Source organism: Amblyomma maculatum, chromosome 9 (genome assembly GCF_055883805.1).
Source record: "Amblyomma maculatum isolate TAMU_Amacu chromosome 9, ASM5588380v1, whole genome shotgun sequence".
Lineage (NCBI taxonomy): Eukaryota > Metazoa > Arthropoda > Arachnida > Ixodida > Ixodidae > Amblyomma > Amblyomma maculatum.
In genome coordinates, this window is record NC_139352.1 from 49,884,110 (window position 1) to 50,157,976 (window position 273,867).

Here is a 273,867-nt window from a genome sequence, read left to right on the forward strand (position 1 = left end):
CTGCGTCTAACGATTACGGCACTGCTACCTGTATCTCGTAGCACAGAAACTGATTTTCCTTTTATCTTTCCCCTCGAAACCGGCATCCGATTCACCGCAGATCCAGGTTGTGCATGTACTACGGCGTTCACCACCCGGATTTTCTTGTCCTTCCGATTAACAACCTTCTCTGCTTCCTCCTCCTCTAGGTCGTGCACCACGCGGACTTTCCTGCCGTTCTTAAGCTCAACAAAGCCATCGGCATCTTCTTCCTCCAGGCGATATTCCGACTCTGACGGAGTCCTCGCGCATGCCGCCTGCGGAGCTGCCTTGTCAACGTCGGGACACGACATTGCTTTGTGGCCCTTCTGTCCGCATTTCCAACACGAGGATGGATTGTTGGTTGCGAGTTTGCGGCAGTTAGGTGCATAATGGCCTAGTTGTCCGCAGAGATAGCACCTCGGGGGTGACTTTACGCTAGGTCTTGTCTGCCGAAATTCAGGCTTTTGAGGGGTTTCAGAATTTACAATTTTGCTCAAATTTTCGCCTCCCTGGGCTTCCAAATACTGGTCTGCGAGCTCCATCATTTCATCCAATGTATGTGCCTTTCTTTCTTTTAAATAAAGCGACAAACCAAGGTGACAGCTACCCAGAAATTGTTCCTTAATTAGGAGTTCGCGAAGTGCGCCATACTCAAGTTTAATTTTTGAGAGTTCAGTCCACCGGTCGAAATAATGACTCAGTCGCGCAACATACTGTGTTGCCGTTTCACCGTCCATAGGTTTTCCAGTCCTGAACTTCTCACGAAACCCATCCGTCGTAAATCTAAACTTTTAAAGTAATGCAGCTTTCACTTTGTTATAGCTGCCTGCATCCTCAGGAGGAAGTCTTCCAAACACACTTAATGCTTCGCCGCTGAGGCAAGTGCTCAAGATGATAGCACATTCACTGTCTGTCCAATTTGCATTTACGGCGATCCTTTCGAAACGCAAGAGGAACGCGTCGAGATCGTCTCTTCTCTCGTCGTATTTCGGAATCAATTTACTTGCGTCTATCCGCAAGCTGCTATGTCCTTCACTGCAGCTATGCACTTCAGCTAAACCGTTGCTGTTCCCGGAGTTTTGGAGCTGAAGTTTCATAGTCAGTAATTCCTTTTCTCGCTGAAATTCCTCTTCCCGCTCCTTTCGAGCCCTCTCTCGTTCCTTTTCTTCTCTCTCTATTTCTTCTTTTTCTTTCTGGCTAACCCATTTGCGCAGTTCGGCACCGGACAACCCCAGCTGGGTGCCAGTCTCCACCAACTCTTTCAGATTCATATCTGAAGCGCGAACCGTCTGGGTGTAGCCTAAACACTGCTTAGCAAACTTCGCCTAAACGCTTCCGCGCGGCACTACCTCTCGCTACCGCTCTGCTGCTACACTGTTTACGACCTCTTCGTAAACTCTTCCAACTCGTTCGCCGTCCTCTGGGCTTGAGTGCACCAAACGTCCTGTCGCGGACGCCAGATTAATTGCCACCCGTTAATAATTATGGGGGTATTATTAACGATGCGCCCTTAACGGTGCGCACACTCCCAGACACCCTTAGAGTGAGTGGGGGTAGCTGTTCCGGTCGCGAAGGAGATGCCCTCGACCTGCGTGGCAAGCTCAGCCGGAATTCAACTACCTTGTAGTGACAGAAGGGGATGGTCGTTTGGTGCCCAGCGGTCGCCGGTTCAAACCAGAGTAAGGATCGGAGTCAGAAGTAACATACAAAACACAATTTATGCACAGCAAGAGACGATACAAAGGAACACACAAGATCACTTGAAATACAACAGACGAGAGGTTCACAGAATACAAACGCTAAGCATGCAATTACACAGGTATCCAATAACGTAGAGGCTTTACAACAGATGAAACACGAGAGAGTTACATAAACAAACACCAAATTGTTCACCGGGCACTGTTGCAGTCCGACGCCTCAAGAGTCACGATGTGGCCGCCATACGAGACGAGCGCCGCTCCCTTGAAAGTCCGTGGGCTTGCCAGCAGCGGGTGATCCCCGGGAGTCCAGTCGAAACACAGGCGAGCACGTCGCAAAACACTTGACGAACTGACTGACTGACTGATTCAACAAGCGGCGCGGTCGCTTTAAATAGGGCGCGCCGCGTCTGTTTGTTAACATGCGCCAAAGCTAGCGCGCACACACACATAGCTTCGCTGGTTATAGCTCCCTCTTCTCCTCCCGTCGAGCCGCGCGTCGCCATTGGCCAGGTCCCATAGAACCTTCTCGAAAGGCCTGGTACATTCCAGGCCGATGAACCACCGTCCTCCCCGGGCAATGGGGAAGAGGGTCACGGCAACGCGTACAAAGCTACGCGCTCTCCCGCGCGGGGAAGGGGGCTTTTCTCTTCATGTCTTCCACGCGACGCCGTGCGGGCCTCGCGCCGTACCGGCTTGATGAAAATGGGCGCCGATTTCGTGACACCGATATCCTCTGTAATTATCCTACCGCGCACTCAGTAATAATATCTCTGAAACTGTAATTCATTGCTTCTACGCTGAGGTCATCAATCTCGGTTAAAGCTGAATATATGTTCTGTAGCAAGATCCGGAATTCTGCCCTGCCTTCACTGCTAATTCGTTGATATACTTCCTTCTTAGTAATCTGTTTCGTTCCCTCTTCAGAACTAGACTAATTCGAGACCTTACCATCCTGTGGTAATTGCATCGCACCTTTCCGATTACCTCTACATCCTTACTTAATGCCGCGGTTAAAACACAGTATGAAGTCAATTTCGTTAGTTTCGCGGTTAGGGGTTTTCCATGTCCAGTACATGTTTTTTTCGTTTGCTGAATAACGTATTCATGATTCTTTAGTTATTTTGCTCTGCAAACTCAACTGGGAACTCCCCTTGCTATTACTTGAACCAATGCCATTGTCACCCACTGCATGGTCTCCAGCCTGCTTTTTCCCTATCTTGGCATTGAAGTCACACATTAGTAAAGTATACTGCGGCATTACTTTCCCCAATTGCCAATTTAAACACTTTCATAGAAGCTTTCGACTGACTGATAACCATGACTACATTTAGGCGCGTAGGCCTGTACAATTTTCAGTTTATACCACTTATTAAGCTTAATTACAATGCCTGCGACCCTCTTATTAGTGCTATAGAGTTCCTCCATATTACCAGCTGTATCTTATGTATACATGTCCGCCCTTCAGTATAGTATACGCCTCGTTTGACCTCTTAACCTCACTAAGCCCTATTACATCTCATTTCATACCCTGTAATTCCTGTAACAGTACTGCTAAACAACCCTCACTAGCTATAGTTCTAGCATGCAACATTTCCAGTGTCAGTTTCCAATGGGGGCCTAGCTGTCCGGAGCCAGATATTCTTAGCACCCTTTCATGCATTGCAGGTCTGACCGTCGTAGTGGTCGCTGGGGACTGAGGGCTGGGGGTTCATTAGAGTATTCATAGGAGGTTCTGGCCAATTACTGCACAAGGGAGGCCAAATCCTGATTTGATGAGGAAGTGCGCTTCCGGAGGTGTTCACCGGATAGGTCGCACCCCACATCTGTTTATGCAATGTCATTGTCACGTGTATTTGTTCTTTTAATTCGGTGGGAAATTGCGCGGCACCGGGATTCGAATCACGGTGCTCTTACACGCAAGGCGGATGTTTTACCTCTGCGCCACCACGATTCAGAAGTCGTCGCATGCTACCAAGCCGGCCATCCTGCAGCGTGAAAACGGGGCGAGAAAGGCTGAGCGGGCGGCCGAGACACCCGACGAATTAGGTAAACGTCTCGCGTAGAGACGTCGCCAAGCCGCTGAACGACAACGATGGCATGTCGCTACCGAAACGTCAGTAAACGTAACTGCACAGGGTGAAGACACAGCAAGTATGAAGGGCTTGTGTACACACGTGAGACTGTCTAGTCTGAACACTGTATAGCCAAAATCGAGAAGGTAGCCACCTACTTCACCGATCACCGCGTCATTTTCAAGCATAAACCCAAATGTTGAATAAACATGTGCTTTACGCACAGAAAACTGTATTTTACTACCGTATGACTGCACACATACACAAGTAAAAAAAGACCTAACCGTAGCTTTCGCTATGTATATCCTGGTCAGCTGGGCGAAGCCACCAGCAATTATTTTTTTCATGGGAGATTTTCCTCTTCCACGCTTTCGGCCATCGTTGTGCTCTGAGCCTATGTTTTACGGGTGTCACCTAATTCTGATTGTTTGACTGTTTTCCCCGCTGTGTTCTTAGGAGCCCCGGCTTCGGAAAACATCCCCTCCTAAGGTGGAATACAGGCTTACCCATCTGCAACGCAGTTGGTTGGATGCACAACTTTTATTTCCATCGGAAATGGGCGTCCTCTTTCCACAACCACGCAGTGTGCACGGGGAGCCGTCATTTGAATAATGATTATGGTATTATACTCTGTCGTAATGGTACACACGCACGGCCGGAATCGGCCAGAGTGCATTGCAAATACATACACACTCATGGACCAGGAATGAAGTGTTTAGATAGTTTTGTCTTGAGCTAGAATTTGAACAGTTTAAAAAGAAATAGCCATGAATTATTATTTTATCAGATCAATTTAGCTGGTGTAATTGCATAGGAAATAAAATAGCACACTGGACTCGGGCCATATTCCTTGGCGCTTCCCCGAAGAATGGAACCGGAAAGGCAAACGGTGAGTAAAGCTGGCTAACAGGCACGCATATCTACGGTGGAAAGAAGGAGGAGAATTAAGCCACTTTATTCCTCATCCTCCTTTCTGCCGGAAAAACAAGTACATTTTACAAAATTGCAGATTGGAGCTATTATTTTGTCTTAATCGTCTGTGGAAAGTATTTACCATGTATATTCTGAATACTATGCAGCACCAACTAGCCCCTCAAGCCGTTATTTTTAGATACCATGCTAGACCTTGGTAAATCCCCCATGTGGGTAGATGCCACGTCCAAGCAGATCGGGAAGAAGAAGAAGAACAAGTGATGTTCATTTCGGACATTTTGGTATATCTGCGCGCCGCTGTGTGCGATCTTCTCTAGCTCACCGTTTGAAACGCCAGGCCGTCACGCCGCGCTTGTCATCAGGACCCCTTTTATGGGTCGGCCAGTAATTTAGCTCAGGCCACGGACCAGCCTTACAGCATCAGCATCCTGAGTCAGCAACCAGCGGGCGCTATGGAAGTAGGACCAATTCCCATGGACGCAATCATAATGCGTTTCAGGATGCACAGCCTCGTGTATCTGTCCTCGGCGCTTCGCTTATTCGGACTCGTGATGAGCTTCGTGACACCTGTGCTGCTGTGGGGCACATCTACAAGAGCTGACCACTCGTGCATGGTAAGGGAGCCACTTTGGTCGCGGCTGCATTTTCTGGCAGCTGCGCCTCGCCCTCAGCCAGAATGCAAGAGCTGGAGAATATAATTCGGGAGCAAAGAGATTTCGGGAGCTTGGAGAAAGCTTACCCTTTGTAATTATATATACTGAAAAAATCGTATGAGGCAATAACTTCACATTTTCTCACACAGTCTCACTCAATGCACGCAAGAAATCACATACAGGTCGCATATAATTGAGTGCGATCTCATAGTTTCTCGTACATCAACATATATTATGTAAGATAATTTATGATGTGCATCGTATGAGAATGTATGTGATTAGATGAGATTGTGTGATGTTATTGCCCCGTAGAACTTTTAGTTTTTCAGTAGGGATAATAAAATTCTCAAGAAATTGATATTGTTGGAATTTATCTCGCCCATTCGATAGGTTGGCCACTTAGATAGTTTGCTTATTACATAACACGAAAACAATGAAACCGTCAGTGCCTCATACAGCCAACGATGTAAAATTCCGTATCTTTTAGACCCGCGTTTTGTAGTGCACGAAGAAGGCACATCAATTAGCTTCATTATGCATGACATCATTCGTCGTTCTCCATGCAGGAAAGTTTCTCCAAGCAAGCGAGGACTCCCCCTGGAAGGTGTTCATATTTGCGTGCCTGCCTCCCTCCCCACAGAATATTTGTTTATTAAATGCAACTAATTGTGTCCAGTTAAGAGACAGTTAGAAATAGGAAGTTTTCGGAAGCATGCACATCATCCAAGGGTTACTGGCCCGGAAGGAACCCACTGGATTTGTCAGTAGGTGGTCGCGGGATATTAACACACGCGGGATAATAACGTCACAGCACAAATGGTCATTGTACGCAGAGCTTGGCTTATTAAGCAATTACATGATGTTTTCAGGCCACAAAAGATTTGGCTACTGAAGCCTAAAGGCCCCATGCGCCGCAAAGCAACATGCCTTAATTTTGTACCGCAAAATTTGTGCGTCATAAAAAAGAGAGCGAGGGGTGTCCTTTGCGCAGGTGTATGACCTATTGCCTTCATTGGATCCGGTCGGAGGCGTGGCGCCTCTGCGCCAAGTGTGGAGCCTAGCGCTGGTGCTGGACCTGAACCCGCGCCTGGTGCTCGCCTTTCTGCAATGGCACTACCTGAGGCGGCGCGTGGTGCTGCTGGAACACCAGCAGCGTTCCCTTTTCACCCTCGTCATGCATGCCAGCCTGGCCCTGCACGTGGCCGAGACACTGTCGCTAAGCCTCGTCTCGGGCCTGCGCAGCAGCCAGGAGTATCATGCGTACGAGAAGATCTACACTCACTTCTTGGTCAGCTCGCTCATGTTCATGATCTGTACGTGCGTGGCACTGCGCATGTGTCAGCATGAGCAGGGGCACAAGGTGAGGCAGTGCTTTTTGGGAAACTACGCTTCAAATAGTGTCAAGTTTTAATATGCATATTTCGGGTGATTATGGATTGTGGCGCCATCTACAGCGCGTTGCACAATTACATGTATGTTGTACAATTCTTCTTTCAGCTAAACCGCTGAGTCCTTGCAATCGTACAGAAATGGCATTTGGTTGTAATTTTTTTAAACCAAATTTTGGGCGTTTCCCTGATTCGATCAGAACTGGGATGTGCCCATCTTATGCGGCGGGGCCAAAGCAAGACGAGCCTCTGTCCCAGCGATGGGACTGGTGGCGTCATCTGATGCTGTTTGCCACAACTCTGTCGCGCGAAAGAAGAGGCATTGTTTACATAGAGTTTTGGATTAGATTGGAGAAACATTGATCAAAAAGATCAATGTGCTGGAATCAGTGGCTTTCTAGCAAAGGGGCAACCTCTTCCACCCAGTCCGCAAGCTTGGCTTGTTTGTTCTTGTCCGGCTCTTTCAGGGCTCGCCGCTTGGATTGGATTGAAGAAACTTTATTGATTAAGAAGATCAATAGGATGGTTTCAGTGGCACTCTAATACTCTAACACAGGGCGACCACTTCCACCCAGTCCGCAAGCTTGGCTTGTGTGTTCTTGTCCGGCTCCTTCAGGAGCATATTTTGGTGGTGTACTTTCCTTGTTTGGCTGAAGGTTCCCTAATAAAAAGAACCCTATGAGTCACAATAACCTCATACAGATTTCTCATACTAAACTTGTACAAATCTTATATCATCTCATACAAATAACATTCCACGTATGAGAAATGTAAGAGATTGTATGAAATTTCTATGAGTTAGTAAGAGAAATCTGTATGAGGTTATTGTGACTCATGAGGTTTTTCGCTAGTTGTTGCAAACAGCACAAGGTGGTGTCACCGGTCTCATCGCTGGGGCAGCGGCTTGTCTTGCTTAGCCCCCGCCGCATAAGATGGGAACATTCGACTTCTGCTGATTGAATCAGGCAGATACCCCAAACAAGTTCGGTGTTTAAAATACTGACGACTACATATTCACGAAATTCAAGGACTGCGCAGTTTCGCTAAGAGAAACATACTACGGCACGCATGTAATCGTTCAACGCTCTCAAGAAGCGGTCAGTAAAAGTTATCAGCTCTTGCCACCATTACCTTCTGAAAATCGCTTTTCTTCTTCCCCTCTTTTCTCTACGGCTATTACTATCGATAACTTTTTTTTTCTATTTTTGAGCTGATTTTATTTGTGATGTAGTCGTTCATTTATCAACAATATGAAAGCTTCAAATTAATGTCCAAGAACGCCGCCACTATTTGTAAACACCAAAAGTTTGACCAATCAACGCTGCCATTTTTCATACACGGGCCCTATGGAAAGTTTCGCGACTGGTAGTATTGAAGAGCTCGGAAAGTGAGGGTCTTGCTTCCAGGCGCGTCTCGCTTTCACGCGCGTCTCGTTTGCGCGCGCGATTCTTAGCTCTCCAGTTGAGGGTAAACGTTTTATCGGGGGCGATGGTCTGTCGTAACGCATATGTAGCACATCATAGGCACTATTCCTCAAAGCTGCCGGTTGTGGCATCTTTCAGGGAGGGTCGCACCTTAGTTCGTTATGAGCACAATTTCGTTATAGCCTCTATGCGGCAGAACATTTTAGCGTGAAACGACGCGTATGCATGGCCGATTCCCGTCATGGCTGCGCTTCACACAGGCCCGCCGGTCCTTGCGCATCAAGGCTTGCATCCTGGCCATGGCAGCACTGGTGGGAACAGCCATGCTCGCCTGCGTTCACCAACACCGTGCGGTTTGCGTCGACAAAGGTGAGAGCTACTACCTCTCTTGTCGTATCGCGTATTGGATAGAATGCGGGAAGATAACCGGTGGACGTAAGTGGTAATTATAATGATCGGATGCAGCGCCCGTTTGAACGCAGGTGGTGCCTTCTTGCCCTCCTTCGATTAAAAGCAAACACTAAGCGCACTGAGCTCCGCCAGATTCGCAATCGGATTGTACATGGCTATGGGCAACTGTGTACCTAGATTTTGTGATAACAGATGAGCCTGCAATTATAACTTTATTACCAGAGAAAACAACACCGTCATCTCCCAAAGTCTACATATGGGCTTTTATCAATAACGAAAACATTTCATAGGCTGCCCAAACGTCCCATGAACAATTGCGGGGTTTAACCTACGGTTAAACCTAGTTTGACGAGCTGTAGCTGGGTTTAGCAGCAAAGATCAGGGTTCAAGGGTGCTAGACTTTAGCATTGAATGTTGCCAAAACATCCTTAGTAGCAAGCAGGACTACGCAGGAAAAATCTACTGTATGCCCACCATCGGACGTCCTCTCTTTTCGCGCGTCTCAGTTGAGGAATTCTCTTTCGATCTTGAACAATGCTACAACCATTCCGCCTGCTTATGCTGAGAGGCCAGGTTAAGACCCAAGGTTGCATTGCTCGTGCGCCGGACACGACACAGACCAGGTTAGATTTGTTCCCGGAATGTCCAAAAGGTCTGTTCATTCTTCAGTATATAATGCATAGAAAAAAGTATAGAATCATGGGTCAGGTGGTGATACACCATGACAAGAGCTCAGCACAGACATACATACAGGACAGTCAGAGAAGCATACGTCATGACTGGCAAGTAAGGATTATTAGACGCGCTGTGTGGATGCGCGGAAGGACTCCGTCTTCGGACGAGATTTCGGCAAAGCTTGGTTAAAGTTAGGCTGACGCTGTCTATATAGAGATATTAAGCAAGGAAATGTACTTAGCTGAATTCACTGTGTGGAAAATTATCAGAATAAGCTAGATCAACAAAGAGAGGGAAAAGTACAGCTTTATTCCGATTCAGAGCAAAAAGATATTATGGTCCAAAGATCCAACCCGGGAACGCCGCCTGTCAACCAAAGTTGCTCTCCCGAATAAGCTGATCAGGGCGTCCAGCGGATAGAAAGCTAGTAGCTTATGCGCTACTCTGAGGATTTCTTCTCTAAGTGCAGTTGACTATACACCATCCCTGCTTAGAGCTGGTGACCAATTTGCTGTCGTCCAAGCGTCTTCTAACTACCCTGGTGACTTGCTTGTCTGAACGTACGATGGACCGGACAGTCAGTGGTTCTGTGTTTAAACCCCAGGCTAAGAAACTTTTTCAGCAACGATGTTTGTGTAAAAGCAAAAAAGATTTATTTTGCAACAGTATGACTGCGCATAAGTGAATACTGTTTGCTCATCAGTAAAAACTCCTGAACAGACCTAAGCTAGTCAATGCAGCGACTCAATCTGATACCCATGTCACTATACCGCAGTACTTTCATGGTACGTGTATACGTATATAAATGTCACTGCTACTCCGTGGTATCAAATATTGCGTAATAGACTGCCCAGCCACTTTTTATTAACTGAATCCATATCGTTGCTTTTATTGGCTAAATTTTACCGACAGTGCTCAGGATTATTCGTGGAGGACTCAGATCTAGGCTCCAGGTGGTGATAGCAGGAAGGAATTTTAACTCATTCGTGTGATTGGAGGTATATGCGTGACTTCTGGAAACTAATATTTAAGTATTAATATTGTTGAGCAATCGCTGGATAAATCAGCAGGGTTAACCCCACTTGTAGCTGTAGCAAAAACCGAAACATCTATGAGGTTGTGTGCGTAGGCGCTAGCGGAAGACAGGAAAAATGCTCATTTCTGTCCGGCTTCCGTTTAATTCTCTGCATGCATGGTGCTAAAAGTGATTTTTACCGCCTCAGAGCAAATTTTGCGTCAAATAGTTAGTTTATAAAAGAACCTCACTGGGCAGGCGTTAGATAAATGCCTTACTATTCACTCAACCTTTTTAAGTTTGAAATGTGACGTATTCATAATCATCATCGGTTTAATTACGTCCACTTAATGAGGCAAGCTTCGTTTTCTTGAATCCCCTCTTTTACGCTACTAGGAGTAAAGAAGTGATTCCCTGAGTGGATCTTTGCTACGCTGCAGTTTATAATCGGCAAGTGTATGTCATTCTCCTTTATTTAACGCGTTCAGTCTGACTTCTCCAGCATCTCTGCCAAATTTCCAGAAGGCTTATTAAAATTTGATAACTCTATGAGCAGTACTTGTCAAAGTTTTGCTTAGTGTGAAATAAAAATGAGCACTTCTGTGAATCTGTCAACTAACATGGTATCAAATTCTGAATCTCAAGCAGAAGTCTGCAATCTGTGATCAAGCGGGAAACACGGAGAAAGAAATCAGGCGGTCTTTTAGATGTAAGAGGAGAACGCCGAAAGCATATACCCTTCCTCTCCTATCATTTGCCTCTTATCATTTGCCTCTTTTCCTCGTTTTCAGTCAGTTGCGGTCATTCAAGTTGTCGCTTGACATATTGGTTATTTCGTAGTCATGCTGAGTCATGTCAAGTCATTGTAGTCATTACCACTCATAGCTAAGCATATTTACTCATTTCCACATTTGCGGCCATTACAACTCGCCGTTTGGCATATTTGTTGCTCCATAGTCATGCTGAGTCATGCCTAGTCATTGTTGTCATCACTCATCGCTAAGCATATTTTCTCATTTCCAGCCAATTACGGCCATCACAAGTCCTCGTGTGACATATTGCATGCTTGTTCCATAGTCATGCTGAGTCATACCAAGTCATTGTAATCGTTACCACTCATAGCGCACTTACTCATTTCCAGTCAGCTGTGGTCATTACATGTCATCGTTTGATCGTTTGGTCGTTTTGTAGCCATTTTAGTAATTTTATGATTATTATTTTATTCATCCTCACTATTGATTAACTCTATCCATATCAATCGTTTCCATCAATCGTTTCCATTCCTAATTTCCCTCCTCATACATCGTTACTAGCAAGTAACACATCAGCGCACAGATCCCATGCACAGATTCCATACACAGATCCGACTCCGACGCACAGATTGCCCCGCCGCGGTGGTGCAGTGGTTAAGATGCCACACAACTGCCGGAGTACGTTTCGATGGAGGCGAAACGAAGAGGCTCCGTGTGCTGTACAATGTCAACGCACGTTAAAGATTCCCAGGGCAGGTGTGAAGGGTGGCTGTTCCTGGCCCTACGGGGCTGGAACTAGTAGGTCAATGCCGCTTGCGGCGGGGCTAGCCTGCCACCGAATTTTTATCTGTTGTAGGCCGTCATTTCACCCGCCACCGCAGGCCCGTGCATTTTGTTTTCCTTCTTTCTACAGCCACAAAAACAACAGATTCCCAGGTGGTCGAAATACCCCGTAGCCCTCCACTGCGGCTCCTCTTTCTCCTTTTCCGTTTTCACTCCCACCTTCCTTCCTTCCCTTACGCCGCGGTTAAGGTGTCCAAAGAGATAAGTGTGCCAGATACTGCGCCTGTCCCTTCCTGTGAACCCCGCACAACTCACGCGCACGGTTTTCCGTTCCGTGAGCCTAGGAACCCTTTAGGCTTGGTAGCTTCCCGCTGTTAAGCCTATAAATCGAACCTTCAACCGCTATATTCCAAAGCCAGAGCAATACGGCTTCAAGCCTTAGCATAACGCCGCTGGTGCAGCGCAAGCACGTGGAAGAACAAAAAATTACCGACGATTACGTTACTTCCTAATGCGAAATTTGAGCGCAGCAAATAAGCTGTTTCACCTTTTCGATAGATTGAGGAAAAGAAATCGAGCAACACATGTATGCGCTATCACAGAATTTTTTCGTCTCGCTCATGGCTCAGAAAGAACTGGCAGATAATTTCGCAGTGGCGAACGGCAGCGGCAATTACGGCTCGGGCGGTGCACATATACAGATCCGCCGCCACCGATCTGGCTCTCTGATTGCCACCGCACAGGGGTTGCATTGGAGGAGGAGCGAAGAAAGGAATTAAGTTCGAGCCGGCGCTTTGACAACCGGAGACTCGCAGGAAGAGGGGGAGGGGGGCGGCGTGTACACCCAGCGGCAAACGATGGGGGCAGAAGCGCGCGCAGCAAGCGGACAACGCGATAAAGGGAGGAGGGAAGAGATAGCAGCGACTGACTGATGCTGCTGACGCCGATAGTGAGTCAACCCCAGCTGCGGAGTTGGTTTCAGGGACAACGCCGCCGATGCCGACGCAAACAATATGATACCCTCGCTTCCGCAGCGCCAAGAACCAGGTCTAGCCGTGGGAAGGTGGTCACGTATTCGTCGACGTGCCGGGGCCTACGTGAAATAACCGGCGCGTCGGCAACTGAAGAGCACGCTATCCGCCACACAGGAACAGGGGGGGGGGGGGGGGGGGGGGGGAGGGTCCCCTCCTCTTTCTGCATGGCGGCGACGGTGTTCTATGCAGTCCTGCCCCGCCGGGGTGGTGCAGTGGTAAGACGCCCGACTACTGTGCCGGAGTACCCGGGTTCGAACCCGACCTCGGCGGCTGCGTTTCGATGGAGGCGAAACGAAGAGGCGTCCGTGTGCTGTGCGATGTCAGCGCAAGTTAAAGATCCCCAGGTGGTCGAAATTACTCCGTAGCCCTCCACTACGGCTCCCTTATCTCTCTTTCCACTTTCACTCCCACCTTCCTCCCTTCCCTTACGGCGCGGTTGCGGTGTCCACAGAAAACAAGTGAGACAGTTACCGCGCCTTTCCCTTCCTATGATAAATCCGAATAATAAGTGCAGTCACGTTATCTTGACTCTCTAGCGGCGTCAGCGGCATCCAGCGGTATCAGTCGGTCGCTGCTAGCGCTGGGGGGATGAAAGGGGGGTGGAGCTGGTTACGAGGCCGACGACGACGCCGACGCGAAACCCAGGAACGGACGCCAAAGAGCTGCGCTCTAAAAGTTAAGGTTACAGTGAGCATTTGTCGGTAACGATAATAAGGAGGTAAAAAAACACAGCAGATACAAATAGATCTACATACTGCACCTGTTTATTTTTTTTTCCTCCTGTTCTAAAAGGGTGCGCGGACGTCCTTATTATTATTATTTTTTGCCTTTAGCAGCGGTTTTATCGAAAAGCCCAGCGCCGGCTGCGGAGTCACCAAAGTCGGTCAGTGGGTAGGCGGAAACTAATGGGTGGACAAGGAGGGGAGGAACGGGGTTGGGAATAGGAAAGCCGAGGACAACTACTGTTTAAATCTTGCTCTATACTCCAGATTTTTTATATATTATTCCTTGCATTGAGCGCGCAGCTAAGACATCGAGTCGCTGGTAAAAACAAAGGCATTGCTAATACCTTCATGCTAAAAACATCATATCCTTTACCATAGGACATTTATCATGGCTTCCAAAGACAATATAATTCACTATAACGGATCCTGGCTGGAGCTGATAGGCTTCTTATAGGATTCGATACGAGAAAAGTAGAGACCTCCATACATAGTCAAGAATGCAGCCGCGCGCGGGCAGCTGTTACAATGTTTTGTTGCATGCACCCGCAGAGCACAGCTGGTTCCCGGCATGCCAGTGGGTGTACGCCGGCTGTCACGTGCTCTTCCATTTGAGTTCCGTCTTCGAGATCCCCAATCGGGAGGTCATCGTGGGCACGGCCAGGCGCAGACCATTGCGCAGGGACAGCCGTTACGGCTGACGGAAGACGCCACCACTGTCTCTATGTTTCTGCTTGTTTCATGAACGTTACCAATAAACTGTTACAGAACTTTCAGGCTCATTGCATGGTATCAAATTCATCAAACTGCCGCCCTGTGTAGCTACAGGAAATCTGTTAAGCTGACGCCATAATGTATGCTCAAAAAAACTGTCCTGAAAGCACGTGCTTTCAGGACAGTTTCTTTGAGCATATATTATGTATCACCGAAGCAACGCTTCAATTTTTCTTGTGTTGGTGTATTTTGTAATACTTTTATTTTTTTCTCATGAAACTTCCCAAAAGAAACAGACATGCTCGCACGCCAACATGCAAGCATATGGCGTGACTTTTCGATGGAGGCGAAAAGCAAGGCGCCCGTGTGCTGTGCGATGTCAGTGCACGTTAAAGAACCCCAGGTGATCGAAATTTCCGGAGACCTCCAATACGGCATCTCTCATAGCCTGAGTTGCTTTGGGGCGTTAAACCCCACAAACCAAACCAAATCAAACAATAAACCATCCCCACAATACTGCACACAGTATCGGAAAAATCTACGTGGGCCTTCAAAACACTTGGTTGTGTGCCAGACGCGCCCTCTGAAGTCCAGCTTTGTTGACAAACAATTTTAATACTGAAGCAACTGTGCAACAAATTAAGGTGCTGTTCAGGTGTCCACTTAGTAGTCAGACAATCACTGTGTCTTTATTTGCCTATGTAAATCACTTTACATTTTAGCTGAGTGTGACAGACACTGCGTCTTCCTTTTCTATAAACCACTTAACATTTGTAAAGCAACAGTTTTTATTGGCTCATTAATGTGCGTCCGTCCGGAGAAAGACACACTCAACCTGTCAATCGAATGAAGTTATCACACACCAACGAGTGACGCTCTGTTTGACCTTTAAGGGAAAAAATCATCTTCCACCGGGAATCGAACTCCAACCCCCCGATCACCAGACGAGCGCCTGAACCAACTATACCAGGCCGGGCTTTCTATTCCTGACGTAAAAGGTGTCATCAACGCTTGCACTGACACGGCATATTTTTCAACTCTCTAACATCATCAGGAACGTTCATCCACGTTGGCAGGTCATGCAGCACGCGATACACTTTACTCGGGTGTAGGGTAACTTCAATGAAATGCTCGCGCACAGTTCTGACAACAACGTCAGCATTGTATTTTCCACACGATATGGAGGCCAAGATTCGTGATAGTGTCATAAGAGAATTTCTGTTCAGCTATTGGCAAAAACAGTATGCCGTATAGATGTAATGGTAGGTCTGTAATATCCTTAAAGCACATCCCCAGAGAAAATAGCTTCCCTGCAGTCTAAAAACGCATGTTCTATGGTTTCATATTGTTTACATAAAAACGATTTTGCCGAGAAAGGTACAGTCAGGCCTTTGTCATGCAACTATGTTTTATTTGACAGTGTACCTGTGCGAAGTTAAAAGTGTTTTTGCAAACGGCTGTATAAATTCTATTCTTTTAACCCTTTTGGGCACATCTGCACCTGCACCCCTACAATAATGCCCCTGTGGGGCGCTGTAGGTACTGTGTATAAATAAATAAAAAAATAAATAAACTTGACAACCGGTAAATAGATACAGGAATCATTGTTTCCACTAGATCTTTGTGCAGGTTTTTCCTGGTGAGATTTGTGAGGTACTGCACGGAAAATCGTATTTGTAACATCCTGTACGCCACCACAACTTCACGCAAATAACCTCTCGCGGCACCGTGAATTTCATCTATCGAACATGCAATAGATTCAGGAAGCAATCGGCATAAGCGTACTTGCATAACTGTCCTAAAACAACACATCTTTCTGACCGCAACACGATTTGTCTAACAAAAAAAATGTACAAGACCAAGGCCACCTTTCTTCATGGGCAAGAACAAGTTTGTTCTGCTGATCATATAAATAAATACAGCAGTGACCGATATAAATACAGCAGTGCACCGATATATATTTGGAATAATCACTGCGAGGCGCTCCACACATTAATAACATAACAAATCTTGGAAACGAGAATTAGGTTACACACAGCAATTCTTCAGAACACAGACAATTGTCTCCCTTGCCACGCATTCGCCTTTTCCTTTGTATTTGCTACTTGTTCATTCCAGTATGGTTCCACACTGCTATAAGAGTCGAGTCGCACGCCAAAAAAAGTAGTGAGCACAGTAGACCAGTGAAATCGGGAGTAGTAGTCTGGCGTATCATATCAGTTACCACGCCAGATCCCATAACTCTGTCACAATTTATGTGTGCCCCTATGCATATATGCAAAACGTTTGAACTGTTATCATAGCCTCAAAAATGTCCTCTTTATTTGGGCAAACAGGGCGATGAACCCAAGCCTGGCACGTGAGAAACATATCTTAGTTCTCCTTATCTGCGTTCGTGCCGTATTCATGGCAATGTAAGGGTGCAACTACGCCGTCTTCAATGCAATCTACAAGAGGACGCATAGTGCACGCCATCTGCCGCTGGCTATGCTGACCAAGCACCGCAAGGACTGCTCGCCGTCGCCGCCGGATAGAGTTGCTCACCTCGAATCCTGCACGGAAGAAGCACTGCGTAATCGGCGGGGTTCTGGCAAATATAAACACTACAGCAGAATCGGCTCCAAAAGCGTTCACCTTGGGGGGGTCTTAAGTGTCTCAATAAAGTTTGTAGACGTCATGACAAGTATTTTTTGAGCGCTAACACGGACGGTGGAATCGTCCAGGTGGTTTGCAACACGTTGAGCGCGTAGGGGGATATGACGTATGTGATGCAGTGAACAGATGCGCTAAGCATGGTGAGTCCATCGGTGCTGCGTACCTTCCCGACTCCCGGCTTTGTAAAGACGCGAGCAATTCGCCACGCGAGCCTGAGTGACGTTGCACTGACGGGCATGAACGCTCCGCTCGCCTGTGCATGCCTGTCTCTGATAGTATGCAGCACCTCGACTGGGATATGTGCCAGAGACACTGCACAGAAAAGAACTTATACACGGCTGCTGCAGCTATTATATCCCGCGAAAATAGTGAATGCCGTGAAATTTTTTTGTAAGAATGCACTCGAAGCGCGCATCTCCGTGAACACCTCCCAGCGCATGGTTCTGGCACTCGCCTGCCCACGCTTTGTGCGAAAACCCAAATGAAAGACAGTGGGAGGCTTTGCTGGCCAGCTCTGACCCGGAGGCTCAGCTCTACCTGGTCACAAGAGCTCGCAAACTGTCGAAAGCCAGTGGTGCCCTGGACTGGGGGCGCCAACTGCTCGTCAGCCTCGGCTGAAGAGGCGAGTAAAAAAATCCCCGAGCAGTTAATAAAGTTCACTCACTCACTCACTCACTCACTCACTCACTCACTCACTCACTCACTCACTCACTCACTCACTCACTCACTCACTCACTCACTCACTTTGGGCGAGGCGACGCGCACGTACTGAAGGTTTGAGAAAAATTGAGAAGACCTGGCGGGAGAGGGGAGAGGGCACAGCTTGCGCGAGAAGAGGTGACCACACTCTAATTCAGTGTCGCCGCAAAGGCAATATCGGAGATCGTTAAGTGCGCGTCGGGTGTTAAATACTGGTGCTTAGTCAGGCTTCGTCAAAGGAAGTATACAGGTTGCGGTGTACAAGCGGTAAGCAGCCTTTGCAGTTGAGCTAGTCTAAAGCAACTTCAATTTTAAGCTAGTCGTTAGTTTGTGTGTATATTTTATTACCGTCATTACTGTTTATTATTCAGCCCAATGCGTGAATTGGTCGTGTCACACGTCTATTGTGCAGCTATCCGTCCACCACATTATCGGGAACCTCGGAGAAACGAGATAAGAACTTCACTATCATAAAATGTTTTAGCTGCCATTCTCGATAATTTAGAAAAACATCGACCCTGAACTATGGTGACGCCGATCTGAAACTGCATAAACTTACGTCGAAGCTGGAGCAAAAGATCCTAGAAACATTTAGAAAATCAAAAACAAAGGATGGTGATCGTGATTGGGCTTCTCTCATTTTCACACTTTAATCATTACAGCGTATCTTCATGTAATGAATTATGAATGGTACTGGCATCTATGAGCCGTTAGACAGCCAATTAAGTTATAAACAAATGTCATTAATTTTAACAAACTTGTAGTAGTGTCACAGGGCGAAGATCTCATTTTCACATCATAATGCTCATGGCTTCTTTATGAAGTGGTTTCGCCTCAGCAATTCGCACTATAGCAAGAGTTCTAACGTGACACGTAAAAGAGATTCTTTTCACTCTAGCCCGATACTTTTTATTCAGAATGAATTTTGAAGCGACGCTCCACTTCTTGCATGCAAAGCTTCAAATCGAATCAGCCTTCAAGATGATGACCTCTAACGGCGGCGTGGTAAAAACTTTTTTTTTTTAATTAGACTATTTCCTTTGACAGTCAGCCCCGTCTACGCTTTTCATAGCTTCGGCGACCACCTCGTCCCTAATCCTCTGCCCCACAGATGGCACATTTCCCAGTTCCAACACACAATAGTTGTTTTGTGGGCGGCAGAGTGATTTGAAGAGAAACTGAAGTAGGGTATACTAAAGGGGTGAGGAGCTTCCTGTAGATGGAGAATCACTTCAAAAAACGAGATGATTTCCCTCTCCCTGCACTTGTGGTGAGGAGCTTCCTGTAGATGGAGAATCACTTCAAGAAATGGGATGCTTTTCCTCTCTCTGCACTTCGGAGTGAAAGTCATTGCCGACTCAATAAATCTAGCAGTTATTACACTGCGACAATGTTCAGGTTCGTGAAACAATCATCCATGAACCGAAGAGATGTCTTGGATTCGGTGGTGGACGGCTGACTCATTGCTCAATCATCTCCATCGTAAGGTTCGGGGCAGTCACAAGATATTTCTGTGCCCATTGCGGTCCCGTTGTTTTTGTTTTGAAACCTTTTTAAGTGGGCATACGTGCCATCTCGGCAAAACTGAGGAGTTACACACCCCCACGTATTGAGAGAACGTCTTTTCGGCACGTCGGTCGTCCAACTCAAGCACTATGTTGCTGAGCCTACTTCCGGACAAATTGGCACAGTAGTGAACAGGACAACAAAATTAAACCACACAATTCACGGCTGGTCCGATCTTACTATCACTTCGAAGAAGCCTACCATCTGTCCTAAGTTCCGTACCTACTTGGACTTTCTATCTCCCAATGGAGACAAGATCTGGTGGTGGCCACCTCCTTTCCGCAAGCGTGTATACGTGGCCTCCTCAACGTTGCAAAGTCGGCCCTACGTCCCCTGCGATGACTGCTTTTTCTCTCCCCTAACTCACGGGACTCACGCCCCAGCGACAACTTTCTCCGGAACAGTGCCAGTGTGGGTAAAGAGAGAATCTCCTATTCCCACCCAGTCAACCATGAAGAATGTGCCGAGTCTGTTTCGTCACTCTTTGACCGGAGTGTCTTAGTATTCTCCAAATACAATTCATTGTTTAGCCTATTTCAGTAGTCTTCCACAAGGCCAAACCACCCATACTTCAGCACGAAATAATAAACAAGGTAACCTATTAGTACTTCATCATTCCGACTGGGACTGCGCGCCATAATCAGCCAGGATCTCCTTCCCTTGCTATACTACCATGAGACTATAAAAGACCACATTTCATCTGTACTGCGCATATCCCACGTCGTCAGTATGAGGTGGGAGCCGTCATTGCTAATTGTCAGTATAATGTGTGCTTCTATTGCTAAACCAATACCAGGAACGCAGTACGGATTTGTCCAAGTGTCATTTTAAAGCGTCTACCTAGCTCCGGCAGAGGTTTAGGCATTGTCTGCTTAGAGCAAAATGAGGCCTCAGCCAGACTCAGTAAATGAAGAGGTAAGTATTGTAATGGATGAAAGAAAGCAAATTTTCGGAGATGCTCCTACAACGAAAAGATGGCAACTCCTAGTACAGTACATTGGATAGGTCTAGAATACGTCATCTTCACCCCAAATGCGGCATTCAAACAACCTTATCCGAATTTGAACGTTGACAAATCTAGTTTCGCTGGGGTGATAATTGAAAAAATTCGGATATAGCATTTTCGACATTGCCCTGGCCGACTCCATGAATGAACATAGGTGACCCCCCCCAACTTGCGTGCCTCCCCCCCCCCCCCCCCAAAAAAAAAAAATAACTGATACTTCCATGTGCGAAACGTGAATTCGTGCACGTGAAAAATCCACCTGGCCCACCCCAAGCAAAGACTTAGACCGCTAAACTGTCTTTGTTGAATTCGAACACTAAGCGGCCCACGTTTAAGATCGACTTTACCCATTCCCAACATAGGTTTGTCAAACGTTCAAAATTTGGTTGACCCAACTCAAAATTTAGGCAGGAAAGACCATGCATAAGGATAGACGCGCGGTCGAGGTGTGAGCGCTTTCGCCCGATATTATGTTCGCTGGCGGAGACATACCGTCTCCTAACCTGCTGGACAGATATAAAGAACTAAAAAACGTAGGGGCTCACCTATTCTTGAACAAAGCTTGAGCGTAAGCCATCGGGAGCTGCAGCAGTCGCTTATGGTTTTGTGCTCCTCGTACTGAAAATGAACTTGGTTTGGACAGTTTTTACGTAACTATCCCGAAGTTTTGCACACTTTCCTCACAAAACACCATGAATAAAACAATAACCACCTTAGCCACTAAAATTTGTCAATTTTTTAAAGAAAATAGCTCACTGTCAGTAATATTGTCCACTTTACTAGGAATGTTAGCCTTCGTCATTTTTCTTACCTGCTTTAGGTTCTACCAAGATTTTCCTGCATCTTGGGCCCGCATCTCACCAGCAGAGATCATGACTGCAAACGAAATTACAATAATTTTCTTCTTATAGCTTCATACATACGTGCCCATCCCAGTTCTTAATCATACAACTGATATCAAAACCGCCTAACAAATAATTGACCTGCTTAACTCGCTATAGCCGAAGGAAGCGTCAGCTTAGCAGAAGAAAGAGTAGAAGAGATATGCCACTGCAATTTAGCCAATCGCCTTATATGGGTATGTGCCATGTTTCAAAAGGCAAAGAAGAAGAAGGCTATGAAGAAGAGTAGCAGTCATGGCGCACCCAGCAGCGACGCCTGATGCCACCAGCTCGCCCCTCCCTACACTTCGGACCATTGTCGTCCAGGGAATAAGCAGTGTTGTAACAACCAAGGACTCCAGGCGGCGACTCCTGCTCACCAGCTGTGTCCTTGTGATTGTGGCCGCAACCATCGTAACTATCATATCGCTCAGCGTCTACTTTACCAACCGCTGGAAAAAACAGTTCAGTTCCGTCAAGACTCCAGACGATTCCTTCTGCTGCCCTGATGACGTCCATGATGCTGCTCAATACGTAAACGTCACCATCAATCCTTGCCGGAATTTCTTCGCACACGTCTGCACCGACGTCATGCGACACGGCCTATGGAAGCGAGCCGAGCAACTGGCCGAACTTGAGAAGATAATGATTACCGGGTCCCTGCCAAAGGTAATGCAGAAAGTCGAGGCCGGAGAGTTCCTCGTCGCGTACTACAAGTCATGTATTAAGGCCCTGCGGAAACCCCACATTTTCCTCTCCGATGTGGCCACTAAATTGGTTGAGGACAGCGGGAACCTCCTCAAGACACCTAACGCCAGAAACGCTATCGTTTATGCAGCCATAGCTTCAGTTAAGTATGTGCTTCCTTCATTCCTTTATTTTGATTACAAACCATCCACGTCTCAGGTCTACATCAGCATAGCAGATCGCTGCTCCGATTACGTCCTTTCTTCACACATGTCAGGTATCCTCACTGCTTTGGAGAACTTATATAACACTACGATCCCTCTGTTAGAAGTGGCGAAAGTTCACGCAAACATATGCGGAAGGTTTATCACGCTTAAGGACACAGAGTGGCGGTTTTCTTCTCCAAACGAAAGTGACGCTTTCAATTCCCACGTTTGGAATTTTGAACATCTGCAAGCGGCTCTCGAAGCGATCGGCTTCTCTGCGAGCAGCAATATGGAAATTAGCGTGTTCAAGGGCAGAAAGATCCGACTTATGCACGACTTCTTCTCAACAGAAGAATACGGTGTGAAAGACGTCGTTAAGGGTGCATATTTGCTCTGGCAGAGTGTCGCAAGCGCAGATCAACAGTTCTACTCATCGTACAACGGTTCCTGGCCACGCGTGTTTGAAATCTGCAGCCGAAGCGTGACCGTTATAAATGAAATCTGGGATCGCTTTACGGCGGAAATTCTCACCACACCAGAAAAGGACGATCAGGCAATTTCAACTTTCGCCACAGTGAAGCAAGCAGTTTACTGGAACTGCCGTCGCAGCTCCTTATTCGACAGCGACGACGCTGCAAAGCTGGAAACTCACTTTAAGGCTTTCTCCCTGCTGACGCCAGCAGCTGCAAGTGAAATGCCCGTTTCGCTTCCGAAGCCAACGGCCAACTTCGCTGAAAACGTCTTGCGAAGCCGAGCGTTTAACTTTCAGGCTTCCAGGGCCCGTCTTTGGGGCCTAGAAGCTACAGGTTTGTTTCGGGCCGGTAGTGCGATTACCATCCTCAGCGGCCAACACTTTCTGCTGTCCGCTACTTACTACAGTGTCATTCGTCCCAGATCTCCTGGCTCTGAGCTGCCTAACATGGCTACCATGGGTTTTGTGATGGCGGAGACAATTTGGTTGGTGACATTATACCTTATCCCGTGGAACGCCAAGACTCTAGCAAATATTGAAAAACTGACAGCTTGTTTTGTGAGAGAATACTTGGGCGGTGATGAAGATCCAAACGCGGCATACCGCACTGTGGCCGCGGCACTTGGCATGTCGTCGCTCCTCACCGCTTTCGACCGTTCCAACTGGAACGTTATTCAGATGGCGTTCGGCGCAGCTCAAATGTCGCACGGGCAGCTCTTCTACACACTCAGCACCTACTTTCGTTGCCCGTTTAAGGAGACCCCGCAATTCGTTCGATTTGTGAACGTGCCATTGATGTACGTTAGTGACTTCTCAACCACATTTCACTGTTCTGCAAAATCACCAATGGCGAAACCTGGCCTTTGTTCTGTTCACGCTAAGCTTGGACAATGATAATTTATCATTGTGTGTTTGTATTCTACTATGTGTTTGTAGTCTGTACTATGCTGAATTCATCTGTGTGAACGTAGCGACAAGTGTCACGATTACATGCATTCATGTGCGCTACGTTAACCTTATTTGTCATATAAATTGAGAACATTTATCCGTCCTCGTTTCCGCTTGATGCACTGTGCGAAGCACTTGCTTTCCGATCTGAAATAATGTGTTTAGGCATCTGAGGTGTGGCGCGTTGATTAAAGAAACCTGTTTGGATCTCAAGAAATGTATTCATTTATTCCCAAAAGCAAAAAGCTGTCATTGCATTCAATTATTACATTCTAATTCCGGAAATGTATAAAACTAGTGGTCGTGTACATGTCTTCACGCAGCACTTACGTTGTGCTTTTGTTCTTTCATTGGTCAGTATCCACAGTTTTATAGAGTCAATATGCAGAGGCCAGCAGGGTGACGTTGAAGTATACGGAACAGAACCGTTCTGAAGGAGTTTTCAAAATGTTGTGATTCACTGTGTGTCAAGAGGTCGCATCGTAAGAGAAAAAGATGAAAGCTTAGCTCTGCTATGCCTGGATATAAATAGCGAAAAGCAGTGACTACCTCGGAATCAGAAGTTAATTTTTCCAGACTTCTGCGCCGTTCGCCAGCAGCTAAACTCTCCTTGTCTTCCACGTCGAGCGCGTCTACGTTCACCGGCGTTCTATAATTCGTTTGCAGGAAAAGAAAGGCGCAGCATCTGTGGGTGAGTGAGTGAAAAACTTTATTGAGTAGAGATAAGGTAACAGCAGGCATATTCCTAAAGCTTCCCGGTAAATGTGTGTTGTTATACTGGGCATGCTACAATCGACGCTAAGACTGAAAACACCTAGGGAATTTTTTTCCTAATCGGACAAGCTTATCACGTAGTTCGAAATTCTGTCGTGCGTAGTACAATTTTCCGCAAATGAAGCTGTCCAGACTACGCACATTAGATATGCATCCCCACAAGGAATGCATATTACAAACAACATATCGTAAACAAGGCAGTACCGGCGATGCCCCGATCACTTAAGGAATCCGAAACGTCAGTGTTTGAGAACACAATGTTGGTCTACAGACATTTCCGAAGATCACTCCCAGGGACCTCTTTGTCTAAATTTACAAAATTCCAACAAGTGGTACACATTGGCTCCCCAAGCTGGAAAAAAAAAAAAAAGAAAAAGGCAGGTTTCAAAAACAGTCGAAATCTTTTTAATTCAATCAGCTGTTTTCCAGGCCAACTCACAACTACGGAGTTGGCACTTTGTTGGTTTTAAAACATCCTACTTAAACTAAATAAAGGTGGTTTAGAGTTGCTTTGCCGAATCTGCAGTACTGTCTATGTCTCCAGATTTTTCAGTTAGCAAACATGAATCTAATAATATTTATTATGCATTGGTTCGGGGTAGGAATTCTCAAATCAGAACATTTGACTCATCTTGAAAATTGGATGGTTGCAGTGCTTGCACCTTGGTATTATGTAAGCGCTTGTGCTAGCCTCAAAAGAGCTGAAAAGTGATCGGTGTCTGACGCATGTCCCTGGCCATTTATAAAAACAAGATCGCAATGGGGAGAGTGATCCCAGATAAAAGCAGATTTCACTCTATCATAAGCGGATTGGGACGCGCAGCCCCTCTGTCATGTGAAAAATATTCAGTTTTACCTGTCGTCTTTTATGGCCGGCAAAAAAAAAAAAGCAATTCCTTACGTAAATAGTACTTCGCTGCAACGGTATCACTGAACAGTTTTTCTAGGCGACATACAGCTTCTGAGTTGACACTTTCTTCTGAAGCTAATCTTTGAATCAGATCAGACCAGATCATATCATACATAACCGTCGTCAGTTATACCCCTGTCAAGCTCGGAAGGTAAGTTCACGTACGGGAAGTGCACTTCTGGGACTTGGAGTGCTTCGAGTCACACTTTGGCATACGCGGTGCTAAACGGGAAAACAGATTGCACTCGCAGTAAAAAAGCAATTTCGACGGACAAACAGCTCGTTTTTTAAAGATCTACATTAAAAAGAAAAAAAAATATTCCAAAATTGATTGTTGTGCATTGAATCTAAATAAAACAAACATAGCCTATTTTTTGTCCACGTAGCGTAGTAAGTGTATTTAAAAAACATTTCAAGTCAAGATCGGCCGAGATAGCTTCCTAGCATGCTTCCTAGCACACACAGACCAACATGGCGACGTGCGACGATGGTCTGACGTCACTGTAACCGAATAATTTTATTAAACGCTGTTAAATAGCTAAAATGAACCTCTGTGTCTTTTTTTTTTATGCATTACATTTTGTACCAATGAAGTCGCTGGCGACGAGGCTACGCACTCGGCCAGAAATTGCGTTCCCCACAGCGCACTTCAATCAGTGTACTTTTCTGCGAGTGCACTACACTTGGGGTGTTTAGAATGGGCAAAATACACTTATAGCGGGTGACACTCTCTGCAAGTGCACTCAACTTGCGCGCTTGACAGGGGTATCAATTTCACAAAGCTGGAAGTCCTTTAAGTCTTTTTTTTTTTTTTTTAAAGCATGTTTGCATACAAGTCGGACGCTCGTATTGAGCAACAGTAGTTTTCTGAATCCTGTCTGGCTACATTTTCGTAAAGGTGGATAGGTAGTTGATTGCTAGTTGTCGAAGCACAAAGGGAAGTTGCAAAGTGCGCAGCGTTCACATTCTCGCAACAACCTTCAGAGAACGACTTGTGTCTTGTAAACAGTGGGAAGGTCCTGTGTACACCTATGTTCCTATGCAGGAAACATGTCGTATATATATTGTTACGGGGATGTACTTAATGTAACAGCACTGCGATGGGCTGAACTCGACGCTAAGACTTCAGCAGCCGTGCAGTGTCCACTCTGTCAGCGTCGTCCTCTTTCTCAACACTTTGTCGTGCCCGTGTTCCTCGGTCGTCGTCTTCGTCAGTGTTACATTAAGTACATCCCCGTAACAATATGTCCCTATGTATGGGAAGGTCCTACTATAAACAGTGGGAAGGTCACGAGAAATAGAAGTCCTTCGCCAACGTTCCGAATTTTGAACGCGTTCAAACGTTTCATAGAACACGCACGCTTGACACTTGGTACGCCCTCTAAAGCGCGTGGAAGATTATTTCTTCTTATCAGTGGAGCCTTGGTGAAGCTGCGTTTAGTCTGCTACCTACCTTGCTGCTACATATTACTCCGTATCCACCATCTCACGGGAAGCTTGTCCCAATCCGGAGAGTTTCCCAGTCGAAAAAAACTACAGTACCGTGCCAAAAACACGACACAATATTCTGTAGTTGTGTCGTAAACGTCAGAATTTTCTGCAGTTCTGGAGTACTTTTCTGTAGTTCTGTAGTTTTTCTGTAGTATATTTCTGTTGTCTGTAGTTCAGTAGCACTTTTCTGTTGTGAATACAGAAATTTCTGATGTTACTACAGAGAGTTCTGTTGTCAAAACAGGTTTCCCATCAAAACCCGCACAGAAATTCTGTCGTAACAACAGAAAAGGTTCTGTAGTTCTTTCTGACTGGGTTGCTGCTTGCTACCCGACCCGAGCTCATTTACCATATTCGTTGTAAAACTCACCTTCGAAGCATGGCACTGGCGAAGCCTGTGCATTTCGTCGCCAGGCAATGCATGGACGCGCTCTGCAACCTGTATTTCTTCGGATTGTTCATCTCTTAAGCAGAGACTCCAGTGACGCAGCATTCTGCTAATTTCCAAATTCTGACAATATTCACAGCTACATTCGTGATCGGTGTAGCAATGAGAACTCATAGTGTCTCCCAGCAATTTATGAGCGGAACTGGTGGTTCAAACACTTGTAGGCGGGTAGGATGAAGGAAAACGGAGCTTGAGTTAACACTGTCTCGTCTTCGTCCAAAACGAGAGCAAATAAATACCTAGGATATGTTATTTTTCCCCATTTCTTCACGAAGCGTCTTGCCGCGTTTTCTGTGTACCGAGTTTAATGCGCAATTGTTTCTATTCCACCACCAGTACATAGAGAACCAAAAGAGTTGCGAGGTTTAAAAAATATCATGGTGTGATCAGCTTGGAACAACTTAAATCAATTAGGACGAAATTATGCAAGTGGTAGAGGCTGCGAGATAGTATAGCTTTGATACGGGCGGAATAGAAATGTCAAGGCACATTCGGGGGAAGATTTTTAGAAGGTGACAACTGATAGCCAGCCCGGTAAAAACGCAATGCTATTATTTGGAAACAGCAATAATCAAAGCCTTTCCTTAGGAAAAAGTGTGCGCAAAAAAATGTATTTCAAATGTATTGTATTTATTTCATATTTATTTCGTATATTTTGTTCCTATACTTAAAAAGTAGAATACATTATAAATATACCAGGAGTACAACACTGCATACTTCAAATATGTTAAGCCCCGCCGGGGTGGTGCAGTGGTAAGACGCCGGCTACTGTACCGGAGTACCCGGGTTCGAACCCGACCTCGACAGCTGCGTATCGATGGAGGTGAAACGGAGTGGCGTCCGTGTGCTGTGCGATGTCAGTGCACGTTAAAGAACCCCAGGTGGTCGAAATTTCCGGTGTCTCTCATAGCCTTAGTCGCTTTGGGAAGTTAAACCCCACAAACCAAACCAATCAAATATATTAAAGATACATTTTGTCCACTTAGTGCATTTTTAACATATTAAATATGTACTTTATAAAGTTTGGCTTGTTGTGCAGGGATGAAAAATGTTGCAACAATAGACTGACAATGCACATTCAAAGCATTACTAATGCACTCAAAGCCTTTTTTTTTTATGCTGAAGGAAAATGTACAAATAATGTCCCAAATATCTAGCATGCTTCGAATACACTCAAAATGCATCAAAAATAGGATGCACTTTTCAAAACGGAAGAAATTATACGAAAAATGCATCATAAATATACTCATTAATGCATTTCTGCAATGTTCCAGGTTATGATAGTCACCGGTTACGGCTTTATCTAGACGTTTCTTCGTCACCTATAAATTTAGCGTTGATGGGCGCGACCGGCATTCTTTCTTCGACGACCAGCGAGTACGATTGCTGTTATCGCCGCCGCCGAATCATTTAGTTCTTTTGCGGGCGCAAGTCAGCCCAATAAAGAGATTCTTTAGTACACTCCCGGACTCTTCATTTTTTTATCATCGGCCTTGTCACCACCACATGACATCTGGTAAAGATACTGCCCTTCGTGTTCCGTTTACCCATCAAACCAAGACCACAGTCCTGTTCCTGTCACCCTGGAGCAACAGCCAACAGGCCACCGAACCAGTTGCCGACTTCAAGGGCTCTAACATGAACACGGTCGGCTGCCTGACCCCGTTCGACGCCGGAAGGCACCAACATTGATAATGGTCCAGGCCACATTACCGGTTGTCTTCATGCAGCCCCGGGAGCCCACCATCTCCCAGGACTGCCCACTGAAGATTCGGAAGACTGGCTCAACCTATTCGAACGCGTTGCAACGTTAGACGCCTGGAACGGCGAAGCCAAGATATAGCAAATCTACTTTGCACTCCAGGGTTCTGCTCAAATATGGTTTGAAAATCATGAGCCTTATTTGAAAAAATGGGACATATTCAAGACGGAAACTTTGAAAGCTTTCATGGGTACAATGAGAAAAGAAAGAGTCCAGTCCCTCAGTCAAGGATTCAGATATGCCTAATGAGTCGGTCTTGGCTTACGTTGAAGAGATGAAGCGTCTCTTCTGCCGAGCCGATCCTAACATGAACGAGGACACCAAAGTGAATTTGCTCATGCGCGGTGTGAAAGATCAGTTATTTGCAGGTCTTCTACGCCAGCCGCCAAAGACTGTGACGAAGTTCTGCCGGAAATCAACAACAAATGAAAAGACTGGACACCAGGATGCGCCAGTACAACCGGCCACTTAACGTGGTTACCGCAAGCCAATGTGACACTGCAGCTACAAGCGCAGATAGCTTGCGGGAAATCAGCCGTGATGTCGTCCGTGAAGAACTCCACCGGCTCCTATCATCGCCCATGCAACCGCAAGTGGCGTCGTCCGCGAAGAAGTCCAGCAGGCACTAGGCTTAATTCCTCAAAGGACGGCTCCGTCAGCTCCGACGCAAGAGCCAACAGCTATGAACTAGGCCACTGCTGCACGCCACCCTGTACCCCGGCGCGATCCACCCAAACCTTCCTCAACGTGAACAAGCTCGTGCTGAAAGCTGCTTCTTGGCACCCGCCCGCCAAACGTATACGAACGACCTTTCAGCCCCAGGAAATGCGACACATGGAGGACATCCAACAACCGCCCCGCTGTGCTTCCATTGCGGTCAGGCAGGCCACATTTTACGCCACTGCCCATACAAGCATATCGGCCTGCGCGGCTTCGCTATCGACGCCGCACGGCCCCGTCCTCCAAACCGTCGGCACCACTCCCCATCGCCTTACAACGCCCGATTCGCGTCGCTGGGCCGCAGTTACGTTCGATGAAGGTCCCCTAGCTCCCGTAGGGGAAACAAATGTTGCAACCTTTGGAGATGAGGTTGCTTCGCGGCGAAAACACGAAGACGCCTCCACCGCCGACGACGAGGTACGACGCTTCAACCAATACACCGCCGCAACGCACGACGAGGACATCGACGACCATGCGACCACACGTTAAACTAACACAACCGCCCAGTGAAATGACAATGTTGTGCCCTGGCCGCGACGTGAGCAAACGACGAAGTACCGAAGCCAGCATGAAATACGAGGACACGAACAAGTGATCTCGCCGTTGTTGTCGACGGTCGCACAGTTACCGTCTTAGTGGACGCCGGTGCTGACTATTCTATCCTCAGTAGAGAGTTCGCCGCCCAGCTAAATAACGTAACGACCACCTGGAATGGTCCGCTAATCCGCCCCGCTGGTGGCAACCTTATTACGCCGTCTGGACGATGCACCGCAAGAGTGACAGTAAATGGGCGTACTTATCCTACGAGCTTCGTGGTCCTACAGAACTGCTCTTGAGGCGTTATTCTAGGTGGATTTTCTCAATAAACATGGGGTGATCATCGACCTTCGCTCAAAACTCACCAAGCTGTAGAGGGACAACGCCATGCTTCCCACGACGACATCTACGCACCACATCGCTCTAAATGTTCTCGACGGAGACTTGACCGTTCCGCCCCGGTGTGTGCGTTGCCTGCGTGTGGGCAACGCATACATCGAAACTGCCGAAGGCGTCGTCTAGGGAAGCACCCAGCTGCTTTTGGAAAGAGGGCTCGAACTCGCAAGAGGTATCACCCATATCCGAGGGGGATAGGCTCAGGTGAAGGTGACGAACTTCACAAAAGAATGCCAACATCTTAACAACGCCATGACGATCGCTTTCCTCAAAGAGCTAGCGGACAGTTGAGATGTCTTCGCTCTCCCCGGCCAACTTGAAGACGATACACCCAACCTATCCAAGCCACCCACGTTCGATATCTACCAGATTCGCACTCTTACTGAATGCTACAGCGAGTGCTTTTCTTCAGCGTCGAAGGTGCGGCAAACTTCGTTGGCAAAGCACCGCATCATCACGGACGAACACGCTCGACCGCTACGTCAAAGCCCCTACCGTGTATCGCCGCGAGAACGTCAGGCCATACGCGATCAAGTTGAGGAAATGCTGCGTGATGGCGTGATCCAGCCATCGTGATCCAGCCACAGGGTGCTGTTCTATCATCCTTACTTTTCAATATTGCTTTAATAAAACTCCCAGCCCAGCTAAATCAGGTATCGCATTTGCGCTACGCCTTCTACATGGATGACATCCCTATTTGGACCCCGGCTTATTCCACCGCGGAAATCGAGAACCGCCTTCAAGAGACCGTAACCACCCTGCAAGCCAACGCCGCTAACTGCGGCCTCACTTGCTCCCCCGAAAAGTCGGAGTTGCAGCTCCTGCTCAACGCAGACCCACTCTTGAAGTCAACCTCAACGGAGACCCAATACCACAGAAGGACACCATCATGGTTCTAGGCCTTTACATCAACGACAGAGGCAGAAATGGGTACGCTCTCACTCGGCTCAAACACACCAGTCTGCAGGTTGCGCGTATGATTTCCAGGGTCACTACCAACAAGGATATGCTCTAACAAGACACCCTGCGCCTGGTTCAAGCATTCATCATTAACAGAATTGTTCATATGAACAATTCTGCGAATATTCGACACCGTATTTGCACCTCAACACGGGAGACTATAAGAAAATAGGTATCATGATACGAAGCACAGTTAAAAAGGCGCTGGGCCTGCGCCGAAGCACTTGCACAGAGCGCCTTTTGCTAGGGAGACTATAAGAAAATAGGTATCATGATACGAAGCACAGTTAAAAAGGCGCTGGGCCTGCGCCGAAGCACTTGCACAGAGCGCCTTTTGCAATTAGGGGGGCAGAATACAGCCGAAGAACTCCTTGCCGCCCAACGCGCCACCCATAGCAATCGACTAGCAGCAACCTGCACGGGCCAGACCGTTCTTATGGACCTAATAACTTGACTAGCCCGCAAGGTCTCGCACAAAAACAGGCTATACCGCACAGGTGGTCAAACTCGTTCATAGCCAATCCCCCACCCCACAATACGCATCCTCTGTTTCACCAAGGGCGACGGAAGGCGCGGGCCAAATGCATCCTGGAAAAATACTGGAAAGACACTTAGTCCTATAACGTGGACGAAGCAAAGTGAGAAACGGGGTACACGGTAGCGGTTGTGATTCACCAACAACTGGTTGATAACCTCACCGTCTGCGATGACAACATAGTAACGGCGGAGGAGGTGGCCATTTCTTTAGCGGTCATGCATACCACCTGCGCCTATATTCTAGGCTGCCTACCGCGACTACATCAAAGGACGAATATGTCCCCAGGCTGCCAGAATATTAAAAAATCATGGACTCTCCGAACAAGACAAATGTCTCGTCTGGAGACCGGGACATAAAGGCATGGGAGGGAACGAGTGCGTCCATGCATGCCGCTGGCCGAGCTCTCCTCCCCCGGGACTCGACCCCTCCATCCCCCACACCCCCCTATCTCGGCCCTCTGGCGACGTACGCGGAGAGGTTACAGCACTGCAGACTCTCGCAGAAAATACCCCCAGCCAAGAAGCTCTCCAAAGTGGAGGAAGTTAGATGGCGACGCCTATAGACAGGTGCATATACACAGCCTGTTTAAACACAATACACCCCGGGTTCTGCGACCACAAATGTAAATATAGCAGGGAGAAGGCTGGCCTACACTACATGGTGTGGACCTGCCCACACAATCCACCTGATGACCCAAATGAAGTGCCAACTATGGAGGGGTGGGAGGCTGCCCTATCCAGCTCTGCACTACAGGCCCAATGGGCCCTCGTGATACGCGCGTGGATAGCAGCGGCAACCGCTGGAGTCCCAAACTATAGGGATCCCACCTACACGTCCCCCTCCCTTATCTCTGCTCAGTAAACTTTTTCAGTCAGTCGGTCAGAACACCGAGCTCTGGAATCTACCGTCTTTGTGCCAAATTATCGGCTCTGAGACCTCAATCACCCAGTTTACGTTGTTCGGCAAGTAGCCAGGTTCATGCTGACTCCTCATGTGCCGAATGTGATCGCTTTTTTGCTAAGAACCAACCATCTGTAGGTTCTGATGATTCCCGAGGCTCGCTAAGCCTTGCCACGGACTTCGATTGCGTTACCATGGCAAACGGCACAGTTCTCGCCTCCGCCACGTGCACCGATGAATTTCCTGGAGAAGCACGTGCCCACGCTGCTGAAGCACGCGCTCATGTCTCCAACGCCACCGAAGCACGCGCTCATACCTCTGAATATTTCGATGCGGCTGACTGGGTTAACCCAATGAGGAAAGGCAAACCAAAGATTCCGGTGACTCCTTTCTCAACGTTGAAAATCGTCGTAATCAGGGCACCAAGTATGCTCACTATCTCCCAGGTTAAAACCTACGAAATTCTTCAAGCCATTACCTCAGTAGAAGAGTTGGCGCCACATGAGCGACAAGCTCTGGCTCTGCAAATCGAATACCACCAGAATGTCATCCTTCTGAAGACCACCAACAAATTCACTGCACGAAGGGTAGCAGCAGTTACCTCGTTATCCATTCAAGCCAAAACTCATAACATCAAATCTTATTTGACGGCCCCCGTGGCTTCGTGCCAAGACATAATTCATGGAATCAAGAAAGGTATTTCAGAAGCCGAACTTTTAGAAAGCCTTGAATCGTGCCATGCGACGATCCTGTCCGCTCGCATGATGGGACAGACCGAGTCAGTGCTAATAACGTTTGAAGACACCCATGTACGCCGACAAATTCTGTTCCGCCGCGTCTTGTACAGATGCAAGCCTGAAAGACCCAATGCTTTGAAGTGCAGCAGTTGAAGACCAGATTCGCACTCTTATTGAAAGCTACAGCAAGTGCTTTTCGTCAGCGTCGAAGGTGCGGCAAACTCCGTTGGCAAAGCACCGCGTCATCACGGACGAACACGCTCGAACGTATACGTCAAAGCCGCTGCCGTGTATCGCCGCGAACCAATGCCAAAGCGAAAAAAAAAATTAAAATGGAAGTAGTATACAATCGTACTTTTTTAGAACACCCTCCAAAATTCTCTGAGCGCTGTGTCTCCGTCACACTCCCAGTGTCCCCTTTTGGCCGTTTTTGCCCATATGTTTGACCCGTTGCGTATAACACCCCCTGAAAAAATAGTTTGGCCTACGACACTGCTTGAGCAATTCGTCAAGTTCGAGCACATGTTTCTAGCCGAAAAGCTGATTTACCGGGTACACGGCCGCTATGAGGAATACAGAGATCACAGAGATCCTGGTGCTCATTACTATTCAGCATGTTCGGTATGCAGGTATCATCTGAACTGGCTTACCGAAAAACCTTATTGAGCGATCAAGGTGTGGGTTGTGTATACACTGCGCAGTATTCTTAGCCTGGGTCCTAGAACCCCAGCACGCCCCAGCGGCAGCTGCTGCTGTCTGTATTACGTCAAGCGCCCTCTCTAGGCTGTCGAACTCATCGCTAATCAGCGTCTAGAGAGCATCGACGAGAAGTAAGACTTATAGCGCCATCTGCAGCGATGTACTACAAACTCATCCGCATCGCGACGTTCGCGCCATCGGCGCGACTTCCTCCGGTTCCTGTGTTTATGCATGGGTGCAACGTGAACCTCTCGTGAGACCACAGCTTTCGTTGTTCGACTGGCACTCGCGGAAACGTAAACATTTGCCGGTTCGCCCTCCTCGCCCTCCATCGCTACGCCGCTCATCGCCGTCCAGCAGCGGCCCAACCCTGGCGCGATCGAGAAACGCCTGCTGAATATCAGTCCTGCCGAGCGCATCAACGGTCGCCGTACCGTCGAGACGAGGTAAGTGACAGCCGTTATGCATGCGTTGATAATGTTTTGCCGGAAGTCTCGAGAGAAAATCCCGCCGCGCGTACTACGTTGATCGTAGTTTTCGAGCCAGCGGTGACAGACACTGTTGCTATCCTAACTAGTGAAAGCCATTCGCATTCAGGAGACTGATCGAATTTGGCGTTAGTTGTTTCGCCTTTGAATGTAAATGTGCCTTAAACAGCGCACGCTACAACGTCTTTCAAGTCATGCACATCGAATATACGCCGCATTTTACGGCACCAACTTTGCATCCGCACTGCGCATGCTTTTTAGAAATGTGTTCCCTCTTCACAGTTGCGGCATACACGGTGAAGTATACAGTATGCGTTGCGTACTGTCGGGGCTCGCTGCATTGTGCGGTGCCTTTCAGCCTTTACTCCAAGCCGGAGCGCCACACATCGACACGAGAGAAATCGCATGCATGTATAATTAAAATGGTCCTTTCTTCATCTGTCTTCACAGTAGATGCTGCTGCAAAGTGGCGCAGCAATCATTTCTTACCAAAGAACTATAGTGTTATACACTCACTTTGACTACCTACAGTACTTGCACGGGCGCGGTATGACGGTAGGTTATCCATGCAAATGAAATGAGCTTGAAAGATGAGCTATTAAATGGCCTCTATAGGGAGCTTGCATGAAGCGCTGCATGCTGGGTAATCCGCCATGATGTTGTCGTTGACACCAGACGACGCAGCACGGCACTGCCACCCAGCCTCCATTAGGGAGCCTAGATGTTTCGCCGCGGCGCCCGGCGGTGACATCTCCTGCCAGGGTTGCCGATTTTGGCCAAAAACGGCCGTCAAGCTTGATGGGCCGCCATTTTGGTCCTGGGCCTAGGAGTGGCACGCTTTGTATATGTAGAACCTGGGTGAGCTAAGAGGAGAAAATGGCCAAAATAACTGATAATGAACATTACGTGGATATTTGTGGGAATCGCCGCTTGGTAATTAAACCGAAATGGCATTCCTTGGTAGAAAATATCGATAGCCGACGCATTGTTTCAATGTGTATCATTACTTGGTTGATGAGCAGCATATACCTAATGTATAGATAAGTGTCCACGGCCACTGCGTAGTTGTGTTTTATTCTAACTACAATACTTCAACTGCTATATAAATTGAAAGGTTATGTAAAGTACAATAGCAATAGAATTATTGTAGGTATAATAGTTAATTGGTTAATTGTGAGTAGAAATGAACTTTGCACTGAAATATCAAATAATATATCAATGGATACCTTGCGTCGACTATAATTGCGCTTGACTATTTCCAATTGTTAATTACTTGCCATTCGTTAATTAACTGTAATTAAAAATTGAACTTCTGACTATAGCATCAAGTCATATATCATTAGATAGCTTATACAGAGCATGTTTGCACTACACTAATTGCCGGTTTAATTAAGCACTGTTAACTAGCTAATTGTGATTAACATTTGAACACTCCTTTAGATAATTTTAGTTAATCACCGTTAATTAGATAATTGTGATTATCACTCGAACTTTAGGCTACAACACCAAGTCATATCAGAGGATAGCTTATATCTAGCACGATTGCAATACACTGATAGCCGGCATTTATTAATTGCCGTTATTTAATTAACTATGATTAAAAGTCTAACTTCAGACTATAGCATCGTCATATATCATTAGATAGCTTATACAGAGCACGTTTGCGCTACACTAATTGCCGATTTAGTGAAGAACTATTAAATAGGTAAAGGTGATTAACATTTGAACTTCAGTTTAGTTAATGGTAGTCAATCACCGTTAATTAGATAATTGTGATTAACACTTGAAATTTAGGCTATGTCAAGTCATATATCACAGGATAGCTTATATCCAATCATTGCAATTGAGCAATTGATCAATTTCGCACCCTAAATTTTTATAATTAACATCAAGCTGGCTTTACATTCTGAGCATTTTGACACCTTTGAACCCCATTTTCCTTTTTTCTGAATTCATTAATTAATTACATTTTATTAACTTGTCATCGCCTATCATACATCAATCCATCATCGATCACTAGAACCACAAATTACCATGATACGATTTTTTACGCGGCCCCCAATTATTTACAGCACATGGCTCAGACTACAACAATAACTACTACTACTATTTCTACTATGCCGACGGCTTTTCTACCGAATGAGCTGTATAAAATACATCACTTATTATTTACCGCAGTGCGGGAATATTTCATGCAGATAGCAGCGAAGAGAAAATCAAACCGCCGCAATGTACGAGCGCCAACGCTTTCCTTCATGCGGAGCGCCCGACCGCGCCGGTTCTGTTCGGGACCAAAATGGCGCCGCTAGCTCATCTGGCAACACTGGTCTTTAGCGGTGGCGGCAAGTGCCCCCACAAAGGATGGCACCATCCTAGGCCGGGAGCCGCGGCGAAACATGTAGGCTCCCTAGCATCTGCCTCCATGCTCCCTAGCCTCCATGTTCGCGTAGTGTGCGCAGACGATGCTGGCGCGATCGGACAGGCCGACTGCTGGCTCTTCATGATTGAAAAAAAAAAAAAAAAAAAAAAAAAAAAAAAAAAAACGCACATCTGCAAGAGGGCAAGAAGGCAAAGGATTGATCTAGCGAAGCCGACGCGAATGGCTCGCACGGGCCAACAGATGCGAGATCGACGCCAATCCGGCCAAGTATCAAGCTATTCGCAGAAATAGAAATCGTGAATGTCGGCGGATGGCCACACGTCCAGACCCGCAGTCGTCTCATCCGGACTTCACCTTTTGCGATTTAGTGTGCGTTCGGCTATTACAGCCCACGACCGCACAGTAGACCATCGTTTTGACACTATGCGCGGCCCGCTCCACGGTCGACTGCTGCACTGTGCAGGAAAATGGCGCTCTCAGCGTTTCGTACAAGCTCCCTATAACATATCGGTGGGAATGCGTCTGTGCGCCAATTACAGCCAGTTTCCAGTGTGCGTCCGTCTATTTCGTTTTCTCTTCCCTTGGTGTTCGCGAACTGCCCACCCCAGGGAGCGAAAAGCACGTTGCTTTTTCCGTTCTGACTAGCGCCGAAAGCTTGCTACTCAGACCTGGTTATGATACTCAAGAAGAAAAAATTGAAACGGGCTCAGCAAAATGAAAAACTAAATACTAAAACAGTTGATCTTCAGTTTTACCGCTGTTCGTAACTGGTAACAGTGTACGCCTGTACGTGCGTGCGTGTCTAGTGTTTGATATGACACCCATTTACTGATTATATTTATATTTACGCGTGAGTGCCTCTGGGTGCATTACTATGGACTCGACGTGGAGCGCAACGCGATAGGTCGCTAGCGTGGGAAAACTCTCCGGACTTGGCGGCACGGTGTTTTGCGCACCGCACGGTTCCCAACTCGGCCTTGGTCGCAGGGACAGCAGGAAATCGAAATGCTAGACGTTCTGCTCCGGCTGTGTCTGCACCACCGTGGTCTGCACTCTGAAAGAATTGCTCTCGTCCTTGGCTCGGTTATCGCCTTTCTCAGCGGCGGCCAGGACACATGGTTTGCAGGTTTCAAACCGGCTGCCCTTAGGAAGAAACAGCATGGTGAAAACGTTTTTTTGTTAACCCATACTTTAATCGAAAGGGGAAATTTCGACCGTGCGTTCGACTAGCATTCTGGCAGAACGTGCGTAGTCGTGACAACTTCCTAAGTAGGTCGTGCTTATAATCCGCCAGCGCTGAACGTTATGGTCATCGCTAGCAGAGTTAACACCGTTCGCACGATTAAGAGCTCTCGTAACGCTTTCTAGCTACATCTGCCTGAGGCTACTCCCTACGGAGTCACCGATCCCGAGATCATCGCGTAGCAGCCAAAATATGTGTTCCTGTCGGGTGCGATTCGTGTGTCGTCGCGGTCGCGTTGTAGTATATCGCAATGCGAATGAACTCGATGCCGTCGGAGAGTACGTGCTGTTGGGATAAACAGTTGTGCCTGCGCTTCTGCTCCCCCTCCCCCTCCCAACCCCCTTCCGCTCATCCTAAACGTAGTACGTTACTTGCCGGTCGAGGGTACGAATTCCACGGAGGTATAACATATGGAAAACGGGTCGTTGGGGTCGCGCGAGCGAGGCCAGAAACACGGAACGCGTTGGGTTATTGTAAACATCGCCATTTCCGGCCGATCGTCCCCTTTTATATTTCGTTTTTGCCATCTTACGGTTATGTCGGTGCTGTCACATAAGTAACTTACTGAGGAGCTAAGATATGCGCCTTCGGCTGCTCTCGGGACAGAGGGTAGAGGCTTATATGCGAGTTCATTTGTGCTTTTTATTAGTTGTAATTTGTTTGTGTCATGTGAAGCCTGTGCGGTGCACGATTTAGTTTCGCTTTTCTTTTCCTGTGTTTTAGAGGGTGATGTGTGCCAGCGATTTAGTTTTCATTTTCATGACAGGTCTATTTGATGCTAGTGCAATCGTCAGCATGCGATTTAGTGTGCATCTCTTGCTTTGCGCTTCCTCGGGTCCCGTACATACGTAGGACCCGCTCGCAGAGAACGGTGGATCTCTGACTGGGAGATTTTCGACGGCTCCTTGTAAATCTCACTCTAAACTTTCGTCCGTCTTCGCTGTAACCGCATTATTGTGATCCATAGTTGTTGTTTCTTCTTTTTTTGCTTTTCAACGTCATCCTCGGCGCCTAACGCCCTTGAAGACGAGGTCATCACGGCAACGAGACTTCCTTACCTCGTTACGAAACTCTTAGCGAGGAAAAGAGAATAACCTCTTCTCTCCCAGTGACGTTTTTCGTTAACCCTGAATGATAATGAACCTTTATTTCCATCAGGTGCTATACAGATGGAGGGCTACGGAAAAAAAGCTGCCACTTGGCGGCTTGACGAGTCCGCAGCCCCATATATAAGGCAGCGTCTAGGCAACACCAGAGAATCAACACGCGATAAACAAACAAACACTTAATCAATGCGGAATAAAAGAAAAGTTCCTGAGCCAGGTAAAACAAACACCGTCAGCACAAAAAGTAAACAAGCGATAAGCATAGCAAGACACTTGTTCTATGCAGAAGAAAAGAAATGCTAGATAAAACAAACACCAGAAAAGTTGATCAGCTTAGTCAAACAGCAAACATGTCTCTGAGTTTAACAGTGGAACAGCTAAATAAATCAAAATTCAGTGATTGATAATAGTTTAAAAGCGATGGCAGAGAATAACACAAACGCTCCATACCAGAATTCAAGCGCGGTGCAGCAACCTTCCATTTTTCTCCACGTCTAGTATTATAACACTTCTCATTTGTTTCTAAATGTGCCAAGGCGTCCAGGCTATGAATATTTTTGTTTACTTCATATTTATACCGAGCACTCAAACGGTAGCGGTATAGCTTGTGAGCTGTAATAACATGAGCACTGTGAAAAAATTCTGCAGTGGTTGCATTATAACCAGCATTGTACACGTGGCGCAGATACCGTTTTTGCATACGGAATATTTTTTGTGTGTTAGAGAATGTAGTTGTGCCCCAGACAAGTTGGCAGTAGTTGACGTGCGAATAGAAAAGAGAATTATAGACCAATAGTTTTGTTTTAGTAGAGAGCATGTATCGGAGACGACCGACTACACCGGTTATCCGAGCAAGTTTGGCTAATACAAAATTCACGTGAGTTTCCCAGGACATATTGGCAGTGAATATCACACCTAGACATTTGAAATGATCAACAATGTCAACAGGATGAGAGTTTAAAACAATATCGGCATGAGGAGGAACAGGTTTATTTTTCGGCCGGAAGACAACAGCTTTTGTTTTATTTTCGTTAATCTTCATGCAATTGGATGAGGACCATTGCTGCAGTTGGACTATGGTGTCATTACAATCAGAGATGAGTTTATCGATATTATTGCCAGAAAAAAATATGCTAGTATCATCTGCGTATATAATAAATTTGGCGTTCTGATTAATGTTAACAATGTCATTAATATACAGGTTAAATAGCAAGGGGCCCAATATGCTGCCTTGTGGAACACCACAAAGCAGCGGCAGGACTCGTGACCGCGAGTTGTTGATTTGGACTACTTGACATCGATGGGATAAATACGATTGTAATAACTGTAGTCCACACCCACGTATACCGTAAAAGTCCAACTTCTGCAGCAGAATGTCATGATTCACCAGGTCGAATGCCTTGGAAAAATCTACAAATAGGCCGACTACTATTTTCTTGCTTTCGAACTGCGTTAAAATATACTCTTTCTGGTGAAGCAGGGCTAACTCTGTAGACATATTCTTCCTAAACCCAAACTGGTGTTTCGTTATTAATTCGCAGTGATCAGCAAAATTTACAAGCCTGCAGTGTATTATTTTTTCGAGAGGCTTAGAAAATATAGGTAAGATAGACACCGGACGGTAATTGCCCAATTCATTTCTGCTTCCCTTTTTAAAAAGCACAACTACTTTTGCAGTTTGCATTTTCACCGGAAATGTCGATGTCGTCAGACATTTATTAAAGATATGCATTAGAACTGGTGCTATGACATCTGCGACATACTTTACTGGTTTTATTTGAATTTCGTCGATATCCCTACTGCTGCTGTTCTTTAAATTTTTTATTGTTGAAATTACTTCCCGTACACTCACTGGCTGTAGAAATATTGATTTTTCATTCCGCGTGCTGATATACCGATACGCATTTGAGGAGCTGCCTGGCGTACTCATGCTTGTAAAGAAATTATTGAAAGCATCAGCCAGTTCCGCCTCGTGCAAAACTTTGCCATTAATCGTTAGTTTAGAAATGCAGCTACGTTGGTTATCGCGACGCAGTAGCGTGTTTAATTTGTTCCAGAGCAACTCACTCGGCACATTTTTGTCGTCCAAAAAACGTGAGAAGTACTCTTTACGTGCATTACGTAGTTTTTTCGTTAGTTGGTTCCTATATTGTTTAAAAACGGTCAGATCATCAGGATGGCGGGTGTTTAAGAATTGTCTGTAGAGCTTATCTTTTGCTCTCATTTGCTGGTACAGTTCATGTGTGACCCATGGCTTTCGAATTTTTCTACTCTTTTTGCGTCTCTTAACAGGAAAATGAGCATTGTACACTCTTTTGAAGGTATCTAAAAAAAACACTGTAGGCGTTGTTAGCATCATGTATGTTCAGGACTTCGCACCAGTCTATTTGAAGCAGCTCATTTCTAAACGCGTTAAGAGCAGTATCGGTCACTGGCTGGTAGAGACTGTCAGCAGACGAACAGTTTCGACTGGGGGCAACTTGTAAACAAAGGAACACGGGAAGATGGTCACTAATGGAACATGATAGGGCACCAGCTTTTATATCTTGCGATGAAAGGTTTGTTATGAATATGTCTAGCAATGATTCACATTCAGTTGTTATTCTGGTTGGTACATTAATAACATTTTCAAACCCATATGACAAGAGAATATTGTTGAAATTTGTACTAATAGGAGTGTTAACGCTCATATCAATATTATAATCGCCTGCGGCGATTATAATATTGATATTATAATCCCCCCTCCCGGCCGAAGGTCAGGTGTGGCACACTTCCCCAGCATGAATCAAGCTGGCAATGTCAAAACTTTGATTGGAGGATGCATTTGAATCTAAAGAAGACCGGCTATTCCGAGAAACTGGCGCGTTATGCATGATGGCCCGAGTTCGGAGCACGACCGAGTGTTATCCCAAACTACGCAACGGCAATCGCTGAGTGCGGAAAGCGCGAAAGCACACGCCGTTAAAATACCGCGATAAAACCACGCATTTTAACACGAGCGCACCCTGCACGCGCAGTTTCCTCGTTTAAGATGGAGCAGGCAGAAATGCAGCGTGCCTGCGCCGCTTATTGTTATCAGTACAGCGCCTAATATCGCACCATTATGACTTGAAAACCGCACTATCTGTCTGCACTCTCTCTAGAAGTCGCTTGCGAAACAAGCCGAATTTAAAGCGTTGGTATTGGGGGCTAGAAGGGGTCATGTCGGAGGTGGGGACCAAGAGGGATTTTTACCAAAGCACTTACGCAAAACATTCAAGTGGCTAAACTACTAGGCCGATTGTTCTGCTACAACAAAACGAGTTTAAATATAAATTAGGTTTTTTTTTTTCTTTTTTTTTCTTTTTTGCGGAACACGTACAGTAGTTGGCTGAAAACGCGCTAAATCTCGTAATTTGTTTGCAGCACGCTTTTCGAGCCCCATGTTGATAACTCCCTTTGCATAGGCAGCGCGACTTTTCAGGCCTTGCTGAAGTCCCCAGCCGCTGTAGCAGACGCTTGCGAAGCAGGCAACGAAGCAGTTCCTTAGCGTCGCCGTCTCGCTGTCTGCAATGGCCCGAAGGGTAGTCTTGCCCAATAGTTGCTTCTCAGCCATTGCTGTTTTTTTTTTTGTTTGTTTTTGTTTTTTTAATACTGATGCTTCTCACTTTTCTTAGTCCGTTTTCTTCTTCAACGTGCAGCCAGCGTAAAAGTCTTGTTGCACTGTCTGGGCATGCTTCCGATTCTTTCGAAGCTGGTATGAAAATCAGCTTGCTTAATGCGGTAGCAGCAATCGCTCTCGCTATCACCCACCAGGGTGAGAAGGCTACTACACAAATAATTACGGACTCGCAAGAAGCATCCACTGTGGCCATCCGCATACTCAAAGCAAGAAAAGTCACCTTTTCGAGATGCTTCATAACGTGGACACCAGGCCATGACACTGTCAATGGTAGCCAACGTGCCGACGCCAATGCCCGAGCATACGCCAACCGGGAGGCGCACAACGACTGGGAACTGGACGCAGTCACTAGACGCTATGGAGCTATCCTTGAACATCAAAGAGCCTTAAGGAGGATCTACCCACCTCCCCACAAAGACCTGAATAGAGAGCAGTCGGTTGCCTGGAGACAGCTAGATTAATACACACTTCAACCTGAGTCTACTCAGTAAAATCCATCCCACAACATATGAGAATAAATGTCCACTATGCGGGGAATACCCTTCACTCTACCATGTTACGTAAGCGTGTCAAAAAAAAAAAAAACAGTTAGCGCCAATAAACACCACACTAACACCGGAGCAGTGGGAGGCTGCGCTGTCCTGCTCGACGCCTGATGACCAGCTCAAACTGATCGACAGAGCGCGCCAGACGCCTAAGGCCACTGGGACCCTGGACGGCCCCACCCACGCCGGGAGAATTCCCTTTGTCTAAATAAAGTTTTTCATTCATTCAGTCATTCAACGTGGCACATCGTGGCTAGGGATGAAAAATTTCCGGAAATTTTGAAGGCCGGAAAAGAAACGAGGAAAAAAAAAAAGGTTTTTTTTTTTTTTCCTGAAAGGTTGGAAAAAAATCAAAAATATTTTTATTTGTATTAATCACGAAAATGCATTGTAGCTGTTTCCTGCTCCCTCATATGTTTGGCCACATTTGCATGGCTATATAAAAAGACAAATGACATTTTTCATGGTCCTAAAAGGATGCTGCCATATCTGTTGCAGCCTCCACAACTGCAAATGAGCGGAAGTGGTTAAAGTTCTGCTGTGTGCACTCCAAGTATACGAATAGGCTTAAGCTTTTTGTAACGAGAGTAAAAAAGCGCCGTTCATTCGTTGCAACGTGCAGCTCGAAGTCTCTATTTTGATAAGCACCACCAGAAATAACAGCAGCAGCAATTCGGAGTAGTTCGAGTGGACAAAGTTCTGGCCTTCTTTCCGTGCCTCCTTTTCTCCAGCATGATTTGTTTTCTTTCTGTTTATATATTCTTCAATTACGATTTTTTTCTTCTAGTGAAATGTTATGTGCAGTTCAATCTATGTCTATTTTTTCCAATCAATCATGTTGGAATAAGGTGTGCTCACGTTCCTGTGTTTTCTTTTCTTCTTCGTGGTACTTTCTAGTCGTTTTATATTTATGCACAAATGTGCTTTTCACATTTCAATTAGTTCTTTTGTACTGTTCGAGGTTTGTCATTTTCACTTGTATCAAACACGTGAAGAAATCAACAGGCCACATTTCTGCATTTTCCTCGTGTTTTTGCCTGTGGTTGCTCTTGCTAGTGCCTTTTTATTCGCATGAATTTAAATGTGCACTGCCAAGTTTACCACATTTCTCTCCAAATCAACCATGTGGAAATAAGTATCGGAAATATTCTTGATTTTTTTTAATATAATCTATTCATTTGATTTCAACGGCTCCCTTTTTATAGCTGTGAAATCTTTACCACTTCAACTTGTCACATATAATTATATATGTGACAAAAAATTGCTGGCCTTTCTTTGCGTGTTTCTCCTTTTCAGTTTGTTCTAGTCAATACGTGTACGTGAGTTGCCACTGTTCATTTTCTTATCTTTCTTAGGCAGCTTAAAGTTAATCGCATTTTTCTATAAATCATTGAGATGGAAAGGAGCATTAGCGATGTTTTCGTGTTCGCTGCTTCCTAAATTGTTCTAGTATGTACATGTTGAGTTTCAGTTCTTTTTTCTTCCTGATCATTTTGTATGCATTTACATTCTATCATGTTGTTTTTTAAAGGGGTTGGTACACCAAGTCTCGGGGCTATAAAAACCGTGCCATGGGCTTCATATGCATGTTACGTCACCCACGGCAACGTTCTGGAGACAACAAACCTTTTACAAAAATTTTAATTCAGCTCCAGGGAGTCGTTAAATGCTCTTTCTCCCGATCGAGGGCCATCGTTAGCACGACAGTTACTGACGTATGAAGCTCTGAAAGGTGTCCGTGAGTATTAGTGACGTCACATCACAGTATCATGGCGTAATACAGTGCGTAGTGACATGCGACAATGTTCAGCCGCTGCGATCAGTCAATGGGCTGATAGGCAGGTGCCATCGCTTGTTTGCCGCCATCGGCGCCCGAGCCAAACCTTCTAGCCAATAAGACTAGGCCTGACTAGCTCTTCTTTGTACTTTATTTTAAATACAAAAAAGAACGATATTACAGTTCATATGTTGATGCTGCGAAACTCAGCGGAAGAGAGATAAAGAAAAATTCGGCATACTGGTGTTTCAGTGGACTAGCATTTATCACGAAGCCTTCCAATTAAGCCTAAATTGGCCAAATAATACTAAATAACAGGAAATAAAAATATTGTTCTGCAGCCTTCTCACTGTTATTTTATATTTAGAAGCAGCCATCTATCAACTGTAAGGGTTAGCACAAACTTTTAAGTTTGTGCACATACTTTACATGGGTTTCTTCTTGTTCTTCATGCCTCGGGAAAAAGAGAAAAAAGAAATTTCCAAAATTTCCTGCTATGTTTTTTTCCCAAGCCATCCCATCTCTAATCGTGGCAACGTGGACTCTACCGTCGGTGTCACTTTACAGCGTTTTCCGTTGTACTTGCACACGTGATGTAAGGATTAGCGCCATTCATCCGCCTCTTTACATTTTAACCGGCGCAGTAGTAACCACCTAAATAGCCGCTCTACGCGCGACGCGGCGGGGACGTCGGGGTCTTTTGTCCGGACGCCGTTCGTTGTTTCGCTAAAAGCTCGTTTCCGTGTTCTTTTTTTTTTTTTTTTTTTTTTTCAACCGAAGTGAACAACAAGTCTCCCTTATCATTTGACGGTCGCGTTTCCGTCCGGCCGCAGATTGCGGGAAGAATGCATTCTCCGTGGCCGAGTGCGGATCGGCCACATGTTCGGGGCGCGAAGAAGGGAAAACAATGTTCGCGCTTCGCGGCTTTTTTTAAAGAGTTAAGCTTGTGTGGGGCACGCTTGCAGATTGTCACAAACCCCCGCCTTTACGGTCACAAGAGGTGCGGGATCCTCTTTACGATTACTCGTCGTTCCTCTATGAGGGTTGTGAACACATTTAAAAGTTAGGCCGGTCAACCCGTGAAGCACGTGTGTCGGTGTGTGATTGAGGAATAAGTACAAATAGGTCACTTTCTTTTACAAACAATTAAAGGTTTATAAATAGCAGACCAAAATTACACTGATAATAATAGAGTACAATGAAAGAGAATACAACGCCACGACAAGATATTGATAAAGACGAAGAAATAAATGATAAGAGAAAAAAAAAATAACCCGACAATGAACAAAACACTGTGATAAAAATATGAAGACTATAAAGATAATAAAGCAGGTATTTCAGATATTATAAGTATGAGCAAAAGTTACATAAGAACACAGCGTAAAATACTACTAAGTCAGGTCAAAAGTTAACAAAGCGAAAATAATGTTCGATTGAACAACAGTCCGAAATTCTCACGTCTTTCTTGTTTGCTGAGGCGTCGAAGGCTGTGTTGCTCGGTAGCGGCGGCCGTGCAGGTGCAGAGGACGATGCGTCGATCGCGGGCCCGAAGAACACAATACGCTTTCGGAGCACCGCGGAGTGGCCGGAAGTTTGAATCTTCCCAAACGCACTGGTGAGGGCGTTCTGCTGTCGGTTATTTTATACCCTCGGCCGACTACGCAGCAGCCGCGTCAAGGACAGGCGGTCACTGCCCCATCGGCTTGTCGAATCTTGTCCAGAGGAGCGACGGAGTCCCGTGAATTTCGCTCTATATTCCAGCCATAAGCTCCCGCATCTTCCGCTGTATAATAGGTGAGTCAGCTTGTGACACTGCCCCCCACTGAAGAATATTGCCTCGGAATATTCTAGAACTCCACAAGCGCCGAGAACGATGTTATTACGCCCCTATAGAGGGGTGCAGTAGATTGGGTCCGTTCAGTGCACTGAAGATCGTTCGTCACTCACTACCGTTCATGACGCGCACCATATACGCACTGATCTGAACCCGCACACACCACAACACTGTAGTTCTTCAGTCACGTCTTGCGCACATGTCACAAGTCACGGATCACTGATAACAATCAAGTGCACATATATACAGGCACATCGTGTACGATTTTCATTACACAATCAACACAATGCAGCTATGCAGTAGTGCAAGCTTAACAACTATTCCAGCCGGCTCATGTAATCTGCTCCCACGTTCTCGCTGCCTTTAATATACTCGACTCGGAAGTTGTATTCCTGAAGCTTAATACTCCAGCGAAGAACGCGGCTGTTTGCAGATTTTGTTTCTTTTATGAACTTCAAAGGCTGGTGATCCGTCTGAACGAGAAACCTTCTCCCGTAGAGGAAGACTTGAAATTTCTCGATTCCCCAAACGAGCGCTAAAGCCTCTTTCTCAGTGGTTGAATAGGCTACCTCTCGAGGGAGCAACTTGCGGCTCGCATAGGAAACTGGGTGCAGGATTCCGTCATGCGATTGAAGCAGAACGGCTCCAACACCTCTATCAGAAGCATCTGTTCGCAGGACGAATTCCCGGTCAAAGTCTGGCAATTTCAGAATTGGTGCCTCAGCCAGTTTTTCCCGCAAGTTCTTGAAAGCCCGTTCTTGCTCGGGGCCCCAGCTCACGACTGAAGGTTGACCTTTCCGTGTTAGATCTGACAGAGGACAGGTTAGGTCAGCATAGTTTGGGATGAAATCACGGTAGTAACCCGTGAGTCCTAAGAAGGATCGGACCTGCTTCTTTGTTGTCGGCCGTGAAGCTTCTTGTATCTTCTGTAGGGTCTTGGTGAGGGGTGACAATTCTCCGGACGCAATTTGGTGGCCCAGGAATGCGACGGTTTCCATTCCAATCTCGCATTTCAGCGGTTTGATGGTGAGACCAGCCGCTTCAATTCGAGCAAAGACCTCGTACAATGTTTGGAGATGCTGTTCCCATGTCGCACTGGCAATGAGAACATCGTCGAAGTAGTACGCCACGTCGGGAATATCGGCCAAGATGTTCCGCATCAGCTTCGTAAAAATGGCTGGCGCCGTCTTGATACCGAAGGGCATATATCGGAATTGAAAGCGCCCCGTGCCAACCGTGAAAGCAGTCATCGCCTTTGAATCGGGTGACAACGGTACTTGCCAATATCCCTTGGATAAGTCCAGCTTGGAAAAGAATTTCTTGCGGCCTACCGAGGCGATAAGGTCGTCCGCACGTGGTAAGGGCTCGGCGTCGTCTGCGATGACTTCGTTTAACTTCCGAAAGTCAATGCATAGCCGATGCGTCCCGTCGGGCTTGCGTACGGCGATCACAGGGGAATTGTAGGGCGACTCCGATGGCTCAATGATGTCTAATCGGAGCAAGTCGTCCACTTCTGATGCAATTGCCTGTCTCAAAGCGTACGGTAGCGGATATTGTTTTACATTTATCGGCCGGTCGCTCTGTAACTTCAGTTGGCACTTGATTAGCGTGGTCTTTCCCGGAAGGTCCGAAAATATACCTTCGTACTGTTGCAGAAGTTTCTTGGCTTCATTCTGCTGTACGTGGCTCAATCTCTCGGAAATGTGTACATCCCCGATAGACTGTGTCTGGGAGGGCTTAGGAAGCTCAATCTCTCCAGCGTCTGTGTCTTCTTCTGCCGATATTACTGCACCGACAGCTGCAACAATGGTGTCGTCTTTCCTTTGAAGGACGCCGTTAGCAATGAAAAACTGGTGGCTACCCTTTCCTTTCTTCGCTTGCGGCGGGCCTACGCGATCGAAACACGAGCGTAGGGTCGCGTCATTCTCTTGCTCTTGAACCAACTCTTCGCGGCATACACTAGGGAGGCCTTGCAGGACTTTAAGCTTTTTCAGCGTTTTATCCTTGCACGTCTGCGCTCTAGTCACTACCGGACAAGCTTCAACGGCATCCGAAATGGGTGCGGGGCTCTCGGTGTCAGGCGCTAGCTCTTCAACTTTTACTGCAGTGGACTTCGTAGTCTCGCTTTCTGTTGTCTTGTGCCAGTTCGGATCGGGGTCGTCTGCTGGCCTAGCACCTTCCACATTTCCCAGCACCAAATCGTACAAGGGATTCTCCATACACTTAGCGAGAAGTCGTCCCTGAAAGTACGGGGTGTCGACATCGACCCAAGCTTCTGGGAGCATTAGGACTGAGCGGTCAAGTAGGTAAACTGGAGACTTCGTATCGGTGATATCTTCTTTCCGTACTAAGTCCTTTCTTACCACCACCGTGTTGCAGCCTGTGTCTCTCAGGACTCGGACTGTCTGGCCTCCGATCATGCCGGCTACGACAGGTAAGCATTCCCTGACGGCGCATTCTTTACTGGTGAACCCAACGTTGATGACGGGGATCTTCCCTCCATCCTTAAGTTCGAGGTATCCGTTCTCAACACATACTGCAGCGGACTCCCGATTTTCTTCTCTCTGTTTCGGGGCCCCATTTGCCCAGCATCTCCAGCTTGGATGACCTGGTTTTCCGCATTTGTGGCATTTCTTGGGCGGTCCCGATCCGTCGGATGGGGCGGCCCAGCAATTTTCGGGGCGGTGTCCCGTGCGTGAACAAATAAAACATTTCTTTTCATCGCTGCTCTTCGCATCCGATGATTGAAGCAAATTTTCCCTTCTCTCGGTCGTCTTGGAGACGGCGTTTTCTGCCTTATTCTTCGGGGTGCTTCGCTTTCCGAAGTTTGACCAGCCATGGGCCTCCACATACTTTTCTGCCCTTGCTACTGTTTCAGAGAAGGATGTGTCCTTCTTTTCTTTCAAAAACATTTGTAGCGGAGTGGCGCAGTTAGAAAGGAACTGTTCCTTTAGAATCAGGTCAAAGAGATCTGCGTACTCTTTCTTTGTGTCCGACAGCTCTATCCATCTGTCTAGGAAGTTCTGAAGACGCGTCACGAACTGTGAACACGTTTCCTCGTTCCGGGGACTAGCAGACCTGAATTTTTCTCTGAACCCTTCCTCTGTCATACGGAAGCGAATCATGAGTGCCTGCCGGAGCTTGTTGTAGTCCAAGCACTCGGACGCAGACATGCGACTAAAAACGCTGAGCGCTTCGCCGCTTAAACATAGACTAAGGGCTGTAGCCCACTGGTCGCGAGGCCAATTCTGACTCTCAGCGACGCGCTCGAAACGCATGAGGTAAGCGTCAAGGTCGTCCCTGCCCTCATTAAAAACCGGCATCAGCTTGTGCGGGCTTATGCGTTCGGGCCGAGCAGCTTGACTCTCCCCCGTTTCTGACCTTGTCTCTCCGGTGCTGTTAGCGTCAGTTGCCGGATTATTAGGTAGGTCTCGTCGGAGTATCAGTAACTCCTTTTCTTTTTCCATCTCCGCCATCCGTAACTCCTTTTCTTTCTCCATCTCCGCCATCCGGAGTTTAGATTCTAGTTCTGCCTCCTCTTTCCGCCGCGTACGTTCCTCATTGCGTTCTTCTCTGCGACGAGCTCGCTCCTGATCTACCCATTTGAGCAGCTCTTGACCCTCAAAGCCAAAAGTTCGGCCATACTCAACAAGCCGTTCTAACTCTGCATCAGCCATGTTAGGTGGAAAGCGTTATGCAGTGCTAGGATACAACACTAAAAAAATTGCACCTACTCCTCTCTCCCTCACCGACACTTGGTTGACCAGTCCTGTTCGCGGACGCCAATTATGTCACAAACCCCCGCCTTTACGGTCACAAGAGGTGCGGGATCCTCTTTACGATTACTCGTCGTTCCTCTATGAGGGTTGTGAACACATTTAAAAGTTAGGCCGGTCAACCCGTGAAGCACGTGTGTCGGTGTGTGATTGAGGAATAAGTACAAATAGGTCACTTTCTTTTACAAACAATTAAAGGTTTATAAATAGCAGACCAAAATTACACTGATAATAATAGAGTACAATGAAAGAGAATACAACGCCACGACAAGATATTGATAAAGACGAAGAAATAAATGATAAGAGAAAAAAAAAATAACCCGACAATGAACAAAACACTGTGATAAAAATATGAAGACTATAAAGATAATAAAGCAGGTATTTCAGATATTATAAGTATGAGCAAAAGTTACATAAGAACACAGCGTAAAATACTACTAAGTCAGGTCAAAAGTTAACAAAGCGAAAATAATGTTCGATTGAACAACAGTCCGAAATTCTCACGTCTTTCTTGTTTGCTGAGGCGTCGAAGGCTGTGTTGCTCGGTAGCGGCGGCCGTGCAGGTGCAGAGGACGATGCGTCGATCGCGGGCCCGAAGAACACAATACGCTTTCGGAGCACCGCGGAGTGGCCGGAAGTTTGAATCTTCCCAAACGCACTGGTGAGGGCGTTCTGCTGTCGGTTATTTTATACCCTCGGCCGACTACGCAGCAGCCGCGTCAAGGACAGGCGGTCACTGCCCCATCGGCTTGTCGAATCTTGTCCAGAGGAGCGACGGAGTCCCGTGAATTTCGCTCTATATTCCAGCCATAAGCTCCCGCATCTTCCGCTGTATAATAGGTGAGTCAGCTTGTGACACAGATAGCGAATTGGCATCCGTTCTTCGACAGGGCCGGTGGCCTGCGACGTGGCGCGGTACGAGCAATGCCCGGTGTCAGCGCGCCCATTTGCTAGCCTCATCTAGAAACGTGTAGCGGCACCTTGCCTGTCTCGGGGAAGGAGACAGGGAAGGGGGGAAGGGGGGGGGGGGGGGGTCGCGGTTCCTGTTGCGGGTGGGCACTCGTCGCCGCGTTTACAAGCTGTGTACTGCGCCGAGGCCGGGGCTTTTAGGGAGAGAGCAAAAACACATGTTGTGAACCTGGCTGGTTTGACGAGACTCCTCCTGCTCGCGGCTTGGGAACAATTAAACTTTTTTTTTTTTTGTTCGCGCGATGCTCTGAGCCATCGCGACAAAGATAGGGATTTTGGTCTCGACCGGAGCCAGACACGCGGATCGTGCTCTCGAGTAGCCATGGAGTGCGTTCACGAGGCGGCCGGTGAGATATCATGCTTTCTTTCTAATTCTTTCTTTATTCAATGCTGCGAACCTTGTACAGGTCCAAGCAGGGTGGTAACATGGCAACAAAACAATAATAACAAAGGTTCAGTTCAGTTCAGTCGTTCAGTCGTGTCCGACTCTTCGTGACCCTATGGACCATGACACGCCACGCTTTCCGGTCTCTCACTATCTTCCTAACATCACATAACTTCATCTGCAGTGCCTCGAGGATGCCATCTAGCCATCGCGTTCGCTGCCTACCCCTTCTCCGGCGACCCTCAACCTTTCCCAACATCAAATCTTTCTCCAGCGACTCCTCTCTTCTCATCAGATGACCAAAGTAGCTTAGCTTTAACTTTAGAATTTGACCCTCCAATGAGCAGTCAGGGTTTATGGTCGACAATATCGACTGATTTGATCTTCTGGCAGTCCAAGGAACTCTCAAGAGTCTTCGCCAGCACCACAATTCAAACGCGTCAATTCTTCGGCGGTCAGCCTTTTTCACAGTCCAACTCTCGCATCCATACATCACAACTGGAAAGACCATAGCACGAGTTATACGGATCTTGGTTGGCAGACTAATGTCTCTGCTCTTTACTAGGCGGTCAAGACTAACCATTGCTCTCTTTCCCAGAAGCAGGCGTCTCCTAGAAAACCTAGCTGTGGCCAGTCACAATAACAAAGGTAATAAACACCAAAGTGTGGAGAAAGGCAATAATGAATCATTCCAGTCGGTTACTGTGCGAGGAAAAAATGAAAACTTGAATAAATCAGTTCGTGCGAATTACGGCGTCCGCGAGTTAGGATGATGGTGGCGCGTATGCCTCGACGATAAAAGCGACAGATATGGTGAAGGGTTAGTAGCTAGGTCTCGATTCCAAAGCGCGGAACGAAATTGCAAGCGTAAATTTTTTCTTCGTTGTTCAAGACATTCAATACCATTAACGTGCATTAATTCAGAGGGTGAGTCATACGGAGAAAATTTAGAGTAAATAAACCTCACCGCTTTTCTTTGTACCTTTTCTAAACGGGTGATATTGTGTTTAGTGAACGGGTCCCAAACAACGCATGCATATTCAAGTTTCGGTCTAATCAGTGAATTATAAGCAAGTAGTTCATATATATACTCATTGTAAATAGTCTTCTGTATATATAAAACCTATTTACCAGTGTTGAATGAATGAATGAATGAATGAATGAATGAATGAATGAATGAATGAATGAATGAATGAATGAATGAATGAATGAATGAATGAATGATAGAATGTTTATTCCGCTTTTGTCGTACAAAAGCGGAGTCCCCTGTCTTCGCTACAGGTCTCTTCCTACTGGCTCAGTACTTCGTTGGAAGAAAGAACAGAAGAACAACCACTCCGTAGAGAGAAGAAGAAAAAGGACCACTCCTTACTCGTGAGCACTTGTGTCCTCAGTTTTACGTAGGCGCGTTTGTAGCTAATATTTGTTAGCCGGTGCTGGATGTTTTGTATATTTTGTTGGCGTGCTCTATTTAATATTGGAATGTACTGTGGCCCACTATTTTGGTCCTAGCAGGAGTGGCATTACATAGATAAGCATACAAACAAGAGTATAAAATAATGACTTCACCCGGAAAACTGACAAGAGATGTAATGTAATGGCATGAATTCAGTAGCCAAAGTACAAAAATAAAAAGAATCAAAAAAAAAATTCAGGCACATGGATATCAATCATTCTATCATCATCCAAATAGAAATGGAAAGTTTGACGATGTAACCAAGCTTTCTGGAAGGCATATTCCAATCCGAAACTGTACGTGGATAAAAAACGTGCATAAAAGGTTTCGTTTTTCAAATATTTGCTGTTCGTCTAGTGCAGAGATTTTCAGACGCATGGCGGGGGGCTGAAATTTAGTTGGTTACCATTTTATTTTATATGGGAAAAGTAAATGGGGGGGGGGGGGGTGATTCTAGGGGCAGAAAGTTGTTAGCAATCACGAGGTTAGCGGGAGAATCTATTAATTTATTTTTACCAAAGATTAATCTAACCGCATCTTTTTTTTTATCTGTTGAAGTCAAGATGGTATCATTTTTTCCGTCAAAGTACCATATGATCGAAGCCTACTCAAGTTTAGGCCTCATGTATGTGTTGTAATTTAGAAGTTTAAATTGGAAGGAGCATCTTTGTGTCATAAAAAGCAGTTTTTTTTTTTTAACTTTGATGAAGTAATATTAGAAATTTGGATACACCATGACAGATTCCCTAGCGTTCCCTCGCGGCATAGAGCAAAATGCAACGTATTTAAAGAATGAGTATCATAATGTACGTTAAAAACGCGCTAGGAACATTTCTTCCTCAACTTACTCTTATAAATGTAGAATATTTCCTACTTTTCGGATATTTCCTAGTGAGTGACACTCCACTGCATCTATGAAGCAAAGTAACTCTATTCTAAGTTATATGTGTGATTTTACTTGTGTAAATATAGCGTGCATGTACCGTATTTTTTGCGGGAAGCGGAACATATATTGTAATCCGTAACTGGCCAACTGTTCTTGCTGCTAAAGTTAGCGGCTGGGTGTCTATAGCCTAGTCAAGCTGTCTGTGGACGCCCTGCCACCATGTACAGTGTGGTAGTAGTATACTCGGTGGTACGGTAAACAAATAAAAAAGACACGGAAAGTGTGATTACGTGAGCTGTGCTTTGTCGACTTCCCACGAAGCCCATGCAGCGAATCCCACCAAGTGATGGTAACCCACAGAGTGACTCTAGATAATCCAGTGAAGCTGAATAGCGTGTCGAGTGTTAAACGTCGTCTTTATACCGTTAGTTCATTCATCCGTAGACTTCGCCAGAGCTAGTGGAAATCCTGAGTTTCGTTGAACTCCAGGCCTCCTACATAGCGGCCCAGCACACGGATTCGAACCCATTACCTCACTCACCACAGTATGACCAGCTCTAGACCATTACAGCGAAAACCTTATGGCCTACGAGCGGCGTCTTGAGAAATTGTCCACAGCAAGCAGCGCAAAACAAAAATGTCGTCGCGCCTTGCGGAGAGGAGGAGTGCAGAGGGCGCCGGCAGAGAAGAGAAGGAGAAGGAGTACAGAGGGAGCATCGCGTTACCGGTCTCGTGATGGGCGCCAAATCGTGGGAACTGAGCGTGACGGCAGCGCGTTACACGAACGAGGTTATATACACGTATGTGGCCCTAGGCGTTCGCTGTATTTATGATCTTATCAAGGCGGAAGTCTTTACTGCCTCATCGTTGTCGTCAGCAAAAGTGTCACGCTTTTGCGGCGGCTCTGATTGGTCGAGACGGGAAGACGTCCACGGAGGTCTCCACCAATCACACAGCACCACCACAGTATGCGCGAATGCGTGCCTTATATGGCCATATGCCAAACAATGATCAATTACCAATTAACTAATCAATTAAATTTTTATTAATAATGACTAAATAATTACTACCAAAACGCACTGATAAGGGTTTCACATTTGGCGCGATGAGGTTTTGCAAACCAGTTGAAACTCCAGTTTCACGTGTGCAACCCCATAGCCTGCAGCCAAACGCTGGCCTTGACAGGGCTCCAGCATCGGTGCATGCCGGAGTGTAACTATTGAAAATGTCTTCCAGCAAGTCGGCCGTCAAGTGTAGCCGCGTGATACAGTGTTAATGAAGATGTCGTCAGTGGTAATGACAATGAGGTCGCGCATTATGTATGCATGAAGATGTGAAAGTTACAAGGGGCGAGATGATGACTGCCACGATGGGGCAGAGAAACGGGCTTACAGGTGGTTTTGCCTGCAGTCTAAAAACAAAGTAATTTGAAAACATGCGTCATTGGTGACGAATATACAAATCTACCCCAACGTCCGTATATATTGTGTGTTCTAGGTAGACTGAGATTACTGCTATCAACGTGTCTCTTGGAGATACCTCAGAATGGAAAAATTGGGAGGTGTACAGTTCTGCCTAGGTAATACAGACACTTCGATTCCTGACCAAAATTATATATACAGCGAGCCGTCCGTGACAACAAATTTTGAAGGAAGACTTAAGAAAAAAAAAAAGCATGCTGATATAAGCCAGCTTTTATGCATTGAGAAGTTGAAATAAAACGATTTTTGAAACTATACAAGCTCGTCACCTCACACGCTATATTATGACTAAAATAATACGGGGCAATTTGGCGCGTCTAGTGGTTTATTTATTTATTTATTTATTTATTTATTTATTTATTTATTTATTTATTTATTTATTTATTTATTTATTTATTTATTTAAGATTCCTTAAAGCGCCGAGACGGGCATTGAGTAAGGGGGACAAAATGACATATACAAGAGAAAGAGTTATTACATGGCATGCATGGAAAAAATGATCAGAAACTATTGTAGATTGCTTAATGCCTTAATGGCAAAAATTATACATAGATGCAAAGTACTTAGTTATGGCATGAGTGAAAGTACTTAGTTGTGGCATGAGTGCCTTATGGCAAATACATATCTAAATAAAACAAGACCATAATAGTAATGTGAGTTGTTGAAAAAGTAAAGCGCACAAGAAACCAATAATCGGTCAAGACTGCATCGCCTGAAATTCTTATACCTACTGCTACACAATTCATACAAGATTAACCCCGAACACTTCGTGAAAAAAAGCCAGTCCAGAATAACACGTCATAAACATCCTCTCTTTCTTGAGGAATTTTTCTGTAGCAACAACACATTTTACTTTTCTTTTATTCCGCAAACAGTGCGCGATTGGAATGCACCTGACGCCTCGGCAACCTACAGTCCGAAAGTTCTTAGAGCTTGCCGAGCCTACTTTGTTGTCATGAAGCTGTCTGAATTTGTGTCAAAGCTCCGGTGATATATGTTTTCTATTGTATAACTGACTTTTTGGTGTTCTTTGTGTTATTCTATGAAGGTTTTCCATATTGAATCTGCCACATCAGCAATTATGTCCATGTCATGCAGTTCATGTCCACTTCTGTAGAAACCCCATTGGGGTTGACAGTATATCAAAATAAAATAAAATAATAAAATAAAAACAAAATGCAATAACAACGAAGAAATTAATATACGCTGCGATACTATGGGACAAAAATAGAAGGACGTTGAGATATAACTTAACGAGATGTTCGCGTAGCTGGTCATGGAATAATTGATGGTTGCTGATGCACGCGATAATGGCAGGAAAATCGTTCCAAATAACGATGACACGTCGAAGAGCGGACGAATTAAAAGCTAGAGCTCTTCCATGTATACGTTTAATGATGTGCTGGTCATGTAGGCGACGTAAAAAATGCGTGATGTTTCCAGGGGTGATGGGGATGGCTTGGTGCTGTAATATTATAACTAGCGCGCCTTAAAACCATGTACCAACTCATACACAATCAATTAAAAGTCGACACTTCGCGATTCATATCAAAATCACAAACGGCGACCAACACGTAATAATCACATACACACTCTAAACGAGTTTTCATTCCGTACTGACACTTTCAAACATTCATACTTTCTTCATGCTATACGCGACACATTCATTGTTAGTAATCCATCATTAAATTCCTTCAGCACGAGTGTGGAAAGTCAACTACTTATATCTCAGTAATTATTAAGTTCTTATATCATTACGAAGTTATTCCTTCCGTTTGTGTTTTCGCTTGCGGTATTATTTGTCCGCCAAAATCTTGTCACATGCTCCTCATTCTTGTTTAATTGCTATACGTATCTTCTTATGCATAATCTCGTGTCATATTTTTTATGTACTTCGATTAATTACCATTGCTACTTTTGAATGCTCTCCCTGTTCCGATCCCTGATGGGATTGACAAAAAATGAAATAAGCATAAAAGATGAATGGAACGAGGAATGTCTAAATACCTCGAGGCAAATGTCATATTTTATCTCTGTTCTGTTTCATTGGTTATTGTAGTTAAGTGTAATTAAACGAGCGGATCTATGTTGAATGGAATCTAGCATGCTTGTTATCTAGCTTTGATAAGGGGGCCCTGTAGGTGATGCAAAATTTCCAAAACGACACTTGGTGTTAACTTCCAAAACAACTGTTCGCATACTAGAAATCAGCGTTCAGTCGGCTGAAAGAAACTGTGTTTGGCTTTCTACTGGGAACTGTGTGCACAGTTTTCTTCACAGCCATTCACGTACACAACACGGAAAACGGGTTAAGGTGCATTGGCTGAACAGCTTTGCGGCGTAAATCATGAGAACACAGAATAACAAAGATCATCACTTAGTCGTTTATACATTTTAATAGCGTTCCTCAACTAGGCCGCACTCGAAATGCAGAAAATGAGTAATCTCGGTGGAGCAATATAGGGAGCTTGCTCTCATCACTGTCCATATTCATCATCATCATCATCATCATCATCATCATCATCATCATCAGCCTGACGATACCCACTGCAGGGCGAAGGGCTCTCCCATATTCCTCCAATTAACCCGGTCCTGTGCTAGCCGCATCCACTTGACCCTTGCGAACTTCTTAACCTCATCCACCGACCTTACTTTCCGGCGCCCCCTGCTACGCTTTCCTTCCCTTGTAATCCAGTTTGTTACCATAAGCGACCATCGGTTATGCTCTCTTCCCACTACATGCCCTGCCCATGCCCATTTCATCTTCTTGGTTTTCGTTAGAATGTCATTAACACGAGTTATTTCTCTGACCCACTCTGCACGCTTCCTATCTCGTAACGTTATCCCTACGAATTTTCGTTCCGTAGCCATCTGCGTTGTCCGCAACTTAAGTAAAACCATTTTCGTTAGCCTCGACGTTTCAGCCGCATATAGGTCTGAAACGGTTAGTACTATTATAGGTTAGTCCGTGCAAATCAGTACCAGCGCTTCGAACTAGCCTATAACACTACTAACCATTTCAGCCCCACAGGTCTGAAACGGTTTTGCTTGCCTTATTGTGCTCTACCAGTCATAGCACTGGCTTTTATATAAAGAAGCTCTGTGAAAACTGCTTGACAATACCATGTGGTTAATAGCGACAGGACTCGACCCCCCCCCCCCCCTCTCCTCCAGGAGGCGTGTGAGAATGGTATTGGAATTCTAGGTATCAGAGTGTGTTTACGGAATTGCAGGTTACATCAAACGCAGCAAATTCTTGTTTCTCGAGTCATGATTTCAATCTGCTGAAATCACGCGACCACAGCCGGCTGTAGAGAAATGCAGAGTTTCATCACTCAAGCGGTTGACAAAAGACGAATGTGAATGTGCGGAGTCGGTTCAGGGAAAACTACAAAATGCCTGTATAGCACTGCATTAAATGCTGCACATAAGGATTCGCACCTTTCAGAAAAGCCAGTAATGAATAAGCAGCGGCCTTCCAACATGACGGGCCTAACCGAAGAGGCGTTTAATTTCCAGAGCGATCTGGTGTTATTCATGCTTCGATCGGGGCGTCTTTGTACACAGAACTGCACAGGGTTACGATTTCGGAATTGATTGTGAATATTCAGTCCGATTAGGCAGAAGTCGTTCACCTGCGACAAAGCATCGATAATTCCGTACCACAACGTAGAACGAAACGCAGAGGTGAAAATGCCACCGTGGACCCGGATCGGACGACCATCTTTGTCTATATTGTACAGTGTTGGACACGAAGCGTTATGCAGAGTTTCGAATATATTCATTTTATCGGGAACTCAATGCACGCATGCAAGCGCTAAATGAGCAAAAAAAAAAAGCATTGTTCTACACTTAAAAGGAAATTAGTGTTTAGGCCCGCGTGCAAACTTGCTGCTTTAGCAACGCACGACCTCAAACACACGAGCAGATAAGGCCATATCTAATTCTCTTTTCGACGCGGCATGCTGCTTGCATGTTTTGCCTTGATCAACCTCGTTCCTTCCCCGTAACAGAACAAAGTTCGTCGTTTTTTTTTATTCTGTGCTTTTTCATATGAATTATTGCGTTATCGAGCCTACAGCGGACGATACGCTCGCGTTTAACTCGGACTGCACTGAGGAACGGAAGTTCTCGTCGATTAGATAATAAGCGTGCGTAAATGTGGAATGCTGCCGAAGAGCCATTGCCTTGGCGAACCTTCCATGTTTGCCGGTTTAGATATAAAGAGAAGCAGCATGAGCAGTGGCAATGACTCTTGGCAGTTTATCCATGGTAGATATAGACTGGCAGCGCAGACTCCATATACGCTTATACCTTCAAAGCATGGCGGCTTATGGGTTCCCTAAAGTTCCTGGGTGTGTGTGTGTGTGTGGGGGGGGGGGGGCACTCAGTTTTATGACGTTGAATGACGTCACACCTACGTATGTTGTGGTGCGAATGAGGCGAGAATGAAGTGCATTTTTTTACGCACTCTGCCGAAACCTGCCGTTTGCGCGTCGTTGGAAATTAAAAAAAATCTAGCTGACAAAGACGCCACAGGAAGGGTGCATAACAGCAGCTTTTCCAAAGGCACGGGCTCACCATAGTTATTATTAGAATTTTTTTTTAAGCTTGGCTAATGGGTGTCAGCCAAAAGAGTGCGCCCGCGCGAGGTGTCCATCCCTACTAGCTTTTGACCGAATAGGGAGGAAAAAATCTGTGACGAGATGGAGGAGGAAAAAAAATTAACCTAGGAGGCAATTTTGATGACTGCAGAATTAATTAGAACCCAGATGTCAAATTTGCGTTGGAATAGCGTCGGACGTCGATATAGTGAGGTGATGAGAAAACAGCTCGGACGACGAAATAGCTCAAAAAATGTCAAAATTTGCTTAGAAATTCCGGATTCGTGCCGAGTTAGATTAAGAACGTGTAATTAAGAGTAATTAATACCTAAGATCACCAACGGGCCTTAATTTTGGTCCGAAAAAGAAACGAAGAAACATGGATGATGACGTCACATTCGGCGGAAAGACGTCGAGGCAGTGTGAGATCTCACAAAATGAGTACAAAATACCAGATTTGTGTTGAATCAGATAAAAGGATCTTATTAAGCGTAATTTATATTCAAGACCACCGAAGTACCTATAATTGGGGTCAGTATTGGTAAAACGAAAAAAAAAAACTTGCATGGTGACGTCACATATCCTACAAAAAGGCTAATCAGCGTGGGATATCACAAGAATGAGTTACATACTTAACGGACGTAATTAGTGTATTGTACAAACGCGGGAAATGAGTACAAAGAGTCTCACAAGGGCTTTCGACTGTTAGGGCTACCTATAGTGCCTCGACAAATATTTTTGCTCAGATGCTTCGGCGCAGAGTACAGCAAGGCATAACCTATAAAGCACCGGCGTTACCGCACAATTTGGTTGGTTGGTTTGTGGGGTTTAACGTCCCAAAGCAACTCAGGCTATGAGAGACGCCGTAGTGGAGGACTCCGGAAATTTCGACCACCTGGGGATCTTTAACGTGCACTGACATCGCACAGCACACGGACGCCTCTTCGTTTCGCCTCCATCGAAACGCATCCGCCGCGGTCGGGTTCGAACCCGGGTACTCCGGCACAGTAGTCGGGCGTCTTACCACTGCACCACCCCGGCGGGGCGTACAATTTGCATTGCAGTGTCCAGCGAGTATGGCTCGTATATAAGTGTGCTTTATTACACCAGCCGCACAAATAGAATGGCAATGTATTATGTCACGGTTGTTCCCCCCCTTATGTAATGCCCTAACAACAGGGCCCTTAAGGGTAAATAAATGATGATGATGATGATGATGATGATGAAAGCCTGCCATCAAAATGTACGACACAGCCAGTACAGAGCAATACACATCAGCTACCAAAGTGCATACGTAAAGGATACAACGCTTGTCGACAAGAGCTCCTTGTGAAAGTCTAGCGGGAAAGGATGTATGACACACGCTAGAATCCTGGCTGTCACGATGCGCCACGGTGCAACAGTTGTTTGCATGCTGAAAGCTCAGTCTCAGCTCCAAGCTCTTACAGAGAAACAAGAAGCTTACCCCAACGGGACAAGACTTCGCGCTGGCCGCACGTAAAGAATAAGGCAACGACGGTCTAGCTAAAGTGGCAAGCATCCTACTAATTTGAAAGGACCGAGAAGCAAATGTGCAAGATAAAAATGTCGCATATGGAACCTTTCGAAACAAGCGAGTTAACTTTGCATACATTCTCAGGAGCACGTGCAGACAACGAAGTGGTAGCGATAAAAAACTGCTTCGTTCGTTAAAAGGCCTGGAAAGCTGTGCTATAATCGATCTTAGCCTTGCTGCCAATGCAAATACTGTTATAAACAGAAGGCACCGCTCAGTGCTTTTGGCAAACCACTTTACGTGATCAACAAGGCGAGGCAATTGATATCTAATCTTGTTTTGTAGCGAGAGCTACATTGGCCACTCTTGCCAATTCGCCGTCCATGTCCGTGAGGAGGAGGAGGAGCAGGAGAAAAAAAAGAAAAGGAAAAGAAGAAGAAGAAAAAGGAAGGCAGATAACTCGGTAGTTAGTAAAGGCGAACGACAGCAGCGCTTTGTTATTACAGAAGGTTTGTTCGAACGTTGTGACGGCTATGTGCCCCGGGGTTCGACGTAGAGACGATGTCATATACCACTAAAAATCTTCTACATTCTCAACGACGAGAGGCAAAGGCTGCTCATGCGTGCGATTCCCCTATGGCGTAAATAAAGCTGAAACCATAGAGTAAACTAGTATGTGTGAAAGCCATGTCTTTACTTTCAAGCGTAGTCAATGCAGATGTAGCTATCGCGTAACTACAGGTTTAACCACAAGCTAAACCACAGCTAAGTTTTTTTTTTTTTTTTTTTTTTAAGAAAATAGTGCAATTAGTAGTTTAGTGCATAATTCTGTGTGAGTGTTTAGCTCTGCAGCCTCTGGCTGTGCTTCAGTCGCGCTAAACCGCTCGCCACCACTTTCAGTCTGACTTGGCTTATCTCTCTCACTGATAAAGGACGTTCATGAAAACAAAAAAGCGTTGCAGGCTCACCGACCGTACCAACTCTGTTATCAAATGAATAGCCTGCCTTCGATGCTTAGCGTTGTACCGCTGACGCGAGTAATGTTCGCCTCTTCGCTCGGCGCACGGTCGAATACACAACGTATGGCTGCGTTATCGTAATGGACCAAAGCAGGTGAGTGTGCAACCCGTCCTCAATGGTTTACGGCATCCGCGTTGTTAAAAATAACGGTGTAGTTCACTCTGGCATTCTTTCAAGACAATATTCTTCATTTAATACAGTGGAATGTTGAGTTGTCTGCGCACGTGATGAAAAACGCCTAGTAAAAGGTACACGGGTATAAATAATTAGTTGTCAATGCGGCATCGCGCCCTTGCCTATGCGTGTGTCTCTTCTGTGCATCGCTGTCTGTTCAGCTGCGTTTTGATCTTGTATTATTCGCTTCTTCTTTTATTACTATTCCCAGTTTAAAAAAACTACAGAACTGTGTCAAAAATGCGACAAAATATCCTTTAGTTCTGTCGTAACCATCAGATTTTTCTGTAGTTCTGTAGTACTTTTCTGTGACTCTGTAGTTTTTCTGTAATATATTTCTGTTGTCTGTAGTTCTGCAGCACTTTTTTGTTGTAACTACAGAAATTTCTGATGTTACTACAGAATGTTCTGTTATCACAACAGGTTTCCCGTCAAAAACCGCACAGAAATTCTGTCGTAACATCAGAAACTTTTCTGTAGTTTTTTTTTTTCGACTGGGTTGATAAGCTTCACATGCTTAAGAGTGGACGTCCAGGGTAACTTTCAAACTAGTTTCTACTTTCTCGATATCGTGCCCCGCAGTTCCGTCACGGGCTAAGGCGACGACTTGATGCAACTTTGCTGTTTCTTCTGAGGCTCGGCATTAACTTCCCAGACCGTTATTGACGCTTCTTGCCCTGAACGCGATGTCTGCTTCCACGAAGACAGAGCATACACTCTGTGCGCATATGAGCTCGGCTTTCTCCGAAAAGAAGACACTGCATTGTCTTCCTACTCACCGCGATACGCGACCGCTTACTCGTAACAGGATCGCCGGACCTCCATGGTCCTCAGCTATCACTTCTTGGGCATCGCACCACTCTGGCTTCTTGATCTTATAGCTTCTCATCGAACAGGTTCATGCAGCAGCTCGGTTCGTGTAGTTCATGAACGAGGACCCCACCCAGCTGTTCGTCAAGCAACTGCCAAGATCTATTTCCCTCTCTCTTTCTACAGTGTCCCAGTGTTTTTGTTTCTAAAGGCCGCTCTCCCGCTTGCCTCCTTAGACGGCGGAAACTCCGCCATGCAAGTATTACAATTCTATGAAAATACATCGCCGCCCAATTACGTTTCATATGTGAGAATTCTGTTCAGGGATGTAATCTGGCTTTGTCAACGAAATGACTTGGTAGAGTCACCGGAATCGAGACTATCGCGTAGCGAGTGAAGTACGTACGTGTTCCCGAATCCCGTCGACCTGTGAGCCGTGTGTCGTCGCTGTCGCATACGTCATTCGGAACTTGCGCTGAGACCGCTGGGCACATTTACAACATATCGCGATGGAAGCTTGAGCTCGGTTTCTTCGGAGAATGCGTACTCCCGGGATAAACAGAGAGAACGCGAGAACAATTTCGTGGCGGCACCTCTATGCCTACACTTTACTGCCTCCTCGGGACCGCGTTTTTTTAGTGTAAACGTCACGCTTTCCGGGCAACCGCGTCCCTTTTACCATTTGTTTCGCCGGCTTACGAATCCATCGGTGTTCTCCCATATATATTGTGCTCAGGGGGGAAGATATAGATCTTCGCCCCGTTATTGGTCTGAGCCGTCACCAAAGGGCAGCTACCAAGGCCATTCCATCACCTCCTCTCTCAGCGGTGAACGCCACGACTGCGGATGGGCGATAGTGGGCCAGCCCGCGATTAAACTCGTATCTGCGCTCGCAGGTTCATTTGCTGGCACTTTATCGTCTATTCGCTGTAGTGACGTAGGCTGTTGGGGTGTGCTGGCCTTGTTAAGATATCGGTGCTGACGCCTGAGCTGATAGAATCCAATTGGGATACAATTTCTTTCCCAACAAAGGCGTCGCTGATCTTTGCTTGCTTGCGGTTTGTAAGCAACATCTACCGGTACATATATATATATATATATATATATATATATATATATATATATATATATATATATATATATATATATATATATATATATTTTTTTTTTTTTTTTCATGTGTTTTGGCAAACTGTCGCAGCAGATTAAGGGCAACCATAATTTGTCTCGCTGTTGGCATGCGGCACCGCTGCTGACATTGGGTCGACGGGCCGGCTTTCTACCGCTGGCGAAATCACGTGTCACGAAGAGTATGGGTACTGAATTATTTGAAATTTCGAGCAGTTTGTGAACACAATCTGTTGTTCCATTTGAGTTGCACCGCGAGTTTCCGTTCGAAGTTCCGAACAAATGTCCACAAATCAGCGACATTACTACTTCCCAGAGCCCGCGCTCAGAAATAGTGCCGTTTCCGAACAACACTCACTGGCTTGATGTGCACGATAACCTGCAGCGCGCGGTGGTAAGGAGGCCGTAGAGAACAATTGCCACCTCTTGTATTCTTTTAAGGCAAAAGCCTTTAATGGCGCATACTGTCGTGGACAAAATGTTACCCTCTTTTGCGGCAACTCTGATTAGTCGAGACGGGATGACGTCATGGAGGTCTCGACCAATCACAGAGCACCACCACAGTATGCGCGAATGCGTGCCTTATATGGACATATATGCCAATCAATGATCAATTACTAATTAAGGAATTAATGTATATATGAGTATTTAATGACTAATGCGAGCAGTTAATTAATAATTAATGACTAAATAATGATCTAAGCTTAGAGGTTTCTAGACCTTCTGTAGACAATGCTTGGAACAGTTGCGTAGCAGAATGCAGCACTCAGGCTTTCGCCTTTCACTACTTTGTCTCTAAAGTCCGTCGTAATTTTCTTTTGGGTTTTACTAGAATTACTAGGTGACTTAGCTACAGAGCCAGTAGCAGGCCCGTGCATTTTCTTTTCCTTCTTGCTATACAGCCACAACAACAACAACAGCTTGAAGGCAAGTGAACTGACCGGTCTGAAAGCAAACAGAATTTGCTATATGGCGAAACGCCTCTATAGCACCTCACAATGAAGATATTACATATAAGGAGTAAATTATAGCTACTAAAATGCCGACATGTGATTGCCTAACACTTAGAAATATTTGTTTCAGGTCCAGATAACGCCTGCATCGACGGCTGGAGCGCAGGGTTCAAACGTCCTCATATACTGGACAAAATGACCAGCAGTGCGAACTCGTCTGGCGAAAAACACCACGGTGCGAAAGGACGAGTGCACAGCATAAAGCCTCAGTACGGTTTCATCGAAGTCGACTCACTTTCAATCAATGGCCGAGTCTACTTCAACAATCGGTCGTTCGAAGACAATCTGCACACCGATCTTCCCTCTTCGGGCCTTAAAGTTGGCGACCGCGTCATCCTAGACTTTTCCCAAAGACCTGACACTTCCCTGTACCACGCCACCAGCGTCCGCCGCCAAAACTACACTCCGCAGCGTTACGCTCCGAAGCTTCCTCAGCGCTTCGACAATGAAGACGGCTTCGTATGCGTGCTCAAAGATACGCACGCTTTCGCAAGAGTAACCAGGTTCCCAGGTGTGACAGCTAGTTTCCAGAAGAGCGACTTCGAAGCCTATGCGGGACGGCGAGTCGTGAGTCTAGCCGATGTCATGGAGCTAGGACTCAAGGTCCGATTCGACGCCGAGCGAAATCTAGACGAGCGGTCGAAAACGAAGTGGCTGGTCCAGAAACTGCGCTTCGTGGACGGTGTTCCGTCGGCGACTACAACCACTTCTAGTCTTACGGACGACGGCGATGCGGCGGCGTCACAAAAGCTTGTCGGGCGACGCGGTAGCGTGGAAAAAGTCTCTGTTGACCACGCTATTGTCAGGCATGGTTTAGGAACCGCTTACCTGCACGCGAGCGTCATAGAGAAGTGTTTGGGGGCCGACATCGAAGACCTGCGGGACGAACTACAAGAGGGCAGCGTGGTTCTCTTCGACGCCGATTCGAACGGGCGCCAATATGGTCGTGGCAAGTGGTGCGTGACGCGGGTGGAAATTTTGAGTTGGAACTCGGACACAGTCCAGCCAGGGTCTCTAGCCGTGGCAGCCGAAGAAGCACCCGCAACGCGACTACGTGCTGCAGGCCAATACTCAGACGCCGCGGATGATATAGAACTCCACGAGCTGAAACTGGAACCACGACTACACACCAATGGAAACAACAGGGATTTCAATGACGGTGAAGAGGTTGAAGGTGACGTCACAGGAGCGTGCATCTCGCGAAACGTTTCTGACGATGAATTCACATTGGTTCCGGCCCTTGCGAGTCACGATGAATTTCCCTCTTTACCTTCGCATGCACCGAAAGATGAGCCGTCAGTATCCATCTACCAGGACGTTCCTGCGGTGGTGGCAAACGTCACGGCTAGTTCCGCGTCTTGCTTAGTCGAACAACCGGACCGGACTCGGACGGTAAATTTTGCCGCTCCCTGCTTCTACAGGAATGGCGTACCTGTTTCGGGCAACCTCCGCCGAGAGCTTGGGGGAGGGGACCTGGTGACGCTAGACTTCATGGTGGGAACGACGAAGCATGGAGGCGAGATCGTGCACTGCGACCTAGCTTGGCAGGGAAAGAAGCCACGCAACGTGAGTCGGATGAGCGCGGAGGAGATGCTGCAAAGGCTCGAAGTCGGCGAGGTGGTAGACGAAGACGACCACTTTCTGCACGAAAGGTGAGTCACGTGCGCCACGTGATGCACGAGGCGAAATGTTTATCACGACTGCAGTCTCAGCACGCGGGTGGGACAGCAGTAATTAGAGCTGCGCGCGAAAGTCGCATGTCGTAGTTTCGGTTCCCACTGACAGTATCTTTTTTCCTACTGCTTGATTTCGACTGGTATGGATATAACATGCAAGCTTCTAAAGAGAAGGCTTCTAAAATAAGAAAGAAAAGGCGCGTACAGCTGGATGAAATCAATGACTTAACGTTTGCCGTCGTATTGTGTTCCTGAGAGTATTTTTTTTTTTCTGTTCCACGTAGCTGAAATGAATTATTCAATTTATTTTATACATGTCTTGTGCTAAATATACACTTCACGGAATTGCAGAGTTAGTTCAGAAGCAGCCGATTCAGTTATTTGTCACAGTGTGTAGCGTATTTATCTCTAGTATCTTTTGCATACTAGAGATAGTAGTATCTCTTGCATGTATGGTCCGCTTTCCTGGCATTCAGTGTATCCCGCGAAATGCGAGGGAAAAAATAAGCACGACTACGCGCTACCAATTAAAGCCCCTTTACTACCAATCACATTGCAGCGCTCCCTTCTGTTTTGAACGCGCGAACCTTTCGCATTGTCCATGCCCAAGTGAGCGGCCGCTGGTCAGTTCTTTGGGCACACAAGGATAAAAAAAAAAAAATGAACGGAAGCTTATACGTGTAACTGTCCGACTTGCTGCTATCACTTATTTTTTAATCACCCAGTCGAAAAAAACTACAGACCTGTGTCGAAAATACGACAAAATATCTTATAGTTCTGTCGTAACCATCAGATTTTTCTGTAGTTCTGTAGTACTTTTCTGTAGTTGTGTAGTTTTTCTGTAGTATATTTCTGTTGTCTGTAGTTCTGTAGCACTTTTCTGTTGTAACTACAGAAATTTCTGATGTTACTACAGAATGTTCTGTTATCACAACAGGTTTCCCGTCAAAAACCGCCCAGAAATTCTGTCGTAACATCAGAGACTTTTCTGTAGTTTTTTTTTTTTTCGACTGGGTTGATAAGCTTCTACAGGAATTGTCTGGTGAAGTCGATAGCTGTTTAAATTTTAGGTTATCTTCGTTTACAACACTGCCTGGAAGGACATTCCACTCCGCTGTGGCAACCGGCAGACATGAGGTATTAAACATCCATAGAATCACGAACGCGACACACTTCGGCATGAAGCAAACGTCGCGATGATCATAAGGAGGGCAGAATCAGGCTCTCGTGCAATTCGCGAAAATTATAAACCTTGTGAAATAGACAAAGTCCTCATATCTTTCGACAGGCTCTAGGGTAGTCAAACCAATAGGGGATCTGATATTTGTAGCACTGAATCGGTAATCGTTTGTGGAGGTTATAATTCGAACAGTTCGATTTCCTCTAACGTTTGGATTAAGTATTATTGAGGGCTGTTCCAAATCAGGATGCATATTCATTTAGTGCGAATGAATATTTCACGTGCGATTAGCCTGACGGAGAAAATGTGAGCGATCGTCTGATGAATCCTAGTGATTCAGAAACGCTAGCATCAAGTTACGTGATGTACTTTGGCCATCTTAGATTGCCTATTTATTTCCTGAGGCATCTATAAGATTCAACTTGAGAATACGCGATCCTCTTTAGCGTGTATGAGTAGCGTAGGTTAGATCGCTTACAGGACAGGGACATAAATTTACATTTGTTTCATTCAACTTCATAAGTTCAATCTGTCTACAGCTAAGGCCTATCATTATTAATACAAATTTATTTATTTATACAATACTACAGGCCAAAAAAAGGTCCTGGAAGGAATTGGGCGCAATCGAATATCGTTATACACAACTATGTACAGTATATTTTTATGTGGTACAGGAATATGTGGTGGTAGGGAACATAATCACCTAAACAGACGGGTGGATTACGAAACTCCGGCAGGATCAAATCTCGTGGATAAAGCTCAGAAAAAGGAGCGGACAAGGAAATGAGCCTTGAGGGACTTCGGAGTATAACTTCAGTAACGGAAGAACGGTGGCTGTCAACGACGTCATTTTGCGAACGATTTAGTTAAAAAAAAACTGAATTCATGACAGTATCAGTGGGCCCAGTGAAAGGCAAGAAAGTTTAGCCATGAGGCGCTTGTAAATGATGTCTTGATGTAAATGGTAGCCTGCATACCATTCGCCAATCACAGAGTGCCATCCACATTCCGGGCATTTTTTAAGTCTGCGGTGACAGCAGCGTCGTCGTCTCACTTCAAACTTTGTTTTTCGTGCCTTCAAAACTCGCTAGGCACCGCTACTATATACCTTAATGCAATAAAGCAATCAATCTTTTAGTTTCGTTTAGAGCGCTAGGTCTAGTGTGTTCATTTGCGGGTAATAACGCGTTATATTCCTAGTACTTCATGCGTTCCACAGATGGTGCCACGTACTACTTGTGCGCCGCGTGCTGTTTCATCTCGCGCTGTGCAGCAAACATCGTCGTCGTCATCGTCGTACTCAGGCACGAGAGCACTATGCTATCGCCGCAGCCGATCACGCCTCGTGTAAAACTGCAACACATTCTCATTGCCGTCTTCATTAACTTTCATCTCAGGCGCTTCGTTTAGCCTACGTAAATGCGCTATACACATACGCCATCTTGCTAAGGACAGAGACCGCAGCCGTGCCAGGCAGGCTGTCATGACCATTGAACAACGAAAAGCCACACTATAGCCCGTTGTCGAAAAGCTTACCAAGCGCGGAAGCGAGCCAAGATCGAAGCGGTAGCAGTGAGCATGCGGATGCAGCCGGTGGCCAATTAACGCTCGTGAAACGTAGTTCAAGGATATAGTTTAACAGCTACAATTTTGTTTTCGCATATCGCATATCCCAGGCTTCCGTTGAATTCTGGGGGAAATGACAACGTGGGATGTACGGGTGCGAACAAATGTTTTCGAAACACGGAAATTACGGAAAACTTCCACGCTTCTTAGAGGCTACCGGTAGGTACCGGTGTGTGCACTGGGCCGGGGGTTACGTAAGGAAGAGACCGTTTGATTTCACGACCTAGTACTTAGACTTTGTTGTAACTTTTTGTAGGCACCTGTACATTGCTGCAAAAACTGATGGTGTGGCCAATAGGGTTTGACGTCCCAAAACGACTCAGGTTATGAGGTACGCCGCAGGGAGGGCTCCGGAAATTGCAACCACCCAGGTTTCTTTCAGCATCGCACACTGCACGGGCGCCGTGCGTTTCCATAGAAACGCTGCTGCCACAGCCGGGGTTCAAACCCACGTCTTCGGAATCAGTAGGCGAGCGTCATAACCGCTGAGTCAACGCAATAGAAAGCAGATACCAAAAACTGAATGGTTAGCTCGAGCTCTTTGCGCATCTAAGTGATATGCTTTTGAAGCTGAAATGAGTATTATCAATTTCTCATAATTGGTTTGGTTTGGTTTGTGGGGTTTAACGTCCCAAAGCGACTCAGGCTATGAGAGACGCCGTAGTGAAGGATTCCGGAAATTTCGACCACCTGGGGTTCTTTAATGTGCACTGACATCGCACAGCACACGGGCGCCTTGCTTTTCGCCTCCATCGAAAAGCGGCCGCGCCCTTGGGAACAGTAGTCGAGCGCCGTAACCACTGCGCCACCCTAGCGGGGCTTCTCATAATTGATCTAGATAGTAACTATAATTGAAATAAATTTCAGAAACACTCTGTAGAGCCCCACACGGCGGCAAAGAATATGTCTTAGGTTTCATTCTGCTGCGGCACAACGCATTTTTTTAGCCTTACATTTTGCTTTGAAGTTACATGAAACACCCTGTACAAATCTTGATTGTCCGCTGAAATTAATTTCTACGAACACAGCCCTCGTCCCGTTTCCTCACTTCGTGCGGGTCAGGACTTTGCGCTCTTCTTTCTTTCTTTTTTTTTCTCACCGGAACTAGTGTATCGCTTGACGATACGCTAGTTCCCCTGTAGTGTTTCGCGGGCTTCCATCTATTCCATACTGCCATCCGAAGGATGACAGTCCTTAGGTTGAGTGCCAGAGCAGCATCCAGAGCTGCGCCATTCTTTATTCTCCGGTGGCTTCTCTCGTGACCGTGTGTTCGCTTCTGCTACAGAATCGACGATGACGATCTGGATGCGCTCCTGGGTGAATCGTCATCCACTGCTGACTACGAGGAAGTGGACGCGGCGCCCAATCGTCGTTGGTGCACCAGAAACGACGTTCAGGAAACTGGCCCTCCTACCGTGGCTCCTCCGAAGAACGGAACGCAAGGTGAGGATCTCCAAACGTGGCTTTTCCTAGGTTCTCATTAGAGAGTTTTAGCTCTCCGCGATCCGCTACTGTGATCCGCCACCGCGCGTTCCACTGTGCATGCCCAGACCCCCCTTGACGCCGATAGATGGCGCCACATACTGGATGGCGGCACACAGACCTGCTGCGTCGGGACCAATCGGCTTGAGCGCCCCGACCACGCGCGGTAGAGAGTCACGGTAGCGGATCGTGGATCACGGTAAGCTAAATCTCTCTATTAATAGAGTTTTAGCTTACCGTTATCCGCGATCCGCTACTGGGATCCGCCACCGCGCGTTCCACTGCGCATGCCCAGACACCCCTTGCCACCGACAGATGGCGCCACATACTGGATGTCGGCACACAGACCTGCCGCGTCGGGACCAATCAGCTTGACCGCCCCGCCCACGCGCGGTAGAGAGTCACGGTAGCGGATTGCGGATAGCTAAATCTCTCTATTACTACCGCAGCGCGTAGTGGAGGTGCAAGGGGTAACGGGCGGCAACCTTTGCCGAATAAGTGAAACTCACCGTGGTCACTGTGATCCCGAGTGTGTGCCTGCGTCCGCTTATGACTCATGTAAGCGTGCTTGCGAAGGTAAAAGGAACAGTTTCTTATTTCTGGATACAGCGAAGTTCGGATTAAGCACAGAGTGCTCGTACTTGAGCGCGGTGTGTGGCCGAACAAAGAAATGAAGTTCGACAAGGTCAGTTGTTGGGCGAGTTGGTGACGATGTTCCATATCTACAGCGCGATAAACGGGACAAGAGAACACAATAACGACAAACACAGCGCTGACTGACAACTGATTTTTTTAAAGAAGGATAAAGTGGGCGGGCCTATCGACTGGCACCAACGGGGGGCCACATTTATTGTGGCGTAAATAAAGAACTACGTCAAAAAGAAATGCTAAAAAATGTGAAAAGGAAAACAAGACGCGGATCGCACCAAACGGCTCCGCCAGTACAATCACGGCGGCTTCATGTATAGCGGAACCCGTAGAACATGCCGGCTGCAGCTACGTAACCATGATCGCACCGTGTATCAGATGGGCCGTTAGCTTTCTTTACTGCTCCAGCCATTAGGTTGCCGCTTATTTATTATAGATTTTGATGCACAGAGCTGACGCCCATTATTCATTCCAGTTGTTTGAGACAAACACGAATACATTGCTGTTAATGTTTAAACGGGTTTCAGACGTCAGCATTTATTAACGGCGAATCGCTTTTGCTTGGTGCATTATGACCCTTGCCGCTGCCACTACTTCTTCTTAACCGCTGTAACAACGGCACATGCAGCGCGATTACGTCACGCCGTTACAACCCGTTTACCTTTTATTCGAGCGGCGTACCTGTGTGTAAAAAGTATAATGAAGCGCGTGCGTAATCAACTGTGCAGAGTAATGTGTACACTGTACCGAGTCTGTAGTAGTCCATGGTGACCATAACGATTCACAAAACGTGTGAAAAATGCACTGCTCTGACGGAGAAACACAGGGCATGACTCCTTTTTTGTTTTCTTCTTTCCTTTCGCAGCGACAGCCCAGGAGGAAGCGCTTCGGTACCTACTTACGGTATGTTCGAGTGTTTATTCCCAGGAATCTGTATAAACCAAACCAAACGAGAGGGAACGCCAGACTATCTTTCTCTCTCACTCTCTCTCTCTCTCACACACACACACTTAGAGGCAATAAGGAGCTACACGTGGAGTTGTGCCGCACATTTTCAACTATGAATACCGAATTTGTAAATGCGATCATTGTCTGTCTGAATGTGCGTGCTATCGCTTATTTCTCTGGGCGTATATAGAGCTTCACTCTTCAGTAATCTGCGCTGTTCGATGACTGGGAACTCGTTATAGTCGCAAGCAGCCTCTTGCAAGATAGTGGCAGTTGTAAGAATGTAACCTGAATGTTGCATGCCGCGGCTTTTTTTTTTATCTGGGTTCGATACAGTGACAAGCATTCCCGACGAAGCCGTACGCAGAGGCCGTGGACAGGTATACGCTAACCTGGGACAATCAAGATGGCGTGTACACTTTACGATTGTGTTCTTACCACATTCGTATACCGTGGCCGGCAGGCTCTTTGGAACCCGATCTTTATAGTGCCCACCGTCCTGTTCTGTCCACGTCACCGTTATTTTTCGTATTGCTGCAAACAGGTTGTGAAACGGAGTATTTAAAAATGCATTATATATTTTCCACTTAATATAAAGTTTTAGCTTACCGTGATCCGCGATCCGCTACCGTGATCCGCCACCGCGCGTTCCACTGCGCATTCCCAGACCCCCCTTTGACGCCGACAGATGGCGCCATATACTGGATGTCGGCGCACAGACCTGCCGCGTCGGGACCAATCAGCTTGACCGCCCCGCCCACGCGCGGTAGAGCCACGGTGGCGGATCGCGGATCATGGTAAGCTAAATCTCTAATATCTGGCTACATTTCCGTGGCGTATAGCCGCGGATTTAAAGCGTCCTTGGAATGCGATCAGGCCTCAGCCACCAATGAGCAAGTGCGTGCGGCGAGTGGCGGTGGCCATTGTGGACGTGGCTGCCGATTCGATTCCACGGTATAAAGAGGTCCACCTTTAAAGGGACGCCAAAGGCAGTTCCAGTTTCTTTTTTTTTTTTCGCTATGAGTCAGTTGTGCACCCCTTTCTGGCGATGTTTATGTGTGTTCTAAAGCAGAAGAGGCGTTAATTGCTAGCGGAAATTATATTTAAAGATGGAACACGTAGCCTTCCCGTCCCTCGATGTCGAGATCAACGTCACGAGTTCCGCTATTGCTGTAAATCACTTCGTGTCACCCATTCGCTGTTAGAAACGAGTTGATATGTGGAAGAAAATCTAGGGTCTGAGTTCATGACGGCTGATAAATTAAGTCCCCTCAAATTCGTCCTCATACTAGACTGCAAAATTTCCATGTGAGGCTGACTGATATCGAAAGGGCGTTCGCAGCACTGTTATGAAGTATCGATTTTTGTCAGATGGGAGCGTCACGCTTAGCCAGGAAAGCGCTTGTCCTGTCTACCTCGTTTCTTTTGTGTCGTGTTTTTTGCGAAAAAAAAACAGAATGCTTAGGCACCAACTAGCCTGCAAAAGCGTACTCGCAGCAAATTGGATGAGCTGGAAAACCGCAGCAGCTGCAATGAAATTCTGATATTTGCTCTGAAGCATGAAGATAGCAAAGATAATGCGTCCTTCTCGAAACATGTCACTAAAATCATATTCATGAACACTTTCGGGCTAGAGGCGTGATCACTCGAGCGCATTCGTCGTATTGGGGGAAAGAGCACGTATATGCATATCTGCAGGGGACAAAAGTTTCCAGGACGCATCATCAGGAATCGAAGCCAATAGCTCTATTTTTAGCCGGTGTCTGGAGGAAGCCGGACTCTCATGTTGTGACATCAGCTAGTGAAGTCAAGAGATCGCCAATGAATGGGCCGCTTGTACACCAAATTTCCTTTTCTCGTGCCCTGGATACTTTTGTCCCCAGTAGTATGGTCATGTACGTGCGAGCTGATGTACTGCAAATGAACGCTATAACATCTCTCGTATGAGTTCTTTGAAAGGGATGCCATACTGCTTAACAGTTTGAAGCTGGAAATCAATACCGCATTTTTTCTGAGGATTTTTCGACAGCTGTTCGAGAAAGGAAAGAGAGAGAGAGAGTAAACTTTAATTGGTTAACGAAATTGCGTGGGTGGTTTCCTCAGTCCAGGATACCATTGGCTTGGGCTGCCTCCCGGGGCCCTGGTGAGCATGCTGCGCTGCTCAGAGAGACCCGTGTGGGCCAGCTCTGCCTCCCACTCCGCTTGGCTGAGTGCTCGAGCTTTATATTTCTCTAATTGCTCTTTGCAGTTCCATATCATGTGAAGGATGTCCGAGACTTCACCGCATGCAGTGCATGTGTTATTTTTGATTTTTTCGGGCCAGATTTTGTGGTACTTTGCTAGGTTTCGGAATGTCCTAGCCTGTATGTTCCTCCAGGGTACTGCCTCCCGTCTGCTGAGGTCTTTGTGTGGTTCTGCGCATCGATTTCTTTCGAATTTAAAATAGTATTGTATTGGGGAAAAAATTGTGGCAGTCACTGAAGGTTAGTCACGCACACGAGGAAAAGGGGACCCTTCGGTTCGATAAACTGAAAAAAAAAAGACTATTATTAGTAGGCCTGGAACCACGAGAGAAGTAGAACTCTTCTTAAACGTACGCATGCAGATCATAGATCTTTACGTTGAAGATATTTATATGTTGAGCCATAATTCTTCATGTATTTGTGTTGCGCAGTGTGCACCAACCTGTTCACTAAACGTCCACCGCTCGTTCATATGTCTTGCAGAGCAACGAGATCCCTGTGTTCGCGAGGATGATCCTTCAGCAGCTTGCAGCGAGCCACCTGCCCAACAACCGAGTCAGTCTTCGTCACGCCAGCACCCAGACCGAAGAATTCTAGCTACTCGATCTCATTTTCTGCAATCAATGAGCTCACCAGTATCAGTGATTTAGCCGATCCGTCGATCGACTGGTGGCCTCCTGCACATTTCCGTTTTCGATCAATCAGTTTGTGATCGTGATAGAAAAGTCAACATTGAATTTTCTTTCTAATAAACATTCCATTCACTACGGGGATCATGGTAACTTGATCTCATGTTCCATTAAAATTACCTGAATAATCCTGGATCTTTTCTTTTTCATTTAGCACTGATAATTCTTGCCGTTTGAGTGCCTGCAGCTTCTCATCGTTGCTCAGAATGAATGTTTTGGCTGTCTGATACGGGATGGTGACAATAGATATTCGTGGTTCCCTCCCGTCTTGCTGATTCTTACGAAGCCTAGCGTCACATGTGAGCGTAATACTGAGACATTACATAGGCGCCATATTTCAAATTTTGCTGCTCTAACTCGCCAAGAGGTTCAGAACTTCGCGACAATTGTGGCAGCGAAACTTTTGAGGGCTTCTCGCACTAGTGTGTCCCCGTGAACTTACACTGCGCCTTACACGGCACCTCCTTTCTGCAATACTGACTCCGAAAACTTCCTGCAAGAGATCCCTGATCTTTAAGCTCGAATTTTGCAAAGCCATGTCACGAGACAAATTTGTAACAGGGAATTCAGACTGCTGCTGACATATGCGGCGGCCGTTCCTGGCTCAGTAGTGATGGCGTCCGCTTTTGCTTTCAACTGGAGGGAGAAGGTAGAGGCAGGCTTCGTCCATTACTGGACGTGTTCAGGCTGTTGCCGGTGATGAATTTCTACTAGCTCTAAAAGATTGACTAGAAAAACTTGTTTTAAAGCGGGAACTTGACTTTTTCCATTTTAATTTGTTAGAAGAAAACTACCTCAGGAGACTACAAACACATACCCAACGCCAGCTCGGTTACACCAGTGGTACCCTACACTATACTCTCCGCAGTGCTGGAGACGATGGTGTGGGCATGCCAATTCGATCGACCCCATTCCTAACCCATCAGAAGAGCAGTGGGAGGCTATTCTGCTCACCGATTATCCTGACCGTCAGCATTGGCTGGTGGGGAGTGCCAACGCGGCAGCAATATCCAGTTGACTACCGGACAGGGCGGCCCACCCACATGGTCTACGAGACTGTAATAAAGATGTTTTCAATCAATCAATGTCCTCTCGAACAATTAACAAAGACAAAAAGGGTGAGGGAGCCCGGACCAGCAAAAGCTTTAAACGGACTTTTTTAAACTGCAATAATAATAATATTAATAATAGTAATCAAAATTAAAAAAGAAAAAGGTCCGAGTCCCAAGGTGGTCCACGCTGGCCTAAACAAGAAGAAAAAACCTCCAGAAGGTAGCATTCAGACTTGCCAACAAACAAAAACAGAAAACAACCATAAACGCAAAGAGCAGCAGCGAAACAACGGATATACAAAAAATGACAAAGAACTTGCAACGAGAAAGACCGACGTACATAACACAAGAACATTGGAAAAAGAGACTCGAATAAAATAGTAAGCGGGATAGTCCACCCAAAAGAAATTAAATAGAAATAAAATGAGGTGGAAAATATATCTTGGCAGTCTCCTACGGCATTGTTATGGTAGGTCCACAAAAATACGCACAAAAAATATTCCAGGTGCACTTTGGACCACCAAAGTACGAAAAGGCGTAAGCGTCTGTGGCGAGTGGTCAGAAGCCTTCCATTGGGGCACATTTTTCTCTTTTCTTTATATTGGAGGTGTTTTGTTCGTTTCGCTGAAATGTTCCATGCGCAATATATTTATAATGAGCACAGTGTTAAAAGCGTTAGATATGGTTTTGTTTTCTAACATAAATGATAATTCCCTATAGCCTCACCAACCTTTCCAATTTAAGTATCGCCATTTCTTTCTTTTTTCCATGTATTGTGCAAAGTCGTTTTGCGCTTGACTGCGCAATCATATAAGCATTAATGCGTCTTTGAAAGCCGCATTTTTATCGTGACATTTGAAACCGTTTCCTGTATCTCTGAAACTTTAACCGTGTTCAGGAAGTGCGATAATCTTGCCCCACAGTATACTGGATGGTAAACGATAGATAGTCAAGCAGAGACGTATGTACCTCGCCAAGCATTTCCGGGTAGTAAAATAATTTCTGCGATTTCCACGGGGTCCAAGTATGGCAGAGGTGGCCCCGTGGAAAATAAAACGGCATATATACATCACATCCTGATGACGCCCTTACCCTTATGTAACACGTGTCATGATGAACTTAAGAGGGCATCGGTTGTTGTGGCTGTAGGAAGAAGGAAAAGAAAATGCACGGGCCTGCTACTGGCTCTGTAGCTGGGCCACCTCCGCTGCCTCGTGCAGATAGAAGAGAATATAGAGAAGAAAGAAAAGCAAGGGGGAAAGAAAGACGCGCGCCGCAACAACAGCCGTCGTCCACCACCAGCGGTGGCGTGTGCAATGACGGCCTACAACAGATAAAAATTCGGTGCCAGGCCAGCCCCCGCCGCAAGCAGCGGTGACCCACCTGCACCAGCCCCATCAGGGCAGAGCACCCCCACCAGGACTAAGAGGGCATCGGACCCCCGTTTGCGCTCAGAATAATGGGCGAGTGAAAAATTCCGGACTTCGAAACAATGTGGCTATCTGGGAAGAACTTGCTCTGCCGGCTTGAATTTGATTTGCTCACGATAAACAATGACATCGAGCAAGGCTCAGAACCAATAGGGCAAGAGGTAAGCGGTCGCTTAATTACGTCGTTTATGCATTCTGACTTGTCTGACAGTGAAAATAAATATTAGTATTCTCTGATGAGACAATAATCGTTCTACAGACTGTACAGTCAAAACACCCCCAGTTATCTTCATGGCCGACCACATAACTTTATTAAAATGTGTCAGTGGAGGCTCGTGGATGTCGAAGAGTACATCCGTGCCGACATAAATGAGGTGGCTGTCGAAGGCAAACTTTCCGTTCACTCAAACAGGGCCGATGACACATACGCACCCAGTTGATTCCAACACACCATCGTGTATCGTGTTGATTCCCTTTAAGCGTTTCTGCGCTGTCAGTTGTCTTTCCTTTCACTTCCTGAAAGCTACCTGGACGGGCTACACAAGACGCAGCGAGCCATTGCACATAATTAGACGAAATATTTAACAAGCGCAGTACTGCTGTGATCAACTATGCAGAACATCCCGCGGACCCAGTTTGTGTGTGCGAGCGCGCGCGCGTGTGTGTGTGCGTGCTGTTGTAAGCCCTTCCGGATTTTAATAAAATGGTCAGTTAGCAAACGAGTTCAGTTTTGGCCTCTTGTTAACTTTCGGCAAATAGGCCAATTTGCAGATGTGTTTTGCTGTGTTGTGGGTGTTGCTAGGTTATTATTTTTTTCTGTTTCCTCGTGTATTTTTTTTTTTTCAAACAATTTTTTGAATAGTAGCTTTTTTTGTCTGCATGTTCCACAAATTGAAAGAATTTGAATTCGAAGTATAAAAAATATATTCTAAGTACTAAGTATATCTTTTTGCATGTTTCAAAACACAGTTCGTAACAAGATATTCTGAATGGTGCTGCACCATTTAAGGCATCACGCACACGTATGACACAGCTGTGCATGCGCTTTTGCATCGCAATTACACGGAGCTAAATTATTGGAAAATGGATTGCTGGAACAAGGCTATGAGCAGGACATGATGAACCTCGCAGCAGAATAGGTAACAACGCATAGGAGAGGTACACGCGCGCGCACGCACACACGCACGCACGCACGCACCTTTCACTGTTCTTCGAGTGATCTAAAAAGTCTTCCTCTTCGATAAAAGAACAGAAGGCGTGCTAACACAATAATCACCAGCCAAAGATAACGTCCAGGCTTCCAAAAATCTATCTCGTCAATTTGTCCGTATTCCTCCTCAAAACTACTATATGTTGTTACCTATTCTGCTGCGTGGTTCATCATGTCGTCTGATCAACTAGCTCGACTTTCTGATTTATTAGCTGGAGCAGGAATTTTTAAAATTGAACTTGGACTGGAAGACTGAACTCTGCTAGCCTTCGGTCTGCGAAACGGCTATTATGCGTACTTTGTAAACAAGTAGCGATTAGTTCTATATTTTTCTTGGCAGTGGGCACAGTCAATGTTACTAGGTTCCTTGAGGCGTACTTATGCTCCGTCGAAACGAGTTCAAAAATAACGAATTAAAGAAATTAGAGCACTGCAGAATCTGCATTGGAGTTATGCGAAAGCACAGATGCTGCTGTTGGTTGCTTCTGATTCGCTTAATTCACTTCTTGTTTGCCCATTTTAGTCTTTGGTGCTTTCAAATTGCACGCCAATACCTTCCTATGCCATTTTTTCGGCTATACTTCCGGTTGCGTGACGTCACATCCTTGTTGTTTTATCCACTACTGCACCCCTTTCTCTCTTTCCGCTTTCACTTCCAACTTCCTTCCTGCCCTTTCGCGCGGTTCAGGTGCCCACAGAACAAGTGTGGCAGATACTGCGCCTTTCCTTTCCTGTGAACCGGCTATTTTAATTAATTAGCTAATTAACTGATTGGCCTAATTATTTTTTCGGCAACAACGTAATGTCACTCTCCATCGATTGACACCACTCATTAAAGGGGCGATGACAGGGTCGTTCGACGTATTGCCATTTTATACTTCTGTGAATAATGTACAGGTGTATGATTCTACTCGCAAAGTTTTAGTGCCTAGCGCGCGGCGCAGATTAGAAAAAGAAACGCCATAGAAATCGGAAGCTCCTCCCATCGAGAGCGACCGCCATTTTGAAATGCTCGTGTGACATGGCCAAGGTCTATGTACATGACATGGCATTACACGGTGGAGCGTCGTCTGCAAGGCAGGCTTCAATATCAAAGGACATTTTTTTTTTCTTCTTCTTGTGAAGATTGACACGGGGGTCGTCTCTCGTGTAGAAGTGCTTGATGAAGATATTACTGCACGAAAGCGATATAGAGTACGGCATATTTTCTTCAGCATAAGGCACGCTCACAGTTAGTGGGCTGCACTGATCATTCGCATTACACCGGCGACGACGCCAGCGCGGCCAACGGTCGCTTATCTCCGTGGTGTCAGGCTATCGTGACTCGTGAGGTTTTCGGTCCCGCGACGCCACCGAGAAAGAGATTGGTAAAGAGCGGACACTCCCATAGGGCCCAGCAGCCCATTTGACTGTAGTGCACCAAGCGGCCGGCGGCAACTACTTCCGGTCTTGCTGAAAGGCGCGCGATTTGAATGCTAGCCATGCGCTGCGCCCTTCCCTGCCCTTTCGGCGCATTATTTTGGTTTTACACGGTCTGCTAGTGTTTCTATTTATTTCTAGCATGCATAACAACAGGAAAAATAGATTCCCAGTTCTCTAAACTGGCCATCAACGCAGCTGCGCTACAGCCTTTGCAAAACAGTATTGCAGAAAAGACGCCAAGTGCTTTGTGAAATGAATTTATTTTGCTGCATATAAAACACAAGAGATTCAACAGATGTAGACGGATGCATTGACAATACTTGACACACATTAGGCGATGTGCACAATACAGAAAAATAAAAATACACAAGGTGAGAAACAGCACTTAGGTAGAGACAAAAAATAGCATAACTGATTTCCGAATTATTGCAAATGATATGTAACAAAACAGGCATTATACATAAACTACGCAGTCTCAGCAGTGGCTACCTTCGCAATGGTAACTTTTACTGTACGGGACAGACAGGAGTACTGACGCTTGAGGGAAGGCCACACCATTCACTCGTCGCATCTGCCGTGCTTCGGCTGCAGTCCGTGGGTCCATGCAGTGCTGTTGGAAAAGGAATGAACATTATGCAGAAGGTTGCAATGAAATGTAAGGCCACTGCACCGCGCACACATCTGTGCATGGGGGTGGGTACTGAAAACTTGGTGAGCAGCAGTTATGGTCCAGAACAGAAAAGCTGCGATTCGTAAAATTGATACAAAAGCTACTCTTGCAACGTAGAGGTCAGGAAATGCAGGCTAACCTAACCTATCTGAAAATGCATTTCTACAGAGCGTAAAATAACAGCCACTAATCTAACAATATTCCTCAAGAGCACTGAACAGCTGAAGCAATGAAGCTTGCCTCATAAAGCATTTTTCACTTTAACGTTGTCCCGTTAAATGTAACGCGACAACACACAAAACTAGCCGTTCGCAAAACCGCGGCCGGCGAGCACGCCATGTTGGCTTGCCTTTCATACCCGACTTTGTGAAGCGCAGACCACCGCGCTGAGCTAAACTGCCCGAAATGCCTCGCAGTTTTACAAGAATGAAACATTTTTAACCTTGCGGTTGCCCTGTTAAACGCGACACCAGGCAAAACTAGCCGTTCGCAAGACCTCACGCCATGTCACGTCATCGCGGCCGGCGAGCCATATTGGCGAGCGCCTTGTCATGCCTGTTGGCTGCCCTTCACGTGCGACTTTGTGAAGCGCAGACCGCCGTACTGAGCTAAAGTGCCTGAAATTATGCGTAGTTCAACAAGAAAGTCAAGAATGAAACGTTTCTCACTTTACCGTTGCTCTGCTAAGCGCGACACTTAGCAAAACTATAGCCGTTCGGCAAACTGCGTCAGCATGGCCGCATCGGCCGGCGAACACGCCATTTTGGCGCAACGGCGTGCCTTGGCGCCTTCACATGCCACTTTGTCACGCGTGACGAGCTAAACGGTTCGAAATGAAGCTGCTTCCCGGGAACACAACATATTACACCTCGCCGTCGTTGGGAACCGCCAGAGTTACGGCGTAACGAACTGCGCCTGAACAACCGGCGCGCCTGTTCACGAGCTGCGAAACTTATTGGCACCGGCCGGCATGGTCAGCGTAAGCTGCTTGAAATGCAGCGTAGTTAAGCAAAAAACGTTGCTCACCTTGCCGTCGTTTCCAACCGCTGTCGTTCCGCGCAGCAGCCCACGAGAGGTCTGTGCCGCACAAGCGCGGCGAGGCACGAGCACACAACCGCTCCCTTCGGCAACTTCTTGTCGTCTGCTCCGGCGAGCTACCGCTGCAGCTAGTGCCGTCGCACGCGCGTCCGCGCATGCGCACGTTGGTGCCGCCATCCATCAGTCGGCGGCAGCGCAAAAAGTCGCGCGTCATTTCCTGGGGCCAGTTTTCGCCGAGTGACCGCTCTTTACCAATCTCTTTCTCTACGACTGAGCTGCGGACTGTCGTCCGATCAGTTTTGGTCGGATCGGAGGCCGAGCGAGAACTTGACACCCGATACTCGAGTGAACGGCTTGAACAGCTGCGCTTGTCTGTAGCAGCTTAAACGAGTTAGAAAACGGAAAACAAGAAGCTACACTTTATATGATCCCTCTTAATATCAGCAATGACCTTGGCCAGAAATGTAAGTCGGTGCCGAACTGCCGGCTCGTTCAGCGACGAGTAGGCCTAGCTCAAGCACGCGCGTTCGGGTCAAGAGTTTCGGCGATTAGGAAGCGCGTATTCAAAAGCTTTAGCGGTCGCATGAGATCGTCGAGTGTAGTTCTGGCAGTAGCGACCCCAAATCGACGACTGCTTACACCACAAAGCGAGTGCACTTTGAGCGGGAAGCGTCGATATAATTGTGATCGACCCTGTCTAGAGAGCGCCGCCGGCAGCTGTCGGCGCCGCATGTGTGTACACCCGGCGAAGGCAGGGGACGTAGCATCCACGGCGCTTCTTGCAGCGCAGTTGTAGTTCGTGAACAAATAAAGGTGCAACTGATGCGGAAAGAAGTGAATAGTTTTGGTATTGCTAGCTCGGCTTGCATTTTATGCCCTGCGAACAAACAGCATACGTCCAGTCATTGCAAAAGCTATGTAAACAAACACGCTGGGGACGCAGTCGTAATCGGCGCATTCCTGCAGGAGTTTAGGGCTCACACACTAAATACTAAATGGTGTATGCTTACGTTGAAGCACTCAGTATTCCCCTGATGGGCATGAGGCAGGTGGGTCACCGCCGCTTGCGGCGGGAGCTGGCCTGCCGCAGAATTTTTATCTGTTGTAGGCCGTCATTGCACCCGCCACCGTTTCGGTGGTGGACGACGGCTGTTGTTGCGGTGCGCGTCTTTTTTCCCTCTTTGTCTTTCTTCTCTATTTTCTCTTGTCTGCACGAGGCAGTGGAGGTGGCTCAGCTACAGAGCCAGTAGCAGGCCCGTGCATTTTCTTTTCCTTCTCCCTACAGCCACAACAACAACACTCACTAGTCATATTCTGGAGAAGCACTAGAAAAACGGAAGGTGATGCTCGTGGGTCCGTCGCAATCGCGCACGCGGCTGCGGGTGAGAGGCGAGACGGCGACTGGGAAGCTCTTGTTCGATGCGGGCATGCAGTGGAGAGCAACCGAATCGCGTTGGGTTTGCGATGACGGGACTGAAGCGGTGACGGCGGCACATTCGTTCGTGCTCTGGCCGTGGCCAGACGGAACATAGTTTTGCAAAAATGTTTTACCAGCTGAAAATAATTGTCTGGCTAACACGCGCATATAACACTAGCAAGTCACTAGGTAGCGATTCGTTCAAAAGTTTTGACTGCTCCTCTAATGTCGCAAGGTAGGCTCTCGCATCAAGGTATGCCTGTTTGAGATTTACGCTTAGTTTCTGGACCCAAAAACGACGGCAATAGCTCAACAATCAGGAACATAACGATATCCCCTCCCCACTTTCGCGGCACATGTACACGGCCGAAAGAAACATTGGACAAGTGCCTTTTTATATGCGAGAGCGCTTGTTGCTAAAAGAAGCTATCTCATATAACCTAAGAATAATACGCTTCTGATTGCATGCCTAAATTACACAGCATGAGCCTGTCGATTTCGGCCTTTTCGGCAATCTCAGGACAAAGCCCAAAACAAGCCCGAGGATCTATAAAGGTCGCATATTTTAGTGAAGGCTACTCAAAGAGAAGAGAATATGTGAATAAAATATTTTTGCTGAAGAAAAAAAAAAACTCGGAGACCACCATCCACGACGTTCATGCTAGAGTGCAGCCGGCACCGCGAATAGCAGACGACATGGAGACGTCACTGTTGATGTTGTGACGTCAGCGGCCAATGGTTGCCAGACCAGAAAGCTTATTCTGATATTAATAAAAATTAATTTTAAAACTATCTACTGCACGGAATGAGCTCAAATTTCTAGGATTTATAATTTAACCTGTGAGGAGTGAAATGCAATAATCAGTTTATGCTCAAATGTTAGCTGTCATTATCCCTTTAACCTCTACCACTTCTCAAGTACACACAACTGCTGCGGACACGGCCTGCAGACACGGTCTGCGGACACGGCCTGCGGACAGAAATCTGTGAACATAGCGAAGTAATGCTTTCGCATTAAAGCAAATGCTGCTTGGCAGCGCAGACGATATCCGCATTCGGTTCGCTCAGCCGCCGCCGCCGACCGTGGCCTCCCGGGTGGCACCGCGAGCGATGAATGCCGGCGGCCGCCGCCAGGAGCGCTGCAAACTGGGTGTGGGTAAAATCCCTTGATAATTTGAAAGTAGCGACACTCCTCCGCGCCGCGCTTTCCTCCTCGATTCTCCTCGCGCGGCGGCGGCGAGCGCTGCGCACGACACGCTTTTTCTCCTTGACGCCCGCCGGCCGGCCGCAGCGAGTGAAGCGCGAGCTTTTGGGCCAGGTCTGCGCTCCATGAGTGCACAAAATTTTTGAAAAATTGCGAGAAAAGCATTGAGAATGCCGAAAGTAAAGTTCATGAATTGATTGGTTTCTTTTTAGAACTGTTTGAATGGGGAATACTGATAAACAAAGCTTTCAGACGAGTTCTGTGCTACAGACACTTTTTAAGTCTCATGATAAGGTTTTACTTTGTGCACTTAATCTAGTACTGCCTCTGACTTTGTGTTTTTTTTAGAACGTGAAATCTGTCACCGCGGTAAAACTTCGGAAAACTATCCAGGCTGGTGCTTTGAACTTCAAGATCAGAGAAGGTCAAAGCAGGACTTAGTCTATTTCGCTACTGTCAAGCTATCTCTCTAAGCATAATATATGCCACGTGATCAACCATGATATTGGATTATTGGTTAATTGTACATGTATTTCGATCAATTACTGGGCCAAATTAATTGATATTTAGTAAATTGCAATTAAAACCTAAATTTTAGCTTCAACATCGAACCGTATACCGTAGGAAAGCTTAGGCCAAGTGTAATGGAACTGTGCTAGTTAGCGATCCGCGATAATCTGCGTTAATTAGTTAATTTTGTATAAAACCAAATTTTGAGCTGTTCCTTGCTGCTTCGAGGTAAGGAACAGGTTTGCCACGGCAGTCTTGATATGATGCTGATGGAGGAATTAAATAATTTTATGCGTACGCGGCCCCTCACTGACTTCGCGTGTGGTTAAAAGACAGCAGGGTACACTGGGAGAAGTGGTGGGCCCTATTGCCGACACACTGAAGTTCTGGGGCAAGCATGCTGTGGTCTCATGCGCTATGTAAAAGAGCTTGATTTCATTGAACGCAACAATCAAATAAAAAAATTACAAGGTGAACACAGGTCTTCAACGTGCTGAAATGAGAAAGCATATAACGGCCAATTCATTAACTATCGCTATCCTATCTATCACTATATCTACTAATGCCAGAGACCTATCGTAACTGTCACTATCCGCAACGAATACTATCACCTCACTATCCGGGCCTATAACTATCATTTACTATTATTATCCGTAACAGTCACCATCATTACCTATCGCTATTCACAACCATCACTATTTAATCTGATGCCGTCCCATGACCCATTGATATACTTCAATTTTCATTGACTTACGTTGTCAGTCATATCTCTATTATCTCATAATATCTGACGAGATAACTCTACATTGACTTTTAATTCTTATACTTTCTTGTTTTTTCATAAATGGAGGTGGGAAAAGAGCAAGCTACACATATAACTGACTACTATCAGCGCGAGGTTCATGTCTCTGTCGAGGAGGCTTCCTTTACTTCAGGACAGGTCGGTGAGAGAAAATTGATGGAACTGCGTTTGGCCTGTTTTTTTTTTTCGAGTTCGTGTAATATTGGCGGCTCAAACTGGTCTTCAGTGAAATGTAACTAGAACATAGAGCGATGAGTTAATCACTCAGGCTATGTGAAAAAAAATCTTCTTGCATACAATTGAAATGAGTAATATGTTACAGTGTTAAGAATTGTTGCTCTCAAAATGTTCCCCCATTTTTACATCATAACTATAATCATTATTGATTGTTTAAGTTTCGTAAATACAGAAAATTGATGCAATGATTCCGGCTGATTTGACATCAATGGGATAACTTTTCTCGCAATAAATGAATACACGGAATCGCGGTTTTAGAGCTCCAGCTTTCAAAGCGAAGGTAACCTGCCAACGCCTAGTAGTCATGGTCAAAGTGAAGCGTGTGTGATCATATGAACACCTCCTGCACATTAGCCGTATCCCTGATAAAACGAACGCATATTTTTTAACCCACGCGTGTGTCGAAGCATGGCAAGACACATTCAAGAATTGAAAAAAAAATTCCGTACGACCTAACTAGTGCAGATTACCCGCAATACCTCGGGTTTACTTGCCAAAGAGTTTTTCAGGGCCAGCATTCATTGCTCCAGAGTAACTGACGCACACTACAAGTACAAGCTGGAAAGGCAAGCTCATCTACAAGCCCGAATTTTGATTTTTAGTGAAGGAGGCCGGGGATCCTAGCATAATCGCGACAAATTTCGAGAGACTGTAATTTTCAAGTTATCTCTGACAGCAAAAAGCAGATTATAGCGCCCTGTTTCTGACTGTACAGAAGTCGAAGCGTGTTAATGATGGAGCCTTGGAGCCTCGCAGAATATTCAGCATGCTGCAGAGGACGACCTTATTTTTATACAATGAACATGCTGCCGCCGCAAAAATATTGTGGAGTAAGCAGGAATAAAAAACGCAGCGTCAGGTGACGCGTTATTACGGGGAGTGAGAAAGGCACCCGACGTCGCAAACAACTCTATTCTTTCTAGGAATAAACGTCTTTCGACTAATCTTGTGAATCCATTGACTCGTGCGCAAGCCGTCACGCTTGCCTTGAGATATAATGAATACCGCATAACCATCTTCAGGCCGCTTGTTGCAGTTGTACGCGCAACGGAACGGCATAGAGCTTGCGCGCTGCAATGAAAGCACAGCGCGCAATATTCGCTCGCCGAGACTAGGAGAAAAATGGCGCGAAGGAAAAAGAAAACACAAGGAAAACGCCGGGCGCGCGTCGGTTTCCAAGGGCAACGGCAGGGAGACCAATCGTCGCTCAGGAAACCGGGCGGATAGCCGGCCTTCAGCGAAGGGGCGCGCAAGGGGCGAGGAGGAGGCAAATCGGGCGGAGAGCCGGCCTTCAGCGAAGGGGCGCGCAAGGGGCGAGGAGGTAGCGCGGCGGCGGCAAAGTTCAATCGTTGGCGTAACTTTCAAAGTACCAAGGGGCTTTAGGTGTGGGTGGGTATGGTGGGTACCCAGTTACTTTCGGAAATGCGGTCTTAACGCGATAGCATTAAAGAGCTCGTGTCGCAGAAAAGCCGGTGTCGTCGGCGTCGGCCGTGAGCGATAAATCCCGGCATGCACTTCATAAATGAAAAGCAACTTCCAAGATGGGCTTGGTGGGAATCGAACCAGGGTATCCAGAGTGTGAGATGGAGACGCTACCACTCAGCCACGAGTTCGATGCTTGAAAGCGGTACAAAAGCGCTTCTAGTGAATGCGGTGTTGCCTTAGAAGCGTGCCGTAGAACGTTATACTGCGGTGTATATCGGTAATTGTGAGCATGTTACTTACAAAGTCGCAGTTACACGAGCAGCGAAGTACGTTTCCGCTACATTTCTTCTGCGCTCTGCGCACATGCAGAGCCATCTTGCGGCAAACGCAGAAGAACCCCTCCTCGCAATGTGCGGCGCTGCCTCGACACGTGGCGCGCCACTCGCCCCTGACGTTTCGCCGTGCACCCTCACGGGTTGTAGAATCAAGCGTCTTTCCTTTCTTTAGATCACTATCTTCGCTCACCCGCTTCTCCCCTTCGGGCCGCGCGGGTACCGGTGCGAGGATGCCCCAATACCCTTGCGTTTAATGTTTTCTCGCTCTCTCCCCTTACAACATCCAGCGTGCGTCACTCGAACAGTGGTGTTTAGGCGACGCGGCTCCTCTTACCGCTCACAGCGCGATTGCTAGGTGCAGCGTCTGATGCCGGACGCCTCTGACGTGATCGCTGCGTCGTAGCGCTTCTGCTGGGAAAGCGTCCCCTGCGATGTGTGCCGAGCTGCTTCCGAGGAATCATGCTTCTGCGTGGTGCTCCCAAAGAGGACGATCCCATCAAGGCGTTAGCCCCATGATCGCGTCCGCGTTCATGGCGCGTCGCTGCCCGGCTTTCTCCCTCCGAGACACCGAGTGCACTTAGAAGTGTTGAGTATGAAAACTATGTCTTTGTGTGACTCAAGAGCATACCGAGCGAATGAGTGGGCGGTGCGAACGAGGTGCAACAACGCTATCGCGTTCCACTCTTGAAGGCGAAGCTTAAGCGTCCTCCAAATTTTGTGCCTAAAATCAGAGGTACAGTCGACATTAGAAACAAATCAGAGAGCCGTTGAACGATTAGCACTAGGTGCCCACGGCAAAACCACAAATGAGGCGGTACAGGCAGATATGGGCTGGGTATCTTTCGAAGTACGGGAAGCTCAGAGTAAAATATTATATGAGGAACGCCTGAGGAAATTGGACAGTAACAGATGAGCAGCTAAAGTATTCAAATATTTATGCTTAAAAAGCGTTGACTCACAATGGAGGAAACAAAATAGGAAACTAACTAGTAAGTATGCTAGTCACAAGGACGGAGAAATAAAGAGCATTAAGCAACAGGTGAAAAACACAAAAGGTGGCAGGAGTACCTGGAAAAGGAAAACCTATATCCGGATACGATGATCGGCTTCAGGCGCAGACTCAGCACACAAGACGCCATGCTACAACTCAAACAAGAAATAATCGACAACAAGACACAAGACAGCAAAGTAATTCTGGGACTTGATTTACAAAGCGCATTCGACAAAGTCAAACACTCAGCCATATTAGCACAAGTATCGAGACTCAACATGGGGGTAGCGAGCTACAAGTACATCCAAGACTTCTTGACCAACCGCACGGTGGAACTGCACGCCGGAGACCTCAAGTTCCCCGAACACAAGCTCGGAAGCACGGGTACCCCGCAAGGTTCAGTCATCTCGCCGTTGCTCTTCAACCTTGTCATGATCGGAGTAGCGAGGGCAGTAGAGGGGACCGGCGTCCGGCATACGATCTACGCCGACGACATTACCCTGTGGGCGGCAGGTGGCACCGACGCCAGCATTGAGCAGCAGCTCCAAGAGGCTGTTACTGCCATCGAGCAACACCTTAACGGCACAGGCCTAGTGTGCTCGCCCGCCAAATCCGAACTGTTCGTCCTCACACCATTACAACGGGGACGGAAACGAGCTCCCCCTCGGGAGTGCGATCACATAAAGATCGTGGCTGCATCGGGGCAGCGCATCCCCGAAGTTCCCAAGATAGGGTCCTGGGCCTGCTACTAAACAAGAACGGCCGCAACGACGAGACCATCAACAAGATTACCACCAAGGCAATGGACGCTATCCGGCTCATACACCGAGTCTCGACACGATGGGCAGGCATGCGTGAAGACAGTCTTCTGCGTCTCGTCCAGTCGTTCGTGATCAGTCACATCGCCTACGTTGCGGCCTACCTCAACTGGCAGGCCGCTGACCGGACAAAGATAAACACGCTGATCAGGGTTTACAAGACGGCGCTGGGGTTAATGGGGACTACGAGTACGGCTCGGCTCCTGCAGCTCGGCGTCCATATAACACCTTAGAAGAAATAGCCAAGGCGCAGCTCACGGCGCAAATGGAGCGCCTCTCTACCACCAAGACAGGCCGCAGTATACTGACGTCCCTGGGTTACAATCCCCGAGCTCCCAGTCGGCAATCGTGCGAGATCAGCGATGAGGCGCGGGCTCACATCCACGTGGACCCCATCCCGAAAAACATGCACCCCGAGTACAACCAAGAACGGCGGCAGGCGCGGGCCAAAGTCCTCGTCGAGCAACACGCCCAGGACCCGCACGCCCGGTTCGTGGACGCTGCGGAATACAAGCGAGAAGTATTCGTGGCAGTGGCCGTTGCGGCGGCTACCGGCATCAAAACAACGGCAGCGAGCGTGCGGTGCACGGACGCCACAGACGCCGAGGAGGTTGCCATCGCTCTGGCGATCTCGGAGGCCGAGTGTCGCACCGTGCTCAGCGATTCGAGGAACGCTGTGCGCAACTTTGCCAAGGGGCGAGTGTGCGCGCCGGCGGCCGCCATCATCAGTAAGCTCCAGCTTCAAGACCGCGGCAACACTATCCGCATCAAGTGGTTCCCGGCGCACGGGGGAGATTGTGCATCCTCACCAAATCACAACGAGACGGCCCATTCGGCGGCGCGAGCGCTTACCTTCCGCGCCCCCGAGAAGGACCGTTCCGAATGGTGGTTCGAAACAAAAGACCGAATGACCAGTTACGAGGAAGTGACAAAATTTTATCGCCTAGCTGGACGGACAATGCCGCCGCCTCACCCGGCACTTAGTCGGGAGGAGGCGGTCATCCTAAGGCAAATGCAAACCGGGTCACTCCTAGCCCCGGCAATGCTACACGTCCTCCACCCAGACATCTACACGAGTGATATGTGCAGTGTATGTCAAGTGGGTCCGGCGGACCAATGGCACATCATGTGGGACTGTGCCAGGTTCCCGACCGAAGCTGCATCCAGGACATACCCGCCGGAACTTCAAAGTGCTGTGCAGAATACAGACAAGGACATGCAACTATGGGCCGTCCAGCAGGCCCGGGGTGCGCTCGAAAAGCACAAGCCTCACAACCCACCACAAACGGGCCAAATGAGGTAGTGCAGAGTAGGGCTTAACCCCGGGTAGACGCTTGGCCAGCGTCACGACGCTTTAACCCGTCGTTTGCCGGCTCCCTAATAAAGTTATACATACATACATACATACATACATACATACATACATACATACATACATACATACATACATACATACATACATACATACATACATACATACATACATACATACATACATACATACATACATACATACATACATAAGGTAAAAATTGGATAAATTCGATGGAAAAGAAACAGAGTGTGGAACTATACCGAAAGTGGAAAAGGCCCCGCCGGGGTGGTACAGTGGTAAGACGCCCGACTACTGTCCGGAATTCCCGGGTTCGAACCCGACCTCGGCGGCTGCGTTTCGATGGAGGCGAAACGAAGAGGCGTCCGTGTGCTGTACGATGTCAGCGCACGTTAAAGATCCCCAAGTGGTCGAAATTACTCCGTAGCCCTCCACTACGGCTCCTCTTTCTCTCTTTCCACCTCAACTCCCACCTTCCTCCCTTCCCTTACGGCGCGGTTCAGGTGTCCACAGACACAAGTGTGACAGATACTGCGCCTTTCCCTTCCTGTGAACCAATTATTATTATTATTATTATTAGATCAGGAAGGAAGCTTTTTTTGATAACTTAAGAGGCAATGCCCTAGTTTTTGAAGCTAGATCAGGATGCCTTAGAACACGCAGCTACACACACAAAAAAAAATTTAACAATGAAGATGACGCATGTGCTGTATATGGTAACTCAAGTGAAACAATTGACCATATGTAAAGAAGACAAAGAACGGAAAATGGTGCGGCATCGCCATCACCATCGCTTGGCTCCGGCGCCCATCTCTCGTGCTGAAGCTGTGCCCTGCGGCTGGCAATTCGACCCTGCTCTGCCCGAATTACTGGCAGCGCTAGACGTTCAAACGAACTATTAAATCCACATCGCACTTGGTGGAGGTGCGGGGTACACATCACGACGAGTGATTTTGTTGAGACGGCGATAATCAACACAAAATCGTATGGAGCCATCCTTCTTTTTAACTAGGACCACAGGAGACGACCATGGGCTACAGGATTCTCTAATTATTCCGCGTTGGAGCATGTCATCGACTTGTTGGGCAATAACACGGCGCTCAGTCGGCGACACACGATACGGCCGCTGATGGAGAGGTGGATGAGCGCCAGTGTCGATGAGGTGGGAAATGGTCGTCGTGCGGCCCAAGGAAGATTGCGGGATGTCGAAGGAGGAGCGGAATTGGTGTAGAAGGTCAAGAAGTTGCTCGGTGGAGGTCAATCTGAGGTTCCCTGTACTCATCTCGCCCTGGAACTTCGCAGCAGAACGTTGACTACACCAATGACGGAGCCGACTTCATTGCACCTACCTCCGCCCGTCACCTGCACAGGTGCGATTCGTCAACGGGACCCCGCTACCTTCAGTGGAAGCAGCGATGACGACGTCGACGATTGGCTGACCACTTACGAACGGGTCAGCCGTCACAATAACTGGGACGACAACCGTAAGCTCACCAATGTCATATTTTACTTGAGCGATGTCGCTAATCTGTGGTTTAGAAACCACGAGTCTGACTTTACTACCTGGGCGAGTTTCAAGACGAAATTTTCTGATGTCTTTGGCCGCCCCGCCGTCCGAAAACTCCGCGCGGAACAGCGTCTTCGGTCGCGACTGCAGCTACCCGGTGAAACGTTCACCAGTTACATTGAGGACATTGTTGATATGTGTCGTCGCGTTGACCCGACCATGACCGAGGCCGTTAAGATACGTCATGTCCTCATAGGAATTGATGACGGCGCTTTCAACATGCTCGTCGCCAAAGGCCCCACGACGGTCAAGGAAATCTACGACCTATGTCAAAGCTACGACGAACTCCGCAAGGAGCGTGTTTTGATTCGCCAGCCTCAAGCATCACTTGCTGGACTAGCCGCGGAGAGGGAGTCATCTAGCCTCTCTGAAAACATCAAGGCTTTTGTACGTCAGGAGGTCGCACGACAACTGTCCCTGCAGCCATATGTTAAGGAGTCGTCACCAACTGGCCTTGTTCCGGAGCTTCGCCGTGCAATCCAACAGCATGTATCTGAAGTCCTCCCTAATTCTGTTCCTCAATCACCTCCGGTCGCACCCTCAATGCCGTTCCCCACGCCCACAATTTCATCGTCCGGCGTTGCGCCACTGAGCTATGCTCCAGCATTCGCGCCGGCTCCTCCCCAGGTATTGCGTCGCTCATATGCCGAAGTTACTTCAAGTCCACCTCCTGAGCCAGCATATGCCTATGCTTCGCCCCCTATGCGTTCGGCACCAACAGCGTTTGCTCCCCCCTTGCGTCAGACACCATCTCCATGGCGCACTGCAGACAACAGGCCTATTTGCTACCACTGCGGCATCCCTGGGCACACTACACGCTACTGCCGGCGCCGAATAAATATGGCCTTTGCTGCGCGGCCTGCGCCACCTTATTTGGCCCCCCAATTCCCCGTCCCATCGGGTCATCCAACAGCATCCCCTGACCCTCCGGACTTCCTGCCTCGTCGTTCGCCATCACCACGTCGCCGCTCCATTTCGCCAATGCGCCGACGACCCGCTACTCAGCCGGAAAACTAACCGCCGCAGTTCGCGAGGCACGAACTGCGTATTCGGCAGAATTTCAAAGTCCTCGTCTTAATCCCGCGAATGTTACTGCTGTCATCGTTGAAGGTGTTCATACTCTTGCGCTCGTCGACACCGGTGCCGCTGTATCAGTTATCAGCCAAAAACTCTGCCGCTCCCTCCGAAAAGTGACTACGCCTCTCGAGGGACTATCGCTTCGTACCGCATCCGCTCACAGTATACAGCCGACAGCTATCTGCACTGCTCGCGTCGTCATTGCTGCAGCCTTGTACATCATCGAATTCGTCGTTCTCCCCACATGTTCTCATGACGTCATTCTCGGCTGGGATTTCCTGTCCCAGCATCATGCTATCATTGACTGCGCCAGTCCTCAAGTAGAGCTCATTGAATCGAGTGATGCACCGTCTGATGCCCTGTTCCACGAGCCGTGTCCTCGTTTTGCGACCAAACTCCTCGTAGCTCATGATACAACCATCCCACCCGGAAGCGCTGTTCTCGTTCCCCTCACTGCCTCTTTTACCACCGCCGCGACAGTCCTCTTTGTGCCCTCTGACGTTGTCTGCCGCCGCCGCCACTTACCGCTGCCGTTTGCCGTCCTTGACATGAACAACGGCGCTAGCACACTTCTGGTAGCCAATCCTCTTGCGTCTCCCGCTATGTTGATCGAAGGGGAGTGCCTTGGCCGCATCGAGCCCGTGGACCTTCTGTTCGCCTTTGATGATGTGTCATTCCCTGTTTGCCAAGTTGACGCCTTGACCCCAACTCGTGTGGCTTCCGATCCGCTACAGCGGGACCTTTTTGACCATTCTGTGGACAGCGCTCTAGAGCCGCGCCACCGCGAGCTACTGAGTGATAGAGGTCGTGTCTTTCTTTCCGAAGTAGTCCAAGAGCTCCTGTCGTCTTGTAAATCGATACATCGAGCTACAACTGCGTACCACCCGCAAACAAATGGCCTCACGGAGCGCTTCAACCGTACGCTTGGGGACATGCTCGCAATGTATGTTACATCTGAATCTGGAAGCTCGAACTGGGACCAAGTACTGCCATTCGTAACGTTCGCGTACAACACTGCCACCCAAGCAACAACTGGTTTTTCGCCCTTCTTCCTCTTATACGGCCGTGAACCATCATGTACTCTGGACACAATTTTGCCATACCATCCAGATGCCTCTGAGTACAGTGCTTTGTCAGACATTGTACAGAAGGCCGAGGAATGCCGTCAGCTAGCTCGCACGTTTACCTCCAACACTCAAGGCTATCGCAAAGATCAGCATGATACCGATACTCCTGCTCCCACGTTCCAGGCCGACAGCTTCGTTTGGCTATGCGTTCCTGCCACCAACAAACTAGACACCAAATACCACGGACCTTATCGCGTCTTGGAACGAACATCCCCTGTGAACTACGTCATCGAGCCAGTCACCCCTTCTTCCGACCACCGCCGTCGCGGCCGCGAGATTGTCCACGTTAGCCGCCTCAAGCCATATTACAACCCTCTGGTCGTCTCTTCTCCCTGAGTCGCCAGGATGGCGACTTCTTCACGTGGGGGAAATGTAAAGAAGACAAAGAACGGAAAATGGTGCGGCATCGCCATCACCATCGCTTGGCTCCGGCGCCCATCTCTCGTGCTGAAGCTGTGCCCTGCGGCTGGCAATTCGACCCTGCTCTGCCCGAATTACTGGCAGCGCTAGACGTTCAAACGAACTATTAAATCCACATCGCAATATTATACTCGAATGTAATGGTATCCATCCGGAAGTTAATGCAGGCGCTGTTCCTGAAGCTCTGGGGTTTGGAGCAACGTTTTTAGATTCAAAAACGTTGGTTTAGAGATACCAGTGGCCGGGTGAATAAACCGGCGGTGGAAGCTAGCGAAAAACGACTGGACGATTGGTGGTGTAAAAGCAGAGAAGTGACATAATGTTAGTAATGCATAAACAAAAATTTAATAAATAGAATGATATAGTTAACTACGCTAAAACAATAATTAGGATATAGGGAGAAAAGAGCATGATAGCTACTGCTACTATCCCGTTTCAAAGGGGACGCTCCTATATTCTATACATCCATCCATCCGTACCAGCTGCGCTGCCCGCAGCCTTGCGCGCTGTCACATATCTTTGGCAAGATAACTGCTCGCGCTGCATTTTAGCTCTCATTAAGTCGCAGCAGACGCGGGAGCTGCCCTCTACACCTGGCGCCTAGCCAAGTATCCTTCAGGACCCCTACTGTGGGAAATAAAGTTTTACCAAACCAAAGTCGCAGCAGACCCCCACCTATAACTGAAGCCATATAACTACAAGTTTCAGGTTGTGTAGCGAGTCTTGGACTGGAAGCGGCGCACGTATTTAACGCTTCTCGTTTGTAAATGCTTCTGCGTAGTTAGCGCAACTTAGTCTCGGACATCGCTTGCTCACAAAAGGAAACACAGAATTTCTATTCTAACATCAATTAAAACATGGTCTTTTATGGATATAAAATATATTTGTAATTTTTGGAATAAAGTGAAATGCTTCAGTTGTATTGGCATGCATATATGCATAGGGTTCTTTCTGTACACTTGCTGACAAGTAAACACGTGCGCGCAGTTTTATTTATATATTGTATGTGTGAAAAGCACAGGAAGCAAAGTAGCGCAACGCTCCTTTTATGTATATGTAATACCAAACCAGGCATGTGGCAGAATTGCATGAACAGCAGAGCACAAACGAGGTCTGCTTACAGGCGCGGCATGGTTTAAGGTGCATCGCGGTCTGTGATTGCACATCAGGCTTTGCCAAAGTAACCATCTCTTGAATAAAGAGGCTGACGAAGTTTGTTTATTTTTTTTTTTTCTCGCTCTCTCTCAGATTCACAATTAGGCACGAGACGCGGCCGGTTCATCACGGGGAAGCTCGTTGGTAATGCCGCTTGTATACGGTGAAACATAATATATATGCGCCCAATGTATAACTGCATCTATGACATGATAGCGCAAAAGGACGAGGGGCACAGAAAAGGTACACAACACAGGTGTGGAGTGTAGCGCCTGATTGTGTACATTTTCTTGTCCAAGCTTCTTTCTTTGCGCTGCACACTCATGTCATGAAGCACCGTTACCGACTCGATCGCCCAAGTATTCCACCCCTGTGACTAACTGCATGCTCCAAAAGTGTTTCTCGCGAACTAAAGCAGTTGGAGCTTACCTTTTGTCATTCCTATCGATGTTTCGTTTCCATCCTGCAGAATGCGTACGTAGCGTCATCTGGTGCAGTGAACATGAAAATAGTACGCTCATAATTGTTCTAGCGGTAGCCCCCTTTTCCAACAAAGCAAGTCTTCTCTGTTTGCACTGCTGCTTTCTCTTTGGCATTTTTCAGTTAAGTTTAGTGAGAGGCACTAGGGAAACAACACTCAGGCACTCGCTTCACCATTGGCGACACAGTGAAAAAGAAGGGATACAGGCGGGCACAGAATGCACGCACAAAACGCGAAGAAGAACCGATGCAATCGTCGCCGAGCAGCTAGAAGTGCGGAATGACTCGCATGTGTAATCACCTACACCGGAAATAAACCGCTACATCTTGGTGAACGCAAAAGACACACAGAAGCAGGTTTAACGTTTAACACAAACGCACAACACCAACAGACTGCCGTCTTCTGAAGCGAGAACACCGCGTCGTCTGCTCTGGTGGATGGATGGATGGATGAATGGATAGATGTTGTGGCCCCTCCCAACAAGCAGCGCCCTCTGCCGCTATCAATTGGCTTTCACTGGGAAGTTTGGGCAAGGTCAAGCGCTCGTCACACTAGCCAGTAATGCCAGTATTGATACAGTGCCTAGAATATACTGGCTAGTGTGACGACCGCCCGCGCTTCCCTATGGGCGAGGATGGCGCTCTTTGCAATGAACGCCAATCGTTAGCGGCAGAGGGCGCTGCTTGTCAGGAGGGTACCACCTGAGCAGACGACGCAGTTTTCTCGCTTCAGAATACGGCAATCTGTTGGTGTTGTGCGTGCGTGTCAAACCTGCTTCTGCGCGTCTTTTGCTTTCACGAAGGTGCAGTAGTTTATTTACGGTGTAAGTGTTTGCTCATGCGAGTCATTCCGCATTTCTACCTGATCGGCGAGGATTGCATCGGTTTTTTTTTTTTTTCTCGTTTTGTGCGCGCGTTCTGTGCTCGCCTGTATCCCTTCTTTTTTTACTGTGTCGCCAGTGGTGAAGCGCGGTTCCCGAATGTTGTTTCCCCAGTGCCTCTCACTAAACTGCAGAGAAAAATGCCAAAGAAAGCGGTGGTGCACAGAGAAGACTTGTTTTTTTTTGGCAAACGGGGATACCGCTAGAACAAGGAGCGTACGTATTACTGCGCTATTTGATATGCTACGTAAGTACGCATTCTGTACAATGGGAACGAAGCATCGATAGAAATGACGGAAGGTAAACGGCAACTGCTTTTGTTGGCGAAAAACATTTTTAGAGCATGCAGTTATATTCACAAGGATGGAAACCTGGGCGAGTCGGTAACGGTGCTCCATGGCAGTGTGTAGCACGAAGAGTGTACACAATCGGGCGCTACAGACAGCACCTGTGTTGTGTACCTTTTCTGTGTCCCTCAATTGTCCTTTTGCGCTACACATATGTCATATGGATGCATTTATACAGGGTCTTGAATATTTGGGGGCTGGGATTTGAAAAATTCCTATGCAAAATCTACTACCCCATTCGAGCTGAAATAACGTTCACAACGTAGCAATATATCGTCTACGTTATGTGATAAGTGATTCAACATCGGTACTTGCCTAGATTTTCCGAAATCGGCGAAAAACTGTTCTCAGCGGCGTGCACAATTTTCGCAGAAGAGTCGAAACGCTGCTTTGACATGGTACGTCATCTGTCGAGCAGTGAGACAAGCTCCATCCCGGCCGTCAGCGCGCTTGCCTCGCTGCACCACAGATGACGCTCCATGTCAAAATAGCTTTTAGACTCTCTTCTGCGAAAATTGTGCACGCCACCGAGAGCTGTTTTTTCTGGATTTCGGAAATTAGGCAAGCACCGATGTTGAATCACTTATTAGATAACGTAGACTATATTTTGCTACTTTGTGAACATTATTTCAGCTCGAATGGGGTAGTAGATGTTGCATAGAAATTTTTTAAATCCCAGCCCCCGAATATTCAAGACCCTGTATATTAGGCGCATGTTTCACCGTAAGCGCGGCATTACCAACGAGCTTCCTCGCGATGAACCGGCCGCGTCTCGTGCATATTGTGTATTTGAAAAAAAAAAAAAAAAAAAAAACTTCGTCAGCTTCTTTATTGAAAAGATGGTGATTTTGGCAAAACCTTATGTGCAATCACAGGCCGCGATGTACCTTAGCCACTGTAAGTAAAGGTTCCTTCATGCAATTCTGCCACATGTGCCTGTGTTTGTTATTACATATACATAAGAGGAGTGTTGCGTGACTTTGTGTCCTGTGTTGTTCCGCATATACAATGTATAAATAAAACTGCGCGTACGTGTATATTTGTCAGCAAGTGTACAGTGCGCAGAAAGAACCATATGTCAATAAAAATGAAGCATTTCACTTTGTTCCAGAGATTACAAATATGTTTTATATCAATAAATGCCTATGCTTTAATTGTTGTTAGGATAGAAATTCTGGGTTTCCCTTTGTGAGCACGGGATGTCCGAGACTAAGATGCCCAAACTTCGCAGAATCCTTCGCAAGCAAGAAGCGTTAAATACGTGCGCCGCTTCCAGTCCAAGACAAAACACACACCCTGAAACTTGTAGTCAGCGGCTTCAGTTATAGCTGAGGTCTGTTGCGACTTAATGAGAGCTGAAATGCGGTGCAAGCAGCCATCTTGCCGAAGATGTGAGAGCGCGGTAGGCAGCAGACAGCGCGGCTGGTACCCACCCAGTTTGCAGCGCTCCTGGCGGCGGCCGCCGGCATTCATTGCACATGGTGCCACCCGGGAGGCCTCGGTCGGCACACTAGCCAATATATTCTAGGCACTATAGTATTGACGCCGGACATGACAGCAGCGAGGGACCGCCTCGTCATATGCTGTATATGACCCCTGTCATGGAGGAATTTTTTTTCTTTCTCCACAGTTTCGGTTGCGAGATATGTTTCGTCCGCTACAAAGGACATGACCTCATGATCATCATCAGCAACAACTAGCTGATCCAGAACTTTGTGACTTTGTGATCCCCCGATACAAAAGGGAATGGCCGCATCAGCATCAGCATCATCAACCAGGCAAAACTAAGCGCTCACCACAACCGGAAGTAGATTGAGTCAGCTGTATCCGTTTCAAGGAGCCCGCCAGTCAGCGAGTGCAGCGAGCCGCTGGGCTGCCCGAGCTGCGACAAGAGATAAGCAAGCGGCCGGTTTCTCGGCAGCGGGCTGCCGCGATCTGAAACTAACCGTGCTACTCCGGCCCGGGTTCACAGGGTTCATGATACTTGTCGCCCCATCGACGGCCGATCGGTGCACGGGTAAGGCACACCTTATGCTTGGATCGCGCTGTCAGGCTGGCTTGCTCGTGTCCACTGCTCGTGCTTCTGCGTAGCCTAACGTCGGGGCGTTGAGGTTCGACGAGGCGCGGGCAACATACCGTTGTCGCAACGTCTGCGCTGCATGCTACATACACTCATGTTTATGCATGGAATGCATGCGCGCATCGCTTGCGCTTTTGGGAAAGCCTTGGGCCGGGCATACATCTGACCGGCGTAATTGCAAGGCTCCGTTTATGCTATCCTAACGATTAATCGCGCACGCTCGCTAACGTAATGCTCTTTCCCGCCGTTTCTTTCTGCATCAATCCCCTCCCAATCTTTCTGGTCTGCTCACTACCATGCTGTCTCTTTCCTCGCTCTGTCGCTTTGCCTCAGCGCGCAAGCCATGTCTAAGCAAAGGAGCAACTCCAGTGAGGCTATGGTGAAGTTTCTGAGGGAGCGAGTAGAGTCAAACCAGGGCATCTCGCTCCAGAAGCTGACCGGCCACCTGTCCCAGCTGCCGTCTGACCTGAGGACCAAGTACGGCTGCTCTGTCAAGTCCCTCAAGATCTTCCTGCAGCAGTTCCCGAAGGTGTTCGTCATCCGCAACCAGAGCAACGTGTACGTGCGCACGAAGAGCCGGCGGACGACCTCTTCGCTCAACGGAAGCATGGAGAGCTTCATGACTTCTACCTCGGACCGCGGCACGGACGACGATGAGGTCACATGCTTGACCAACGTCAAAGGCACCGTGTACCGCATATTCAACGTCTATGGCTTCATTGCAGTCAAGTACCCAATCAAGACCAGCGTGTACTTCGACGTGCAGGCCTTCGAGAACGCCGAGCACAGCAACTTGCCGTCGTCGGGGCTGCAAGTGAACGACGTTGTTATACTGGACGCCAAAGTGGGACCCAAGGACTGTGAGGCCAAATTCCGGGCCAGCCGCGTCATGCGCGCCAAGAATGGGCTCCTTTCTTCCACCTGTTCCTCGCCAGCTTCCCTCAGCGTCAGCGGCAGTGGTGGCGGAAGCGGGACGTCGATGACATCGCCCCTTGTCGATCAGGATGGCGTCATAGAGACGGTGAAGGCAAATTACGGCTTCATTAAGTTCGGCCGCAACCAAAGGGAGCGTGCCTTCTTCCATGCCAACAACGTGGACAAGTCGGTGGGCAGGTCTATCAAGAACCTGCCAGACGTTTTCACTGTCGAGGACAAAGTGCGCTTCAACGCCAAGCCTAGCAAGAAACCATCGGACAAGGTAAAGTGGGAGGCTACCACAGTCTACTTAAGCCACCGTTCCGTAGGGCAGCGGGGGACCTTCGACTCCGACGATGAAAGTGGCAATGAGGTGTTCATGTCCGACGACGAATCTGACATCCAGGACCTTCTCCAGGGGAAGCTTAACGATGGTGATAGTTGTGACGCTGATATCGACGAGTCACCAGTGGGTTACGCTGATTGGGACATGACATCAGTTAAGGGAGCGTCCAGTGATATTTCTGTCCAAGGAAAACTGGATCTCCTATGTGCCTCAAATGAGTGGGAAGCAAAGCGGAAAGTATCCGGTGAGCGAGGCTTCTTCTACCCAGATTCAGAGACTGACGGAAGCGTGAGGTTTGGGCCCAGTCAGGCATCTGTAGCTTCTGCGAAAGCAGATGTGACCTATCAGGATGGAGAGCAAGTGGGCAACCTGCTCTGGGAAGTCTGTGATGGGCAGGAAGTATGCTTTGATGCCGTCGAAGCCGAACACGATGTGTGGGTTGCAACACTAGTGTGGACAGGGAAGAGGCCTGAGGGATTGCCACATGTCAGTGATAGTGAGGCCATTTTCAACAAATTTACAAACAAAGCTGTGAACACTGAGGAACCAGTAGCCAACAGTGAGCAGGAGCCAGGGTGGGACTTCGGTGAAGCGGACACAGTCCGAAATATGTCCCCACCACCGAGCCAGTTGTCTGTCTCAATATTCACCAATGCTAAAGCTACTATTGTGAAGAGCATGGAGTGCATTGGAATATGCGTAGTTCAAGAGCGTAAAGCTTCCAGGAAGATAGAGTTCACGAGCGACTGCTTTTACAAGAATGGAAGCATCTTCTTAGGTGATCTTAATGAGCTCCTTCAGGAAGGAGACACTGTGAACCTTGATTATATGGTTGGTGTCAGTGCCACAAGAAAGGAAATTGTGCACTGTGATCTTGTCTGGCAAGGAAAGAAGCCAATAGGAGTTCCACAGCTGAGTCCTGAAAAATTTGATCAAAGACTCCGCATGGAAGTGCATGCTGCAAGCACTTCCACTCCATTTGAAGAACTTGAAACAGAAGTGTAAGTGACTGAGCATGGTTTTGAATTCGTAAATGCATGTGCTTGTTGCCAGGTACGAAAACCGAGACATAGAAGTTTTTAATGCAGTTAATCAGCCACAAATAAGCTCACAATTGTGTGGCTATATTTCGTAGGTCAGAGGCCGGAATGTATGAGGCCTTTAGAGACCTGCAGTACATTGTCGGGCCTTAGTAATGCATTCTTAGTTATTCGTTGCATGTTTTACTAATCTTAGGTTGTAGCTTAAGGTTACTAAAGCATGCCTAAACCGTTTCGCCTTAAGTTAGATGTTGTACAAATTAAACTTTGAGGAGTTAATGCGTCTATGTACCCTAACATGACGTCTGCTTGATAGAGTGTGTGTGGCCAAGTGAGGTAAAGGCCATTGGCAAAGGCGGGTGTTCCCCTCGTTCAAGCAAACACACATGACATCGAAGCTGCTTCTGCTCATTCAGTGCAACTGCAGGAAAGCTAGACACCAGGCATAACAGGTGGATCGTTTTGAAGTGGCAGAACATGGTCAGGTTGCATGATAATTCGAGGTACTATTCGTGTGATCAACTTGTTTCGCATCTACATCAGTTATCCGCAAAATGTTTGAATATTTTATATAGATTGCTTGCACTTGATGTCACAGAGCACCATGATGGTAAACCACGCAAATCTTTGGCGACAAGGTCAGTTGTTGGGCGAGTTGGTGACGATGTTCCATATCTACAGCGCGATAAACGGGACAAGAGAACACAATAACGACAAACACAGCGCTGTGTTTGTCGTTATTGTGTTGTCTTGTCCCGTTTATCGCGCTGTAGATATGAAAATCTTTGGCAGTACAGGCCTTAATGGGTATTGATGAGCTTATATACAAGTGCACACCTTCTTACAGTTCTCCAAGTTCACTAGTGTGGCATTTGCTGTGATGTTGGTGCAAGCTGTGTATGGAGGTTATTTTTCCTTTCCTATTTTCATTCACGAAGTTTATGCAGTGGTCTGCTTGATCTTGTGCAACAATTCACATCTTCCCACTTTCTTCTTGCAAATGAAAGAGTGCAGTCAACTGATAATTCCTACTTAAAAAGGACCAGTAGCTTTGTCTATATATATATATATATATATATATATATATATATATATATATATATATATATAGAGAGAGAGAGAGAGAGAGAGATGCTGATAGGACCAAAGCATCAAGTCAAATAGACCAAAAGCTGAAATTAATGAGTTACTGCTATGTCATTTTGAGAATTATTGCTAAATATACTGCTTTGTTGTGCTAGCATGTTTCTTAATGTTTTACCATTTGGGATTATTGGGTTTTTTTGTATTTGCACTGTAAAAAAGGCTGTGTTGGCAGGCACACTGTGCAACAGTATTGAATGGCCTGCCATCATTTTCTGGCTGTGTTGTCCGGAATATATCTACACAAGAACTGTGAGACCAAAGCAATGCAAGTTTTATCCCAGTGAGCGAAGCATCTCTTGTTTTCACAATGCCAAGTTGCATCCTCTCCATATTCTTTTTTTTGATAATGTTGTTTGTTGCCTCAGGGCATAAAGGATTCATACTGAAAAGTTTGCGCATGGACACTAAGACAAGAGAGGATGCATGTCAGTATGCGTGTCAACCAACTAGCCCAACTTTCCGCTCTCCTAGGCATAAAGGATTATCTGGCAAGTGTTTTATCCTTCAGTAGTAGACATTGTCGTCATTCTTTCCCTGGTAAAATTGCATTATGAAAGTAGCATGTTTCATGGAATCGGGCTACATACTCGCAAAAAGCCACAATCACTTGGTGTATTGTGCAAGCAAAATAGTGCAGGAGGAACATGTTAATCTGCTTCTACAGGTAATGCAGCAATTGGCACATCTTAAGCTGTTCTTGCTTGAAATACATGTAATTTTTCTAGATTTTACCACAGAGTTTCTGATGTTGAGGTCACCTCTGCGCTTGTTCTTTATTCCTCGAGCAGTGAACGAGCAGACGAGGCTTCTCGTACGCCATCCCAAGCAGCTTCTGACCTGGCACTCTCTGAGGATGTTCTACCCAGCAGACAAAGCAGCTCCGTGTCAGTGACGAGCATTCCTGTGGACGGGCTACCGTCAACATTGTCAAGTCCTGCACGTTCCTTGCGTGGTCCCCGGCCACCGAAAGAAGCCTGCGGTGCGTAACATGAGGGTGGCTGCTGTTGCCAGTCCACATATTCGGTTATCTTTGAAAGCAGTGAAAGCATCAGGCAGTACGGTTGTGAATAAGTAGGGAAGTGGTTCACATCTTTGGCTTATGTTATCTCAACAGTGTGGTTGGTTTTCATGAAACTGCTAGTGAGAGTGAACTCTAGGCACACCGTATATTCGTCATTGTCATCACGTTGTGGCAACTTGGGAGTGCCTGTATAGTTAGATACAAGTTGTAAAAGCAGCAGCCGGTGACAGTGAAGTCCACGGCATCCTGTATTACTCTGTCAGCCGATCGCTACCACGTCGAAATTTTCGAGCACAGAATTTTATCTGGGGATCGGCACTTGGTCTAGGCAACGTGAAAGGCTTTATCAACAGGCTGCTTTTTGTCCTAGAGGAATTCTTCGTGGCAGTCGCTGCAGATTTGAGCTGTGTCCTGCTGTTATTAAAACAAACTCGCATAGGACTAATTCTAGGAAAAGGCGAACAATGTAAGACAATCTGATTGGTTTCTTATTGAATTCAGTGTAGAAAAGAATCATTAATACTTTTGCTAGAAAGCTATTTTCTTTGTTGTATTCACATATGTTTGAGCATACCCAGCATACTCTTTTATATGTGTATACATTTTGAGGCACCATTTTTAACCCGTTATACATCATAAGCTGCATGCCTGTCTCATATTCATACCAATGGAGCACCAGCCGCACAAGAGCTTTGAATTTTAACTCTCACATGTTTGGATGCTTTTCTGCATAGTGTTTTTTCTTCTTTCCCTCATTTATGCAATATTTTCGTGCTGTATCATCTTCTTTCCTTTGCAGTTCCTACCGTATCTCAATTTAGACTTACCTATTCTAAGGTGTACAAGAAGGCAGAAAAACTAGGGGAGGCCAATACTCAACACACTTTCGTGGTTTAAAATTTCTGCATAGTGTTTTTTCTTCTTTCCCTCATTTATGCAATATTTTCGTGCTGTATCATCTTCTTTCCTTTGCCTATACAAGTTAGTTCCTGCCGTATCTCAGTTTAGACTTACCTATTCCAAGGTGTACAAGAAGGCAGAAAAACTAGGGGAGGCCAATACTCAGTGACACGTATGAAGCGGATGGAACCGCCTAGGTCATGGGTTAGAAATGTTTTATTTTCTGCACATAATTTGTTTCGTTTTCATAACTTTGACTTGAAACTCCATGCAAGCCTTTTCCCTAATGTAAAGAGGATGATGAACATGTGATGTAAGGAATACAGGTTCCTTAACTGCTCACTTATGATGTGCTATCTTTTCTCATTTTGTTACTCAATTAGGTGTTATAACGTTTACACATACATTTATTTGCTTCATCTGCCTTGTCCTGGAAGCATTGCAATCACCTCCAGCATGTGTTTCTCATTTAAAGTGTTGTAGAGTTGTATATTTATTTTTGTTCTTATCAAATTGAAGGTCCTTACACGCTTGAATTTGTTCTTATTTAATTTCAGGCAGCATGACAGCGGCTTCAATTCTTACAGCGGAAGCAAGTGTGAGTATCTTTTGTCTTACTTGTCTACATTGTTTTCAGCTAAGGAAGAGCATATATTTGTCACATGTTTCAAATGTTATTCATCATACCTATCTTGACAATTATTAAGTGTCAGTTTTGAAGTGCTCTTTTATCACCTCACTCGTCAAAGCAAAGATTACCACTGTTGTGCCAGATCCTGTTCACTGTGAAAGCATTTCTTTGCTTCATTGTTTGCGAAGGCAAGTCGTTAGCTATTGTGCCGCCGCCATTGCCGGGACAACTTGTCTTTATAATGCATTTAAGTGGTCAGGGCGACTGCCTTACTATTAGGGCCCACATTCTATCAATGTGATGATTTGAACTCGATGATAATGATAAGTTTCCTGGATTGTGCAGAGTTTGATTTAAAGGGATCCCGTTTTGAGACACCGTGTGTTTGACAGGTGAAGTGACTCAGACTTAGTCGCAAGGTTATTATGCTTGACACTGCAATGCTTTGCAAGTCTAGGCTAATGACGTGTACTGAAGGCAATGCGAGAAGGATGCCTGCAGCATCTGGTGCAAATGCAGCAAGGATTGACGTCGGAGCTTTTGAGACAAGTAGGGTAAATAGAAAGTGTTAGACTGACACTGTACAGAGCAAGGTCCAATTGTTCAGACTTGGCAGGAAATTGGTGGCATGGATCTGTTGGAGCATTTAAATGATGTTCTTGTGCAGAGTTAACGCTTGTTCATAAGCTGATCCCGGACGTATCGAACCCGGACATATTGAAATTTTTTCACACGCTGAACAGTCAGACCTTGCCCGGCAGAGCCATATTCAGAAGTGCAGCACCGCTGAAAGCGTGTGCCGAACCACTGTCAGTGGAAGGTTTGATATACCAGGGCCTGTATAATGAGTTTGCGTCATTTTCAGAAGTGTCATTTTTACTATTCTCATCTGCTTCCGATTGTTGGAAATATCGAGTCTAAAAGTGGCGGCAATTGAACCGACATCCGATTCCAGTGTTTCCACCAGTTAGGGGACTCGAAGTGAAGGCGAGAGTTACACTTCAGAAAACGATGCAGACTCGGAATAAGGTCCCAGGTGTCCCAGCTAAAATGCAACCAAAGTTTTAAGAAAGACGGTGTGCCCTAGCATAGTGAAGCCTGGTGAGGGCTGTTGAGAATCGCTTGGCTTTCTGTATTTTTTTTTTCATTTGCTGCAGTTATTTATTAGCAGACTAAATTGACTCGGTTATTGCCTTGAGAAACAGAGTGTCACTGCTAAACTTGCAGATTGTCTCAAAGAAGCAGCTAGGCGTGTTGCTTCTATCAAGCTAGCATTTATGGAAAGTATTTTATTTACTGTCCGTGAACAATAGCACATGCCATAGAAAAAAAGCTTCTACATGACAGTGAAGTCTCTTAAGACACGCTTCAGATAGCAAAATCGGCTTTTCTTCAACATGCTCATTTTGATAAAACTTTGTGTGCAGACTGGCGAGTGATTTAAGATAGCAGCTGGTTATGAGAGAGCTTACCTTACTCACCCTCCCACCTAAAGACCTATGCGAGCTGGTTCCATCTCACCCTCTCGCCTAAAGACCCTAAAGGCCAATGTATAAAGCTACATAAATCGTAACTTGATGGGAACAATGCATGCTGACTGCTTTTGAGATAACCTACAACATTTGCATTGACACTTCATTCAAGCCATAACTTAATGTTAGATTAATTGGCATTTGCTAATAACTAACTTTGACTAACGAAAAAGAATACTGCAGACTGGAGTAGGTGACTCTCAGCCGCTCTCAGTTGGTTTCTCTGGCCTTAGGCACACCGTGTATTTTAAAACTTTGGTTACATAATTCAGACATCCGGTCACACGAGCGCCTCTTCATTTCGCCTCCACCGAAACGCAGCTGCTGCCAGCTGCGTTTTGGTGGAGGAGAAACGAAGAGGTGTTCATATGCTGTGCATTGTTGGTGCATGTTAAAACTTGCAAGGTGGTCGAAATTACTCCAGAGCCCTCTACTACAGCACCCCTTTCTCTCTTTCCACTTTCTCTCCCACTCCCACCTTCCTTCCATGGTTCAAGCGTCCACAGAATAAGTGTGACACATATTCGCGGTATGACATTGTTCACAACACTGGTAGCTTTAGCAATGCCAGCTGTTACAGTTGAATATCATTTTTGCTGCAAAAAAAGAAATGCACATTATGGTGTCAAATATTCGTGAGTATTAGTAAGCAGGGCAAGCGTTGGGCCTGACACGCAAAAAAAAAAAGAAGGAGGGGGATTTCTTTTGCTGGAGAAGCAAAGCCCTGCGTAGATGACACTGACCGAGCTTTTGAAATGTAAGTGTGCAGGTGTATGAGCTGTCTGGAATTTGATGTAGTTTACATGTTTCATTGCAGACATGTCGACTAGTGTTTGTGGTTTGTGGGGTTAACGTCCCAAAGCGACTCGGGCTATGAGAGACGCCGTAGTGGAGGGCTCTATAAATTTCGACCGCCTGGGGTTCTTTAACGTGCAGTGACATCACACAGCACACAGGCGCCTTGCTTTTTGCCTCCATCGAAAAGCGGCCACCGAGGCTGGGATTCGATCCCGCATCCTTGGTCACAGTAGTCGAGCACCCTAACCACTGTACCAGCTTGGTGTGTACATGTCAGCTAGTCTATGAGCCTATGAGCTATGCATAGTGATCTGCACATTAAAGTCACATAAATGGAAATGGATGGATACCATGCTGATGTAGCCTAATGTGGTGCTGGCATTTCTCCTTAACAACAGATTTCGTTATTTTTGCCCCTGACATTAGGGAACTGAAAACAAATGCTACAACTCTTTTTCTGTGTTATGCTCTCATCGTCGCTCCTCTGAACTGACTCACCGTTAACTACACTTTCAGGCAGGCTGAGCTTTAAAGAATGGGATGTGGTGTCATTCACTGCAAACGTTGTATGTGCATATAATTGCAGGCGTTGTTTTTGTAGGCAAACTTTTCCCGCGTGTGCGGCTGCAGAGAGCTCAAAAAGAATGAAGAATGCAGTACTGAATATACCTGCTTCTGTTTTTGATGTTAGTTACCCGATATGTTTTCTGAAATGAAATCTCAGAATCTCACTTCACTATTCTTAACATTATAATTTAAACTTGTTGGGCATATATTAAGTACAGCAAAGTCTTGTTAAAACGACCCCTCGTTAATTCGGAAATTCGAAAACAATGCTCCCGGCCGACTCCCATGTAAGTCTGTGGCGTCGGATGCTCGTTAATTTGGACATGGGCAGGCCTCACTCGGACGGGCGATTGGCCGTGTACGCGTGCAGCGAGCGATCACCGAATAGACCTTACCGAACCTCATTTTCATGAAACATTGGTGCCCGCCCGCGGCCTTCATGCGCACGTGCGAGACGTGAAAACAGTAGTAGGTTCCTCATTGTAGAACTCATAGTTTCTGTTTAGCTTAATTTCACGTCATCCCGCGACTGCAATCGGCCGCTTGCATCGGCTAGTCGCGCCGTTTCGGACACTATCCACTTCACCGCGATGCTCCACCGTGTTGATTGTACGGTGAAGCACCCTTAAAATTTGAAGGAGTATTTCAAGTGGCACCACGGAGAAAAGGCTAGCAGAGGTCTTTACGGATTTGAAGTAATGTTTCAGCATTCCCGACAATGTGCGTAAAGTAACCGGAAAAAAAAAGCTATCATTCTCGCCTGGGGTTTATCTCAAATGAAGACAAGCATCATACAGATGCTCACTAGATAAAATTACTGTGATGCAGAGGGATTTCGACAGGTTTTTTCGAGCCCATTCGATAATTCGAAATTTTTGTTCTGGTCCTTGTAGTACGAATTAAGGAGAGCTTACTATATTTGTTCTCATTTTCACTACCATTGTGGGTGTTGTCCCAAATTTTTCATTAGTAATCACTCCCATTTGCAATCCTTGTCATATGGCAGCACGAAACGGAGACACCTAATGTATTTTAACCACCGAAAGCATCTAGGTGCTCTGCTGTTTGACACAATTCTTGTACTGTAGTGCAGCAGTAGCGTTGAGAAAAGTTTGTACAGAGGGGAAGGCATAGATGTACGAGGATTTAAAAAAAAGAAAATACTACTCATCTGCTTAGAGTGCATCTGTGCGGTTCCAAGCTCTGTAGGTAAGAGGCTTGGCATGTGCACTGCAAGAAAACTTAGCGGTCACTTTCATATTTGGCAGAGCTAAGTGTGCTCAGTAAAACACGTTGTTGGGCTAGTTGGTGCATTGCATGAAGTAAGACTAACCGGCCAAGAAGACGCACACAGGAAAAATCGACACAGCAAGAAAGAGGCTGGACTACCAACTGAACTTATTAGCAAGAACGGGGCTCAAATATATAGAGGCGCTCAGTCACATGACCTTTCCACAATCGCCATCACATCCTTCCGTCGTGGTACCACAATTCACTTTCATCGTAACTCCTTTATCGTACCTACGCTTACCCAGTAATCACTACATACATATAAAACTATAAAACAACACTATCTATGCAAAGCTGCGTCAGAAGGAACTAAAGTCATACACAATACAAACATTACAAACATTTTTGCGCGTGGGTATTAAACCATGAATCAACGCCATGGTAACGGGCACACACATATCTAACAAGGCCTGGTGATTACAAAACAGATTGAATGAACCTGATCAATACACTCACGTACGGCCTAGTGTATTGATTTTAATGGGGTTACAGCCTTTCAGAATTCATCAGGTATTAGTGTGGAAAGTTTTCTGTCACTTTTAGAGTTTTACCTTGGCTCCACCTTTGTGTATCTTGGAACAAAGATTTTTATTCAAAAAAGGGGAATTTGCATAGGTTCCTGTGTCGCCCCAGTGCTATGTAATATATTTTTGTCTTCTATTGACCGTGCCTTAGCACATTCTATTGACAACGGCTCTGTCCTGCGAATTTTTAGGTATGTTGATGACTTTCTGGTGATTTTAAAGACTAACCGTAACTTGACGCATGCCAGTAGGGTAGAAGGAATCTTAAGCCTGTTTGGACAACAAGGAATAGGCCTTACTTTCACCCATGAGATACCGGAAAACAATTGCCTGCAATTTTTAGATATTAACATCAGCTTTTCAAAAGGACGTGCCTGTTGAATGTATTTCCCCAGAGCTAAGAAAGAATTGCTGCCTTACGCTTCATCACATTCTAAGACAGTAAAAAGGGCGATCGCTTCTCTTTGCTTGGAATCGGCGCTGATCAAGTCCTGCGCTCACATGATGGAAGTAAGTTTTAATAATCAGATTAACAGACTTCAAAAGGCAGGCTTCCCGTGCTCTGTTGTGTCTGCAGTAGCAGAGACCCTGTTACAAAAAATGAAAGGCAAGAAAAGCTCCACCGCTAAGCCTTGAAAAGGGAGACCACAGGTGGTCCCTTATACGCACCGTGTCGCCCACAACCTGAAAAAGGTTGCAGCCAGGTATGATGTGCCTGTCGTATTCTCAGCCCCGAGAAAGCTGAGCGGTTTGTGTGCACGCATCGGGCGGAAAAAGAAGCCCCAGTGCGAAAAGAGGCATGGCCAACCCTTTGTGGAATGTGCGGTCGGTGTGGTGTATGAAGTACCACTGACCTGCGGCAAGGTCTATATAGGCCAGACGGGTCGTTGTATTAACGACAGAGCACTGGAGCACTCGAATTCCCTAAGGAATGGAACCGGGTCTAATTTGCCCCTTCACTGTAAAGAGTGCAGATGTGAGCCGGTGCTTGACGGCATTAAGATTCTCGGCAGAAGTCGCGACAAAATAGCGCGTGAAGTTCTTGAAGAATTTATGATAACACAGAAAGGAGATGCATGCTGTAGTGATTGTTCTGTTGCCTTACGAAGTAAGGAAATCAGGTTCATTCAATCTGTTTTGTAATCACCAGGCCTTGTTAGATATGTGTGTGCCCGTTATGACGTTGATTCATGGTTTAATACCCGCGCGCAAAAATGTTTGTAATGTTTGTATGTGAATGTTTGTATTGTGTATGACTTTAGTTCCTTCTGACGCAGCTTTGCATAGATAGTGTTGTTTTATAGTTTTATATGTATGTAGTGATTACTGGGTAAGCGTAGGTACGATAAAGGAGTTACGATGAAAGTGAATTGTGGTACCACGACGGAAGGATGTGATGGCGATTGTGGAAAGGTCATGTGACTGAGCGCCTCTATATATTTGAGCCCCGTTCTTGCTAATAAGTTCAGTTGGTAGTCCAGCCTCTTTCTTTCTGTGTCGATTTTTCCTGTGTGCGTCTTCTTGGCCGGTTAGTCTTACTTCATGCTAAGTTTGCTATGTTGACTTTACTGTGCTTGGAACATTTAGTGCGAGCAATTTGACAGCTGTGAGAACAGTCAAATTTTAGGCCGGTTACAAATTTGCTGCTGCAGTGATGATCGGTGTAATTTCTGCCAGCAGGCACACAAAGCTGAAAGTTCCACATAATCACACTAGGGAGGCATGCAGAGTTGACGTATGGACAGGGTAAGCAGTAACCAGTAGAGCCAAGGGTGTGCACTGTACAGAATTTTCACGTCATTCCAAGACATGGCTGTTCACAGTCCAGTGTCTTCCACTGGCAGTTCTGGATAGCTCGGAAAATTCTATTTGTCGGAGGGACTTCTTTTGAGCTGTAATTTGTCTCTGCAAACTTGCGGACTGTTGTATATTGCCACGTCTAAGTCAACCTTTTAACACTGAAGCAAGTATACTGGCGTCTAGGCTAGTATTTGTTGAGCAGTGGCCAGTATGATGTGCAAACCGTACTGGCACCCTGTCCTGCCAGAATGCACAAAGCTTCTTTTGAAACTGAGAAAATTAATTCGTACGTGCCAGTTGGTTGGACTAGCGAGAATTTACCTGGTTCACCTGCGGTGACAGTTTTTTTTCCATACGAGTGGTAGAAGTACGAGAGCGTTTCCGGTTATCTCCAGAGCATGCCATGGCCCAAAAGGATAGAACCAGGCTATTTAGTCAGGACGTATCATTTCATTGCCTTTGAAATCCGCTTTCCCTCCCTTGCCCGTGTTGCAGTCTCGTCATGACATGTGACCAAGACATTTGGAGGAAAGACATTTCGATTTTCTTTTTCTACCAAAGGCTTCATGTTTACGGGGGTGTTGAGTTTATTTGGAGATGAGTCATGTATGGCAGTATATGATACTTGAAACACTTTCAGGACGACGTGCTCCTACGTCTGGCAAAGATGGTGGCGGCCGAAATTACCGCCGAGCGAGAGAGGACGCGAATCGTCCTGCATGACATCGGCGTTCAGACCACCGAAGATCCTTGGACGTCTTCGCTGACCAGCTTGGACGGCATGACCCCCCCCACACTCGTCAGCTCAAGCACTCAGACACTATCAACGGGAGGCATCAAATCGGAGGAGCTGTTCATCAACTGACCACACCAAGCCGTTCTCGTTAAGACTTGTAGTGCACGCCAGGAAGTGGCGGCACGGTGTTAGAGCTGTTTTTTGTTTCTGTTAATCTGAACACTCGCTACCAACTCGCATGCTTGCTAGAAATGCAAAGATGTGAAGAAGTGTCTTGTTAACGCGTTGCTTTACACTGCTGAATACATCTGCCAGCTGAAGGGCAAAGGCAGTGCTTTCAATATGTACTGCATTCCAGAATATCATGCTAACTTTTTTTTCTGCGCTGTTATTATGGAACACCGTTATCCACTACTAAGGCACGGCACCCTTAATGTGAACCAAAACAGGCCGGCCGCAATCTCATGACGGCAGCGGAAAGGCTGTGTGAATACTCCTAAGTGCTATTTGAAGTGGCAATGTTAACTTCAGAGCTCATGTCAGCACAAAAAGAATAAAAAAGTGCTTTCATTTGTATTGTTAATGTACAGAAACAAGCAGTAGCGGGTTTCCCAGGTTCTCGGACAGCAGCTAGTTCTTTGCGGTCTAATAAATGGTACTAACAACATGCACTCATGTGCATAGCATGTCTGCGAGAATGCATGGAGAGCTTTTATAACAAAATAAAGAAGCTGAATGTTTTTAAGTCTTAGTGGATACACCACAACAGTTCGACAGATAAGTTGACATTTGTTGAAGTCTGTTCATGTAACCTGATGCTACTTGTGGTTGCAAGGCTGCGCATTCTCAGAAGTTAAATTCAGCTGTTTTTACAAATAAAATCCAAGCAGCAAGTGGCTTTTTTTTTTTCTCTTCATTCATTCATTAGGGTGTCTGGTAAGCAAAAACACATTGGAATCACCGCCTCATTTGCCAGTTTAGGAGGCAAACCCGAATAATAAGTCCCTTCAATGAACTACGTTCTGTTTTGAGTGCAGAGATGAAACAGGCAGTGTTTGTTCAATGTTTAAGTAGTTATCTTGCTTACTTATACTCAACAAGTACCACACAAAGAAAAAGTGCAACATCCATCCATCCATCCATGTAGTATTTGCATCACTAGTGCAAAATTCCACTCTGAAATTCCACACAATTTGTTCAAACTGCGTTAAACATATGATTGCTCTGTCACGATGGACAAATGGCGCTTTCAAGATCGCTGGTGTGGAATGACGACATTGGGCCCTGCATGAAAAAAGTAGAGCTTCCGTTCCAAATTCAAAAGAATGTCCCTGGCAGGTGGCAGTTTGCAGGTGGCATGGTAGGGCACCGAGTTGATGGGCTGCGAGATGTCGTGAAGCTTTACGACATGGCAGAGTCTGCAGGAGCTGCCAACTCCGGTAGCTCATTTGAGATTGGAGGGAAAGATTGCAATGAAACCCTCCGAAATGCTTGGATCAGAGTCAGATATGCCACCACTAGGCCATGCAGGCTTAATACCGATTGGTTACAACTGGGGTTTACATCTGCATCAGGTGGTATTACGTAGCTGACACAGGTGGGGGTAGCTTGACTTATAATTAATAAGGGAACAAATCAAGGAATTAGCAATCAAGCAAATTGCAAAGTGCACGTACGAGAATGAGGATCTGCAAGTGGGGCTGCAGACACGAGCCATTTAACGCTATTTCGTTGTACCCTTACAGGAATAGAACAATGACCGAAATAGTAGGTCAAGAGATTATGGTGGAAGTGAAAAGATCTTTTCTCATATAGTACAGATTGAACACTACAATACACAAGGAACATAATGCTAATTTGCCACTGAAAATTGCATAAATCCTACCAAGTGACCTCTTGCGGTGAAACTCTTTATGACTGTAGTACCCTACATAAAACCGCATCTTATCACCAGTTTTCTTAAAAGCAGAGTGCTATTTTTTTCTTTCTCGAATGCTCGTCATGGTTTACGCTCTCTCCAATGTGCCCTCCTTTTACATCACCCATGAAGCGATTTTAGTATTAGATGGTGTCGCAGTGATGAAACTGCTGTCTTGTGAAATGTGATCCTGTTGAACACTAAATATAAAGCGATTTTACAATTGTTTCATTTGGTTTTAGAATTTTCTCAGTTTATCCAGTTTTGATGCTCTATAAGCAGCTGAAATTTAGTTATTTCACATGCTAACCACCATATATTATGCACTACCTAAAATTCAAGAATTTTTCCTGTTAAATATTTCTTACCACATATGGAACACCCTTTACAGGTGATACCGTAGTGGTTACGAGGAGAGAGCATAGCTGTGCATAGCTACATCATGTGAAGTGTATGAAATATGCAGACATTTACATGCAGGCTACCCTGCCTGCAAAGCCCAGGTAAAACTGCACGTACAGTAAGCTACTAAGTGATACCATTGCATTCCACAATATGTTCAGAAACTCATGCATTTGCACCGCAGCCCAACCGCATTACTATGCTGGTCACAGTTGTCTTCCTGCATGCGCATACTTATTTCGAGACTACAACCTTATACTTTAAAGAAATATGATCATTAGGCATGAACTGCCACAGTCCGATACATTAGGTGAGGCTTATGGTATCTAAGCAGCAAGTTTTTAACACTGCGTCTTCCGTCACCACGCCAAGTATTGTGCCGTAATGACAGAATTCAACACACATTGCAGCGACAGAGATGGCTCACCTGCTTTACGCTCACAAAACTCCTCAAGCATGCAGCACCCTCTCATGTTGCCCAGAGCTTTCATCACTGACCCACCCTCAGACTAGAGACTAATATTCTAGTACACTATATTGACGCCAAAACGTCATCGTGGTCATTGCTCATGGCTTCCAGCATCAGCCTACACAAAAACGGCTCATGCACTGTTAATAAGATTCTTGGTAACCTTAGAGACTAATCTTTACAGTGCACTGAAAAAAAAATTGCCATGCCCAAGTTCCAAAGTTCTGTCCCATTTAAAGGTGGAGCTTAAGCACCCTCCAATTTTTACTTAGTTCAAAAGCATTTATCCTAAAATTCAGAGCCCAGCAACATCATCTAACACTCCTATGTATGCTTGTAGTTCTTTCACACTTAACGAAAAAATTCTAGGGGGCACTTTGGACCACTAAAGTATGACAAAGCGAAAGCCTTTGTTTGAAACGCTGCTGCTTCCTGATTTACTGCGTCTGCCAATGTATGCCGTGTGGTGTGGCGTTTGAGGAAGTACCAAATGAAAGGCACATCACGAATATCCGGCGGCGTCAGCTTCGTGACATCATGACGACGCCAATTCCGGATATTAGACATGACAGGATGTCGACGTCATGATGGCATCGCATCTGGTCACTATCATGATCACCACCACTGTCACTATCACCAACTACCATTAACTATCATTAATGGTCACTATCTACCAAGTTCTTCACTAACTGCTTTAAAAGTAAACAGGACCCTGCGGAATCTCTAGAAGTGGAACACTTCTCGTGGATGCACGCACATGAATGAACATTCATGAGCCTGTAAAGGTGTTCACCTTAAAAAAAAAAAAAGGTTGGAGATAAGCAGATTCGAACCAAGGCATTTTTCGCAGGATGAGACTACAAAATGTCAGCCTACGTGCAGACTGCAACACACACATGCCGTGACGTTCTACGCTGTTTAACTACATTAAAACCAAATTCTTTTTCTTGAGTATTAACATCACCATGTTGACAGCACAAGAGGGAGAGTCACGACTCTCTGCAAAAAAGATGGATATAGCTTTATTTATAAATTCATATAGTACTATTTATTATTATTATATTATTACATACTGCAGCCCTATTGGGCTATTGCAGGGGTGGGTAAAAAAAACAACAAGGAACAGAACAAAAGGAAAGTAGCAGAAAGAATACGATCAAAAAAAAAAAAAAAAAAGTCTAAATGATTGAGTCAAGCAATGGTCAAAGATGCATACCTTCACACTGGCACTAAGATTCAAAAAGCACAGCCCCCTGTCAGATTTTAAAAAAAAAGAGCTAGAGAGGACTGGTCCAAAAATCTCATCATGCTGCAGGACCAGTCTGGCTCAATCTGCTATTTTCCACACTGACTGCTGTTTCTATCCCAAGCAACACCAACAATGGACCAATATTGGCACTATGTTGACAATATTGTGTCCCATATGAGACCAGCTAGTTTCCAACACACTCCAATATTGGCCCATTGTACGTGTTTCCTGGGTAACTGCCGAAGAAAAAAAAATCTCCAGAGAACAAGGCCATGCCATGTAAGTGGCGCAAGCCGCTAATCTGGAGCACTCTGCCATGACCATGGTGGCAGCATTTCTAAGATGCAGCCTACACTGAACATCCAATCTGTCAACACTGAAGCAAAGATGAAACAACACTCATCTCAAAGACCAGGCGTACAGACAATCTTCGATACGCCTTTCGGCAAACTAAGCGTACAGACTAACAAAAAATTAAAAAAAAAAAAAAAAAACACCACCACAGAGACCTCTCTACCGGTATGAAATGTGCATTTTGGTGTCACCAGGCAGCATTGTTAAAATAGGGGCCAAAACATTTCTGCACTGCTGCTTGGGTATAGAGCCCGACAGCAGCTGAATTACACAGACTACGGCAACAAATGCCCAGCCCAAAAAGCCACTAAAAACAGAAGCTGTAAACACATCAACAGCCTCAAACCACGGATGCCCCGAAGTGGTTCCAGGCTACCAAGTCACGTTTCTCAGTTCCAGAACCCAGCACATGTTGCCCGAGAGAAATTTACATCTTTTCCGGCTTTACACTGCTTAGCAAGCTTAAAATGCTGGTGATGTGCTCTTTGAACGATCCACATTGAGATAATTAAAATGCAGGCAGAATTTTCAACAGTATCTGTTTGCAATGGGGCAAGGCAGCCACGTCTTTTGCATCTACGAGAGCGCAACAACTTTCTGGTGCTAGACAGCAGCATACAGTGGCTCTCAAAATTTCAAAACCTGCTGGTGTAACAGCAATACACACTTATCACTGGCTGGTCCACGATTGCACAGACTACATGACATGCCACAATAGGGTCAGCAAAAATAAAAAATAAAATAGCACTAGAGTCAGTGTGTGGGAGCCCATGAGTAACCTTATATCAATCCCCATAGTAGGCCAGGGAAAAACGACAACAATTCGGTAACTTTCCAACAGTTGCTTGAGACCGAGTGAGGAAGAAAAAAAAAAACGAAACCGGCACTTTCTGCTCCTCTTATGCCCAAACACTCTTCATGAAGTTATCACAGTTTTTGTTTTGTCTTCTCGCTACATCAAGCGTGAAACCGTTAATCTGTGGGAAAGCATTGATGAATTGCAACCCCCCCCCTCCCCTGTTCCTCTTTGAGTGCCCCACTGCACAATGGTCTCGATACCACTTGCAGCAGTAGTAGTAGTAGTAGTATCGATAGTAGAAATAACTGATTGAAATGAGACCACTGCATTATGCCACAAATAAAAAAGTAGGCTATTTCCTCCCACCTTTGTCACAAAACCTCCACATGAATTGTGTGATGCATCTGCAATAAGTTAAACCACACACAAATGCTCTCTCTATCCTTACTGGTGTGCCGCCTAGCTACCTGCCCATCTATTAAAAAGCGAAGTGCATCAAGTACAGGGACAAAACCGGGCCTTCGCAAAACCATTAGAAGCGTAACCTCGAAATCTGGTCACATACAGAAGTGCACTGAACTGCCATCCCTGGAAAGGTAACCGCACAACAATGTGAAAGACCCATCTCCTTAAAAGTTCCCTGCCAATGTCAAAACTGCCAACCTGAGATGAAACAGAGAAAAGTGCCATTGTGGATACAGAGAAAGCTTGATTGGCTCTGGTCAATCCGACGTTGTGTACTGTGCAAGATAAGAACTGGATTCATGAAAAACGAAAGAGCACGCAATTCAGTCCAGCTTACTTAAGTTCAGGAGAAAATTCTTCAATGCCATTTGCACTGCAGACGCACAGTTAAAGCATTTGGAATACTTAATTCCACTGAACATCATAATTCACAGTCCCTTTTCATGTTGGCTGACCAAAAGAAAGCAAAGGTGACAAATGAACACCACAGCTGTACACACAATAAAGATCAAATCGTGACTTCTCAGACTCATTTTGATTACATGACTACAAGCATGAACAGCTACTATGCCGGACATCTTCAGAGTATAGAAACTGAAGCCATGCCTGGCCCATGTTAAACCCTGCATTATCAACAGCCAACAACGCACACACGTCAACGACGACGGGAAGAAATCAATTTGCTCCACAACAGGATAAAAACAAGAGCTTCTAGCCACCAAGAAAGAAAACCAGATGTGGAGCAGCCTGAGCAGATGACACTTGTGCTCATTACCAAGACAGCGACAAAAAAAGAACGATGAAATCAGTTGACAGAATTTTGAACTGCCTTTGTCCTAACCAAATAAATTACCAGCCAACAGACGCCCGTAAAAGAAAATTACAAACTCAAGAAAGTTGCATGTACCCAAGAACGAGCCTTATGATTGAAGCTAGAGAAATAAGAAAATAAAGGCTTCTTTTTTTCTTTTAGTTGCCACTCCGATTTCCCTTCACGCACATCAATAAAAGCTGACAGACAACTTGAATGACAGCAGCAAGCAAACAAAGCACATACATGCAAATGAAAAAAAAAAAGGGGGGGGGCAGCAGCGCAAAGAATGGCCAACCTAGAAGTGCAGGATATTCTCGTTGCCAGATACAGGCATGCACATGAGAGATGCCCACACACACAGACATGCCCCAATTTAGCCGGCACTTTCGTCCCTTTCCCAAATGAAGCAGAGATGGGGACCTGCGACAACAGATGCTCACGCTGCACAAATGCGGCAACACGACCACAGCGCTCTCGCGAAGAGAGAGGGAGAAAAAATGATCAAGACACACCACCACTCCACATAGTCTTGCTGGTTGCTCTCCAGAGGCACCCGGCACAACAAAGCAAACTGGCCGGGAAAACCGCGCACAGCCAAAATGGAGACACTCGATGGCGATGTGTGCGCCCCATTAGGTAGTCGGTCCTCTTGCTGCGGCGGGACTACACGTCAAAGGGGACGATGACCGGCCGGCAACGCAGATGTGGGTGGCGAGGGGTTGGTGGTGGTCGTTTGGAAGGAGATGGCACTCCGGTGCAGACGAAGACGCGGGGAGAGGAAAGGCGACAGCAATGGTGTCCGTCTCTCCTTCTGGCTCTCCCCGCACACACTTGGTGTTCCAGCGCGCAGCATGCATATGTGTGTGTGGATGCGGGCTTGTGGGGGGGAGAGATGACCAATGGTGCCGTGAGCTTTACAGCTCCATGTCTTTGGTCTCGTCGTCTGAGAAATCACTCATAGAACTCTCGCTGCTCGACGACTCGTTGTCCTGCTCCCGCAGCGCTTCTTCTGTGGCGTACCTTTTGACGTACTCTGGTCATGGGAAGGAAAAAGGAATGCACACATTAGAGGCACCAACAGCTCATCCTGAGACGAGACATGCAGTAACTACACTATACACCGTTTTGTTTCATACATCAAGTGCAACACTGCCAAAGCTAGAGCTCTTGTTTGCGCTCTCCGCATCCACGATGAGAAATAGTGCCTGCTCTTAACGAAAGAAAATAATCGTTGCTTTGTCTGCAAGTTTAATTCATCTTACATTTGCCATCAACTTCATAAAAAGCACCTTTTTTAAGGAGAAGAGATCGGATTCGGCGATTTTGTATGTTTGGTTTGTCGTTTTCGTTCGTGTCACGTTTTTGCTGCCCCGCAACCATGCCAGCTGTGCCCTCCGTGCTGCGCAACGACTCGGACTGCCTCTTCAGAGCGAGTTTTTTTTTTCTAAGATCCACACTGCAAAGATGTCCAGGCACACGAAGTGAAACGTTTATGGTCGGAATAGAGCCCGTTTCCGCAGAAACCACTTGGCCACCGAACAAGCGCGTAGTGATACGCCTCCCTTTTCTTTCTTGCCGACTACTTGCGTGGCTTTCGCTGCGTTGCACCTGATATGTGGAACGAAGTATAGGTGCCTTTAATTCAAGAATAAAAAAAACTGAGCTCACAAACTGTTTTAAAACTGCCACACTAAACTCGTCATGCACTGCTAATATTTGTGCCACACTGTACAAAAAAGCCCCAGGTGCTAAGTGCAGGGCAAAGCAGCTCACTGCACACACCACAGGGCAAGTAAGGGGGCAAATCTTTATACAGGGCACAATGTTTACCTCCACTGTACATAAGACAAATCAAGGTCAAACGCTTGCATCAGGTTTTCTGAAGCACTTCACACTTGTATGTGACAACACTAACGAGGTGACTGACACTGCAAAAGCATGTCATTTCAGTCTTACGCAAATGCTCACCTTGCACCTTTTTCTTGTACTCCTCTGGCTTGTGCAAGTACATGGCTGCCGCATCCCCGTTAAGAGGGTCGATTGGATTTGGGTATGTCAGCAACTGTGGCAGGAACGACTCGAAAATGTTGGACAGATCTGCATGTGCAACAATCAGATTCAGGGGCACAAACTAAGAGCTGATACGTCGACATTCAAAGCCTGTTCATTTTTTACCCTGCCACAGACAACTTCGCTACCTTGCTCAAAAACTGCCGTACAGAATAACTTCACAAGAGGACAGAATTTATTATTTTCGATGCACCCTGACAACTACTATAAAAACCTGCATAATACAAAGCTTTTCTTCTGATTCTGTCAGATTTCTGCCTCATATTATATACAGATTCGAACAAATTTCTGCCTAAATTCGCAGCTCTGGCCTCATTATCTATCACCACTATCAGCATCAGGCTTCCAGCAATAGGAGGCGCCATCTAGTGGTGGCGTCGGCAGACTGTTTCGGTGGCTTTGGTTTGACCACGCGATCATTGAGACCACAGTGCCCGCAACGCACAAGCGCCCGGAAGGAGGTCAATCACACGTCGCATGATGTAGGAATAGCGAAAGGATCACTTGGAATTTTGCATGGGTCTCTCACGGGCCTCTTCAACCAGCCATGCTGGCCATGCCCTACAGCCGAACCGCAGATACCGCAGCCGAACCGCAGACCAGCATTTCCAAAGAGTGTGTCGGTTGCACGTTCGAGAAATGCGGGGTACCAAACGTGTTTAGGGGTACTGAAGAGAAAGACGCATTTACCACGGCACTCTTGGTAAATGATTATGCCAGACGACAATCACGAAAACCCTGAATCCGAGAACACTTCCTGGGTGCATAAGCCCTGCTCGGGCGCATGCCGGTCATCAGAGCTAGAAGCGACCTACTGGTTTTAGAACAAACTGAGGATCATGCAGCTTCCGCTATTGCTGGGGTGAATGTGAACTGCTCTTCTCACGGTGCATAGAATTCTCCGATCTAGTGTGGCGACGCGAGAGGGGGAGCGCACCAGCACCGGCATATGAAGGTTCATGGCACTATTCGGCACCCGGTGCAAAAGCATCATGCGCATACACCTTACTGACCAACCGCAAGTGCAAATAAATACTTTTACTGATCTTTCCTCACTCGCATTGTATGCGGATAAGAACCTTTTTCTGTTTTCGCCATGCCGAAATTACACCTCTATTATATGCAGGTATTTATGGTACACACGTCTATGGCCAGCATGTGGCGAAGTTAAGCAGAGGGCAAAGTTCTGAAAACGGTGCTTCTTGGTCCCCTAGCAAATGATGCGATGTGCACGAAGACTACTACATACTACCCTTCACACACAAATGACATCATGATGCGAACTTCTGTAGTCTTGGCAGTTTGAGCAAACCAAAATTTGAAGACCCTGACAAAAGCATACAATATCTTCCGATAATTTCTCCATGCTTGACGAATCAATTACATTTTTACGTGGCTGCAAGTCGAATGATGTGACGAGAATGGACGGCAGCAGATGCCAACCTGGAATCAGTGCACCATCGTACGCATTGGCATGTTCTAGTCCAAGAGAGTTAAAAAAGGGGCTTGCAATAGTAGTTCTAGAATTGCCAAATTTTTGACAAGCTTCCTTCAAGGTGGGTAATTAGCTTAACGCTGGGAGAAACAGACCTAAACGGTACTTTCCAAGCTATGGGAGCAAGCCCACCGGGTACAATTTAAGCAGTAGGGTGTGCTCACTCAGCTTTGTAATCGTGCAGTGCCATCTTTGCTTCGTGATGCACTTGTCAGAGTTTCTTTCCCTTACTGTCGGCGTATTATTTATTATTTATTTACAGAATACTGCAAGCCCATGAGGGCCCTTGCAGGAAGGGCAATGCAACGTGGTACAAATTCAAAAAGCACTGAAAACAATTGAAAAACACAAAGCTGATAACACTGATGACGTTAATCTTGGTACATAATGCAGTCTCATAGGTAAAGAATTCCAGTCACTTATGGTTCAAGGGAACAAGGAGTACTTAAAGAAGTTAGTTCTGGAAATGGGGTTAGTGAATCAGAGTGACTATGTTTTGTTGACTGTGATGCGGAAAAAAACAAAACGTAGCAAATAATGAAGCAGCCCCCCACATGGATATATAGTACTACTTCTTCCATACTTAAACCTTGTCTTCACAAGTTCAGCGTTATGTAGGCTTCTACATCCCTCAGTTCCTCCGATTTTGTTGCTGTTGTTCCCACTACATTATTGCTCACCATACAGTGCTGTCCAAGCCTGGTTGATGACGTCCAAGCATACAGTGCCAGACCTACGGGAGAAAAAGGACAAGTACAAGTTGCAGCTTCCAGTAAGCAACCGCAAATTAGTAACCTCAACCACACTAGTGCACGAGAGCCACCAATACCGGAAGCCAAATAACTAATGACTCCCGAGAGTGTGCGTGGATTCAAGAGAAACCGACGACAAAAGAATCGACAGTATACTAAGGTTCACTATTACAACACAGCCAGTTCATTGAAAGTCACAGCCTTGAATGCTTAAAGCAAATGCTAAACCGGAATCTTTGCTCTATAGTTTTTTATGCTTGTGTAGTGTTAGTAAGAGTTAAGCAAACCACTTTTCAGGAACCATTCGCAATTGTCGAAATACTGCTTACGTCTCATGATTCCAATGAGTTCATTAATATTTACTGTGTACAAGCCATGAGGGTACTCATGGCAACTTACTATCTATCTTGTGTCGTCATGTTCACCCTTCCTGCACGACCATCTAATGTTACTACGGTTAGCACCCACAACCAGGTGGGGCTAACAGCAGCCGCTGCTGGCGTCGAGTGCCTCTATGACTTCAGCAGAAACTGAAGGGTGCAAATATACATTGTGCAGGGCACATTTGCACGGCCAGCGGCATTTCCTATCTGACTACAGCACTTCACCAACATACTAACATGCATGCAAACCCTTCTGAAAACTACTGCCTGGTGACATCAACATACTTAGTTGCTTAGCATAGCCTCCACGAGGACACTCGTGCAGTTTGCCAGCTGGCATATAGAGTATGAGAGAACCAAAAATCGAGGACAATTTGGCGACTAAAGTGATGAAAGGCGAAAGCCTGAGTGCTGCGCTCTGCTACGAGACTGTTGCGCATGTAGCAATGAATGCTGCCACGAGTAAAGCGAGCGACTACTCTTTCACATTCTGCGAGTGCATTTATTCAGTGAATTCTGCTCGGCAGTGACGAGACCGCGCTCCCTGTATCTCCACAGCTGTTCTACGTTTACTGTTGTGTGTGGTTGATTTTACCGTGTGTGTGACATTAATTAGTAATTATTAATTATGTAAATTAATTAACAATTATTAATTAGTACTTATCAATTAGTAATTGATCACTGATTGGCATATGGCCGTATAAGGCACGCATTCGCGCATACTGTGGTCACGGCCGCTCAATGGAGGCGCACTTGGTGCGGCCCGTCGCGTCGCGCCTCAATGGCTGGGGAAGCGCGTATTTGGAGAAGTTACAGTTTCCGCCGTCATTCTCCGCGGGGGCGCCACCACTCCATGACAAGGCGCCGCCGTCACGGACAAGCAGACGACGCGGAAGGAGCGCGCTGGCTGGGTTGGCGCGTGTTATCGTTTTGACTACTCAGCATAACCACGTGGTTCTGATAGTTCTGCATGCGTGTCATCGGTGCCTGTGTCAACAGCGTCCTAAGCGTATGCAGCACCACGCCAGGCAACTGCTGTGTGCCGCTGTGCACCACGAAAGCAAGAAAAGATCGGTTACCATCAGTTTTCGTGCGATTCACAACATCGAGCAGCATGACTGAAAAACATATCTCGGGAGGGCTAGGATGGAAACGGAAGCCGGTGAGAGCCGAGTGACAAGTCACTGGTATACTTACTGCACTTCACAGGTGACGATTACAGGAAGAACATAAAACTGAAGATCCTGCTTCCTTCAGCTGTCCCCTCTGTGTTCCCGAACTGCCCACATTACAAGTTAAGTTACTCACGCAGGCTCATGTTGAGCCAAACAACATTGAAAAAATTGATGTGCGCAGGTCAATAGCTTTATTTTCCCCACTTGTTATAGCTACACTTCATTTCCTCCTGGACAACCCCCCGTGTCATCCTGAAGCATGTGTGTTTCAAGATAGCTCCGCCACGATCACCTTTATGACGATGATATCAAAATGGTATGCCTTGCCCAACATTGCATAAGTGAAGCCATGGAGACACATAAGTGAAGCCATGGAGACACCAAGAGGGGCCGCTCTATTTGTCAGATGACGAGCGACTCCCTTGGTTAGAGTTGGACTTTGCCGTATCGAAGACATTCAGGTCCAAGGAGGCACGTCGAAGCAAAGGCTAACCAAACAAACGTATGAAGCAACAATCATGACAACCAGATCTACAGCCACGGCCGCTGCGCGCAGCTCTCCGCCCGGACTTGTCTCGGAGCGGTGGCGCCGCAGCGGGGGCAATGAGAACTAGGCGCAATACGGCTCTTCTGGGCGACACGACGGGCCACACCCAAGTGCGCCTCCATTGAGCGGCCGTGCTGTGGTGGTGCTTTCTGATTAGTCGAGACCTCTATGACGCCATCCCGTCTCGACCAATCAGAGCCGCCACAAAAGCGTGACACTTTTGCTGACAAAAACGATGAGGCAATACAGCCTTTTGCCCTAAAATGTGCCATCTGGTACTAGCACGTGTTGCTTTTGTCCCGAGCATACAGTGCATCACTGAAAGCTGCATGTGCAATAATATGGCACTGCAACTTGCAAGATAGCCACAAAGGAAGTAATGTATGCCACAAAAAAATTCTTTCTGGAGCAAAGTGAAGGAACTAAGTTACATCGCAAACTAAGCAACTCCAACCTTGGCACCTTCTGCTGGCTCTCCCCATGTGCAGTATATTCCAAAGGCACATGAAAAGCGTACGAGAACACAATCACAGAGATGGCAGTACATCGGAGTGCCACGAGCCACTCTTTGAGGTCCGAGGAGAATTTGACGCCTTATACCAAGTTCTCACACTTCACACGCTATTTTCCTTGTGGTTTTCACTTGCCGCTTCTTTTTTTTCATTGAGAACAGTAGCAAGCACTCAATTCATGCAGATAATTAATGTTCAGACACACTTACACTTCATCAATGTTTGGGTGATAAATCTTGTTCATGAAACCTGGAAACAAAGATAAGCAAAAATTGTAAGAATCTCGAGTTGCATTCTGGACACTCATGCTAGCCCCACTTGTCTTCTAAAAAAACTAAGGAAAAGACAGCACATAAGTTCTGCAACTAAATGAGAGGTAAAACAAGCCTCTACTGGCGTCCACCACGGAGTATATTGCAGAAATGACAAAGTGGAAGATTACTCTGACCGTTTTCACTATTGTGTAACTAAATTTAGCAAATCAGACTCAATGCTGCTGCACGTAAGAGCATACTTAGCTTAGGCACATGCAATAAACAACAAAGATCAAAATGTTTTCAACATGTGGCATAGCAAAAAGTCTATTGAGATTTCTTAGTCGTGTCTTACAGAAAGACATGGCTTTTGCTGCGACTAGCAACAATTCCAAATCTCTGACAGCCACACGTCGACGAATGCTTAGAGAAAGGGGTTGGGACATTAACTTTCTATGGTACTGTTATGATCTGATGTTCAGCAAGCATAAAATAAAATAAAACCACTGACATCAGTGAATACTGCATTGTATATGACCGGCCAGACACGAAAATGTTAAGCACTGCATTGGTAAGTATGGTAATGAGCAGAGGTGCAAGCTTTGCATTTGGGCTGGCTTAAAGCGTGGGTGTGGCAGTCTACTAACGTAATTTCCAGCACAACACATAAAAAAATATCAGTTTTTGTCTCCCAGATGCAAAATTGTCACAAAATATCCTAAACCAATGCAGTGCACTGAGAAGGCAGGGCTGCCTATTATTGAAGCAGAAAACATGTTTTTTTCTCACATCTGGCAACATATTACTGGCACCAAGCCGCCATGCACACTGGAACTAGCATTTGTGCTTGCACATAAGCTGCCAGCACCTAGTGTAAGCGTCTATACTCCCCAACTTCTGACAATCAGACGGAAGCTATGGAATCAAACAACACCTTCTCCAATGCAGTGAAACTCGGTCCCCACTTGCAGTTATTAGGCTCTTCTCTCCAAGCATAGCATATTGTGAATATTCACTGTTCGAGGCAATTTTCTAACACATCCTTGAATGGTAGAAGTCAAAGAAGAAACAGTTCTCCCGATTACAGTAGAAATTGCTGTGCATGTCCAGTTACACGAAGATAGTACCAAATGCTCCAGCAGCAGAACAAAGTTGTAACGGGAAACACTATGTCCCACACAGCCAGGCACACTATCATGTGGCTAAACCAATTGGCGGAATTACAACCGTTATGGATGCTTCGCGCTGCAGCCTTACTGCCAAGAAAACCTGTCAGAGAGTATGGTCTGTTTGGTGTCAGCTAAATGGTAACATTGGCATGTGGAACACACAAAGCTCCTTACAGCTATCATGCAATAACCGAAAAAACTTATCGCCCTAGAAGATGAACTTACGTCAACACTATTGATGATGAGGGGTACAGTTGAACAAGAAAGAAGTGCCTCACTAAGACACTTTCCAGTGGAAGAACAGTGCAGGCTGCATGAGATTACTTGGCTTTGTGCAATGCATGGGCATTGTTAGTTTTCATGCTTTTGTTCTTCCCCTTCTCCCTTTAAGTGACGCCCAATCAGGGGGCCCTTGAGGGTAGATGACCAATCATGAGCGATGCAGGCAAGCAGCAGTGACTTGATTAGCGCCTGGATAAATTTGCAGCAGCCCAAAGGATGATGCATAAATAACTGCATAAATACTAGGTAGTTTGATAAATGGAAAACAGATTGAGCAAACGATTCAACCTTATCTACGTATAAGTAGGCTACAAAAGCAGCAGAGACATCTTTTTGGACTTACCTATCGATGGAGACTTGAAAGGGTATTTCTCAGGTAAGTCAACCCTCACCTTCCAGACACCTCCCTCATATGGAGCTGCAAGGTTACAAGCACAAAGAAACAGTTCAACACAGAAGGTTGCCTAAGAACTTGTGTGATGTGGAAGTTACCACAGCACAAGATAAACGGCAAGATGTGATGAGTGCAGACATTCTAGTCAAGAAACTAGTCAACAAATGCCCTATACCAGTAGCAAAAAAAACAGACATGAAACACTGAATACTAGCCACCCGCACATGGCACCTCTTACCATTTAAGACTGCAGAAGAATGCAGAAACACTACAGAGGCAGAAACTGGCCAATCAATATTAGCAACCATAGATTTGCTGATGCCACAAGCATAAAGTAGAATAACTAAATACCCCTACACATCCAAGTGCTTTAAGCAAAAAAACTAGACACACTACAGTCCACAAAGAGTGCGCACATGAACAGCTCCCATAAAAAAGGCTTGAAATCACGTACGATTTTGTACCAGCTGTTGCAAAAGTGACGGAGCAGTTAAATCCAGTCAGAGAAGATGCAACTTACTCGCTTTTGGCCCATAAAACTTGACACAGAATTCATTGAGTCCTCCCAGAATGGTGACTTCGTGCTTGCTTTCAATACTGAAGGCCACTGGTCAAGGAAGGCAATGTACACACAGCACCAGAGCTAACCAGTACTAGAGAGAGAGTGTGTCAACTTGAGGCTTCAATTTACTGCAACTATAGCTAAAAAGAGTGTCTGGTACAAATCTCTGCACCATGAAACATTCTCACACATGGCACTAGATGGTTAGCATTCTGCAAGAACTTGACATCAAAGTAGTACACCTGTGTAGTAGTCCAGTTTCCCAGTAAGCGTAGTGCCAACAGGTCTGTGTGGCTGGTTGAAAGGACAACCGACCAACAACCAGAAGCAAGGTTATTCGCAGAGCAGAACAAGCGATCCAAGTTCACATTTTTTGTGGATTAACAGCATGACCCAGTTTCTGTTGAAGACAACAAAGCTAAATACTGTTAACTACCAACCTACACACAAAAAGCTCATAAGAGCTCCATGCCACTCCTCCCCTCATCTCCAGAGCACGAGTGCGCGTCTCCCATTACTGTGAGAATATGCGAAGCACAAAAACGAAACCCTGAACAAAAGTGAATTCTTTGCACTAACAAGAACAAGTGCAGTGAAATTGGTGAAGGATCACATTTTTTCATAAAGAAGAATCGTAATCATTAATGGTGCACTAAAGATAGCTTTGAAGGCACCTTCTAATTGTGTGAGCTCATCTACACGCTCCAAGCATTGTTATAAACTTCGAATTATTTTGCTGTTAATATCATAAAACATCTCAGCTCGAGCCTTTATTTTTTTTTTTAAACTCGCCACAAAGAGTTAGGGGAGTCAACCAATTTGCACAGAATTCATTTAAGGAAACGCGTGGCGGCATGCCACTCTGACGACAGCAGAGTAATATGATCGTGTCAATAAAGTGCACTTGCATCAGTCTTGTTTTTTGGAGACCTCCTTTTTAAACCACAAATGTGTAGTGGTTCCATAAACAAATTTGCATCATATCTAAATATATATATAAAAGTTACTTCGGGTGTCTTCACAGATAAGAGGACTTTTCATTTTCCTCTGCATAGTGATCAAGTCTCACAAAAGCAAAGAGTACAGGTGTATTTATATTGCCATGGGCTTAATTTATGGCTATGCTGTCTGTGACTAAATCTATTCATTCATGGAAACCCAGAAAACAAAACTTTTCAGAATGCTCTTTTTAATGCACCTTGAAGAGCAGAGGCAAGCAGAAACGTCTTTCATAGCATGGTTTCACAGGAGTTCATTCAGAAAGTTGACTGTATCGTTTATTCAATCCCCACCCCTTAACAAACCAGTCCACTGTACCTTGCATAGCCCATTTTGACTTGCAAATCAGGCCCCTTAACCATGCTTGGCGTCCATTGACAAGTGCTTGCATCTTCAATAAACTATTTCTACCACCACCAACTGCCCCCAAACTAATGTTACGACAGAACGATATGGCACACGACAGTGCTCTAAAAAGCTCCAGCCTTGTTGTCGTGTCGGGTTTAATGGCGCATAAGCAGCTCAGGCTATCATGCGCCAAGCACAAGGTTGTAAGTGGCGTATACTATTTACTCTACAGTTTCTGTAAAATATTTGCTTCCTTTAAAAATATGCTAGTAGTATAAAAGGAATGCAGTGCAGCAGTAACCTTTCAGTGCGTAGCTATGCTTGACAACTGTCATTAGCAGGATTTCAGTGTACTGCTGAAAATAAGGCATTCAGCACAAATATTGCCAGCCGGAGATATAAAACCTGCCTGATCAACCAAATAAGGTATACAATTTTGTTTAGTGCCATGATAGTGCATGCAAAAGCAAAACCATGTCCAAAGTCTACGCAGAGAAAATACTGCTTCCTTACAGCCGCAGCACATGTGACCACACGTGTGAAGGTGTTATTATAATGGCTGCAACATAAGAGATAAATGAGAGCTTGCCTAAGATTGAAAAACGTGATCAGACTGGTAGTAATTGCAGCTAGAGATGATAATCTGAGATCGAGATGTAATAACCACAGCCCTGGAAGTAGAGTACAATATATTAAAACATTGTCTCACTGTAACGATGCACTGATTACAGTACTACACTGCCAATTTTCGTTTCCCTGACCATGTTCATGCAACTTACTTATGCTAATTCTACATAACGTTAGTATGACAGTCCGAGTTAATTTTGCCGTAAGATGAATCGCTATCTCAAGCCAAGCAAATGCATTGGTCAAGATCGCATAAAGCTATGCTGGGTACGCATAAAAATGCACGATGTAGGCGAACGCTGTATCCATAAGCACGTTGCGACGCGAAGGACTTTTTTTTTTTTTTTTTTTTTTTTTGCTCTTGCATGTCATTTTGGTTTACAGGCAGATGGCCAAAATAAGTTTTTTTCGCATCTGCTTTCTTTACACCCGGGGATTTCAGCTGTGCGCCTACGACCAGTCACTGCTGCGTGCGGCCTTTCGACACCTGCTATATTTTTCTTGTTTTTTGGAGGCAGAGGCCAGCAAGAGAGCAGATGATCGTGGTATGACTCAACGCCCTAGGCTAGGGTAAGCAATTGCTGCACCGAAGGCGTCTCCCTAAGCAAAAGTTTGAAACATGTGCCAAGACGAGCTCTTCTGAGACGCCATCGGAGTGGAGAAAATATGCGTGTTGCCTTCGCGATGAGCCCCAAAGAAAAAAAAAATGCACACTACAAAGGAGCGCACAGGCGGCAGCTGATGGGAAGGAGCTTTTTTCAATCCGCAGAAAGGTCGGAAAACGCGAGGTAAACAGACAAGATCCAAGGTACAGACCAAAAGTGGAGAGCGAAACCTGAGATAATGTTCAAGCGACAGACAACGTTGCAAGCAAAATACGTTTACAAAGGAGGTCTCTCGATAACAGATGTTATAAAATTGAACAATGTTATAAAATTATGCCAGCTTGCCTCGGACCACGCCAGATTAGCCTATAAACATTAGGAACAAAGTTGTTTCCGGAGGCCTTCACACTAGCTCGTTAAAAGATGTCTTCGCCAAAACGCACGCATCGTTTATTGGATGCGACAAGTTCCAGAAACGTCATGCATTGATTGCAACGTACGGACGCAGCAGGCGCGAAAGCGAGTGGACGCGCGCAATCGGATGTCATGACCAAGGTAAAAACCTGCCTCTGTAACCCGGTCTCCGGAACATCGAAGAAAAAAAGAAATCAGCGGCAACAACGCGGAAGGCGCCAAGGCTACCGCAGCAGCCTACGGCGAGTGAAAGAGGAGGTCATTACAAAAAGGAGGTCAGAAACGCGCTCTCTGCCAACGGGTGTGCGCCGCAGCTGATCGTGCCTAGGACGCGTTTTCGGCTAAATTCTCCCCGCGACTTCCCCCGGGGGCCTCTACGTAACACGAAAATAAAGTGCCCGGGCTAAACACGGCGAACGCAACTGCGCGACCCGTCCAGATGTTGCGTTTGGTCCGTCATAAAACGCGTATACGGGGACGCCAAAAACAAAACGCGCACAACCACGGTGCGGACCCCCCTCCCATGGAAACAGGCAACGCGGATCTGGTTGAAAGGGTTGCCCAAAATCACCTGGAGGTCACGGGCCTCCAGGGCCTTTTGTCACGACGTTTAGATAGCACACATGTGTTGCGACTCTCGGACAGCTCCAAACTGAACTGTTCTGCGGACACGCAGCAACAAAGAAACGATTACGCCAGCGCGCCCCAAACCTGATTAGACCAGCTGAGACATGCTCGGCCAAGCAACAATACGGTGGGCGCAGCCGAATGCGCTGCTGCTTTCGACTCACCTAGGAGGCGACGACAGTGATAGTGTTGCCAATCCACGCACCATCACTGAAATGCTGTGCACTCTGCAGGTTTCTAGGAAGTCAGATACTACGAAACAGCACAATTCGACTTGAGCAACCTCCCCGTCTCACAACAAAATGCGACCAAGCAGCGCTCTCAGTTGCGCGCAACGAAACGCGAAGGCTTTTTCCGTCCACAGTTCACGCAGTCGAGAAGGATACAGTTTAATGACGTCGGTATCCATACGCCTCTTCCCAGCGCTTGGAGAAGACATCTTTTTGTCTTACCTCACGGCAGGAAGCTGCGATAGAAAACCCCTGCGGTCGTTTCGACTCGCGCAGCTTTCACAGCGCTTGCTGCTCTCCGCTTTGGCTCACAATGGCGAACTGGCTGCTGTGTGGTCGCTGCCGCTGCTCACCGCAACACCACCACCTGTGACGTAGACATCACGTGACCTTGCTCGTTTCTTTGTGCGTGTATGATAGAGAGGTAGAAAAAATAACACAAAAAAAAAAACGGTTTTGCCTTCACGTAGGTCCCAAGAGACTCGGACGCAACTGACGCGCCCGATTTATCCGAGTTGGAATTTTCAGGAGCTGCCAAGTGGGCGACGGTAACGATTTTGAGCGAAAAATGTGCAACGATGGGCTGCTAGAACTTGGGAAAAGAAAGAGTGCGGGAAGCAGGCCCCGCCCAGCGCTTACCAGTGTTGCCCGTCGCTAGCGATCAGCTGGTTCGTGTAAACAAACGCCTCACGTGATTTCTTTGTCCCGCATTGCAAGCACGATTTTTTGTGGCTATTTCGTCATGCGTGTCAACCCAACTTCGAAGCCCTGAGAGAGCGACGCAATCATTTTCAGGGTACGAAAACTGTACAAAAAAGAGAAAAGGACACCAAGAAGCGAGCGACTGATTCCGAAACCTAATGCGTATCGACCCAATGTCTGAGTGGTTAGCACGATGCGGCGCATACCGACTCGCTTCTAGTTTGAAGCCGCAAATAGAAAAATGCAACTGTACTCGAAAACCTAGCACAATAGCGCGTTCGCATCACTATTGCATGTCAACCGTTTCTGCCTATGTCGCGATGTGCGAAATTTTCGCACGTGCACTACGCGAGTCTCTATTTCTGTTAACGCTTGGCGTCGAAACGCGCCACCAAAGTGTTCCGTATGGTTCAATGTACAAAGCGAGTTGCACCTATGCGTAAACCCTATCAATTGGCGCTACCTATACACACGAGAAAGTCAAAACTGCACTGACGATTTCAGACTATATTAACAGTGTATTCTTAACACTCACCTGTTTTCCTTTGTGTCCGCACTGAATTAGATTTATTTTTTACACTGCCGATAGCTTGTGTAATTGTTGCTGTGGTGTGGCCAGTTTTGAAGCACTTACGAAGTTGAGTGATATATAGCACACATAGCAACTGATGGCAGCTGTTTATTTACAAAGCATATATATATATATATATAAAATTTTATATAATATACTATCAAAAGAGCGAACATTCAAATTCAAAAATCAACAACTGCCCTCCTCGTCCTTGGCATTGCACGCTGCCCTAACAACCTCAGTTTGCACAGCTTCGTTAAGGTATAAAAACAAGGCACAGTGAAACAGGCTGTTCCGTCTTCACAATGCTTCGGCTCGGTCATTACAAAACATTGTGGCACAAAATGGTGCAAGTTCTCGAAAAACGTTAAACCGTGGACAAGGCTGTGAGCCACTAGGGAAGGGCTTTCCAATAGAACACCTCACTAGTAGTCTACACGGCATTACAGTGAAGCCACTAAAATTCCAAATCTAAAGATGCCGGCGTAAAGTAGCTGGACAATGAAACAATGTGTAGAAGTTGCTGCTAGACGTCGATACAAAATCGGAGATGCTACACGACCATTTGGCAACAAGGGGACCGACGACATATTCACAGCAGGTGGAAGTGACTTAAGAAAGCATTCTAACTTGTTCCTTTCTGGTTGTCCGATAGGATCTCAGCACCCAATAGGGACGAGCGATGTTTGATGAGACCACCACAAGCAGTAATCATACAGCTACGCGATACACCTCCGTTGTCATCGCACAAGACTTCCTGCTTTGCTAACATATTAACTTGAAAGTGGCCTAGGGTAAAAACCTACAACCTACAACACCACACATGAAATAACCTGTTCGCAAGATGACGCAAAACAAGAAAAGATCTGCACAAATTGAGGATTGCATTATCTACGGAGCAGTGTAAATCTAAGGGGAGCGTAGAATGTCAGCACAACTTAACGCGTCGTATCAGTGGACAGTTCCAGTGTTCCACCCGAAACAATGCAGGCGGCAGCAGCAATAAATTAAGAAGCAAGTCTAGCGAATGGCACAATACGCTAGTGTGAAACACGATTCACACAAGAATCCTTATACAATAAATCACTTGAAATGGAACCTATCAAGGAAGGCTGATATGCGAGGGAGAAAAAGGTAGGCAAGGCTGGAAAATTTCACCCTGCTTAGACAGTGAAACACACACACAAACATAGATGCAGAAGAAAAAAAAAAGGGGGGTGGGGCTGTTTGATTCCTGGCAATTCGTGAACAAACAGGCTCTGGGAGCCTTGTGAATAGAAAGTGAAAGAGGTCGTGCCTTCCTTCTCAGTGGACGGTTATATGTGCAGTTAGTAAGGCACTTCAAGGACTGGTCGGCGAACTCCCTTGCAGGGCAAGATTACAAATTTGCAGCAGAAAGAAGGTAAAGTGTGATAAGGCACTGTTTTACGGCCCAACATGTCACCCCAGCATAATGAAAGACACCTCCAGCGTTATCACTTGTTTTCAAGCTGATGGAACGGCTCGACTGTTTGTTTTGAACATGGCTCTATTTCGCGTGCTCGCAAGTGTCTCAAGAGCTTTCCGATGGGACCCGGCTCGCTTTCTTCTGTTCAGTAGCACAGCAGCTGCTGGACCATTAGTTCCGTCGACTCTCCTCAGCGTCCTTCGCCTCAGCTCAGTTTTGTTGCTTGTTCCATCGCCTCTTGCCACCTGAAAAAGGCCGAAAATAATGTTGGCACAGCTCGGCATAGGCCACTTCCATATGTATGAACCAAAGTGGTACAGTAGATGCAATAGAACCTCGTTGCTATGTTTCCAGTTGATACAACTTCCCGTTTCATACGTTCAAAATCGTGGGTTGCGAAAATCTTCCATAGAGCTGCAAATTTTTCTCCTTGTCAATACATTCCAGTATATCACAATTTTCCGGCTCCTATGTTTAAAATTTCAATAACAGTGGTCGTTTTATACGTTTAGCAATCAACTGTGCATATTCTAGCATACAAGCCGGCTGAGCCCGGGCAGCGCGCTAGAGAGCAGCGGTGTTCACCCATCATGGTGGCTTCTCTTCTGTGCCTTGCAGCAAGAGGGTAAAGCTAATGCGAGAGGACTTGTAGCAGAAACACCATGCGAAGAGGAGAGATGCAGTAACTCCATCGCAATGCCTTAGGGGTAAGGGGCAAAGCATTTGATAACACCTGTACGCGCTTACATACAAGTGGGCCAGATTTGGGGAATGCAGCGCCAAGAGTGAGAACGTGGTGAGAGTTGGCCACCATGATGGCTTCTCCACAACGCATTAGTGTAAGGGGACAAAGTATCCGAAAAGACTTTATTAAAGGTCAAATAAATAAAGACGAAGGAAGCGATATTAACTCACCATTAAATTCACAGTACCAGAGGTGTTGCTAAACCTCTTTTGCACTAAGGAAAACACAAATGCGAACGCTTAACTCTTTGAGAAATAGAAAAGGAGCCCTTCGTATTTTAAAGGGCCACTGTCCGGGGAAGGACCTCATAAGCAAAGGAGCCCAGTGCTTCGTTCAGGTACCGGAAATAGTCTGTGCAAAATGCTACAGCGATACACGCGCCACAAAGCAGCAAAAATATAAATCAAAGCTCTCTCATCCTCCCCATCGGGAAACCAGCTTCCCCGTTCTCTTTGAGCCGCAAGGCTGACGTCAGAGTAGTGACGACATCCATTGGTACGTCTCGCTGTCTGACGGGTGAAGGATGGGCGTACACCACTAACTGTGTCCACCGCTCACCGCACGCTTTTCCCTAGCCACGACCACACTGAATGCTTTCAACTGATAATGCAGGTATCCTTCTAGAAGTGTGTTTGGTTGATACCTCGTTGGTGGCAAACATCCAACCACGATGCAACTCCAGTACATCCTAAAGACAACTGCACACCCCAATGTTGGTATTAAGAAAGTTCATCCTTCAATGCTTCTAGCGTTACACAGTTCATATACAGACGGCAAGGCTTATAGAGGATTCAGTTGAGGGGACGAGAGCAGAGGCGCCGAGCATTGCAGAGCAGTACAGGAGCACGCCAAGCGAGGGTATAACTGTCCTCCCATGGGAACGCTCTCTGCGTGACGAGAGCAGCCACATGACCGCACTTCTCTTCCCAGCATTTTCCGCCTGCCCGCAGAGGCGGCCACGGTGGTGGTGGCAGTTGCAACTCGAGGAGGGGCTAACGCTCCGTGAAGAACCGCTTGTTTTGTATGCCTTTGTTCTCACAGCGTGGCGATCTGCCTCCTTTGGCCCTTTCGACACCAGCAGCAACTCTCAAACATGCACACAGCACCTGAGCAATGCCTTCCGCTCTTGATGCAAATTTGTTTAGCTCACCGAGCGCCGACGCTTTGCAGCTGCCATTTTGAGCGTCGCCAACTCAAGAGGGGAAAAAAAACAAAACAAAGATGCCGCGGATGTGACGCTTAATACCACGTGACTTCCTCTACACTCATTTTAGACAAGAGAGCAGCCGGGAGTGTACTCAGGTGCTCTCAGCGGAGGAAAAGCCCTCCTCCTCTACCATTGGAAGCCAGTGATTCTACTCCTGCTCTCCCACTAGAGGGCGTCCTCTTGTCTGAGAGCACCTGCTCCTGCTCTCCCACTCGAATTCACCATTAGTCACAACATGACAGCTTCTTATTTCGATTACAACGCTATGCCACCCTCCCATATCAGGAATGTCATGCACCAATCCAGAAAAGACAAATGCCAAGTTTGGAAAAAAAAAATGTGGGTGGTGCATACATTTTAAAAATACTGACAATTAAATGCAGCCAAATGATTACTATGCCAGCAGGGACCTTGTCTTGTTTCACGCAGAAACACCAATAGGCAAATATTCGTTAATTTGAGGACATGCTCAGAAAATAAAAGGGAGGGGGGGGGGGGGGGGGGGGGGAGAAAGTACTATATTAACCTTGTAGCAAGGTCTGGCGTGTCTGCATAGAAAATCAGAGGGTCAAGGCCCATGTGCTCCAGAAGAAACAGCTGCTCTCGTGGGACCTCTTCAAAGCCCTGCAACAGGTGGCATAAACAGCAAATTAGTTACAAATCGCACAATGAAACTGTGCACACTCAACTGCACCAAAAATGTTCACTAAACAGAACGAAGCGCTCAACTTATCATCTTGCCTGACCAGTAAAGCTAATGCTGCCCAAAATCTTATACGAGCACCATTCAATTCAACCCAGGTACATGCTGATCCTGGTTATATAGAAATATTGTTTATATAGGATAGTCAAAATATCCCCACGAAACTCCCATGCAAAAGTACAGCCCTATCAAATCCTTGTTCAGCAAAGCAGTTAAACATGCGTTAAATGTCCGTGATCTTTAGTTACATCCAGATTTTCGTTATATGCAAATTTCGCGTGAGGACACAAAAGGAAAATGCAGAACAGGAACCAGATTAAGAATTTAATGCAAGGGAAACCAGCATTGAAAGTGTTTACCATAAATCAGAGTTACTTGAAGTTGTAGAAACGGCGAAGAGTTTCGCAATTACGCAGAGGGCGCTGCGCAACTATGGAAGCGGCCTTCCACCTCTGTCACAGCTCACACGAGGTGTCTATGAGAGGGGCAGGGACAGGGGGTGGTGGAAAAGTCTGGGAGCGCATGCAGTTGTATCGTTGCCGGGCGAAGGGGTGCCTGTGTCTTCACACACATTCCCTCTCGCCTATCACCGTCACCCCAGGCATGGCCGAACTCGAGTCCGGCTATGCCCCCGAAAACTGATTCTCTTGCCTCGCGTTGCCAGCGCTCCCCGCTGTCCCCGTTACCGACGTGCGAGACGGCATGGTGGTGATGGGCGCTAATTGCTTTAGGGTGCCCTAACTAATAGCCCCGTGTCTTTTTTTCTTTGTCATTATTTTTTGCTGATTATGAGCATGAACTACTATAGTGCCATGTTCCAAAAGCGAAAGCAGTGAAGACTGTTGTATTTGCCGTGTAGATGCGCCATCGGCGCTGAAAAATAAAACTGTGGTCGCTCGTTGCAATCATAAACATTTCTCTCACGTAAGTTCGTGTTATATCGTCATGAAACTTGTGGGATTTGTCAAATTGTCAGTAATTCAGTACTACCTAAAATATAGTCAGCACCGCAACTTCATTATATCAAGGTCAATCGCCGCAGTTCGCTACATGAAGATTCCAAGTACACGCAATTCAGTAGGGGCGATGTTGAGGAATTGAATAACTTCATAACATCAAGGAATTCGCTACTCGGAGGTGTGTTACATAGAGGTTTAACTGTATATGTGATAAAGATTTTTTTCTGCCTACACCAGCTACACTACTGTGGAAAAACTTCTATGGCGGTATTGCAGTTTTGCTACACTTGTTTAGCTGGTGTAGATGAAAAAAAAAAAAAACAGCCCCTACTAGGTCTAGCTTCAAAACCACGATTGGGGAGGGAGATGTGAAGTGTGGCTGTAGAACTCTTTTGCTGTCGTGCACCAATTTCAACAAAACTCCCCTTGTCATGCCATGGAGCCAACTCGGTTGACCAAAGCCCTCACTCAATTCAAACTGCCTCTTTGGTCTCATCAAGAGCAAATGTATTAAACAGGCTTCTTTTAATTCAAAATTACACATATCAAATAAATTTTAATCCCCTTTGAATAAAATATTGAAAGCTGAGTGCCCAGTCGTCGATCAGTTTTTCAGACTCGACGAGAACCAATAAATATTCAGTGTGAATAAGTGAACACTACAGAAAATCCACGAATTTAAAAATCGTCCTCCTCCTGCATCTGTGCCGTGCTATCAGTGGCATCATATAACCTGCAGTGGCTGCTTCCACTGCCCAAAGCAACCCCCCCCCCCCCCCCCCCCCCCCCCCCAAACAACTGTGCGCTCTGGCTCGCGTGCTCGTCATTGTAGGCCACCTTCAAATGGCAATAAAAAGTGCACCGTAAACTTGAGTGGGAAGAATGGGGTACAAGTAACCAAACCTATCCAAGCCAGTCCATCTGACTGAATTTGCTTAAATATAAGATGGCGCTTCTGATGGCAGGGACAAAGGGCCTGTTGACTGCCACAGTGAAGCCACTTTGTGCCCATTTCGGGCTGACGGAAGAAACTCTACGTCGAAAAATGTTTCTTCACAGCAGTGCCGACGCCTATTTCAGTCTGAAAAATCTAACTTCTGGAGTCCGAAGAGTCTGAATTATCAGTCGCCAATGAGCACACATTACTGCGAGGCTTGCGACGATTCCTCACTAAAGTCCGAAATACCGTGCAAGTCCAAATTACTGGGGTCCAGAAAACAGTCCTGCTACTGTATAACACATAATTCTGCAGCACATTTACCACATCAAAACAAGAAAGTTGCATATGATATCAGAGTGACATACATTCCCTGCCTCCATCGTCATAGAGGGTAAGTTTACATGCTGTTCCCCAAATCTCCCCAGCAGAATTCAGTTCCATCCAGCTCATTCCGCCATCTAAAGAGCACTTAATGCACCTTTTCAACAGCGCCCACACGGAAGCCAAGAAGCGGAACTGTCCGAAGTGCGGCCACATCTTCGCTGGCTCGGTAGACATAAAGCACGTGCTCCTTGATGACGAACCACTGGCGCTTCCACGCTTTCTTCCACCACTGGTGCAAGTAGCCACTCATCGACGAGCCCAGGTCATTGGCTGCCACTTCCTGCATGCACGAGAATGGCCAGGCATTTAACATGGGAGAGACTTTGAAAATGAGTCAAAATTTGGCTGTACAGCATTAGTACAGCAGTAGTATGAACTACTGTACTACTGTACAGCATACTACTGTGCAGCATGCTACTGTGCAGCATGCTACTGTGCAGCATGCTACTGTGCAGCATGCTACTGTGCAGCATGCTACTGTACAGCATACTACTGTGCAGCATTAGTATAAGTAGACACAGCTTGCATTAGAGTTAAAAATTCGTTTTAAATTTTAGGTAGTATTTTTATTTCTTATTTTAATCTTTTTCCGCATATGTACTTTTTCCTTAACATCTACTGTTTGCAGAGTATTGCAATTTTGTATAAATGTAGCAACAAAAGCTTTACCAAAGTGGAATTAAAATTATGTGCATACAACAAAAACTAGATTTGCAATGTTTTTTTACTTTTGTCGTGCATATAAATTGCCACTTATGACTGGTCTTTTTATCCTAAAAACAAACAAACAAACAAATGCACCTAGGCTATTAATTATAGTTCCAGGAATGTAAATACCACTAATTAACACATCTAAGAATTTTTGTTTGCTTATGCCTTAGTTCCCAAAAAAAAGATGTTTCGAGAAAAATGCCAATATAGTCTTTCAAAACATTTTTATTCTTCAAAATTTCTCTGGGCTGTAATCTCTGAAGTGGCAGCATTGCTGGACTGCTATACTCTGTCAGTGTTTGTTCGCTCCTTTCTTGTTTCGCTTCAGATGTCAGCTAGAAATAATTTTTTTGGACCCGCCTTCTGTCTACAGATGTTAGCGTTGACACACACAGAGGTCCTGGGTTGGCTAGCAAATTTACTCATGCTACATTTCCATTATTAAAGCGTGCAAATGCATCATCGACAGCTGTCTCAACTGTTTTGAGACCGAGCTGTGGCTTTAGGACACCTCACCCAAATTAATTGGTTCAGTGCCTCATTGACATTTTGGATCCTCCCATGAAGGCATTTTTAAAGCTGTGCGGGGTCTGAAAGGCCATGATAAATGGGGGTTCCAGTGTCCATCATAACAGTATATTCCAAACCGAATCTGGAGTTTCTGATCAGAAACTTTGGGACACTTTGGTCCCGGAACACAACTGTCCATAAAGCAAACTGTCCGAAATTATTGCGTAAAAAAATAAAATAAAAAAACAGTGCTATGATTGAGGTCAGCTTTTGTGCATAGAGGTGGCCAGTGAAGTTTAAACTAGACATTTTTGTTAACTACATGCTCATTGCTCCAGACACCATGATGAACGAAATAATATGGTGCAACTTGACACGCATCTACTGAACTATGATAGCTTAATGGCATACCATGGATCCTTCAACGTTCCGGACAGTGTGCGCAAGACTGAGCACATGGCAAAACTGAGGAAAACCGTCGTTTTCACTAGGGTCTCATCTCAGATGCAGATAACCATCATAGAGGTGTTCACGAGATAAAATTACTTTTTTCAGGCACATTTGATAATTCAAACTTTTGGTCAATTCGAACGTTTGTTCTGGACCCTTGAAGGTCAAATTAATCAGAGTTTACAGCATCTTCAGTGTTGAAGAAAAGTTTAAAAATTGTCGTGGTGCAGTGACAGAATACACACCATTTACATACTTTAAAGGACCACTGAAAGGGCAGGTCACCGAGGCTGAGAAAAGTTGAAATGCTGATCGATATTGAATGATCCATCATCCGCATGCAATGATTTTTGATCTCACTTCAGAACCGGAACAAGCGGCGATTGAAAATGACTCCTAAATTTTCTTCTCAGTTCTTACACCGGAGCACGCAGCAATGAAAGCAAAAAACAATAAAGATTACAGGCCGGGACCATGCTCCGCCCACAGACTCGTCACTGAGCAATTGGTTTGTTTACTTCCGGTTGGAGCGCTCACTCTGCTCGCTTCGTCCGTTCGACTACTGCAGCTCCTCTCCAATGGACCCGAGCAGAAGCAGCGGATGCACAAAACACGGCGAATAGCTCTGGAGCCACCGATAAGAACATGTGCAGCAAGGGTAATCAGATAATTGACTACGAGCTGATTTATACAGGTGTATGCACAGTGATCACCTACGTCGGCTGAAACGGCTCAATATGACTATTGCCCGGTCGTCCGTATGCCCGACGAACCAGGTCACAGCGGCGCTTCATGAGGATTGTACACACATCCTGTGATGTAATTGTCAATACAGCTCACTATAGCCGAAACTATACCCATCATTTTCATTCGCTAAAACTTGTGAAGGCTGGCGCAGGCGGTGCATCGATAGCCAGTTGACAACGTTAATTTTGGTCGTCGTAGCCAAGACCATGGAGTGGCGCAGCAGTGAAGTGCCATTTGGTTTGATGCAGTACACGTTCATATCAGAAAAGGCAAGTGTTATTATAAGGACTGCCTGCCATACTCGCGCAACAGCAGCATATGGCTGCGCAAGTGTTGAGCTTTCGGCAACAGCACCTCCCACGGGCTTACCAGGCGCTGCGCCTGCCCATCGTTGCCCATCAGCCTAATTTTCTCTCCACAAGTATCGCCAACAACTGTTGCCGGTCGCTTGCAAATCACTCAGCAGAGTGGGTCACACCGGCGCTTCATGGTGATTGTATGCACGTCCTGTGATGTAAGCAATCAGCAATTTCAGTTCACTGTGGTCAAAACCGTATGCGATGGCCAAAGTTTGTGAACTTTATCTCCACAATTGCCAGATTCGCACACACAAAAGTGACGCTCAAAACGGTGCCCAAGAGTGATGCCTCACCAGTATGATGCCAGTTGCCCTCCTTAGTAGTCAAAGCAAGCTCAGACTTAAGCAAAGCCTCTTCTACTATTTAATTTTTCACAGCCCCGCATATAACGCAGGAATTTGGGCGAAATTGTGTCGAAGTGAGCAGCTCCTCCTGACAACAACAGCATGATAATGAGCAACGAGCAATACTGCCCAAATGTCAGAGAGCAATTTTCCGAACAGCTCATCTTCAAGGTGTGACACCGCCTGAACCATGTGAACAAAGGCATTGACTTCGTTTGCGCATGCCTCAGCTTGTACCTCAAGTGTTCATGCATGGAGCAAGCAAATGACTTTCGCACCTACTGGAAGTGTGTCCGTGACATTACGGCCATCGTGGCTGCAGCGAATGGCAGCTGATGCTAGTAACATCAGTGGTATCAAGCATACTCCCCAAATTCACCACCAGGTGCCACTCTATCTGGCTGCGAATTTCAAAAAAGACCGTTTTAAAAAATTGATAATAAATTGCTGGCTCTGTTCCATGTTCCAAAGAATTATACTTTGGTCGATTGCTGAAAAGCACTCGTTCCACACACTGAACACGCTTATCAGTGACCTTAGAACACCTCCCCGCCCTTTTTGTGGCCCCCTAATGTAGGGACGCAATTCGCAGCTCCATTTCCATGGCTCTTTCTCCTCAAAATTTTTCTATCTATCTCTCAAAGGGTGTGCCCTAGGACCTCCAGAAATAGAGTAAAAACTCCAATTTAACAAAACTCGTGATATAAAAGAAGATATTCCAATTCCCCCTCAGATGCAAATAGGTCCCAATGCCTCGACTAACTAAAAATGGCGAAACCAATTTTGTTTTCTGTCTGGAATCAACAAACTTTTTTTTTTGGAAAAGGAAGGTGAAATGCACAAATTTTTGGTCTGTATTTAGAGAATTCCTAAGAATTTATTGATTGCGAGCCAACAGTAACATTGTGTAGCGCCTTCGTCCCGCTTTTATCAAACTGCACCATGCAATACAAGTGAATTGAATTCACGAGATGGCGGATGAAGTGGCAGATCACTTTTACCTATTGCAGCGGTAGGCTGGAACACATGAGGGTACAAAAGATGTACTGGACGCACTTAAAACTTAAGCGGAACCTATGCGGTTGTTACTTAGTGTTCACAAAGTGCACTCAAAAATCACCTACTGTCTTGCTGGGAGATAAAGCGTTGGTGGTGTTAATTGTTATGAGGGCCATAATTTTATTTTCGGGGTGATTAAGTTTCGTCAAAATGATGCTGTGGTAGCCTTCTAGGTACCGCTACACCGCATAACCGAATTTATCGGATCAGGTGACCGAGAAATGCCTCACTCTATTTAACGAATTTCTCTATTAATGAACTAATTAGTGGCTCTTCAACTTCATTGAACTGAGTTCTAACTGTACACTAATAGTGCTTAGATGATGTTTCCCAGATCCTCACTTCCTGTCCCTTGAAAGCGTTGTCTCATCATATCACTAACCTGAGCTGCGTCAACTATGCTGGGTTTTAAAATTGCTTAAAACACCGATATTGCACACCTTCCACAAGTAGTAATTACAATCATTGAGAATGCTATCGCCTTTACAAGGGACAGGCAAGATCTTCAACCACGGAGCACTCAGACCAACAGCATGGCCACCTAAGGAAGCCTCAGGCGAGATGGCACAGAGCACAGTCATGAATTAAACTATGTTCCAACTATGTTCCCCTCAATATCTGCAGGTTGTTTATAGCGACTATCCATGGGTCAGCATCTGTGCATTCCTGCAGTGGGGTAATCTAGGTGCAGCTCGGACTACACCGCTGCTTTATCTAGCCTTGGGAAATATTGTTTCATGGTCTCTTTAACTATACTTCAAGCAAGGTCACAGTAATCTCTCCCACGTCTCCTTCTAGAGCATGTTGGGCCAATATTATTGGCCAACTTTACATACGCCTTGGAGGACCTGTCAAACAGCTGCAGCTGCCACAACCGTTGGACATCTGTGTATGGGCAAGAAGGGGCTGTGAAACCTGCCTGGAGAATTCCACGGGCTTTTTTCCTCTCTTTCTCCTTTGGCTGGCCCAGGTCTCCGTCTCCTTCTGCTTCGGGGTGTTCCCTCAGCTCACCTGTGAGAGACGGAAACAAAGCAAAAACAAAAATAAGAAAAAAAAAAGCTGATTAGCTGATGGAAGATAGACAGGCCCAGGCCAACAGGAGAAGCAAGTCAGACAGTACTACCCCCTGATAACGCACACACTCGGTGGTATCACACTGCTTCGGACCTGAGGGAAGTGTTGTAAGAGTGCAGTCAGCATGTAAATATTTGAATCCGCTATCATAATCTATTTGAAACTGTCATTTTCTAATTGCGTAACCTCACCGCGGGGGCGCAGAGGTGAAAATGCTTGGCTGATGTTCCACGGTACCATGGTTCAAAACCCATCGCTGGCGGCTGCGTTCACCACACTCACCAGCCTGAAGAGAGTGGAAGCAGTCGTCGCAGGTGCGCACGGGTTTGTCCCCCAGGTAAGGCAAGGGTAGCCGGTGGGAGGAGCAAGCTGCGCACACCACCTTGCCACACGCGCGGCAGTGGTGGCGCCGATGGGTGAACGTGAAGCCGCTCGTGCACAGCTGGCACATGGTCACCCGCTGGTCGGGGATCCACACGGGTGCCTCACGACCCAACTCTGAGCTCGAGGAAGACTGTGAGCCCTCCTGCGAGGAGGTGAGGCAGGCATAATTCAAGCTGGACCTTGAAAAACAGCATAAATGGTAGCACATAGTAGTATATATAAAGCTAACAGTTTCAGTAACTAATGTTTCCCCACACTGGTCATTCTCAATACTTTTCAGCCTCGGAAAACACTGAGAGCTCTCAAGGAAAGTGCTGAGGAATCCCAAAAACCTTGGCTTCCATAACCTTTCCTAGCCCAACATCAAAACAAAACAAAAAATTGTTTTCACGCTCACCACAAGCGTAAAGGATGAAAAAAAAAATGAAGTCACTATTATGTTAATAGAAGAAAATGCTGATGCGCAGCTCCTCAAAGAAGCTTGGATCTAGTCGATAGTGACTGGCGGTGCTAAGCAACTGCGGCAGTTAACTCAGTGCAGTGTGATTCCTAGTTCCAAAGTGAAGCTGGTGAAGAAAAGACAGGAATTGAAGCAGGCATAGAGTGAGGTTCTCGGGAAACCTTTTTAAAAAGCATGCCAAGGAGACCAATTTGAGGGTCTTTGTTCCGAAGCTAAGAAAACATAAAATGAGGACTTGGCAGCATTTTTGACAACAAACTGTGCCTATACATATTGTTCTTCATTGCTTTTGCACAACAGAAATGCACTGCTTTTCTTGCATTTTTTTTTTTTAGCGTTTGTTGATGTAAGCAAGTCAAATGTCATTCTTCCCAGTTATGGCAGTCCCTTTAGGTGCTGTACATACACTGTAGATAAATAAATTCTGCGTATATATAAAAAGACTGAATGAACTATAAATGAAAACTCTCCCACATATAGCGTGCAGAATGGCAAGCCGGTGAACCCCGCTGTGTTGCTGCTTCAGCTGCAACTGGATACATAACACTGCCTACCAACTGGTGCAAGATGTGCAGAACGAAATGATCAGACAGGAGTATTAAAGCTGAACGCAAACTATAATATGGTTATGTCAGTTTAATCGTTGAATTATTCACGCCGAAATTCAGCACACAGACAGAATACAACCATCTATCGTTTTCAATACCAATTTGGATGATATCCTTGCCTGATTCGATCAGAATTCATTAGTAATGCGTGCCACCTGCAGTATTGGCAACCCATAGGAAGCCTTCTTGTGTGTCGTCAACGCTGCAGATGACGTGGATTTCGAATAAATTCTGATTGAATTAGGTAAGTATATGTCTAAATTCGTATTAAACACAATAGATGATTGTATGCTATCTGTGTGACGAATTTCAGACCAAATAAGAGGGCGATTTAACCAATAGAAACATATTACAGTTCACGTTTAGTGTTGTAGCAGTCAGTACATATGCAGTCCACAAAGGGGTGGGCAAAAGTGGCCTCCATGCACACATCGTATGGTATTCATTTTTACTGCGCCTACTCCTGAAGTGCTCCAGCATGAAGAATGGCACAGAGCTATGGCACCCTTCAAACTAAAAATAAGCATTCAAGCTGAACAAAACATGCATTTCCCCCCTGTACTGCTTGGCACGGGTACCACTGATCGGTCACTAATGATATGCCTAGCATTTGGTTATACCAACTCTTTTCAGCAATAAGAGGTAGGCAATGCAGTGTCACTGTTTTCAAGACACACTTCAGAGACCATTCATATTAGTGCAGGAATTGCACTAGGAGGAGTAATAGTTTGCACACTTCTCTGGCATCTCTTTTCACATCAAACTTAATTAAATCACTAGAAAGTTGTAGATGTTTATTGTTCTAGCACCTCTTCCTACATCCGATGTCGTTAGCACTCTTGCAAAATTTCAAATCCCTATACTGTGACGTCTAACTGCTCAAAAGGTTTTGCTTGTAGAACAGGGAAAATAGAGAATGGACAGGAGAACAAGATTAGAGGTTCAGAGGCACACATGGCAAATAATGCGACGCAACACCATGGAACGAAGCGCATGCACCAGAAGGAACAGAAAAAGACTTGTGACGGTTTGATCAAGGCGGACATCAGAAATCGCAACAATCGCAAAGCCTGCCCAGAAGGTGAAACACAGCTCTGATGTAACAGCATGATGAGGATGATGCAACAAAACTCAGCAGGGTGGGATTCCCCCAAAAATACTGAACCTCATTGCCCAGAACTCACAAATTCAAACGTGAACTAAGCGCGAAAGTGCACGGGCTACTAGTAGAGGGGGGAAAGTTTCCATGCCTTCTTGAGGACGTGGAATGAGCTCTTGCGATGAATGTTGTCTTCAATGGCTTTGGTCAGGGCTGATATCCACTCTTCCCGTTCCTCAGGTGAACTGCAAGAAGCAAGAATATGGCTGTCACCTAGAGGACAATGATAACCAAGTGCCCCCGAGCAGTGCTACATCAAGCCAAAACATCTGATACATATGCTTGCAACAAAAATTTGATGTCTGCCCCAATCATGTTGCAGCCAAACCTTCTACAAGCTCGAGCTTCCTACACCAAATAATGCCTTGGGGATCCTGCAACAGATTTCAAGATGCATTGATATGCGTTCACTTGCCTAACAGGCATGCAAAAGAAAATAAATAAAAAGCTTCGACATGGTCCCTCAAAAATTCCCAATTTCAATCAACAGCAAATGGCTGCATAGTGAAACAGTCTGCTGTGAGCAAGTCGGGTATACAGTAAAAATTTGTTGATCTGTTTTTTGTTGTTTTTTTTATGCGGGAAGAAAAAAAAGTATAATCCAGGAAAATGTACTGTCTGATTTTGAAAACTTATAAAGGGACAGAACACTGGCCAAATTATGTCGTGACATTATCGTGGAGATGAAAAGACCTTGCCTCATATAGTACAGATCAAGCACTACAATATCAAAGAAAAGAGGCTTTACAATTTTAATTTGCCATCGAAAATCGCATAAAAACAACAGAGGCGCTTTCTAGCGGAGAAACCCTAGTACTTTTGGTGTAGTACCCCACGTGACTACATCTCGGCAAAATATCGCCGATTTTCGCAAGTGCACACTGTTCTTTTTTCTTCTAGGAGTGCTTGTCATAATTCATAATATTTTGCGCTCTCTCCACTGCGTCCTTAAATAAAAACCACTTATTTCGCCACTTCGTACGCCATTCGCAACATCTTCCTCCGATGCACTCACCTCGCAGAGAGGATGAATGAGCGTTTTGTGGTGTAGACGCTGAACTCGTTCTGGTAGTCCTGCTGTGGGGGCACCATCACCTTCATGCCTGACAAGGGAAGCTCGTAGTTGACCCGATAGAAACCCTGAGGCGTTGGCACAAGGTACAAGAGACTGTCGCTGAACTGTTGAATAAAAACAAGCGCCACAACTCATGAGTGCACCACCATACAATATCCACATGAAAAGTAGCCAGCAAGACAAGATACAAATTGCTCACACAACCAATAAGCAACTTAAAAATGTGTGCCACGTTTAAATTTGCATAATGCGATCATGAATACAATGAAAAAACGAAGTCTGAGACCTCCTGAAGATAACAACCTGACCTTGACCTGTTCAAACTTACAGCGGAGAGTTTAGAAAAATACAGACATACACGCAAAAATACAGAAGCAAAAGGTGCATCGATATTATTTTGGGGACAACGCTTAAAAAATGTGCGCGGTATCACAAGACGCGGCAATGTTTCCGACATGTTAACGCCCACAACTTTGCATACAGCAGTGACCACTGTCACCCCTGTGCTGCTGCTCACTCCTCTGTACCTCTCACTGCCCAGACCTGTGCATGTTTTCCCTTTTCTTTTGCCTACTCCACTCATCTCTTTCAATGCCTTCTTTTTCTCAACATCTCGCACTGCCTTCTTAGCTCTTTCGCCCGACCTCACGACAATTCATTTACCTCACGGCAACTCTGCATGGAAAGCTAAGCCAACTGCCGAAGTTTCTACGAGCAGCAATTTACGCCTACAACATGACAAGTCTGCAAGATTCTGGCAAGGAGTCGACATCCTCACCCACTGTCAAGAAGTGAGACTTTGGGGGAAACAGGGCTTAATATCTCCGATCCAGTTTTCTGATGAAATTCACAATCGTAAAACTGAAAAGAAAAAGCCTGCTTTACTGTTTAAAGCAATTTTATGTGAAATAGAGACTGCCAAAGGTGACCTAGACTTCATAGTGCTCAAATGGATGGCACCATTTGCATATCTTGTTGTGCAGAGAAGCTCCAGTGATAAAAAAAAAAGAAAAAAAAAACAATGCCACACAAATTGATGTGTTCACCAAAAGGCAAAATATTCACCATTAAATATATGAGACATCCAGTCAGAACGAGACAGTAGTGCAAGTTTGTGACCCACAAAATGTAGTGTACAGCAGTACCATCTTATCGTGGTGACACAATGGAAAAGCACAAAGCCTCTAAAAATAACATTGTAGCCGATCTTCAGTTACCCAGATGAAAACAAAGAAAAGAAAAGAGGCGAGCAGCGCGGCTCTGAGGCAATTATAAAAATTTCTTCAGCCTGTGAAATATACATAGTCGATCTCGAATATACCAAGGCCAGTTCGATCAAATTACTGCTTACAGTGGAGAGTCAAAAGGTCCCATTGAAAACCCGTGAAGAACTACAGCACTAAATGCATTTACCAAACCCCCGCAAATGAAACATCTGATACATCCAACAGTGCACCACATCTAGACGAGATGCTCCTTACAATGAGATTCCTGCGATCAATTTTTTAGCGCAGAGCAGTGCCATGCACAAATCTTTGGCTGTACTATCTCCGTGACGGTGGCATCAAACTGCGTACCGCGACGAACATGGCAATATGGTTGGTGGTAGCCGTTTGCTGCTGCTGTCGTGTGAGGAAACCAGCGTTGGGAACAATATTGGCTACCACGCAGTGAAGCTAACTGCCTACCTGCAGGCGACACACGGCTTTCACTTTAACTTCGCTCGCCTTGCTGCCAAAAGTGTTGAAAAAGACAACTGCACCTTCTGTTTAATAAAAAAATATCGAATTTATTGAGCACCAGTAGCACGAACAGGCCACTTTTCCTAGGCAGCCGCTGATTACAAAGCACTATCTATGGCTGCTCAGGATAGGCTTAACGACATCAAGCAAGCAATGCAATGTCAGTATATCACTCAGTGGCATGCTGAAGAATGCCCGTCACTAGGCATTGGTGCACATCTTACTTCTTCTTACTTATCTTACTTTAAGACATTTTATGCAATTTTTTTATTCACTGCCATATTTCATATATTTCATTGACACATCAAACTATTTCGTGATCCTTCTCGAATTTCATATACCCATGTTGATATCACTTAATATAAATCACAACTCGAGTAAAAAGAGTTCAACAATCTTTCTGGTGTGGGTGCTGTGAACTACGTGCCACATGCAGTAAAAATCAGTGAGGGCGTACCAGAACGAAGTACCTTGGCTGCATCTCCTTCCGAGAGACCTTCATCAGCTCGCCTTCCTTCAAGAAAGTCTGTAGGTGAATGAAAAAAATCATTGTGTAGGTACAGGCCAGCTAGCCAGGACAGCCCAGTGCAGTGAAAAGAGAAGAACCCACCCTTCCTGGTTTCAGCACTTCGTAGCGGTTGGAGATCCTGTTCTGGAGTGACATCAGCTTAGAGAAATTGTCCTGCAAAAGCAGAGATTAAAAAAGAAAATCTACAAGACTGCCAATGAGCGATGTTTTGAGATCACCAAACAATCAACTGACAATTGAACTTTTCTTCGAACAGTGAATGCCGAATCCTATTACAACACACTCGGTTAAAGAAGCAGCAGATTTTTCTCAACAAGAGGCCAATCAGAGCTCTACAGTTTCCTCTCAATGTCCAGTCCACATACTATCCTCCACTGTGCCTCAAAACTAATGGTACACTGCGGTTTATTAATCGAACAGAGCGGACCCTTGACAATTCATACTCGCACAGTTCACACAGGAACCTTATTTGAAATGGCAGATCGGCCCGTTCATCAACAAGGAGTACATCAAGAGAGTCTTGGCGTCCTAGAAGTTTCAATAGCCAAATGAGCATAACATATAAGCGCTATGTGTGGGGGGCTTACCCCTAGCCTCATGCTCTCGTTGGCGTGCTGAGCGACCTGAGACACGATCTCGAGTGCTGAGCAGGCATCGCTGTACTCGGGCGTGTCCACCTCCAGGTTCTTGACGTAGTCGGTGAGGAGTAGCCTGTACTGGGGTATCCGCTGGATGGGCTTCAGCATGTACTGCTGCAACGTCAGCTGCCGGCAGCGGCTGCTCTGCTGCATGGGCAAACCGCACCGTCAACACACATGGATTGCACTCCGAGCCACCACTGTCAAGCTTTCTGTACATTTTTCAAGGTAATAATAACAATAATAATAATATGATAATAATTGGTTCACAGGAAGAAAAATGTGCAGTATCTGCCACACGTTTCTGTGAACACCTGAAACATGCCATAAGTGAACGAGAGAAATTGGGAGTGAAAGCGAAAAGAGAGAAAGGGGTGCCGTACTGGAGTGCTATGGAGTAATTTTGACCACCTGGGGATCATTAACGTGCACTGACATCGCACAGCACACGGATGCCTCTCCGTTTCGCCTCCATCGAAACACGGCCGGCGGCGGTCGGGATCGAACCCGGATAGTCCGGCACAGTAGTCGGGCATCATAACCACTGCACCACCACAGCGGGGCCATCTTTCGAGGTACCTTTGAGCTTCTAAAAACAGCCTAGACCAACAGGTATAATAGTTTCTATTTTTGTTTGCTGATAACAGTGAACACAGCGAAAATGAGACGGCAGAATATACGTAAAAGTGGCCCTCGCATAATTTATTACAGCACCGTTTTTTTCTTTTCAAGCTCTACTTTTTGGTTTCTGTGGGACGCGATGCCAAAATTCAGCATGCAAGTCACACAGGCACTCGCAAAACTTAGTGATATTTGTACCGCTTCTATTGCGACCATATTTTGTTGCATGAAACAAGTCTTCTTTTACAGAAATATAAGAAAAAGTCACTTGTCACACTTTGCTTGAATATTATGCAGAGTCAAAGGCACACTGCACCATACTAGCTTGCATATTGGATGGTGTGTCGCATATGTCAGCCCGCAACTTTGGAAAGTAGTAATTAAAAAAAACGAAATGAAGGCTGGAATGTCATATAGCCTGACCAACAGAAGCACTCAGCAACAAGTGTTCAACTAAGGCTACCAACACAGTGTGTCATTAAGCAGATCATTCAAGAAACTCATCACTGCGGATAGTGAAATCGCACATCGAGCGCGAACTGAATGCTTCGTCGATAGAAAAATGAAATGAAATGTTTCAGATACAGATGCACTCATTCCACCTCAAGAGGTTCACCTGCATCTATAAGATACAAAGCACCAATGATGTCATACATTAAAGATAGTAAGCTGATCAAGCTTGTTGTTGCTTTTACATGCTAGAAGGCACTGTCTTCTGTTTTGGTACTGAAGCACTTTCTGACTAGACCAAACTCAAGCACTGCTGTAAAATTTTTTTATGGGCCCACACTGTAATACACACACATTTAAATGCTGCTGAGGATGGTCCAACTCGATGCGCTGTAGGTCAAATGCGAGGTTTGAAGTTTTCACAAAAAGGCTCCTAAAGAATATGACCAATGCAGTGACACCACCCTCATCTTCGTATCACTCTTATGCTATAAATCTTGCGAGGGGCTCTCTTGACAAAGAAGAGGTGCGTGGAAACATTGCACAGTAACTATGGTAGCTACCGAAGTTAAATGATTAAACAATATCAAACATTCATGATTAAAAAGAAACCATATACAAAAAAAGCACACCCTGACTTCTGTTTTGGTATCATGCAAATTACCAAAACAAAAGTCAGGGGTGTGATCGTTAGATCCCGAGGTGGTCAAAATTACTCCGTAGCCCTCCACTACGGCTCCTCTTTCTCTCTTTCCGCTTTCACTCCCACCTTCCTCCCTTCCCTTACTAAGCAGTTCAGGTGTCCACAAAACAAGTGTGACAGATATTGCACCTTCCCTTTTCCTTTCCTGTGAACCAATTACAATCTCTACTATCATGCAAATTAAAGAGACGCCAGGAACAAACTGGAGTTGGCCTATATCAAGGGCGTGCCACATTCTAATGACAAGGAGGCCACAATAAAAACCGAGCTTTTACGAGGTAACAGGAAGAAAATAAAAGCAAAATACAAGCATTGTTATTGCCTTACCAGCCAATGTTGTTGAGTAAACTGCATGCGTCAACATCAGTTCCTTCTGGAGCAACTAGTCCTTCTCAACGTAAATGTCAAAAGCTTGAATCTCGTACTGGCAAGAAGAGATCTATAAATTCAACGTGGTTGGCAACTAAAGAATCTTTTGCTGCCAGACAAACGTCAACACGGCTAGGAAGAGCCGAAGAGTCTCTTTCTACAGAGAACAAATATTCGCATGTGATCAATGTGACTGGGACTGAGGGGAGTGCACAAGAGCGAACTGATTCTCACGAATGACAATTTAAGTTTCAGTTTCACAAATTGTTTCTTTGCATGCTTCCAATTTCTTTGAGATCCTTCAGAATAATCTGAAATTTGTCCAAAAGAGATGTAGTCCGATTCAGTGCCACTAAGCCTAGGCATCAAACCGACCACACAAATGAACTTTGGCCGACATGCTCTTGCATTTGTAAGCGGTCATACAAAACCAGCCATGATTTCAAACTAGAGCTCGCATGGGCCATAACATTCATACTGACGAAAGCATGGATGAAAATGGATGAAGACAACGACATTCAAAGCACAGTACAGCATCTAAACACACAAGGAGCAATGCTGCAGTGATGACCAACTGGTCTGAAACAGCAGCGAGTGAAGCTGATCTGTTCACGCCACTAACGGTTTGAATCCCGCTTGAGGCCTATGTAACGTATACCGACGCATCATCTACTGACTGCACAATGGGGCTATTCAATCCCCAGTGCTGGCAGGTAGCAACAAAGATACAATGGGTACAAGCTTTCCTCTGGCCTTGTGCCTCGGGAAATGGGTCTCTGATTACATCTTGCGTGAAAAAGGGCCACAAACAGGCTTTGGCGCATGACGGTTGGTTTGGTTTGCAGGTTTTAACGTCCCAAAGCGACTCAGGCTTATGAGAGACATCGTAGTGGAGTACTCCGGAAATTTCGACCACCCGAGGTTTTTTAATGTGCACTGACGTTGCACAGCACATGGGCGCCTTGCTTTTCGCCGCCATCGAAAAGCGGCCGCTGAGGCCAAGATTCGATCCCACAGTGGAAACAGTAGTCGAGCGCCATAACCAATACACCACCCCGATGGGGCGCTTTGGCACATGAGGAAAATTTAAGTTGTCCGAGGGCGGTATAAATCGTTGATTGCTCAGCATAACGGCCAGTGGGTACATTCGATTTTCCAGTCACGGACTACTTGCCGACAGGTCCCAGCTTCTTTGAAGCCTTCTCCTTGTTCCTAGGAAAGCTGTTGCCGAGTAGAGATATGTTGTGAAGCGCCTTCATGTTGAGGGCAGTGCAAATGAGGCTAGATGCCAAGAACCACTTGAAAAGCTCTTTTCAGATTTCAAGCCAACCGGCTTTGGCCATCCTTTCTATCAAGTCAAATAGTCAATAGATGCCTTCATACTTAATACTGTAGCCATTATTTCAAACTGTAGTATGGTTTCATTTTTTCCCACCATACTCTTTTCAACCACAATTTTTTTTAATGTATCAACAAGTTTCAGCTGAATGTGCTATTTAACTTATTTTTAATTAAATAATTTGGACCACCCATACACTTTCCAGGTGTCTAATATAAAAGCCTACAAGCAGCACCTTACGGCAGGTGGGAGAGATTAAAAAGCTTATGTATATAGCAACAGCATGCATTCCACACTAAAGTCTGCACTAAAGTGTGTGACCACCACAACTCATTTCTCCTCTCTGGGTAGCCTGTCAAGGCCAGACAGACAGACATTTACCTTTCCAATGTTTCTGACACATGCCATGGGGTAAACCTCGGTCTCGATGGAGGCGAAATGAAAAATACACCCCTGCTGATATGAGTTGTCAGAGCACGTCAATTAATCCTAAGCCCTTCACAATGGCACCTCTTTTTCTCACCCTTCTTTCACTCCTTTTCCAATATCCCACCATGGTCAGGTGAAGTCCACCAAGAGCGAGACCAACACTGTCATCTCCTCTCCTAATAACCAATTATCAAAAAAAAAAAAAAAGAAAAAGAAAAGTGTTTCACATGTGTAAACTCTGCTGGCAAGAAATGGAGTTACGGTCAAAAAGAGCAAAAGAATTAGATTAGCCACATTTTTGCCAAGCAGTACAGGAAACCTAACCCAACCTGAACACAGCCTATACTGCGGCACCTACAACCAATCCAAACAGGCTGGGCTGAAGCTATAATCACACTGTTTTCACCAGGTAGCCAGGCGCAGCGTGACTGACCTCGAAATTGCGGACCACCTTCTGGAATTCCGGGTACTTCCTCTTAGCCTCCTCCAGGGCAGCCGTCATAGCCTCAAAGTCCTTGATGTAAGAAGAGTACAGCTTCAGGAATGGACCCATCTTCACAAGAACATCGGCCACCTGCTCTCTCCCTTCCCTACAAACAAAACACACACAAAAAAAAAAACATACAGCTGTATTTTGTTTTTTTTTTTTTTGCTATTGTATAAGCTTAAACACAAGGTCAAAAAAAGACTCAGTGCTATGTACCCGCACATTTGAGTGGTAAGGGAGTGACAAACAATGATAGCAGCATTTTCAACCAAAGCCTTTCCCATCAGTCAGTGAAGCACTGCAGATTTCCCCAATTCCCTAAATCCATACCAACCTATCCTGCATGCTAATCTTTTGCTGGCAAGAAACTATCTTTTGCCACCTTCTGAAATGCTGCAACAAGATCGAATTTTCCTCTGGTTGCTTTGAAAATAGGCATGCAATGAGAGTCCCGAATGGGTGAAGTCATTTAGGGAAGCAAATGAGATTCCCGGGTGGGTGAGGTCATTTAGGGAATAAAATGATCTTCCCGAATGGGTGAACCCAATTAGGGAAGCAAATAATATTTCCAAATGGGTGAAGCCGATTAGGAAAGCAAATGAATTCCTAAATGGTTGAGCCTAATTAGGGAAGCAAACGAGATCCCCAAGCAGGTAAACCCAATTAGGGAAGCAAGTGAACACAAGGTGTAAACCACAGATTACAGACACCAGTCCTTATCCCCATGACTGAAGTGCAGCTCACGGTTTGCCTCCACATCCACAGGGCACTTCTGCCAGTGTTCAGCGCAGCTACTCCACAAGACATGCAGTTTGTGCGCAATAGCACACACATTACTCGTAGTAGAAGTGCAAGAAGAATCCTTACATGTCGCATCACTTTGCGTGGATGCAGGCACGCAAAATGTGCCAAAGGGTAGAATTAGGTCATCAGGCGCTAAACAGAGACATGCAGCCACATTTCTTTTCTACCTTTGGTATGCATATTCCTAACGATGGCTCTTGCACCTAAGCTCTTCACTATTTCAACCATCTGAGGCATCTGGTCATAACTTCCACGAAAAGTTCATTCAAACTATGTGCTTGGATCATACTTCAGTAAAACTTGGAAGGCTCTAGAGATGCAGTTGTAGAGTACCAGTTCACTAAAGTGCTGTTATACTCCCTTACCAAAAATGAGTAAGTAGAACCATGTTTCATGTTCGAAAAACCTAGCTTAGTAGCGTGTCAGGCCAAGCTTTAGGGAAACCCCCAGGGAAGGGTAGATTCGTAACAAGGCAGTAATTATTCGTTACCATCCAGCCAAGTGCTGCCACACAGCTATAAAGGAAGCTATACAGCTTTGTCAGAAACTTTATAGTCCCAATCTAGGGTTCCATTCTCAGACCAACACCTGTCCTGGGCAGTCGCTCTGCCAACCGAGCTAACCAGAATGGTCAGCAGATGGTAAGGCGAGAGTGAATTGATCAGTAACTTGAAGTGGGAAAAATGCTGGTCCAAAGTTTCAGCAGGGAAGCTACCAAGGTGAAGTAGATTTGTAATAAGGGAGCAATTACTCAGTAGCATCCGCATAAGCGTAGCTAAATTCAGAAGTTTGCACACCAGTAAACTGTAGAGCATAGAACAAACATAACTGTTGCAAGCCTCCAAGCCAATGAACTGTTTTCAGCCCTGTCGGCAAGCTGATGCTAAGATGAAATCACTTACCGGCCCGAAGCAGTCAAATGTAAAAGCAAGGAAATACACAGGGAACATTTCCCAAGGCACAGGGATTGAAGGAAGCGCTCACCAGTTGTCGACGCGCTCCTGCAACTGTCCCAGCAACTCCTCGTTCAGGTCCACCAGGTGAGGTAGGTGCTTGAGGATCTGGTCCAGAACATCGTCTGGAACAATCGGTGAACCACGCTCCTCGCTTGCGACTCGAACAGCTTCCCTGAAGTCCTGCAACCACCAGCAAGTGGGTGAACATTCCAACACACTCACGGTAGGTAAGCAGACGACTTGTTAGTAGTACTTCCTGAAGTTCAAGATCTTTTTTTTTCCATATGCCTTGTATGGCACACTAGCCAACACCAACCAAAACCATTTATTCCACGAGAAGGCAAACATTGCATGGGGCAGCAAAAAGGTTGGCTGGCGGATGAGAATAGGAAGTTTGCAGAGACTGATTGAATGAGTTTCTGCCACAGGACCAGGTTAAATGAAAATGAATGGGAGAGGCCTTTGCCCTGCAGTGGGTGTATCAGGTATCTAATGACGATGGTTCAACATTACCATCAATTAAGCAGCCCATTTAAGTTTGGTTAAGGCTCACATGTCTTGCACAATTTTTGGCACGGATCAATGTACAAGAGGGAGATGGATGTCCACGAAACCCCATCTATTACTGCTCTTTTAACTATTTATTTTATTTTATTTGTCCTCTAAAATTAACAGCAACTTATGCAGAAGCAGGTGACGACAAGCTTTTGCATGCTACCATACAGTAAAGTAGCAACATCTGAATGCATGAACAGATTACTTCCGATTTTCTTGAATGGTCTTGAATGAGCCCATCCCTTCAATTCAGAGTCCTGCCAAAGCAGCTTCATGCCGATTTTACGCTCAGAAATTCCTTCCATGAGATGCTCAAGATATAAACGTGCAAAGCTAAAACCAATCATGTTCAGCATCTTCTGCTGGTGGCACTTATCCAGCACTCTTGAGTTCCAGATATAGCACGTCACACTGATGCCTCATCACAACCTTCTCGGAGCAGTAGCATCTCAATCAACAGTGAGCCCATCACTTTCCATTCATGCGTTTTCGCTAGATGAAAACAATGAAATAGATACAAATAGATCCCCTGCATCACACTCACTACACAAGCATGCATAATTCATATGGGGGCTCCCTGGTGCAAATAACTGTTAGCTCTTTTAGCAAAGTGCCAAGGCGAGCTGCGCTGTGGGTTTAAAAGACGATTATTTTTTTTAGCTGCTTCTCTTGTCAATGCATGTGCTGCCAAGCAACTTAGTAGTTCAATTTTCACCCTCCCCACCAAAAATGTGCCCCAGTGATGACAAATGGGGGCCATCACTCTCCAAAGCCAGTAACATACCAGTAACTACCCTGTTACCACAGCACCCTTGCAAGCAACAAGTGCTTGCCTAAAGAGAACAAAATCTCTCAGGCAGTGGCCGCGGTGTAGCAGGTCAAATCTATCAGTGACTCCAGCTAGGGGCTCTGCACGTGTGGAACCACGCATAAAAGAGCAGCACCAACCTTGTTGAGGAGGTGCAGGGCATCGACGAAGACCTGCTCCGAGCTGGCCAGCTCCCGAGCAATGTACATGCGCTTGCGCTTGCGGCGATGGCGAGCAGCCTCGTCCAGGCTCATATTTCGTGTCTCCTCCCCATCACTCTCCTCTTCCGACGAGCCCTGCCAGCTCACCTGAAATCGCATGGACAGCGAGTGAGTCGGCATCTTTTGTGCATCACACAACATGTGCGCACCAATGTGCACGCAAGCACTACAGTTTATTTTTTGAGGATGCTAACATAAAAAAATTAGCGAAAATTGCAAAGTAACATCTTGAAAAGCATCGAGATGTGTTCTAACAGAGCATCTGCTTACTTCTGAGCTTCCCTGCACCATAAGCGACACAGACGCGACATTCGTGAATTTCGTCGTCGTGGCAACAGCGGCCATGACGTGATGGCATGGGTTGGAACCACGTGATCCGAGAAGACTATTGAGAAGACGAGCCTCAGCAGCTGACTGTCAAGAGGCGTACCGTAATGACTGCCGTCATAATAAGCAAAAATGTGCAGAAGGCTTGCAATGGATCACAGCCACTACTCTAGCTCTGTAGTCACTACTACCCTGACTCTAAAACAAACACCATTTAAAATGAAGCGCAGTACAAGAAACATCACCCTGAGAAGCTGGAAGATGGAAATTGAGCGGAATAACACGCAATGTGTATGTTAAATAACACAACAGAGTGGCAGTTTCTATGGATGCCATGTTGAAAAAAGCATGAGGAGGTAAATGATTCCTAAGATTCAGAAGAAGCCTGTCCACAACAAGAGAGTATCAAAATGTAGGAAGTGAACAAAATGTTCAGCAGTATATGCGAAGTACTCAGATTACAAAGCACGCATGACCACAGAATACAGTGCTGTATGTTAAAGAATTCCCAAATTGGCTTTTTAAAGTACAATGGGCCTTGTGGCTTTAGAACTGCGTATTGTGACTTCCCTTCAGTTTCACAGGTGATAAAAACCATAACAGTCATGCAAAGATAAACTACGAAAACAGATTAAGGGTTTCCGTTCTGCATGCGATGCATCAAGAGGAATGAGCTGTGTCAGTATTGCCAAAAAGAAAAAAAAGCACAGGGTCAACACATATGAAATGACCCTCTCACAGTACCATTACTGTAATTAAAGACAGTAAAACTGAGCCACAGCTAATATCAGCTTGGTACCAGGGTACGAACCACAAGCACTAGACCAGACCTATATGAATTTTGGAAACTCTGTCATGTCCAATTTGATTTGAATTGAGGCTCTTGTTATGACAGTAACAATAACATGCAAGAATGGCTGTTGCCTAACCACAAGACGTACTGCATACTTCCACATATAAGTACACATTTCTTTTTTTTTTTAAACAAGCATATGAAACTTGAGGGAAGAGGTTGGCAGCTCAACATACATGCAGAGATGACCTATTTACGGGTGTAAGGAAGTTATGGCAGAGCCACCTTCCAGCAGAACTGGAGGGTTTACACGTCGACTTATAGTTCAAATTTTTAATGGTGTCAGCAAAGGCTGCATGCTGGGGGACCATCTTATATTCCAAGTCCAAGTATGTGTCACAATATGCGGTGGCTTTCTTACCGATGGCAATAGCTTCAGATACTGAACTAGCAAGCAGAAAAAAAAAAAAAGAAAAAGGAAGGCTAGGTACAGGTTCAGACATAAATAACCGAAGCACACTTATTCGACTTTAAGTGCAAACGCACCTTCCATAGTGGAGACGAAACTTATTTTCTTGTGAAAAAAAAACGCACTAAAGTTATCATCCAACATGCAAATGATGAGAGCCTCAATTGGAAACTAGTGAAAAGGTTTAAAGGCAATTAGCATACTCCTTTACTTTTGTTCACTCCTGTACCTTAAACAATGGGTGAAAGCAGTGTCAAAGTTATGCTGCACAAAAGTGTTCCATTTTGTGGCTAAAATTAATTTACTTCAATTTGTCATGAAACCTTCTCTAACACAATTGAGGACAAACAAGCAAGGCTTTGCATTATGAAATGCATGCTCAATTACCAGCAGTTAGCAAAGGTATTCATGATACAACGATAACAGCATCTTATCAGTTATGAGCAAAATTGATAGCTTGCACTGGAGAGCTATGAACAAGTTTAGAACACAAACATACAGGAGTAGTACTGATACCCCTTCAACAGTTACTACTACGAAGAAATTTAAAACTGCAATATTATAATCTGAAGGGCATTCCTTACTCTGTGCAATAAGAAGAAAGCACACACAACAAACTTCTGCAATCAGCTGATTAAAAAAAAAAAAAAGTGGAAGCACTACGACAAGGCTTGTTATTTATGCAAGACAACCTGTGTTGAAACACATATTCAGGGCACCCAGTTAAATTTTCTACGCATAAAGCCGTAAAAACACAAATGGGCCCATTTCTACAAAGTGGGCTAGTGCTGTAGAGAAAGGGGATTAATGGGCCCAAAACCACATGCACAGACCTCAGAGGCAGAGGAGTGGACACTGGGCAGATCCTTGCGAGGCATGAGCAAAGGCGACTCCTTCTCCTCAACCGGCCGCTGATCCCTGGACTCGCTCTCCGCTGCACACGCAGGTAAGCAATGCAGAAAACTGCGGTTCCTCGTACGTAGAACGGCCATTTGCTGTCGAACAGACGGCACTCGAGCGTTGTCCAGACAGATATGATCACCATTCAAATCCGAACAGATGGGAGGCGAGCGCCACGCGAAACCCGGAGACCGGCGAGCGCCAAAAAATTGCAAGCAAAAGTGGGTAAAACACAAAACAACACTGCCGGGAACAAAAACGAAGTGTGGATGCGAGTGAGACTGAAGTGCACCCTTGGCACGAGGGTTCGTTTTTTCCGTCCCAACGTAGCAACGACCTTGTCGCCTACCTGGCGTGTAGCCCCAGGGGAGATAAGATAAGGGAGCAGTGAGTAAAACTAGCGGCCACTACTGGAGCCAGGAGAGTATGAAGCACTTGACTGCCTCCCCTTGCTTTTCATGGTTCCGCTATAATCTCGTCCTGGCGCAAGACTGCGAGGAGATTTAAAAGGTGGCTGCAAAGACTAAATTTTAATCGAATAGTCATCCACCACGACTTGAGCAAGTTGTACAGAAACCAATGCAATGGGGCCGCAGTAGGACACCGCAAAAGGTAGCTGCAAAGTTTTATGAACAAATCATCCAGTTATGCTCTGTGGTAGGCTTCATTCATAGCAATAAAATTCATGGCCTTCTACTTTACACCAGAGGTGTGTGATACTACCGTAGACAAAAATTTTTAATAATGAAGTCCAATTGTAAAACGTCCAAGGAATGAGCATTTTTGCGATCCAACTCTGAATATGCCCTTTAGTTTCATGTAAAACAAGTCCTTGTGCACTCATGCAACATGTTCTGTAAGGTTTCCATCATATGCCCTTGAAAATATTTGCTTCCTTGTTAAAATGCATGGCATTTGTTTGGCTTAATTATAAGGAATGCAATAAGGGCAAAAACTGTCATCCTGCTAGCATGAAAGTAAAAAAAAATATTTCTTTGCCCCTTACTGACACCCTGATTCATAACGCCTACTATAGTACTAGAAACCAGTGAAAGAGTTGCCAGCATTCTAGGTGCTAACTAGCACTACATCACTATGACGTCTGCTAGGATGTGGCTAGGAGAGAACCATAACCTCTCTCCACTGCCATAAAGTGTGGGGTCACCTCTATGTAAAATACAGCCCAATCCTGCACTGGTCTACGCGACCATTCCACGTGGAAGCATGTCACCAATCAGACATAACAAAGGCAAACCTTGACCAGAAACACAGTGATTATCACCATCACATAAGCCACTGATGAGATAAAACTAAGATAACAGGGCCAACCAGCACCATGTACATGCACTGTGGCCTTTGTGCTTACCAAATGTTCATTACTAACCATTAATACAATGCTCATAACTTTTCAGAGACAACACTGAGCCACAGCAGGATCAGAGTGCAAACGTCAATTCAATTCACTCACCCATCTGCGCAGAGAGCTCACTGTCAAATGACTCCAGCAGCCTCTTCTGCCTTTCGACCAGGACCTGAGTCATTTCCTTCTGCAAGCCTTCGGCCATCTCGAGGAGCTCATCTGTGTCCTCACCCTTGGTCTCAGCTGCCTCTAGCATCCTGTCTGAACCGCTCCCCCTCGACGACACTCGCGGCACGTCCCCGTCTGTCGAACTCTCGCGCTCAGCTTCAACGTCACAGTAAAACTTCGCACTCGCGCGCTTCTTCTCTTTCAGCCTTGTCTTTGATCGCTGCACTGACCCAGGAGAAGAGTCGGACTTGCGCGAGCTGACCGCAGGATCCGTGTCGCTTGGCACAGCAGGCGAGTCAACATCCGCAATGTCACCCGAAGCATCGCTGTCGTCATACCAGCTGGATCGTGACTTCTCGCTGCTGGCGTTTGGCTCCGTACTTGGCGATTCGGCGCCTCTCTGTGCTTCTGGTGGAATTTCAAGGGGTGGTCCATAGAAGGTGCTGTTGGAGAGACGGAACGTCTTTGGTTCACCATTCTCCCACCGGACCTTCGGAGACGTGCTGCCACTTCTAGTGCTCTGCCTACTGAGCGAGTCCGACTTGGATACTGGTTTAGCATCATGCTGCTTCGCTGGGCTCGTTCTCAGTTCGACAGCTTCCGGCACCACTTGGCTCTCGCTAGGTTCGTCGGCAGGTGCTTGGCTCAAACGTGAGTCGGAAGATTCGCTTGGACCAGGCGCTGCCTCTGGAGCTGCTGCCTCTGCAGCTGCTGCTTCTGCTGGTGCAAGAGGGCTGTCCTCAGTAGAAGTTGGCGGAGCAGCTGATGTTGGTGACTTCAACTTTCCCCGCGGAGGAGGGGGAGGTGCTGGTAAAGGTCTAAAACGCATTCCCGTTGTGGGCGTCGGTTTGGGCACCTCTTTGAAGCGGCGCTCTTTCGAGGGTGCTACCGTGACATTTGTGTAGAGGTCTTTGAGTTCTTTTTTTGTGATAGGGGACTCCAACACCATCACAAATGTCTCCGTTATGGTTGCCGCAATGTCAGAACCACTGTCTCGACCAAGTCGCTGTGCTGTCTTGATCCGAATGTCAGCTTCGGATAAGGAATGGCTCCTCCGAGGCCTTCTAACGTGTTCCTCGTCTGAGACCCTTACTGCCTCGACTGTCCTGGATCGCTGGCGTCTTTTTCGCGGCGGTGCTTGAGGAAACTCTTCCGCTTTATTACAGTCAAGGTTCTCGTGTTCCTTGTCTTCCGGAGCTTTGAACTGGTGAGCGGCTTCCCGGGCCATTGATTTAAGCGAGGTCTCGATACAAGACAAATTCTTTGCCCGTGCCGCCTCCTCTGCCTCCTTCTGTGCCAAAAGAGCGTCGAGGTCAGCGACTATGTTTTTCGCGCGAAACACCACGAGATCATCCGTCTGACTATACACGTTTGTACCTAAAGAAACATCTTTCTTTGATGTTGCTGGTGAAATTGACCGTTTTGAAGCTACAGGCTTCTGTGAAAATGAAGGTTTCGGTGAGACAATGGGCTTCTGTGACACTGCAGGCTTTTTAGTGGTCAATGTTGTTTCGGCTGGCTTCCACTTGCACTTTGGAGGTGGCGGCCTTGGCGGAGGTGTCCGCTTCTTCCGCGGTGCTTCGGTCAGTTTGGACGTGTCCGTGGTAGCTTTTGATGCAGCTGCAATCACTTCACTTTCTATCACAGGCTCTTGAGAAACAGGGACACAGGGAGGTTCCTCTGACGGAATGACTTTATCCCCTTCTTGGGACACTGTAACAGCTCCAGCTATTACATCTTCGACAATGTCTGGACACTTGTTGTCGGTCGCTGCAACAGGGTTGCTCTCCGGTGCTGCAGCCTGAGCAGATTCCACGTTCAAAGGCACTGCTGGAACTTCTTGGGAGTGAGGTGGGGACGAAGGAGGGGGAGGAGGCGAACAAGGTGGATGAGGCGAAGGCACGGCGGCTGGAATCTTTGGAGGTGGAGGTCGCTGAGGTTTTGTTTTCTTTACGGGAGATGACTGTGGGAACATGGACTTTGGCATCTTAGTAGAGAGCACGGGACTCGGTTCTTCCCTCTCTGTGACTCGAACGAGAACAGGTTTCTCCAGGGGAACTTCTTGTACTTGTACTTGTTTGTCCGAGGACTTGTGCTTCTCTGCTGCTGCATTTGTTTCAGCTGGCACCGACTGAGACGCACTAGATTCCTGTGAAGCGGCACCCTCTTTCTTCTTTGCAGCAATGGCAGCAATGATATCTGTGGGAAACACTTCAACACCAAACCTTACGCGTGGTTTTTTTATAGCCTCTGGCTTGGGCGGTGGTGGCCTCTTGGGCTTCTCCAACGACTGCGTCTTCTTCCTAGTTGCCTCGGGAACGCCACCTCCAGACTGTGCGGTTGCTTCGTCTTCGACAATCACCATGATTGGCGCAATGGGCAGTGGGGTGGGTTTTACCTCCTCGCGAGGTGCTTCGACTATTTCATATTCATTTTCTTCGACAATCGGCTTAGGTGTGCCTTCCTTGTGAACAGCAACCGTCGTGACTTCCGCTACTGCTAGTTTGCTCAGGTCTACATCCTGGTAGTCTGAGCTGGCCTCTGTGTCTTCGTCAGCATAGCGGATTCCATGACGGCCACCTGGAATTTCGTCGCCGAAGCTTTTTGGCTGCGCAGGCACCCCTTTGCCCTCTTTGACAGGCTTCAGCGGTTTCGGAGGCTTCGTCAGGTGAGTAGAGAGCTCCTTTGCCTTGCGGTGAATGAGATGCGAGAGCCGTGTGCAGCACGCCTCATCTCCCGATTCAACACTGTCCTTGATGGACCTGCAAAGATGAGAGGCAGGAAGTGTTTCCTCGAATTTTCTGCATGACTACCTCGGCACGAGCACCTAGCTTCGAAGTTTTCACTTTCTGTTACTACTGTGCGACTTGCGATCTTGGTGTGTGTGTGTGTGTGTGTGTGTGGATTACTGCTAGACAAGCAGCTTGTGCTAAAAAGTAATGCCCAAGACAAACTCTCAATCCCTTTCGATCACAGAGGAACACCATACACCCCCATCCCCCCCATTGCTATACACAAGATATTACCACGCAGTGCAACAAGGCTCGACCTAAACAAATCCAGTAATAAACCGAAATGGCAAACGGCAATCAAGGAAGATGCTGCAGTTAAGTAAGTTGGCATTCCAAGAAAAGTGCTGTTGGATTGATCTAAGCGGGGCTACGCATTTCCTGCTCGTACCAACGATACTGAGCTAAAGATAAGCATCGGAAGGCTGTGCTTCTTACTTTGTTGGCTTGGCACCACATGAATAAGGCCATTGAGAGCACACACTCAACAGGGGCATTGTTCACAAAAAATGGGTTGCTGCATTATCGGCAGGACTGCAGTATGCCACGCTGCCGTTTTTAAAGCACTGGACGCTCAGGCCCCGAGAACAACTTCAAGAGACGAAAAAATCCTACTAACAGTAGCCTGAGGAGTGAAATGTTTTGCCCGTTTTCTCTGGCACTATGCAAAAGCACTTGGTCATGCCACATCCTTCCTTTACACCAACATGTATGCATAAAACAAAATAGCCTGCATATGCACAGCCGATCAAAAAGAAAAAAAAAATCACCCAATTTAATCAATATAATGACGGGCTGTACAGTGAAACAGTCAATCAAGACCTAAAACATGATTAGGGGCTGGACTTTTCAATTTAAACTGAAATGCGGCAATGAAAGTATGCTGAATTAATTCTGTTATGCAGTTTCAACCTAAAAAGGTCAGCTTTCCCGAAAAGCACGTCACAACTTGCTGGCTGTTCGGTACCACCTACAGTTGGTCACAGGAAGAACTAGGAAAGTACTGTACCCAGGAATGCAATGAGACAAAGGTACATTTAGAGTTGGCTACCGTGGTTGTGGGTTTTGAGGTATTAATCTGCAAATACAGACATGCCATTGTAGACTGGGAGGCTTCACATTGTAGCCAAGTGCTGTCGGCTAGTGTAGCACTGTCAGCTATAGTGGTGCTGTTGGTTAGTGTGAAACAGTGTGTTTAGACTTAGCTGACTTAGGGACATTGCTTGGTTAAATAGCTTTTAGTATGACAGCATTACTAGGCTAGTCTAGCAGGACAGACATGACTGCTGTCTGAATGAAGCCTCTGCCAAGCTCAAAAGCTTCCCAGGAAAAGGTTTGCCGGAGCGGATTCAAACTTGCGAGTTTCTCATGAGAAGTAAGTACAGAGCCTCACAACCATCGCAACAGCCGAACATTCAGTGTGTTTAACTGCTACTCTCTCACACTATGCATTACATGTATTCATCAACTTCCACCCATGCGCAATGGATATAAACAAACCATTACCATGCTGTCCTCTTAAGATGCATTCAGCGGTCCCAAAATTGTATGGTGCACTACCACTAAGGCTCCCAGACAACCGATTTCACCAGTGTTTGCCTGTAGCCTTACCCTGAAACTCATGCCTCGTACCAAAAACAAAATTTATGCGCTTTCACTTTGCATTTGGCCAACTTAGCTATGTTGGCTACAATCCAGAACAAAGTATCTGTTCTGGGGCTTTTATAACGGTTAAGTATGAGTTCCATTGCAGTCATAGAGATGCATACCACACGAGGCATGGGTCTTGACAACCAACTTTTTAAGCTTTGAGAACTAAACCCTCATTACATTTTTGTCTTGAGACACAACCACCCAACTTAGAAGTTTTCGCTTTTTGTTGCTGCTGTGTGACTTCTGTTTTTGATATGACTATGTATGTGTAATACCCAAAATAAATTCTCAATATTTTTTGACCACAAAGAAATACTATACAGTAACATCCAACAAAAGCAGTTGTATCCTGTCATAAATATATAAAATTGTCAGCCAAATTTTCAAAAATAAAATTCAAGACTCCAGCTACCAAGTATGACTATTAGTTCCAGAATAATGACGGCAGAGAAAGATAGTGGACAATGGCATGCGTGCATTCAAGTGCTGCTAGACAAAAGGATTCCAAGGCACCTGTATGTTCTGCAAAACCCAGTACGAGAACCCCTGACAAAATGCTTACCTAATGAGCTTGCATGCATAATAACAGTGGTTAAAGTGCACACATTCCTTAGAAATCCCATGTTAGTATTAATGACAGATTTAAGAGTATTCAATGCACCAGCACACACAACAGACCTCAACATTACACGCTTCAACTCGTCAGTTCTCTGCTCCTAAAGGCATTCTGTAAAGAATGCCGGCAAATACAGTCTTCTGAAGCACAGTTCTGACATCACATCCATGGGATTCCTACTACAGTTGCCAACCGAATTTATTGAAGGCAGGAAAAGAGAGAAAAAAACCAGACTTGTTATGTTCAACAGATGCCAATTAGCTGTATGTAACCCTACCCCTCATCTACCCACCTGACTTTCTGCTGCCCCCCGCTATGCTTTCCTTCCATTGGAATCCAATTTGTTACCCTTTGCGACCATCGGTTATGCTCTCTTCGCATTACATATCCTGCCCATGCCCATTTCTTCTTCTTGATACCTGCTAGAACCCACTCTGCACGCTTTCTATCTCTTAACGTTGTAACTACCATTTGGCGTTCAATAGCTCTCTGCACTGTCCTCAACTTAGGTAGAAACCTCTCCGTTAGCCTCCACGTTTCAGCCCCATAGGTGAGTACAGGTAAAAGTGAAGAAGTTCACAGAGGTCAAGTGGATGCAGCTAGCACAGGACTAGGTTCAATGGCATAATATGAGAGAGGCCTTCACTTTGCGGTGGGTATGGTCCGGCTGATGACGATGATTATGAACCCTATCTATCTTCTTCCACGAGTATGCATATTTCTGTCACTCTCACATCGCTTACACTAGAACTCCCTTCACAGAGCTAGCGTTGCAGAGCAAAGCGCAGTGCACAGCACTTACCAGTCCTCCGTAATGGTATTCCGTTTACTGCTATCCGACGGCTCCTGCTGCTGGGCATCCTTCAAGTGTGCTTCGGATTGACCATTTTGCACTGGCTGAGTGCTGGTACTCGGAGTGGACGGGTCGATTTTGTCGTCGGTCGTGGGCATGGCGTCGTTCGAACCGTTGCACAGGGCCTCTGCTTCTTCTCGATGCTCAATTATCACCGTGACCCTAGAACAAAGCACAACCACGCAAGCACTGTGTGAAGCAACTAGTGCAAACTGCCAGTGCCGTATTTTGTGCGCCCCAATTTGATTTTTGCACCTAGTGCTAAACATCAACATAACGGCGGTACATGTCAGACTATGGTGATCTTCCCAAGCTCAACTTTGACTCAATATATTTTCAGTGTCAAGCATCTGGTTATAAAAATCCAGCAGTAATGTGGCAAGCTGAGTTTACAAAAACTGGCTCTGGATGTGTTATTTGGTCAACAATAAAGAAGTTCACATCCTGTTTGCACCTGCAATAAATACCCGTCACTCTTCACTGCCTTTCACACACAAAATAGCCACGGAACTAATTGTATAATTGCCAAATCCAGCAGCTGTCCCTGGGCATTGCATGTCTCACCCTCCTACACACCTCCCCTTTTAACTGCAAACCTGAACATTAAGAACGGCAGGCCGCAGTGCAGCAGTCGGTCATGCTGCACACACACCTCAGGAAAGTTGCATTAGACCCATTCTCAGGTCAGGAACTGCACCGGACAAGATCAAAGCCAACAGAGAGAGGAAATTCTGCTGGCCGCAGAGAATTCAAGCAGTCCAAAACACCTCACGGCCACATGTGAAGGACATCGAGCCAACATCCCCCCACCACGATTCCCGGCAGCGGCGGAAACGCAAAGCCGCCGACAAAACCAAACAAGCCTGCCGCTCACAAGCAAACACAAGTGGGCAGAGGTAAACACGCAAATGTTTGCGATTTCAAGCGGTAAAACTCACCGGAGAGACTACGGACTTGTATGCGGTGGCCCCGCGAGGCAACAGCAAACGCGAGCAAGCGACTTTCAGCTTCTCCCTATTTCCGAACGCGAGGTGTGCGCACACTCCAAAATAGAACTGGGGAAGGAAGGCCTGAAGAAACCGGCGTGCCCCCAGTTGAAGCTCTGAGCCAGACAAGCACAAACGGTGGCGCGATGCCAGGAAAGCTGGCGACGCGCGTGCTGCAAATAAAGCCGCCACGGCCTGTGCAAACAAGTGGCTCCCTCTCTTTCTGGCTGCCAAAAGCACATTGGCCTAGTGGAACACAGACACAAATTGTGTAAATGCAGGAAGCCGGGCTCGGAGGCGCGGCACTTAAATAATTGGAGTAGCACGAAGACAAGACGAGGAGGAGGAGGAAGCAGCAGAGCTCGAGGAATAACAAAGCACCTGCATTGTCAGCTTCCTTGCCCGTGTTTATTATGCTGGTTCCAATTCAAAGGTGATATGTTGTGCATTGCACCCGTGCACAGGCTGGCCCTGAGATAACCAATGAGCAGGAGCAATAAATCCTGCTGTTATGCTCCTTTCTAATCAGTTATGCTCATGTTGCCATAAATATTGCAGCGAATTGGCTACAAAGCAGCTCTGGCGAGCCCATCCAGTTTACAGTTGATTGAACCTGCAGTACAGAAGAAAAGTAACAACAAACCACTTTAACACCTAGCTTATATAGGACTCCAGACACACCACTATAGTATTTTAATAACGTGCTAGTGTATTATTATATGCAAACACAGGCAAATTCCATTGAGTCTTCAGAGCATAAATATAAAGCCATCATCGTCATCATCATTTATTGATCCCTTAAAGGTCCCGATAGGGACAAACATAAGGCGGAGGGGGGGGTGAGACAACGGTGTGAATATATAGTCATACATAAGCAAGTGAACACAGAAATACTGAAAGTGAATAAGAATAACAAATTAAGCAGAAAACATCAGGTGGTTACAACAATACAAATTCCAAAAAAAGAAAGAAAAAAAAAACAAACGTCAAAAAGAACTTCACTGAGTGTAAGGAGCAAAAAAAAGATGTGCAGATGTAAGGTTCAATTCAGCACGGAAACTTCTGTTTTCTGGATGATACTGTAGATTGATATCTTTCGGAGAGGCAACCCCGTAAGATCTTTTCAAAGGGAGGTGGAACCAAAGGAAGCAATCAGGTGTAGACCATTGTAAAAATTAAGCAGCTCACGAAGCACATGCACGTTACTGAAACTTTTCTTTTTTGCTCACTGCTGCCCTGTCATCTATTATCTATTTTAAGACTCTTGCACAAAGCAGTTTTTTCAATTACTCGCATGCTCGAAATGTGAATGACAAATCCAAGAGAGTTACTCTCTGAAGACATGTGAAATGTACGCTAACTACAATAAAAACTAACTTTTCCTGCTTAAAGCTGGGACACGATGGCAACGGAACTTGAAGAAGCAGGAGCTGCAAATCGGACCTGGACAAGCATTTCTGCTTTTCATTCACCGTGGCACCTTCAAGGAAATGCAAAAAACAAGAAAGAAATGCCGCTTGCTTTCATGTTGTCAATTCATACCGATTTCCAGCTACACAGAATATTGATGACACAGTCCTAGTAGATATGAAACTCAGAAGCAATTTTTGTGACCCTGTGAGAGCTGTGTCATTGAGATTTTACTCCACGCAAGAAAAGCAAGAATAAAAATAGGATACAATGCCAACACTAAGTTATAGCATGTATCCTTGATGAAACCAGTATGCAAAGACTGTTTAAAAAGAAATATTCTACAGCCAGCCTTTGCTGGCACTTAATAAATGCATGAAATGTTAGCAATGGGTAGATCGGCACCACTTTGCACTATGCAAAGAAGTTCCTGCTTGTCCAGACAGCCTTGCAGTAGTAAAGATAGGTCACAGTCAACCTTTCGATATTTCGTAGCCCTTGCCAGAGAAGTACCTTCAGACCTCTATAATAAGTTGCAAAACTGGCCACTGACTGTCTTTCTCTCCAGTCACCAGGAGCACGCCGACAATCTGATATATATATATATATAGGCTGTCAAGAGCAGAAACTCAGCCAAACTATCATTTAGCAGCATTAAGCTTCTGTTCTACTAACCACTCCTTGAGCAATAGTACTGGGACCTGCTTTTAGAGAAAATCTTGCAGCCCCAAGCTTTGCAGAAAAATTTGGTCATGTCTGCTTTTTACACTGCGAATGCCTTCCTTTGTGGACTTTGTAGTTCATGAGATTATATGGTAGGAAGAAGCGTCAGAATACCAAACTGCCACAGCTCAAATAAACAAGTGGTCGACCGAATTGACTATCGTAACATACGGTTCGTCTCGTTGCTCCTTCCATCACAGCCCAAAGTCAAAAAAGAAGGCACCGAGTGTGTCACAGCCTTTTTGAAAGAAAAACTTACTCGTGGGCCAGCTCCTTACTGCAGGAGTCATCGGTAGTGTCACCTGGTGCGATGCCATTGGCATGTTTCTGTCCAGATGTCTCGGTCAGTGGCGACACCGTGATGATGGGCCGCCGATTGCCTCCCTCCGAGAGCAACGCTGTGGGCTTCGGAGGCACCGGAGGCTTGGGCTTGCCTGCTCAAAGAAGGAAGGAGAAAAAGAGAGAGAGACAGGTGATGACACTTCACGCTTCGTGCCCACATGACATCACCCACCGCGTAGCACCCATCGCTGCGCATGGCTGAACCTGCCTGTCATAGCTGCTTGTCTGGCAAATCAAAAGCACACACCGACACGCGCTGGTTTGTTGAAATTCAGCCCACTGCTCCAGATGATGATTCACAAGGACGGACAGCCATTTTGCAACTATCTGATTAGAAGGGTATTCTCTGCTCCATGATAAAGCCTGCTGGAGAAACTTTCCACAGGAGCCCATCAAAGAATGTACAAGACATTTTTCCCAAAAGTGCAACTAGGAGCCAAACTTACGCGTAGCATATGAAGTGTAAAAAACTTAGCAGTCACTGCAGAAACTACATTGGGAGAATGTGAAAGCATTAGCACTGCTGTGATGTTTTGCAATTTTTGCCTTCTGCTTTTTAATGTGCTTAATTTAATTTTATACTATCTTACTTTTAATTCACCCTTCTTCCTAGACACAGACTACCAAAGCTCCCTTTGTTAATGCACGCTGATTAGTCATATGTGTGATATCATCAGACGTATGGTATGATGTCCCAGATTGATGATGCCATGTATCACCACTAATCAACGTCATTAATTATGGTATTTAATTAACTCATTGATGATAATTTATTGGCTGCATCAGTTAATTACCGATTATTAATCATTAATACCAGTCATCAATTTCACTTAACCTTTAGTGTCATTTATTAATGACACAACTGATCAAGACTTATGACTAATGACCATGACTTGAACAATCATTGCCATAATATACTTTACCACACTGCCTTTCGGATCATGACTAGTGACGTCACATCAGGTGGCACATTTTGTGGACACTTCCTGTGCCAACATAGACTAGCAAGGTCTTTGCCTTAAAGAATTAAAAACCTGTGATGAATAATGACGGGAATGGCAGCAAACCCATTTCCATGCATCGTCACAAGTGCTTGCAGAAACCTCCATCCTCCTGTGCTCCTTTCGACATGTTATCCACCCCTTGGCGGGATGTGTCTGATGGGGACAACGCGGAAGCAATGGAGAGAAAAATGCTAGGTGTAACGTTAAGACACAGAGAAGGTCAGGGAACAAACTCGAGTTACTGACACCTTAGTCGAAACCAAGAAGAGATGGGTATACAGGTAGGGCACACAGTGTGAAAGCAAGACAACTAGTGTTCACTAAGGGTGAAAGACTGGGTTCCAAGGGAAGGCAAGTATAGCAGGAAGTGGCAGAATGTTAGGTGGGCACATGACGCTGGGAGCTTTGCAGGGATAAGGTGGCCACAGCCGGCCCCACAGCAGGATTAACTAAGGGGACAAAGCAGAGGCCTTAGCCCTGTAGTGGCTGCCATTGGGTGCTGGTCATGATGATAATTTTAACCTACGCCAAGATGATTCTGCTCAGGAAAAAGGCTGCACTTGAGTCTTGACAATTTCAACTCAACAGAGGCAAAACATATCCTCACATTATGCAAAGTTGATATCAGAGGGAGCCATCTAGAACAATAGCTGAATATGCATGATAACAAAGGGATCAAAGGGTCAGTTAAAAAATTTTGACACCTGAATGATGATGCAAGTCTCAATTAATGGGGCAGGATATCATTTCACAAGTGCTTCAATGACAAATTACACCAAAAAAGTGACACAGAAATAGGATGTTCTTACACAGTGCTCCTGCGGAGATGGATTTATATGTCACGCCTGGAGGAGGCATTGAGGGAGGCCCATATAAGCCATATATTTCTTGGACTTTTTGGTGCAAAAAAATAAAAAAAAAAAGGGATGGGCTTCAGTGTAGATCTCTGCGCCACTGGCACTAACATTAAAAAGCTGATGGTGGAAACCCTGGCTGGAAATACCCTCCCTCTCAAAAAAAAAAAAAAATTATACCTATATGTATTGCTGTCTTTTGGACATTTCCCTTTCTGAAAAACTTTCTTTCAGACTGTATTTGTCCTGCATCTAAAATTTTCATTGCGAAATATCATAAGTTCCACCCCACATTTCTGCTGAACTTTCTTCCTTCCAATGTAGCATAAAAGCAGTTTTAAAGACACCCAGACATTGCACTTTAAATAACCGAATGTATTACTCAGTGTAGTCGCAGACTTGCATGCTGTAGCAAATAGCTAGAGTTTGCCAACACTATTATTATCTCATTTAACTTCATTCTGTCACTTGACAAGTTCATAACTATAAATCATTTACAAGACACCATGATATTTCATGGTTATCCTTACTGCGTGGTTATTTCTTTAGCTGTGTACAATAATACACAAATATATAAAGGACAGGTAGCTTTTCAGTTATATTGCTGCAGCACTTATGGCAGTGGCAACAAGCTAGCAGAAAAGCAAGAAAACACTTCGAAAATCAAAATGTTTAATAGATAAACTAGCACCCAGAATGAAACTTGGCAACGGTTACAACGAAATGCATGCATGAATGTCACTGATCTTGGAAGACTGAATTTTTGCACCACTGTCATGCAACGCCGCAAACAGTGCACAACTTATACCCATGCATATATGACAGATGTTATGTGAGTAAGCAGCCACATTGTCTGACGCAGATCAGATAAACTCAGATGACGCAGATCAGATGACGCAGATCAGATCAGATAAAGAATAATAAAATTCGCAGCAATAAAGAAGGAGCGGAAATGAAATGAGCAAACCAAAGATAATTTCCTCCCAATACCTTTCCAACAACAAACACTGATAAAAGTGAAGGGTGCCAAAACTATAATGATGAATATGAGAGAACCACTCACACAAAAGGCAACAATAAGCCCCAGCAATTGTTCATCCAGTTCAAATCCAGCTAGCTATGCTAAGGCAATGAAGTAAAAGGTGAAGTATCGAAAGTAAAGGACACAGATGGACACTGATTGCAAGAAGCATCTGAAAATATACATAAGCAAAGGGGTTAAATGGCTTTTGCTTCTTATTTCGTGAAAATTCTGTTCTTTTTTGCTGTTTATTTCAGAATGCAAATTTCATTTTCCTCTCGTAGTGTGTGTGTGTGGTGTGTGTGGTGTGCGTGTGTGTGTGTGCGCGTGCGTGCGTGCGTGCGTGTGTGGTGTGCGTGTGTGTGTGTGCGCGTGCGTGCGTGTGTGTTCGCGTGCGTGTGTGTGCGCGTGCGTGTGTGTGCGCGTGCGTGCGTGTGTGTGTGTGTGTGTGTGTGTGTGTGTGTGTGTGTGTGTGTGTGTGTGTGTGTGTGTGTGTGTGTGTGTGTGTGTGTGTGTGTGTGTGTGTGTGTGCGTGCGTGCGTGCGTGCGTGCGTGCGTGCGTGCGTGCGTGCGTGCGTGCGTGCGTGCGTGCGTGCGCGTGCGTGCGTGCGTGCGTACGTGCGTGCGCGTACATATGTGTGTATGTAGGGAGGAGGTTGAAGCTCGAATGGGTCTGGTAGGGCATAAACGTAAAGGAGATGATGCACAGTAAACAGTAAACTTTGCTTCACTACATGATCAGCTTCGGGCTGTCCAGGAAGCCCGCGCGGCGGCGGAGAGCTTCGGGCTCTGTGCCGACGTAGGAGCTGCCCTCTACACCTGGCGCCTAGCCGAGTGTCCTCCAGGACCCCTACTGTAGGAAATAAAGTTTTACCAAACCAAACCAAACCAAACCAATCCAACGTTTCGGCCGGCGTCCCACTTTTGTCAAGGCCGGACCCCGGCCGAAACCTTGGATTAAAGTTTACTGTTTTTCCACTGTGCGTCATTTCCTTTACGTTTATTTATTTGCATGGTTGTTAACATGAACAGTTTGGCATACCAGTAATTAAACCCATATAGCCTCAAACAGATCAGCGGCTGCAGCAAGAAATGTGGGCACTACGAAAAAAAAAAAAAAAAAAAAACAGTGCCTGAGTTAAGCGATATGCCGTGCCATAAAAACTTACCACAAGTAAAAGATCATATCTCAAAACCATTTTGAATGATATGTAAGTAAACAAAAAAAAATTGGAAGCAAATGGCCTCCATAATTAGGTGCATTCTGTCAGAAGCACTTTAAATGAGTGCATGAAATGCATGCATATTTCTTCAAGCCTTATTCGTAAAGCTGTACCTGTTGATTTTTGCTGAAAAGCCTCAGCTTTGAATGCAATGCTAGAGCCTCACAGGTTAAGGCTATGGTGAATTACTCAAGAAGTTGAGTGCCCACTTGACCAAGTGTGTAGATGCATCAACCACCACTTTATTTTACAGAAACCAGGGTGCATTGGGCGGGGCTTGGTGCAGTAAATAAACGGAGGAGAGGCGAGAGGAGGGGGGGGGGGTGGGGGGGGGGGGGGGAGTGGGTGAGATGGGTGTGAAATAAAAAAATGAGAAGGGGGGAAGGGTGGGGTAAAACCTATGATCAGTCAAGGTGCCTAAGATGCAGGGGTGTCCGCTATGGTCTTTTTTTTTTCCTTTCCTTCTGTGAAGTCACCTGGAAGGTGGGAAGACCTTGTAAATACACAGCAGGAAGGCTGCCTATTGCTCGGTTGACATTGTTTGCGGTCGTCTGCAATGATTCGAGAAGACGTCTTTTTCGTTACTTGATCTCCAGGATGAACGCTTCTTCTTAAGTTAATCTGTGGTCGAAATCTTCTGAATGTTCAGCTACGGGCTTGCGTTCTCTTGAGAAGTTTCGCACATCATTTTTATGTGTTGCCGAATTCTTTCTTTAAGGTATTTTTTTCTTTCGCCAATATAGCTAGCGTCACAATAGGCGCGGGGAATTTTGTAAACAATGCCTTGGGCTCTTTCTTTTGGCGGTAGACCTTTGGGAAAAGGTAGCGCGCGCCCCAAGTGTTCGAAGGCTTGTGCGCCACTCGGATTCCTTCTTTTTCTAGTGTGGACCATTTTACGACCCTTGGAGAAACCGGTTTGACTGGGCTGTTAAGGGGGGGGGGGGGGGGGGGGGGGGGGGGGGAGTCGTCAGCACTTTCCTGTGTTACGGGAGCAGCCAGCACCCTTCACCCGTTTGTAAAATCGTGCTGTGACATCAATATTCCCTATGTCCGAGAAAAAGAAGGAATCCGAGCTGCCGAGTGCCGCTTTCGGCCATCAAGGCAGGAAATCCCGACCGAAAGAGGTGAAGTGAACGGCGACAGCGAGACGTGACAGCAACCCAGACGAGCCAAAGAACGCGGTGTTTGACCGGTCATCGACTGCCGTCAACGAGTGGACTGTCGGGGACAAAAGGCTCAAAGGGATCAGCACTGGCCGCTATCGCCAAGACAGCCGCGCGGGCAGTCTCCCTTCCGAGTAGCCTGACGGAGGGACAAAAGGAACGTCTCCGGCGTCGGCACCTTTGCCGCAGGTGTGCGCCCAGAGCATGAGGCGCCGACGGACACTGACACTGAGCTTGCCGCCTTCATTACCGTCACAACGCTTCCTCCTCGCCACCAAGTACAAATTTTTCGTCTTTGTCAAAGAAGCTTCAAGCGCGTCATCCGAACCCCACATATCCTGAACACCTTCAAACCCTTTGTAGAGCGCGCTACCTTTTCCCAAAGGTCGACGGCCAAGAGCCCAAGGCATTGTCCACAAAATTCCCTGCGCCGACTGTGACGAACTACATCTGGCGAAACAAAAAACCTATAATAAACAATCCTGCAACATAAAAATGATGTAAAAAACTTCTCAAGAGAACGCAACCCCGTAGCTGAACATTCCGACGATTCCGACCTCAGAATACGTTCATCCTGGAGACCGAGACCAATTATCGAAAAAGACTCCTTCTCGAATGTCAACCGGACAATAGGCAACCTTTCTCCTTACTGGCCACTTCACAGAAGAAAAAGAAAAAAAAAAAACGCCAGCGGGCACCTGCGGCACCATGACTCATCATAGGTTTTACCCCTCCCCTTCCTTCTCATTTCTTTCACACCCATCATTCATTCCTCTCTCTCTCTCTCTCTCTCTCTCTCCCCCCACCTCCCCGCCTCTCCGTTCTTTTCATGCACCCCTGAAGAAGGAGGTGATGTAGCTCAATAAAGCATGTTGCCGGGCTAGTTGGTCTAACACATTTTGGCGCCTGTCCGTTGTTCCCTTGTCTCTCTTTTGTGTGTGTGAATTTTTTGCGCCTGGGTTTTTTTCCCAGTTTAAAAAAAAAAAAAAGTGATGGTTGGAGAATTTTCAAAAGCTTCGCTTAGTTATCAATATCAACTCAACCAGACAGGCAAATCTCTCGAAATGTTTAGCTTTCACAGCGGTAACTAGTACGGCTTTCTGAGTAACTACATAGTTTCAGCAGTCACAAAAGCTAAAAAAAAAATAGAAGTGTTGCCTTTGCTTCAAAAGACTCAAAGGTGCTACTTTACCAAAACCTTTGTCTCACTTCAACCCTGGCTTGCATGCTTTGCCTCTTTCTGTTAATGAGAAAGTGCAACTCATACTCAATCTCCAATTAGCTGTGGTTTGTATTCCGAGAAGACTGACCTTTGTTAATTAATACTGACTCTCAGAAAACAAAACAGGCAAAATTTATGTTCCATATTGTTTGAATTTAAAAAAAAAAATGCTGCCTTTAGTTTTAAAGCAAGCCTTTCAGCCATCATTATAAACTGACCATAAGCACGTGTCATCCAGATGAGGCAAGGGAGAATACCAAGTGAAAGAAACAAGGCTACAATTAGAGTCGGCATTTATAAAAGATATGTCCCATGCTGCAGAATGTAAACATAATCGTGTGATTCCATTTAGATGTTATCTAATCCACCCCACTGAACGGAAATTGGGGCCCTACAGCACATAACCAATAAGTTTGTTATCCTAAGCAGAAAAGTCGCATGACGTGTACCGCCTCCATTCACCTTCCAAGCCCAGATCAGAAATACACAGCAAGCTACAAACGATGCAAGCTATTGCAAGCACCACACGAAGTGCAACTGTCTGCAAAACAAACCTCCGACCATGCACGGTGTTGAAGGAAAAAAAAAAAAGGGGGGGGGGGGGGAGGAAGCAACCATGCATGCAAATTTAAAGTTGTTGCCTTTGTAAAACTGTACGAAAACACATCAAGCTGAAGAGAGATACCAGGAATCGAGACAAAGGCACGACAAAAGCAAAGGTCATGCTTAGTAAAAAGAAGGCTCCAATCCGCCTTTTTCACAAGGCCGCTCTGCGCATGCGCGCCTCTCCCCTGGTTGAAAAACCACCAACCATACACCAACCCCAGCTGCACATTCGCAGTTCTTAGCCTCCGCGATCGGCGCAGCCGTAGCTAAATTCGGAGGCCATGTGTAGTTAACATTCGTAACCGTAAGGAAGTATAGTAAGTAAGTGAGAAGTCCTGATCCCTTTTGACTCAGGGCAGGCGTTTCTCAACGCCACAGGGGAAATGAATAGTTAAAGGAAGAGAGATAGGCGAATGCGATAGATGGCGTTAGTTGTCAAGCCTCAAATCATCATCACCACACACCGTCATTTCGCTGGCGCCAAGGATATTTGAAACCATTAGCAGACGAATTTTCAACCACTCCCAGAGGGCGCCACATTTTGTGAAAAAGGCGGATTAGACGATGTCAGGTTAGCTAACAGCAACTCTGATTTCAACTTTTTCTTTTCTTTGACACAAGTTATTTAAATCATTCTCTAAAGCTTGACAAGCAATGGAACTTTAAGCTCACGTTCACAAAGTGTCAGAGTGAAATGTTAAAATGCGAGGCAAAAGTTGTCATGTCAGAACGGTACACTGATTGATCATCTGCTTTTCCAAATACGAAGACTGCTTGCGCCCCGCCGCAGTGTTGCAGTGGTAAAACGCCCGCCTACTGTGCCGGAGTACCTGGGTTCGATCCCGACCGCCGGCGGCTGCGCTTCGATGGAGGAGGCGAAACGGAGAGGCATCCGTGTGCTGTGCGATGTCAGCGCACGTTAAAGATCCCCACGTTGTCGAAATTACTCCCTAGCCCTCCACTACGGCTCCTCTTTCTCTCTTTACACTTCCACTCCCCCTTCCTCTCTTCCCTTACGGCGCGGTTCAGGTACCCGGGTTCGAACCCGACCTCGGCGGCTGCGTTTCGATGGAGGCGAAACGAAGAGGCGTCGTGTGCTGTGCGATGTCAGCGCACGTTAAAGATCCCCAGGTGGTCGAAATTACTCCGCAGCCCTCCACTACAGCTCCTCTTTCTCCCTTTCCACTTTCACTCCCATCTTCCTCCCTTCCCTTACGGCGCGGTTGCGGTGTCCACAGAAAACAATTGAGACAGCTACGCGCCTTTCCCTTCCTATAAATCAATCAGCCCACAGAACAAGTGTGACAAATACTGCTTCTTTCCTGTGAACCAATTATTATTATTATTATTATTATTATTATTATTATTATTATTATTATTATTATTATTATTATTATTATTATTATTATTATTATTACTGTGCAATGACAACTAATAATTCATATAAACCGTCGACTGTTCCAGAAGAAACACACGAAGGAAAATCAATCTTTCTAGCAAAGAAGAGACTTCTCAAAAAGAAAATGATGGAGCCTGCACTTCAGTGGTGGGGCTACCAGATACAATGTATACCTACAAAACAAAACAAAAAAAAAAAGATCCTACAAAGAGGCAATTCCTAAGAAAATATGCAAGTGACTGACTGACAGCAAGACTACAATGTTAAAAGAGAACACTGAAACCCAGCAGAGTGGGATTGAAAGGGCAGTCAGTGCAGTGGAGAGAACTGACAGAATGAAGGGGAAAAAAAAATCCGCTTCAGACGCAAAAACCTGATCCAGTGATCTTATTTAAACCCAGGCAGAGGGCAAAGAGCGACGACTTATGAAGCATTACTCGAAGTGATTAGATGGCCAAACATTGCACCACACAAAGAAAGCCCATGCAGAAGGGCCCTGATGAAGAACAGACCGATGAGTGCTTCACAAATGCATTCTCAAAGCGACAACCCCACAATGCAAAAGAGGAGTGTGGCTGTCAGGGCAAACAGAGTGAAAGGAAAAGCAAGCATATCACCTAGGAAGGAACTGATCCAGTGGCTTTCCCTGGCTACCTGGACATACAGCAAGATCACGTACGACAAGCAACACAGGGAGATGGTCAGCAGAGCAGCCCCCGCCAGGAAAACCACGCCGCCCGAGGGCTCCTCCATGAGAGCCAACGGCCGGGTGCGGCCGTTCTCGAGGAATACAGAGAAAGAAGGAGAGCAAGGAGATCCACGTCTTTCCGTCTGCCGAGCGCAGCGTGTCCCCGCCCCGGGCCCAGGTGTCCCAAAATAACCACTCTCCCCTACCCTCTCAGACGACCCCACACCTCCCAAAATGTGGTGTCACGTGTCAGCAGGGGTGGGGAGGAGAGAGAGAGCTGGGAGCGATGGCACGCTCAAGAACAGTGATGTCTGTTGCGTCCACATACCACAGATCAATATCAGCATTTCTCCTGCAATGTGACTGAAAGTGTGAGCTAGCGTTATCTAGTTGAGTGCCCCGGGAACTGTTTTCATACACTTCGACCAATGAATTGGTCACCATTAATCTAACCAAATGAGGATGTTGAAATTTTAGCGTTCAAGGCTGAACTTTTAAATAAAACAAAAACTTGACTGCCTGAGTACGAGTCAAATGCTAACAAAATTTTAAACAACAAAATGTAGCAATCCGTGGTTCACACCAGTAATTATATGTAAATACCCAATGGCATATATTTCATGCTTTCAGATTCTATAAGTATTGCACATGCTGCACACCTTCAAACGAAGGAAATGAAAAAGAAATTTTCTGCAGTATAATAAATATTAGATAGTTACGTTGCACCATAAGTAGTAGAGGTAGTGCGACTTTTACTGTACAACAGATGTAAAAAGCACAGAAATGAGACCAGCCACCTCTGGCAAAAGTAAAACGACTGAAAACGTGAAGGCCACGCATAGGCCACGGAATCGCATCCTAGCCCTCATTTACAAAAAGACAGAAAAAAAAAAAAAAGGGGGGGGGGGGGGGGAGAGACCTTCTTTCCATAAGTGTTATGATGGCTGCAGCGAGCCGCTGGAGAGCGGAGGCAAATTCGTCTGGGTGCACTACCAGCACTTTTTCGTGCGGAACAGCCCCTTTAAAAATAGCATGCGCGCGCGCGCACGCCCGGGCGTCGCTTACAGTACGTTCGATGCTTGATTCCGCTGAACACGCTTCCTGGCGGTCGTGCACCCTCGCTCTCACGTTTTATTGCGCAATCTATAAACGCTGGTCCTTCCACCCTCCATCTCGAACCTACGCACGCTGCGCAAAACCATGCAGTTCGGTGGAAGGTGCTGATGTGGCTAACGAATATTAGAACTCATCCTCCGCAGCACTGTCCATTCTATAGTTTTATATTTACGAGTTCCTTTTTTTATGTTTTTCATTGTGACGCTCCACAGCACGCGATTTGGTCCTGAATATTTCGTAGGGTGCCTCCATCGCGCGCCTAGCTCTCCACAACTGGAGCAGACGATTCGGTACACGTGCAATGTGAGCACTGAGCCCAACGTCATTGGTCAAGTCTGACCAAATAATACGATAAAAAAAAAACTTATGATAAGGCCTAAAATAGGTGTTAGAGCTAAAGAATGTACTTTCTACTGTGCATCCACTTAGCGGCTTTAGCATTACTGCACAGTTTTACTGACTATATAGTGCGGGGAGCATACGAGCGATCGGCCCATTGTCCTCAAAAAGTAAGGATCGAATCCGCCGCGCGGAAAACGCGGCAGCGCGCGCGACAGCTGCGTGAATCACGCGCGGGACGATGGCCAACGACATGTGTGGTAACAACTGCGCACTTGCGAGCACTTCGAAACGCTCGTAGTGCGCACGGCCGACATAGGGTCACGATTTGCTCGGCCTCAGTTGTCAGTTCTCGGAGGGCATTCGAGCAGAGGGCAATGCACCCGCCGAAGGCCGGCTACAGCAGCCGCATATCAGTATCGAGGATTAGTGATAGCACAGCAGAACTGCGAACATATTGTCCGCTCGACGATATTCAATACATGATATCTTTGTAAAAGGGCGAGAATTCCTAAAATCGTCAATTGCTAAAAACTGGGGCTACTGCTAGCAAACATATATGCAAGTAGTCGCTGTTCGTCATCACTTAATTTCTGCAATCAATGTGAAAGAATATCGTGTTCAACAATAGGGCAATAGAGACAAGGAATTTGCGTGCAAAGCACGCGCGCATTAAGAAGAAAACGCCCAGCAAATAAAGGTGTACGCAGAATCGATCAACAGCCAAACAGGATGTCAGCTATCGATGATTGGGCGCAACACCGCGGCGGCTAGGCAGCTGCAATTTAAAGCCATCCGCATTAATAGGACTCCGGAAGGAGGGAGATATCCTGTGACGTGAATAGCGGCCCTACTTTTGAGTTTGTTTTTCGGCCCATTTTTTAATGATCTTCGCAGCGGTCGCAGTGTTCACAATCCTGACATTAGCAAAAGAAAAAAAGAAATACAGATCACGAGTACTAATCTTCCAGAACGCAGACAGATGAGCTGCATGCACGCTTTATCAGGATGCGGAACTAAAAACCAAGCTCTGATAACGCTCCCATACGAAAAGACTGCACTGTCGCTGCGACCGAGAATAGCTATATCGCTGTCTACACCACTTTTGAGTGAGTGTTTTCGGCCAGCTATCGGCGAAGCCGAAGCATTCTCCATCGGCACACCACTCAAAACAATCATCGGCTGCGTGATGACAAGACTGTGTTTATTTCGCGCAAGCTACGGAGATTCTGGCGGGGATATTTAATCGCCCAGGCTCATGTGCGAACTTTCGGACACATTTCTCGGCAAATCAACACCGAATAAACCTGCGGATCTGCAACAGGCGTTTCTAAAAAACAGAGGTCATTCTGACAAGAGAAGCAAGGTTGACTTGTCCGCTTCGCAACCAAGAGCGCTGCACACATACAGGCCCCGTGTCTTTTTTTTTTTTTTTTTCTTTTTCTGATTAGCTTACGTATACGTGGTTGTTTTCCGGTTCTTTCGGACACATGTCGTAAATCGGGTTACGTTCGGCCCACAGCACAGACGACGATTTTCGTTGCCCAACAGTTGCACAGACGACGTCTTGTCCGTGTCGTCGCGAATCTAACGGCATTGTTCTCTCCGGAATGATCGCCGCAGTCATTCGTGCGTGGCGCAAAACACGCGAACGGCTTCCGTTTCGCATGAACGGATTCGAAAGCAGGGATTCGAAAAACGCCCTCGGCTCGGCCGCGATGACACCCCACGGCACACATCCGAGAGAGGATCCCGCACCTACTTATCGCAGCAGCATGAGCTGGCCTGTTGACTAATGCTCACATAGCTCGAGGAAGTGTTTCAGCTCTAATCGCAAAAACTAGGCAGCGCGAATTGAAAGTTTTATAAGTGTACGACTGCCCCATGGTTAGGCATGAACGGCCACATGCCGCTCGAGCGAAATAACAACACACACATGGGATTACCAGTTCGTACGGACGGACCAAGTGGGGGCGAGTAGTCCGTACTACGCGGAAGATCAACGTGAACATACCTGACGCCATAAACGCTGCACTTGTCACGGCTTGGGGGCCGCGTCATTACTTCCAGAGTTCACATCCGTGCCGGCCTATGGCACTGACAAGGCACTTCCAAGGCACTTAGGTCAATAAAACGATCACAGCAGCTCGTACCGCTGCCACTGACTACCAAATGCGTCTGCCATTATTGTCGCACTGGACAGATGACACAGGCGCGTAAGCAAACATTGTAACAAAGAAAACCCAGAAGCAAAACTGTATTTAGCGCCATCTGGTAAAAAAGGGGTGAGCATACCTTATTTCACGGCTGGTCTCCCTCGAGATCAGCCGTGATAATTAGATTAGCAGCATTAGCAGTACAAAAATGTGGGACAGTGGAACCAAATGGGCTGTACTGCACAACTGAAACGCCACGGTGAAGAAATGTGTTCGCGCCTTATTTTCGATGAACTTCATCAACCGCATTTTTATGTGTGTAAAGCAACTCTGTGGGGTAAAATCTCCTACATTTTCTAAAATTTTTTTCGTATGTTGACTCCATGACAGACGTACATGTCACACGTACCTCTTTCGTGGACACCTGAACCGAGCCCTAAGGGCATGGAGAAAAGTAGGACTGAAAGTGGAAAGAGAGCGAGGTGTCGTATTGAAGTGCTGATTGGACTACCTGGGGATTTTTAACGTGCACTGACATCGCACAGGCTCAGCTACAGAGCCAGTAGTAGGCTCGTGCATTTTCTTTTCCTTTTTTCTACACCAACAACAACAACAACAATAGCATACGGAACATACGTACGCCGCCGCAGACCGTAGCCCGCAGTGGTTGGGTTCGAACCAGGGTTGTCCAGTCAATATAGTCCGGCGTCTTAACCACTGATGAGCCACCGCGACAGGACCATAAATAATAATAAATAAATTGGTTTACAGGAAGGGAAAGGTGAGGTATGCCACATTATCCGTGGACACCTGAGGCGCGCCAAACAGCACCACTATGTGCTGGCGGCCAAGGGGGAAGGGAGCAAGGTAGAAGCTAAAGTGGAAGCGGTGCCGTAGTGAAGGGCTTCGCAGTAATTTCGACCACCATGGGGATCTAACATATGTATACTGACATCGCACAGCGGAGCACGCGGCCGCCTCTCCTTCTCGCCTCCATCGAAAGCGGTCGTCGGATTCGAACCCGAGTACTCCGGAACAGTGTAGTCGAGGGTCTTGACCACTGCGCCACAGCAAGGACCATAAATTGGTAAAATAGCCACAGCGCTGTTCAGGTGTCCACTGAGAAGTGACAAGATATAACGCGCCTTTTGTGTATAAACCATATATATTGTTAAAACGGTTTACACACTTCTCGGTGGATACCCACGCCGTGGGGGAAAGGAAGATGGGAGTGAAAGAAGTGCCGCGCAGTGGGGCTCCATAACGACCACTTGGGGATCTTTAACCTGCACTGAGGGGGAGGTGGTGAAGGGTGGCTGTTTCTGGCCCTACGGGTGGGACTCACGTAGCGGCGTTGACCTACGAATTGCTATTTGTTGTAGGCCGTCACTGCACCCGCCACCGCTGAGGTGATGGTGGACGACGGCTGTTGCGGCGCGCGTCTTTCTCTCCCTCTTCTTTTTCTTTCTTCTCTAGGCAGCGGAGATGGCTCAGCTCAGCTACAGAGCTAGCAGCGACTCCCCTGATGGGGCTGGGACGGGTGGGTCACCGCCGCTTCTGGCGGCGGCTAGCCTGCCACATAATTTTTATCTGTTGTAGGCCGTCATCGCACCCGCCACCGTTTCGGTGGTGGACGACGGCCGTTGTTGCGGCGCGCGCCTCTCTCTCCCTCTTCCTTCTTTTTCTCTTCTGTCTTCCCGAGGCAGCGGAGGTGGCTCAGCTACAGAGCCAGTAGCAGGCCCGTGCATTTTCTTTTCCTTCTTCCTACAGCCACAACAAAGCCAGTAGCAGGTCCGTGCATTTTCTTTTCCTTCTTCCTGCAGCCAAAACAGCCTGCACTGACAATGCGCGGATGGCTTTCCAATTATAATAATTGGGTTACAGGAAACAAAAGATGCAGTATCTATAGTAAAACTAGCTTTTGGGCAAGTTGGTTACTTTGCTTCCTCATAACTAGTGGTCTTTATTCGCACTGCAGTTGTGGAAATTAAGTTTCTCTCATGCTCTTTCCACAGAGGCCTGAACAGCGTCCCAACACAAGGAAGGAAAAATAGGCTCTGTAGTTGAGGGCTACGGAGTAATTTCAACCACCTGAACGCACGAAAAATGGTTTTGAGCAAGCTCTAAAAATCAGTTTTATGGTGTACAACTGGCCCTCCAAATCAGAACTACCCTGCATCTCTGTGCTCCCTCCCCCCTCTTGATGTTGCTCAAAAAAGGATATCACTCAAGCTCATTCCATCTTAATCCTGCAAGTGGCGTTATAGCAGAATAGTTTTAAAATGCATGGGAGGGAAAATGGTGCTCCAAGCATACTAGGGCTGAATTATGCTGCAATCAAACCACAAAAACTGTCAAAAACCTGTCAATTAGCTCCAGTTTCTATTGGTTGATTTGAGAGTTCTTGAGACTTCATCTGAGCGTAATTCGGCCCCTGGAAACGTTCGCACTAAATTTTGTTGGAATCTTCACATATGGTGAATATTACTGCTCATCTCACACACTATATGTGCAGTCCGCTGTGGTGTCAGCAACCTGCTCAATTTTGTGAACAAATCTGTCCAAAAATAATAAAGCAGACAGTCACACTAGCATCTTTTCTTTACGAAAATGTGCTAGAGGTCAGGCACCTTTATTATACAAACATTCATATATGTAAAAAAAAAAAAGAGCTGACATGCACCCCTTTGTATTGAAAGAACAACAGGTCAGCCAGCCAACATGCTCATAAGAAAGTCATCTTCGTATATGGTTATACAATGGAAGCTGAATATTCACAGATGGAGTTTTTGGTCTATGCATGGTGTCATGACAGATGCTCGCAGACCGTGAGAAACCAGAAATTTTATCCGAAGCCCGGTTAAATGAGATGCCCATAGTACAGGTCGAGACGGGCTAGGCACATATGATGCCCTTTGAGCACACGCCATTTGGCCAAACCTGGTTGGCACTGGAGCATTCTGCAAGGGCTCAACATATTCTCCAAGTGACAGGCATGAGAAACAGCCCAGCTGGCAATCAACTCTGGTAGTAGCAGACAGACGAGTGTGGTCGGACTATCACCACAACACCAAAATGGCAGTGTGCAGAAGTGTGCATGCAAGCAATGAAATGATGGCTACAGAAGCACTACAGAACTGCACCATGATGGCTGCAGCAATGACATGAGAAGTGTGCACACGCTACAAATAACATTGGCCACAACTATCTGGCACCGCGTATTCAAGAGGCCTTCGTGGACTGGCCTTTAAATCTAGCTCAAGGCAGCATGGTGATAACTGATGTTAATCGCCAACAAACCAGACTTGAACAGGACACCTCGAATCACATGAGCAGCAAAATAAGGGACTCTTGATGATGGGTTCGTGGCCCAATTCATTTCCGCATAGAAAGTTGTCCAAACGCTCCAAAAAAAACTAGCCCCTCTTCGAGGATCGAGTTCTTATTTTGCAGTTTGCAGTTATATAGATAGCCCTGTTGTTCATTTACCTGTCGCCATGTCTCACCTGTTAAAACATGATTTCAGGAAGGCTCCAAAAAGGGGAAAGTATAAGAACACTTGTGAATGTTCTCTTCTACAGCTGCTTGCAACGTTGCCTATTATCATGAAATCACTGCACGAGCGGGGGAAGTGGAACACAAAACGTTGATTTGATAGAATATAAACAATCGCCGCCTTCCCTTCATGGTGCACACCGGAAGTTACACTGTTCAGACGCCACACAAGATCTTTTGGCACTTGTCAATAGTCTCTGTAACAAACAAGAACAAACAGCGATTGCATCTGCATTATGCATACTGAGCAAAACAGCTGGGCCATCCCACAGAGGATGCAACAATGGCCAAGGCTCATCAATCCTCCAAAGAGCCCCATAAATAAGGCTTTTCCATCTAACGCACTTGTCTAATAGACATAAATAGTCATAGCCAGAAAAAAAGAAAGGCAGTCAGACTATCAAGTGCCATAAAAGCTATAAACACGATTTGCATACATACAACATTCACAAGCTCCCTGGCACAATGGGTGCATTTCAACACCGGCATGCATGAATTTGTTCAGTCTTCAAAATGTTAACCTCGCATTCCAGTCACTGCTGGCAGCATATCACAAGCAGCGGAAAATAGGACCCATATGGGGTAACGCACAATGTTCTGGTAGACAGCTGAACCACACATTGCAACTGGTGTCAATGTGCATGAACAAATTGAGGACACCTCAATAACACAAAATGAGGCTAGAAATGTATACACTGGAATTTGGAGGCTACAAAATACAAAAAGAAAATGAGAACTTTCAAAACAGCGAACACTCCCAAGCGGATGGGGATCACATCTTTGCTCTAGTCTAGCAAAAACAGCATAAAAGGCGAAGGAATGTCAATCCTTAACATCCACCTGAAGCATTTCTTTGGCATCTGTGCCTGAATGTACGAAGTCCTCGAGTGCTGACACATCACTTTTGACAACACAACTAGCTGGCACACTGAGCATCACTGCAAAAGAATGAAATAAAAAGGTGCCAAATAAGCGGAGTTTCGTTTCATGGAGCAACATTTGTACTCCTAAACAGTCTATGCAAAAATCCAACACTAACAAGCCTCTACACACTTCTATCTCAGCTTTCAGCCACATCTCTAGGCCACTTTCTACCCGAGGCACCTTGGTCTACACATTCACTGACTTGGCCTACTCTCAATCAGTCAGCCTGTAAGTGCTTCCCCATTTTCACGCTGTGTGCTTCAATGTGTTCCACACTGTATTCCGCACCACACTCTGCTTTGAGCCTCGCACCACACCTTCAATTGAAGGCTTTCCATTGCTTTTCATCTCAGACATATCTCACCTCATCTTGAGACCGGGTTGCAATTAGAGAGGCATCTCTTTTCACGTTCACTTACAAAATGTCGCAGTTGCGGCTTGCGCACCCCTTACGGCACTCTCATTTGGCTCATTACACCATTTACACGAGTCCGAAAGACCAAACTAAAGTCTGCATGCTTTAACTTGTAGCATGTCTTCACTTGATGTTTGGCAGAACAGAGTATGTTCCCTCTGACACCGGGCAGCCACTTGACCAGTGCCATGTGCGGTGACCCTAGGAGTAGAAGCTCTGTAGGACTCGGCTGATTCCGTCCACTCGAGCCGAAGCAAGCCTATCCGCCACGATGCTCAGGTAAATGTTGCTCACTATGCGGCGCACCTCCTGTAACCGGTCGCGGCGCCGCTGAAGAAACTTGCTGCGCGGCAGTGTCCGGTCTGGAAGGTCCGCCGGAGTGTCCAAGTGGCGGCTATTCCTGGGGGAAGGAGACAAGATGTAGAAGTTGCTAGCACGCACATGTTGCCTTATCTTTTTGACGAGGTTAAATAATGATTACAAATTAGGAATGCAACCAGTTACGTAACCTCCAAGCACACAAGGCATTAATTAAGGGCAAGCCAGCCAAAGTTGAAGGCTTAAATTTATCACGCTAAATTTCGCTGGTGTCCAATAGGTTTCTAAGTTAAGCGTGTCGGAGAAAAATGAATGCATGTCCATGATGTTTAGTGGTGCACCTCAGGCAGAACAACAGGCCGGAAAGTTTTAACCCAAAACAGATCTTGACCACGAACAAGTTGCCACAGAGCTGAATACTCTCCTAAAGCTTCAAAGCCAGGTACGGTTGGTAAATGATGGAGCCAAGACAATCGCATGCTTCCGTGTCACGCTTCTCTGCACCTAAATTTGACAGAGCTCCGACTGGGCACCGATACCGTCCTTCAAACTAGGACATTTTTGTAGGAGCAGAAAGTTAAGGTCAGATAAGAGAGACTTACAAGCCAACACTTCCAATGCCTCTTCTTGACATGGCTCCAAGTGCACAACAGGAGCAGAAATGTACAAACACTTTTCAACAGACTCCACCAATACCAAAGATGCCCACCAAAGGTAGGAATACATGCTCCAAATATGCTCGCTACAAGGCATAAGCAAGAGCCAGAAAAGGAGACGGAAGAGGACAAACAAAAGCCTTCGTAATGCAGCAACAAACAGGTCCATCATCACACGGCAGGAGCAAAATGAAACCCGAAGGATGAGGTTACACACACATGCAGCAGGACGAGGGAAGCAAGGAAGTAAGCATGAAACCGAAGCAAGACCTTAAAAACGACAAAGAGCAACAGCAGTATCAGCGAGTTCTAGCCAACCACAGTGTGCTACTGCAGATTAAAGGCGCCAAGCAAAAAAACTGCCGGTGGAGAGAAACAGCCAGCCAGAAGGAGTGGGAAGGTGCATTGCAGTGGAAGGTGCATTGCAGTGGCAGGTACACTGCAGTGGAAGGTGCATCAGGCGCTACGCTTTCTCACAGGCTGCTCCGGCTGCTCGACGAATTCCGGTTCAGTTCCCAAGCTGTGGGAGAGTCCCGGGCCGAGGCTGAGCTGCGCACAGACCCCGTTCCGTTGATGATCTGCCAACTAGCAAAGGCAGGGGGGAAAGGAGGGGGGAGGCGGACAACAAAGCAAACTGCTTCAGTCACAGTGGTTGATGGGCAGCAATGAAGGCCTCAGTCGAAAAGCTGCACGAACACAGAGCATTCCCCAAAGGTTATTAACTCTGCTGGCTGAGGCACATGTCCAAGCAGGCACCGGCATGGCTGTTTACGGTCGAGAAAGCCGGGCTAGCTGTTGGTCCATCACCAAGCACTGGATGTGAAAGTGATGCTTTTGTATCGTTTCGTGTGATAAGATGCTTAAGTAATGCAACTGCGACCTCGAGCATGATGAGCCGCCCGCAAAACATTGGATTCGCGGTCGCTGGTCGCACTGTACGCACCCCAAGCAGCACTTTTGCTGTGATTTGGGGCAGTAATATTGCCAACATCGCGATTTCGAGTTGCAATGTACCCTCCAGGAGTCGTAAGCTGTGGCCGTGCGGCAGTGAATAAATCCACTAGGCTGTAAACGCATCTACATGAGTGCATTTCTTGTGTTTCCCATACGCACTTTGTTCATTTTGATATGAAATTCTGGATGATGCATTCGTTTGATGACTCCAAGATTCTACTGTATTTTATAATTATGTACCTCAACCATCCTAATTAAAAGACATGCACTTTTGTAAAGCCAGAAATTAGAGAATTTAAGCATAATTTTTAAAATCTAATGCTCTGCCTTCCTAACATGCATTAAAATTATACTTCAGGAGCAAATAACAACAAATTAGACATTACATATGCAAAAGTGCATAGCCCAGCTCCACTCCTCTAAAGCTCCAGGGAAGCATTTGAAGAACACTTGCTCAGGCTCAATCAAGTCATAATGGTTTAGTTTATGGGGTTTAGCGTCCCAAAGTGACTCAGGCTATGAGAGACGCCGTACTGGAGGGCTCCGAAAATTTCGACCAACTGGGGTTCTTTAACATGCACTGACATCGCACAGCACACGGGCACCTAGCTTTACGCCTCCAGCGAAAAGTGCCCACCGCGGTTGGGTTTTGATCCTGCATCCTTGTGAACAGTAGTCAAGCGCCCTAACCACTGCGCCACCCCTGCGGGGCAATCAAGTCATTAATATATGTTATAGAAGGACAACTGCACAAGCCTGACTCAACAAACCCCAAACCACAAGCAATAAATTAAGGGGGATTCTTAGAACGTTCTAAGAAGTTGAAGGTTGGACATTTTGTTAAACGTTTCGTATTTTCATTTTCACACTTTATGACATCCAATCCTCCTAGCACACACTTCAATCGCCTCAGTACATATCTTCCTAATCCACTTCCATGCGGCAGTTATGACGAGCGGCATTTAGAGCTGCTCTAGACTCTTCCGCCATGGCATACTTTCTTGGTCTTTGCTACCCATGACTAGGGCCCGTTGCCTCATTAATGACAACCTTTTGCCATTCAAAAAAAAAAAGTGGGAGGTCAGAATGACCCAGCACAAAACTGGGCCTCGGGATGAAGATGACTGCTACGACATCACTCTTTGTGCACACGTTTCCACTGAGCTGCAAAGTGATTAATATGCAATACGGCTGCTAAATAATTGACCGTTCATGACGGCACAACATTGTCGCCAATTGCACCTCAGCACTCAATTCTTGCAGCAAGTAGCCCTCGCTAAACAGGAAGGAAAGTCACATTCAATGGCCCACCTTCCAGCACTGACAGACGACGAGCTTTCTGAGCGGTGACGAAGTGAAGCTGGCACCGCCATGGGGCTGCTGGGTTGCATGGAACCCTGCCCGTTGGTTATTGTACTGGCTGCGCTCTCGCTGCTGTTGGTCATCGTAGGTGGTGTGACGGCTCCGTTTCTACACGGGCACACATAATTCCTGCACGAAGCAAAACTACTATAATCACTAGGACACAGCTGTGCCAGACGACTTCTAGCTACGAATACACTGGCTCCTGAGGAAGATAATCCTTGAGGCAATTCGTTGTTATTCTGCTATGTACTCAATACTGGAGCCAACATACACCGTTTGTTGCAACAGTACTTGTTCATCCACTAGCCACACTGTCTCAAGCTGCAACTAACGACTGCAGAAGGGCAAAACAGTGCGTTGGAAAAGAACCATTACAAAATGCAGCCTCTGTTGCTGAATTCGTTTGACACTTTGATGTTGCATCCACAATACTGTCAGATAAAGTGCCCCTGCTTGTTTATAATAGATGCCCCTACGTATCCAGGAAGCAATGGCACATGGACACATCTGAAAGGTTTTCCTATGATTAGGTGCCCTCAATTAGCTCAATTAAAATTGTCTTACAAGTGCCAACACCCCATGACTAGGTATTCAGCTTTGCCAGGGGCAGAACACTAAGTCCCATGTTGTCTTCAACTATATAACTGTCAGAGCTGCTACGAGCTAGACACCCGACCACGTTTCAAATTTCTTTTTTTAATACACAAAACAGTGCCGCCCTCGTAAATAATATAGTAATAAAGTTCACGTGCTTGGTATTAGTATTACTATTATTACTAACAAGCTTACCACAAGCCGGCAGAAACGAGCACAGCACCACACCCCACCTACCCAATCACTGGCCATCAAAGATAAGAGTCCACTTGCCCGTTGCTGAGAATGCTTTCATCGCCATAGTCTGGCGGAACAGGAAAGTACATGGGCGGTGCATCCTGGCTCCAGCCACTTGTCGAGCTACTGCAGCTGCTGTTGAGGCTCGTGTTGCTGCCACGCATCTCCTCCTCTGCACAAGAAACAGAACGGAACATGCCAGGAACTGCACCTTCCAGCCATTCTCCCCTAGGCACTTGCTTTCGCCTTTGTATTACGGGCCAAAGTAAATTCGTGCACAACTGGTAGAAAAATTTCGTGTAGTTGCTGGAGAACAAAAGAATTTCAGCACTGCCACATTGGTTAGCCAGAGTCAGCTGAAATGATTCGTGTCCTCACACTTAGGTGACGATGACACAAGCTATGGAAAAGAAAATACATAACAGGAGTAATGTTAAAAGAGAAAGAAAGAGAGCAAGAGCAGCTCGAGGAAACAACACAAGCTAGTGTAGCCTAGGCCTAATTCAAGAGAAGAAAATGGATGTGCCAATTTTCAAACAAATAAAACCAGCGGAAGGACGGACATAGACAAGCCACACAGGACGACGCTACCAACTCGCCCAGCTTTCAACTCTACTGGGGCATGGCAATGCATCTAATGGCTTGGTTTAGGTTATTGGGTTTAATGTCCCGAAGCGACTCAGGCTACGAGGGATGCCGTAGTGGAGGGCACAGAAAATTTCAACCACCTGGACACTGACACTGCATAACACATGGGTACTTTCCTTACCTTTTCCCTCCATCAAAAAGTGGCCATCGTGGCCGAGATTTGATCCCACATCCTCAATGTATCTAATGTGAAAGCAAGATAATCAATGGGCTCTTATGGTATTTTCTATAAACTTCCAGTGGATCTGTCTCAAAACAAAAGCAGTATTCATAAGGGTTATTAAAGATCAAAAAGACAACACAGGAGAAGCACTTACTAGCAACAAAGAGATTTTATTTCAATGCTCAAAAGAATAAGGGTCAGTAAGAATGCCTCCAAGAAATAATGGGAGGGTTACCGAATGTGGAGCAAAAGGTTTGGTTGTGGGCTACCGAATGTTGCATCGAACACAACCAGCATTCCGTTGAACACATCAATGCGCACCGATGTTCTATGCAGACCCCACTTTCATGGCCTGCACATGTGATACCGGCAGACTCATCTGCTAGGATGCTGCTACCCTCCTCGTTCTCTGTGACGCACGTGACACGACTGGCAAGAGCAAGCGGTTGGAGCGACTGTCGGAACTGCGACGGATGTGACTGAGAAGCACGTAGTTGTGATGGTGGCATGCCTCCCGTCAAAGGTCATTTCCAAGCCTGATTTGACTTTTAGCTCTGCATGCGAGAAGTGGAGCTTCGCTTCAAAGTGCCAAGGAGCAAGAAAGAAAAGATAAGATGATTAGCCGCCACTATCTAAAGAAGCAAGTTCTTCATCCGACAGCAAAACAGATGGCTCGCTGACACAGCCTTCTGTTTTGGCAATAAAGGGTGGTAGCATGTGATTTTTCCATGATTCTTTGCACTGACTTCGGAAACGCACCTCACCTACTGAAGGAATGTGGGTAATACTGTTGTGTTACAGCATGTAGTCAGGCTGCTGCTGATGATGGTTTTCCGGAATGTGCACCTCAAGTTTTGTAGTGAGAGATTGAAATAAGGATGCTTATTGGCTCTAACGATGAATCCGAATTTCAGGCATTCGATGTGCATAGAAAGGCCAGTGCCAGCCTTTAAATTAAACAAACAAAATATGCGACAGACACTTATGTCCTCTAACCCTGCCTGTGCAGCATGCAGTCCCAGCCAGCGGTTGGGCACTGAAAGTGACAACTGTGACAACCGCAACAGCGCTCACTCTGAGTAATGCAGTAACCCCTTGCTGTAGTCAGACAGCCCAGAATGAATAACCAACTGTCCTTAACAGTCAAAAGGCATTAAGAGCCAGTTTAAAATCCTCGTTTAGAGGGCAAAGTCAGCAATAAGAAAGGCGGCTCCATTTCTGTCCACAAGAAACAGTGACCAACAGTCGAAGAAGGCTATCAAACGGTAGGTCAAACCTGATGTTCTGCCTTCTTCCACAGCTTGTCATCACTAACTAAATTTTCCTTTTCTCTCTCTTTGCTTCTTTTTCTGATAGAAGAACCGGAAGTAGCTGAAACAATTCAATCTTGCTGCCAATAGTAAAATCTTCTAAAGCAAGCGCCTAATCAAACATACATTTCTCATAAAACCAAGCCTCTGCATGTGCACGCTTTTAGAAGTGCTAAACAAAAACATCTTATTTCAGCACATGGTATGCTACAAACGTAGAAGAGTCCACTGAGCAGTAAGGAACATGGCCAATTGACTGGTCACATGCTCACCCAGCAGGATGCCTTCCAGGTTGCTTTCTGACGTGTTCCTCCTTTCCCTTTGCATTTTTCTGCAAAATTAACGCAGGCAGGATTAGCGACGACGCAAAGCCCAACACGAGCAATAGGCATCGCAGCCTTTCCGCTCTGCTGCGCACTTACAGCGACAGCACAGAGAACTCTTCCGTGTCAAGGTGCTTGAGCATGTTGAAGCAGAAGTAAAAGATCTGCAACGGAGCAAAGGCAACGATGAGCACAGACACACGAATGAGTCAGGACTACAAAAGTACAGGAGCATTCATTTTTTAACCATTTGCCATGTAAGGTTACAGGTAGGATACTAATGCATCACTCCACTTGCCCTCTATTAGTCCTTCTCAATGCTTCTGAGAGTGAGAACATGCTACCCCCCCTTTCTTCTACACCCTTGAAGTAAGGCTAGGTGCAACACTCAGAAATCATTGGAGGCCTACCACACAAACATGCTCTCCAACTCGGGCTGCAGACGAATACGCAGACTTCTTGTTCCGCACAACAGTGAGGTGTGCAACCCTGAGATCCTCCAAACACCTTCACGCAAGTGACTTTCTTTGGTTACCCAGGGTTGAACGCCGCAATCCAGTCTTTGACAGTGCATGCAGTAGTAATCAGGTCACTGAAACGAGTGTTTAACGATACTCACCTCTTCCCCTTTGCTTAGCCGATCCCGCAAATCGTGGCTGCAGTCCATGAAAAAAAAAAGGGGGGGGGGGGGGGGGGAGGCACGTCACGACAATCACACATAATAAGTTTATGCAGCGTATGCAGAAAATACAGTGGAATGCCATAGGGTTGTGAGAAGAAAATTTGTGTCGTCCGAAATTTTGCATCACCAAGAGCGTATGTAGAAGCATGAGAGATGTAGTCACGTAGATTTGTTTACTGCCGCGCAGCCAAAGCTCACCGCTCATGGCAAGCAAAGTGCAACTGATGATCACAATGTCAGTCATGCGCAAGCTACATCCCACCGCAGGGCATGCCGACCTTTGAGTGAGACTAACAATCACGAAGTTCATGACATGCATACAGCATGGAGTGCTTAAGGTGGCGGTCGCAGTTGCGGGTCACGCGTTCGTATCGTCCGCAATGGCACACGAATATGTTCGGAACATCCAAAATTCTGCACACTGCCTGCAATGCGCTATGGCTGGGAAATCTACGGGATTTCATAATCTGAAATTCGTATCTCTGACACTATACTGTAACACACAAGCAATGAATGTAGTAGTTGCGTTGTTGCAATTACCAAGGATCTATCTTGAACATGCATTGCTATTACAAACTATATCAGGGGTGGAAGCAGGCTCAAGCATTTTGGAGCAGCTTTGGCAGCAGTAATAAAGCCATTTTCGAGCGATGAAATGATTGTTTTGGAGCATTTGAATAAAGTTTTGCAGCACATTTCTAGGTGAAAATGCCTTTGATAATCGCAGTTTTCTTTTTATGAAATACGAAATGTCCAATCTGATTCCTTTTTATGCGAGTTAAATGTCATTCCAACTTCGTACTAATCTCTGACAAGACAAACAGCCAAAGCATGTCAAGATATATAACACAGGCTGACCTTAGCAACAACTTGGAACAGACTAGCAGCAAACAGAACACTTGCTGATGCACTTCAGAACTGAACACTTAGTCTTACCAAAAGCATTTGCCTATTTTGACTTGATAGATTCAATTGACTCTTCCACTTCAATGCGCTCAAGTAGTAGTACCACTAATTTGGAGTTCAGATTAATGGGCACGACATTTCCGCTCTCTATCTTGTGCATATTCATTTTGATCCTATGCCTTTGCTGATAAATTCCTGAGCACTGGTCAGTAGTGTCTTCAAGAAAGATAGATGGCACTAAAGGGCAGCCTTTTCATCCTTCATCTTTTTTACTTCACTGGCTCCTTGCCAACAGTTCACCTATCTTTACTAGAGCAATGCTGGGGCTCATTTTTAACATCTTTGCGATAGGTCCTGTATGGCTTTCCAACACTCTTGACGAGCTTCCTAGTGAGTGACACCTTTGGTGTACCAACCTATACTGCTTTAAGTATCATTTTTTCTGCCATAGGCATGACAAGCATGTTACTGACAAAGAGGTTCGATGGTGAAGCACTGGCTTGTTTGCATAGCAGAAACATTAGAATAACTCGAGGAGTTTTTGCAGCCAGAGAAGTTTCCTAACGGCTCACAGTAGTTTGCGCTATCTCCTTCACTTGCTGCTCTCGCTTCTCTCTTCACCGGCGATTCAAAAGGCTGAGAGGAGGTGCTATGTCACATGCACAATGCATTTTTTTTCCAATTAATTCTCTCCAATCACCTGTTCGGTTTGGTTTGGTTTTAGGGTCTAACGTCCCAAAGAGACTCAGGCTATGAGAGACGCCGTAGTGAAGGACTCCGGAAATTTTGGCCACCTGGGGTTCTTTAACGTGCGCTGACATCGCATAGCACACGGGCGCCTAGCTTTTCGCCTCCATCGAAAAGCGGCCGCCGAGGCCCGGATTCGATCCCGCGTCCTTGGGCCCAGTAGTCGAGCGCCCTAAACACTGCGCCATCCCGGCGGGGTAATGGCTCATACTAATTTACTTGACAATAAACACTTGTTATGCTCCATGCTTCATTTCCTTACAAAAATGTTATCTGCATTAGGCCCAGTGCAAGATGCATTATCTCTTTGCTCTCGGTGCTATGGCATTGTTCCAGTGTTCTGCAAAATTTGATGGCAGAACATCAAGGCACCCAGTTTGGTTCAGTTTTGGAGCGATGTAGCATTTTGGAGCAGGATGGAGCAAATGGAGCAGCACTTCCACCCCTGCTATATTTAAAGGCCATCTGAAACCAAATTTTATTTCAGATGCAATGTAATTGGCAAGTCCCAAAGCTAGCCCAGATGAAGTTTCATATTCCGTAAGAATTTATTCCTGTAGCTACAAGCATTTCAAAGCTGTGTACCTGACCACAAGTTGTGGAGTTGGGCAATTTACTGTATATGACATAGAAACCAAAAGTCGAGAAGCATCCCCGACCCGGCCTACCCATTGTGTGTGAACGGTCTATAGATGCCGTACAGTCTTACGTTCGAGGCTGAATGTGGCTTGGTGGTCCTAGGCCTGTTACAATGCTGAAGTTCTAACACTTTTCGCCGCCGCGATTACCATGCCGAAACTGTGGGCAGCCATCAGGGGCATGAGCACGCGAGGCGTGCAAGAAACGTACACGTCGCGTGCGTTTCAGAAGTATGGAAAACGTAAGGTCAGGACAAACTTTTGCCCATGTTTGTGGCTGGCATTCGTTAGTAGTGCTGTAAATTAATGTGACAGACGTTCACGTCTAACCCGAATAAAACCAGTGCCCACTCGCTGAGGTTTCTGCAAGAAGCAACAGGCCACCAGCATGCAAGAATTACAGCGCCAGAGGGTCCGACTGCGCTCCTTTCTACATTGTCATTTCCGACTCTTAGTAATGGCTGCCCTTTTTACACTCGCTCAGTTAGGAATTCTATATTTCGTTTTCAAAGCTCTAGTTTGATGTACTACACTAGAAAATGGTCCTTGTACGGAGCAAAAAATTTTGTTTTTAAGCCATGTCATTCGATCAGCAATAATCCTTTGTGGCTGTCACGCATGCTTCATTTCCTTTACAAGCTCATGAAAGGAAGAATTTTGCTCTGTCCATTTCTTTTCATGTGCCATTTGCATTCTCTGTTCGGCATCAGTGCTAAGGAGGCAGAGGATCTTAACGCAAAAAGGAAGGAGCTCTGGCTACCTTCCATCAGCAGACCAGAGCAGAAGAAGAGTTTCTTACACAATATAGCCAATGTGAATTCGGAGTGAACTGTGCAAGCACTACAAGCACAGCTGTTCAAACCCTGTGCCAATAAATGGTAATTGATATTTTATTCACTAGAATCATCAATAAATGTATTTGAAATTCTTTCTTAAATTAGGCCATTTGGATTGAACATTTCCCCGTATTCCTTTCCCATCAATACAGCTGTGCTGTAGCAGTGGTAGTGTGTGGAGTTTGAACACCCCAAAGATAACGGGAGCTATGAGGAATGCCATCTCAAGACCATAGATGGCTATGAATGAAACAGTGGAGGGATAGGAATTAGTTTCCGCGATGCGGAGTTCCACAATACATCCTTGTAGATGCGCACATGCTACAACTAGACCAGCATACCAGGAAACTGTAGCCAAGTACTGAACCAGCAACCCAGCGCTCAGCAACAGAATGGAAACAGCCACGGGGGCGTTGTGGTAGAAAAAATATGGTGCAATTTTCTCTGCCATAGAACATTCCAGCCTAACTATAGAGCAATGTTCTTTGAAGAAGTCTTTACAACATCTTCTGTGCGGCTCCTGCTAGAAAAAGATCGGTGTGTGCGAGACAACCAGTCATCAACGTTCGATGAGGAACTGACTAAGAGACTGAGCAGTTGAAAAAGTCCGAGAGGTTCTACATAAGTAAGCATACGGAGTATACGGAGATGGCGTTTTTAATGCTGAGTAAGGGTTTCATACGACGGTGCATTAGAAGACACGGCCCAGTCATTAGGGTCAAAGTTTGGAGACAGCCAGGCTAAGGGGACGGCTGAACAAGCAAAGGAGGGCATCACCTACCAGAAGAGAAACCAGTCGTAGGCAACCGTGAGGTAGGCCATCTCGAGGGGTGAGAGGTTTGGGTGGATCTTGTTGTCGGCCCACAGCGACAGTCTCAGTAGCGAGATGAACAGTGGTGTGCGGTCCCAGCCAGAGATGCAGTGCACCAGAAGACCGGACGTGCCTGCAACCCAAGCAGAAGCGAAAAACCAACGCAACTCGCGTAACAGAGAAACACACTGAGAGAAGAAACTTGAAAGCTCTTAAACTGCAGGTGGGTAAGAAAATGCATTCAAATGACCATTCCATCAAGTATGTGCAAGTCCTGACATACACGAGGGTTTTTAACAAGCTTAGACTTTATAAAACCCTGTGACTATAATAAAGCAGAAATACGCTCATAGTTCATCACAGCATGCCTGAAGTGCTTCAAACGCAGAAAGTGGCCGCGCGACAGATGGCACATCATTCTCACTTTCACAACAAAAATGTCCCTTGGCAAAGAACAATGTTTACAATGTTTACATATTGTAGGATTCGGCCAAGAAATAAAATAAATCATGCTCATTTGACTGCAAATGAGATATAGTTTCTAGTTTGCACTTTGCACACCAATGTCCACACCAATGTCCGTAAATAAAATAATAACCTTCAGCACACTGAATCTTGTCAAATGACATCTTTAGGGATTCAGAGCTACCTAAGGCACACCAACTAGACAACATCAAATAATTCCCATGTTTGCACAGTCTTGCATAAAGAGTTGGAACATATTTCGGCTTGAAACATACAGTTCCATACCCGAGTAACGGTAACTATAAATAGCAAATACTAGTGCAACACGCTGAAGTGTTAGGAAAGAAAGCTCACCATCAAAAATGTACTTCAGCAAAAGCTTGAGGTAATTTCTTGTTAGCACCACCACATCCCATGTCTGAAAAATAAACAATTGGGGTGAAGAAAGCAACACAAAATTCTTCTCCCAGAGCTATTCAAGGCTGCAGTACAAGAAAGTGAAGAGGAAAAAGAACGTAACAGCCAAGTGAACAATGTGAATCCATCAGTGAATGGAATCGGCTTTCAAGTCATCAAGTGTGCTCCACAAATGAAGATGTGTTTTTTTCCACTCTCTAACCCCCCTGCTGTAGCGCCCTCGGGCTAAGCGGGGTATTCATTGAATAAAATATAAAATAAAGAATGAAGGTAGAGGGCCACGCTGATGGGGCCAACAAGGAGCATTCGTGATTTGCATAGTGAAAGCAGCCTTGAAATAAGCTGCTCCGAAGAAACTTCAGAACTGTTGAAAGGAAGCACTTTTACACACCAATCTCATCGGCACGTGTTGTTTCGATGCTCGTGCTCAACTGTTTGATTACAAAGCCCGATCACATTTCCCGCAAATGGTTGTGTTAGTTAAGCAAGTTATGACTGCAAGCACAGAACAAAAGTAAACATTAAGTAAATATCAAACTTGCCTTGTACAATGTCCAATCAATGTTTAATTGAGAAGTGATGGCTTCATCCGGAACGTTCAAGGGAGCGTTCACAAAATGCTGCAAAACACATCAATTGCCTTATGAGAGCACAGCTCAGAAACACAAGAGCGACTTGTTTCCATCAAGCAAAAGCCAATTTCATCTCGTTTCTCGTTTTGAAACTCAAAACACCCTCTTGAAATCTCTATACTCATAAGAGAGTCATCAATGAAATGGCTAGGCATTTGGCACGTGCTTTCCTGCCTAGGCCAGCACAGATATTAGCTTCGCTTAAGTTGCCAACTTTGTTTGATACTAATTGGGGGTAGTACACCTAACCACCACACCTGACAAGAAATGAAAGGTCAGTCCCCCAAGTAGTACCTGATCCCAGTCGTAGATGAGGCCTTCCCCACTGTAGTCGTTGTCTCGGTAGTGTTTGAAGAACTCGCAACCTATAAAAAGGCAGCGGAAACTGGCATCAACACTTTGCCATTCCAGTGCACAATCTTGCAGTGGGCGAGAACACTGAGCCTGTACCTGGGTAAGGAAGGTTGTAGATGGTGAAACCATTGTACCTGTTCTCCTTGTCAACCTTTTCTGAAGAGGTCACCCTAGAAGCAAAGAAGAAAGAAGATGCGAACAGCAAAAAATTGGCTGTGGTTTAACTCTAGTTAAGCTAAAGATTTGCGAGAGCAATGTTTGGTTTAGATTGGTTTATCGAAGTAAACAGAGCCATGGTGTATCTTATGTAGGTTCTTCATCGGTGAGGTCCATTGTGTGACTGAGCAGCATTCACCTAGCGCATCGCTATACATATACACAGCCGTCACTGCGGAACTGTCGCAGAGCGAGCGAACGCAATTGAGGAGCGTCCACCTAGCGCATTGCTATATATATATATACACAGCGGCCTCTGTGGAACCGTCATGGAACGAGCAAAAGGGGCGAGCGAACGTCATCACGTTGCTACGGCAATGGCGTTACATTGGCCACGGTGCGCCAGCTGTGGCTGAGCGGCACGACGAAGCACGGAGCACAGGTCACGCTGAAGAACGGTTCTACCTAGCGTAGTATTGCTCTCTTAGTAAAACAAATATAAACTGTGTCATTTCCCCATTTGGGGCAGATGTGGAGAGAAAATTGGCCTTAAGGCCAAAACACCGAGCAGATAGAGTATGGCTGAACAGTAGCCGTACTGCCATGGTATCCTCATTCTGTAAGAAATTTAGTTCTGTTCACCTCTCTCACACCAAAAGGGCTCATGCTTAGAAGATATAGACAATTTTAGTTTCGGTGCCTGGACGCAGCCATCTTAGTTTGATGGTGGCGCCATGTATGAGCCAAACTGGAAAAGTCTGCTCCGGCTCCTCTTGACACCATCTTGGACTGTGCTGTGCGTGTCGATACTGCGATGTATCAGTGTAAAAGGGTTGTTTCACAGTGCTTGTGAAAGCTATCCGACAATTTAGTGCTATTTTGTGTTTTGTTTGAGCACGCCTGCAAACCATATAACATTCGCCTGGCATGGCGGCAGCTGTTGGAAACAGCAATAGCAGTCTACACTACAGTAGACTCTCACTGAAATGAACTCAATCAAGACACATTGTCGGGTAAGATGAACAATGCGAGACCATTTCATTGGTTTCCAGGAGGATTCAAAGCAAGAGAGGTCCACTTTGGACTAACTGTACAGTGTGTTCTTCGCTTACGACGAACTTTCGTAGCAACCTCAAACAATGGCACATCCGTGCAAGAGACTCCAGGGGTGTCCCTGCTGCACTATCAAAGAAAAAAAAAAAAATAAAACCTTTCATGCAAGAAAGCACAGCCTCACCAGATAGTTTTCGCACGTCTTTGCACAAAAGTGCAAGAAAGCTGTCTTGCTGTGTTTCACTACTTTAGGTGGAGGGCAAGCTTTCTTAACGGTACGAAAAAAGCCAGGGTATTCCACGCCTGCCTAACCACGCCTAACTAGTGCCCACAGATATCCATGGAGCCGGGCGCTCGTTAATTCGGACGCTGCAGTTCTATCACGCCGGCTTATTTGACCTAGCTTTCGAGGTTCAGGCATGTCACAGAGTGACTGTCAAAGCCCGAAATGCGAGGCATACTTTTCCAATGAAACTGTAGCTTGTATGCGATGAGCACAACAGCGATTGTGCGGCCGCTGGAAACACAGCTTCGGTTTAGGACCGGCTGCCGGTCAGCAGCGACTGCAGTTATCAGCTGCTGATGAGCGACCTCCCTAAGTTGACCTTGCGGCTCGCACTGGCTGCTGACGGATATTTCAAGTAAAGAATAAAGAAGAGCTGAAACCTGGTGTTCAGCCTGTTTGCCATGTCCACTGTCACACCCCGTATGGCTGGCATGGAACATGTCTCTGTCTCCACACACAGAAGTATTTGTAACCTAACAACCATCTACATCTTGCTTCTTGTGTTGGATACTTCCATACAGGCATTGTGAGTAACAGCAGTCAAACACAATGTGCTTCACCACAGCCACTAGCCTTAATCCTTGCACTTTTCAAAATGCAGATGGCCAATGGAGACATTTAAGTGACATAATAAGGGTGATTCTAGAGGAATTGTGAGGAATGGTGTGGGTTTAGAAAAAAGAAGTAGCAAAGAAAAGTAGTGACTGATGTTTCAGGGCCTTTCCTGGTCCAGTGGTCCCTAACTCTTGCACCCCATGCTAAGTGGAAGACGTCCAAGATGTGGCTCAAGCAGCCCACCACTCACTTGAGAAAGAACTTGACCTTCTTGTTTTCAACCATGAAGTCGCAGATGTGGTCAACTGAGAGTAACCTCAGCAGCCGGATGTCTTCCATCCGCAGGGTGCTGAACAGCGGCCAATTACTGAAGAAGGAGAGAGAGGAGAGAAAAAAGAGGAAATTAAAAGATTTCCCCAATTAACATGAAACCAGGGAAAGACAACGGCTCTTAAACTACGCTTTCTAAGCTACAAAAGGGTAATTCGAAACCAGGTCAAGGTGCTGTTTCTTAGCCAGACATGACGCACGCTAGAGTTGCAAGGAGCAGAACAGAAAGGAGAGAAAGAGAGGGACAGCTTCTTCACCCACCCTGCAGTGGCGGGTGGAGCATTGTCCTTTGCCAGATCTATGAAGTTTTCCTCTTCTACCAGGCTGTCAGCCGCTACAGCGACAGTAGAATCCGTGTCTCCATAGTCTGAGGGCAGCCCTGCAGGAGTAACAGCGACAATGACACGGTGCTTGTCACGACCACGTGCTTCTGTTGACAATGCGTGGTCTGCATGTGCAAGCATACAGCCTGCACAGCTGCATCTGTTTGCACAGAAATGTTCAGACGCAACCACGTTTGCTTGAAACAACAGCTCTCACTAGTGGTGACCAAAAATCGCTACCATATAAAGATACCAGCACCAATGGACACAACACATAGTCCCTTTGTCATTCTACAGTCAGGGAAATTAAATGCATACAAGCATATCTGGCATGTCCGTGCTCTACATAGAGGGAGTGTAACCTAGTGGGAACCTTTCTCGTGAGTATGTCTCAAGAACATAATAACGATCAATGACCTAGAATGGGTGATTTTCATTCATTTCCCCCGAATGACAGCCTCGATTCTTATAAGAGTATCTCCAGCAACATCTCTTCTTAGATTCTATCCAGTAATGTTGTATTTTATTGCTACAGCATGCTACCTTTCAGTTTGGTCAGTGACACTTTTATTAATGTCTGGTGCTATGGCAGATTGCAAAATGATCGTAGCTTCCCATTCACAATCTCATCAAAATAAAATGACATGATGCTGGAAGCTTTCAGATTGACAAAGAGCAGGCGGAAAGCTCTAGCACATTTGTAAAATTGCCGAAGCGATGAAAGTACTTCTCTGTACTGCCAGGGCATACGGGCTGGATTTAGCGGGATGCCTGCAAAACTCGCGCAAGGTAGCTGCAGACTTAATGCGTTCTGCGCAAAATTTTATAGCACCTTCAAAAACCACCTAGTAAACTGTTTCTTAAAAGCTAGCCTCAGGAAGATTTTTTTTTTCCAGAGTTCCAAAAAAGCACCGCGAAAAATATTAAAAAAAAGAGCCACGTGCAATTTTGCTGCTCTCAATAGCACGTAAGATGAAAAGGGTCGGCTGCAGTGTGACTGTGACTGCCACGAAGCGATGTGGCGTTATGCCGATCGTTGGAAATTCAGCTCATGACGCATGAAGATGCAAAGACATGCCACTGGACGTGCATTGACAAAGCTATACCGCATCTAGGACTGCGAAAGAAGAAAAAAGCTTTTTGATTCTGTCTCCAAGAGGGAGCAGTCGGTCAGGGGCATTTATTTGCGCAGTGACAGAACAAATGCACGAGACTCAAGTTCTGCCCTATCTTTTTGAAATGGCCACACTCACGCCACAGTAGGCATTTTATGGTCCGTAGCGCCCTTGAGGACAGCACAGTAGCAGTCTGCAGGCCCCCATTCACTTGACTTCTTGCAGCCATGGGCAGAATCGAAGGTACATGTATCTTCGATATTATATTTAGATACTTTTTGTGTATACAGTCGAACCCGGATATATCGAACTCGAAGGTGATCGCGAAATAGTTCAATATATCGATAATTCGATATACAGAAATCGGTTTGTGACGGCACTTACGATGCGAAAAAACGATACCGTATTTGTCACTGTATTTGTTGCGTAATCAACCCACTAGCATAATAAACCCACCCTCCACTTTTGCAACCGAGAATTTGAAGAAAAAAAAAATGCATTAAGGCCAGCTCGCTCACATACAAGCGACTGAGCGATCTCAGCGACGAGCGGCAGCGACAGAGCGAAAATTTTCAAACTTGTTGGAATTGCGTCCCTCTCGCCGCTCCAGCCACCGCGGCAGCTCAAAACAAGGTTTTTGTGTTGCCGCGGCGGCAGAAATCGCCAGCATTTTCGCTTGCATGTTGATGGCGCGCGTCAGTCCGTTTCGGTCGTCTCATCCACAGTTCATTGGCAGCGTGCCAAGATGCTGCGCAGCGATAACGTCGGGGCGCGTTTATCTTTTGATAGCTCCTGTGGTGGCGGGGAGCGAACTTGGCAGAGTGCCCGTGATGGCTTGATAGCACAAGTCTAGTTCGATTTATCACGCCGCGCTTGGGGCGGGCGTCATGATCGCAGCAGCCGACGGCGCGCTTTCGCTGATTCATACATGCAAGGATAAACGATAAAAAATAATAATAATAAACATCCCCGAAAAAAAAAAAAAATAAATAAATAAATAAACCCTGCCGCTTCTTAACGTCCGCAGCCGCCATATCTTTACGCTACGCCGCGCATACAGCACAACGATAAGAAAGAATGACTCTCGCAAAAACAGAACAAAAAAAGAAAAAAGAAAATAGAGATGCTGCTTCTTAACATCCGCAGGTGCTATAGCCACGTCAGTCGCCGCGCCGCCGCACGCAGAGGGTTCGCAACACACGCTGGAGAAAGCGTCCGACGTCTGTCTGAAAACGGGCTGAGCTGGCTTGGCGCATGCGTTGCGCGTGCTGAAGGAGAGACATAGCTGGGCAAAAGAATGGCCACACCCACGCACATGGCTTGTAAACGTCATGAGTTGGCGCGCGGGAAACAACTGCATATGCGCGCGCCTTTGGGGAATGGGCGCAGCGCTGCCCAGACCAGCCGTTGCCGAACTGTCCCCTCTCATTCCTTCCGCGCGTGGCTTGAAAACGTCACGCGGCAAACGGCTACGGGTGATGCGATCGTCTTTGGGGAAGGCCCACTTTCCAGTGCGTCGTGCAGAGTTCGATATATCGAACGACCGGTGAAATTGAGTTCGATATGTGACGCGGCTTTCCTATACGTTTACATGGGATTTTCAAGGGGATATTTCGCGAGTTCAATATAACCAAAATTCGATATATACGGGTTCAATATAACCGGGTTCGACTGTATTGGTATTACGTATCGTGTGCTGAAAATGAAAGTATTGGAGTATCGGTATCGAAAAAGCATTTTTAAAGTATCGTGTATTTTAAAGATACTCGACACTAAAGAAATCTTGAAATACTGAAACCGCTGTGAGACTTTGGGTTGATATCTAAGTTCTAAGTTCATCTAATATCTAATGTCTAAGTTTAGAGAAACTAGCATCGCAGCTGCACAGCACTGATGTCAGTCTACAGATAATTACATAATTACAGACTCATCATCATCAGCCTGACTACGCCCACTGCAGGGCAAAGGCATCTCCCATCTTCCTCCAATTAACCCGGTCCTGTGCTAGCTGCACCCACTTAACCCCTGCAAACTTCTTAACCTGATCCTCCCACCTAAATTTCTGCCACCCCCTCCTGCACTTTACTTTCCTTGGAATCCAGTTTGTTACCCTTAGCGACCATCGGTTATTCTCTTTTCGCATTACATGTCCTGCCCATGCCCATTTTTTTCTTCTCGATTTCCACTAGAATGTCAGTAACTTGAGTTATTTCTCTGACCCACTCTGCACACTTTCTATCTCTTAATGTTACCCCTACCATTTTTCGTTCCATAGCCCTCTGCGTTGTCCTCAGCTTAAGTTGGTTAGCCCTCTTGGTTAGCCGGGTTTCAGCCCCATAGGTGAGTACAGGTAAGATGCAACTGTTGTATATTTTCCTCTTAAGCAGAGTATATCTCTCGATATACCCAACTGAAATGTGACAAAGACTGTGAGGAACAGCTAACTGCCAATGAGGAAAGTAGGAAGCCAATCACTCTTAAGAAATAAAGGTGGGAAGAATGTTTGGAAAAAACATTTAGAGGTCACTACAGAACTGCATTGGGTGAATGAGAAAGCATTAGCATTGCCGCGATGTTTTTTTTACCATTTTTGCTTTTTGGTGTGTTTGTTTTTATTTTATATTAATTACTTATTTAATGTTATTGTGTTGATTCTTGCTCTTATATTGTTTTATCATTTCTGTTTATAACTGCATTAATTATCATATAGTACATTATTATTTATTACTATTATTATTACTTACCAACACCACTAATTATCATTTATTTTTTGATATAGCCTAATAATGCTCTCACACTAAAAAAGTTAATAAAGTCACATTGATGGGAACATGCATATATTTGCATGCTGGTTCAGAATATGACATTTACCTGTAAGTAAAAGATCTTGTGCACTTATGCAACATGCTGTGTATCTTTTTGCTGAGAGCTTTGAAGAAATTTTAATAAACAAAACTTGCTAAAATGTTCACCACTGGTCGCTCCTAACATCAAGGTAGACAATAGGGGTGAAAATATCATCCTGTCTATCATGGATGTTGAGTTGTAGAATTCTGTAGTTACCAGATTAGAAATGGGAAGAAATTTTTTCCCCTTTTCACGAAGAGGCAACCTTGAAACCCTACATATATGCTGAACAACAATCTTAGCCCACTGCAATCATTGATATTGGGCAAAACCAATGGCGCACATTTTAGCAAGTTCTTTGAATGCTCTCGGCAGGAAGTTACACAACACGTTACACAACTGCACAAGTCTTTTTACATATAACTAAATGACACTGGAAAGCAGCACGCAAAGGTAAATGTTCCCTGAAGGTTCCAGAGGCGTGACTTATAACAAACACAACCTATCTTAGAGCCTTTTTCCGTGCTGTTCCTGCACATTCCACCCTCACAGTATCAATGCAGGAGGCTCCACCAGCTGGTGCAAAACCAGAAAGTGTGCTCCAACAAAACACAAAGGGACCTCTACGCATTCGCTCAGGTGCCCACACAATGCTTATCTAGATCTCAACGACCAAAACTTTCCTCCAAAGTCAGTAAACTACCCGTGCGTTTTGCAAGTACAAAGGTATTAGTCCACAGTGCACGAGCATCCAGCCATTGTGCATATCTCCAAACAGCATAGCTCGAAGCCCTTCACTTATCTTTACAGATAGGTGAAACTAAAAACTTGTTTCCAGTTGCGTGAACTTTCTGTGCACAAGGGCAGAATAGAAGAACTCGTTTTGAAATCCATTCTTATCAAATGGCGTGAATAACTAGAAACTGTAGGAAAGCACACATAAAACTACCAAAGGACAGCTAAGGAACACAAATTATTTTTGTTTTCTTTGTAAAAGTCTATTGTTTGCCCCTCTGTGGCCATGTTGAATATCGGCTTGGCAGGAAAGGATTCATATCTTTTTTTTTATGCCAGGAAAAAAAAATTGGCATTACAGAAAATCTCACCCTCCTACTTTGATTCAAAATCATGGCGTCGGTGAAAAAAAGACTTCTAACCACTAACTGGAACTGAATGCCTGTGTGGCCAAGCTTCGAAGACCTTCATCAACAACAACAAAAAGCATTCACATAAACGCTGTTTTGAAAGCATCCACTGGGAGTCTAACTGCCGAATTTAATTTCTTGGCTTTTTTCTATCGCATGGAACCCCCACCTTCAGTGAAAGTAGTGTGCTTGTTGTTGGGATGAGGTCATTTATCGGTGTAGGCCAACCTCAACTTTTTCCTTGGAGTCTCTCAAAAGCAGAGAGCGTCGACACGGCGACCTTTGGGTCACAGGTTAGCTCGGGGACAGCTTACCTAAAGAGTGCGGCTGGAGAGACTCTGTGTTGACGGCCCTCGTGTTTCCATTGTCCACATTCCTCCTGTTCTCCGTCGAGCGCTTATCTGGAAAAACGCGTCAACATTGCAGCAAGAGACAACGCTCGAGACAGTACCCCCGCACGAGCAAGATTGGAACAATGGGGGCAACACCATACTGGTGTTTGGCTTGCCCTCTTTCTTCGTGACTGCTGCACGCACTGACTTCATCATGAGAGACAGTGCTCACTGCTCAAGATAACACTCGCTTCCATGCATCTGACTATGTGCAGCACACAGCAGGACAGTACAGATGAGGAGGAAACAATCAGGCAATTTATGATTGCCTATCATATGAAAGTAAACAAACAAACAAAAAATCTGACAAGTCTTCTTGTGACATAATATCTCGAGTTCAGCTTCCTACGCAAGAATCACATAATGCGCCCTAACTTCCCCAAGTCATAAGTAAAAAATGTTGGGAAAAGAAAGGGCATGCAAACGCAGCCACTACCCTCGTGACTAGTGATGCGTCCACAGCAAAGTGTTTCCCCTAACAAATTCTGCTGCATCCGTTCGACTATGAAAAGCTCAAACATGATACATTGTGCAAGCATAATTGCCTGGATCATACTTTTGAAAGTGTAGCACTCTGGCACGTGCTTGCGAGCATCACTACAGTTCGTGTCTTAAGAATGCAGCTGTAGTGCTTTCTCAATATGATTGGATGTTCAGTATACCTTTAAACTATGCCCGTGCAACACCTTGGCTACGCTCGCTATGGCGAAATTCATTCTAAGCACTGAATCAACTATTGGAAAGATTGCATTGGAGTGGAACAATTTGTGGCGAAACCGGTTGATTGGACACACAATCAAAGACATCACCATTACGCACCAGAGAAGAGGAAGTCGAAACCAGAGCGGCTGTATATCTCAGCGCCGCCGGCAAGTGTCGCTGACCTACAGATGTGCTGAGGCCAGAAAAAAAAAAAAAACCTGCTGAAACACACAGATAATAGCACTTGCAAATTCTAAACACACTTCAATATAAACAGCCTTAAAAAAATTTTTAAAGGTAAATTGGTTTACAATATATGCTACGCAGAACAGCCCACATCAACACTGCCCCAATACTGACCAGGAAAGCTTTGATATCTTATCCAAGAAGCCCCAGCGCTATGCGAAGACCGCGGTACAATAAAACTATGCTAAACAATAGAAGGCAATGACTTGGTTACAATGATACTGTTTATGCAAGCAAAGCACTACATTTACAAAGCAAAGCGAGGTACACAATTCTGATGTCGGGGAAGGGGGGGAATAACCACGTGCAACTTCGCATATAAATAAGGATGCCCATAGAATTGAATTACTACTGCATTTAGCCAAGTGACCAGGTTCGTGGCGCTGAACGCACAGGAGCAGTAAGCAATATTTTCCTTGAGACCACAAGCAAGTGGTAGGCACACCATGCATGAGACAATGACTTGGGCCAAAAGGAATAAGGTTCTGCAAAGCTGCAATAAACTAAATTTAAAGTAGTGTGTTTCAAAATTACTAGGCTTTAAAACCTATCATTCAGTCAGATATCAGAGCTTTAACAAGTTAACAATAAAATAAAAGAAATGGAAGAAGCCAATATTAATGTTATCAGTGCTTGCAACTCCCACTACACGATAAGCAGCATGCCTTTTTCACCATGCCAGCATGGCAATACTGGCTTCAAACAGTGACCTATTCTTGCAGTCAAGCCAACAGCATGTAAAGCCAGAGAGCTCCTTCTAATGCCCACAAGCCCTAAGCATATGCTATAAACAAAAAAAAGCAAGCAAATGCTCTTCTTCAACAGATGTACTCTGCAACAGACCAGGCAGCCTAAACAGGTATGATTATATTTCTGATCTCCCTCTCTACTAGAGCAACCATGGGAAACCACATGGGGACATGACACGTAAAAGCCAGCAACGCAAACAGGAGTGACAAAAAAAGAAGGGGAGGGGGAGGGGACGACCGATTGCAGCAACGCGAGTGAAAAAGCATTTCATGGCCTCCATCCACATACCTCGATGTGCATTCAATAAAAGCTCCTACAGACAGTAACCTTATCTCTTCCACGTGATAAGATATTAAGCACATGACAGCCCAACTGCAAAGTCTTGTGCGTGCTCTCAGAAATACTCGGACACAACTTGCACTCGTTGAATTCTCCTTCACAAAGCACTGGCATGACAAACGTTCACAGGAAACATAGCCTGTGCTCTGGAATGTTCGCACGCAGCTATTTTCTCAACACTGTCGCAACGAGGATTAATCTTGGCCCCTGGGAAGAGTGAATGTGTGTGCTCTCGAGCTTTGCGGAAGAAACGCTGCGTGCGACTCAATTCACCTCTTTTAAAGCAATTAAAACACGAGGACTAGTGCAGGATCCGCTGCAGGAGTTCACGGAACGTTGAAGCTGTGGAGGACTCCCTGATCTTCACCTCCGTTGGTGGTTAAAAGAGACAAAGATGGCTGTACTACACAGACCATGGTGTCATCACTGTAATTCAATTGCAGTTTGCAATGCTCAGTCCCAAACTAAACTTGGCTATCAAGTTACACTGGCACTAAAAATCTATATGTCAAGTATGTCTTGGTTATGATAAACATTAGTCCCTAGCCACAGCTCCTTTCCCCTTCATGGATCACTGCCTTGTCGTGGCGGAGGGGCTTGCGAAACTCGATGAAGTCGTGAGCTCTGCTGTGTAGGGCCACCCAAGATAGACAGGTCACGGCAGAGAGTTCTGACAAAATGTGATTCACTGGAGAAGGTAATGGCAACCCACTCCAGTATTTCCTGCCAAGAAAACCCTATGGCCAGTCACAATACCATTATCGATATGGCGCCGGAAGATGAGCCCCCCAGGTTGGAAGGCGTCCCACATGTTACTGGGGATGAACAAAGGGCGATTCCTAGTAGCTCCAGGACGAATGAAGCGGCTGGGCTAAAGCCAAAAGGACGCTCAGTTGTGGATGTGTCGGGAAGCGACCGGAAAGTCCGATGTTGCAAGGAGATATGTCACATAGCAACATGGAATGTAAGATCTATGACGCAAGGTAAACTGGATATCGTCAAGCGAGAAATGGACAGATTGAACATTGATATCTTGGGTATCAGCGAGCTCAAGTGGACCGGAATGGGAGAATTTAACTCCGGCGACCATTATGTCTTTTATTGTGGGCACGAATCCAAGAGAAGGAATGGGGTCGCTCTCATAGTAAACAGAAGAATGGGCAAAGCAGTGCTAGGGTACAACCCCAAAAACGACCGAATGATTTCACTTCGGATCCAAGGTCACCCTTTCAACATAACAGTTATCCAAGTCTATGCACCGACCACTGCTGCTGAAGAAGCTGACGTTGAGAGATTTTATGCGGACCTACAATGCCTTTTAGACCGCGCCCCATCATCAGACGTCGTTTTTCTCATAGGAGACTGGAATGCTAAGGTCGGGAGTGAAGAAATATCCGGAATTACAGGCAAGTTCGGTCTTGGTGAGCCAAATGAAGCTGGGCAGAGGCTAGTAGAGTTCTGTCAAGAAAACAACCTGACCATAGCGAATACTCATTTTCAACAGCACAAGAGGCGCCTGTACACATGGATTTCACCGGACGGTCTGTACAGGAATCAGATCGATTATATTATTTGCCGGCAGAGATGGAGAAGCGCTATACAAGCAGTAAAAACAAGGCCTGGGGCCGATTGTGGCACCGATCATCAGCTTCTTGTTGCCAAAATTAAGCTTCGACTGAGGAAAACGCAGAAAACTAGAAGGCCTTTCAGGTATGATCTGGATCAGATTCCATTAGAATATGCTGTGGAAGTGAGGAATCGATTTCAAGAATTAGATCTAGAAGACAAAGAGCCCGAAGAGATGTGGACTGATGTTCGTGATATAATACAAGAAGTTGCTACTAAGGTAGTTCCAAAGCAAAAGAAATGCAAAAAAGCAAACTGGTTATCTGAAGAGGCTTTGCAAATAGCTGAGGAAAGGAGGATGGCAAAAGGTATGGGGGAAAGAGAAAGATACAAGGTTCTCAATGCGGATTTTCAGAAAATAGCAAGGAGAGATAAGAATGCCTTCCTGAACATACAGTGTCAAGCAGTTGAGGACAACAGCCAATTAAGAAACACAAGAGCTCTGTATAAGACAATCAAAGATATCAAAGGAAGCTTCTGTGCTAAGCTGGGCGTGATAAAGGACAAACGAGGCAAGGACCTCACTGAAGCCTCAGAGATAAAGAAGAGGTGGCAGGAATACACAGAAGAACTGTACAAGAAGGACCCGGATGTGCAATCCCAACATAGGACGGTTGTGATTACTGATCTCGAGCCGGGCATCCTGAAGAGTGAAGTTGAATGGGCCTTAGCCAGCCTTGCTAAGAACAAAGCAAGCGGAATTGATGGTATTCCAGCTGAGTTGCTTCAAAACCTCAACCACGACGCTGTTAACACACTGCATACATTATGTCAAAAGATTTGGACAACCCTGCAGTGGCCACAGGATTGGAGGAGGTCAGTTTACATCCCCATTCCAAAGAAAGGCAGTGCCAAAGATTGTTCCAACTACCGCACGATCGCGCTTATTTCGCATGCTAGCAAGGTGATGTTAAAAATCCTGCAAGGTAGGCTGCAGCAGTATGTGGATCGGGAGCTTCCGGACGTGCAAGCTGGGTTTCGCAAGGGCAGAGGAACTAGAGACCAAATTGCCAACCTTCGCTGGATCATGGAAAAAGCAAGAGAGTTCCAGAAACCCATTTACTTCTGCTTTATTGATTATGCGAAAGCGTTTGACTGCGTAGATCACAGCAGATTGTGGCAAGCTCTCCGAGAGATGGGAGTTCCAATTCACCTCATCTGTCTCCTCAGGAACCTGTATGAAGGGCAAGAGGCCACAGTCAGAACTGGGCATGGTCTTACTGATTGGTTTCCGATTGAGAAAGGGGTGAGGCAAGGCTGCATACTATCGCCCTGCCTATTTAACCTATATGCAGAGTGCATCATGAGGAAGGCCGGTCTGGACGAGTCTTCAGCTGGAGTGAAGATTGCTGGAAAACGTATCAACAACCTTAGATATGCGGATGATACCACTTTAATGGCAGAAAGTGAAGTGGAACTCAAGAGACTTCTGATGCGCGTACAAGAAGAGAGTGAGAAGTTTGGGCTTAAACTGAACATTAAAAAGACGAAGATCATGGTGTCTTGCCCTATCAAGTCCTGGAGCATCAATGGACAAGAAGTGGAAGCTGTGACAGATTTTCTGTTCTTGGGCGCCAAGATTACCTCGGAAGGAGACTGCAGCCATGAAATTAGGAGACGCCTGCTTCTGGGAAAGAGAGCAATGGTTAGCCTTGACCGCCTAGTAAAGAGCAGAGACATTAGTCTGCCAACCAAGATCCGTATAACCCGTGCTATGGTCTTTCCAGTTGTGATGTATGGATGCGAGAGTTGGACTGTGAAAAAGGCTGACCGCCGAAGAATTGACGCGTTTGAATTGTGGTGCTGGCGAAGACTCTTAAGAGTTCCTTGGACTGCCAGAAGATCAAATCAGTCGATATTGTCGACCATAAACCCTGACTGCTCATTGGAGGGTCAAATTCTAAAGTTAAAGCTCAGCTACTTTGGTCATCTGATGAGAAGAGAGGAGTCGCTGGAGAAAGATTTGATGTTGGGAAAGGTTGAGGGTCGCCGGAGAAGGGGTAGGCAGCGAACGCGATGGTTAGATGGCATTCTCGAGGCATTGCAGATGAAGCTATGTGATGTTAAGAAGATAGTGAGAGACCGGAAAGCGTGGCGTGACATGGTCCATAGGGTCACGAAGAGTCGGACACGACTGAACGCCTGAACTGAACTGAACAGCTCCTTTACTGGCTGTTCACAAACTGGAATGTGTTGCTTCGTACCTTTCCTTCGTACAGGATGACCGGGACCGGGAACCTGGTGCGGCACCTCGCAATACGGGCTTTCTGGATCTGCTCCCGCAAGTCCTGGACGTCGGGCAGGGACCCCGGCCCACCACCAGCAGGTCTGCACAGCATTGGTAAGAAGGCACCACCACTTATGGTAATTACATTAAATAAGCATCTCATTTACTCCCAGGTAAACCAACAGCATACTATTACCAACATGCATCAATTAGCCTCACTAGTCCAGCATTATAAGTGTTGCCAAAATGCAGAACAGGAGCTCACAGCAAGTTCTTACAACCCTTTGAAAACCGAATGACCTTTACAGTTACAGCAGTAAAGAGGCGTAACACAAATACAAGTACTACTACAAAAAAACTGCCAATATCAAGGTGCGCACAGCACTGCAACAAAATGCAAACAATGAAGCATGTGCAGCACCATGTGCAGACGGAGCACATTAAAATCAGTCTTTTACATTCAGCATTTGATTCAACCACTGCCTTTCTGTTCTTGTGCAACTTTTAGCCAATATAGCCAATGAATAGTCTGAGATCCCAACGCTTGCTGGCTATCTCCCTTGACGTTTATCCAAAAAGTGAACACGGCTGAATTCCTATAGCAGAGATGCTCACAGGGACCAATGCCATTCAACCAAAAGTTTGACACATGTCAAGTATAAAGAGAAATGGTGACAAGCTCTCACTAAAGCAAGCTTTCCTTCCAGAACTGTATCTTGCTCGCTTGAAAAGGGTACACACACAACAACCGTCTAGCCAGCAGCAAGTTGACAGTGCCAGAATCCAGACCTATCTGGGCCAGTTACAACCAAGAGAAACCAATAACAGTCTAGGACATAAACAAGTTGACTCCGGTTTCCATAGTACGGGAAAACAGCTGGCTCAGGCAACAGGGCTAATGATCCCATCAAGCAGCAAAAAACGCAAAAGGTATATTTAAAAAAAAAAAAAAAAAAAAATGTTATAGGATTTACGGCTGTTAGCAGGTACTGTGCACCTATGTTGTGAGGAACTGGCTTGCCTGGGAGAGGAGTCGCTGTTCTGGCCACTAGAGTGATGCTCCAAGAGGAATATCCTGTTGGGGTATGTGCTGCTCATAGAACCCTGCTCATTTTCAATGACCTGTTTGGGGCAAAGAATAAACTGCGTCATCAAAAATAGTCACACAAACACATGCAGTCATTCACATGTACATGGGACATTGTAACGTCGACAACATTAAAAAGAAAGGTGACGCCCACTTGACAAAGCTCCTCAAAATGAGAGAGTGCTCGGTGAAATTTGCACTGCACGCAATAATTTCCTTTTTTTTTTCCCCCCAGACACCAAGTAAAACATGATAGCTTTTTATCTACAGCAACACCTTAGAAGCTTTAATTTGATACACTTTAAAGCAGCAGTTATTTGGCTCATTTAATTTTGCCAGTTTTTCAAAGGAATGATCTCTGGGCAAACTCACAGTTACAGCTGACTTCGCCTAATTTCAAATTTCATCGCCTGGAATTGGCTCTCTCTCTCTCTCTCTCTCTCTCTCTCACACACACACACACACACAAAAAAAAAAGCTCTATTTGAAAGTGTCCATCTTAAAAATGACAACGCCACTGATGTTACATCTATTTCAAAACATGATACTTGGGCCCAGATCACAGCACAGTTTTGTGTGCACTAGATGCAGTAAAAGGGAGCTTGTGCTTAAGATGCACACTGTCATTTGACTGCCTACCTTAGAAGCACGAGGAGATGGTTTTACAACAACAACTAGTTTTACAACAAAAACACTAACAAAAAGTCTAGCATCACTTAAAAATGAACATATAGAGACTATGTCCACATACTTTGACCACATAGTCCTTGGCGAAGAGCTGCTCGCACTTCTGTTGGATGTCAGCATTCCTGCGGGCCTTTGAGGGAGTAAAGAACAATGACTCCAGTCAGGACACGAACGATGCAGCTACATCTGACACGTCAAAGGCCCACCTCTTAACAAAGGCAGACTGAAAGGGATGTTCAATCACCCCGCTAGTGCAGGACCTATGTGAGATTGTATCTGAAGTGTTTGGGGGGACTGACATTGCTAAAACAAGGACTCCTTACCAAACCGTCACAGCACTTTCCACATACGAGTACTAAATGGGATACTAAAGAAACGCTATTTGAAATCAAAAAAACTTCATGCAACTTTTTCATATTAAACCTAGAAAGTAGTTGAAAAATATTAATCCATATAAAGTCAACAAAGTGTAAACAAATACGAAGTCATTGTTAAAGGTGCTCCAAATTAACGTGCCACTAAACAATGCATATATCACCATTTTGATTCTTAAATCTAGATATGAAATTGTGCAGTAAGTTCGCTATAATAAAACTTTTCATAAAGGAAGTAATGCTGACATGTTTCTAGTGTATGAATAGACAGAAACACACATGCACAACTGCAGACACAGGTAACCTGAGCATGCTATCCCCATGTCCCATAGCAGTCACACCTTCACTATCCAAGATAAAAAAAAAATGTACGTTAAAAATTGCAATGGCATCTGCAACCAGCCTGCTGACACCACATCAGCCAGTTTCATTTAGGCAAAGTGTGAAGAGAATGTTAGGAAGCAGTAGCATGCTCCATTTATTTCTGTCTACACCAATAAACACACACAGACCCAGTGATGTAAGTGTTAAGCTACCAAAAATGCCATGCTAGTGGTAAACAATGTTTCCTATTGCCAAGAACAATGTAAAGGTGCAGAGTAAGCCGGAAGGAAGCACACACTAACAAAGGGTTTCATCCTGCTCTACAGATATGAAGTAGTGATTTATTTTTATCTACCAGCCCGTCAGCAACTCCACATGAGAACTCCAGCAGGTTTCGAGATATATTTGTAGCTACCTTGTATCACAGTATATCAGCACTTTGTACTGCACCAGCATTAACGCTTGTGACATTCAAACGTCACCAGATAAAGATAGCTATTAATGCCTGCCTCAAAGCATCTGCTAACTTAATAGACCTAAACCACTGAGTCAAATTAATAAAGCACTCACTTTATTCTGTGCCCAGTCTGCTGTTACTTTTGCATCCCAAGGCAAATAATCATAGATCAGAACGCAGTAGCGAGCGCAGAGGCACATACCGCATGCTGACTAGTGAAATATGACCAAGGCTAGCATTTATTCAAATGCGCCAAAACAATAAGATTACAAAAAACTGTGTTTGTTCCTTGAGTTGAGGCAGATCAAGCGGGCTCTTAGCTGAATTCTAGCGTGTACGGAGATGAAAAAAGAACAGGTGAGTGAGAAAAAAACACACACACACACAAAAAAAGAAGAAAGCTAGCAGATGGAAGGAAGGAGGGGGAGTGACATCCAAATGCTCTATAAACCACTACGCTTTCGCACACTTAATGGGCCTTCTGGTTTAAATTAAAAGTGGCCGCCGCCGCTGCCACTTTGATAACCTACATACGACAATAGACTACGACAGCGTGCCGCGCGCTACTTCGGCGGCCAGGCAAAAACGATTAAAAACAAGAACGCACCAGGAAATGGGTGGACCAACGTGATGTGCACGCGACGAAGAGCGGTTAGTCTTTCAGGGACGAGTATTCACAGGGTGGAGGCTAAGTATGAACTCTGAGAAAATGCGCGATCACGCCAGCGAGCTTCCGCGACTCCAAGCTGTTTTCGCTGTGACACGTGCTGCAAGATGCACCCTGACATACCGACTACTGCTGGCATATACATGTGAAACAAGTTACATTGTAAATATGCTTTCACTTATCTTCTGCTTAACTTTAGCAAATTGCAAGCCTCTCCCCTCCTCCACTTTTTTTTTTTTTTTCGTTTTCTGGATACGTGTCATCGTGCGCATACCGTCAGCTGCCAAATGAGTTTGGCATGCCAACGTTTTGCAACTCACTGTGTGCTGACATCGACGTCTCAGAAGAGTTTCAAGAACTAAACTCTAGACGTGTTAAGCTCAAACTGCGGCACAATAATTCAGGTGTTTTTTCAACGCCTGGTGACTTATAAAGCCAGAAGAACTAAATTACTCGGCAAAGACGGTTCCAGGAGAGCAGTGCAAAAAAGCGATAAGCTCGGACGGCTTGGATCAAGACATCCGAAAATGCACTCGATCGCTGTCAAGTGTTTGCACACTGTTAACTGCAACGGCTTTCGCGGCGACTCTATATATTTGCGGTTCACTCACCACCGCGTGAGAGCTCTGGCCGCACTGCGGAGCGGCAATATTTTGATAACGTGTTGCGTTACTTCACCTGCTCGGCGTTGCTCGTCGTCGAGCTGAAGACGGTTTTCGTGCAAAACTCCAACAGACTCTGGAGGTCGGACGTCTTGACAGCATCCATTTGTAATGCCTGACGCGGAGAACCCATTGTCCCTACACTTGAAGCACTGGCGCGATTGGAAAACATGCGCTTACACTGGCACCGTCGATGCATACCACGCAGCCAGCAGACGCCATGTTGACAATTTGTGACAAGGGTCATGTGACGATCCAGACGCCGCCGCGGTGATGGCGCTGCCTACGCTCCTTGACACTTTTGTCTTTTGTTGTTGCTCGTTTTGAGGTTGAAAACTCTTTTATGATAGGTTACGTTACGGTGGTCATGTCTCCTTGCGTGCTTCACAATATAACTTTTTTGTGAAATATTGTTATGCTGCAGAGTTGCAGGCAAATTTTCTGAATACCAAAACAAGGCAGGAGATTTGAAATGCTCTAGGTGGCAGCAGCGGTTTCCGAGAGAAATCAAATCAAAACGACGTGCTGTGTATATCCGTGTACCTGAAGCCCTGAAGCCCGATTCCTCGATAGTAGTGTTTTGTTTTACGCGTAGAACTGCGCTGTCAGCGCATGAATTACGGATAGTTATAGGTGTTTTTACTTTAGAATCATGGAGTGCCACAGCGCTTAGTTGGTCAAGGTTCTGTCGTCTGCGTGTTGATGTGCATTGAGCCTACCGCGAAGTCCGGCGAAGCTCCGTCCCGCGCTTTTGGTTGTGGAACTCGTTTATGAAAATTTTGCAGTCTTTCGGCCCATAAGCACGGTGCGTTTGTCAAGCGACACCGGAAGCTCGTTTGACTGCTCTCTTTGCACTCCGTTTTCCGTTATTTTCATTGCGCCGTAGCCACTTTGCTAAAGTTGTGATATCTGTGCATCTTTGTTTTCAGATGCGGTGGGTGAAGATCGACACGTCCGTAAACGGCATTTTTAGCCGCGAAGCATGCCCTGAAGACAGTGAATACCTGCATACTCACATGGACACATTCAAATGCATGTGGCACGAACAGGTGGGATTATGTCTGCTTTGAGTCTGTGGGCCTGTGGGCATCTCTCTTGACATGGCTTGTCACGGTTGTAAATGCTGTTTAAAACTCGATTCCATTACCGTGCATAGTTGTGGTACGCTTATCAGCGTCTTTTTACTCAGCGTTTTTTTATTTATTTGTTTAGACTCGCAACTACTGGGCACGAATGATTATAAGCCTGAGAGAATACGTCAGAAAACACATTTTTACATATGAATCCTTGGTAAGTGCTTAACTCGTGCTCATTTCCTTGCATATCACGCTACGTTGCGCGATTGATCGCGTTAAGGTGATTTACTTGTTGTTCTCTTTCATTTCAAGGAAAGACTTGGCGCGCCTGCATCCGCCTTCGAGGTGATAATAGAGCACGCTTACATAAACATCTGCACCAATTTTGCGGAAGGTAAGACATTTTCGCTTGGTTCTCGTCTGTCTAAAGTAGATGTGTTTCAGTCTGACCCTTCAGCTGTAGCACTTTGTGATGTGACGCATTTATGCGGGGTGGGGCTGCGTTTCGCATGCCTGGCTACTGCTTTTTGCTTGAAACGACAAAAATGCTTGCTGTCGGTGGCCTATAATGTGGCTACCATCATAGGGCTTGAGAAAGCAAGTGGCATTGCAAAGCATTCCTTGCCACCGAAAGTTTCGGGCTCTCACAGAAGTACAACTCGGTGCTTTATTTGGCTACACATAAAGTAGCTTGAAGTCTGGTTACTAAGGGATTACTGGCGTTTTGTGGTGGTCCAGTAATGGTAACATGCATGCATGGGCCATGACTTGTGACTCTGAGGTGCAGACTGCAGTTATCTTCCCAGATGGATGAACATAGAAACACGGTTAACAAATGCTTGAGTTGGCACATATAATATGCATGTTGTTTTAGCCTGCTCGGGGTACTATCTTAATTGCTGTCAGCAGGAACATGGGAGCACATGTTCTTGCACTCTATCAGAGTTGCTAGAAACAAGCGTTTATGCACAGCGCCACATGTTCCGGTTCTTCCTGTTCTCGAAAAACGGGCTGATTGCGTACAAGGCCGCATGTTTCTGTCCTCCTTCCTGCTGACCATGATTGAGATCGTCTCGTACATATACGAATGCTCTGATTGCTGCCTGGCTGCTGCAGTCGAAATGGCCTCGATGCTTTGTCCCTTTCTATACCTTTCCTTTTGTTGTTTTTTTGCAGATAGTTTTGGACAAGCCAGGGAATTCTTACGTGCCATTATAAACATTTGTGCAAACAGAGATATGATGAATCAGATTGGAGCGAGGCCTTTATGTGAGTATGCTTAGTCGCTTGTTCCATGTAGCTTGGCTGGGCACAGGGATTCTGGGCTAAAAAGTGTCGTGTGTTTTTTTCTTGTGTAGCAAATGACCCATTCTACAATAAGTTCACTAGGTAAGTGCTTTTTTATTTTTCTTCTTTACCCTTTCTTGTAGCATGCATCATTGTTTCTTTTTTGAAATAGACGATAGCTGCAAGGAACAGCTATCCAGTATGCAGTTCAGCATTTTAATTTTATAATGTATAGGATTTACCGTCCCAAAGTGACTCGGGCTATGATGGACACAATATTGGAGGGCCCTGGAGAATTTCAACCACCTTGGATTCTTTAAAGGGATAGGGACACCAAATGTTTATGCTATAATTTTGTGTTGTAAATAGTGCATAGCGATTCTGTAAGCATAGAGCACGGTGTTATAAGCCTAAGATCGCATTACATAATTCATTGTCGTATTATTAGTACGCAGCAGTTTCTTTTTCAGTTTTTAGTTGCCATCAGTAAACAAGACACAACATTGAAATGTCATGTGAACCAAAAAACTCGTGACGTCAACGACTCTGCCTGACTCTGAATCCTGTCATGCCGTGCCAACACGAAATATTTGGAGACATGCCATCGTCGCCTGTGAACAGGTGTCGCCAACTCGCTCTCCAACAACTTGTTGCACGTAGCAGTAACATCGGCCGCCCACTTTGCTACAGTTTTGCCCAAATTCCTATGATATGCGAGCGGTTGTGAAAATTAAACAGCGGGAGAGGCTTTAACAATGAGTGAGCGCGCTAAATTCTCCTGAGTATGTAGTTTGAATCGCACTGATCGAGGCACCACGGCGTGCGCCGTTTTGAGCGCCGCTTCATGTGTGCGAATCTGGTGATTGTCGAGAGAAAATTCGCAAATTTTAGCTAATGAAAATAGTCATCGAGTGTAGTTTTGGCAACAGTGAACGGAAATGGACAATTGCTTACATCGCAGAACGCACTTACAATCGCCATGAAGTGCCGGTGTGACCCCAGTGCGGCGAGCAATGCTGCAAGCGACCCAGCACAGTCGTCGGCGCTACTTGTGGAGAGCAAAGTTGGCCAATTGAGAACAGTCGCCATACACATGTACATTTTATCAAGCTTATTTTATTGTAAAATAGGCTTCCTATAGTAAAGCAGCGACGCAAAAGAACCTTTATTACATCATTGAGTCGCTGACCTGTACGTGCTGTCCGGCGAAAGCGACAAGGCCTAGCGACGAGTACGGCAAGCAGAGAGCAGCGTAGTTCGTTGCCTGGCGCGTTCGCGGGAGGCGCCGTTGCCGAGGGCTCAGCACTTGTGCAAGTATGCTACTATTGCACGAGCATATCAGCAATCCTGATAACATTTGTCTTTTCTGGTACAAAGCCAAGGGGTGTTACACTTTCTCAGTGCTGCGCCGCCAGCCACTTCGATCTCGGCATATGGTGACCGATAACACCGTTCGCCGGCCTTTGCTGCGTCATCGGCAGCAGCCTTCGCAAATTTCAGTGAATGAATATTGCGATCTAGCATAATTTTGGCTACAGCGAGCTTTCACGCTGTCAGTGTGTTAGATCTGTTAGAATGCTGCCAAGAACAGCTGAAACGAGCTGACCAGCAGCATCGTCTCTTGCGTCAGAAAACTGTGCAATGACGTTACAAATACTTGATTATGGTTATGATTAGGATTATGATGATGGGCCTGAAATGTGAGAGCGAGCATTTCCACAAACTTTAAAAAAGAATCGAAATATTTTCTACGCCTCCCTTGGGTCTAATACTTGACTGTGATGGTCTTCAAACACAACGGAAGCACATGACAAGCTTTGCACAACCTTGTAATTTGGTGTCTCTACCCCTTTAAAGGGCTGAACAGTGGCCAAAACAAGCCATGAGATTATGGTGCTAGTGAAAATACCTTTTATAGATTGAGCACTCCTATCCAATCTAATCCAATTAATTTTATAGATTGAGCACTCCAGTGCCATCTAGTGGTACACTGTGTGTGCCACTAGATGGCACTGCAGTGTTTCACGCTGTAACCACAGCCCACTAAAGCTTGCATTTAGTGGACAACTTACAAGACAGAGTACAAGGCCTTATGCATTAGCAGCCTTGAGCGTAAAGATTGAATTGGTCTCTTCTCTAAAGAAAAAAATATCTGATCACTGAATGGCAGATGAGATGTAACTGTTTTCGGTATGTCACTTTTTCCATCGCGCTCGCTGATCATGGTTTCCCACATCGGGACACATAAAGATGGGCACATGCATTGGTAAAAAAATTCTCTGTAAAATTTTCTATACCAATTTTAACATTACCATTGTGGAAGCAACCACTTTAGATGGAAAGCTTTCTATTGTCCCGAAAAAAAAAAAAATTGCATGCTTAACATTCAGTGTTCGGTCCCATTGAGGGCACTGAAATCGTAGTGCACATACATGCAGTACATTAAAGATCCCCAAATGGTCGATATTTTCAGAGTCCTCCACTGTGGCGTCTCATAGCCTGAGTCGCGCTTTGGGACGGTAAACCCCCTAAACCAAAACAAACCATATTTTCTTATTGTTGATGTTCAAGACATTACTGTACGCGGATTACCCCATGGTATTGGAGTACAACTACAAATAATCGTTTTTTTCCTCTCACTTGTTTCCATTTCAACTGCCGAGCGATACCTTCGACATAAAAGTGGCATATAAGTCACGTGAAGAATAAATAAAATTGCTTATAATCTCTCCTTCATTGTGTTGATTCACTAAATGCGAGAGTTAATCTGTCTGTAGAGCTGGAATTACAAGTGAAAACTGATTTGTTTTCTTTTTTTAAGGAAGAAAGCCCCTTTCTAGGAAGAAGTTTTGCTTGCAGAGTCTATATGTGGTAGGCAATACAAAATGTCTACTAGAAGCCATAGCTGAATGGGCTGCTGAAGCAGCTGGACCAGGATATTTCAACATCATTAACGCAGGAAGTTTCTGAGCAATGATTTGATCGTGAGCCCTTTATGGCCTCTCGCGTGTGCCTTTTATATGGCTGTCAAAGTAAACAAATAAAAATTTTAATGCTATTTTTGGGTGTTACCTGGTATAAAGGAAAAAAGTTGCCTGTTCAATCATGATGGAGAATGCATATATTGAGCGGTTTTCTTGCATTGCTAGCGGACTAGTTTTGTTTGTATTTTTGTCCCAAAAATTTAACAGCTTTTTCTCTTTTGCAGAGATTTTTATAGAACCGTGTTTGGCCAGCCTTCATCGACCATGCTCAAGGTTCAGTTACAGGTGCATTACAAAAGGCTATCTACTTTCAGCTTGATTAGCATATACCTTTTTTGTTGGAACGGCACACAAGTGTGGGTTGTTGCTCTCACATGCAGAAAATTGTGTATGGTATAACAGCGTATAGGTCGCACGTGGTTTCCTTACTTGGCCTTTTCGTGGCCATTGTAGCAGCTGGGATTTTTGGGCTGTCGGGGGGGGGGGGGGGGGGGTAGCTTTGTCCTCAACTCCTCCCAGTTCTACGAGCTCAGCTCAGTACAGTGGCACTCTTCGAATTGTTTCAAGTGCCGATTTCCAGGCTGTGTGTTTCCATAATGAGTGTGTATCTCTGCAATATTGCATCCCTACGCTGCACTAGATTTCTATCCCTTAATTGTCTCTAACTTGTCTGTTTCTTCAACCCGTTGTTCATGGCTGCAGTGGATGTTGTGCCAAACGTACAAACGGGTGGAAGCATGTTATTTTTTCAAGTGTTTTATATTTCTGTCTTTCTCCTCGACAGGCCCACATAACCTTGCCGCTCTACAGCCGCTTTGCTGCCGGCGTCGTGGCCCTAATAAAGCAGTGGGTGCGGGTCACCGACTGTTCACTGAAAGACTACTTCCAGAAATTCCATGCCCATCCCTACTGGTCTTACCCCGACGACTATTGCCCACAAAAATATTTCTTCAGTTACGTCCGCGATAAATTTTATGGATGGGACAGCCCCGAAATGTTCGAAGTAAAAGCCGTCATGTCACGAGCTCCCGACCGTGCAACGTCATTTGCGGAAGTCATCGAATTACTATCTGACTACTTGGATGAACTGTGAGTGGTGCATTGTGGATTTCTTGGCAAGGCTGTTCAGATTCGGGGCTCCCTTACTAGATGTTTGTTTTTTATATAAAATTTCACCGTCATTCCCAGAAAAAGGAACACTTGTCTGTGCCGCATACAGTCCAGGACTTTTTTCCAAGTGCTTTGCGTTCTGCTGTTGTGCAAGCTAAACTAAGGTGTGAGGTTTTAATCTCTTTATAGTTGACTTTATTGCAGATATAAATAATCCTGGTGGCTTGGAAGCGCATTCTGTCGATACCTTGCCAGAATGAAGATCTATGGTAGCAATATATGCAGACACTGTGCGCAGAATGACTCATGCTGTTTTGTTACGTTTGCTCTCGGTATTTTTATGCAGGAAGAAAGAAAAATGAGTGAAATATCTGAGACATAAGTGCATTTGTTTTAGACGCCAACTTCACTTTGCAGAGCTTTCATTGGAATTTGTTTGTCTGTATAGGTTTATCGGTCTACCTGTGCTGATTGCAGCACCTCAATTAGGGAATGCATGAGGTACAGGCATTCTTGCCAATAATTTGTAAAAACTGCTTCGTACTGTCATTAATAAGAAGGGAGATTACATTTTGATTGCTGAAATAGCTGCTGCATTACAGTTATTTCAAGAAGCCTGTACTTGCAAGAAAGCAAAATGCATGCTGCTGGAGCAGTCACAAGTGCGGTGGCACAAAACATCAATAGTACAACACAATATTCCAGTTCTGACAACCTCATGTCTATAGGACACTCTGTACCTTTAGTTTTTATCAACGTTCTTAGATAGAGACAGTTGGAAAACTGTGCGATGCGGAGTGGGCCCAAATGATCACCTATGTGACGTCGGCTAATCTCAAAACGACCGCAGCACCCCTTCACCCCGGCTGCGATGGATGATTAAAGCATAAATTTTAAATGCTACTAACCCTCTTGTTTCAGCAACACAACGTAAAATAAACTGCATTTGCGTTTTTTAAACACGCTTTTGTACACATGAAAAGCCACCACATTTGCTTCCAGTGTCTCAAGCAGGCAGGTAGCAGATGACACTCTTGAGCCGCGTCTGTAACTTCCTTGCTTCAGACGCGTCAATAGACGCAGTGGCATTCATATGCATACAAAAGTGTTTAAAAATGCAAACGCAGTGTTATTTTCCGTTGCATTACTGAAAGAAGAGGGTTAGTAGCATTTAAATATTCCACCTTACCCATCCACCGCCAGCTGAGGAGGGGGGGGGGGGGAGGGGGGGAGAGAGTCACTGCAGTTGTTTTGAGGTTAGTTGGCGTCATATAGGCGATTGTTTGGACAGTTGGACTCACTCCGCAGCGCTGTGCGCCAGCGCAGTTGTCCAACTGTTTCTATCTAAAAACGTTGTTTAATACAACTAAGTATACTTTGCCGCTCTTTCAGTGTAGTGAGGTTTCATTGCCAGCTGTAAATTAAACTAAGAAACACTATATTTTGTGGGACTTGCTTGCTTGAGTGGAGCACATACATGAAAGTGGACATTGCCCAGCTTGAAAATGCCTGCAACATAACTAAGAAGACTAAAATGTCACCAATGGTGAGCGAGCTGACCCAACTGGGGTAGTGCAGGCAAAGATGTCACTAGCGTCGTCACAGCCTGCTATATTCCAGCCTTTAGCTTTTGCTATTTTGTCTATTGCCGCCAAGTGTAGTGTACTGCATTTGTCACATTAATAGATTCCCAAAACTTGGTAAAAGGACTGGAAGAGCCAGTGTCGAAGGCCTACCCAACAGCCTTGTGTACCACAGAGGCTGGCAACAGTGTTACACATTGTTAGTGATGGCACATCGAGAGGCTTAGTGCAGTCAATGTACGGAAGCAGGTCGTAAGCTCGTGGCAATCAAGGCTTAACACAATCCCTGTGAGAATTACGGTGATGTGTAATCATGCTATTATGATGGCATACAATGTAAAGTAGTGAACGATCACTTTTACCACTAATAAATGTTTTCCCTCGAATTATCCACGGTGTCTTGATTAAGAGCTGGAAATCACGAAAAAAATTGACTTTTTGAAAACGACGTTTTTGAAACCTACCACCTATCTTCTACATACATACTATTTTATTCACTCCCCGAGTCATTCATTCCATTTTATAACGTGCAAGGGAGCCGAATAAATCCCATCTCGGTTCATTTTTTTTTTTCTCGTTTTCTCGAAACACAAATTTTCGATGGTTTGCTAGTTTACAAGAAGGGTATCTTCACATCTAGAGCAGACAAAGCCGTAATTTTTATTGCAGCATGCTCTCGGGTATAGTGAACTAGAATGCTTTCTAGTGCCCCGCCGGGCTGGCGCAGTGGTTACGGTGCTCGACTACTGTTCCCAAGGATGCAGGATCTAACCCCGGCCTCGGCGGCTGTTTTTTAATGGAAGCGAAAAGCAAGGCGCCCGTTTGCAGTGTGATATCAGCGCACATTGAAGAACCGAGCGTCTGCTACCTGCCTGCTTGAGATACGTCAGCAAACATAGTGGCGTTTCATGCGTACAAAGATGTGTTTAAAAAACGTAGGCGTAGTTTTATTTTTCGTTGCATTACTGAAAAAAAAGGGTTAGTAATATTATAAGTTTTCCGCCTGTGTATTAGCTCTATGACCTCACCCATCTACCGCAGCAGGGCGGAGAGGCACTGCGGTCCCTTTGCGATCAACTCACGCCAGATCTGCGATCGTTTGGCCCACTTCGCATCATGAAGTTTTACAACTGTCTCTATCTAAGATTGTTGGTCCCGACTAAGTAGTGAATCTTTCTTATTGTGCCAATATTTCCCAGATTGTAACTGCTAATGTATGTGGTGCATTTATTGCATGACTGTAGGTATTGTACAACTGCATAATTGTACAATTGCCAGCTCTGCGAGACTCGTGACACTCTGCCTTCCTTTCCTTCTTTCTTTTTTTACTCACGTAGGAGTGACTTTAGTGAAGACAGTGAGGATAGTATTTGTCTGCCTGGCAACAGGCACCCCAGTGACATCGCTTCTGGTGTGAGTGACCAGCTCTTAAACGAGGCACCATTCCACATCCGAGAACTTTGTTCCACCTGCATGTTGGAATCTAGCGACTACTCAAGTGACGACGAATGTGAGACTTTTTTTCTTTCTTTCCTAGCAACCCATAGAGCACACATAGCCTGACCTGTAGGAGCTTGGACATCGTAGTACAAATAAGGCCGTGCAGATGGATTGCATTCTTCCTTGTTGGGCTGCATTATCTTGCTAGAATAATTGGTGCTTGGTGTACTGTGCAATGTCATATGAGTAGCTTTGCCTGCGTGCTGCACCTTTTATGATTTTGCATGCAGCCCTACTGCCATGGGGGGGGGAGGGGGGGGGGGGGGCACTCTAGGTTAGAGCGCTTAGATCATTTTTGCGTGTTGAGAAAACTTCTAAAAGTGATGCATCCAAGTTTGCATCAAACTTTTGAATGTGAGCACTTACGAAGGTTGTGCCATATAGAAGCAACTGAAAAAAGCTGTGCCCTGTTTTGCAGTTATCTTTTGATTTGCTTCTTGTACAGTGTTGTTTCTCTCTCGAAATAATAATTGCCTATGAATTTTAGACACTGCATCTGTGTCAGTGATTTTGTTGCCCTTTTCTGGTTTTTTTTTTTCCCCTGGCATAGTTCACCATCGGTTAGCGGCGGTCCGCAAATGACTAATTTTGAGTCTGTCAGACCCCCCCCCCCCCCCCCCCCCTCTCTCTCTCTCTCTTTTTTTTTTTTTTCTTTTTTTTTTACATATGCAAAGGCACTATGCAAAGTTCCACATGTGGTAAAATTAAAGAGCTCAGGGGACAGCAAATACAGTGTATTGTTAATGTTGTGTATGGAAGCCAACCTAGCGGGCATTTACTGTAAATCTTGTACTATTAAATGTTGTTAATTCGGAAGCTCAGATCATTTGAACTAGGAACGCTGCCCCAGCCAGTCTGTGGTGTCATTTATGCACGTGCACCGTCGAGTTTAACCCCCTGGCTGGGGGTTTCGTTGAGGAACAAACCATGCAGCCAGCCATCTCTCTGAAACAGGCCTCATCACACCTTAATTGCATGGAACAGGGGTGCCTGCACAAGTTGTGTGCCATGGCAGGCACAATAATGATCGGCCTCATCTCCAATAATGGCCTCATCTCCAAAATATAGCTCATTTGCAGTTTCACTTTCTCTTTCCTTAACTTTGCACCATCTGTGGCTGCTATCAGGCACGTGCAGTGGCCATTTAAGATATTTCGTCACTATCCGTTTTTTTTTTTTTTTATTTCAGGGGGAGTCTTGTTTTTTTTTTTTTGCGCAAACATGCCCTTCGGCATAAGAGATCTGTATATAAAGATGGAGGCCTGTGGTTCCTATAAATGCTGACAACTCTCGTTGTGGTGAGGCCTATGTGTCCATACTCGTGTAAGGTGGCCGAGTAGGAGGGTGATAAGTGTGTTGCACAGGGCACAGAAATGCTTGAACTGTATAGCAAATGACGTTAGTGATGTCTAGGGTACTAGCTGTGCGCCGTAGGGCTCGGACCGCTTGTGTGGATTCTGTATGTTAGAGGCGGCGGCCTATTTCGACTCAGTGTAACATTGACATTGATCGAAAATACTGAAAGAGCTGGAATATTAAAGCTGCTGAACATGAGATTGAGGGTGAGGGTGAGTGAGCACCAGCAATGTTTTTTAAGGGAGGGTGAGTGCAGCATAGAGCCTCTCTGCTAATGTAGACAGTCACGAATGGCCACAAGCTCTGCTATTAGAGAAGGAAGGTGCGTTGCCTCTGTTATATACAAATATGTCTGGCGTACCTCAGGAAGAGTTGGACAAATGAGGCTAGTGTGTAAAACTGGGTATTCCATGCCTGCGTTTACGTAAGCTTGAAGCGCCCCTGTAGTTTTTGAGCAATGAGGGGTCTTTGCTTCTGCCACAGAATGTTGGGTGCGGCTCATTGCACGTAGCGCACGGTTATATGTCGCCTGTGGTTGCTGCCATGGATGTTCCAAAGGTCAGGAAGGAGTCACGCTGTTCGGATACGCCTATGCATATATTTCCCTTGCTTGCATTCGCATTCTTCCGGTACACGTGCTCTCTACAGTCTATGTGGTGAAGCACCCTCAAAACATGACTGGGCCATTTGTACAGTGTCGCACGGTGAAGAGGGTGGCAGGTGCCTTTACGATTTTGGAGCGATTCTTTGGCGATCCCAACAGTGTGTGTGCAAGACAGTGGACAACCATCACTGTCACCTGGGTGTCTTTGAAATGCAGACGGCTGACGTACAGGTGTTTATTCGATAACATTACTGTGATGCAGAAGTTTTTGGCAGTTTTTTTTCAAGCCATAATTTGAACTTTTGGTTATTCAAACCTTTTTTCTGGTCTTTCAAAGGACAAATGAACAAGATTCTATTGAAATAGTGTCAAATTTTGCTTTAGTTTGTTATGTGCATTTTGTACAGAGATTTTCAACAAGGCAAGAAATGGGGAGTCATGAAGTTGTGCCTGCCCTGCTTCTTTCCTCTCTTTTGTGGCAGCGAGGACTCCGGCATGGTTGGGCTGAGTTCGACCCCCTGTCGGGAATGGGGCTTTCGCTGCATTCCCTCTTCGTTTCCTTTCTTTTCTGCATTGAGCGCTTTAGTTTTGTAGTCACATCTGAGCCCAGCCTTGAGGAAAGGAAACTCAGACTCGGCCACCCCGTCTCGAACATGGACCACTGCGACTGTCTGTTACAGGGAGGAAGGATAGATGACCTCCTACAGTTGGGATGTGTTCGGCGAATTCGGCATAGGCTTGGTCTCGGGTGTTTTCTGTCTTTTTGTTTCATGGAGTTGGCTTCTTGAAAGGGTTGGGGGCGTGTGGGTGTTTGCGCTTGCTGGGCTTTGATCTCGCGGTGTAGTGGGTTTTGCCGTGAGGAGGCGGTGACGACGTAAACGCGCGCCGCTAGTCTTAGAGAAATTGGTGCGTGCGGACGGATGTGTGAGGTCAGCCAGGATGTGCGAGGGCGAGCCAGGGTTGGCCAGCGAGCTTAGTTGGGGGTCCGTCGTGGCGAGCGCGGTGACGGCAGCCCCGAAGACGCGTGGCCCCAGACCTCCTTAGTCCACGATATCATCTTGGCTTCGTGGTGAGCATCCGCAGACCGATGCCCCTGCAACCGCCGCAGCTGAGCCACCGTTTCCCACCACCCTCTCGAACTCTTTTTCTTTATCTCGTCGCTCTCCCTTGTTCTCATCTCTCTCTTTGGTTGTAATCCTTCCCACATGTAAAATTGTAGAGTCATCTTCGTTGTTTTCCGCTTCATATTAATAGTTACTGCCTGCGTCATCTCTCTGTTCGATACTTGTATCATTCCTTTGTTCTACTACTATTGTGCATTATAACTTTTCCTTTCTTTTTGTGTGTGCATGTAAGTAAATTTCATTTCACCGATCTTGAGTGCATTCATGCCTCCGGCCAACGACCAATCATGCGTGGCCCCAATTGCCGGTCAGCAGTCCGAACCTGTGATTTCGCACGCGGAGGTAGAAGTTTGTTGCTAGCTCCCTCCAACATACAGAGAGTGCAGCAGTGGGCAGGTTGGCTTGAATAATTATAGTTTCGGCACCGACCAACTGACCAGCCACATACCAATATCCGGACATGGGGCTAGTTGATGTTTCATACCGAAGGAAGCGCAGTAATTGGTATAAAAAGACATGCTTCATCTGTTCGTGTGAACATCTTTTTGACGTCTTTCTGCACCACTTCGCACTATTCCTTCAATGCAGAGCTTAAACATTCATTATCTGCAAGCTTGTGTTACAGGTACTATGCATGACTTTCAAAAGCAGTTACTTGCACTCATCAGGTTGAAGGGTGCAAAGAATTAGTTGCTTGCTTCCCTCTATGTATGCACTGTCGTCGGCTAATTGAACTGTCCTTCATTGCAGCATATGATGGCATCATACCTGGCTCCAAGGAGGAGGACGAGCTCTGCAAAGATTTAAATATTGACCGCAAATTTTGGAATCAGCCCAAGGTGACTATTCAGTTGTCTGCTTTCTTTGAGGTGCAGTGAAAAAAAAAGGAAAGCTTTAAAATGATTCTTGTTTGTAGGATTGAAAAAGTGGACCCGTGACAATACATTTTGGCTCTTTCCAGAACCTGCCGTGGTGGCTTGGTGGTTAAGACGCTCAGCTACTGATCTGGAGTATCCGGGTTTGAACCCGACCGCCGTGTTTCGATGGAAGCGAAACGCAAATGCATCCATGTGCTGTGCAATGTCAGTGCACATTAGCGATCTTCAGGAGGTCGAAAGGAGGATGCAGTAGTCGAGTGCCTTAACCACTGCGCGACTCCAGCAGGCTTTTTTTTTTTCCCAGATTGTTCTAGGCCTCCTCCATAGAATCAGTGTATGCTGGCGGACACATGGAATGATTTGGAGCTTGGATGTGTGAAAATCTCAATTCTGACATTTTGTTTTACAAGCAAATACTACCATCACACTACCAATGGCTTTATCCTTTCTTGTTGGCAATTTCGGGGCAAAGGAGCGGGGGGGGGTCATGGGTGCGCTTTCCTCAAAAACATTATCGTACTTCACTTTCTGTAGTTCAGCCGATTTCAGTTTTCAGAACAAGCTTGTGCTTTGATTTACTCTTATTTGTTAGCGATCAACGTTGAACTCTGTCGTAATATATTTCGACATAGTGTTTTGATTGGCGCGGGACATTTCAAGAAAAAATTTGGCAGCGGCATTTGGAGTTGCTTGCCTGAAAAATGGAACGATGCCCCGCCGGGGTGGTGCAGTGGTAAGACACCCGACTACTGTGCTGGAGTATCCGGGTTTGAACCCGACCGTGGCGGCTGCGTTTCGATGGAGACGAAACGAAGAGGCGTCCGTGTGCTGTGCGATGTCAGCGCATGTTAAAGATCCCCAGGTGGTCGAAATTCCTCCGTAGCCCTCCACTACGGCTCCTCATTCCACTTTAACTCCCACCTTCCTCCCTTCCCTTGCGGCGTGGTTCAGGTGTCCATAGAAATAAGTGTGACAGATACTGTGCCTTTCACTTCCTGTGAACCAATTATTATTATTAATAAACCGTTTTAAACTCTGCCCTCCTTCTGCTGCTGTAACTTTTTCACCCCTCATTCTAAATTCCAGAATACAGATTCTTCTAAATAAACTCATTTGTGCTTGAAAAGAGGGAACTGAGCTGCTTTTGGTTGTGCGTGGAAACGGCAGGAAGAAACGGCCGCGAACTGGACTGTCGCCAGTGGCGCTGCCGCCGCGTCATGAAAAAAAGGGGTGTTTGAGCCCCCACCGGTTGGCACACCTACTTGTGGTCACCATACAGACAGCAAGACAAACCTTTCTGTGAAAGTTGCAATGATGAACTCGCAGTAAACCCCGTCTCAATTTTCTAAACACGTCTTCAAGAACTATAAAAAAAAAAATACACCCTATGTTGCTTTTGATTCTTCACATATTTTAAGCCAATGTCTTAAACTATAGGTATTAGACAACTCCGCCTGTAACTGCACGTTCTAACCTCTTGTTTGGCACACTTTTTCTTGGTCCTTGGTAGTGGTCGCTTTGGCGCCATAAAACCACACATACCCAACTCCTGTTAAACTTGCAAAGCGCAAAGTTAGTGTTCTGAAAAAAAGAAAAGAAAAAGACTAGAATGAGGCAAAATGAAGAAGGGTGAATAGAAATTTTAGCTTAAGTTTGATCCACCAAAGAAAAGCAAATGGGCTGTAGATTTCAAAAGTGCTACTTCCAAAAGGCCATCTTAGCAGTAGCAGCCCGTAAATCTTCAAACCTGGCCTCAGCGTTCCTTATTTAAACTCTTTGTGGTGCTTCACATTGCAGGTAAAAGCCTTGCTGGATGCAGCGGAGAAGAGGTACCGGGAGAGGCTGTTGGACAAGATGACCGACTCAGTCATAAACAGCTGCTATGCCAAAGCGGCGGAGACTAATGGCAAAGCAGCAAAGACCAATGGTAAAGCAGCGGAGACCAACAACAAAGCGACGGAAACCAGTAGCAAAGCGGCTTCCAAGCGGAAAGGCAAAAAACGCAAGAAGGGCCGCAATGCAGCGTCGATCTCCAACAATGTGACGACAGCGCCATTGTCACACCAGCCTGCCTTCATGAAGAATGGTGCTGTGCCACCACCAACGCCACGGCCCGAGATAATTCATTTAGAAGAGAATGGTGCATCTGCGCAACTCACTGCCACCCTCGAACGACTCAAGTTGAAGTTAGAAAATAACGAAACACCGTCCACCGCTTCATGCCAGCAGCAGCCAGGAAATGCTTCGGGCATGCCAAAGCCTCAAGAGGCAGCCAAAAAGCCTCAAAAGGCAGCGAAGGAACTGGACGAGCCATCATCGAAGAACGTTGAAAACAAATCATTGGGCAGGGGTGATGCCGCTGCTTCGAAGCCAGTGGGTTCTTTAAAGAAAGTTGACCAGAAATTGTCAGTCAATGGTGACACCACTGCATCAAAAGTAGTGGAGCCATCAAAGAAAATTGGCAAGAAACCTTTGGTCAATGGTGATATTGCTGCATTAAAGGCGGCAGTACGCAAGTGTTCCACCTGTAGCAAGAGTGACGGCGTTAAGCTGAAAAAATGCTCACTGTAAGTACCTAGTAGCTGGTAGCGCTACTGCGAAGTCTATATTAAGCACTCATTGAGCACTGCCTGATGGAGTTGAAAACAAATTGTTTCCTTGGTCCATTGAACTCATTTACAGTAAACCCTCGTTAATTCACCCTTCAAGAAATCGGGAAAACTGAAGTAACCATAAGTTAAAATTATCGAACTTGCCAGAGAAAACTGCCAAAAAACATTTGCATCACAGTGATTTTACCGAAAACCAAAATGCAAAGCATGCAACTGTCGTAAGGCTCGGCTTTTACTTTCAGAAAGTGGCGTTTTGTCCGCATGTGCTTCTATTATTACCCAAAAAGGCCTATGTGGTGTGTTATGATCAGAACACGGAAGACTTTCATTTTTGCTCAAATGCAGCGCCGACATTTGTCGGCGTGCATATTCATTGTCATTTAGCTTTGGCTAGCTAGGACTCAAATAAGCCACAGTGTCATGGCCACGGCTGTATGGTCGCTTGGTCAAGTATTCAATATTTGTTCTCTTCCTGCCAACAGATGTGTTCAAAAGAAGATGGATCCTGTGTATTACTGCTCAAGAGAGTGCCAAAGTGAGTCTGATTTCGCTTTCAAGTACCTTTATGCGCTTTTGAAAAGTGATTACGAGCACACACACAAAATAAAAACCAATAGTTATGTGCTGTGCTGCGTGTATTTTGCAGTCCCTGTTATGAGGCTTTCTTGCAAAGGTAAGCGTAGCGTACAAACTGGGTCAAACACGGTAGGATTTTTGGACTTCTTAGTGGATTCTGAGGAGCCAGGCCCCCCCCCATCACAAGCAAACTCTCATCTCAGCCGCTTCGAATCTAGTTCATCATGCGCTTTGCGACCCACTTTAGCAACAAGTAGGGCTTGTCTGATACAAATTTTTGTTCAGCTGACTAGTGATGTGTGAGCACCGAAAGACCAGTTTGGCTCACATTTTGTAAGAGTAAATGGCTGTTACTGAGTGATTACCCTGTCACAGAAATAAGAATGCTTTTTGCGCACGGTGCTTTATTGCGGGTAAATACTAATTGCTTGTCCGCTGATTATAGGCTGAGAATGATTGAATTTTGTCTGGTGTCTGTAGCCTACAAAAGCATGCACATTGAATAGGCCATCAAATTCTCCCCAGTATGCAAATAAAAGTTCGTGCTGCATTTTTTCTTTTTTTATTTGTGATAATGAGTCGGGTTGAGCAGCTTGAACGAGAATGCTTGGGGTTCATTTCTTTTCTTGTATGCTCTGTTATGCAGTAAAGAAATTCAGTGACTCTAACACCAGTCTGCTGCTGTCAAGAGAGAAAATTGAAAACATTTGCAGCCAGTAAGGAAACTTTGGTTTAGGTTGCTGGGAGAGAAAACATCAGTGCATGTGTTGAAAAGTTGGTTTTCCTAGGCAGGTCATGATTTGTACCTCTTGAAAGGCAAGACTGAAATTCCAAAATGGGCGATCTACTTGTCCTGCATTTAGTGCCGAAATTGAATTTATATATTGAGTGTGAAATTTGCCTTAAACCAATATGTGCATATATGTGTAGTAAATGGAAAAACATCTTGTGTCATGCACTCCAAAGTATATAGCACATCTGACCAATTTCTCACACTCTCTAGGGACTGTGAAAACATCTGAAAAATCAAATTTTATATAAGAAATCACTTTACATAGACTCCCAATTGTCACTGGTGGAAGAAGGGGCCATCAGTTATCTGCCCATTCTGATGCTTGTTGGTCTCGACAAGCAATGTTTTCACAACAACGGGTGGCATTCAAAGGTTGTACTGCCGTCAGCATGTCGTGGGAGATCATGCGGGCTTGGATAAAGTCCAGATGCAAAAGCGAACCTGCCACTGCGAGTTTGCTGACCCGGCGCCGCAGTACCGTTGCCAAAGATGGCTACTGTGTTGCACTGCAAAAAGGACCTGACTAGCTTGAATTTTGCTTCATTTGATGATCTCTGACATTTTTGACCTATTGACGTTCAGCTGCGCATATTATACGGAGGCTTGGCTGTTGGCAGATGTGCCGCAGGAGTGCAAATGAGGTCTGAAAAATCGAGCAATCAGTCACGATAAGTCTAAAATTTCGGGTGCTCATATACAGTAATTCTACGGAGCATGTCGCGGTGTCATGTCACGAATCCATGTGTACTCATCAAGTGCAGGAACTGTGTTGTGCATTGCATTTTGCTTTGCATTGAGAAGAGCAGGCATGGGCTACCTTCAGTTGTCGGATATGTGCCCACGCGGTATTTCTGGTTGCAACATAGACCTGCTGCTACTGTTTTGCATTAGTATCGGTACAGGGCCAATGGTTCTTTTTTTCTTTTTGATTTTGCTGGAGTTATGTAGAATAGGTGGTTTTGTGGGTGGCTCTTTCGTTTTACTCTTTTTCGTCCTTTTGCAGTGGAAGACTGGGATAACCACCAGACAGTTCATATGGATGACACTGACTGACCTTGTAGAAGGAGTCAAGGGACATCAAAGGCTGTTAATAAATCAAAGTATACTTTATTCGTATACAACTTCGTTTTGATGATTGATGATCCGTTATCTACTGAGTGCTTGCAGTATGAAGTAATTTTTTTTGCTAGTTGCATGATCCTGTTCGATTTTCATCATTTCAGTACTGGTTCAGATTTCTTTGTCATGGGACTTTCCATAGAGGAGCATATATGATAATTCTGTTTTAAATTGTTGGGTGTGTCATGAAGTGGATAGTATATGTCTGTAGCATAGTGTATGGTGGTAGTGCGAAGGGAGAAAGAGGAAAAAAAGTGCAGGGCGAAAAAGTAAGAGCGTAGGAGCTTATTCGCTGGTTCTTCGTCCATCTGGCTCGGGGTTTTGGTTCTTTGTGGCCATCCTCGGGACCCAAGCCTCTGCAGCGGACTGCCATGCGTTAACACCACAGCCAGGTCTTCGCACCATTAACAGCAACGAATCCGGCGTCGCCGTGGACTGAAGGCAAATGGACAATTCGCCTGCCTCTAAGCACAAGTAGACCAATCCTGGACCCTTATATCCGTCACATTGGATAATTTACCCTGGAAAAGAAGGTGATGCCAAGGTTACTAGCGCTACAGTTTATATTGGGTATTAGCCAAATTTCGGTCACCTTGAATGGGGCTCGCTCCTAGCATGCCAAATTGTGCTCCCTGGAATGGCAACAAATGCTATAGTAAACAGTGGGAGAACTATAGGGCTGAAGCAGTGGTTTCGGATGGAAGGCAAACATATTGTTGTACTCTGCTTCCAGAACCATGCGCCTAGTCTGCATGATACCTAGTACAGTGGCAGTGTGCGCCATTTTTTCATGAAAGAAGCCTTGCGCATTTTGTTCCTGGTTAACTCATGCTAGTAATTTCTTCACCGCAGTGTACTTGGCATATCTTCAGTAGCAACTGAGATGATATTTGGAAAGTGCGAGCCACAATTGCATAGCAGTCATGTATGGACAAAGGAGCGTGCTGAAGAGGCCTTGTAGGATTACAGACTCAGTTTGAGTTGCATATCTTCTATAATGCACAAGACATCGGTGTACACGAAATGCCTCTTGGTATTCTATTATGCATGCTGAATTTAAAATTCTTTTCTAATGTTTCATTTAAAGCAGTCGAACAATGTTATATTCGTGTCACATGAGCCATGGATAAAAACGGCAATATGGGGAGCTTGCACGAAGCGATGCATGCTGGGTAATCTGCCATGTCGCTGGCAGCAGACATTTTGCTGCACAGTGAACTGACCAAGTGCCTTGTTCTTTTCGACTGTCCACTAAGCAAACGTGGCTACTCGTGCGCTACCCCTACATGCATGTAAGGTGTAAACAGATTCCTCGGGAACATATGCATCGACGCTATTCCCAAAAGATTGTGCGTGCTGTGAAGAAAGGGCAAAAAAGTGCGATGTGGACCTGTTCTCACTATGCACGAACGACTGCACTATGGGTTCGGTTCGGGACTGCACGTCGACATTCATGAATTTCTAGTTCCCAATCTGATATATAGATATATATATATACAGTAAAACCTTGTTACAAGAGACACTCAAGGGTCTCTTGTAACCACAAATTCTAAAAACACTGTGTTGATCTGTTTACTGCACATCAGCATATAAATGCATTCACATGCATTAACAGGAAATTGTTCAGGAAAGCTTGAAGAAGTTATCATACTAGTACGCATTTTTGTGAGTGCAGAGTGTATTCCTTCCCAAATTCTGGAGGTAAAGCATTTCACTTTGCAAGCCTTCTTATTGCTCTAATGCCTTCAAAGCACTCTTACATGCTCGTTACCCTCAGACGCTGACACTTTTCCTCTGAAATGTCCTCGTAGTCATCCTCTGTGGAACATGTGCCATTTACTTACGCGAGAATTGCACAGTCTGTAAGCTCTTCGGAAGCACACAAGATGCGCATCTGCAGATACGAATTCCTCAATAGATTCTGGTACCTCAGCAGTCTCTTGGATGCTCGCCCAAGCTTCATCTTCAAGGAAGCTTATCACAGTATCCATATATGGGCCCTCATACATCATGTCATCACATTTAAAGCCTGCTTGTATGAAACCATTCAGGCCATTCCAGACACCCGAAATCACCTGAACAGCAAACTTCGCATCAATTACTATTGTACAGTCTTGCTGCCCTTCGAGCAACAGGCGGTCTACCAACCTTGTTTTGTACAGTAACTTGACAGAGTGCATAATGCTTTTGTCTGTTGGTTGAAAGTAGGGTGTGGAGTTTGAAGGGAAAAAATAACTTTGGTGGCTTTGAGCACGAGAACTTTGGTGCTGCAAGAAGCATTGTCCACAAAGAGAAAGGCATCGGGATTCTGAGCTTTCATCTTGTGATCAAATTTTAGGAGTTAAATATGCTGGACGTCATTCATAAATTTTGATTTGCTCCGTATGGGACAGTAATGCGATGCCAGTGGCTGAAACAACGGGGCCGTTTTGACTTCCCAATAATGGGGAAGCACTCTTTCTCAGTTCCTGACATATACAACAAAAAGGATACTGATATGGACAAGAATGCTGAATTGGGCGAGTTGATGCATTTGCATTTTAGGAAACGTAGCGCAAAGAAGACAAGGATAAGGTGTGTATCCCTCATTTGTCTTCTTTGCGCTACGTTTCCTAAAATGTAAAATGATACTGATATGGAACAGAATTTAGCTAAGGGAATCTGAAGTGCATCATTGAGGAGTTGGCACGTTTCAGCTGCATTGCATGAGCACACCTGGGTTGTGTCTCTACTAAATAGTGAAGAAGTTACCTTAGGGACCTGAAAAAGTTGTCCTTAGTAATCGAGTGTCTCTTGTAACAGAGACTGTTAACATGGCAGACATAGGAAAACCAACCAAACCATTTTCAAGTGTCTCTTATAATCGAGTGTATCTTGATCGAGATTTAACTATTGAACATGGTCCGCGCTCTTACCACTGGTGCTTCTCTTAACAGTTCTCAAAACGTTCTGCGTTCAAGGACCGGTCAACTGTACGACCTTGAGTGATAGCGCTAGGAGTGCACGAAGGTCACAATTGGTCTCTCATTCCAGTATTTTATGCCTCATTGCTGTTATAAGATGAATTCTAGGCCAAGTCACTTCTGTAGCTCTGTTATCATTACTGCTTGGTCTAGATTAGTCGGAACAGATGCATAGAGAGAGTTTATACATACCCAATTACCTCATATGGGTGGGTGCCAGCTAGCATACCAGGCAGGCACAAGCGGCTGCACTGGTCACTTGTTTAATGCAGTGATAACATCCTCCATGGCATACAAATTCTAGCCCTCTCCTGTAATTGTAGGAAGTTTTATTTCAAAACGCGCATCACATTGTGCTGGTGTAAACATGAAAAATGTCACATTTATAGAAACCGCTAAATGTCGACTGGTACTTCAAGGTGGTTGTAACAATGGAAACTCCTTTCGGGGCTCCAATTAGACCTAGATTAGAGCTTGATCACTTTAACATCCTCACAGCACATAATAATGTTCGTTGCGATGTAGTAGCTATATAATGAAACGGCATATCAATACAGAATTGAGCACGGGCATCTTTCCTCTGCAGAATTTAATGGATCGGTGGGAAACCACAGGAAGGGTTGCATTGGCTACACCCATCTTTTCACTTGCTACAGACCCTCTGAATAAAATGCAACAAAGCTGATTAATGGGTTGACTGCTGGAGGTAGTGGGGCAAATGGTAAAAATATATCTTGTGTTTCACAGTTTCAGTCGAAGCATCTCACTCAAGCCACACAGAGAAGAAAACAGTACTGGAAAAGTTGTATACACAAGATAAATAACCGGGACGAGTAAATTCTCACTGCACACACTTCATAGCACTGGCTGCTTCCTGTGCATATCCACACCGACAGAAAATTTCTGAGCAAGCCAAAGTGCTGTATCTCTTCATTAAACTGCTAGAAACAGATCTAGCTCTGGTAAACAAACCACACTGGCGTTCAGCCATTTTCAGGGAAATCTTTCGAACCACATTTCTAATGCTAAATTCTCACATCTCGCATTACAAGAATTACTTGCCACATTCAAGAATTAGAGTTGCTGCATTTGTTGTGTGGCAGCAGCCTAATGGCTTGCCGAATGTGTGTATGTTAAAAGGGGATAGTTATTTAAATCCGTAAGTGGTGCTGCCAGAAGATAAAGCAGGTAGTATTAGCAAACTTCGGTAGTATTATAGGTAGTATTAGCAAACTAAGTACACATTGGTAAATATGATCAAGCACACTGTGCATAGCACTAGTGGAGCAAATCATAACTGCATGATCAAGGCCACTAAAAATGGCCCGTTTTTGTCACCACTCCGATGCACAGGAATCACACCAATGCAAACCTCACCTACCCATTCGAGTAATTCCAACAAAGTTGCATTCTAGGAACAATGGTAATAACGAAACTTGCCACAATCCATATCTGCTATAAAAGGACTGAGTTCAGAGTCCAAAGCTCCCTTTATTATTAAGCTTCTGAAAAGCAACTTACCAGGAGACAATCAAAACCAGTGTAAGAACAAAGGTTATAAGCATGTTATCTGCACACCAATCCAACATCACAAGCCTATACACATCTTTTGCATGGTTTGCTTTGGTTTGGTGAAGGTTTTGTTGCCCAACTGGGAACAGTTTGAAAACTGAAACCATGGCAGTATACCACCTTCACTGGGTAAACATTACACACTCACACAGGGACATAAAAAGTGTGAATACACCGGAATTCCTACACAAATTTCTAAGCTACACTAAGCTTTGAAGCACCCTTTCGCACTGCGTAACAACTCTAGCAGTATCCAGTTCACACAGTGTGTAGACTTGCACAGTTTCCGGCAAAAGTGCACAATCCTTTGTGTAGTACTGCTGCACAGGTAGGCAACATTCACGACGCTGGGTGGTGATTGTGAGAAACAAAATACTCCAAAGACTCATCACCATCGCAACAACTTGACCATGCACAGCCATCGACCATCCATAGGGAAAGTTTTACACGTCATCGCTTTGTGCCAAATGACACTCTTCCACAGCTGTGATGCTTCAGCACCAGGTCTGGTCTCGGAGTGTGAAATCCAACATTTCCTCAACTCAGTATTTCCTCAACTGCAATATTTTCCTTTTCAGATTGCAGATACTTCAAGAGCGATCACCATGAACACCGGGGTTGAAGATGCCTTGCTTTCCTGAGTGCACTAATTATGTTGGAAAGTCTTGTCAATCACATGGTTTAGGTGTTCAATGCTACAGGACTGTCACTTTTTCGCACAAGTCAACAGTTCCAGGTGACTTCACTTGGTGTCGCTTGGCCACCGGGAGCCAGGAACTGCACGCTTTTTGATAGCTGCGCTGATATCCAGAGCTGGTACTCTTGTATGCTGGCAGCAAACAAAACTCTCACTTCACTTGAAACTCGCTGAAGTGAAGGAGTGTGTATTCCAGCCACAGAAAGTTAATGTGCCAGTGTCTTGGAAACCAGGTTCTTTTGTGAGGATCTTGTAATGCCAGAATGCTCTAGTGAGATGCCCGGCAGCCACCTTGCGGGCACTTTGCACGACACACCCAGGCCCCGAGCCAGCCCGTGGTGCTAGTCGGAGAGGTTTTCGGTGGCAAACTCTGATGGCGGCCGCTTGGCAGCGGAGGTGTTTTCAAGGATCAGCGACTCCTCACCGAGCACAGAACAAAGTTCACGGAGACGGGTCTCCATCTGCGGGACGCCAGCCAGTTGAGCCTCCAGGTTTTCTTTCTCTTCGCGTAGTGAGAGGCGGGTTGATGTGTCCAGAACTTCGAGCCTCCAGCCGCCCTCGCCGTCAAATTGGAGCAAGTGCGTGTGGAACTTCCTGCATTAAAATACAAAACATCATGCCTAGTAAACTCGGAACTTTGCTTGCTGACCTTGTTTGCGCGCAATATACTTAGCCAGTAGCAAAAAGCAGAATAAATGTTTTGGTCCAGCAAATGTTTGGTTTATTGAAAACAACAAATTTTTCATCCACTTTGGGCCCAGTTAACCAAGAGTCTATTAAAACCAATAAAGCAAAAAACAAAAAAGGGTGGCAAGTGTGCTTTGTCAACCGGCCCAAGTTGCAAGCAAGTTTCGGTGAGTTGGACATATAGGCTGCAAACTAATTACGGCGTGTGGCCCTGTTATCTGTAACCAAAAACACAGTAGTCACACGATGCAAAGAGTGCTCAGGAGTAAAGCAAAGGGTCCAGGCAGAGTTTTGGAGAATGAAACAAGAGCCATAACGCAAGTAAAAAGGAAGAACAGGCTTGTTTGTGCTGGCACAGCTCTGCATTTTTGCCCAAGCTTCAAAACCAACAAGGAATTATTTGACACTGGATGATGAACAAGGCCACACGTGACAGCTGCTGGTAGAACAGAATAGAACAGATGTAGGCCTATTGGTAGAGGACTATTAAATGGCTGCCTTTAAGCGCAGAGGGTCAACAGTAAGCCTGACACTTGGCATGGAACATATCATTTGCACAATATGCTCTATTAATATGCCCCATGCATGTCATTTGCATGGGGCACATCATTTGGACAGGGCAATGCTGTCAATGACAGTGGGCACCATGATGTACAGCCTGAAGCTATTCAGCAATCTTACCATAGGCTCATGAGTATGTCACTGCCAGCCTCTACACCAAGTAGTTTCGTTTATAGTGAGCAAAATGTTATAACTTCTAATCACCTAAAGTGCCATCAAACCAAGATACCATCATTAAATTAAATTCGATATTGACCACTGTTGCTTCTTGTATTATGATGTGTGTATTTTTCTTTCACCATCGCCAACTGCAAGGAAGTTTTCATAGGCTTAGAGCATTCAGATTTTAAGAATTGTGCCTTTTTAGCAGCCTTGAGAATGTGGCATATTCAAGTGTCCTTGGCACAGGCTCACATAAGATGCATTGATGTGAAATGCCCACATTTAGGGTGAATATCGATGTAATGAACACATTTTTTGCTATAAGTTGAAGTGAAGAAGAAATAAATGCAAACAGATTTGTTACACATATGACAAACAATACAAGCAGTGAGTACACATTTGTGAACACATATAAGAAAATTTCTTTTTTTAAATGACGATCGGACATTTGATGTGACAATTCTGCGAGAGCAGCTAGATTTACTCTCGATAATTATGCAATTTGTTCTACTCTAAGTTGAGGCTTCCTACATTCGGTAGAATTTGTCTAGAGGGTGAAAGCGGGTGACAGTGGGTGGCACTTTTGGAGTGTGGGAGATTGGTGCGGGGAGGTAGATTAAATGTGGCAGCGAGTGGGTGGGACAAAGGAAGAAGGCTTATGGGTGGTGCTTCTGGAAGGTGGAGGTGGCTTCACTGTCTGAGGCTACAGACAGACACAACGTCTGCTTGTATTACGACACTAGTACTGCTCTCGCAGTAAAAAAAAAAAAAAAAAAAAAAAAAAAGAAGCTCGCTGCACAAAACTTAGGCAACCTTAAATCAAAAAACATTTTGAAGCCACCTACCACAGACCAGATATCAAAAAGAATAAGGCATGCTCAACACAAGAAGGTATCACTCTTTTCAAATTGTTTTGCAAGCCATGCCATTATGACATACAAAAGTGACGCAGATACTATCTTTTGCTACAGGTTAAACTGCATGCAAAAAAAAAAAAGCGCTTCACAGAAAGTAGAACCCACCACAGTGACGGCCTGTGAGTGATGGTGAGCAGTGAGATGCCATAGTCCTTGGCTGCCTGGTAAATTTGGCTCTCCACATCAATGGACACAGCACTGGTACACTCGTCGAGCAGGGCAAACTGGGGCCTGCACACAGGGGGAAACCCAAATGGGTACTTTTGCACCTTGCAGCAAGATCATCATCAGCAGCAGCTGGACTACATTATGCCGCCCCCTACTACGCTTTCCTACCCTTGGCACCCAATTTGTTACTATATTTGACCATTGGTTAACCTCTCTTAGTTCTACATGCCCTGTCCATGCCCATTTCTTCCCAATTTTTACTAGAATGTCATTAACTCGAGGTAATTCTGTGACCCACTCTGCACACTTCTTACCTCTTCACATTGTACCTACCCATTTTCCACGTTTCAACTCCATAGATGAGTACCAGTAAGATGCAAATGTTATATACTTATTTACTTTCCTCTTGAGCGATACCAGTAAGCTGCTAGTCATAACCTGTGAGTACTTGCCACATGCACTCCATCCTAATCTTATTCTCCTAGTTATTTCCCTTTCAACAAGCTCAACAACAAGGTCCTGCACGATGCTCAACACCTAATGTAGCAAAGTGAAAAATCTGCAAGGGAAAAATGAAACTGTTTGCATGACTTTCTATGGTATGCCTTAGGGCAAGTTAGCAGGAAAAAAAAAGAAGACAGTGGCATTGTTGTGGCTAGTACATACCTGTGGTAGAAGAGGCGAGCCATGCCCATTCGCTGCTTCTCTCCCCCAGACAGGATGTCTTTCCAGTCTCCCACTGCGTCCCAGCCTGCAAGAAGACAAGGACAGTGCCGTAAACAAACGGAGGTAAATTGTGCAATACCGTGACGAAACGTAACACTGCCCCATTATATTTCAGTTTCCTAATCCATGAGGGAAAATTAGTGTTAGTGTTAAATTAGTGCTAATTAGTGATCTAAATTTCGACAAAGTGTTGTTGTAATGTAATGTATGGCTCCTGCTTTCCCGAAGCATCAAATTATGTTACCTTAACAATTTACAATTGAACTATGTACCAATATCTTTAACCTTAACAACATTCTGTTTATCCTCACTTCTTTGGAATGAATCACCAGATGGGCATCACTAATGGTCACTCCAATACAGCATCAATGCAGCGAAAGACAATACATAACAACGACAGCAAAGGTGCATTAAAATTGAGACAATGTAAGCGAATGGCTCGGTTCAAGTTAACGGCTCAGTGCTGCACAGCAAATTGAAACTGAAGCTAATCAACACAGCTCTGAATGAGACAAACCAAATGCCTTCGAATTCATTCAGCAAGAAGCGTGCCACCGCCCTCCTTTGTGAGCCAAGCAAATGATGTTCTTACCTCCTTCCCTGACGATTATGTGCTGCAGGTGCACAATCTTGAGGATTCCCTCGAGATCAGCGTCATTGAAGCCACGATTCCGCATGTCTTCCAGTGTGTCCGGGTAGATGACCTGGTCTCGCAGGGTTCCTAAGGCCATGTAGGGCCTATGCACAACATTAGAACGCGTATCATGCGCACTGTTTCCACCAGCGACGGAAAAAGGCTCGATGAACAAAGTTAGTGGATACTTGGGTATCCTCAAGAGTTCATGTGACAGTATTTCCACATGAACATTATGCATAGCTGTTAAGTAATACTAATCTTAACTGGTAGAGCTAATTAGTGGTCTTAACCAACTAACCGTAGCTGTAATGTAATGTAAGGCTCCTGTCCACTCCATGGTATGCAGTGGTCGAACTGTGTTGGAACTACCATAGTGAACGAAGGTATTGCATCTGGCTTGCAATCGCAAGGGTACGATTCCCGTTTGACCATGGTTTCTTTCAGCAAGCGTTTTTCTTTTAAGGAGGTATTTTGCAAAGGTGGGTAAATGATGTCTTGACCTGTTGTATGTCACCACTGTATTGACCTTGAACTTTTGACCTTGACTCAGCAACCCACCCCAAGTCCCGCCTCAGAGAGCAATGCACTCGGAGGCAAGACTAGACAGGACAGCCACCACACATTATTCTGCCACAGTAGCCGGCCATGTCCTTGACAAATTGAACAATTACGCTTGAACTTTTTCGCTCGGAATACTGACAACGCCAACTTTCCGCAGAACTAGGTCTTCAATGGTCTTGCGTTGAAATACTTACCTCTGCGGTATGTAGAACAGGTACTTGTTGTTTGGCCTCTGCAGCTGGCCACTGTAAAGAGGCCACAAGCCACTCAGAATCCGGAAGAGTGAGCTCTTGCCACAGCCGTTGGGACCCGTAATGAGGAGGTGCATGTCTTGCGTCATCTGCAAGGTGGTGCACAGGCAGAACAAACCGATTAATTCCTGAGCGGTCAGATGACACCACAGTGCACACAATAGTGTGCAACTGACTCAGATCTCTAGAAGACAAACTTCTCAAACAAGTGACAAAACAACGAACAGCCTTACTGTGAACGTGAGGCTGGGGACGACGACATCGCAGTTTGGTGTGACAATGGGCACGCCCTCCAAGACTATGATGCCATTCCTCTCCATCACAGTACCTGCACATAAGGCAGAAGAAAAAAAAACAGAACTACCAATTTAGCGTGGTTAGACCAAATGCGAATTAGGTGCATTACCCAGGTGGAAATCTTGACCAGGTAAGATTTCCACATGAGTAGCACAACAGCTTCGACCTCAGTTTTAGGTCATACATTCATCAGTATACAGTTGTAATCTACCATACTATGCAAAAGAACACCTAATATGCATTTAAAGCCCCATTTCAACCAAGCTGTACGAGCACGCCAGCATGACCTAGAAATAGCGCGTCTGAGCCAGGATCCAAGGATCCCAGTGGCTTAGATTCCCACTTCAAAAGCACTACCCAAGTCGACAACCCCTGCCTTCCTGGCTACAGACAGACAACCGTCAGCGAAATCGGTGATTGGGGCCTCTAGTGTTAGTGCACTAAAAAATTTCGTCACTATGGCCCCTTGTCGGCGTCACTTGCAAACTTCAGTCCATTCTTAGATTAGCACAGAATGTGGACATTTTCAAACCTTATATGCACTACGAAGTTCCACCACTTACTGACTGGACTCAACCCAAATATGTTCTTTACGATATGATTTATTACTTCATATGCGAGAAGAAAATGATCTCATCATTTATTTCAAGGTACAACATCCTACACAACTGATGACATCATCAAACTAAAGCATTATGAACGGACAGACATGATCGTGGCCCGAGCATGAGCCCTTAAAGGCTTTCGCCTTAATATGAGGTGGAAGTAACACAAATGTAAGCTATGCCAAATGTTCTACCCACCCTTGATTTCAGGCATGCCATCCTTGAAAGTGAGGGTCTTGAGGCCAAAACACCTCTTGGAGGAGCCGTCGTTGGAGACAGCCAAAGTTCGTTTGTAGCGGCATTCACTCACATCCTCAAAGACGTTCAGCATCTTGGCGACACGTCCTGTGTAGCCTGCCAACTCGGTTATCTGAAGAAAGGAGAGCAACAATACAATTAAAGAATGACAAAAAATTACAGGATTGCATTTGGCTTCGCTTAAGAGTTAAATGGCGAAAGATTTTCCGCCTTCTTTTCTTTTACCTCTATATAGCGTTCCTGTACTTGTAACAGACCCTTTGCAAAACTCTGGAAGTCAGCTTTTCTGCACAGCAAAAAACCCTTTGTTTTGCCAAAGATGTTTTGAGGGCAGAAGTTGGGTGCAGTGTAGGAGATGTCCATGTGACAATAATGGCCACATCTATTTCCTGCACCCCTCTGCCTGTTGTTGCTGCAGCAATTATGGTACTTTTTCAAAAGCGAACGAATTCAGCTCGCCATGTTCGTGCATGACATCAGGCTTGACAAAGAAGTATTCTGCGCTGCACCCAACTTCTGCCCCCAAAACAGGTTTGGCAGTCATGGTGAAGGGGTTTTTGCTGTGCTGAGCAGCTGACTTCCACAGTTTTGCAAAGGGTCTATAACTTTTCTTTTCTTTGGTTTCATTGTCAGAGGCATCAGCATCTCAGGACTCCTCTCCTTGACATGTGAGACTGAACAATGGTTTCGTTGTCCGTGACATTGACATCTCAGGACTCCTCTCCTCGACATGCGAAACTGAACTGACTTACACATGGTCTTATGGGGCTTTTTACAGGGACTACGCCTACCTAGCCAAAAGAATAAATTATGTAGAAGTTGGAATCTACTATGATGTCTGGCAGACACATCTCGCAGACGCGAGATTTTCACCATAAGCCGATAAAGGCTTTCGTCTTAAAAGAACTGAGGAGTGAAATATACACAGCAGGCACCCAAGGCATATCATCATGAGTCTATGCCTCTCCAAAACGTGAGAATTTAGAATAATGCGCGCATAATGACTTTATAAAAGGGGAGGGTTAAAATTACTGAGAGACCTTGAGAAGGCTGTCTGAAACAGGTATAGGCCCTATTCACTCTCGGATCTAGCGGGCAATAGGAAGAAACTGCATTACAGTTGATTACAAAGTGGGCAAGGCATAAACTGTCCCTGTCCCACCGCCCCAAAGGGGTAAGGAGGGGCGGGGCGGTGGGTGGTCAGTCACACCTTGGGGAAAGAATTCATATCAAACTTTCTTGGAAGCCAAATTACCGCGCTCAAGGGGCAACACCACAATGCCACTGCCATTTCGAGTGCCATGTGGTAGCCTGCATAGGCATGCTGTTTACCTCTTGTGAACACAATAGCAAGCAGAAACATCGACAGTTTATATGTCTCAGCTAACTTGGACCAAGTTTTTAAAAAATACGGTTCGCCCTAGTGCAATGAAAGAAATTCAGAGATGTTCAGAGTTGCCTATGCTAACCTCCAATATTTTTTTCATTCACTACAGCTGATTAATTAGTAAAGACTAATTAGCTATTTCTTAATTATTGGCTTGAGAGAAAAAGTGTCAATGCAGAAATTTTAGATCTCATAAAACAGCTAGTTACGTTGTTTCCATCAAACTAGCGCTTACGCAAAGTGATATTTTCACCAGCCGAAAACAATTTGCGTGACGCAATAATAATAATAAAAAAAAACTTTCTCGTGACTGCGGCGTCACTTTAAAGCCTCGAGACGCGTTCGAGATAACAAAACCCGCTTTTCTGGGCGTGCTCTCTACGATGAAGTTGGTTGTACGCACTTGGCGAATGATTTAAAATAGCAGCTAGTCACGTGACAGCATTTTTTGAAGGCCTATAAATATGGTGGCGTAAGACGTAGCGCGATGGAAACAACGTAGCTATCCGTTTTTCAAGAATATCTACAATTTTTGCATTTACACGTTTTCTCTCAAGCCAATAATTTCAAAAATAGTTAATTAGTATTTACTAATTAACCAACTGTAGTGAAAGAAAAAAAATACCGGAGGTTAGCATAGGCGACTCTGAAAAGTTTCTGAATTGTCCAAGTTAGCTGAAATTCTGTTGCTCCGAAAGGTGTGCCTCCTTATATTACAGTTAAACTGCTGCTCCAGTCGGATACAACTTAAGTCTGCAGTGACTGCCACAGTCGTACATGTAGTCTAGCTAAACCTTTCATGTTACCTGAACAAAAATATAACCATAAGAAAATTATACGCATAGGAATTTCGATGTATTGGCTTGTTTGGTATGGCCCAACATCAAGGATCTAATTTCGTTCACTGTTTAGTCATCATAGAAATACAGGACGCCATGAAGCATGGCCCGTTGGTACCAACTGCTGCGAGCTGTAAAGCAGTACTTTGACCATTACAAAGAAAAACAATCATAACAGTGAGAGATCTACATTAATGGCAGCAGAACATCAAAACCATCGTGATCAAAACTGGTAAGAAACTGAATAAAAATTGCAACAAAAATATGCATAACTCTGTTATTTAACTATAAACTGTCTTAAACAACCAATAAGTATGCTGGATTATAAAATGCTTAGCATTAAAAAAAAAACCAATTTCATCATAAGTAGCTGTATTGAAATTTTGGATTCTAGCCTCGTAGTTTGTCAAAAATGTCCCCAAAACTGGCAAAATAAGAACTAACCCTTACAATGGGTGTTTCAGCTAACACTTCGAAAAATCCGCGAGTTCAAAATAGCCGAGAAAAAATATTTGCAGCAACAAAGTCCGCCACCTGCGCATCTAGTAAACTCATTAACATTTTAACGAACGCAGGTAAGGTTAGCGCCAAGACAGAGTTTGAAGCCGCGGACAAGATGCTATCAGTTTTGGAAACGAAAATCACCGAGCAAACGCACCCTACGCAGTGTTTGCATAGCAAAGGGTTAGGGCTTCTTGAACGTAAGATAGCGGACACGAACATTTATGCAATAAACTTCCAGAAATATAGCGCAAAAAAGCGGTGTTCAGGCATGGCAGTGCATGATAATAATAAGAATAATAATTGTGCATGATTACCTTTTCACAATTTGAGGAGGGCAAAATATCAAACCAAGACAAATATATGCACCCACACGATGGATATCAACGAGTAGTTCCGATCCCGCTCCCGCATTTCACTCTCCCGCTCAAAATAGCCGTGCTTACGTCATATTAGTGCTGTTCCACTATCATAGTTCCATTGCGCCGCTTTCAGCGGCAGTTCCGAAACGCCGCAGCCCGGAAGTGGGGCGGTAAAAACGAAACAAGGAACGAACCACGGAGGAACGATTACGTACGTGTTTTGCGGATGCGTCATGCGACCTGGGCCAACGTTCTTAGATACAGTTGGAAAACTGCGCGGTGCGAAGTGGGCCAAAACGATCGCCAATCTGGCGTGAGTTCATCGCAAAGCGACCGCAGCGCCCCTTTCTCCCGTTGCGGTAGATGGGTGAGGCCATAGAGCTAATACTAATACAGCTAATACACAGGCGGAAATTTTAAAATATTACTAACCTTTTCTTTTCAGCAACACAACAGAAAATAAAACTGCGCATGCGTTTTTTAAACACATCTTCGTACGCATGAAACGCCACCGCGTTTGCAGACTTATCTCAAAGGCAGGCATATAACAGACATGCAGCAGACGACACGCTTGAGCCGCCTCTAAGAACGTTGACTTGGGCGAAGGCGCGTTTTCGAGGTGCTTCACTGCCTCTGTGGTGTTTAGAGGCTGACAACATGGGATTCCAGGACTGCTGCGTACAACAGCGCACCGCCCCGGAGGGTTCGATTCCCGTCTCACCCTCTCGTCTCAAATGCGCTACCCGGGTTCCAAACCATACCCCGTAGGAGCACTAGCAGACGACGCTCTGACACGTGATTCTAAAGTCTGATTCTAACCGATTCCTCTGAGCAACGCCACCTCCTGGGGGCACATTGTGGATATATTGTCTAAACGAATAATAACACATTTAAAAGCCACTGCGCCCGGGTTGGCAGCCATGTCACGTGGTCTTCTGACATTACACAAGCCGACGATCAATCAGCGCCTGGCCAAGTCACCTGCTAGCTACTACCTGCCAGCGCCGGCATGCTCGTAATTTTTCGCTCACAACGCTGACGCCGCGGCATTTCTGAAGAATGGGGTTTATAACGCTTTCGCGTAAAGAATAAATAAAAGAGCAAAAATTAACCTCGAAAAATTAACAAAACACTGAGAGGCATCTTAGCTGACTACTCTTAAACTACTGAAACTGCAGCCGTCGGTGATGGAAGGAACTTGGTTCCGACTCTTCATAACTGTTCGGGGTGGCATATTTGCTACCTAAGCGTGCACGTCTATCAACGCACCTCAAATTTCCACGCGTAGCGCAGAACACTTAAAAAATGCCCAGCCGTGCGAGGCGGCTTTAATTGGAGCCATGGCCATTATTGGGCGCCCTCACCTCCTTGTAGGAGGACATGAGCCTCTCGGTGGCGTCCCCACCGGCGATGAGGATGTTCTTGGCCGTCGTGATGAACTGGGTCCTCGTGCTCACTCCGTCGTCATTCTGGAAGGTCTCTTCTGCAACGAGAAAAATAAAGCACGCGCATAAGGCTTCAAGTTGCATCACATACGTCTTTATAATTTAAATTACTTCCAATTGGATGTTAACAATGGACCAACAGACTGAAAAAAAAAAAAAAAACGTTTTCAAGACGTTTTCAAAGCCTTTGTTTGAAACGCCGCTGATGTCTGCTGTACTGCGTCTGCTTCTGTATGCTGTGCGGTGCGGCGTTCGAGGAAAGGTGCAGCGCGGACGCATGGATCGAACGCTCGGCGGGGTCAGCTTCGTACATGCGTGGATCGCCTGGTCATATGTCAGCGGGTCATGACCGAACGTGACGTCATTACCGGTCCGGCACGTATAATAACCGGAACCGACATCATCATGACGTCACATCCGGTCATGACCGATGACGTCACAATCTCGCGGTGTCCCGCAGAATCTCGCGAAGCAGTGTGACACTTCTCGCGGACGGACACTCATGAGTATAGCGTACTGGATTTCGCCTTAATACTGCAAGAACGTCATGGAGCTATACTATACGTACACTCGCTCGGCAAGGGCTTCGAAAGTTTTCCTCGTTTTAACAGCCCGATCCCACTGGCTGGTTAAGTCGTCCCGATCGCACGCGTATAGTGACTGACACCGGGAAAAAGCAGGCAAGAGTCGCGCGTGTTTGGTCAGGACGACTTTGAGCAAAACGTGTAAAGCGAGAACTCGTACAGTAGCAGCTGCCTCTAGAAAAAGTTGAGCGCCACAGTCGGCTATTTCTTGACACAGCGCGAAACAGACACGACAAATATGAAAGTGTAAGCCTTGTTTCAGCAAGGGTTGGCAGAGCACATTATTTTATATTGTGTATACTCTCGTCTTTCCCCCCTGCTTCATCAACAGTCCGACAGCCTACGTGGACTGCGTGCGCACGCGGTAAAAGACGACCAGTTCGCGACATACGAAGGCAAACACTGAAAAAAAGACAGAAGCGTTTAAAACAGCACGTAGTACCTGCTGCGACAGTAGGCAAGGATATGAATCATACGTATAGTAGACGGTGGAGGGCTACGGAATAATTTCGACCACCTGGGGATCTTTAACGTGCGCTGACATCGCACAGCACACCGAACGCCTCTTCGTTTCGCCTCCAGCTGTGCGTTGTCAGCGTACGTTAGAGATCCCCAGGTGGTCGAAATTACTCCGAAGTCCTCCACTACGGCTCCTCTATTTCTCTTTCCACTTTCACTCCCACCTTCCCCCCTTTCCTTACGGCGCGGTTGAGGTGTACACAGAAAACAAGTGAGACAGTTACCGCGCCTTTCCCTTCCTATAAATCAATCAATCCATCGAAACGCAGCCGCCGAGGTCGGGATCGAACCCGGGTACTCTGGCACAGTAGTCGGGCGTCTTACCACCGCACCACCGCGGCGGGGCAAAATCGGCTTCAGACATCGGGGTTTTGCGAGAATGCGGGTAGAAATGCTGCAGCACTAAAACGCAGCGGCAGCGCTAATGCTTCCCCGCCGGGGTGGTGCAGTGGTAAGACGCCCGACTACTGTGCCGGAGTTCCCGGGTTCGAACCCGACCGCGGCGGCTGCGTTTCGATGGAGGCGGAACGAAGTGGCGTCCGTGTGCTGTGCGATGTCAGCGCACGTTAAGATCCCCAGGTGGTTTAAATTACCCCGTAGCCCTCCACTACGGCTCCTCTTTCTCTCTTTCCACTTTCATTCCCACCCTCCTCCCTTCCCTTACGGCGCGGTTCGGGCGTCCACAGAGCAAGTGTGACAGTTACTGCCCCTTTCCCTTCCTGTGAACCAATTATTATTATTATTAGCGCTAATGCTTCCGAATTGTCCCAATGCAGTTTCTGCAGTGACCTATCACTCCGCCCTAAACCACCGCCGCGTTTTTCATTCATCCTCCTTTCACTCCCCCATTCATATTTTATCCCCAACCTCGCGGCTGCAGCGTTTAACAAGAGCGAGATTGCTACTGGTTTTTCCTTTATTCGTCATAAAACTTCATCGCACTTGCAGCTCGATTTGCAATGCCAAGGCTGTGACCGAGTGCAGCGCAAAACCGCAAAACCCTGAGCAGCCATCTCTTCGACGGTAACGACGGTGAAAGCCACGGCAGGCGATGGAACGGGGACGGGGAGCCAAGGATAGCAGCCACAGCAGATATATGCAGCAACGGCTATCCAGATACCATCAGCCAGCGGCCGCACAGGCAAGCTGCCACGTAATAATCTTGGCTGAGAAAGCAAAGGTTGAAGTCCTCGCCACGAACAGCGGCGACCGAGAAAGTGAACGTCATCGCACGATCGGTAGCGACGAAAGGTGCGCTAATCAAACGCGCCGCAGCGGCAATCAAGCTATTCGTTGCAAAGCGGACACAGGCCGATCGCTTTCGAGGGAGCTAAGATTGTCACGATACGTCGCGGACAGGGTTGGCTACTAAACGATAATGAACGCTCAGCATGTCTTATCTGCACAACGTATTACAATGTTTTTACGCAAATTGAAACAATGTATATACGAATAAATCTTACATGTCGATGAGAGACCAAGAACATATTTTTGCCGTCTTGTGGAGCAATTATTTGCTAAAGTCCTCCCGATTAGTTAATGGCATGACGTTAATCACAGAAAATGTGCTGATGCACTAGAGATATTTCCGTAAAGTTACGTTAAAGACTTCGTTATGGGAAGCACGATTTTGCCCTGTTGCAATGTACAGTATGGAGTAATTTCATGTGGCGTCACGAAATACAAGAAAAATATTTTAGTAAAGCGAAGACGCAGCATATATCGCGGAGCAGCCGGATGCCTCCAGCGCATGCGCAGTTCCAAATGTGCACCCCTTCCTCGCTCCTTGGAGCAGCGTGCTTGCGACGTCGACGATATGAACTGCCGTGCACGCGTTCGTCCGATTCTCAGGGACACCTATTGTGTTGGCAGTCAGAAAAAATTCCACAGGGCACTCTGGACCACTAAAGTGTGATCAGGCGAAATTAATTATAGCGCGGTGGATCGTAGCCCTCTAACGGCCCCTCTATCTCCCTATCTTATTTCACTCCCACCTTTCTCCCTTCCTTTCCGGCGTGGTAGATGTGTCCACGGAGAATTGTGACAGATACTGCGCCTTTTCTATCTAGTAAATCAATTTCAAACGCCGCTGATGCCTGCTGTACTAACGCCTCCTAGACATCTGGGTCTGCTTCTGACTGCTGTGTGTTGCGGCGTTCGAAGAAGCGGCAAATAAAAGGCGCCACAGGGACGCCTGGATTGGACGCCCGGTCAGCTTCGTATATGCATGAATCGCCTGGTGACGTCATGAGCTGTCGTGAGGGTACATCGCGCGTCCCTTGTTGAACAATAATAATAATAATTGGCTCACTGGAAGGGAAAGGCGCAGTATCTGTCACACACATTTTCTATGGACACCTGAACCGCGCCGTATGGGAAGGGAGGAAGGTGGGAGTGAATAGAGAGAAAGAGAAGCCGTAGTGAATGGCTACGGAGTAATTTCGACCACCTGGGGAACATTAACGTGCGCTGACATTGCACAGCACACGGACGCCTCTTCGTTTCGCCTCCATCGAAACGCAGCCGCCGAGGTCGGGTTCGAGCCCGGGAATTCCGGACAGTAGTCGGGCGTCTTACCACTGTACCACCCCGGTGGGGCTCACCGGCGTTCTATAATTATAATTCGTTTACAGGAAAGGAAAGGCACAGTAATCCCGCTATCCTCGCGGTATATATAGATATGGGGAATTATGAAGGGCATTTCACGATCCAGGGCGTGCAGCAGTTGGTAAAGCGCTGTGCTAGGTTTCAAGGGATGGAGATTCGATTTCCGGTGGAGACAAAGTTTATTACTTTATTTTAAGGCGAAAGACTTTAATGGCTCATACTGTCGTGGACAAATTGTGCCGCTTTTGCGGCGGCTGTCGCGTGGCATTCCTTGGCGCGCGTTCAAGTGTAGGATTCAGATGGCAGGAATGCTAAAGATGAGACTTCTGGAGGAAAGGCGCAGTATCCGTCACACTTTCTCCGACAAGTGAGCGTTTGGATGGTATGCGATCGATCGCTCCTGTCGCGTGGCGTTCCTTGGCGCGCGTTCAAGTGCGGGATTGCAGATGGCAGGAACGCTAGACAAGACTTCTCAGGCTTTCGCCTTTCACTACTTCAGTCGCTAAAGTTCCTCGTAATTTTTTTAACTCTCGCTCTCGAAAGCGTGACACCTCTGCTGACGACCTTCAGTCAACAACGATGAGGCATTGAAGACTTTCGCCTTAATATGTGTCAGTCTTTCATGGCTGTTTTTCATACCGCTACATGTTTGTCTTGCACACATCCAAGGTCTCTTCGGGTGCATAGCTGCTAATTGGAGGTTTCTCTGAAGACGTCCAAAGGTAGTGACACGGAACGAAATGAATATTCACTGAGACATAGTAGTCATTTCCGGTCTGGTGACGTCACTTAATCCCTGCACCCGACGCCGCATTTTCCCCGCCGACAGCGAAGCGACATAACGTCCCGATGAAAACGGCCCTGGCCAAATTACGGCTTAGGCCCGTTTCACATGATGCGATTTTCGCCCTGCGACGATTGTCGTCGGTCTCGCCGCAGAGCGAGCGTCACTCCAGCCGCAGAGGCGTTTCAAAAAGGTTGGAATCCAGTCGCAGCATCGGCGCGGTCGTTCTGCGACTGACCAATGAGGAGCCGAGGAGCATCGCGACGTCATGTGACGTACGGTGACGTGAAACGGGCTGGCACGCCCAGTATTGAAGGAGAGCGTGCGCCCCCCATAAAACACCCCTGTTTTCACGTCCAAGTGGTTTCATTCGGCGCAGCAATGCGCTTTTTGTACGCTGAAAGACTGCGAGTTTTTATAAATACGTATGTATTATATGAGTATATAAATGAAACATGCTCTGTGTACGCGTTTTCTACAAAACATCAAACAACCCTGACGGTATCTCTCACCGAATTCGCACGCGGGTTCGCTGCATGTGAAAGCGCTGTGCGAAATCGCACTGCGGCGTCACCAACTGGACCGCAGCATGTGAAACGGGCCTCAGTCGATCGAAAATTTAACGGAAGAAAACATAGTCCCATGGGTCGGAGCGGACAGTCACAGCTTCTGAAGGGTGGATGGGCGCACCCGAGCGCTCGCTCGCCGTCAGCTTCACAGCTATCTTCATCCACACACTGCCGTGGCCTATAGCCGCTAATATCGAAAGATTCGGCGTAGTACAGGGGCTGCAATTTCACGACTCCACAATAGTCATAGCCGTTTTGACCTCATTTCTTGCAAAAAGGACCACGCCGTTAAAGAAGGGCCCGCTTATATACTTATTCGTGCTATACCTAACCATATTTACGCGCCGTTAACTGCTGCACCCAAAAGCGCTCAGGGGGCGGGAATATATACACACACCAATGATCTTCCAATATATTGATGTTCCCTCATTCCAGCCGAAGTAAAGCCAACTGGAGCATCGTGTCGTTATCATGGCAACGTCGTCGAGCAGAAGAAAAATTCATCCCCTAGTGGTATTCGAACCACAGCCGGCGAAATCAGTGCAGCTCCGTTTCTCGATATATCTCCGCAGCCCGCATGGGAGAGATTTTTCACTGATAAGCATCAGTTCTGAAGTCTGCCATGCAGGTGAGCTGAAGAAGTTTAGGCCGAAACTAATTGGAGTTTCCCACCTTGACCGTGTCGTCTGCCCTACCGCGCGCTATCGGCCACCGATGTAGCAGACGATGCGCAAGCCAGAGCGCTGATGAAGCTAATGAAGGCGCACGATGGACGCGTCGTGCGAAGGCCGCTAGTTGTACGAACGCCACGCGACCCCAGAGTCATATTTCACAGTTTTCCCCTGTATATATGTTGACCTGAAACGCCCGCCAGAACAATGGACGAGAAGGGGCGATCGAGACGCGAAATCTCACTTCATCCAATCCTCCGCTGCATGAGACAGGTGTAGACAACGACTCGTCACTTTGTACTACGCGAAGCAGGCGTGTATGGAATACGTCCACACGTCCAGCATACTTTAGACCCAGCCATATAGATTCAACCTCCCCGAGCGTCCTCGCGCATCATGGGTACTGAGAGGAATGATCATCATCCAGTGCCGCAGCTCACACTCCAACAAACATCATCGCACTGAACCGTTTTCTTTCTTTGACCCTATAAAAGACAAATAAGTGCAACTTTCCACCTTTTTCTGCCTTCTGCCAAATTTAAGTGCGTTGTTCATACGCAGTTATACCAACTGTTCACTTTGGTCGTCGGGGGTCGTCTGTATTAAATACGGCAAACAATTGAGATCTGGCGACGCAGTTCCCATAGAAGCTTAGGGGACGCTTAAGGTAGACGAGATAGAGCCTTTTCATTTCCTTTATGATGACAGATATGTTCATTGGCATACAGTCGCACGGCAAGGCATACGCTACAGGCGCACGTTTTCTGCGGCGCAGCGCAGTACGATCGCAGGCTTTCCAATGGGCGCCGCATGTTGGTGCTGATTTTCGCCCTACAACGGAGTAAACGTACAACAACGCCGACACCAGCTTTTCTGCGACACCGCGTAAAATTTCCTCGCTATCCAACTCACGTCCGACCTCGCGCCCCCCGACACCGCGTAGTCGCCATCCTGGCCCTTCTTTCTTTCTTTCTTTCTTTCTTTCTTTCTTTCTTTCTTTCTTTCTTTCTTTCTTTCTTTCTTTCTTTCTTTCTCTTTCTAAAAATGAAAGAAGGAACTGCGACAAAAGGCGGTTAGGCCTGACGGGGTCAAAGTTCCCCATACAGTTCACAGTATAGCGCGCAACACGGAAAACGAACGATAACAGACCATTTCAGCAAACGTGGTAATTAAACATACTTAAAATTAAAAAAAAAAAAGAAGCAGTGTACACTATACACTCAAAAAGAAACAACAGCATATGGCACACAAAAAAACGCAAAAAAAAATAATTGTACAGTAACATAACACGATAAAAATTTGCATTTGCCAAATACAAAACCAGACTAAAACAATTATTCCACTTCGGAGAGTATCAACTGCTTTTTCCTGTCTCTGAATGAAGTTCGCTCTGCCATGGTTTACGGTTCGCTCCAGCTCTCACCACCAAAAGCACTTCCTCCCAAGCTCCCTGCCACGGATAGAATACCCATGCCTCATCCGTACGCTGTCCAAAACTCTCTCCGCACACGCCGAGACAGCGAAGAGCGTGTTCGCGGAAACCAACGCCACTAGAACGCCTCCAGAAAGCGCATAGCGTTTCCCGCTCAGCTGTAGTACAGTGACAGCCGTCGCAAAACACACACACGCACGGACATCACATACATGTCGACGTCTTTCGCCGGCCGCCGCCGCGCAACACTCGCGCTCCTTCGCCTAGTAGTTCACGGCGGCGGGGAAAAAGCGGATATGCACCGAGCAAGGAGAACGGTCCTCTACGCAAACACAGCAGGGGGAACGGCACAAAAACAAGGGAGGTGAAACACGCGCGGAAGGCCGGTCAGCTAAAAGCAAGATCGGAGTGGGAGGAAAAGGCAAGGAGAGTGGCACGGGAGGGTCCCACAGTGCACGGTGGGAGAAGAAGCAGGGTCAGTCAACCGCGTTCCGTCCCGGCTGGGGGCCGCACACGTGCAGCGCACGGCGACCGCAAAAGTCGGCCAGACGGGGCCGACACGGGGATACCCCCTCGTCGAAACAGCAGCGACGCGCAAAGTTGGTGAGCGCGAAACGCGAGTCGTGCACGGAATTAAGACGAGTGGGACGAAGAGAAGAGCAAACAATTTTTTCGCGAACTAGTGGCGCCGTTTGTTGAGGAAGGTTTGAGCACTAGTTGAGCGGTACAGGGCACCGAAAGACGCAGCCGCGATGATAGAATGCGACAAGGCCGCGAGACATCACAACACCAGCTCAGGCTACTCCGCGACCGCTGAGGCCGCCCTGCAGGACCCCTGCCTGGAGCGCCAGCAATGGCTGGCTCGCCGCGGTGTTTACTTCAGCCACAGCCAACGGGACCCTGGACTGAGGGTCCCGACTGAGGGTGTCCTCCGCTGACTAAATAAATAAAGATGTTTTGACCTCCTCAAATGGACTGCATTCCCTAGACAAGCTGTCCAGGGTATACCATAAGTGCTGGCTAACAAGGACAGAACATTGCTCGCACCGCCCATTCCAGTTACATGCGGAGAAAGGGGCCTCATAAAGGAACAACCGAGTGTCCATATGCGGTGACAGCACAGATACTTTGTACTTCTATACTGCGCGTGCCCCCATCGAAGACACAAAACGGTGTGGTTTCATGCGCAGTCGCCAGCTAGCAAGATCAGACCTGTTTCGAGAACAACGCGACGACCAAACTTCCCACACAAAGGAACCGAATACGAATTAACACCCCGTTCACACCTCTTCAGTGCCAAAACCAGGTCACTCGGGCCACCCTTTCTCGAACCCGTCTCTACAATCAGGCTTCTCAGTGGCTGCCACTTCCCCCACAAGAGATGGACCTGTGGACGCGTATTCGCGTTCTCTATCTTAACTACTTCCGTGTCCAGTTTCTCAGAAACACTTAAGAAAGGAAAGCGTTTGTGCAAGTATCCCGCCTGTCCTTGTGTCTCTTGAAGGGGGCAAGGAAGTGGCACCATGGCTGCGCAAGTCTGAACAGCGGAGCACGCCAGCACAACCAATGGCGCGTGGCTGGTACAAGACGCATAAATTAGAACCGATCGAGAACGTAGCCCAGAGGTAGTTATATAGAGAAGCAGTTCGCTGATTTCCAAGGAAATGATTCGCCAAAACAGCGTCGGATACAGCGCGTGCAAGAGGCACTAATCGACCGCTTTAGGGGTTACAGCAAATAGCTTGCTCACTGGTATACCAATTTCGGGGGCACGCCGTAATTGTGGCACGCCGGCAAGGAAGATTGCACGGTCTGGTTTGGTTTGGTTTGAGGGGTTTAACACACCACAGCGACTCAATATATGAGACGCCGTAGTGGAGGGCTCAGGAAAATTTCGACCACTTGGGGTTCTTTAACGTGCACTGACATCACACAGCACACGGGAGCCTTGCCTTTCGCCTCCATCGAAAAGCGGCCGCTGCGGCCGGGGATTCGATCCCGCATCCTCGGGAACAGTATAGTCGAGCGCCCTAACCACTGCACCACCACGAAAGGGCAAAAATGATGCAAATCTAAAGCATCAAAATACTATACCGAGTCGATTGCGATACTAGAAATCGAGTGGGAGTTGCGCACTTGGAGATTGCAAGAAGCAATTCCTCCTCGTCGAAAAGCTTGACTTTGCCCTCTGCGATATTTAAACTCTCCCCGCCTACGGAAGATCTCCGACAATTTCTGGCCAAAACTCAACTTAGGAGAACAAAAGCCACAGAACGCAGCGGCCGACTGTACAAGCGACGTATTGTGTAGCCTTCCTTCCTTGCTTGCTTTCGTTGGTGAGAAAATAGAGAGTTTTAGCTTACCGTGATCCGCGATCTGCTACCGTGATCCGCCACCGCGCGTTCCACTGCGCATGCCTAGACCCCCTTGACGCCGATAGATGGCGCCACATACTGGATGCCGGACCTGCCGCGTCGGGACCAATCGGCCCACGTGCGGTATAGAGTCACGGTAGCGGATCACGGTAAGCTAAATCGCTAAATGTCTCTATTAGCAGACCCACGGTACTAGGGCCCCCCTCCTGTCGACAACACGGACTGCAGTATATCCTACCTGCTGCCTCACACCTTCTTCACGGTTAAACCTTTCCCGTGCTTCTCTTTCCTAAGTTTACTCTTTCCTCTCTGATACCATGCAGTGCGACACATCTTTTAAGAAGGTTTCCTCTTCTCCAATTAGCGAAGGACAGCAGCGCGCAGCGTTCGATCGTTCGATCGCAACACGCTCGGCCGCGCAGTCGCATCCCGCCCACGCATCACCGGGTGCGCGCATTCGAGTGAGAAAAATGACGCAGCGACGACATCCAAGAGCTGCTGCTTGGAGGGGGAACGAGCCCGGCGCACGCCACCGACACGCGACACCGGACCACGCACGTGACTTTGCGTGACTCACACGCACTGCTTGCACAGCATAAAAAAAGAAAAGACGCGGAAAATGAAACTTTCGCAGAAACCGCATGTCATGCGTACGCCCATCGATTGACCACAGAAGCCTATTGCTTTCTATCGAGGCTATATCCTTATATATGTACACCACTGCTCCCAAAGCGCAACGGGATAATCATGCACAATATGAGTTTCTTCTTTTTCTTTTTTTTTTTTTTACGGGGGGGGGGGGGGGGGGGGGGGGAATCAGCCACCTAAACAGAAAACACCAAGTGCGGAGCAATGGGAGAGCCGGCTCACCAGCTGCGAGCTAGAGGCCCAGAGGGGCACTCATAGCACACGCAAGCGAGGTGGCCCGACTCAGTGGAGCCCTGGACTAGGGGCCCAACCACAGCCAGGGAGGTGACGGACTTCCAGAAGAAGCCTCGACCTCCACCGCTAACAAACTTACAAAAGACAAATAAAGTTTTCAATCAATCAATCGAGGAGCTCCAAAGCTAAGCCGAATGCCATTGTAATTACAGGTGCATCTGCATATCGTTTAAAAAAAAAAAAGAAAACGACCATAGCTAAAGTGGCCTCTTATAACGCCTGTGACCAAATCATGTGAAATAACCGATCCAGATCCTCCCGATGTGCGATCAGAGCGTTTCACCACACACGGACGATGTTTTTCACCTTCTTTAAATTTTTCTTTTACTACAATTATTTTTATAAACTGATACATAGCACTATCAAGCATTGGCTTTTCATTCTGAGCACGTTTACACCTTTGAACTCTGCTTTCCAATTTTCATTTATTCATTTAATTGATCAATTACACAAATTAAATTTTCTCATTTCGCAATCAAGCATTGGCTTTTCATCCTCAAAACTTGACACCTTTGAACCCCCTTTTTCTAATTCTTCATCCTTCAATTATACTAATTAACTTATCAATTGCACTATAAATTTTCTTAATTAGCATGTAGCTTTTTAAGTTATAGCATTTTGACAACATTGAAGCCAATTTTATCATTTTCATTATTATTTCAATTAATTCATCAATTACACTCTAAATTTGCTCAGCATCATCAAGCATTGAGTTTTCATTCTGAGCTTTCGACACCTTTGAACCCGCGTTTTCCAATTTTTTATATTTTCATTTCTTTATTTCATCAATTAATCAATGATTTCATTAACTCGTCATCGCCTACCAAGCACCAATCAATCACCAATCACTAGAACCACAAATTACCACGACATGGTTTTTTTCACGCTGCTCCCAATTACCTCCAGATTTACTTTACGGCCTGCTGAGCAGCAGCATGCCGAGGGATCCGCCGAACATCTTGACGAAGAAGCCGATGGCTGATAGCGAAGGAATCATTAGCCCCGTCACCGAAGAAGCAACGATGTACGCCTCCGTTACACACACGTACCTTTTTTTGGAATGGTTGGTATTGGCTGCCTAAATTATTACTAACTAACTGAGAGTACGCAGAGAGGAAACGACAAGTATTTCCTACATTATATCGAGTTTACTTCTCCGCAGCCGAAACAAAATGAAATGAACTGGTGCCACATAACAGAATATCCCTATTCAATGTTACCAGCTTCTGTTGGTTAAGAGAGCAACGCTCCTGATGGCGTGCATTGAACTGCCCTAACCGTCTACTTCACAAAATATGCATGTTCAACCATTCTTAATTCTAACGTTAACTGTGCTCGAATTATCACAGCGGAAAAGAAGTTCTGGGAACAAAAGTGTGTTGTATGTAGATTTTTGCACTGCAAAGAGCCAAACAGAAAATTAACAGCCGCAGGCAGATTATTGGCCTAATTATTCGCACACATAATTTACTTCCGCGTAACTCATACATCACAAAATGAAGGGACAGCGTGCACCGTTCGCACCGATGATAAGTGTTTTTCTAAGTTTGATAAGTTTTTCTCAATTCCTAGTCGATTTGGCTCGTTTCGAAAACAAAAAAACTTTTCTAGGACACTTTGGCGACTAAAGTGATGAAAGGCGAAAGCCTGAGTGCTGCATTCTGCTAAGCGACTGTTGCGCATGTAGCGATGAATGCTGCTACGAGTAAAGCGAGCGACCACTCTTTCACATTCTGCGAGTGCATTTATTCAGTGAATTCTCCTTGGCAGCGACGAGATCGCGCTCCTTGTATCTTCGCAGTTGTTCTACCTTTACTGTTGCGTGGTTGATGTTACCGGGTGCGCGGCATTAATTAGCAATTATAATTAGTAGGGCTACTGTCGCTAATTCGCAATTAATTAGACATTAAGTAGTATGAGTCAATCGTAGTTAATTAACTGATAATTAAGTACTTATATCTTAGTGACTAGGCATTAATTAAACATTAATTATTAATTGGTAATTGATCATTGATTGACATATGGCCATATAAGGCACGCATTTGCGCATGCTGTGATGGTGCTCTGTGATTGGTCGAGACCACGTCGCAACGGCGCACGGACGCCACACCGTTTCGCCTCTATCGAAAAGCAGCCGCCGGCGGTCGGGATCCAACCCGGATCGTAGACGGTCTTGAAAGACAGTTGTCTGCAATGTTCGCATCAAGCATACTATTTTCACACCCTTATTTTTACAGGCCTGAAAGAAAGGTCACCACGTGACAGCTGCAGGCGCACCTATCTCGCCCCGTGTACACGCAAGGCACCGCCGGGTACCGCGCGTCGGTGAAGAAGCGAAAGCGCTCATATACAAATGCAAGAGTAAAAAAATAAAAATAACGCCGACAGAGCCGAGTAAACAGCGTGTGCGCGAAGCCTCCTTCCACTGGCGTGTGAGCAGGGACCTCGCAAGCACACAGCACCACTCTGCCTGGACGTGCTCCGCGCATTCATCACACTGCGCGTTCCAGGAAGGCGCGAAGGGCACGAGCGCGCGGCGTGGAAAACATCAAAACGCGGCACGAGCTCGTGGAGAAGACTCTGCGCAAAGTTGCGCCCACAAACAGCTAGCTGGTCGGAGGGTGAAACTATAGTGCCTAGAAATATAGCGAAACGGCGTGAGAAGCACAACGCTCCGTGACGCGTGCTCAAAGAAGAAAAATGAAACCATCAAAAGAACTTCAAGAAACGACAGATTGTGCCAACACTGGCGACCCACCTCCGTGCTTCATGCAAATAGCCAGTAGGGCACATAAGCGACTCGTGCAGGTCGGAGCTCACTGAAGATAATTAAAAAGGCGGTGGACCTATAAGGGTACGTCAAAAAATCATCGGCAATGTTGACATTGCTCTGCCCGCATTGTTCATACTGACCCCTGTCCTCGTTTATTGCTACGATGTCGTGGTCCTGCTATAAAATTCTGATCCTCATTGCTCCATTTGTCTTCCTTTTATTGCAGGATAGATGGTGGCCGCGCCATTAGAAGTTTGTAACAAAGAGGAGCAATGAGCAGTGATACGGTTTTCGCGGCCGGAAGGTGTGAATCATGGACATCAATCCACGAAACACTTTCGGCACAATGCGGGAACAGTGTCTTCCCACAACGGTGTCTTACGAATGGACTAAAATTAAAAAGAAAAGGGTCGTACGAGCGTTACGCACGCGCCGGATGACCATCTACGGCAGGACATAACATTTTGCGTGCACGTGAAATTGTTCCGTTAGACAGACGAGTGACGATTGTTGAGTGGTACACCGTCTGTAATTTAGTCACGAAATCATCCACAACAGTTTTGACTTTCATAAAGTCAGTGCATGATGGGTCCCAAAACAACTCACAGTGTTGCATAAACAAAAACAGCTGGAAATCTGCCAAAAACATTTGGATCGCTATGGTAACGACCATGGCGACCACCAAGCTAAACACAGAAGTTTGGCCTCTAATCTTATCTGTTACCTTGACCTTGACAGAGGTCACGGGCCACGCGGTAGCTACGTGACTATGCCCAAACGTTACATGGTGATTACCAGGCTTAAGACAGAAGTTCGACCTATCTCGTCGTGACCATGACCTTGACAGCGTCACGGGCCACTTGGTGGCCTACATGACTATGCCCCAAAAGTCACAAAGTTTGACCTCTGAATATCCCTCCCGACGACAGGCAACGTGACCTTCACAGTGGTCACGACCACTTGGTGGCCTATGTGACTATGCCCAAAGTCACATGGCGACCGCCAGGTCATGCGACCTTGACCTTGACAGAGGCCACGGGCCACTTGGTGGCCTTCGTGACTATGCCCTAAAGTCACACGGCGACCACCAGGCTTAACTCAAAAGTTTGACATCTAAATCTCCCTCAAAATGAAAAGCGTGCATACCCGACGGCTCGATTTACCTGCCTTTCGCTAAAAAAAAAAAAAAAAAAAAAACAGTGCGCGTTACAGTGAGATGCTTATTTACTGTGAATCTAAAATCGTGCAATTAGAAGCAAACACAGAGGGCTATTGTCGGAAGGCGTTGCAAGGCAATGTCCGTCCACATACCGCTGCCCACACTGCAGAAACGCTCCGCAAACTGAAGTTTCAAGTGATGGCTCATCTTGCCCCTTCTGACTACCACTTGTTTGGTCCTCCCAAAGAGGCGTTACGGGACCGCATATGTTCACCAAGGAGCAAGTGAAGGACGCGGTGTATTGCGTGGCTCGGCGGCCAGCCG

At 46.0% G+C, this 273,867-nt stretch overlaps 8 protein-coding genes across 15 annotated transcripts in view; 4 read left to right on the forward strand and 4 right to left on the reverse strand.

The window, feature by feature from the left end:
* Positions 1-5,178: 5,178 nt before the first annotated feature.
* Positions 5,179-14,310, forward strand: LOC146179027 (post-GPI attachment to proteins factor 2-like). The gene is made up of 4 exons (XM_084579833.1): positions 5,179-5,340; positions 6,371-6,739; positions 8,452-8,560; positions 14,136-14,310. Exons 1-4 carry the CDS (start codon positions 5,179-5,181, stop codon positions 14,282-14,284), a joined length of 789 nt encoding a protein of 262 aa, XP_084435959.1. The 3' UTR covers positions 14,285-14,310.
* A 20,172-nt stretch (positions 14,311-34,482) lies between these two features.
* LOC146179028 (uncharacterized) lies at positions 34,483-77,140 on the forward strand. 4 transcript variants are annotated; one of them, XM_084578740.1, is made up of 6 exons: positions 34,483-34,735; positions 53,711-53,827; positions 66,591-68,172; positions 72,288-72,445; positions 73,998-74,035; positions 76,807-77,140. In XM_084578740.1, the coding sequence occupies exons 3-6, from the start codon at positions 66,656-66,658 to the stop codon at positions 76,918-76,920; spliced, it is 1,827 nt and encodes a 608-aa protein (XP_084434866.1). In that variant the 5' UTR covers positions 34,483-34,735; positions 53,711-53,827; positions 66,591-66,655; the 3' UTR covers positions 76,921-77,140. The 4 variants fall into 4 exon arrangements, with proteins under 4 accessions (XP_084434866.1, XP_084434865.1, XP_084434864.1 ...); XM_084578739.1 differs by having other exon boundaries at positions 53,735-53,827; XM_084578738.1 differs by lacking the exon at positions 53,711-53,827.
* Positions 77,141-101,624: 24,484 nt separating this feature from the next.
* LOC146179029 (uncharacterized) lies at positions 101,625-116,180 on the forward strand. Of its 3 annotated transcripts, none has more exons than XM_084578743.1 (5): positions 101,625-101,977; positions 102,374-104,302; positions 106,276-106,466; positions 107,966-108,006; positions 115,191-116,180. In XM_084578743.1, the coding sequence occupies exons 2-5, from the start codon at positions 102,384-102,386 to the stop codon at positions 115,413-115,415; spliced, it is 2,376 nt and encodes a 791-aa protein (XP_084434869.1). In that variant the 5' UTR covers positions 101,625-101,977; positions 102,374-102,383; the 3' UTR covers positions 115,416-116,180. The 3 variants fall into 3 exon arrangements, with proteins under 3 accessions (XP_084434869.1, XP_084434870.1, XP_084434871.1); XM_084578744.1 differs by having other exon boundaries at positions 101,631-101,977; positions 102,471-104,302; XM_084578745.1 differs by having other exon boundaries at positions 101,631-101,977; positions 102,474-104,302.
* A 2,899-nt stretch (positions 116,181-119,079) lies between these two features.
* On the reverse strand, positions 119,080-135,777 carry UbcE2H (ubiquitin conjugating enzyme E2H). The gene is made up of 8 exons (XM_084578748.1): positions 135,662-135,777; positions 135,358-135,568; positions 131,310-131,386; positions 130,739-130,813; positions 128,900-128,939; positions 126,002-126,054; positions 123,725-123,853; positions 119,080-122,789 (listed from the first exon to the last, which is right to left on the reverse strand). The coding sequence occupies exons 2-8, from the start codon at positions 135,408-135,410 to the stop codon at positions 122,671-122,673; spliced, it is 546 nt and encodes a 181-aa protein (XP_084434874.1). The 5' UTR covers positions 135,411-135,568; positions 135,662-135,777; the 3' UTR covers positions 119,080-122,670.
* A 792-nt stretch (positions 135,778-136,569) lies between these two features.
* On the reverse strand, positions 136,570-188,658 carry LOC146179031 (uncharacterized). Of its 2 annotated transcripts, none has more exons than XM_084578747.1 (18): positions 188,489-188,658; positions 175,757-175,931; positions 172,328-172,540; positions 166,408-169,229; positions 164,873-164,973; positions 162,370-162,537; positions 160,895-161,046; positions 159,053-159,209; positions 154,658-154,852; positions 154,152-154,223; positions 153,999-154,067; positions 151,740-151,903; positions 150,816-150,909; positions 148,396-148,639; positions 147,955-148,050; positions 142,954-143,135; positions 140,400-140,497; positions 136,570-138,166 (listed from the first exon to the last, which is right to left on the reverse strand). In XM_084578747.1, the coding sequence occupies exons 1-18, from the start codon at positions 188,496-188,498 to the stop codon at positions 138,127-138,129; spliced, it is 5,052 nt and encodes a 1,683-aa protein (XP_084434873.1). In that variant the 5' UTR covers positions 188,499-188,658; the 3' UTR covers positions 136,570-138,126. The 2 variants fall into 2 exon arrangements, with proteins under 2 accessions (XP_084434873.1, XP_084434872.1); XM_084578746.1 differs by having other exon boundaries at positions 154,658-154,855.
* Positions 188,659-191,261: 2,603 nt separating this feature from the next.
* LOC146179032 (phosphatidylinositol-3,5-bisphosphate 3-phosphatase MTMR14-like) lies at positions 191,262-225,186 on the reverse strand. Of its 2 annotated transcripts, XM_084578749.1 has the most exons (20): positions 224,947-225,185; positions 222,511-222,576; positions 221,694-221,794; positions 220,650-220,773; positions 215,602-215,677; positions 214,705-214,791; positions 209,222-209,339; positions 208,881-208,997; positions 206,677-206,750; positions 206,521-206,591; positions 206,137-206,214; positions 205,532-205,595; positions 204,683-204,845; positions 200,712-200,748; positions 200,192-200,256; positions 200,042-200,100; positions 197,685-197,820; positions 196,764-196,943; positions 194,976-195,083; positions 191,262-193,924 (listed from the first exon to the last, which is right to left on the reverse strand). In XM_084578749.1, the coding sequence occupies exons 1-20, from the start codon at positions 225,175-225,177 to the stop codon at positions 193,726-193,728; spliced, it is 2,154 nt and encodes a 717-aa protein (XP_084434875.1). In that variant the 5' UTR covers positions 225,178-225,185; the 3' UTR covers positions 191,262-193,725. The 2 variants fall into 2 exon arrangements, with proteins under 2 accessions (XP_084434875.1, XP_084434876.1); XM_084578750.1 differs by lacking the exon at positions 194,976-195,083 and having other exon boundaries at positions 224,947-225,186.
* Positions 225,187-225,614: 428 nt separating this feature from the next.
* Positions 225,615-243,523, forward strand: LOC146179033 (uncharacterized). Its single transcript, XM_084578751.1, has 13 exons — positions 225,615-225,735; positions 225,860-225,979; positions 226,143-226,220; positions 226,319-226,400; positions 227,183-227,275; positions 227,365-227,395; positions 230,502-230,562; positions 231,062-231,366; positions 234,308-234,480; positions 238,305-238,393; positions 240,230-240,999; positions 241,527-241,579; positions 243,417-243,523. Exons 2-13 carry the CDS (start codon positions 225,860-225,862, stop codon positions 243,464-243,466), a joined length of 1,905 nt encoding a protein of 634 aa, XP_084434877.1. The 5' UTR covers positions 225,615-225,735; the 3' UTR covers positions 243,467-243,523.
* Positions 243,524-246,806: 3,283 nt separating this feature from the next.
* Positions 246,807-273,867, reverse strand: part of Abcd1 (ATP binding cassette subfamily D) — a 75,999-nt gene continuing 48,938 nt past the window's right edge. The window contains exons 3-10 of the mRNA XM_084578752.1: positions 259,048-259,166; positions 254,535-254,706; positions 253,668-253,762; positions 253,378-253,523; positions 252,578-252,723; positions 251,926-252,010; positions 251,197-251,322; positions 246,807-249,358 (exon numbers count right to left, since the gene is read on the reverse strand). Coding sequence (XP_084434878.1) covers positions 249,106-249,358; positions 251,197-251,322; positions 251,926-252,010; positions 252,578-252,723; positions 253,378-253,523; positions 253,668-253,762; positions 254,535-254,706; positions 259,048-259,166 — 1,142 coding nt within the window. The 3' untranslated portion in view covers positions 246,807-249,105. The remainder of the gene's footprint in view (positions 249,359-251,196; positions 251,323-251,925; positions 252,011-252,577; positions 252,724-253,377; positions 253,524-253,667; positions 253,763-254,534; positions 254,707-259,047; positions 259,167-273,867) is intronic.

What these genes read in the sequence shown, in the direction of transcription:
- LOC146179027 (XM_084579833.1), top strand. Translation starts at nt 5,179, where the DNA reads ATGGAAGTAGGACCAATTCCCATGGACGCAATCATAATGCGTTTCAGG. An exon ending in AGCATGAGCAGGGGCACAAG is followed by an intron (nt 6,740 to 8,451) that starts GTGAGGCAGTGC and finishes CGCTTCACACAG; the next exon opens with GCCCGCCGGTCCTTGCGCAT. An exon ending in TGCGGTTTGCGTCGACAAAG is followed by an intron (nt 8,561 to 14,135) that starts GTGAGAGCTACT and finishes ATGCACCCGCAG; the next exon opens with AGCACAGCTGGTTCCCGGCA.
- LOC146179028 (XM_084578740.1), top strand. Translation starts at nt 66,656, where the DNA reads ATGACCAGCAGTGCGAACTCGTCTGGCGAAAAACACCACGGTGCGAAA. An exon ending in GACCACTTTCTGCACGAAAG is followed by an intron (nt 68,173 to 72,287) that starts GTGAGTCACGTG and finishes CTTCTGCTACAG; the next exon opens with AATCGACGATGACGATCTGG. An exon ending in CGCTTCGGTACCTACTTACG is followed by an intron (nt 74,036 to 76,806) that starts GTATGTTCGAGT and finishes TATGTCTTGCAG; the next exon opens with AGCAACGAGATCCCTGTGTT.
- LOC146179029 (XM_084578743.1), top strand. Translation starts at nt 102,384, where the DNA reads ATGTCTAAGCAAAGGAGCAACTCCAGTGAGGCTATGGTGAAGTTTCTG. An exon ending in GAAGAACTTGAAACAGAAGT is followed by an intron (nt 104,303 to 106,275) that starts GTAAGTGACTGA and finishes TTCCTCGAGCAG; the next exon opens with TGAACGAGCAGACGAGGCTT. An exon ending in GCCACCGAAAGAAGCCTGCG is followed by an intron (nt 106,467 to 107,965) that starts GTGCGTAACATG and finishes ATTTAATTTCAG; the next exon opens with GCAGCATGACAGCGGCTTCA.
- UbcE2H (XM_084578748.1), bottom strand. Translation starts at nt 135,410, where the DNA reads ATGTCTTCTCCAAGCGCTGGGAAGAGGCGTATGGATACCGACGTCATT. An exon ending in GTTTTATGGGCCAAAAGCGA is followed by an intron (nt 130,814 to 131,309) that starts GTAAGTTGCATC and finishes GTAACCTTGCAG; the next exon opens with CTCCATATGAGGGAGGTGTC. An exon ending in GTACAAGAAAAAGGTGCAAG is followed by an intron (nt 122,790 to 123,724) that starts GTGAGCATTTGC and finishes TCCCATGACCAG; the next exon opens with AGTACGTCAAAAGGTACGCC.
- LOC146179031 (XM_084578746.1), bottom strand. An exon ending in CATTCCACGTCCTCAAGAAG is followed by an intron (nt 148,640 to 150,815) that starts GCATGGAAACTT and finishes ACCTCCTCGCAG; the next exon opens with GAGGGCTCACAGTCTTCCTC. An exon ending in CTTCCACTCTCTTCAGGCTG is followed by an intron (nt 148,051 to 148,395) that starts GTGAGTGTGGTG and finishes CGTCTCTCACAG; the next exon opens with GTGAGCTGAGGGAACACCCC.
- LOC146179032 (XM_084578749.1), bottom strand. Translation starts at nt 225,177, where the DNA reads ATGACCCTTGTCACAAATTGTCAACATGGCGTCTGCTGGCTGCGTGGT. An exon ending in AACAGCGACTCCTCTCCCAG is followed by an intron (nt 220,774 to 221,693) that starts GCAAGCCAGTTC and finishes AATGCTGTGCAG; the next exon opens with ACCTGCTGGTGGTGGGCCGG. An exon ending in TACGACTGGTTTCTCTTCTG is followed by an intron (nt 200,749 to 204,682) that starts GTAGGTGATGCC and finishes CATGGACTGCAG; the next exon opens with CCACGATTTGCGGGATCGGC.
- LOC146179033 (XM_084578751.1), top strand. Translation starts at nt 225,860, where the DNA reads ATGCGGTGGGTGAAGATCGACACGTCCGTAAACGGCATTTTTAGCCGC. An exon ending in TTTTTACATATGAATCCTTG is followed by an intron (nt 226,221 to 226,318) that starts GTAAGTGCTTAA and finishes TTTCATTTCAAG; the next exon opens with GAAAGACTTGGCGCGCCTGC. An exon ending in CTACTCAAGTGACGACGAAT is followed by an intron (nt 234,481 to 238,304) that starts GTGAGACTTTTT and finishes CCTTCATTGCAG; the next exon opens with CATATGATGGCATCATACCT.